The 286,691-nt window shown below is 51.3% G+C and overlaps 1 protein-coding gene and 2 long non-coding RNA genes across 14 annotated transcripts; 2 read left to right on the top strand and 1 right to left on the bottom strand.

Moving 5' to 3' along the window:
* Positions 1–111,276: 111,276 nt before the first annotated feature.
* Positions 111,277–130,365, top strand: LOC123329118. Of its 3 annotated transcripts, none has more exons than XR_006544280.2 (3): positions 111,277–112,268; positions 129,548–129,691; positions 130,228–130,365. It is a non-coding gene; the product is annotated as an uncharacterized LOC123329118 (long non-coding RNA). The 3 variants fall into 3 exon arrangements; XR_006544281.2 differs by lacking the exon at positions 111,277–112,268 and adding an exon at positions 129,117–129,252; XR_006544282.2 differs by lacking the exon at positions 111,277–112,268 and adding an exon at positions 129,227–129,371.
* NFATC2 (nuclear factor of activated T cells 2) lies at positions 125,429–286,084 on the bottom strand. Of its 10 annotated transcripts, none has more exons than XM_044927525.2 (11): positions 268,537–268,890; positions 248,259–249,267; positions 243,841–244,012; positions 202,791–202,993; positions 201,751–201,923; positions 187,453–187,593; positions 174,092–174,147; positions 173,328–173,454; positions 171,363–172,052; positions 137,240–137,327; positions 125,429–129,872 (listed from the first exon to the last, which is right to left on the bottom strand). In XM_044927525.2, the coding sequence occupies exons 1-10, from the start codon at positions 268,664–268,666 to the stop codon at positions 137,284–137,286; spliced, it is 2,745 nt and encodes a 914-aa protein (XP_044783460.1). In that variant the 5' UTR covers positions 268,667–268,890; the 3' UTR covers positions 125,429–129,872; positions 137,240–137,283. The 10 variants fall into 10 exon arrangements, 8 of the variants coding, with proteins under 8 accessions (XP_044783460.1, XP_025119063.1, XP_044783459.1 ...); XR_006544278.2 differs by lacking the exon at positions 137,240–137,327 and having other exon boundaries at positions 125,429–126,955; positions 127,885–129,872; XR_006544279.2 differs by lacking the exon at positions 137,240–137,327 and having other exon boundaries at positions 125,429–126,916; positions 127,885–129,872.
* On the top strand, positions 132,676–138,730 carry LOC123329119. Its single transcript, XR_006544283.2, has 4 exons — positions 132,676–133,289; positions 134,131–134,235; positions 136,836–137,075; positions 138,507–138,730. It is a non-coding gene; the product is annotated as an uncharacterized LOC123329119 (long non-coding RNA).
* Positions 286,085–286,691: the final 607 nt, after the last annotated feature.

Genomic DNA, 286,691 nt, shown 5'->3' with positions numbered 1-286,691 from the left:
GGTGAGTTGCAGTTTTGAGATGAGAGGAAAGGAAGCTCTTATTGAAAAGTCAACTTAAGAAAACATGTGAAAAGAGTGAGAATATGAACCGTGAAGATACTTAGGGGAAGATCATTCCGGAAAAGGGAAATAGCAAGTGCAAAGGCCCTGAGGTTGGAGTGGCCCCAATACACCCGGGGAATGGTGAGAGCCAGGGTGGTGGGAATGGATGAGTGAGGGGGTGAGATAGGAAAGTGGGGGGGCTGGATCATGATGCATCTCAGGGGACACTTGAGTTTTCCTCCGAGTGAGGTGGGCCATCAGAGAGCTTTGAGTGATGCAACCTAACCTACATTCAAATAGATCCTCTGGCTACCTGTGGAGGACAAGTGGTGGGGCAGAAGCAGGAAGACCAGGGTGGAAGTGACTGCAGGAGTCCAGGTGAGAGAGGTGGTTTGGACCAGGGTGGACAGTGGTGGCCACACTATGAAGGGAGGTAGGATTTGCTGATGGTTCCAGCCGGGGGAGAGAGAAACCGAGGTTGAGTACAGTCTAAGTTTGACTTGAAAGAGTTGGCAAGATGGAGATGGGGAAAGATGTAACGGTCAAGGGGAACCTTGGCCCGGTCAGCTGAGGGGCTTGTCAGCAGAGCCAGGGACCAGAAACATCTTGGAGCAGAGACACAGCTTTCAGTATGTGCTGACCACCTGCATCTTCCTCCTCCCACCTGTCTCCACCTAACAGTGCTGCTGGGAGATGTCTGCTGTACAGCTTGCTTCCCTGATGGCTGTCCAGCTCTGGCCTGAATTTCCTCCACGGGAGAAATGTGCTTTGCTGCTCTGGACATTTGCAGCTGGCAGACTGTGTTGAGAGAGAGAAAGAGAGATGTATTTAGAGCAGCGGGCAGGCTTCTTGCCCTGGGCAGAGAGGTCTCCTCCCCAACAGGAAACTGATGAAGATTTCCGGGGCTGGTTGGGTCTAGCACCATTCTAATTCTCTCAGTTCAGTCGCTCAGTTGTGTCTGACTCTGCGACCCCATGAATCGCAGCACGCCAGGCCTCCCTGTCCATCACCAACTCCAGGAGTCTACCCAAACCCATGTCCATTGAGTCAGTGATGCCATCTCATCCTCTGTTGTCCCCTTCTCCCCCTGCCCCCAATCCTTCCCAGCATTCAGGTCTTTTCCAGTGAGTCAGCTCTTCACATGAGGTGGCCAAAGTATTGGAGTTTCAGCTTCAACAACAGTCCTTCCAATGAACACCCAGGACTGATCTCCTTCAGAATGGACTGGTTGGATCTCCTTGCAGTCCAAGGGACTCTCAAAAGTCTTCTCCAACACCACAGTTCAAAAGCATCAATTTTTCGGTGCTCAGCCTTCTTCACAGTCCAACTCTCACATCCATACATGACCACAGGAAAAACCATAGCCTTGACTAGATGGACCTTTGTTGGCAAAGTAACGTCTCTGCTTTTCAATATGCTGTCCAGGTTGGTCATAACTTTCCTTCCAAGGAGTAAGCATCTTTTAATTTCATGGCTGCAGTCACCATCTGCAGTGATTTTGGAACCCCCCAAAGTAAAGTCTGACACTATTTCCACTGTTTCCCCATCTATTTCCCATGAAGTGATGGGACCAGATGCCATGATCTTAGTTTTCTGAATGTTGAGCTTTAAGCCAACTTCTTCACTCTCCTCCTTCACTTTCATCAACAGGCTCTTTAGTTCTTCACTTTCTGCCATAAGGGTGGTGTCATCTGCATATCTGAGGTTATTGATATTTCTCCCGGCAATCTTGATTCCAGCTTGTGCTTCTTCCAGCCCAGCGTTTCTCATGATGTACTCTGCATAGAAGTTAAATAAGCAGGGTGACAATATACAGCCTTGATGTACTCCTTTTCCTATTTGGAACCAGTCTGTTGTTCCATGGCCATTTCTAACTGTTGCTTCCTGACCTGCATACAGGTTTCTCAAGAGACAGGTCAGATGGTCTGGTATTCCCATCTCTTGAAGAATTTTCCACAGTTTATTGTGATCCACACAGTCAAAGGCTTTGGCATAGTCAATAAAGCAGAAATAGATGTTTTTCTGGAACTCTCTTGCTTTTTCCATGATCCAGCGGATGTTGGCAATTTGATCTCTGGTTCCTCTGCCTTTTCTAAAACCAGCTTGAACATCTGGAAGTTCAATGGTTCACGTATTGCTGAAGCCTGGCTTGGAGAATTTTGAGCATTACTTTACTAGCGTGTGAGATGAGTGCAATTGTGCAGTAGTTTGAGCATTCTTTGGCATTGTCTTTCTTTGGGATTGGAATGAAAACTGACATTTTCCAGTCCTGTGACCACTGCTGAGTTTTCCAAATTTGCTGGCATATTGAGTGCAGCACTTTCACAGCATCACCTTTCAGGGTTTGAAATCTCTCAACTGGAATTTCATCACCTCCACTAGCTTTGTTCGTAGTGATGCTTTCTAAGGCCCACTTGACTTCACATTCCAGGATGTCTGGCTCTAGGTCAGTGATCACACCATCATGGTTATCTGGGTCGTGAAGATATTTTTTGTACAGTTCTTCTGTGTATTCTTGTCATCTCTTCTTAATATCTTCTGTTTCTGTTAGGTCCATACCATTTCTGTCCTTTATTGAGCCCATCTTTGCATGAAATGTTCCCTTGGTATCTCTAATTTTCTTGAAGAGATCTCTAGTCTTTCCCATTCTGTTGTTTTCCTCTATTTCTTTGCATTGATCGCTGAGGAAGGCTTTCTTATCTCTTCTTGCTATTCTTTGGAACTCTGCATTCAGATGGGAATATCTTTACTTTTCTCCTTTGCTTTTTGCTTCTCTTCTTTTCACAGCTATTTGTAAGGCCTCCTCAGACAGCCATTTTGCTTTTTTGCATTTCTTTTCTATGGGAATGGTCTTGCTCCCTGTCTCCTGTACAATGTCACGAACCTCATTCCATAGCTCATCAGGCACTCTGTCTATCAGATCTAGGCCCTTAAATCTATTTCTCATTTCCACTGTATAATCATAAGGGATTTGATTTAGGTCGTACCTGAATGGTCTAGTGGTTTTCCCTACTTTCTAGTTCTCTGCTGCTCATTAATAGATGCCCAAACTTAGCAGCGTCAGCAAAAGCGGTCATTTATTTGGCCCACGAATCAGCCACTGGGGCCAGGTTAGTATGGGAGGCTCATCTCTCTCCCATGGGACATATAGCCAGGGGGGCTTCTGGCTGGGATTGAAGGATCTGCTTCCAGAATGTGGCTGCCAGCCTGGTCCTGGATGTGGCTGGGGGCTCGGGAGGGCCACGAGCTCTGGGTCCTCTTCATATCGTCTCCCCACGTGGCCTGGCCTTCCTTATAGCACGGGGCTGGGAGCCAAGGAGCTGCTCAGTGACCCACGCAGGTGGGGCTGGGAGCCAAGGAGCTGCTCAGTGACCCACTCAGGCGGGGCTGGGAGCCAAGGAGCTGCTCAGTGACCCACGCAGGCGGGGCTGGGAGCCAAGGAGATGCTCAGTGACCCACGCAGGTGGGGCTGGGAGCCAAGGAGATGCTCAGTGACCCACGCAGGCGCCGCGCTGCCCCTGAGGACTTTGCCTTAAAAGTCAGATGGTGTCACTTCGGCACCACCCTTGCTGGAGGCTGTCATGAGGAGCTTTTGTTTCAACTCCAAGCTGCAGCTGTGTGATTTTGGATAAGTCACTCAACATCTCTGTGTCTCAGTTCGCTATCTGTAACGTGGGGATAGTCATCACATTTATCTCACAGGGGATAAACAAGGGTGATACATGCAAAGGATGTACAGCAGCATCTGGGCCATAGTGGCACCCACTCCAGTACTCTTGCCTGGAAAATTCCATGGACTGAGGAGCCTGGTAGGCTACAGTCCATGGGGTCGCAAAGAGTTGGACACGACTGAGTGACTTCACTTTCTTTAAGTATTAGTTAGCACAATTCGTATAGGGAATTTTTTTATTGTAAAAACGAAAAATTCAGAATGCAGAAACTTAATGCATTTTGCACACTTCCTGTCTCCCTGTCTCCATGAGTAGGGCTTGAAAGCAGGTTTAAGAAACTAGCCAGTAGGAAAACTAGCTCACATATGTTAATGATAGCTATTTTAGAAATAGAAAGAAGAAAATTACCCACCTAATTACTTTTATTATCTTTGAACTGTTTGTTCCCGGTGGCGATTCTTTCTCTCCTTTTCTCTTTTTTCGAGGTCAAGTTCTATCAGCCTTTATTTCTGTGCGTGAATAATGAGGGTCATACCAAACTGAGTTTGCATCCAGACCTTTATCTTCTCTCTCTGTTTTAAAAAGTTTTTTCCCCCAGCTTTACTGCAGTATGATTGACAAATAAAAATTGTATATATTTAAGATGTGCAGTGTGATGTATGTATATTGTGAAATGATAACACAGTCAAGCTAAACTGGCTCATTCATCACCTGGCAGAGTTGTTGTTTGTGGTGTGTGGTGAGAACTACCCCCTTAGCAAATTCCAAGTGTACAAGATGTTATTATTAGCTCTATATTTACTGTAGCCATAATGCTGTACAATGGATCTCAGAACTTAGAACTGAAAGGTTTGGCAGCATCTCTTACGCTTTTGATTGATTACCGCCCCCCCCCCATTTTTTTGAGACACCAACGGTTTAGAGGAGGGGGAGCTTACGCGCCTGAAACGAGGTCCTGGGGTGACGGACACCCCACCGTGTGCACTGAGCCAGAGGGAGGGTGACAGTCTTTGCTCCCGGGGGTGGGGAGATTATCAGTTACAGGGGAATTGACGTCAGGTGGGCTCATTCGTTACCAGGGAAACCAGTAAAGGGGCACTCCCCTCCCCGCCGCCTGGATGAGTCAGCACTAGCTGGGTCCTGGGACAAGTACATAGACGGGTCGGTCGTGTGAGGAGCGAGGAGGTGAAGCAGGCCCTGGGTTCCCCCCTGAATCAGAGCAGGGTGCTGTGTGCTCAGTCATGTCCACCTCTTTGCGACTCCATGGACTGCAGTCTGCCAGGCTCCTCTGATGGGATTTCCCAGGCAAGAATACTGGAGTGGGTCGCCATTTCCTGCTCCAGGGGATCATCCCCACCCAGGGATCAGATCCGCACCGCCTGAATTACCACCCAGCCACGTGGGAAGCCCCATCGTAGGGTGGACTTAGAAGCATAAAGGAAAAGGAAGGCATAAGAGGGTGAAGGAAATATGCCCACACAGAATCCAAAGCAAAAATTTCAGTAGCTGGAAAATTTCAGTAGCTGGAAAAGAGACCCCTTGTCTTAAGGTTTGAAATTGCCCCCTCCTCTCCCTAGGTTAGAATGATCGAAACCCAAGGGGCCCCAGCGACGTTTTGGGTGGTCCTTACCCACCACGAGTATCGTGTGTGTTTGCAGTGGGAGTCTGTGTGCATTTTACATTTCGAATGTTTGTCACTCAAGAGTTTCATCCAACAGGCCCCCCTGCAGAGCCAGGCCAGAAAACTCAGAGTTCAGTGGGGGGTGTTGATTTCTGAGAGCATATGAAAGAGGTGTTTTTGATAGGAGAGTGATTCTCAGCTGCTGAATAAGAAATAGTCCTCATCCATAATGCATGGTCCTTGAGGAGAAAGGGAGAAGAGGAAGTCTAAATCTAGCCGAGGCTGGAAAAAGACGCCGAGTGACTGAGAACCATTCAGAACAGACTGGCTGCCTTTCCCACTAATCCATCCTTCCCTCCCGGCCCCCCTACCCCAGGGTCGAAGCCCCCAAGTGGCGGCTCACTCGCGAGGAGTGCTGGTATCAGGAAGAGCTGCAAGGGAAGTGCTTAGGTGGTAAGGAAAAGGTAACAAAAGACAGACAGAGACCAGACACTTCTAGGGGATGTTTTCCAATTCAAATATTCTCGATCCTTAGGCGGTTCTTATTTTGAGATTCTCATTTTGGCTGTAGTTTTTCAACCAAGTGAAATACAACTCCCGAAACCGGGGGAGGGCACCATCTGGGTTTGGGGGACCTTGACTGAATTGCATTCCCACTGGCCTAAATATATCCTCCAGACGCAGGAAGGAGCCTGTTTGATGCGCTCAGCGGCGTTTCTAGAATGCTTCTGTCCATTCACCGGTGCTCTTTATTAGTTCAATCCTGGTGACAGTGGAGGGGGAGCTTTCCAGGGCTGGAAAAGGTGAGTTTTAGAAACATTGAGAGACTTGGTTTGTATTGGATTGAATAGTGTCCCCCAAAGAGACGTGTTTCCAAATCCAAACCCTACTATCTGGGAATGTGAGCTCAATGGAGACTGGGTCTCTGCAGATGTCATCAGGTTAAGGAATGAAAGGGTGGTTTTCTGGATAGGACTCTACATCCAGTGACCGGTGTCCTTCCAGGAAGAGAAGAGGATACCGAGGAAAGATGGCCACGTGAAGACAGAGGCAGAGATTGGGGTGATGTGGCCACAAGCCAAGGGCTGCTAGGAGCCGCCAGAAACGGGAAGAGGGAAGGGAGGATGCTCCCCTGGAGTGCGGAGGGAGCGTGGCTCTGGCTGCACGTGGCTTCAGACTCTGGCCACCAGACCCGCAGGAGAGCACGCGTCTGCTGTGCTAGCCACTGAGGTTGTGCGGACTTGCTCCCGCAGCCAAGGGAACTCTACTGTTCCAGCCTCAGCCCCCTGGCTCACTGTCCCACGTTCCTATCGCTTTCATGCTTCAGCCACGAGGACTCTCTCGCAGGCTCCAGTTCTTTCCATCTCCTCCCTAACAGTGTCAACCACGCTGACATTGCTTTGACCACAGACACCCTCCTTTCACTTTTCAGAATTACACTCTCCTTATCAGAAATGACCTTCCAGACCCCACCCTCACCCTGGAGTATGGTCCATCCCCTAAACTGTAACAGGGGCTCCCCAGAATGACAGTGTACCTGTGTGATTGATCTGCTTCCCCCACCAGACCACAGGTGCATTCATCAACAAATGTTTTCTGAACCCCTACCATGATGCAGGCACTCGTCTCGGCAGGGGGTAATGGAAAAGTGAGCTTTGTATGAGAAATTTTCTTGTTTAAAAAATATTGTGTTCTTATAGCTATTAACAGCCTGTAACTGATATGGCAGCCTTAAGAATTAGATGAAATGGGGACTTCCCTGGTGGTCCAGTGGTTAACAGTGCACCTTGCAATGCAGGGGACGTGGGTTCTATCCCTGGTTGAGGAACTAAAATCCCACATGCCGTGGGGCAATAAGCCTGCACGGTACAACTACCGAGCCTGTGTACTCCGGAGCCCATGAGCCACAGCTGGAGAGCCTGGAACCCACACGATGCAACGAGGATCCTGTATGCCACAACTAAGACCCAACGCAGCCCCCAAAACTTTTTAAACAATTAGATGCGATGTTCATAGCAACATTGTTTACAATGGCCAAGATATGGAGGCAACCTAGGTGTCCATCAACAGATGAACAGATAAAGACGATGTGGTTCACACACACAATGGAATACTGCTGCTGCTGCTGCTGCTGCTAACTCGCTTCAGTCATGTCCGACTCTGTGCAACCCCATAGACGGCAGCCCACCAGGCTCCCCCATCCCTGGGATTCTCCAGGCAAGAACGCTGGAGCGGGTTGCCATTTCCTTCTCCAATGCATGGAAGTGAAAAGTGAAAGTGAAGTCACTGAGTTGTGTCCAGCTCTCAGCGACCCCATGGACTGCAGCCCACCAGGCTCCTCCGTCTGTGGGATTTTCCAGGCAAGAGTGCTGGAGTGGGGTGCTATCCCCTTCTCCGCAATGGAATACTACTCAGACGTAAAAAAGAACAAAATTTTTCCATTTGCAGCCACATGAAGGGCCTTGGAGGGCACCGTGCCTACTGAACTAAGTCTGGCAGAGAAAGACAAATACCGTACGGTAGCACTTATTTGTGGAATCTGAAAAAATATGACAAATTAGTGAATACGACAAAAAGAAGCAGACTCACAGATGGAGAACAAACTGGTGGTTACCAGCTGAGGGGGCAAAACAGGGGTGGGGAAGTGGAAGGCACAAACCATTGGAAATGAAGCAGACGATAAGGATGAATTGTACAACACAGGGAATATAGGTATTTTATAACTGGAAATGGAAAGTAGTCTTCAAAAATTATAAAAAGAATTACAAAAAATTTTAAAGAATTAAGATGAGAAAACATGTATAATGTTTAGAACAGTGCCCAGTTGTCATTGTGGGCCCTGTTATTCAGAAGACACTATTGGGAAAAACCTTTGCCAACAAAGGTCTATATAGTCAAAGGTATGGTTTCTCCAGTAGTCGTGTATGGATGTGAAAGCTGGACTATAAAGGAGGCTGAGCACTGAAGAATTGATGCTTTCGAATTGTGGTGTTGGAGAAGACTCTTGAGAGTCCCTTGGACTGCCAGGAGATCCAACCAGTCAATCCTGAAGGAAATCAGTCCTGAATATTCTTTGGAAGGACTGATGTTGAAGCTGAAACTCCAATACTTTGGCCACCTGATGCAAAGAACTGACTCATTAGAAAAGATTCTTATGCTGGGAAAGACTGAAGGTGGGAGGAGAAGGGGATGACAGAGGATGAGATGGTTGGATGGCATCACCGACTCAATGGACATGAGTTTGAGCAAGCTCCAGGAGTTAGTTATGGACAGGGAGGCCTGGCATGCTACAGTCCATGGGATCACAAAGAGTCAGACACGACTGAGCGACTGATCTGAACTGGACAGCAAGGAGATCAAACCAGTCAGTCCTAAACGAAGTCAACCATGAATATTCATTGGAAGGACAGATGCTGAAGCTGCAGCTCCAATACTTTGGCCAGCTGACTCGAAGAGCTGACTCACTGGAAAAGACCCTGATGCTGGGAAAGACTGAAGGCAAGAGAAGAAGGGGCGCCACAGGGAGTGAGATAGTTGGATGGCATCACCGACTCCATGGGCATGAGATTAAGCAGACTCTGGGAGACAGTGAAGGACAGGGGAGCCTGGCATGCTACAGTTCATGGTGTCCCAAAGAGTTGGACATGACTGAGCTACTGAACAACAACAGTATTATTGGGAAAAAGTGTGTAGTGCAAACAGACCCAGATCCCACCCTTGTTCTGTAAAGCAAGGGAAGACGGAAGGAAACACTGCCTGTGTGGAAAGACACACACCGCTCTTTACCTCTGTGTCCAAGTCTCAGGCTCCTGTTCTCTGCCTCACTGCCTGCCACACTCACTCTCACACACTCACACACACACACCCCTGCAGCCCGCCGTCTGCCACGTCACCCCGCATAAGTGACCGTGGCAGCCAGGTTTCCCAGTGGTCCTGTGGCCCCAGGGAAAGTTCTCAGCATCCTTTTGCCTCCGGGGTGAGCTGGCAAGAGCAGCAGGCAGGCCCTCTCAGCACAGAGCTGGTGCTCTAAAACCACACGGATTCATTATCTTAAGGTTTGGAGGTCACCAGTCCCGAGTGAATCATCAGAGGTGTGTTCCTTCTGGAGGTTCTCAGGGAGGAATCCATTTCTATGCCTCTTCCAACTTCTAGAAGCTTCCCGAATTTCTTGGCTCCCAGGCCAGCATCACTGCAGCCTCTGCAGCTGTCCTCACATCTCCTTCTCTGACTCCAGCCTCCCTCTTGTGAGGACCCACGTGATGACATTGGTCCCGTCCAGACAATCCAGCGTCATCTCCCCATCTCGAGACCCCTAACTTACTCACATCTGCAAAGTCCCTTTTGCCTTGTAAGGTAACATGTTCACCAGTTGGGGGGATTAGGACATGGACGACTTTGGGAGGACTATTAGGCTGCCCACCACACCCCACATAACTGTGGCAGCCAGACTTCCCAGGATACCTGGGGCTTCGGGGAAAGTTCTCAGAACCCACTTCCACCTAGGCATGAGCCGGCAGGGGCAGCAGGCAGGCCACGATGGCCGCTGACCAGCTCACCTGCATTACACACCCAAATGCTTCCTAGTCACTCTGGCTTGGTCATTAGACCTTGTCCGTGTTGATCTCTGGTGGATCAACTTCTGTCCACTCTGCGTGTGTCTCTCTTATTTTTTTAAAAAAAGACTTATTGTTTTATTTACTTATCTTTGGCTGCACTGGGTCTTCAGGGCTTTTCTCGAGTTGTGGTCCTCGGGCTGCTTATTGCAGTGGCTTGTCTTGCTGCTGAGCGCTGCTTCTCGACATGCGGGCTTCAGCAGTTGTGGTGCGTGGGCACCCTGGTTGCAGCTCACGGGCTCTAGAGCGCTGGCTCAGTATTTGAGGTTCATGGGCTTAGTTGCTCCGCAGCGTGTGAGATCTTCCCAGACCAGGGATCAACCAGGATTGATCCCAGACCAGCATCTTGCCCGACAGTATGCCTTACGTCGGCAGGGGGATTCTTCACCACTGGACCGCCAGGGAAGCCCTGTGTGTGTCTCTCTTATAAGGATACTTGTGATTACACGCAGGGCCCACCCAGATTCCGAGATAAGTGCCTCCTCTGCGGCTGCTGCGGCTGCTAAGTCACGTCAGTCGTGTCTGACTGTGTGCAACCCCATAGACGGCAGCCCACCAGGCTCCCCCGTCCCTGGGATTTTCCAGGCAAGAACACTGGAGTGGGTTGCCATTTCCTTCTCCAATGCATGAAAGTGAAAAGTAAAAGTGAAGTCACTGAGTCGCATCTGACTCTTCACGACCCCATGGACTGCAGCCCACCAGGCTCCTCCGTCCACGGGATTTTCCAGGCACGAGTACTGGAGTGGGGCGCCAGTGCCTTCTCCAAAATGCCTCCTCTGGAGAGCCTTAATTTAATCACGCCTTTTGCCATATCAGGTAATTTTTACTCGTGTGCCATCTAAGGAAATATTCACAGGTTTTAGGGATGAAGATGGGGGCATGTCTTTGGGGGGGCCACTGTTCAGCCCACTTAAGATGGGGGTGACAAGGCCTCTGGGCAGAACTGGAGTCAAATCCAGGTTCTGATGATTCTTGGTTGCATTACCTTGAGTAAGTTATTTTATCCTTTTAACTCTCTGCCATTAAAATGGGATGAAGAATCCAGTTCATAGTGAGAGTGAAAGTCGCTCAGTTGTGTCTGACTCTTTGTGACCCCATGGACTATACAGTCCATGGAATTCTCCAGACCAGAATACTGGAGTGGGTAGCCTTTCCCTTCTCCAAGGGATCTTCCCCACCCAGGGATCAAACCCAGGTCTCCCGCATTGCAGGTGGACTTTTTACCAGCTGAGCCACAGGGGAAGCCCAAGCATGCTGGAGCGGGTGGCCAGGTCACAGAGTCTTTGCGATTGTCCAACAGGCTAATGTGTGGAGGGCACGGCACAGTGTGTGGCGCTTAGCAAGCTGCTGCGTGTTCTCTTAAAAGACTTGTGACGTGTGTTAAGCCCCTGGATCTCACATGAAAGGCGTTGAGTGCTGCCTCCCCAGGACAGGCGCGTTTTCTCCCTTCGGGGGACGCTGCTGAGAGCGAGCAGGGAAGTCCTGCGCGCTCCTCCCCGTTGTTCCCCTGCGCGGCGCAGCCCAGAGGTGCTCTTGGGTTTGAGTCCTACTGTGGCTTCTCCCGGCTGCTTGGGCAGCTTTGGCTGCACCTGTCTTTTGGAGGAACCAAGATGCACAGAGATGAGGGGGCTGCCCCTGTCTCACCCAGCCAATCAGTGGGGCGAGGGAACTGAGAGGCGCAGAGATGAGGTGGCTGCCCCTGTCTCACCCAGCCGATCAGTGGGGGGAGCCAGGAAGAGACCCCACTCCCCCATCGCTGAACCCTGAAACCAGTGGAATGTTTGCACTCAGAGTCAGGAAATCGCTTCCATCTTCTCCCGATGTTGTACAAGCAAGCTGGGGAAGACTGATCAAGTCTAAAGCTTTGCCTACTCCTGACTGTAATGAAACCAGTTGGAGAGGGGCACACGTGTTGTTTGGAGTCCCCTGGGCATGTTAAACCACATTCTTGCTGATAGAAGCCAGCACTCCATTGAAACAGCAATGGAACATGCATTCCCCTGAGCGAGCCTGTGTAATTCTGGAGGGTGGGGCTGAGCACTGGCAAGCAGATTCCCACCTCTGAGCCCCCTGGGAAGCTCCTCTTGTCCGGTTACCAGCCCTGAAATGAACTGTCTTCTGTCTTCCGTCTGCATCTTGTTTATACAATCCTGTCATTTTTGAACTCTTCCTCACCTTCTGCACAGCAAGGTATTCAGGCTTACCTTCTGTTCCTGCTCTGAGCCTGATTCAGCCATTTCTCAAGGGGCCCTGGTTTCTTTCAGGGGGTGGTACTTAGAAACCAACATGAGGTTCTGGATGCTCCATTGCTACCAGGCTGTCACAGCTTCTCAGCTGCTCAGGGGACACGACTGTGTATAATCTGAGTTTGTACTGATATCTGAATTTATACCCATATCTTTAATTCCAGCCTGACACCATAGGCCCCTCTTTGCCTACCACATTGGGTCTCCCATCTCCCACGGTGGCAAACCAGGCTTTCAGCACAACCAAAGTGTCCACCCATGTATTTCATCCTACAAGACACACAAAATCATTTCAGAATTGTGGTATCCAAACCACTGCAACATGACTGCTAAACAGAGTTCTAGATGCATTTGAGTCCTTTCTTGTCTTCAGTCTGAGGGTTAGTGACCCAAGTATTAGGCCTAGAGGTTACTTGGGTTAGCCCTCTCTGTGTGATTGAAATACAGCTAATGCCTTTGTTTTTATTCAGTGTTAGGATTTTCCCCTATTCTTGTGGATATAATTTAATTTTTTTGTTATCTAAAACATGGACAAGATTCCCGAAGATCAGACCATGTAAAGCAGTGACTCAGTAAAGCGTCGCCCCCTCCCCAGCCCCCTCTACACACTCTCACCATCCCCTATGGGTTCATTCGTCGTTGGTTGTCAGACCTACACTTCTTTTTTCAAAAATAAGCAAATACATATAAAGTGGTAACAATGAGTATCTAGGGAGGAAGGAAGACACAGAAAGTTCTGTGGCTCTGAAGGAGAATGGACTCTTGCAGCAGGTAGCTACATGTTATTTTTGTTTATTATTTATCTATTTGGCTGTATCAGGTCTTAGACGAGACATGCGAACTCTTGGTTGCAGCTTGTGGCATCCAGTCCCCTGACCAGGGCCTGAACCTGGGCCCCCCTGCATTGAGAGTGTGGAGTCTTGGCTGCTGGACCACTAGGGAAGTCCCACATGTTAATTTTCAAAATAAATAAAGTGGAGGGATCCTCCATGCCACACAGCATGTCTAAAAAAACCCAAAAATTAAAAAAAAAAAAGTGGAAATCAAGTGGGTGTGGGCTAGACGTTCTTCAGATTTCCCTCCAGCTCAGGGCTTCCTTGAAGCCGGGAGCCAGCCCTCCTCTGGGGTCCCAGGCTTGCTGGTCCCCACTGTTGTTTCTCATTCCACCTCACACTGTGGAAGTTTGGGGGAGCCCCACGGACACCCGGCAAGCCCTCCACTCCTCTCCACCCCCTCCCAAGGAGGTCGTCGCAGCTCAGACCGGTGTCGGCCCTCCTGTTCTTGGACGCTCCTGTTTCATCCCGTGAAGTCCTTTTCTGGCCCCCAGCTCCTCAGCACAGGCGGTGTTAAAAGTGCCTGCGAGTGTCCTCACTGGCCGAGCCCAGTTCCTGGAGGCCCCGGGGCTCTCAGCCGCACTGACTCACCAGCCGAGCCTGGGAAACGGCTGTCGGGGTGCATCTGGTTTGCAGCAGGGTTGACAGATTCTAAGTGAAGGGTGCTATACGTGGAGTCCAGGATATGGAGCTTCTTAAAGACATCCTGAAGAATGTTCCACAGAGGAGGTTTTACATTAAGTGACGTTCAACGTATCGTAGCGGGACTGGGGGCGGGGTTGACTGCCCGGGGGGCGGGGTTGACTGCCCGAGGGGCGGGGCTGACTGCCCGGGGGGCGGGGCTGACTGCCCGGGGGGCGGGGTTGACTGCCCGGGGGTGGGGTTGACTGCCCGAGGGGCGGGGCTGACTGCCCGGGGGGCGGGGTTGACTGCCCGGGGGTGGGGTTGACTGCCCGAGGGGCGGGGCTGACTGCCCGGGGGGCGGGGTTGACTGCCCTGCAAACGTGCTGAGGTCTGGCCCCTCTACCGGCGCCCCCCACCCCCACCGCCTCTGCACCTTCCTTTGCCTTGAGCCAGCCGCAGAGTCCACTCTGCCTGTTTCCCTCCCCGGGCCTCTGTGCTTGCTGTTTCCTGGACCCAGAATTATCCCAGAGATTACATGAGGTGGGTCGTTCCTGTCACTCAACTCCAGCGTCACCGCCCTGGCAAGGCCTTCCTGGCTGTCTCAGTCAGCTCAGGCTGCCATCACACAGACCCGGGGCTTCAACAACAGAAGGTACTGTCTTAAGAGTTCTCAGGGCCGGAAGCCCAAGGTCATAGTGCCTGCCGCGTTGGTACCTTCTGAGGGAGGCCTCTCTCCTTGGCTTGCAGATGGCCGTCTTCTCCGTGCGTCTTTACATGGTCTTTCCTCTGTGCGTGTCTGCATCGTGATCCCCTCTTCTTATAAGGCATTGTCATACTGGACGAGGGCCCCCTCTAGGGACCTCACTTTAATTTAGTGATCTCTTTGAAGACTCCAAATATCTGACTCCAAACACAGTCACATTCTGAGGTATTGCAGGTCAGGACTTGAGAATATGAATTTTGGGGGAAAGAGTTTGGCCCATAACACTGACCATTCTATTTATTTATTCATTTAACACATTTATTTATTTACTTGGCTGCTCTGGGTCTCACTGCGGTGTATGGGATCTTTTAGGTGGGACACGCAGGGTTCTTAGTTGCAGCGCGTGAACTCTTAGTTGGGGCATGTAGGATCTTGTTTCCTAATCAGGGATGGAACCCAGGCCTCCTGCCTTGGGAGCTCGGAGTCTTAGTCACTGGACCACCGGGGACGTCCCTGACAGTTCTATTTAAAGTGACGATAGAGGATGAGATGGTTGGATGGGATCACTAGACATGAGTTTGAGCAAGCTCTGAGAGATGGTGAAGGACAGGAAGGCCTGGAGTGCTGCAGTCCATGGGGTCGCAAAGAGTCGGACACGACTGCGCGACTGAACCACAGCAACATCCTGCCCTCTCTCTCTTTATACCATATCCTGCTGTGTCTTCAGAGCATCTATCTATCACTTTCAGAAATGACCTTAACCCATTATTTGATAACTTATTGTTTATCAGCTACCAGTGCTGTTCCGTGGGAATAGAGTTCCACGTGCAGAAATTGCCACGTATATAATTTTAAATCTCCTAGTTGCCACATTGAAACAAACAAACAAACAACAAAACAGGTGGAATGAATCTAATACATTTTATTAATCCCCTATTATCATTTCAACATGTGAGCATTATTAATGGGATAATTGATGGCTCATTTTACCAAGTCTTTGGAATCTATGGGGTATTTTATACTTGAGAGCACATCTCAGTTTGACCCAGCCATGTGTTAAGTGCTCAAGAGTCACATGTGACTTGTGGCTCCATGTTGGGCCACAGAGCTTTAGAATTTAAGTTCCAGGAAAGCAGACCCTTATTTCTGTGGTTTGACACTGTGTCCCAGCCTAGAGTAAGTATTCAATATTTGCTGATTGACTGAGTGGATAGAAATGTTATGCACGTGACTGCTTCCCTTCTCCAATACCCAAGGCAGACCTTTTTAAACATTAATTGATTTATTATTTTTTTTTTTTTGGCTGCACCAGGTCTTCATCGCTGTGTGTGGGCTCTCTCTAGCTGGGGAGAGCGGGGTCTACTCTCTGTCTGTTGCGGGGTGGGCTTCTTACTGCAGCAGCTTCTCTTGCTGCAGAGCATGCGCTTTAGGTGTGTGTGGGTTTCAGCAGTTGCAGTGCTCGGGCTCAGTGGTTGTGGTGCGTGGGCTTAGTCGCCCTGAGGCATGTGGGATCCTCGGGGACTTGGGACTGAACTCTGGTCTTCTGCATCAGCAGGCAAATTTTAACCCTGAACCCCCAGGGAAGACCCAGACTTTGTTAACCAGAGCGGTCTCTCAAGAGCTGGACGGTCCTGGAGTGCTACAACAGATGCTCCCTCAACACTGGGGTCGTCAGGCACGTTGATCCCCTTCGCCATTTCTGATCTAGTCCACACCCAGGATGCACACCCTTGTTTAGTACCAGTGTTCGGGTTGTCACCTTTGCGGCTTTGTTGCATGTCTTGGGCATGTCCATTACCAGCGTAAAACTCAGACCCAGTCTACATGTCCCATGAAGCCCCCTGACCAGAAAGGGTGGTGAGGGCAGTTGGGCCAGGGCCCATTTTGTCAGGCTGCTAGAAAGTTTGAGTGACTTTCTTGTGCCCATATATCCTTCTGGAGCGAGAAACGATTGCAAATTCATGATTACTGTTGTTGTTTTTATCTCGTAGAGCTTACCGTACTTCATTTCGCCAATTTCTTATTCCTCGGATGCAGTGTTGCTGAACTTGATGTTGTGTTTGAATCATGAATCGGCTCTTAACCATGCTTCCAAAATCCCATTCCCAGCAGAGCACAAGCAGACCGAACCCAACACATTATTTATAAGTCTAATTTAGCTCATCGATAGTACCGCTTTCTGCTGGAGTCTGCAAGCCAGGACGGCTTGTTGGAGGTTGTTTGCATACAGAGTAGTTCATGTGTTTAATCGCCCGGAGAATGCACGCAGCTGAGGCAGGCCCTGCCAGCGCTGTTTCGCAGGCTCCATCTCTCCCGGGTTCCCTGGGAGCCCTAGAGAGGCAGCAAGGCCAGGCGGGTGTGCTGGAAGGTCACTGGAGGGCTCTGAGCAGAAGGGTGTGACATGGCTCAGGTTGGACAGGGTCCTTTGGCTGTGGGAAGGTGGGGTGGGAGGGTCAGGGAGGAGCGAGGCTCCTGCAATAAGGAGGAGACGATGGCGGCCTGGCCAGGGTGGCGGTCCCTTGGTGCCTCTTCCAGTACCTCCGCAGGAGGTGGGAGGAGGAACGGAGGCCATCACTGCAATGCTGGGATCTTCCTAAGGAGTTTGAGGGGATGCTGAGTGATCTACTGGCCAAGTTCTTTCTGGAACACGCATAAGCATGAACGAGATGCCTGCTTGCAAGTTGGGAATGTATTTTGGAAGAGGTTGCTTTTCTGCTGATCTGCAATCTGGGATGGGATGAGGACGGGAATGCCCGAGGTCTCTGTGTCATTCCTTTAGTCAGAACCCCAAGTCACCTCCCCTCATCCACAGTGTAAATCTGTGAAGGCTTCACCTTGATCTGAAAGACCACTGAGTCCAGCCTTATGCCCTCTCTACTCGCTTGTCTCCAGTTTAACCTACCTCTGACCTTTGCACTCTCCCGTGTTCTTACCTTTGACTTGGCTTACCACTCTCCCCATCTGACACTTTCCCCTCTCAAGCCGTGTACCACAAACTCGGAATTCTTCTTCCAGCTTCAAGCCATGTCCCATAAACTCGGAATTCTTCTTCCAACTTTTTGGAAGAACTTATATGAGACAGGAATTGACTCTTCCTCAAATGTTGGGTGGAGCTCAACCTATAAAACCACGTGGGTATTGGAGGAGAACAGAGGTCTTTAAATACCATTTACAGTTTTTCTTGAACATCCTACCAATGTGATTTTAAAACTCCCATCTGCTAAATTTAATATCTGGAACATTTGTGGGTCTGTTTCTATAGTCCCCCCTTTCCCTAGGTCTTGTTTCTTGGCATGCCTGGTGACTTTTGACTGAATGTTGGACATGGTGTATGAAAAGTTACTATCTCTAGACTGCAGTTGCCTCCAGAGGTGCGTCCCCTGCCCTCTGGGAGGCAGCTGGTGTAGGAGGGACTGGGATGCCTTTGGTCACCTTCCCTTTTAGGGTGCCACCCTGCAGACACCCAGCCTGTGATATTATCTAGGGCTCATCCTCCTTGGCGGTTTGGACTCAGCAATTTGCCTCCTGCGCTAGGAGACGACCCTAAACCGCTTTGTTTTCCAGGTGCTTTTCTTAGGACTCTCATCACGTGCGATTTAAGAATTCAGAACGTGCCTCAAGGGGGAAAACCTTACAGTAATGGGCTCACTGCCCTGCACTTTCTCCCTTCGGGCATGTTGCTCCCTCAGCTACTGGGTGCTTTAGCAGCTCAGAACTCCAGCTTGTGACTCTCAGATTGCTTTTAGCAATCTCTAGCTCTACCTCTCGGAGAAGGCAATGGCACCCCACTCCAGTACTCTTGCCTGGAAAATCCCATGGACAGAGGAGCCTGGTAGGCTGCAGTCCATGGGGTCACTAAGAGTCGGACACGACTGAATGAGTTCACTTTCACTTTTCACTTTCACACATTGGAGAAGGAAATGGCAACCCACTTCAGCATTTTTGCCTGGAGAATCCCAGGGATGGAGGATCCTGGTGGGCTGCCATCTATGGGGTCACACAGAGTCGGACACGACTGAAGTGACTTAGCAGCAGCTCTACCTCTATTTTGGAGAAGGCAATAGCACCCCACTCCAGTACTCTTGGCTGGAAAATCCCATGGACAGAGGAGCCTGGTAGGCTGCAGTCCATGGGGTCACACTAAGAGTCGGACACGACTGAGCGACTTCACTTTCACTTTTCACTTTCACACATTGGAGAAGGAAATAGCAACCCACTTCAGCATTTTTGCCTGGAGAATCCCAGGGATGGAGGATCCTGGTGGGCTGCCATCTATGGGGTCGCACAGAGTCGGACACGACTGAAGCGACTTAGCAGCAGCAGCAGCAGCAGCTACCTCTATTTCCACCTCCACCTCCATCATCCTATTAGGAAAGACCATGTGAGGACCCAGCGAGAAGGACATCATCGACGAACCACAAAGAGAGCTCTCAACCAGAAGCCAAACTGGCCAGCATCTTGATCTCAGGCTTCCAGGCTTCAGAACAATGAGAAATAAACGTCTGTTGTTTTAGACATCCCGTCTCTGGAGTTCCATGAGAGCAGCCTGAGGGGACTAAGACACATGTCTTCCTCTATATGAACCCTTGTTGTTCACCGGTTCTGATTTTCCCTCCTTCTAAACTGGATTAGTGTAAACTCATTTCACCGAAGAGGCAAGTGGAGGCTCCATCATGTAAACCCCTTCTCTGACCTCAGATTGTACCCTTGTTGGAGAGAGAGGCCAACTGGTGGTCCATGGGCTGTATTGTGCTGAATTTTTTTTCTGATTAAAAATTTAAAAGTTTCCAACATTTACAAATTGAGGAATTTCATGTGAAAACAGAAAGCTTGGATTTTTTTTTTTTTTAATTGCTTGAGTTGCTTTCTTCTGGATAAGTAAAAAGAACTGGTGTTCCTGGATTGGTCTGGGGGCTTTGCTGGGAATGGTAGGATATCAACCACCTGGCCAGGCTCCTGTAGGCCCCAGGTGTCCACCCACAACAGGCCTTGAGTCTTTTCTAAATCAGAGCTGTGTGCCTAGGGAGAGTCTGCTTTGTCACAGACAAACCTAGAGGCCCCGGGCAGGTACTTTCTGAAGATCAGGGATGCTCGATTGCGAGTGTGGGAAGCGGGAAGACAGGCTCCCATCTCGTCCCTGTGTGGGGACTTCCTCGGGGGCCTGCCTCTGTCTGGAGACACCCGCGGGACCCCTACTGCCACGTGTGGGAGGCAGAAGGGCAGATGGGCTCAGACGTGGGCCCTGGAGACAGGGGCCTGCCTGTGAGGCCCAGCTCTGCTGCGTCCTAGCCATGTCCCGCTGGGTGAGCTCTTGGACTCCCCAGCCTTAGTGAGTAGCAATGAGAAGACTGTTAAGATTAGATGAGCTGATTAGCAGGAGTCAGGCTCAGCGCAGCGCCTTGCCGCAAGGCCCCTGAGCGGGCAGCTTCCTGCCCCGGCGCTGCGGTTGCTCTGCCTACGTCCTGTGCCGGAGACCCTGCTCTCAGCCCCCGCTAAGTGCATCCTGAGATCGGGTCACACAGGGACACGGTTCCTGCCCACGTGGGCTCCCTCCCTCCCTGGAACAGGCAGGGGCATTGGGGTGAGAAAGAGAGTGGTCTCTCCAGCTCTTACCAGCTGTTTAAGCTCTGGGATTCTGAGAAAAGGCTCTGCCTTGCAGAACTAACTTCTTTCCGACACTTGCATCGTAACTTCTTCCTGGGGGTCCCCATCTGAGGACTCTCCAGGGTTCTTGCAGGACAGGAAGTGTGAGTGATTCTCAGCCTGGACTCACAGCAGAGCTGGGCAGCCTCCCCAACCAACAGAAGCCCATCAATGGCCCTCCTGCAAATTGCCTTGCCATCCCTCTCCCATCCTCATCTGCCGACCCCCAGCAAGAACAGTGGGGAGATGCTTTGGAGGCAGAGCAGCACGACACTCAAGCTTAGAAATGCAGTGTTTTGTGTTTTTTTTTTAAAGCCTCTGACTCTTTGGAAGCTGTTTTTATCACTTCTGGGTCTGTTTCAGAGCCTCTAGCAATGCTTGCTTTGTTTTGGGAGACGGTGTTTTCTGCTGGGAGATTTGTTTTGTCACCTCTGTGTTGTGCGATCTGAGAGTGAGAAGCACTCCTCACGTCTGGGAAGCGTTGTTTCTGCTTCTCTGTGCCCATTCATCTGGAGGAGGAGGCAGTACCGTGTGCTCAGTTTGCCCATTTCATAGATGGCTAAACTGAGATCAGGAGAGGAGGGAGCTGCAGAGAAGGGTAGCCTGCTGAGCTGTCTGTGCAGCCGTGGTTTTCAGCACTTAGCCACAGACAGCTGAGGGTTTGGAGCAGGACCTGGAGGCCCCAGCTGTGCCAGGGACTAGCCACTTACCTACAGGATCACAGGAAGCTCAGCACGGGGTACCAGGGACAGGTCTGGGGTGACAGGAGGGCATTCATATCTCAGGGCAGGAGTCACGTACCAGCTGGTGTATGTTATTGACAACTGGGGCCGGTACATAGCATTCAGGATTCTTGGGTTGCAAGCAACAGAAACTGCCTCTGGCTAATTTAAGCAACAAAGGACTGTCTTCGTGTGTTTAAGCTGCTACAACAAATAATCATGGGCTCGGTGGCTTTGACCAGCAGGCCCAACCTTTTTGGCACCAGGGACTGGTTTCGTGGAACACAATTTTTCCATGGACCCAGAGTGGGGCGGGGGGGAGGGGGGGGTGCGGGGTGGCGTTGATTTGGGGATGATTCAAGTGCATTTATTGTGGACTTTACTTTCTATTCTGATCACATCAGCTCTACCTCAGATCATCAGGCATTAGATCCCAGAGGCTGGGGACCCCTGGCTTAGAGAACAGACATTTCTTTCTCAGAGATCTAGAGGCTGGCTCTCTGAGATCAGGCCACCAGCATGGTCAGGCCCCAGTGTGGCCTCTTCCTGGCTGGTTCCCTGTACCCCTGCGCTGAGCAAGAGAGGGAGGTGTCCAGTCCCTTCTGTTGTTGCTGCTGCACTGGGCCTTCCTTCATCGCTGAGCGCAGGCCGCTCTCTAGCTGTGGTGTGCAGGCTTCTCATCGAGGTGGCTTCTCATGCTGCAGAGCATAGGCTGGAGGGCATGTGGGCTTCCGTAGTTACAGGACCTGGGCTCTAGAGCATGGGCTCCGTAGTTGTGGTGCCCGGGCTTAGTTGCCCTGTGGCATCCGGGATCTTCTTGGACCAGGCATTGAACTGGCCCCACATTACAAGGCGTCCCCTGCATTGCAGGCTGGATTCTTAACCACTCGGCCACCAGGGAAGCTCCTCTCTTTCCCCTTTGTATAAGGGTGCTAATTCTATTCATGGAGGCTTCACCCTCATGACCTAATGATTTCCCAAAGGCCCCACCTACAAATACCCTCACATCAGGATTAGGATTTCAATGTAGGAATCTGCGGGGTGGGGGTCACAAACACTCAATCCATTGCAGAGATGTCACTGAAGGACATGGTGTTGCTCAAAGAGTAGACAGTTGGAATTTGAACTGTGGGATTTTGAAGGTGGACTCTTAACTCTTAGGGGGGCCCCCACTGCGTGATGTTGTAAATCACACAGAGAAACACCAGTTGCTGAACAAACAAAGACACGAATCCTGGCTTTGTGCGCAAGATCCTGTGAAGGCAGCTGGGCACTCGGCTCCGGCCGTCTGGAAACAGTCAGCCCTGGGGAGCTGCTCCCTCCCGAGTTGGTGACGAGTCATTCTCTCTCCCCACCACCCACAGCAGCGCATGAGCTCTGGGGGACGAGACCACGTTTTTCACTTTCTGTGAATGTCACATCCCGACGTAGCCGTCGAAGCCGAATGCCATCGCTGCGATTTCAAAGGGGTACTGACGTCATTTCCAAGCTTTGTCATGCAAACAAGACTTGTCCATCACACACGGATCAGCTTCTCCCTTCATGTCGTGGCTACATTTCTACAGCATGGTGGGGCTCTGTGTTTCTAGGACTGCCAGCTCTTCTGCGCATTTCTGAAATGTCGGGCGTGATGAAGGCAGACGCGACTTCCTCCTGGCTTTTCCGGCAAACGTCAGCGCCACCGTGCTATCATCACTGTGGCTCTCATCGCGGTCACCACACTGCTTCCGCGAAGCTTCGTATTTTTAGAGCCGTTTCACACATATGATCTCATTTGAGCCCCACAATAGATCTTGAAACATGAGCGGAGCAGTGCACATGCTCTCAGTGGTGAGGAAACAGAGGCTGAGCCTCAGCCGCGGGGCAGCACAGGCTGCTGGCCAGATCAGATCTCATCCGCTGCTATTAAGATGCTCGTGCAGAGTCCGGTTTCTCAAACTACAAGTGCAGACGAGCAAAACAATTTACACCTTTGTTCCGACCGTTGACTTCAACTTCTCACTCTTGTCAGTGGTAGAAATTGTGATCAAGTCAAGGGAGTCGTTTCCAGGTTTTGTTCTTGGTCATTTCAGGTTTAAACTCAGCTGTGTGGGGACTCCCTCCGCACACACCCCCACCCCCAGGGTGGTGCGTGTGTTTGGAGGTGCTCGTGTTGAGATGAGAGGGAGGTAACGTCTGCTTTTCCGCCCTCAGCACCCCTCCTCACCGTGATGACCACGCACAGCCACTGATTCTTACTAGGCTCCAGCTGATGGAACGCCAGCAGCCCTGTTGCATCATGAGCCCTTTTCTGTCTGCTGATGCGACCCCATGGACTGTACAGCCCTCCAGGCTCCTCTGTCCATGGGATTCTCCGGGCAAGAATACTGGAGTGGGTTGCCATGCCCTCCTCCAGGGGATCTTCCCAACCCAGGGATTGAACCTGTGTCTCACGTCTCCTGCGTTAGCAGGTGAGTTCTTTACCACCTGCGCCACCTGGGAAGTTCAACAGCAGCACGCACGCATGACTGACTCTGTAACCCGTCTTGCTTCCCTCAAGGGCTTGGGGAACGTCGAGATGCCCCTGCACTCTCTGGGGCCACGGGAGATGGGAGCTCATGTGCTCGCTCCTGCCACCCCGTTTGTGGGGAGGGGAGCCCGCAGGACCTGGCTGGCCACTTCCAATCGTGTCCCCAAACTCTCAGGCGGTGTCGTTCTCTACTGCACTGGAGACAGGGGGAAGGGAGCATCCTATTCAGGACAAACTAGATCTTCTCTCTGAGCTTCCCCTTATCCACAGAGCCTCTGGGATCATGTCATTTAAAAAAAATATTTATTTATTTTTATTTATTTGGCCACGCCAGTCTTAGCTGCAGCGTGCGAGATCTTCTACCTTCCTGTGGCACGCGGGGTCTCGTTCTCTGACCAAGGATCGAACTTGGGCCCCCTGATTTGGGAGCAGAGTCTTAGCCCCTGGACCACCAGGGAAGTCCTGGAATCATGTCATTCTATAGACACACTCAACTCCATCACACGTGTCACAGAAGGATTTTTTTCCCCCTCTGCTGAAATGTACTGCCTCTTAAGTCACCATTCATTATTCCTAAAGATTATTTGGGCTCATATGTTGCTTATGTTTGTGACATGTTAGGACATAAACGTTGGCTTTTGCCCTTTCTCTTGACCTTGGTCGCTGGTGGAACTCTTAGAGACTCCGAAGCTCAGATGGTCTCCTCTTCACTTCTCTTGTTGCTCTGCTTCCCTCTCCCAGCAGAGGCAGGGAGTTCAGTTTATGCCCCCAAACATGGAGGAGGGTGATGTCTCCAGGCAAAAGTGGCTTACCAGAAATGACAAATCACAGGCATTAATAGCAAGACGTCACCTGCCTACAGTAATAATGCTGAGAAGAACGTTAGCAAACGTTCGACCTGCTATGAAATAAAACGTGATTTCAGAGAAGGCTGTTAATTCTGGGATGGCTGAACCTCGAGACAGCCTCAGTATTCCATCTCACGGGGAACGTAACAGTAGGAATAGCAGATGGGAGAGTCGCCCTGTCGTTATTCCCGCAGCTGTGCCAAGTGCTTTTCCGGAGCTGTGTGATCTTGCCACGCTGCGGCAGAGCTCTTACTGCTCCCGTTTTACAGGTGAACTGAAGGGACTTGATCAGGACCCCACAGAGAGGGAGCGGCAGAGATTCAACCCCAGTGTGAGGGACCCACCCTGGTTCCTGAGAGATTCGGGTCCTCTCACCTTGACGTTCCAAGAAGCTGGACCCAAGGACCCTTCCCAGTTCCCTCTCTGTCACTAAGGGGTCGGCAGTTTTAATCCCTTTGACAGCCACTGCTTCAAGTATCACATGTTCAAGGTGAAAATGCTGTTCGTGGGCAGTGTGGTTTTTGCACTTTTTTAAATTAATCATCTTAAAAAAAATAAAGTGAGGAATGTGCAGGGGGGGCTGAGTTCTTACCTCCGACAACAGCCTCACACCCTGCATCCCAGGGGCCGGCCTGAGGAGACGTGTTAAGAGAGACTGGGAAACGGGCAAGAAGGGCGGGGCAGGTGGCCTCCGGGTCATGCTCCAGGACCGCGAGAGGTCCTCGGTGTCAGCGAACATTGGCGCCACGTGGGGAGTTTGCCGACAGTGACGGAACCTGGGGCTCAGCCTACGGCTTTCAGCCCCACAGCTCTGCGGTCGGTGTGGAAGTCAGCTTTTTCACAAGCTGCCTGCTGTCGCTTCAGTGCAGGAGACCGGCAGACCTGGTTTTGTGGTATCTGACATCAAACTTTCCTTCCCTGCCAGTAACAGCCCAAGGTCAATCTCAAGGGAACTCCAGACTTTGAACTTGCTTCAGAGCAGCGTGGTGTAGCGGGACCTCGGGAGACCTGGAGCAAATTCCAAGCCTCATCTTAAGCAAGTCACTGTAAGCTTCTGTGAGCCTCAGTTTTATCACCCGGAAAGCAGGGACTCGCCCACTCATTCTCACCATCAACCCTTGGAGCCCATCTGTGGCAGGTGCTATCCTGGCTTTGGAAATTCAGCAGTGGGTAATGCACAGAATCTGCCCCTCCCCATATCCCCCTCTACCAGGGAGCTCACAGATGGGGTTGGAAGAACAGACAGGCAGGGCAGGGGGAGCTCAGAGTGCCTGGAGGAAATTGCAAAATCAGAAAGGGCTTCCCTAAAGACCTAGAGCTGAAGTCAAAGCCTGAACGACGTCAGCGTGACAGAGCAGGGACAAGGCCAGTGTGCTGGGCAGGGGAGCCACCAGCGGGCATCGTGTGAAACCCATTTAGCAAACCCTAACACTTGTTAAATCTGGACGGTGTACACATGGGGTTGACCCGATTGTGATTCTCTGCAGCTTTCTGTATGTTTGAAACCCTTCATAGTAACAAGTGCTGTATAGAAGTGAGCATTCCTACCGTTCATCTCCGTCTTCTCTGTCTCAGCCCGTTTCTTACTGTGATTTGTTATCTGGGGCTGCAAATAACAGCATCTCTGATTAAGAGTAACTGGAATAAGAGGAGTTAGTTTTTGCTGCTCAACAAGAAGCCTGAAGAATGGGGCTTCCAGGTTCCCATCAGCAGCTCATTCGTGTCAGGACTCTTGTCAACTCGGTGGCTCTCTAAACCTTTCCGCATGGTCTCAAAATTGCCACCGTCCAGATGTCATCTATTTATACCACCACCTCCAGAGCCATTTTCTCGACCTTGACACTATTGGTGTTTGGGGCAGACTCCAGTACTCTTGCCTGGAAAATCCCATGGACGGAGGAGCCCGGTAGGCTGCAGTCCATGGGGTCACTAAGAGTCAGACACGACTGAGCGACTTCACTTTCCCTTTTCACTTTCATGCATTGGAGAAGGAAATGGCAACCCACTCCAGTGTTCTTGCCTGGAGAATCCCAGGGACGGGAAGCCTGGTGGGCCGCCATCTATGGGGTCGCACAGAGTCAGACACAACTGAAGCGACATAGCAGCAGCAGCAGCAGCAGTCTCTGTCATGCCAGCTGCCCTGTGCCTCACAGGATGTGACCTCGACCCACCGGACGCCAGTAGCAGCCCCCACTTAGTTGTGACAACCAAAAATGTCTCCAGACATTGCCAGATGCCCCATGGGGGACAAAATCACCCCCAGGTGAGAATAACTGGTCCAAACTAGGAAAGAAGAGGAGGCAATGTTCTCTTGATGCAGCTCATTCTCTCCGCAGTGAGAAACATTTTTGAGAAGCCCCAGCAGACCCTCCCCTTTAATGTCCACTGGCCAGGGAAGGGTCACACACCCACGCTTGACTGCAAGAAACCCTGGGACGGAGCTTCTGCAATTTTCAGCTTTTCTAGGAGGGCGCGACTCCGATAGGGGAGGAGAGGGATGGAGGTGGTTGCGTGTAGCATCTGCATGATGGGCTTTCACAGGAGGGACCAGGTATCTTTCCAGAGGTCTTTAAGCAGATAAGGACTGTCTATGGAGAGAGTCTGACTTGAAGGATGCTGCCTCTGATGATATGAGTGTTTCGTGCTTTACACCATGGACGTGACGAACTGTCGCCTCACCTCTGCATGGACAGACTATTTCTGTCCCTCTTACAGAGATGAAGACCTGGGGCTGAGAAGGATGCAGCCACTCGTCACAGGCCCTGCCGTTCCTAAACGGGGGAGCTGTGTGCTATGTCTGTCTCCAAAGCCCACACGTGTCACATGTACAGCGCGTGCTCCTCCATCCTCCAGCCCCACCAGCCGGCAGAGGGTGGTTTCAGAGACACAGCCCAGCACCGCAGGGTGGGGCACAGAGAGGACAGGGGCTCAGGAACAATGCTTGACAACAAGCGCGCCCCCTGCCCGTCTTCCCCCCTCCCCGCCTGGGGCTGGGAACGAGGCGGGCTTCCTGGAAAGGTCAGACGATTGTTTCCCTGCAGAACTGCGGTTGAGAGACTGACCTCCAGCATCCTTCGGTGCTCAGAGCGCCAGCTTGAGAGGAGATGCCGGGGGGCCACAGATGAGTCTGGCAGCTCCCCAAGACTGGCCGCTGGACCCCCAAACTCTCCAGGGCCTTGCTTTACGACACACTGCTCTCAGCTGTCATCGTCCCATTGAACTTCCTTCTGTTACGTCGTCCTGTACCGCAGAGGCTAGAAGGAAGGAAAAAGAAACCACTTCCCCAATTCCTTTGTACCTGGGATACTCGGGATGCAGTTCTGCTCTTCCAGCTGAGATGCAGAGGAGGGTGAGGCCAAGGCTGTCTTCTTGCTGCCTCGGGTTTTCTGGAACCATCCAGTTTTTCCATACCTGCATTTCAGTGACCATTTGCCAATTATGTGAGAGGTTTAGGGGTCTGTGCAGAGGTGAAGAGGAGAAGGCGATGGCACCCCACTCCAGCACTCTTGCCTGGAAAGTCCCATGGACGGAGGAGCCTGATGGGCTGCAGTCCATGGGGTTGCGAAGAGTCGGACACGACTGAGTGACTTCACTTTCACTTTTCACTTTCATGCATTGGAGAAGGAAATGGCAACCCACTCCAGTGTTCTTGCCTGGAGAATCCCAGGGATGGGGGAGCCTGGTGGGCTGCCGTCTATGGGGTTGCACAGAGTCGGACACAACTGAAGCGACTTAGCAGCAGCAGCATCAGAACCACAGTATAAAACCAGGTCTTCTGCCCCCAACCCTGTGCCTTCCCAAGTAATCCCAGGAAGGTGATTTTTAACCTGGAGTGAAAGCGTAAAGCCCATATTTGACTTGCAAATCACAAAACCACTTTTCTACTGAATTAATCTGAACCTGATTCTTGTTTGTTTCAATTGCATGATTAAAAAGGAATACTGATTCTCCTATCGGGCTGAGCGGCTGTGATTGGCAGGGCCCTGCACACACAGCAGCTCTGTGGTGGCTGCAGGTGGGGACCCTGTGCTCTTGACCCTTGTCCCCAGCCTCCCCGGGCATGAGTGTAGGACAAGATGGTACAGAGCATTCACCATTTATCAGACACCATTAAGTGCCAGGTCACACACCCTGGTACAGCTCAGAAAACACCGTTCTTTTTTTTAAGGTTTACTTGTTTGTTTTGGCCACGCTGCGTCTCCACTGCTGCGTGCGGGCTTTCTCTAGTTGCGGAGATTGGGGGCTACTCTCCAGCTGCGGCGCGTGGGCTTCTCATTGTTGTGGCACCTGGGCTGAGTTACCCCTCAGCACGTGCCGTCTTCCCAGACCGGGGATCGAACCCACGTGCCCTGCATCGGCAGGCAGATTCTTATCCACTGGACCACCAGGGACGTCCCAGAAAACATTCTTTCAGGTCACAGTTAATAAGCAGGCCCATGGGGCGGCCATGGTTTGTTTTGTTTCGGCTGTGCTGGGTCTTTGTTGCTGTGTGAGGGCTTTTCTCTGGTTGCAGTGAGCCAGGGCTTCATTGCAGTGTGCAGGCTTCTCATCGCGGTGGCTCCTCTTGTGAAGCACACGCTCCAGAGTGCCTAGGGGCTTCAACAGTTGCATCTCACAGGCTCTAGAACAAGGGCCCGGCACGTGTGACACATGGGCTTAGCAGTTGCTCTGTAGCATGTGGAATCTTCCCAGACCAAGGGTCGAACCTGGGTCCCCTACACCTGCAAGCAGATTCTTATCCACTGGACCACCAGGGAAGTCCGTGGCCATAGTTTTGACCTGCTCACTTTCCTATCCTCACTGTGCTGGTAATAGGGTAATAGCACCCTTGTTTTCCTTTGCAGGGGGCTTCTCCCTTCACATCCTCAGGTTATGTGAGGTTTGGATGGCACTGACCTTCCACATCACAGGCTCCAGGGGGAAGGTCTGACCCAGGGCTGGATAAGTACCACATTCCCTCCCTGGATTTCAGGGATTTGGTCAGATGTTAGCCCGTGGCCCACGGAGGCTAAAGGAGACTTGTTTCTGCAACTTCTCTTTCATTATGAAGAGAAATTTTTTTCATTTAGAAAGAAAAAATGGTTCTTTCTAAAAGGTTGCAAGTGTGGATCTGCTGGGGTTGCCACAGGCAGATAGCCTCTCGAAGGATGAAACCCAGGAGGGGCGGTGGGGAAGGCAATGTCAAAATACAGGAGGCAGATTCTCAATGACATCGTTTATAATACTGGATCCAGCCCTACCTGAAACCATCATCTATTCTGTTGATGAGTTTTTGGGGTGGGTTTTCATTTGAGACTGCTTATGAATAATGCTATGAACATTCTTGCCCATGTGTTTGGTGAACATATGTTCACATTTCTGCTGGGTATGTTCCAAGGAGCAGAATTGCTGGGTTGTAAGTTATGCATATGTTTAGCTTCAGAAGCTACTGCTCAATAGTTTTGCAAAGTAGTTGTACCCACTTATTCTCTGTCTACAAGCAGCCGTATCTGGCATCCCAGCTGTTTCACTTCTTTGCTAATGCTTGACGTTTTCACATCAACCTCTCAGGAGGGTGCCCACAGCTATCGCTGTGTGGTTTCAACTTGTGTCTCCTTGATAAGTATGGCAGCTCAGCTCCCTTTCATATGTTTGTAGCCATTTCAGATTCCTTCTTTGTGAAGTACCTCTTCAAATAATCTTTTATGCCTTTTATTTGCATAAATTAATCTTCTGCCTTGATGGTTGTCTGTCTCCTTTGGAGAGTGTGGCTGTTCATTCTTTTCTAATCTTAGAAGTCTGCAGGAGCCCATCTTATGCATATGTGATTAATTTGTCTTTAATTCCAGAATCTACTGGGAGATGTTTGCCCTCAAAGAATCCGCTGCAGGTTCTTTTCCCATAAGAAAATTTGATCTTGTGCCTTGCATGTGTAAGTTCGTTCCCAATTCTTTGTCCTTCAATATGCAATGGCTGCCAAAAAGTTATTTTCTTCTCTTTATCTACCACATTTAAACAAAAGGAAAGAAACAAAAGGATCTCTAATTCAACCTTCATGGGCTCTTTGAATTTTTAAAAAGATTTTTTGATGTGGACCATTTTTAAAGTCTTTATTGAATTTGTTACAATATTGCTTCTGAGTTAACTTTTGTTTTTTTGGCTTCCAGGCATATGAGATCTTAACTCCCCAACCAGGGAGTTGGGGAGTTCAGGGGATGAGGGTTCACCCTCATCCCCTGCATGACGAAGTGCAGTCTTAACCACTGGGCCACCAGGGAAGCTCCCAGCTCTTTGATTCTGACCCCTCTCCTGATTTCCCAAATCTATCCCTTTCTCCCCTTGGCAGTTCTCTCCTTTCCCACTGGAACCCCCACTCACCCCTCCTCATTTTATCTCCCTTATTGATTAGTCCAATCAAAAAGCCCCATAGCCAATCAGACAAGTTTCCTTCCCAGAGAGCAAAAGCGAAGCTGATAGAATTTTCTTTAGAATTTGAGATGAAAGAGGCTGTGAATACTCTCCTGACTGCATATCTTTGTTCTTGCCACTCTTGTAAGTTCTGGGTTCATGCCAATAAATATCTTTTTGAACTTTTTTTTAAAAAATGGAAAACAAGTTACTTTTTGAGGAGAGGAGTCTCTCTTATTTCTTTTTTTTTTTAATTATTTATTTGGCTACACTGAATCTTAGTTGCAGCATGTAGGATCTAGTTCCCTAGCCAGGGATCAAACCCCAGCCCCCTGCATTGGGAGCTCAGAGTCTTAGCCACTGGGCCACGAGGGGAGTCCCTCCTGTTTGATTCTTACAGTTAAGGACATTGAGCCCATGACTACCCCAGGGAACTTATATCTGAGGACTCTACTTCCTGAGCACTAACCCTGGGGCAGGTACTCTGTGGCTCGGGTCTCCCAAAGGTCACCCCTAGGAATGATGGTTTGCTAAGAGGATTCAGCATATAGATGAACTCATGGCTATGACTTCTTATGGCAAAATGATGCAGAGGGAAATCCACAAGGGAAAAGGCGCATGCAGCGAAGTCCAAGGGCAACCAGGCAGAAGTGTGCAGAGCCCTCCGCCAGGGAGTCACAGGACCGGCAGAACTTCTCCAGCAGTGAGCTGTGATAACACACGCGCAGTGTCACCTACCAGGGAGACTCATTAGAGACTCGGCGCCCAGGGTCCTTACTGGGGCTGGAAAATAGGCCCTCGGTGCCTGGCACGTAACAAGTTTCCCAGAAGGGAAGCAGGTGTTGAGCAGAAACCACACTGTCAGTACAAATAGCTTAGCGCTTCTTACTAGGGAATGGTGGAAGCCTTCCTGAAACACACCTTCCCCAGCTGCTGAGGGCCAATTTTGTAAGTGATATTTTAAAGGCTAGCAGCAGACCTGCTACGGTAACTGGGTTTTGCACAGTGAGGCATCTAAAATTCATGAACCCTCCCAGCAACCCTATGCACCTACACAATCAGTATCTCCATTTGAAGAAGAGACTGGGCTCAGAGCAGGCGGAGAACTTCTCTACTAGGAACTAATAAGTGGTAAAAACTGGACTTGGACTAAGTGAAATTACAGATCAGTTGTTCTCACCATGCCCCACTGCCTCTCAGTTATTTAGTTTTAATATTTAACTGTGTAGTAACCAACAGTTACCGAGTCTTTTTTATGGGCCAGGCACTGTGCTAAGTGTTTTTCCTACAGTAGCTCATTTAAACCTCTTGAGAGTGTGTTATTACTGTTCCCAATTTACAGATGAGGAAACTGAGGCACAGAGATATTGAAAATTGAGCATCATCAGGCCATAGTAATTGTGACTCTGTGCTGGATGCTTCTGAGGTCGACACTGTGGTTAACATTTTGTTGTTGTTTAGTAGCTAAGTTGTGTCTGACTCTTTTGCAACCCCATGGCCTATAGCCTGCCAGGCCCCTCTGTCCACGGGATTTCCCAGGCAAGAATACTGGAGTGAGTTGCCATTTCCTTCTCCAGGGGGTCTTCCTGATCCTGGGATCGAACCTGCATCTCCTGCATTGGCAGGCAGGTTTTTGGTTTTTTTTTTAACCACTAAGCCACCCAAGAAGCCCCTGGTAAACATTTTACATGCTCATGGATCTTCAAGGTATCTTTTTGAGATATATCTGTGGCAGCTCCAGAATTGGGGGTGGGAGGGTGTTAGGGATGGCAGTCTTGCTGCAAGGGGGCTTGAGGTTTATGTCCGTGTCAGGGAGGAATGGGGGGTGCACCTCCAGGGGAGTAGGTGCCACCTTTGTCCCCAGGTTACGGATGACGCTCAGGACTAGGAATTTCAATGCTTAAGCCACACGGCTCCCATGGGGCCCCCGGCTCCAGAGTCCCGAGGCACATTCCTCCTGCTTCTGTCGGCCAGCTTTGCCAGGCTGCTTCTCCTCAGAGGCCTCTGTAGGCAAAGGTGAACTGGGGGTGAATCTTGATGGAGTAGAGCTAATGTGACAGGAAGAACCAAAGTTCCAGGAGGCAAGGCTGACGAAGGGCTCCAGGGGTTCAGAGGAGAGTGGGGCAGCTGCTTCCAGGGGAGTACCAGGCAACTCACTCACACAGTCAAGAAGGCGGGAGAAGTGGAAACATCTAGACTCGAAGCTTCCGTGGGCTTCCAATGCCAAGTGCCCTGCTCTGTTAGGTGGCGATGGGCCCCACGTGACTCCTTCCTCATTCTCTCCCCCACCTACCCTTGTCCTACCTTGGCCCCGACCCATCAGAGGAGGGACTTACCCGAGTGGAGAAAGGACTTATTGGAACCCTTGCCTGCAGACTGCAGAGGACAAGGTGTGGACCCAGCTGAGGCAGAGCAGCTGAGAGCTTCTCCAAGCCCAGGGAGCTAACTGGTGCTTCCAGCAGATAGGAGAGAGGGGAACGCAGTAGAGGACACAGGACCAGCCAGAGGGCTGCCTCGGGCTCTACGGAGCCCCCTGTGCTCTGCACGAAAGAGATGGTATTTCTTTCGGTCCTCGGGTGACCCGGTTGGTGAAATATGCCCCCTTCTCCCCAAAAATCAGTCACAATGTTGATTCTGCAGATTCTAGAAAGTAGTGGCTAATGTCACTGTGCTCGTAACAGTGTAGCACAGTGTCGAGTTTTTTTCATGGCAGAATTGACTTTAATTTAGAGCATCATGAGGCCTGAAGCGGATGCTTCAGTTACGTTTTCCTGCAGTTTGCAAAGAAATGAAATAAGGCAACAGAGATCGCCGACTTGGGTATTTGCAGAGGGCTTGGGGGCAGCCCTTGTGAACTGTGTGGGGTTATTTTAAACACAATGTGATGCTCGGTGGAGAGGTGTCTTCTGTTTTCTGTCTACCCTGAAGGCCCATCTCCCAGCCAGGCACTCAGCACACGGGGGTGCCTAAACCTCTCCAAGTAGGGAACTAAGGACTACAAGGTGCGGTTCACTTTTCAGCTCAGGCCAACAACTTTGGGCAGGGCACTTTGGCTCTCCAGGCTTCCATTCCCGAGGCAGTGGTTAAATGGGACAATGAACAGCAATCACGGGGCACTGTGGATCCAGGCGCTAGGAAGCGGTTCAGAAACGTCAGGCGCGGCTTCTGCCGAGGAGTCCACGGGGAAATACTGAGCGCTGGACACAAGTGCAGCCCAGTGATGGAGGCAGGAGGAAAGGCTTCCGAATCCGCTCAGGGCAGTCTGCTCCGGTTCCCACTTCTGAGAGTAGACAGTGAGAGTCTGCCACCAGCCCTTCCTTCCTTTCCACTTGCCTGGAGCTCCTGGAAGCTCCTTCCGGTACATAACCTGCCTCCATTCAGCCAGCGCTTTGCAAAAAGCTGACTCCACCCCCTGGGTCCAATGCTGGGCCCTGATTGGCTTACAGGATCCGCGCCGTCCATTTCGTTCCCAGGCATTGGTTCTCAGGCAGCATGTGACCTAGGGGGTCCAATCAGTGTGCATCTTCTTTGGACCCTGTTCATTTTAGCTCGGTGGCTCAGTGATGTTCGACCCTTTGCAACCTCATGTATCGCAGCAGGCTAGGCCTCCCTGTTCATCACCAACTCCCAAACTCTCAGAGCTTGCTCAAACGCATGTCCATTGAGTCGGTGATGCCATCCAACCATCTCATCCTTTGTCGTCCCCTTTTCCTCCTGCCTTCAATCTTTCCCAGCATCAGGGTCTTTTCAAATGAGTCAGCTCTTCGCATCAGGTGGCCAAAGTATTGGAGTTTCAGCTTTAGCATCAGTCCTTCCAACGAATATTCAGGACTGATCTCCTTTAGGACTGACTGGTTGGATCTCCTTGCAGTCTAAGGAGTCTTCTAGAAAACCACAGTTCAAAAGCATGAATTCTTCGGCGCTCTGCTTTCTTTATAGTCCAACTCTGACATCCATACATGACCACTAGGAAAACCATAGCCTTGACTAGACGGACCTTTGATGGCAAAGTAATGTCTCTGCTTTTGAATATGCTATCTAGGTTGGTCATAACTTTTCTTCCAAAGAGCAAGCATCTTTTAATTTCATGGCTGCATGTTGGGGGCCAGACTGAGGCACTCCGCCCATGGCAAAGGTCATGAGGAAGGAGGCTCGACATACGCAAAGGTGGGATCGAGCCTCAGGAGTCCCCCTGGAAATCCTCGAGCATCTACCCCCATAACCAGAGCCTGCCTGCTTTACTACTTTGTGCTCCCACCTACACCTCTGACTTTACGGGGGGCTGTCCCCCACCACCTCTTTCGGAGAAGGAGTTAACTTAGAGCTCCAGTTAATAATAATTCCTGGGCGTGACAGGAGTGTTTCAACTTACAAACTCCTCTGAAGGTTCTCTAGCTTGCCTGACAGGCTTGTCCGGCCACATGTGATTGCTCACAGCCTCCCAACCATGAGAGGCACGAGATGCTTTAAACCTTCTAAAAACAGGTTCTTTAGAGAAGTTAGAAAATTATTAGTATAAGTATAATGGGCTGATTAGAAATTGTATTGGTGAAGGGTTTTTCATTTGTTGAGCCAATGTTTACTGCTAAGTCTCCACATCCCCTGCCCTTATACACATTAATGAATATATAGAAGAAATAAGTATTAACCTTTGATATAAATCACGTTAGACCTTAGGCCAAGTAAATTCTTTCCTTAACTAAAACCCACTACACCCTCACCCTATAGGAATGTAACTTTATTTGAGTGACGTCTGTTTTAAGAATAATCACTCCTGGAGAAATAAGTGTTGACTGACCGCTGTCACAAGGAGAGGGTCATAAATTGTCAGCAGGCCCCCCTGGCCAGAAGATGATGTAACGCACCTAAGACCTCTGTATACATTTGTGTGAAGCACCTGACTTTAATAAAAGTCAGGACTGCTGTCCCCGTGTGACTTTTGTATAACATCTCAGTGTATAAAAACAGACTCTGGAAAATAAAGAATTGGGATCAGTTCCTCGAAAGACTGGTCTCCCCATGTCTCTCTCTCACTCTGGCTGAGTCTCCATCTGGAGCGCGGAACCCACCATGCTTACTAATTATGCCTGGGCTTCTAAGATCCGACCGGGGAGGCCTCAGTGTCTCCTCTCCTTTGGGAGAACGGAAGGACGCCTGTGGCCTACGTAAGTGGTGCAAACTTCTTGTCTTGAAGTTTTATTGGTCTCCCGCGTAAACCAAGCTACTCAGCCTCTTTTCTCCACTGAATTTTCCTATTGAACTATCCTCATTCTATTACTCTTTATATCTTTGATGAATAAATAATTAAATAGGTCGCCGATGCCGTCCCCACTTCAAATACCCTGGATCAGCCGGGGCTGGACCCCGGCAGCTGCAGTCACCATCTGCAGTGATTTTGGAGCCCCAAAAAATAAAGTCTGTCACTGTTTCCACTCTTTCCCCATCTATTTGAAGTGATGGGACCAGATGCCATGATCTTAGTTTTCTGAATGTTGAGCTTTAAACCAAATTTTTCACTCTCCTCTTTCACTTTCATCAAGAGGCTCTTTAGTTTTTCTTCACTTTCTGCCATAAAGGTGGTGTCATCTGCATATCTGAGGTTATTGATATTTCTCCCGGCAATCTTGATTCCAGCTTGTGCTTCTTCCAGCCCAGCATTTCTCATGATGGACTCTGCATATAAGTTAAATAAGCAGGGTGACGATATACAGCCCTGACGTACTCCTTTCCCAATTTGGAACCAGTCTGTTGTTCCATGTCCAGTTCTAACTGTTGCTTCTTGACCTGCATACAGATTTCTCAGGAGATAGGTCAGGTGATCTGGTATTCCCATCTCTTTCAGAATTTTCCACAGTTTGTGGTGATCCACACAGTCAAAGGCTTTGGCATAGTCAATAAAGCAGAAGCAGATGTTCTTCTGGAACTCTCTTGCTTTCTTGATGATCCAGTGGATATTGGCAATTTGATCTCTGGTTCCTCTGCCTTTTGTAAATCCAGCTTGAACATCTGGAAGTTCATGGTTCACGTATTGCTGAAGCCTGGCTTGGAGAATTTTGAGCATTACTTTACTAGCGTGTGAGATGAGTGTAATTGTGTGGTAGTTTGAACATTCTTTGGCATTACCTTTCTTTGAGATTGGGATGAAAACTGACCTTTTCCTGTGGCCACTGCTGAGTTTTCAAAATTTGCTTGCATATTGAATGCAGCACTTTCACAGCATCATCTTTTAGGATTTGAAATAGCTCAACTGGAATTCCATCACTTCCACTAGCTTTGTTCATAGTGATGCTTCCTAATGCCCACTTGACTTTGCATTCCAGGATGTCTGGCTCTAGGTGAGTAATTACCCCATGATGGTTATCTGGATCGTGAAGATCTTTTTTGTATAGTTCTTCTCTGTATTCTTGCCACCTCTTCTTAATATCTTCTGCTTCTGTTAGGTCCATACCATTTCTGTCCTTTATTGTGCCCATCTTTACATGAAATGTTCCCTTGGTATCTCTAACTTTCTTGAAGAGATCTCTAGTCTTTCCCATTCTGTTGTTTTCCTCTATTTCTTTGCATTGATCACTGAGGAAGACTTTCTTATCTCTCCTTGCTATTCTTTGGAACTCTGCATTCAAATGGGTATATCTTTCCTTTTCTCCTTTGCCTTTTGCTTCTCTTCTTTTCACAGCTATTTGTAAGGCCTCCTCAGACAACCATTTTGCCTTTTTGCATTTCTTTTTCTTGGGGATGGTCTTGATCCCTGCCTCCTGTACAATGCCATGAACCTCTGTGCGTAGTTCTTCAGGCACTCTGTCTATCAGCTCTAACCCCTTGAATCTGTTTCTCACTTCCACTGTATAATCATAAGGGATTTGATTTATGTCATACCTGAATGGCCTAGTGGTTTTCCCTACTTTCTTCAATTTAAGTCTGAATTTGGCAATAAGGAGTTCATGATCTGAGCCACAGTCAGCTCCTGGTCTTGTTTTTGCTGACTGTATAGAGGTTCTGCATCTTTGGCTGCAAAGAATATAATCAATCTGATCTTGGTATTGACCATCTGGTGATGTCCATGTGTAGAGTCTTCTCTTGTGTTGTTGGAAGAGGGTGTTTGCTATGACCAGTGTGTTCTCTTGGCAAAACTGTATTAGACTTTGCCCTGGTTCATTTTGTATTCCAAGACCAAATTTGCCTGTTACTCCAGGTGTTTCTTGACTTCCTACTTTTGCTTTCCAGTCCCCTATAATGAAAAGGCATCTTTTTTTGGGTGTTAGTTCTAGAAGGTCTTGTAGGTCTTCATAGAACCATTCAACTTCAGCTTCTTCAGCATTACTGGTTGGGGCATAGACTTGGATGACTGTGATATTGAATGGTTTGTCTTGGAAACGAACAGAGATCATTCTGTTGTTTTTGAGACTGCATCCAAGTACTGTATTTCAGACTCTTTTGTTGACTATGATGGCCACTACATTTCTTCTAAGGGATTCCTGCCCGCAGTAGTAGATATAATGGTCATCTTAGTTAAATTCACCCATTGCAGTCCATTTTAGTTCGCTGAATCCTAAAATGTCGATGTTCATTCTTGCCATTTCCTGTTTGACCACTTCCAATTTGCTTTGATTCATGGACCTAACATTCCAGGTTCCTATGCAATATTGCTTGTTACAGCATCGGACTTTACTTCCATCAGCTGTCACACCCACAACTGGGCATTGTTTTTGCTTTGGCTCCATCTCTTCATTCTTTCTGGAGTTATTTCTCCACTGCTCTCCAGCAGCATATTGGGCACCTAGTGACCTGGGGAGTTCATCTTTCAGTGTCCTATCTTTTTGCCATTTCATACTATTCATGGGGTTCTCAAGGCAAGAATACTGAAGTGGTCTGCCATTCCCTTCTCCAGTGGACCACGTTTTGTCAGAACTTCCACCATGACCTGTCCGTCTTGGATGGCCCCACATGGCATGGCTCATAGTTTCATTGAGTTATACGAGGCTGTGGTCCATGTGATCAGATTGGTTAGTTTTCTGTGATTATTTTCAGTCTTTCTGCCCTCTGATGGAGAAGGATAAGAGGCTTATGGAAGCTTCCTGATGGGAGAGACTGACTGAGGGGGAAACTGGGTCTTGTTCTGATGGGCAGGGCCATGCTCAGTAAACCTTTAATCCAGTTTTCTGTTGCTGGATGGGGCTGTGTTCCCTCCCTGTTGTTTGACCTGAGGCCAAACTACGGTGGAGCTGATGAAGACAGTGGTGGCCTCCTTCAAAAGGCCCCAAGATGCTCTGCTGCACTCAGTGCCCCGGCCCTGCAGCAGGCCGCCGCCGACCCACGCCTGCCCCGGACTCCTGGACACTCACGGGCAAGTCTGGGCTGGACCCTCGGCTTGGATGCAGCTGTGGAAAGGTGCACCCGTGCGATGCAGGCAGCCTTGCTGAAGATATTGCTGAGATGGCAGAGCTGAGAAGTAGCAGACACCTGGTCACAGGGGGCGTTGTTAAACCCCGGGACCTCCCAGCCCGGAGGCTGGATCTCACCTGCACGTCCACTTGCGGGAAACAGGTCTCGATGGTGCCAGCCAGTGCGAGTCGCCTTTCTCGGTAACCTGCGACGAGAAGCACCTTGTCAGGATGTTCTTTTATCGGTGCAGTTGTTCCGCTTTCCTGTCGGCCTTGGAGAAGACAATGACCTTCTTTTATCCTCTGTATTCACAGCCTCTCGCCAGAGTCCAGGCCCCCTCAGGCAGCTCGCTGTCATTTGTTACATTCAAAGGGCATACTTTCCTCATGGAACTTGTGGTCTCCTTGAGATAATGAGACACAGAGATCTGAATCTTAATATGGCGTGAGACAAGCTGAGACCCAGTCCTAGCGCCAGTTCTTCAGGCAATCGATGCTGTCGTATTTGATCCTCCTCCTTGAAGCGACCTTATAACACTATTGTGAATGAACGGGACAGACAGCGAATGCTGAAACCATCTGTATGGACCAACCAGCCTTGGAAAAAGAGTCATGGAGATGAGGGGAGTTTTTTCCTGAAAAGGTAAGTTGGAATTTATTGAAAGTAGGAGACAGGCAACACTTTTGGTCTCAAAAATGACTTAAGCAGAAAAAGAGGGAGGGCGAGAAAATGTATTGGTGGATGAAAGAAAAACCCAGGCCTACGTCCGTCTTCAGAGACACACCTGTGGGCAGAACTTTAGCTTACGGCTGTCACAGCGCGCTGCTTTCCTGTGTTGGCTTCAGGCCCTTGCTCCGCCTGGGAGCAGGAAGAGGACAGCTCCTGCCCCTGATCCATCCTCACGGGCTCCCAGAAAGTGGCAAAGAGCAGCATCTCCTCCTACCTCCTTGGCACAAGGGCTCATCCTGACACCTGTCCCTGTGGCTGGTGTGGGTGGCTGAGGGCTATGCTTTGATTAATTCAGGCTTTGGGCAACGCTTTGGGCTTCCTAGGTGATGCTAGTGGTAAAGAACCTGTCTTCCAGTTCAGGAGACATGAGACCTGGGTTCGATTCCTGGGTTGGGAAGATCCCCTGGAGGAGGGCATGGCAACCCACTCCAGTGTTCTTGCCTGGAGCGTCTCATGGACAGAAGAGCCTGGCGGGCTGCAGTCCATGGGGTCACACAGAGTCGGACACGACTGAAGCACCTTAGCACACACACACGTTTTACCTTTTTGGGAGAGTTCCGATGGCCAGTCCCTAAGACATTATTAGGGCAATATTGTCAGAAAAAGGGTGCCGGGCACTGGACACAAAAGCGAGAAGTGTGCACAGCCGGTGGCAATGGACAAAAACGTAGAAAGGAATGGTGGTGATGCTGGTTTAGTTGCTAAGTCGTGTCTGGCTCTTGCGACCCCATGGACTGTAACTTGCCAGGCTCCTCCGTCCCTGGGATTCTCTAGGCAAGAATATTGGAGTGGGTTGCCATTTCCTTCTCCAGTAGAAAGGAATAGATTCAGCCACTTTCCCAGCACAGCCTGGAAGGCCCACAGACTCTGTGCTGAGACTAGGGGACACGTGAGGGACAGGGAGTGGCTTTGAGGTGCTCACAGCCCAGAGGACAAGTGAGAGCTTGTTCCTGTCTGGCTTAGAATGAGGCAGTGGCGCAGAGCTGGGCAGGCCCTCCGGCAATTATAGCAGCACATGCCTCCTGGCGCTGTAACGAGCGAGGAGACCCCTCATGCCAGGAGAACACGGAGCCCAGCACAGGCTCTCCGTGAGGACCCCGTGAAGGTGAACCGTTCTCTTTTGTTGGGGTGACATCAGCGGTCATTTGGGACTAGTCTGCCTGGAATGTGCTTCTTTATAGTCTTCGTGGAGGATGAGTGGAGGGGAGATTGGAGTCAGATGGCCTGGCTTTGCATTTGTGTCTCAGGTTGTGAGGGTTGCCATCACAAAAAGCCACAGGCCGGGCGGCTCAAACAACAGACGGCACTGGACGCTGGAAGGCTGAGACCAGGGGCCAGCGTGACTGGGTTCTGGCGGGTGCTCCCTTCCTGACCCACTGAGGGCTGCCTTCTTGAGTCCTCACAGACACCACAGAGATGGAGAGGAGGGGAGAAGGGACAGGGCGGACGCGGAGGGCCGGAGAGACAGCTGTCTCTTCCTATTCTAGAAGGTCACAGTTCTACCAGAGTAGGACCCCGCCCTATTGTTTCATTTAACCTTAATTACCTCCTAAAGGACACAAATCTGAGCAAACTCCGGGAGATAGTGGAGGACAGAGGAGCCTGGCGGGCTACAGTCCATGGGGTCTCAAAGAGTCAGACGCAACTTAGCATCTGAACAACAAGAAACCTGAAGATCTTATCCCCAAATGTGGTCATATCGGGGTTTAGCGTTTCAACATGTGAATTTTAAGGGGGACACAGTTGAGTCCATAGCAATAATCTAATCTTCCTAGACCTCGGCTTGCACATCTGTGCAATGGCGGCTCTCACTGGGCATACATATCTCATGGGTCTGTTATATGGAAAGTACCCTGTGTGTCTTTATTGGTACTCTTCTTTTCCTCTTACTAATTGGCAACCAAGGATGTGGACTCGTCTCAGTAGCCCCTCCAGCATCTGGTTCCATTCCCAGCACACAGGAAGTGTTCCGTTCCCAGCACACAGGAAGTGTTCCGTTCCCAGCACACAGGAAGTGTCCTGCGGATGTTGGTTTAGTGAGTCCTAACTTCCTGCTTAGTTTGCCCAGCGCTGTGGCCACCGGTGAGATGTTGGGACGTCAGGCCAGTCTGTGTGACACGTTAGCTAAGATTCAGACTCAGCTGTGGTTACAAAGAACCCAAGAGAATGGTAGCTCGGCCAAGGCAGTCTGTCTATCACATGCAGTCTAGATGAGGCCCTCCAGAGCCGGGACAGTGGCCTCGGGGACCCCAGCGCCTTCCCTGGTGAGGCTCCGTGAGGCCCCGGGTATTCCTCGCATTTGGGTAACCCAAGATTGGCTCCCCTCAACTGCAAGGCCCCATCCCCAGTAGCAGGAGGGAGACAGAGACGAAAGAAGCACGCACCACTTCCTCCAGAGGCATCCTGCTGAACGACACTTGGGCACACAGTCCTGCCCAGCGAGGGAGACGGGCAGTGTGGTGGCCAAGTGGGCATTCCTGTGTCCCACCAGAAGCAGGGGTTCTGTCTCTCGCAGAGACGAGTGGGGAATGGGTACTGGAGCACAGTCTCTGCACAAGACACTTAATTTGTCTAGGGAAGAAGCCCAGAACTCTGCCTTGTGAATGAAAAGGAGCCTGGATGGGAGGTGAGCTGGGATTTGTACAGAGGCGTCATTGGAAGATGCAGGCCAGAGAGAAGGTCTTGTTCGTGAACCAACGTGGAATCTTCAGTCAGCCAGGACCCTGGACGCCCCTCCCCTCTTACCCTCAGTGCTGGGACCTGCTAAGGCTCCGCCCAGGTAAAGGAAGAAGCCAGATTCACTCAGTATCAGATCCCCAGGCCCCATCAAGGAGATGGAGGGGACGCAGGCCTGGCCTGCAGAGCCCTGGAGAGACCCAAGGCGAAGTGCACCTCTTCCTCCCTCTGAGTGGGAGATGTGGCTTCAAGGCCAGGGAGAAATCTCAAGGTCAAGAGGAAATAGCTTCCCTAGGCCGTGCCTTTTTTAGAGGCAGAGCTTGCTTCCCATTCCTCTGGGCAGCCCTGGTGCTACATGAGGCCTTACACATAGTAGGCATGCTCCTGAACAAATAATTTCTTGAAGTTTTCCCTCCGCTTCTATAGCTTGGCCTCAGGGGCCTGAATATTGCCTCATGATTTACGGGGATCACTCAGCAACATGCAGCCCAGTGCCCGGCACACAGTAGGTGCTCAGCTATATGGTTTTGCAGCGTGTGTGTAAATGCACCAGGTATCATCAGGCTTTTGGAGAAGGAGGGTCTCTACCCTGAAAACCACCTTGCTGTGGAGTCAGGCCTGACTGATGCTTAAACATGCAGAAACGAAAAGCCGTGAAAAGTTTTAATGACAGTGATCACCAACTGAGCGCCTGCTGTGTTCTAGACTGTATGCCAGGCACTTGACGGGTTCTTTCAAATCCTTCACCAGCTCTTCAATGTGAGGATTATTGTCGCCGTTTTCTAGAGGCATCTGAGATGTGGAGATGGTGAGAAATGAGCTCATCCCTTTAGAGCAGGGATCGGCAAACTATGGCCCATGGGTCAAATCCGGCCCACCACCTGTTTCTGTAAATAAAGTTTTATTGGCCCATGGCCACCGACATTCATTTATGTAATGCCTGCAGCCACTTTCCCACTACAAAGGCGCAGTAGTTGCGACAGAGACCACATGGCCCACAAAGTCTAAAATATTTACTATCTGGCCCTTTCCTGAAAAAGTTGGTCTGGTTTAGAGGAAACACGTGAATACTTTCTTCTTGCCAGGCTGGAAATCAGGTCAGGAAAGGCTTTGTAAGCCTGGGTGAGGAACTGAGCCTTGCTGGGCTGGCAAAGGATTGTCCCTACAGGAGTTTTAGCGTGTGTTTGGGGATCATCAGTCTGGCTGCTGAGGAGAGAATTGGTAGCAGTGAGCAAGGGAAGCCTGGCAGGAGTCTGCTCAAGTAACCCTGGCAGGAGAAGGCTGGGCTGGAAAGTCCTGGTGGGGCGAGCGAGTTCAGAGGGAGAACCCACAGGAGAGAGGCTGGTTGTCTGGAGGTGAGCAGGGGAGAGAGGAATCGGGGAGAAATTCAATTTGGGGAGGGCTTGGATGGGACGTCCACTGAGGGACACAGGAGGAGTACAAGGGGCAGCTGGTGTGGGGAGCGGGGACTTTGGTCTGGGAAGCATTGTGTTTGAGGGGTCTGATGGATGTCTCAGCTGAGACGTCCAGCTGGGCAGTGGCCCTGTGGCTCTGGAGCTCAGAAGGGAGGGCCAGGCCGGGTGTGCCCTGGACGGTAGAGAGTGCCTGGTCCCCAGCAGAGAGAGGCCCATGGTTGGCCCGCCGGGCGAGATTCAGACCTGGGGCTGGGTCTTTGCGAGCCCACACTCTTGCAGCACTGTGCTTCTCCTCCTGTCCTCAGACCACCTCTTGAGTGTCGGGTCGCTGCAGCTAGGAGGGGTGTCCAGAGCCAAACAGCGCCCAGCCCATCCCCCATGCAGCCAGGCCCTCCTCCTGGGCCCAGCAGCAGGGAGAGAACTGTCTCTCTGCCTGCAGTCAGAGATCCCAGGAGAATTAGAGGCTGTCACTCTTCCTGAGAGCCTGACACCTGTCAGTTGACACTGAGGAGGCCTTTTCTGGGGCCTCGCACCCCCAGCCATTGCTTCTGCTCCAAGGCAGGACTCAGGGGAGCTGGGCTGCACCCCCATGGGGCTGCTTTTTTCTGGAGCTCTAACTGCTGTGGGCTCAGGTGAGCACTTGCCTGTTGGAGAGAGCTGGACCGGGCCCCAGCCGCCCCCCGGGTACCATTTTAAGTGCACACAGCCTCCAAGAGGCATGCCTGATCCAGGCCTGGGAACGGATGGCAGGTGGGAGGCCTCCTGCGTGCTGGAAATTCTTTGCACCTTCAAGAAGGCTGAGCAAGTCTTTTTCCTCCAAAGACATGACTACTAACTCCCTCTGATGTATTTTTCCCCTCGAAAGACTTGAAGGCTGTCTGATTCTTGGAGAGAGAGCAGCAGGGTGCTCCAGGCAGACCAGGTTCCTCCAGCAGAGAGCTGCTCAGGAGCTGGTGTTGGGGGTGTGTGGCGGGGGGGGTGCTGCTTCTCTGTGTCAAACGTGGCCCACGATCCCCCTGGCTGCCTCCCGTCTCGACTACCCCACGACTGACTAATGCTCTATGGGTCAGAACCATTTTGGTGACAAGTAGAGCTCCAGCTGGCTTAAGCACAAAAGGGAATTTATTGGCTTAATTTTCAGGGGTGGAATCTTCCTCCTTCAGGTCGAGCTGGATCCAGGTGCTCGAGCAGCATCATCAGACTCTGTCTCTGGGCTCTGCTGCCCTGAATGCTGGCTTTATTCTCAGTCAGGCTGTCCCCCCATGGTGGGAAGGCGCTGTCAGCTCCAGACTTATATCTATGAGGTATAAGATATATTTATCTTCGAGATGACATTCACTGAGGGACACAGGAGGAGTACAAGGGGCAGCTGGTGTGGGAGCGGGGACGTTAGTGTGGGAAGCGCTGCGTTTGAGGTGTCTGTTAGATGTCTTAGCTGAGATGTCCCGCTGGGGGTGGCCCTGTGGTTCTGGAGCTCAGAAGGGAGGGTCAGGTGTGCCCTGGACAGTAGAGATTGCCTGGTCCCCAGCAGAGAGAGGTCCATGGCTGACCTGATGCCAAATGGGCTGGCATTTCCAGCAGAGAGACAGTGCCTCTGTGCTAATTAAGGTGCAGGAACAGTCCTGGATTCCACGTCGGTGGCGCCAGCTGGAGCCACGTGACCATTTCTAGCCAATCACTGTGGCTCGGAAAATGCTCCCTTGTTATCGGCCAGATGTGGTCACATGTCCTGCCCTGCAGCTGGGGGTCATCATGATGCCATCAGAGCTCGAGGGGCTATGGGTGGGGCAGGGTGGATCTCCTGAGGGGACACAGGGGTCTGTTCCCAGAAGGGGATGTTCGGGGGGCAGGCAGAACTGACAGATGGGTGAGATTACGCTTGCTGGCTCTCTCAGAACGTGACGAGCAAGTGTTATCTGCGAGCTGGACCGGCCCCCACGACACGGAAGGAGGAAGAGCTATGGTGGAGTGCCTTATGTTAGGCAGCCGTCTACATGGGGAAAGAACCGGGCACTGGAGTCCAGGGGAGGGCGGGGTGTGTGAGGGGGCTGGGGGCAGGAGGCCGGGGGACCCAGGCCCCGGGGTGTCAGGAGCGGAGGCTCTAGAGTCAGATGAGGGCTGGGTCTCTAACTTCCTTCCCTCACTCTCCCAGGCAGGCCGCTGGACCCTAGGACATGGAGATAAGCACGACGGGGGCGGCCCCTGCCTCTTAATGCTCGTGTTCTCCTGGGGAAGGGATGAGAAGCAGGCTAACAAATAACAAGCTCATCTTTTGAGAGATGAGCTAGAAAGCGACTAAGGTGTGGACAGCCGCTTTCACCAGGGTGGTCAGGGAGCGCTTCTTGGAGGAAGTGACATCTTAGCAGAGGCGGAATGATGTGAAGGAGCTGACCCTGGGAGAAGGAGGGGCGGGAGAGGGAAGGCCTTGAATACAAAGAGCCCTGGGGAGGGCAGAAACAGCCAACCGCCCACGTGGGTGGAGCCTGGGGATGGAGAATGTGCTGGAGGTCAAAGCAGGGCCTGTGGGAGTGGGAGGAATCGGCCTGGGAAGCTGAGCCGCTGGGTCTCAGGGCCCCTGGGCAGGAACTGAGCGCCGCTGGGTGCTGGTCTAGACAGAGGGGGCGATGCTGATGAAGCCTGGGACTGCGGCCCCGCCTTCCAGGAGGAGAAAAAGAAGATCAACGCACTTCAGGCCACCCTGGGCCAGCTGCTGCGTACCCTTTAGACTGACCCCATGAGAGGCACAATCCCCATTGTACAGATGAGGAAACTGAGGCTCAGCAGGGTGAGTGGCCCGGGGCCTCTTGCCTGCCTGCAGTGGAGGCATCTTTTGAACTCGGGTCCTTGTGACTCCCAAGCTCTCCCTCCCACCGGGCTCAGCCTCTCCCCCCATGGCAGGCGGATGAGGCAGCCGTCCAAAAGTGATTCATCGCTTCTCCTTCCTCCCCACCGCCCCTCCTTGCCTTTCTGGATTTCCACGTTTCTGAGCTGAAACAGGCTGGTATTTCAGTCTGTGGGGAGCGGAGTAGCAGATGGGGGTGGGGGTGTGGGCAGCACGAGGCATGGAGGCTGAATCCCCCCCAGCTGCTGAGGCTGGCAGCCCCCCACCCCCTGCCAGATGCTCCCATAGCCTAAAAGACGTGGGGGTGGCATCCACCAACGACCCCCACCTTCCCCAGCTCCTGAAATGGTTTTGGAGTAGGAAAGAAAATATGCTTCTCCTAGCACGTAAATGTCACTTTACTTCATGTCTTCCTTTTTTATCAGTGCAATTGGAAAATAGCTGCTATCTCCAAAGGAACGGCCTTGGTTTCGTCTTCCAAATGCCGCCCGCATTTGGGGCGGCGCGGGGCTTAATAGAAGATTATTTTTTATAGCTTCTGCTCTCCCGAGTCTTTGAATTCTGATATCATCTTAGGCAGACACATGAGAGGGCGCGTGGCGAGCCAGGCGTCCTGTGTATTGTCACCTTTTAGGGCCCCTTCATGAGAATCCTGAATTCTAGGGTCCTGGGGTCCCTGGCGTAGGCTCAGGCTTGAGAAATTTACTGCAGAAGAAAGACTTCTTATTTCACCAAGACATTTTGTCGTAAATGTCTGTTGATTTTTTTCCGCCCGGTCACTGCTGAAAATGAGGCCTGGATTCCCTGCTGCCCCTCTCCCCTCAGATCCGGCAATTTGGGTGGGGACGAAATCCCTCTGGGCCCCCTCGCCCACGCACACCGTAGGAGTGGCCGAATTGCCCAAGCCTGGCCAGCGGACGTCACTCTGTCTCTGACCTACCTTGATGGTTCAGGCATGAGCGAGAAACCTAAGTCGGGCCACTTGGTTTGGGGACTTGTATAAGAATAGCCAAGAGGAATCCCACTAGGAATGGGCTGAATGGGTAAGAGGCGAACTGGGAGCTGCTGGCAACCAGAGTTGGGAGAGTCTTTTTGATGCTGAGACCAACACAGAGGAAGCCAGGGCTAAAACCTGAGGGGGAGAGAGGGCAAGATGGGAGTTCTAGTGGCATCACTTGAACACCTGGATCCAGCCATTCCTGAAGCCGTTCATTTTGCACTAGATGGTTGTACAGATTCATAAATTCAGTTTGATGGCAAGAGTCCTGACTGATACCTGTTGGTGTGATCCTGGCTGCATAAAGCATCTCTGAGTCGCCCCACCCTCACATGTTGCTGCAAAGGCATGGCTCATAGCAAGGAGCAAGGGTAGGAGCAAGTCAGACACCTTTCCTTCCCGCCCACGCAGATCCCGCGGGGGCCATCTCTGCAAGGCTCAGCTACTGCCTGGAGATCCCCGAGAAAGATGTTCAAAGTATAAAGGGCAGGGCTCCCGGCTAGGACAGAGCTGGCAGCTGTGGGGGAGGGCAGCGCTCGGGACTGCAGCGGGAGAGGCCGCTCAAGCCCCCTCCCTTGATTTAACACAGGGCCTCCCAGGCTACACTCAGCGAGACTTTTCACAGAGACCTTCATTGTGCTTATTCACTCCCAGAACTGCACTTCGATTCAGTAGATGTTGGCTAAGAACTCTGCCAGGCACTGGGGGTTGATGGACTTGGGTCTGACTTCCTCTGACTGTCCCTTGGTGACTGAGTAGTGTTGACCGGGTCCCTGACCGCTCAGATCAGGAGTAATACTATCGTCTGCTTCAGAGGGTAGTGAGGAGGACTCAGTGTTCAGCCCTCGTGTGTGCCCAGTAAGTTGTGTCCAACTCTTGTGACCCCGTGGACTGTAGCCCACCAGGCTCCTCTGTCCATGGAATTTCCCAGGCAGGAGTACTGGGAGGGGGTTGGTGGACTAGACATCTAAGCACCAACACGCTAACTGAGTGGGTTGCCACTTCCTTCTCCACGGAATCTTCCCTACCCAGGGCCCAAACCCACATCTCCTGAGTCTCCTGCATTGCAAGTAGATGCCTTGCCACTGGGCCATCGGGGAAGCCCCGTGTCCAGCCCTGGGTTGGGCAAACAGTGAGCACCTGACAATCATTTGCCAGCAGGACTGATCCAAAGAGGGTTATATCCTGGTCCCGTGTGTGTGTGTGTGTGTGTGTGTGTGTGTGTGTGTCAGGGCTGCGGATGGGAGGACAGAGGTGGCTCAGATTTTAAAGAGACAGTTATGTAGCTGGATTATTTCTAGTTGTGGGGTTGATGGTAGGATGAACACAAGCCACAGCTACACAGACAGATGCTCAGCCTACGGGTGGGCTTCAGGGAAGGCTTCCTGGGGCAGGTGAACACTGAGCTGAGTCTTGAGGACTGAATCAGAAGGCAGGAGGGCCAGATGCTTAGAGGTGAGGCCTGAGGGGAAGTGTGGCCAGTGTCTCGTTACCAGACAGCGGAGCATGACGGAACACGGGCGACAAAGGGGGAACTCGGAAAGACCGCAGGGAAGGACGACAGCACGTGTTTGGGGCAGAGCCTGGGAGCAGTGGCAAGTCCTGAGAGGGGTTTCTAACGACGGAGCAGATGAGCAGGTTTGATCTTTAGGAGGTCTACCCCATCCTCTGTGCAGGGGGAGGGTTGGAGGGAGAGGCGCCCTTTGAGGGGGAAGGTTGTGGGTGGCATCTGGAGGTCCAGCTCCAGGCAGAGGTGATGGTCTAGAGGTGAGGGGTGGAGCCTGGCAGGAGGGGAGGAGGACTCAGCTGGACTGGACATCTAAGCACCGAGTTTCCCTCTGGTCCTTGCTATGCTGTGATTTGAAAACCTGTTACACGTGCCTTATAGAGTGATGGGTTGTTTACCAGGATCTCTAAATGCTGACACCATCTCTCCCCTGGTTATCCTCATGCTTCTCAGCCAATCTGCCATAGCTGGACATGTTTCACCTTGGTCATCAGTTGTCTTATTTTATTTATTTTCTACCTCCCCAAATACCAATCCCATCTCTTAGCTATCAACCTGATTCTCCAGTTCTTTATACGTGTATGGCCCGGGAAAGTGAAACTTAATCACTCAGTTATGTCTGACTGTTTGTGACCCCATGGACTGTAGCCCACCAGGAGTCTCTGTCGATGGGATTTCCCAGGCAAGAACACTGGAGCGGGTTGCTATTCCTTTCTCCAGGGGATCTTCCCAAGCCAGGCATTGAACCTGGGTCTGCTGCATTGCAGGCAGATTCTTTACCTTCTGAGCCACCAGGGAAGGCCCTGGACCACTCACCAAATGCTCTCCCGTGCGTGATCCCAGTTCGTTTTCACAGAATTCCCGGGTAGTAACTAGGATGGCTGTCATGGTGCCGGCTTCAGAGATAAAAGAACGGAAGAGCTGGGAAGTCAGCTGACTTGCCCAGGACCACACGAGAAATACCTGAAGCGGGTATTCAAATCCCAGTCTTTTTTAAAAAATAAACTTTTAAACTTTGGAATATAAACCTTTCACTACTGTCCAGTATTCTATTATTAAACGAAAACTTAATACATGTAAACTACAAAAAATAATAAAACTATATTAAAGCTCACATGTAGGTTAATGTCTTCAACTTGAACGCCAGTTAGGGAGTTTATTGACACTATGTAGAATTTTTGGCTTCCCAAGTTTGCTTAGTGAGTAAAGGATCCACCTGCGATGCCGGAGATGCAGGAGACGCAGGTTCGATTCCTGGGGTGGGAAGATCCCCTGGAGGAGGGCATGGTAACCCACTCCAGTTTCTTGCCTGGAGAATCCCCATGGCCAGAGGAGCCTGGTGGGCTATAGTCCGTGAGATCACCAAGAGTCAGACACGAGTGGGGCGACTGAGCACCGACTCGTAGTTTTGGGCAATGAAATTTTCTACTGAAGACGAGATGTAAGCAAGTGAGAAAGTCCAAGCCCTTCATCAGCAGCTCGTGGTCTAGACAAGAGGCCAGTGGTCCTTCCTGCAGCCGGCAGGCTCTGCTCCATGACACAGACACACGGGGGCTTCGCCATCGGTTGAGAAAAGCTTTGTTTTTATCGCTCCCTCGGCTCTGGGTTTGGCCGGGATGGCCCGAGCCCCCGTCACTGCATTTGAACAGGAGGTCAGCAGCAGCCAACGTCAACGCTGCTATCACCAGTCCCACGCAGGCAGCGATTATGGCAGTTTATAGTCATTTCAAGTGTAAAACCAGACTCGGGAGACGTGGGTTTGATCCCTCTGTCAGAAAGATCCCCTGGAGGAGGAAATAGCAACTTACCCCAGTCTTCTTGCCTGGAAAATCCCAGGGACAGAGGACCCTGGTGGACTACAGTCTATGGGGTCGGAAAGAGTCAGACACGACTGAGCGACTGAGCATGCACAGCTGTAAAACTCATCAAAAGCAACGCAAGAAAAGCAAGTTCACGAGCCTCAGGATGCTGCGATGGGGACTTAATCCACTCAGCTCGGCTCTGGAGTCGGTCTCGGGCGTGAGGCTTCCTCCCTGACGCTCCACGTTTATCCCCTCCACCGGGATCTGACCGTTTCACTGCCGAGTGGCCCTTGTCTGTGCCTGTTTCCTGATCTGGAAAATGGGGCCACTCTAACTGTAGAATTTTATTTCCTCTGGCCAAAATCCCAGGGCCTGTGGTGAGGCTCTAGTGGGATAAAGCACATTATCTTCTCAGCCCAGTGCCCAGCCTTAGGTGAGCTCTCGTGGTCAGCATTGGGCACGTGCAGACAGAAGCACCCCTTGGATTCAGCGACAACGGTTTGCAAGGAGTGCTCACATCCATCACCTCCTTTCATCCAGCCTGGCAGGTATCGCCACCTCTGAGTCGCAGGTGAGCTGCTTGGAGTTCAGAGAGGCCATGCAGTTAGTCCCAGGTCACACAGATCTGTAAGCGGCTGAGCCAAGAGGGACCCGGCCCTTCCAACTGCGAGCACCAGGGCCCGGAATGGGGTAAGGAGAGTGAGACACTCACCTCGAGCGCAAGATGTAAGGGGACACCCTGAAGTTCAGTGATCATGATAAGTTAGATTTGAATGCAATATATATATATATATATATTTACATCAGAATCAATGCCCAAAACAACAAAAAAAATCTATGGCAAATAGCCACAAGGCAAAATAGCAGATTCTGAAACAAAGCCGGGATCATCCTGGGTGATTGTTTTTCTTTGGCTCAGACTCTGGCCGGCTGGGCGCAGGCTGTGAGTGGCCCCGCGCTGACGGCAGGCTCCTGCTGCTGGTGGCCAAGGTGGCACGCCATCCCCGGGCCTTCATCCTCCTCTGTGAGAGGGAAGCAGAAGCTGTGAACCAGGTTCCCACCCACCCAGACGAGCGGGCCTGAGCCTCCCACTGATCTGGGAGTGGAGCCAGCCCCAGCCAATCGCATCCAGTGACAGCTGGGGTGGGATGGCCCACCCAGATGTTGGGGTGCTGCTTCCGTTCTAAAAAGAGGGCTGCACGTTAAACTTGCAAAGGGGACAAATTCTGCTGCAGGGGAGCCTAACACAGAGGGCTTGCACCCCGACAGTAGGAGAGCAGGCTTGGGGCAGGGCCAGACTCTGGCCTGGTCTCCTGCCTGACGTCCCCAGGTTGGCATGGGTCTTCGAGGCAGCGGGCACTTGGGTCCTTTCCCAGCTGTGACCCCCCCCCCCCAGCGTTACCAACTTCTGCTTCAGGCTATTTAATCCCTGGTTAACAATTTACTCTCACCTCCTCCTCCCACAAAGCAATCTTGCTGAACTTTCAGGCCAATTAGTGATAATTCACATTTCTTTTGATCAAGCCTGACTATTTTTGCACTAATAATGAATGGGTTTGTGTGGAAGCCCCTCTCCGCAGCGAAGAGTTCTAGGGGAGGAAGGCAGCCTGAGCCTCCTGGGTTGCGGGGGAAGGAGCCCATCGAGGCATAATGAGGGGCCCGGGGCAGATAGCCAGCAGGGCTGAGAAGGTCTGTGTGCAGCGCAGCAGAAAACGGCAGCAAATGTCTCCTAGCTGTTGCTTCCAGGAGCCTTATCTTTGCCACGAAGGCTGGCAGGATGCCTGGGAGCCAGGCCCAAGCCAGCAAGGGTGGCCAGACTCGGTGGAGATGTAACACCGCCGTTAGCAGTCTGCAGGAGCGGAGGAGCAGCCGCCAGCTGGGAGGTCTGTGCGCTCCAGTTTGCCGCAGTCCCCACCGCTCCCTATTGTCTTCCGTCTCGTCTGCGTGCCTCACTTACAGTGCCTGTCTTGCCGTCTCCTCTTCTCCCCCATAGAGACTAGGCGTTTGGCATCCTGGTATCAGAGTATTTGAAAACATCTCAGGGAAGAGGGGGTCATTAGCACTCAGATCCTCCAGAGCAGCCTGTAGGTTGGCTTTTAGCAAACTCTCTCTTTCTCCCTGTTTTCCCAAGCCTCTACTGAAGGAGTATATTCCTGCCCCCTTGCTGCTACCATATGATTTGTTTCAGTCAATGGAATGGGAGTGAGCGTGACTGTTTGCCAGTTCTGAGCCTAGACTGTAAGAGTGATCTCATAATTCTGCGTGTCCTTCTGGTAGCTTCTGGTTTTACCCGCGGACATTACAAACTCTTGGATCATGGCCTCTCTTTTCACCCGGCGTCCCAGAATAAACACATGTGGAGAAAAGCCATGTCAGTTTTCCTGCAGACCTTTCTGTGTGAGGATAAATGTTTGCAGTATGCCACTGAGTTCTGGGATGTGTTGTTACACAGCAGAAGCTGACAGATACAGAGCTTATCATGATCTTCTGAGGTTCAGGGAACTGGCAGTGATAAGCCTCCGTGACACCAGGGTAAGGGCACTGCGTTGGGCCCAGACCAACCCGGCTTGACCTTCAGAGGATCTTAAACTCACCAAACCTTATGATCTTAGGCAGTTCTTAACCTCTGTGTTTCTGGGGTGTCCTCGTGTGATAAATGGGTACAGTCACCCCTCCCCCGGGGCTGTCGTGAGGCCTGACAGAGATTGCGTCAGAGGCCCATGAGCTGTAGGACGTCCTCAGAACCTTAGTTTCTATTTTTTCCCCTTCCAAGTGATGGCAACCTGGGAAGCCTCAAGAATGGCTTTGTGAATCGCCGTGTCCCCAGAAGCCACTTGATGATAAGCTTTGGATTTAAAGGCTCTGCAGTGAGTCTGCCTGGCTCCAAATCCAGCTGCGCGGTTCCGTTTACTCCCGGATGACTTTGGATAAGCTAACTAACCCCCCTGGCCTCCTGCACCTCAGGAGGGTGAATTTTCTAGCTCAGGGCTGTGGGGGTGGGAGGATCCCCCAAGACAGGACAGTGTCAGCAAGGTGGGCAGGTGGCAGCCAGCGACCTGCAGCCCTGCCCACCATGCTCGGTTCTGCAGGACTTCACCACTTCGGTCTCATCTCGTCACCTCTCCCTCCAACCAGGGTTTCTCCCCGTCGGAACCATGTGCCCCCTGCCACAAAAACAACATGGATGGGAGAAGGAGTTACTTGTAGAATGCACACTCCTGGGCCCCATCTCTGACCCATAGTGTCAGATTCTCCTGGGATGGGGCCCAGAACCTGCGCCCACTTTATAGAAGTTTGCATCTCAGCCTCTTGGGGCTAAAGCTTGCTAAGCTGACCTGGCCACATGTATTTTTTAATCCAGGGGCACAGCCATCCTGGCTACGTGGTCTGTCTCTGATGGAACTCCTCCAGAGGACCCTCCGGTCCCGCGGTTCCCCTGGCCACGGGCAGGTCACTCAGTGGAACAGTGCAGCTCTGGGGTGTCCCTGACCCACCTGCCCCCACAGGACACGCTGCAGCCCCCGTGGCCTGGGAGCAGGCCGGGGAGGGCCTGGTCCTCATTCCACGCTGCCCCTTTCCTGCTGTGTGGCCGTGGGCACGCGGCTTCCTCTCTCCACTTCCCAGCCGCTGCGCGTTCATGATGCTGGGGCGGGCTGTCCTCCGGGGTCCCAGCTGGGTCTGACGCTCTGTGCTGTGTTCTTAGGGCCGGTGTCACCGTTACGGCAAGGCACTCACCGCTCTCAGCCTCAGTTTCCCCATCTGTAAAAGCGCTGCAATAAGAGATGCTCTATTATAGGGCTATTAAAAGATGATAGTTGTTCAGTCGCTCAGTTGTATCCAACTCTTTGCAACCCCATGGACCGCAGCACGCCAGGCTTCCCTGTCCTTTGCCATCTCCTGGAGCTTGCTCAAACTCATGCCCAGTGAGTCCGTGATGCCATCCAACCATCTCGTCCTCTGTTGCCCTCTTCTCCTGCCCTCAATCTTTCCCAGCATCAGGGTCTTTTCCAATGAGTTGGTTCTCAGGTGGCCACAGTTTTGGAGCTTCAGCATCAGGCCGTCCAATGTTAGTGTTAGGAAGGGCACGGGCGCCCTCTCGTGGCGGCATGGAGCTTAGCCCGGCGTCCTGCAGGGCGCAGAGCGGGAGGTCGGCTCTGGGCTTGACAGCTAGGCTCAGGGAGCCCGGAAGGGCAGGCACCCACGGTGCTGGTGAGAGCCAGCATTTGTGGGGCGCTCGGGGCACACCTCCGTGCGCCTTACGGACACTGACTGGATCCTCTTGGCAGCTCTGAGAGGCGGGTCCTTTTGTGTTTCCATTTGAATGGTGCTGTCATTTCCTTAGACACACATGCATTGGACCCACATCCATCTCACACGGAGGCTGTGCCTCCAGCCGGTGAGTCTGGGGCCTATAGCATACACTCAGCTATTACCGCTGGGGGACAATCATGTGGATCATGAATTACGTGTCTATCATTTTTAACTTGCTTTTTCCAAAAACCTTGTCTGAGGCTTCTGGGGGACTTAAGTGGTCCATGGATGGAGTTTGGGAATCCAGACTCCATTTCACAGACATGAAATGCTGTGTGCATTTCTGCACATCTCCCTGGAGAGAGGCCCCGAGCAGCCATGAGATGGGCAGAAGGACTGGGACCCAGAGAAGTCACAGAGCCTCTGTTTCATGTGGTTCTGATGTTGTGCTTACTCCTTTGAGACTTTTGGAGGTGGGTGGGGATGGAACTGATTAGAAGACGTTTGTCTTGTCTGCACCCTAATTGACTTGTGACAGGCTTGGGTCTTGCATAAACTGGCTTTTGTTTAGCTCTGGAAGCATCTTGATTTTGACACCTAGCCAAGGCCTCTCAGAAGCTGAGGAAGGCAAAAACCATTTTTTAAAAATTTTAAATAATTTTGCTGATTTATTTTGGCTGTGCTGGGTCTTCACTGCTACACGGGCTTTTCTCTGGTTGCAGTGGATAGGGGCTCCTCTTCTTTGCGGTGCAGGCTTCTCATTGCAGTGGCTTCTCTTGTTGCGGAGCAAGGCTTCTAGGGCTCAAGGGCTTCGGAATCCGTGGCTCCTGGGATCTAGAGCACAGGATCAATAGCTGTGGTTCACAGGCTTAGTTTCACGGGCGTAGCTGCCTCGCAGCACGTGGGATCTTCCCAGACGAGGGATCGAACTGGTCTCTCATGCATCAGCAGACAGATTCTTTACCACTGAGCCACAAGGGAAGCCCCTAAAATTAAAATTAAAAAAAAATGTAAAGCTAAAAGGGCTATAAGGATTGTGGTCGATTTTAAGTTTTTTGTGTTCAGGTAATGCTTTTCATATAAAGGTCAATGATTACTCATCCAAGATACAGGTACTGTCAGAAGTCTAAATGGGGGTCTTCTATGAGTAAACGGCCCAGACCAGTTGGCCCCCGGCCCGTCTCCCCACACTGTAAAGGGCACCGAGTAGGTGAACTGTGTCAACCCAGATGCCGGCTTTGAGGAGGGCTAACACAGCATCCACTGGTTTTCTAATTTTTGGAGAAGCAAGGCCACCTCCACTCTGGACAAATGAGGTCCCCTGGGTGGGGGCGTCCTGGGACCAGGGCCCAGGTGAGGGTGGGGAAAGTGAGGAGCAGGAAACCGCTCGTCTCCCCACGGAGGATTCTCCACACCTAGCCTCAGAGCTTAGGTTTAGCTTAGTTCCGAGCCCCCGGCCCTCCTTCAAAGGACACGTTGAAGCTCCTTCCAAGACTGGAAGAAATGACTTTGAACCTCCGCCTGTTGGAGCAATGACAGGAGGACTGTGGGCTTTGAATTGGGTTTGGGTTCCTGACGCTCTGGGGCTGCATGACTTTGGGTTAACCTCTTCGAGCTTCTGATTCTTCCCCTTTCTGGCGGGGTTGATAACAGCCCCTGCCCAGGCAGCTGGAGGAGAACGTGGGGTTTGTTCAGCTGGCATTGAGGGTGGGCCTGTGAGCGCCTGGTGCTTGCGACCTGGGGACACTGAGATGCTGGTCCTGACCTCCGGGTCCTAGGGTAATGTAGGTGACACGAGAGGCAGTGGATTTTCTAGGAAGGTGGGAGCGTGGGGTGAGAATAGGGTCGTGGATCCACCACCTGTGGCTCAGTGCACCATCCAGAAAGGGGGAGTGGGACCATGGTGGGTGATCCCCAAAGTCCTTTTTAGGCAGAGGGAGAGAGGCAGTCATAAACAGGGGTGAGGTTTAATGAGATGCATGCAGCTGACCTCACTCCTAAGTGTTAGTCACTCAGTCGTGTCCAACTCTTTGCAACCCCATGGACTGCAGCCAACCAGACTCCTCTGTGCATGGGGTTTCCCAGGCAAGAGTACTGGAGTAGGTAGCCATTTCCTTCTCCCCAGGATCTAGAAAGTCTATTTCCAGCCCCGGTCCGTACCTCAGGAGCCGTGCTGAAGATATTCATCTCAGGACTGTGTGCACACACATGTAATAGGGAAATGCAGTGTCCATCAACGGGAGGACAGGGAAATGCCTTGTGCCCTATCCGCAGTGGAACGGAACCACAGCTATGTTTATGAATACGGACCGATCTCAACCCATCATTTTAGAATGAGAAAGGCATAGTCTTTTATTGTTACTTATGTATACCGTTTATTCATGTGAAGTTCGAAGCTTGAAAAGCAATCGTGTGTCATTTACATACAGGAGCATATGTTTTATAAAGGTAAAGGCAACTATGGGATTGATGGATAATGATTCAGGAGGTGCTACTGACATCTAGTGGCGGGAGGCCAGGGATGCAGCTAAACCTCCTGCCGTGCCCCGGCCAGCTTCCCAGCCAAGGATAGTGAACTCCAACCAAAGGCCCGCAGGGCCGAGCTGGAGGGGGCGCAGGAGGGGCAGGGGCTAGAAACCACTCAGAGAAGCTGACATGTCATTCAGGATGTGCAAATGGGCTGTCACGGATGGGAAGCATCTTCTAAAGGTCAGCTTCCCCGCAGTTCTGTCTGCAGAGATACCTGAGCCCCGCTCCCCTGTTTTTATCAGGGTTGCCATCTCTCAGCCCAGCCGCCTGCCACAGGGTCAGAGCCGGTTGTGGGGGCCAGTCTGGAGCCCCTCCAAGGACTTCCGGGGACAAATTCCATCACTGGCTTTCTCATTCCCCCTGAGGGCTGATTTCATACTTTAGTAAGAAATATCATGTTAGGTCCTTACAGCTGGGCTGGGGAGGAAACCAAGGCGCAAAGAGGCAAGGCTTTAGCTGTAGGATACACCCCAGTAAGAAACGTGAACTTGGGCCTGAGGCTCAGGAGTACTGAGCCGTCTCGACAGACACCACCCCTCAGGCCCGAAATCTCCAGGGTCTGGATAATGGGACAGCATGCTCTGAGCCAGGAGTTAGAGGAAGTGAGAGCAAATGAAAGCTGTTTTTTTTTTGTTTTTTTTTTTTGCATGAGCTGATGTGTGATCCGCACAATCACTCTATTTACAGAATCTGTCTACACATGGGGCATTACTCAGTCCTCCCCAAAACACATGTGAAAAGCTAAGCATCTCTATCTCCGTTTCCCTTAAGGAAATGAGATGGAACCTGCCCCCCGCATGGCCCGAGTAGAAAGGAGCAGAGGCAGGATTCGAACTCGGGGCTCGGGATGTGTCCCTGGCTCTGCCCTACTGCACAACGCTGCCTTCACTTCTCAGCCGTTTCAGTCCCTCTCGTCCTCTCTCTGGCCAGTTCGGACATGGAAATCCTTGCCAATTCATTTTTGATATTTTAGGAAATGGAAGGGCCCAAGAAATCAACTTGAAAATTTCAGACTTTTAGCTGAAAGCATTTCAGAGGAACTGGCTGTGTGTGTGTGTGTGTGTGTGTGTGTGTGTTTAAAGAGAAGAGTTGAAACAGTGTTTGCTCAGAGGGGTGTGGAAATTTTTCCGGCGTTTCCTTGGTTACACACTCTTCTAGGGTGCTAGGGATGGCTCCAGCAAATCCCATTAGAAGTATTTTATAAATCTATGAATCTTTTTTACCTTAAACCCCCTCCACTCAAAAATCCATAGAATTGGAAATTGATCTTTGTTTACGGCAAGACCGTTAACAGCTAATTCCTTCCCACAACCACCGAATCCATCTTCTCTAGAGGCCAGAAATAGCAGCGTCTGGGGTTTTGGTGGGCAGATGGAGGGCAAGCTCCCGCAGACACGCAGGGTCTGGCCCCTCGGGGTTGCCCTCACGTCACATCTCGGACCCCAGCCGCCGTGATGTCACCTGATTCCACGGTGCAGAGCTCCCCTCGCGGTGTCTGTGGTCAGCCCAGGACCCAGAAGTGTCGCCCTTCCCAGGATCTGGTGTCCCGATGAAGTCAGAGTTCCTGGGCTGTGGATTCGGTTACCGATAATTGCCTTGCGAACTGGCAGATGCAAAAATAAACATTTTCTGAGCCTGAAGGACACGGAGCTCTGGGGGTGGCCCACCAGGCGGGGCTGCGAGAGTGCTGCCGTGGAAGCCATCTGGGGGCAGCTGGGGTGCGGGGGATCGGGCCTCGGTCTCTGGGGCTGGAACATTCACGCCCTGGGGAAACCCAGTCCCGGGTGAAGGGTGGTGGGCTCGGTTTTCCCTGACTTTTCGCCTGCGGGGGAAGGAAAGATGCTCTGATGGGGCAGGCCTGGGTCCCCGGGGGGTGCGGGCCTTCCAGAGTCACAGAAAGCAGATACGGCGGTGGGAGGGGCCCTGCCAGGACCCGCCGTGAGTCACTGTTTCCAGCACCACGGTCCCCGCTCCAAGTCTGCTGTCTCACGCTGTGGTTACTCCGAGGGGTGAGGGCAGGGCCTGCCCCGGGGACAGAGGTGCATCCTGAGTTAAAGGGACCCGTGTCCTTCCCATGGGCCAGGTGTGGGGAGCATAGCGAGACCCCCTTCCTGCCCACCCCGCCCCCAGCCCCGCCAAAGAGCTCTGGTTGCATCTGAACGGAGAAGAGAATCCTAATTCCCACAAGGTCCTGCGTCATGTGGGCCTTGCCCAGCACCCCCCACCCCACCCCCGCCTTCTGGGCCCCTCAGCCCTAATATCACCCCTGCTGTGTCCCAGGTCCTCGGGCTCCTTCCCGGCACTGGGCCTCGGGTGTCTGCACTGCCGGGGCCCTGCCTGAAATGTTGGCCTCAGGTCCCTGCCCAGTTGTCACTGCCACAAGGAAGCCCTCCGTGATCACTGCGTCCACAGTGCCATCCCCACAGTTCCGTCCCATCCCTCTTACTCTGTTTTTCCCCTCACAGCCTTTGAAGTTACCTGGTGATGTCATGTGGTGGATGGTTTACTGACAGTCTGTCTCCCCCTCTACAACATCAGCTCGGTGAAGGTGGGGATTTTTGCTTGTCTTGCTCACTAGGGTGTCCTCATGCCAAGAACAAAGCCTGGCAGAGCAAATGCTCCATAAAGAGAGGACAAAGGTGTGAATGAGTGCTGAACGCCTCATGGAGCTCTGATGAGCCGGGCACCAGGGCAGATACAGCTGTGCTTGCCTTGGGTTGGGGAAGCTGCCAAGGGAAGGGGCTGGGGATAGCATGAAGAACCTGGGAGAGCTGTTTCCCACCGCCCCCCTCTGCCCACAGAGGAGGTGATATTTTAGAGGGAAGCGTGAAGAGGGAAGTCTCTGGAGTCTGACCACTCAGGTTTCCATCTCAGCCTTGCTCCTTCTCCGCTGTGTGAGCCTGAGCGAGTCAGACAGCCTCTCGGAGTCTGTTTCCACATTTGAAAATTGGAGCTAAGCGTGCCACCTTACGAGTGGTTTGGGATGCCTCTAATACGATCATACAGTCTGTGCACTTACCCGCGTGCCTGGCAGGTGCCTGAGAAGGCCAAGAAACCCACTTGGGAAATCATCAGCACGGTGGGAGCCTGGGAGCCAAAGTCAGAGCCCGGGTGAGCTTTGCAGAGGGCTGCTTCCAACAGGGCCAGTGACCCAGCTGGAATCTCTTCCAGATCCAGCAATCCTAGAATTGTGTCTACTATCATGCTGGGACGGATTGGGGGCAAGAGGAGAAGGGGACGACAGAGGATGAGATGGCTGGATGGCATCACTGACTTGATGGGACATGAGTCTCGGTGAACTCCGGGAGTTGGTGATGGACAGGGAGGCCTGGCGTGCTGCGATTCATGGGGTCGCAAACAGTCGGACACGACTGAGCGACTGATCTGATCTGATCATGTCTGATCACTAGGAGAGCCAGCGTGAGTGTGCACAGCCTGTGTTCAACAGTGACCCCTAGTGGCAAGAAGAATCAGTGCGTGGAGTGCGTGGCTTCCTCTCACCAGTTCCGTTGTTCACAAGAAGGGCTGGCCCCCTTCGGACCCAGTAAATCCCTGAGTTCTTAGACGATGGGAGTGGTGAGGAAGTCAGAGGCTCACAGGAGCTGTTCGATTTCCTGCTACTGAAGCTCAGTTTATTTACTGAAAACATGAAAGCAATAGAGAAGTATTTGGGTACCTCATTGCTCACAAAGAGTATAGAATAAATCAGAGGTCAGGCAACTTGTATTAAAAGACATCCCTTACATGTGGAATCTAAGAAGAAATGATACAAATGAACTTACAAAACAGAGACTCATGGACTTAGAGAATGAACCTGTGGTTGCTGGGGTTGTGGTTGAGGGGGCAGGGATAGTTGGGGAGTTTGGGATGGACGTGTACTGTATAAATACTGCTGTATTTAAAATGGATAACCAGTGAGGACAGGGAACTCTGCTCCATGTTACATGGCAGCCTGGACAGGAGGAGTGTTTGGGGGAGAAGGAATACACGTATATGTATGGCTGGGTTCCTTCGCTGTTTACCTGAAGCTATCACAATTTCGTTTGTTAATTGTCTATACTTCAATACAAAATAAAGAGCGTTTTCAGAGATTATTTAATAAATATTTCAGCTCTGTTCCAACCAATGGGAGCTCTTTACTCATGATTATCTTCTCCTTGACACTGATGGAAGCCGAATCACGGACGAGGTGAGAGGCGAGAAGCTTCTGCTTCTGTGATTTACACTCAGCTCGGTCCTTTTCATGCCATGTGTGTACACACACGCACAAGCTTAGGAATGTACTATTTGCGGTTGTAAAAATGGGGTTGCTCATCTTCTGCTCTGAGAGCCTGGAAAAGTTTACGGATATCAAATAGTGCCCGCTGGCATTGTCGAGCAAGACACATCACTTCCCAGAGAGCGGGCACTTCCCTTCAGTCTAGCCACGTGCTTACCATCCAGGCTTAAGCTGGCATCAGGATTTTCCACTAGACAGTCCGATTCGCATGCTCCAACAGCCAGCTCAGAGATCCTCCTGCCCTCAAAGCCACAGCCGAGTCCAGGGCCCCCGGGAAAACCACCTAGTGAGTAGGGAGAGGAGTCTGGGTCACAGGCAAGGGAATTCCTCACATCCCAGCCCCCTCCTTCTCTCTGCACAGTCCTGCCCGTTGTCTTGAGTGTCTTTCTTTAAAACTTTAAGCAGAGCTTTTAACCATGATGTGTAACATACGTAGGTATTATTTACATGCTCATAGATTTTGGATATAGGTATTTGCAAACAGTGGAGCTACAAAGATAGGCTTCAATTTTTATATTTTAAAGTATAGAAATGAGAATTAGCCTCCAATTTTGGTATAAGGGCTTCCCAGGTGGCGCTAGTCATAAAGAACCCACCTGCCAATGCAGGAGACTTAAGAGATGAAGGTTCAATCCCTGGGTTGGGAAGATCCCCTAGAAAAGGAAATGGCAACCCTCTGCAGTATTCTTGCCTGGAGTATCCCATGGACAGAGGAGCCTGGCGGGCTGTGGTCCATAGGATCGCAGAGTTGGACATGACTGAAGCAACTTAGCACTCAGTTCAGCTCAATTCAGTCACTCAGTCGTGTCCAACCCTTTGCGACCCCATGAACTGCAGCATGCCAGGCCTCCCTGTCCATCACCAACTCCCAGAGTGCACCCAAACCCATGTCCATCGAGTTGGTGATGCCATCCAACCATCTCATCCTCTATCGTCCTCTTCTCCTCCTGCCCTCAATCTTTCCCAGGGTCTTTTCAAATGAGTCAGCTCTTCACATCAGGTGGCCAAAGTATTGGAGTTTCAGCTTCAACATCAGCCCTTCCAATGAACACCCAGGACTGATCTCCTTTAGGATGGACTGGTTGGATCTCCTTGCAGTCCAAGGGACTCTCAAGAGTCTTCTCCAACACCACAGTTGAAAAGCATCAATTCTTCGGTGCTCAGCTTTCAGTCCAACTCTCACATCCATACGTGACCACTGGAAAAACCATAGTCTTGACTAGATGGACCTTTGTTGACAAAGTAATGTCTCTGCTTTTTAATATGCTGTCAAGGTTGGTCATAACTTTCCTTCCAAGGAGTAAGCGTCTTTTAATTTCATGGCTGCAATAACCATCTGCAGTGATTTTGGAGCCCCCCAAAAATAAAGTCTGTCACTGTTTCCATTGTTTCCCCATCTATTTGCCATGAAGTGATGGGACCGAATGCCACGATCTTAGTTTTCTGAATGTTGAGCTTTAAGCCAACTTTTTCACTCTCCTCTTTCTCTTTTATCAAGAGGCTCTTTAGTTCCTCTTCACTTTCTGCCATAAGGGTGGTGTCATCTGCATATCTGAGGTTATTGATATTTCTCCCGGCAATCTTGATTCCAGCTTGTGCTTCTTCCAGCCCAGCGTTTCTTGTGATGTACTCTGCATATAAGTTAAAGCAGGGTGACAATATACAGCCTTGACATACTCCTTTTCCTATTTGGCACCAGTCTGTTGTTCCATGTCCAGTTCTAACTGACCTGCATACAGGTTTCTCAAGAGGCAGGTAAGGTGGTCTGGTATTCCCATCTCTTTCAGAATTTTCCACAGTTTATTGTGATCCACACAGTCAAAGGCTTTGGCATAGTCAATAAAGCAGAAATAGATGTTTTTCTGGAACTCTCTTGCTTTTTCAATGATCCAGCGGATGTTGGCAATTTGATCTCTGGTTCCTCTCATTTTCTAAAACCAGCTTGAACATCTGGAAGCTCAACACTATAGTATAAGGGTTTAATCAGAGAAAGAAAGTCAATGGGAGAGATTGCCCCTAGGAGTTTGACCCCATGCAAAATGTGAGAGCTGGTTCAGCAGCATATGTGACCTGTTTCTTTCAATGTGAGTCTGGGTGTCAGCAGGGTAGCTGCCACAAAGGAAGGATGGATGAGAATTGGAAGCCCAAGGGGATGAGCCAGAACCCACAGGACAGACTCAAAACTCCACCCAAGTGACCTGCAGGAGAAGGTTCAGTGCAGACAGGCACCTGCCCAGGATTTGGAGAAGCTGAAAGAAGGTGGAGCAGGCGCTGGAGGCAGGGGCTTCCTGCTGGCCCAGGCCAGCCAGGTGAGCCCGCAGAAAAGCGCCTGTGGAGGCGGCCACAACAGCGCTCCCAGCAGCCGCCCTCCGGCCATGAAACCTGCGGCTCTGCTTCTCCACGTCTGTCTTCACATCTTGCCTCAAATGTCTCCTGTGGCCCATGCTAATCACAAACTTTGCAGGGGAAGGAATTCTGGGAATTCCAACCTCGCTGAGTTGACACAATCCAAACCCACAAACAATTATGACATCGAAAAGTATGTGGCGGTGAGTGAGTTGACTTGGGCTTTTATTAGAAATGTCCTTCCCAACTGTCAGTTTAAATGTAGACGTTTACAACATTTATGAGACAGTTCCAGTATCATGGGAAAGGCCCAGAGATCAGAAAGCCTAGTTTCTGTCTTTTAGAGTTACTAGCTGTGTGACCTAGAACAAGTTACTTAACCTCTCTGAAACTGCACTGCTTCCCTTGTAAAATGGGGACTAAAAGTACCTCCTGCAGATAGATGTTATAGACAAGATTTAGTAGATTCTGAATTCATCAGGGCACAGGACAGTATGTCAGAGTGTCTGGTGCTATCTTCAGATTTGTACCGGCCCCTGAGTCTCTCGCTGAACTGTGAATCCATGAAGTCCAGGGTGATAATTAGGCGACCAGCATGAATGAATAAACCTACTATGTCCCTGGGTACTAGGCAGAATAGGTGTAGTTGCTCCCATTTAAAAATAACAAACTGAACTTCAGTAGTTTGTCAATCAAGTGTCTTAGCCAGGACTGGATGTCTGACCTTCTAATATCTAACCCAGCGCCTTTACGACGCAGTCTCATGTCTATCCTGCATACTGGAACCCTCTGGGCATACTGTGAGGAAGTGGCTTTGTGTTCAAACCCTGTTGCTTTGCTTTTTATTTCCCCCTGATTCTGAAGTTGTGGAGAGTGCTTGGAGTCCTTCACAGGCTGCCCAGAGGAAAGGCCTGTTGGAGAGGCCAAGCCCCACCTCCCCGCAGAGGAGCCTGTACATTCTGTTTTGGCTCAGTTCCACCTGGTCCTGTTCATCCACTGACTCAATCATCCAAAAAAATGAATTAAGCCCATCTTATGTGCCAAGCATTGTTCTAGAAAATGAAAACACAGCAGTGAACAAAGCAGATACGATCTCCTGCTATTTACATGCTTCCAGGCTGCGGTAGCCAGCTTCCAGGGGCCCCCGTGATCCTCGCCTCCCCGTGTTCACACCCTGTGCAGTCCCCTCCCACAGTGGACAGGGCTGACTTACGTCACACGCACGCACGCATGCACGCAGAAAGGAGCAATGGCCGTGGCCTCCGAGGTGAGGGTGTGAAAACGTGGTATCTTCCGTCATGCTCCCGCCTGACTTTCTCAGGTGAACCCAAGGGAACCCAACGGCCGTGTTGTGAGGACGCTGAAGCACGTCAGCGTGGCAAGCTCTGCAAAGTGAGGCCCCGAGGCCTCCCACCCTCGGCCGTGGGGGGAGCCAGCTTGGAAACAGACCCTTCGGCCCCAGTCGAGCCTTTGCGTCAAACCAGGGCCCCAGCGACGTCTTGACTGTGACCTTGGAGAGACTGTGAGCCAGAACCACCCAGCTAAGGGGCTCCCATGCTCCTGATCCACAAAAAACCCTAAGATAATCAGTGTTTGTTGTTTTAAGCCATTAAGTTTTTAATTTTTATTTTATGTTTGGCTGCATCGCAGGGCTTGTGGCTCCCTGGTTCCCCAGGGGTCAAACCTGTGCCCCCCTGCTTTTGAAGCGCAGAGTCTTAACCATTCGACCGCCAAGGAAGTCCCAAAGCCATTAAGTTTTGGAGTAATTTGTTATGCAGCAATAGGTAGCTAATACATGGGCCGAGACAGACGATGCCCAAAACAATGCCAAATAAGGTTAAGTGCTATGGAGAAAAATAAAGTGGGCACGAGGACTCCTGAGGCGGAAGGAGTGGCAGTTTTAAAAAAGGTAGGGAAGGAAGATGAGACTATGAAGGTGACAACTGATTGGGGACTGAAAGGAGATGAAGGATTTCACCATGTGGAAGAGTCTTCCAAGCAGAGGGGTCAGCAGGTGCAAAGGCCCTGAGGCAGAGCTCAAGTGTACAGAAGGATCAGCAAGGAGGGTGATGTGGTTGGACCATGTGATGCGAAAAAGATAAGGCCAGAGAGATGATATGGAGCCCAAAGGTGAGGCATGGAAAGCTCTGTGATAAGGTGATGGCCACAGTGGCCTGTGACTCTGGATCTGTCTCAGAGCTAGGCAAGGCACTTCCCATGCATTGCCTCCACCAATCCTCACCACATGGGACTGTCCCCATCTTCATTTGCCAGATGAAGAAACTGAGGCCCACAGAAGTTATATTACTTCCTTAAGGCCCCCCAGTCAAGCTGTGAGAGCCAGGAATCAAACCCAGGTCCTCAAACCCATGGTCTGAATAGCCAGCTAGAATCTGGGTGGGGAGGGAGGAAGAGGGGATCTCTGTCTGTCTCCCTGATGGCTCGCTGCCCCTGTGGTACTCTTTGTCTCCACGGGGGTCTGCCGAATCCGTGTCATGGGAGGTTAAGTGTGCATGTTTCAGGCCCTGGGTTGAGCACAGGCCATAAATGACCCATCGGGGTGGAATCCGGGATGGGCCTGAGGTTCTGAGGCTCAGCAAAGAAGCTTGGAGGGGCTCCAGCCCGGGGGGAGCAGGCCCAGCCGAGGCCCACTTGGCAGCGGGGCGTGCCAGCTTTGGTGCTGGCTGCCCACAGACAGGCGTGAGTCACCACGGGCAGCACCGCGCGGTCTGCCCGGGACGCGCCGTTCTGCGGGGACCTCAGCTCCCGCTGGCAGCCGGGGCCAGGCGGGCAGAGTCCGTGGAAAAATACTGTGGTGGGGTACGCCCTGGCATTCGGTAGTGTTCTGTGCTGCCCCCAGTTTGCCCGTGGCCTCCTGCCAACCACGTGGGATTCAGCACACTGGTTTTCTAAAAAAAAAAAAGGCCAAGAGAGCACTTTTTGAAAAGTCCTAGGCCCAGATGTTGGGCTGTGCTGTTCTCTGTCCGGTTAGAACAGCAGCATTATGTGGACTGAGTGCAACATGCTGGACCGTGATGTATGTTGTTCGATCACATTAAGTCCTCATCCCAGTCTTATGGGGGTGTGCCTTTGTCAGTCCCAAATTCCAAGTGAGGAAATGGAGGTTACAGGGAGGTGAACAAACCTGAGGTTAAGAGAGAGTTTTCATATTGTGTGCTGAGACCCTCCTGGGGACCTCTGAGGTTAATTCAAGGTCACAGTGAGGGGCATGGAAGCAACCAAGGGCACCCACCCCTCACACTTCAGTGTGAGCACTGCGTTCTTATATGTGGGGCTTCTGATTAATAGTATTTGTATAAATAAACAAGCTTTCCCTTGTTTATTTGTCTGTGGGGTCACACAGAGTCGGACACGACTGAAGCGACTTAGCAGCAGCAGCATACAAGGCCAGCTCGTAGTCTGCCTATTCAGTATCCATTTTTCCCTTCTTCACTAACAAGGAAACCCCAGTGTTATTTAGTATGGCATTGGGGCCACATCCCAGCCCTGCTTTATCATAGAGGTAGCCAGTGAGATATAAGCTGAAGTCAACAGATGGGCTTTTAAAAAAGCTCTTAAAAGTTTGCTCATTCACTGGAAGGTGATCCCTTTTGGTCCCACTTCCCTTTGACTTCTTTTTCCTGCATGGAACTCCAACAAAATGGCTGGAGCTCTGGCAGCCACTTTGGACCATGGCTCATCATTGAACATGGAAGCTTGTGCTGAGATGGTTAAGGCAGGAGCCTGGGATGTTAATGGTTCTGTGCCAGCCTTGCTGTGCCAGACCTGTACTGCCCTCTTCATGAAAGAAGAAGGAAACTCACCTTTTAAAGGCTGTATTTGGGCTTCTGTTATATTTAGCTGAAGTTAAACTTGTACAGCAATGTTTTTTGGGTGTTTGCCTTATGCTGGTCGCTGAGCTAAACCTGTATGTGCATAATCTCATTTAACTCTTAAAATAACCTGCTGTGTTAGGTGGGCTATGGACCCAGGTAGCCTGGATTTGAATCCTTACCTCTTTCAACTTACACAAGTGACTCGATCTCTTTGCTTCTCAGTTTTCTTACTTTTAAAATGAGAGTCTCAGCAACATTGCCTACCTTATCAGGTGTTTTGCAGATTAAGTGAGATTATGTACATAAAGTATTAATAATATCTGGCCCATAGTAGGTGTTCAGTGAACGTCAACTATGCTTAAAAATCTGTTTTACTGAAGTGTAGTTGATTTACAATGTTAATTTCTGCTGTACAGCAAAGTGGTGCAGTTATATATATTCTTTTTCACGTTCTTTTCCACCATGGTTTATCACAGCGTATTGGATACAGTTCCCCATGCTCTACAGTAGGGCCTTGGTGTATATCCATCCTATAGATAATGGTTTGCATCCGCTAACCCCAGACTCCCACCTCATCCCTCCCCTACCCTTGGGCAACTGTAAGTGTCTTTTCTGTGTCTGTTTCTGTGTAATCGGTAAATTCATTTGTGTCATATTTTTAATTCCTCATGGAAGTGACATCATATGGTTGCATCCTCCCTGGTCCTGGTCAGGGCTGCAGGGACAAGGAGCAGGAGCAGAGGGGGAGGTTGATGCAGGCCTGCAGGTCAGGGATGGCCTGGACCAGGCTGGCTGGCCAGCCAGAGGAGACACAGCCAGGGCGTCTATTGGAGGCAGAGCCCACGGGGCCTGCCCCTGGATTGGATGTGCGAGTGGACGGAAGTCGGAAGGTCGAAAGACACCATTGTGATCAGAGTGACCTGGTGGATGAGGGTGTTGTTTTTGGTGATAGAAAATATTACAGCCATGACCTTGGGCAGGTCACTTAACCTCTGCCTACCTCAGTCTTGATCATCAGTAAAGTAAGATTAGTAACTTCCTACCTAGGAGGGCTGTTGCAAAAATTAAATGAGATAATAGCTACAGGCACCTGGGAGAAAAAAAGAAGAAAGAATAAAACACACGCATAATTTATATGTAATATTTGATTTATATGGGCTTCCTAGGTGGTGCAATGGTAAAGAATCTGGCTGCCAAGCAGGAGACATGTGTTTGATCTCTTGGATTGGGAAGGTCCCCTGGAGAAGGAAATGGCAATTCCAGTATTCTTGCCTGGGAAATCCCATGGACAGAGGAGCCTGGCGGGCTGCAGTATATGGGGTCACAGAGAGTTGGACATGACTTGGCGACTAAATGGCAGCAGCAACATGATTTATATACTACGTATGTGATTTTCTGAAGTATAGTTGATTTATAGTGTTAGGTTAGTTTCAGGTGTACAACAGAATGATTTGATATTTTTATAGATTATATGCCATTTAAAGTTCTTATAGGATATTGGCTTTGTTCCCCGTGCTTCACATGACATCTTTGTATCTTACTTATTTTGTATTCTATTAAAACCTTGGAGAAGGAGCAGTTTGAAATGACGTAGAGGGCAGCAAAATTTCACTTTGGGAATTTTTTTTCTCCTCTAGTTCTATTGCTGGAAGAAACATGCCTCTCAAAGGAAATAAGAACCCTCTTGATGAAAACTCACTTTTGCCAATTGTGGCAAAGGCAAATGACATTACGTTTTTGCTGTCATCTGCAAAGGGCACCCTCCTGAGAAACGGCCACTTCTCAAACCAGCAGAGCCTCTGAAATAGGACACCTCTTGGAATGGTTAAGTTTGGGCCCACTTGCTTCCTGACATCACTCAGGGTCTGAACGTTCCGTCTCGCCGCTACAGATGTATAGATTTCAGGGTGTCGAGGGCCAACAGGGAATTGTAGCATACTTGTGGGCTCAAGTCATTTCTCAGCTTTCAGGCCCCCCCGTGGTCGCTCACATAACAGATGGTTCCGGAGCTTGACGTAGGTACCAGCCATCCTGTGTGTCAGATATGTGTTATGTCAGCCCCTCTGAGGCTCTCGGTTCCTGAACCTCAGGTGATTATGCCTGTCATCCGTGCAGTCGTTCTAACTCTCCGGATAAGGGTTTTTCCTCCCCAATAACATCTGGCAGTATCCAGAGACATACTTTGGGCTTCCCTGGTGGCTCAGATGGTAAAGAATCTGCCTGCAATGCAGGAGACCTGGGTTCGATCCCTGGGTTGGGAAGATGCCCTGGAGGAGGGCATGGCTATCTTGCCTAGAGAATCCCACAGACAGAGGGCCCTGTCTGTCTGTCTGAGGGCCCTGACTGTCCATGGGGTTATAAAGACTCAGACACGACTGAGCGACTGAGCACAGAGACATTTTTGGTCGTCACAACCATAGAGGTTGGAGTTCAGAGGGGATGCTCCTGTTACCTAATAGATGGAGGCCAGAGATGCTGCTAAACACTCTACGATGCAGAGAACAGCCCTCTCCTCAGGGAGTGATCCAGCCCCAAATGTCAGCAGTAACGAGGCTGAGAACCTCTGCTCTAGAGCTCCTTGTTTGCTAAACAAACGCTGGGTGCCTGCTCTATGCCAGGTCCTGTTCAGCCCTGGAGACAATACTGTGAGTGAGATCCGTGAGCTTCTTCCCCACGTGGAGTGAGCATTCTGCTGGAGAAGGCAGATAAGATACTGGTGTACAAGTTAGTAGGGCTTCCAGGCTGGCTCAGCAGTAAAGAATCTGCCTGCCAATGCAGGACACGCAAGACATGTGGGTTCCATCCCTGGGTCGGGAAGATCCCCTGGAAGAGGGCATGGCAACCCACTCCAGCATTCTGACCTGGAGAATCCCATGGACAGAGGAGCCTGGTGGGCTGCAGTCCCTGGGGTTGCTTAGAGTCGGACACGACTTAGTGACTAAACAGCACCAACTGTACAAATTAGTGTCTTTCCTAAGATAACCTCAGAGGATGAAACCTGCATGAGAACAGGGCCCATGTGTGTTTTGACACACAGTCGTTTCCCTGGTGCCCAGCACTGTGCTCCGTGTGGAGTAGGGCTCAGTGAGCTCTCCCTGATTCCGCAGTGATTAAGACTCTGCACTCTTGGGCAAGGTCATCTCTCTGTGCCTCAGTTTCTTCATCTGTAAGACAGGGATTGTCATAGGACCCACTTTGCAGATTTGTGGGGATCAAATGAGAGGATATATATAAAAGGCCTGGAACATGCCTGGCCCGCAGTAAATGTTCAATAAACGTATATAACCTTCCTTCCTTCCTTCCTTCCTTCCTTTCTTCCTTCATCCTTCCCCCTTGCCATGGATCAACAGAAATACTACTTGCTCTCACTCCTTAGTTTCAAGTCTGCCCTTCATCTTTGGCAACTGTCATTGGTTACAAGTGCCAATACAAGACCCTCCGGCTGGTATGAGAAGGATGGTGACTTAGAGGAAGTGGGCTTGACAGAGTGGTCCGGGTCACCACTGGGGAGGGCACAAACAGAGCTCTGTGTCACCAATGGCCCTTGCAGGGCACCGTGACGAATGGCGATCATTGTTCGTGTACTGGCGCCTTAGTGGCTTACACGGGCCCCCACCTGGCTTCCGGCCTCCTGGTAAGGTTTGCTCCTCTCCCACTGCCAACTTCCACTGCCATCTGTGGCCAGGTCCCCAGGGGAAACTGCTCTAAGGCCTCAGTGCTCTACCTAGGTGAGTCAAGAGCCTTTTGGTCAAAGTCAGAGGAAATCGGTGGAAATGCACTTAAGCCAAAAGAAGAAAACACAGCTGCTCATGTAAGAGAAAAATCAGGGCATGGCAGGATTCAGGATGCAATGTTTCCAGAAATTTCTCTCCCTTGATCTCAGTTCTTCTACCTTGGCTATATTCTCAGGCAAGTACTTCCCAAACACTAGCTCAGACTCCCCTCTCCATCCCTGCCAATGACTCTGGAGTCACATCAAACAAGTTTAGAAACCTCAGCTGGAAGAAAGCATATCTTTCCAAATCTTTCCAGCAAAAGTCCTGAAGTCAAGGGTGACTGGCCCACCCGGGGTCACGGAGACCCCAGTGTAGCCATGGAGAGGTGGTGTTTTGATTGGCCAGGCCTGGGTCACGTGCCTGCCCCCTGGTCTGGAATAAGAGAGACTCCACCCATACAACCTAGGTTGATAAGAAAGGGGAGGTGTCCCCACAAAAGCAAATCAGGGTGCTGTTACAAAAGGTAACACCCAAACAACAGATGCCATCTGCACTGTCTGATTGAGCTTAAAACCCAAAGGCCGGAGTCCCCAGTCCCTCCGGACTTAATCAAATGTTGGGTTAGCGCTGTCAGCCAGCTCTCTTTTTTGGTGAGCAGATGGCAGCACGTGGGCCATTCCCATGAAAAACGGAAGGCTTCAGGAAGGCTGTATCCAGGTGGGCCCAGCAGTCTCTCCAGTGCCAACTGCTTCCTGATACCGACTGGATGTCACACCCCACCCATTGACCTATTCCCTGGAATGACCTCCTGGCCTATCTGTAGAGCAAAAGTTCCATGGATTCCCTTTCTGCATGTAAAACTCACCTTCACTTGGAAACAAACTCATGAAACCAGGTTAATCATAAAGCATACTCAGGGTGAAACCTAATCTCTCTCTCTTTTTTTTTTTTTTTTTTTTTCTTTTAATGAGAGATTTGGACATGCTGGCAACTATTTTGCTGAGTTGTTTTAAAATTTTAAATCCATTTGTATTTGATGTTTTTAAACTTCTTCCAGTGTTATCTGCTTTAAAATAAGAACAGGAGATAGAAATGACTCTCTGAACTTTCTCCTTGTTCAGTTATTTATGGAAGAAATATAATAAAAGTGTGCATACTAAACATCATGCAATTAAAAAAAAAAAAAAACTTTGGGGGAGGACTAACTTGGAATAGGAACTGTGGAATAGGGACATAGAGAGGGTTGTAGGTTCAACCCCTGGTCGAGGAGCTAAGAACCTGTCTGCATCAGGGTCAAAAAACCCAAAACATAAAATAGAAGCAATATTGTAACAGATTCAATAAAGACTTTGAAAATGATCCACATCAAAAAAATCTTTTTTTAAAAAAAAGAAAAAAAAATTGTGGCTAAATAATAATAATTGGTTCATCTCTGTCACATGTCTCCTATGAACTAGGCTGTTCTAAGCAATCTGTCAGTATGTGTCAGCTTCTAATCTTGTTCCCATTTTGTAGATGAGGACACTGAGGCACAGAGAGGTGAAGGGACTTGGCCGGGCTGACAATGGCTGACGGATGATAGGCCAGGGATTTAATACTGGCCGGTCTAATTCCATCACCCACAGGCCTGGGACAGTCTGGTTCCCAGCCATTTCATCTTAAGATGACTTCATTCCTTCTGGATGGCTGAGAGCTCACCCCACTTGAACCTATTTTCAGGTTCATTCAGCAAAGGCTGCATTTTATGACTGCTTGAAGTTTTTGTAGTTAAGGCTAAACCCATATTGGTAAATGGACGCTCTCAAAACTTCTTCCCACCAGAGCTCTGTTAGCCTGCGGCCCTCAAAGCACTTGGTATATACAAACTTCAAAGACAATTACATGCAGCCTGACGTGACCAGAGGATGCCTCCCAAGGCCCTGGCAGAGATGACAACTGGCAATGAACTGTTCTTAATGATGTTTCGTTTTGATTGAACCAGAAAAAATGTGCGAACACTCAAAAGGCTATTTACAAACTCCAGCTATGCCTGCTGATCTGCATCTAATTCTGCTAATCACATAAACACGAATTTTATCCCCACCCATGGAATACATTTCCAGCTCATACCCACCTTATGCCCTCCTCGATCTCCACCCCATCCCCACCCTCAGCCAAGAAACTACTTTTGTTTGTTGCTTACAGTCGCTATAATTAGTATTGTCTACACAGCAATACCAGGCAGGCTCCCTTTCTTGCTCCTTGTCCCAAGATGTGCCATAAGTACAAAGAATGTTAAGTTTGGTAAAATCTAAACAATCCCAAATGTGTAGGGTTGCATTTGTTAAAAAAGTTCAGAGAATGAATCCAACTTCAGACTTCCATCTATAGCCAATTATATGTTAGGATTAGGTTTCACTAAATATAACAGAACCCCCACACCCCACCCCACAATACGTTATGCCTTAAATAAGGTCAAAGTTTATTATTCTTTCATAAAAATATCAGAGATCAAATGACTATCTTTCTGTTCTGCCATCTTCAGCATGTGGCCTCCATCCTCAAGGTCATCTTATGATTCAGAGTGGCTGCTTCAGCTCCAGCCTTCACATCTGCCTTCTAGGAAAACAGCAGAAAAAACTGAGGGACCAAAGGGCCCTCACACCTTCCCTTTTATAGAACCTTTATGGCAAGAACCCCACCCAAGTTCATTTTATGTCTCCTTGGTCAAGTCATGGTCATATGGCCATATCCAGCTGCAAGGGATGCTAAGAAATGTAGTCTTTGGACATTGGCTGGTATTCAACAGTTTCTGTACCATCAGAGATGTAGTGTGACTAGGTCATCCCAAAAGAACTGCAGTTCTGATCCCCCCCAAAACAGTGCTTGGACCAAGGATCGCCTGGTGTTTCTCCCATCATTCACTGACCTGAGTCTTCATTACAGATTTGGAGATGGAAGTGGTTTATTGTTTCTAGTACAGTTGGCTCAGCAAAGCCAAAGGAGCAATCTCCTTGTGTTCTCGGGAGTGTGTCTCCACGCTCCACCCCTGAAGCAGCCGTGGTCTCTGTAGCTGAGAATCTGCCCCTGCTTTTACCATCTACTTGTGTCTGCCCCAACCTCCCCCGATAGAAAAGCATTTCAAGGCTCTGCTTCGCGTTTCTTGCCTCCCTCAAGGAGGCATTACCAAGAATCAGCTTTTCTGCCATCTGTTTTACCTTCTTGTTCTTGTTCTTAATCCGTCATCAGCTCTTTCTAGAAATCCTAGAGGTTTGCTCTAGGGTTATGGGGAAGCTTAGAGGAACTGGGGTCTTCTTTAGTGGGAGCCCAGTGGGATGGGCATGGTGGGGAGTGGGGTGGGCAGTGGAGTTGATCAGGAATCACTGGGACTCAAAGACCAGAGAGAAGAGCTTGGGCTAAGGCAGAGGGTCTCAACCAGGGCGGTTTTGCCGCTAGGGGAAGTTAGGTGATATCTGAAGATGCTTTCAGTGGTCACGGGGGTGTTCCTAATATCTAAAGGGTAGAGGCCGGGATGGTGCCAAACACCCCACCGCGTAGAGCACAGGCCCCCATGACAAGGCATCATATGGCCCAGAGTATTGATTGCATTGAGGCTGAGATATTCTGTCTTAAAGGAAACGGAAGATGTAGCTCAATAGTTAAGAGCATGTGCTCTGATGTCAAAAGCTTGGGCTCAAATCCCAGCTCTGCCACGTGGCAACTTTGTGACTTTAAACAGGCCTCGACCTCTCTGGCTTGTCTGCACATGTGCAGTATTTGAACGACCTCTGGGGCATCCTGAGAGCTGAAGGAGAGAATCCTCACAAAGTGTGTTGTCTGGAACCTGGTGCCTCGACCTCAAACAAGTTTGCAGAGTGGGATCAAGTCAGAAGAATACTTACATACACATTGGGATTGCCAGGCTGAGGTTTATAACATTTACGTCCTGTCCTGCAACTCAGAAGAAAGCAAACGGTTGATTTTAAAGTTGAAAAACAAGGGGGACTTCCCTGGTGGTCCACTGGTAAGGAACCTGCCTTCACAATGCAAGGGACACAGGTTCGATCCCTGGTTGAGGAACTACGATCCCACGTGCTGTGGAGCAACTAAGCCCGTGCACCACAAGGAATGGTCCCAGAGGACACAGCAAAGAGCCTGCCTGCTGCCACTGAGACTGAGCGCAACCACATTAAATAGAAAGTTGAGAAACAAGAAACAGAAATCGAATGGGGTTATGCAGATGCCATTTCAGAATAAACCAAGAGGCAAGAAGAAGATGCCATTCTGTGAAGTGTGTGCAGGAGGACAGTGGGAACGCCGGCCACCCGGACGTTCTTCTGTGCTCACGAATGTTCACAGCGGTGCTCCACGTAGCATCGTTGGAGGTTTGACCCGGCCTTCCGCTCTTCAGACTTCTGGCTGGATTTGGTCTCACTGATCTGGGGCTATTTAAAAGGTGCCTTTTCCTTGAAAGGAAAGCTATGACAAACCTGCTGCTGCTGCTGCTGCTAAGTCGCTTCAGTCGTGTCTGACTCTGTGCGACCCCATAGACGGCAGCCCACCAGCCTCCCCCGTCCCTGGGATTCTCCAGGCAAGAACACTGGAGTGGGTTGCCATTTCCTTCTCCAATGCATGAAAGTGAAAAGTCAAAGTGAAGTCACTCAGTCGTGTCTGACTCTTAGTGACCCCAGGGACTGCAGCCCACCAGGCTCCTCTGTCCATGGGATTTTCCAGGCAAGAGTACTGGAGTGGGGTGCCATTGCCTTCTAGGCAGCATATTAAAAAGCAGAGCCATTACTCTGCCGACAAAGGTCCGTAGAATCAAAGCTATAGTTTTTCCAGTAGTCATGTACAGATATGAGACTTGGACCATAAAGAAGGCTGAGAGCCAAAGAACTGATACATTCAAACTGTGGTGTTGGAGAAGACTCTTGAGAGTCCCTTGGACAGCAAGGAAATCAAACCAGTCAATCCTAAAGGAAATCAACCCTGGATATTCATTGGAAGGACTGATGCTGAAGCTGAAACTCCAATACTTTGGACACCTGATACGAAGAGTTGGCTTATTGGGAAAGACCCTGATGCTGGAAAAGATTGAAGGCAGGAGGAGAAAGGGTGACAGAGGATGAGATGGCATCACAGACTCAATGGACATGAGTTTAAATAAACTCCAGGAGATAGTGAAGGACATGGGAGCCTGGTGTGCTGCAGTTCATGGGATCAAAAAGGGTCGGACGTGACTTAGTGACTGAACCACAGCAATAAAACAAAGACGAGGCAGAGATAGAAATGTCTGAGAAATGTTTCTAGAAAGAGCTATCCAGGCAGAGGGAACAGCAGAAAGAAAGGCCCTGAGTGGAAACGGAGCCTGTGCTGCGGAGCAGCAATGGGGGCTGGAGGAGGGAGCAGAGGGAGGAGAGTGATGGGGGGGAGACCTGGGCCTCCTGGAATGTCATCGGGACCCTTGCCCCTGCTCCTACTTAGATGAGAAGCTACTGCAAAGTTTTGAGCCAACAAGGGCCTTGATTGCCGGGGGTTTGACAGAGCCCTTCTGCTGTCACACTGAGTGCAGACTGAGGGGCCCAGGTGCCCTGAGGAGGCGGCCGTGAGGGCCCAGGTGGGAGTGGGGAGGGAGCAGGGAGTGAAGGAGATATTTGGGGTATATTTTGAAGCTGGGACCAGCAGGGTTGGCTTATGGATTGGAGGTGGGTTATAAGGAAGAGTCCCCATGGAGAGGTCACCATGTTCTGACCTCAGAAACTTGTGTAGTGGGTTCAGTAGGGGCCTCCCAAGAAACATGCTTGCGTCCTAACCCCCTGGAACCAGTGAAAGTGACCTTATTTGAAAAAAAGAGTCTTTGCGGATGTAATTATGGATCTCGTGATGAGATGATCCTAAAATAGGGTGAACCGTAAACCCAATCTCAGAGTCTCTGTGAGAAAAGGGGAAGATGGGAAGACCCACAGAGAAGACAGGCACGGGAAGATGGATGGGGGCAGAGACTAGCGTGATGTGTCTAGTGATCCAGGGAGCATCAGAGATGGCCAGGCAGCCCCGGGAGTTAGGGGGACAGGACACGCTGGATTAGCCTCAGGGCCCCCAGAAGGCATCAACCCTGCAGACGCCTTGATATCAGACTTCCAGCCTCCAGAACTGGGAGAGAATCAATCCCAGTCGTTCTATACCTCTATTTCGGTACCTTGTTGTAGCAGCCACGGGAGGCTCCTAGAAACTAGAAAAGGATTTGCCACTGATTGAGATGGAGGTGCTAGAAGGCAGTTTCTGAAAAAGGGTGGAGGGTGGGGCCTAGTAAACCCTGTGTAGGGAACCTGGAGGCTCAGCAGGTAAAGAATCCACCTGCAGTGCGGGAGACCTGGGTTTGATTCCTGGATTGGGAAGATGCCCTGGAGATGAGAATAGCTACCCACCGCAGTATTGCCTGGAGAATTCCAGGGACAGAGGAGCCTGGCAGGCTACAGTCCATGGGGTCACAAAGAGTCGGACACAACTGAGCAACCAACACTTTCAGCTTCGCTTTTTCAGAGAAGCTGAGAGCGTCCAGTGGGGTGATGTAGGCCACGTGTCCAGCACGCCTGACCCTTGCTGTCGCACTTGGAACCTTCTGCACGGACCGTTCTTGAGCCCAGTCCCCCTCCACTGCACCCCAGAAAGGCCTTCCTCCTCCACTGTCTGAAATGACCCCCTGCCTCTCACTGCGCCCACCATGAGGTCTCATTTCCCTCCTAGCACTGAATACCCTCTACTCTGTTTGCTTTTTGTCATCTATTTCCCCAATACCAAGACACACACGTGCCTTAGACTGAAATTTGCCCAGGGACAGGGCTTTTCTCTGTTTTTATTGCATCTTTCGCCTTTTTGTTTTGCTCTTTAGGCGTTGTTTTCTTTTATGAATCCCCAGGGGTCAGGGCAGTGCCTGGCCCGCAGCTGGCCCCTGGGAAGCAGTCACCCAAGCACTTAGCCAGTGTCTGCTGACTGCACTCCCTTCTGCATCTTCGACTCAGTGCTCAGACACTGAGTCCTGTTTGCAGCCCCATGGACTGTAGCCCACCAGGCTTCTCTGTCCATGAGATTGCCGAGGCAAGAATACTGGAGTGGGTTGCCATTTCCTCCTCCAGGGGATCTTCCCGACCCAGGGACTGAACTGAACTTACGTCACTGGCAGGTGGATTCTTTACCACTAGCACCATCTGGGAAGCCCGCATCTTAGACTAATGGGTGGGCCATAGTGCTGTGCTGAAGCCTCCCCGGGGCGGCTTAGTAAAAATGTGTGACGCTGAGATTTTGATTCACTGGGTCTGCGTTAGGACTTAGAAACCCACATTTTTAACAAGATCCCAGCGTGATGCCTACGCGAGTGGCCCGAAGGGTCTCACGCTTTGTCCAGCACCCCGGTCCAGGCTGCACTGGGAATGGGGCCAGCACACAACTGCTGCTGAGACGCTGCCCTCCTGGGAGGCTCCTGCCTGCTGGGGACCCCACGGTGTTGTGACTGGCTTATGGCTCCTGCCTGCTGGGGACCCCACGGTGTTGTGACTGGCTTATTGCCTCACCAAACTCAGGGTCCCGAGCTTGGGCTCACACTCAGGTTTAGGGCCTTATCCAGAGCCCTGTTGGTGGGGACAGAGCTTCAGATGCACTCAGGGTGTTTCTGCACACGTGTCTATCTGACTCACACCACACGAGGTGGAGCCAGGAGGGAGCCTCCCATCAGGACACCCACTGTAGTGCCAGCGCTGGATAATGTCAGTCCAGATGCCTGTGACTAACCCTTGGCCCCAGGGGCATCCCTGGATGGGAAAGGGAGGAGGCTTGGCATCTCTGGGGTTTAACATCCCCAGACGATTTATGAAAGTGTCCGGTATACTCTGGGGAAACTCAGATAAAGGCTTGTGGAATGGAGGCGAGGAATGGTGGGCAAGAAGGCGACCTGCAAGCCTGACTATTTAAGGGTATGGCCTCCAGAGCCTCGGGCAACAGTCGACCTTCAAAATGATGCTTGACCTTGGAAAGCGATGAGTCACAGGATGAGTTGCCGATGGCAGAGCTTCCAACCTCTGGGAGCCCCAGGACATTTGGGTCCTGGGAAGCCTGTCTGCTTGGCTGATGTCAGCTGCTTCTGCCAAAATGCAGTGAGCCAGTCTTGCTGGGGAGAGCTCAGCTTCCTGGGAGGACGCTGGGCTGATAAACACTTGGAGTCTCAAGGGTCTCATCTGGCCTTAGGGGTGGGTTGACTGTACATGGATCCGTGTTGTTGTTGTCTGGTCGCTAAGTCTAACGGCAGAAAGTGGAGAGGAACTAAAGAGCCCTTTTGATGAGGATGAAAGGGGAGAGTGAAAAAGCTGGCTTAAAACTCACCATTCAAAAAACTAAGATCATGGCATCCGGTCCCATCACTTCATGGCAAATAGAAGGGAAAAAATTGGAAGCAGTGACAGATTTTATTTTCTTGGGCTCCAAAATAACAGCGGATGGTGACTGCTGCCATGAAATTAAAAGACGCTGGCTCCTTGGAAGGGAAGTGGTAACAAACTTAGGGTATTAAAAAACAGAGACATCACTTTGCCGACAAAAGTCCATCTAGTGAAAGCTATGGTTTTTCCAGTAGTCGTGTATGGATGTGAGAGTTGGACCAGAAAGAAGGCTGAGCGCCAAAGAACTGATGCTTACAAACTGTGGTGTTGGAGAAGACTCTTGACAGTCACTTGGACTGCAAGGAGATCAAACCAGTCAATCCTAAAGGAAATCAGTCCTGAATATTCTTTCGAAGGACTGATGCTGAAGCTGAAGCTCCAATACTTTAGCCACCTGATACAAATAGCTGAGTCATTGGAAAAGACCCTGATGGTGGAAAAGACTGAGGGCAAATGGAGAAGAGGGCAGCAGAGGATGAGATGATTGGATGACATCATCAACTCAATGGGCAAGAATTTGAGCAAACTCTGGGAGGTAGTGAAGGACAGGGGAGCGTGGCGTGCTGCAGTCCATGGGGTCGGAAAGAATTAGACTTGACTTAGCAACTGGAGAACAATAGTCGCTCAGTCCTGTCTGACTCTTTGGCAACAGCATGGACTATAGCCGACTTCTGTCCTTAGGATTTCCCAGGCAAGAATACTGGAGTGGGTTGCCATTTCCTCCTCCAGGGGATCTTCCCGACCCAGGGATTGAACCCGAGTCAACCTGCATTGGCAGGTGGATTCTTTACTGCTGAGGTACCAGGGAAGCCCTGCATGGATCCATACATGAGCATAAATTGTGTTGGTTTGTGGAGATAAGGCCAAGGAGAAGTAGAAACCAGAGGGCCGGGGGTGGGTGTGGTGTCTTCTTTCTATCTTAACTTGTACTGGAAAAACAAGGCAGCTAAGATTGACGGGGAGGCCCTGAACGCCAGACTGAGCAGGAAAAAAACCCGGTCCCTGGTTTCTTTCACGTGCTACCTAACGTTGCTGATGCAAGCTGTGTTTCCATGCATCAAGTCCCTCTGCAATGCCGGCTGTGTGTCCTGCCATTCAATTCGATTCTGACACTAACTGGAGTCAGCACAGACCCCGCAGGTTAAGGGCTTAGTCCCACCAGACCGTCCCTTCCTCCACTGCAACACGAATCCAAATCCAGGTTGCTAGCCTGTGCTTCTGACTGACTGGCAATAAATGGGGGGGTTCCCCCAACTCCCTCTTCAGAACCCCGGAAAGCAGTTTGCTTTCCATCATCAGTTTATTATAAAGCAGGAGTCCCCAGCCTCGGGGAACTAATTCCTGCTGATCTGAGCTGATGTAATAATAATGGAAATAAATTGCACAATAAATGTAATGCATTTGAATTATCCCCAAACCATCCCCTGTCCACCCCGGTCTGTGGAAAAACTGTCTTTCCTGAAAACTGGTCCCCGGTGCCGAAAAGGTTGCGGATGCTGTCATAAAGGGTATTTTAAAGGATCCAAATGAACAGCCAGATGAAGATACACATTGGTGTCTAGAAGGGCACCAAGTGCTGGGAGCCTGTCGCGTGGACTTGGGGCCACCCCCTACCCCCCTCCTGGTCTGCGGATGTTTCATCCTCTCCGAAGCTCTCTGAATCCCGTACTCTGGGAAGTTTTATGGAGCTTTATCACATAGCTATGATGGGTCATTGGGCTTCCCAGGTGGCTCAGAGGTAAAGAGTCAGCCTGTCAATGCAGAAGACACAACAGACGTGGGTTTGATCCCTGGGTCAGGAAGATCCCCTGGAGGAGGGCTTGGCAACCCACTCCAGTAGTCTTGCCTAGAGAATCCCATGGACAGAGGAGCCTGGTGGGCTACAGTCCATAGGGTCGCAAAGCGTCGGACATGACTGAGCAACCGAGCGCACACGTGTATACTCAAATAACATATATAATATATATTTATCCATGTATATAAAATAAGCATGGAGCTGGCACTTGGATGTGGCCCAGACCCCACGGGCAGGCTGGGATGACTTGAACTTAGGACGCGCCAGTGTGGGTGGTGCCGCGTCCCCAGCACCGATCCTTTGGGTGGGTTTATAGAAGCGGGCAGCTGAGCGCTGGTTGCAGAGGTTTTTCTAGGGCCCATCGTTGAAAGGTCTCCCCACCAGGAGGTGTTAGAAAAAGGTTATCACAGTCCCGGACCGTCCAGGGAATGGGCACTGTCCCTCTTCGGGCCTGGCTGTCCCTCTGCCATCCCAGGGCCTTTGGACACACTCCCGATTGCTCCCCCCGCCACCCCGAGTGGACATTGCCGTCCCCCCTTGAGGACCTTAGCAGCTCGGGCCACTGTGTTACTCCTCCCTGCACAGACACTCTTGCAGTTTTCTCTCTGAGGGCGGGACAAAATGCCTGGTTTTTGGCAGAAGACTTCACAGAGGCGTCCAGCAGGTGTAACTTATGAGGGGGTCTGCGTTTGGGATGCTTTTAACCCTTTCAAGCCATCGCAGAGCCTTCCAGTGCAGCGCCCTTAGCCAGTCCGTCCGTATGAGCACGTCGTAGTGCAAGACATCTTGAATCGGATTCCCTGCTGGGCCACTGACAGGCTGTGCGGCCTTGAGTGAGTGAGTGTGCACCTCTGGACTTCCATTTCCGTGGGGTGAATGGCAGCAAGAGAGCCAGCCTTCCAGGCGTGCCGTGAGGCTGCGCGGACTCCCACGAAGCCCCTCCCTCACAGCCAGTCCACACAGACGTCCTTCCCGCTGCCCTGCAGCAGGGGGCCAGCCTTCCACCTCCCACCCACCCTGGAAGATGACGGAGGCTGGTGCAGAGAGCTTCAGGCCCACTCCTGCAACCACCCATCCAGGTGAGAAGCAGCAGGCGGGGCTCAGGGGACGCGTGCGGACAGGGGCGCACAGCAGCGGTATTTGCGAGGATGAAAATGCAGAAGCTGTCTAGACGTGGCTTCTCGTAAAATTCACTGAGCAAATCACAGCACCGCCGCAAAGGGGAGCGCGCTTTCTGTGGACGCCTGCCTTTACGGGAACTGTGGGTTGATCGCTCAGCTTTCACCCCTCTTCCCCTTTCTTCTTGGCAGCTCCACCACCTTAGGTGTTGTCCCCTTTCTGATGCGGGTTTCCCAGGTGGCATCCGTGGTGAAGAATCCACCTGCCAATGTGGGAGACACAAGAGGCAAGGATTTGATCCCAGGGTTGGGAAGATCCCCTGGAGGAGGAAATGGCAACCCACTCCAGTATTCTTGCCTGGAAAATTCCATGGACAGAGGAGCCTGGCAGGCCACAGTCTTTGGGGTCACAAAGTCCATGGGGTTGCAGAGTCAGATGTGACTGAGCTCACATGCACCCATGCCTTTCTAATGCAGCCTTGAGACTCCAGATAAGCCGACCCCACCCTGGGTATAGCAGAAAGCTCTAGTTAATTGAACTCAGGGATCAGCAAACATATTCAGTAAAGGACCAGATCAGATCAGATCAGATCAGTCGCTCAGTCGTGTCCGACTCTTTGCGACCCCATGAATCGCAGCACGCCAGGCCTCCCTGTCCATCACCAACTCCCGGAGTTCACTCAGACTCACATCCATCGAGTCAGTGATGCCATCCAGCCATCTCATCCTCTGTCATCCCCTTCTCCTCCTGCCCCCAGTCGCTCCCAGCATCAGAGTCTTTCCCATTGAGTCAACTCTTCGCATGAGGTGGCCAAAGTACTGGAGTTTCAGCTTTAGCATCAGTCCTTCCAAAGAAATCCCAGGGCTGATCTCCTTCAGAATGGACTGGTTGGATCTCCTTGCAGTCCAAGGGACTCTCAAGAGTCTTCTCCAACACCACAGTTCAAAAGCATCAATTCTTCGGCGCTCAGCGTTCTTCACAGTCCAACTCTCACATCCATACATGACCACAGGAAAAACCATAGCCTTGACAAAGGACCAGATAGTAAGTACTTCGCAGGTCACGCTGGGTCACAGCTAACTCTGGTGTGGTAAGAAAGCAGTGCAGACGACCCACGAAGAAGCCGGTCTGTGTCCAGTGACTCTTTACTAACAAAGCCAGCGGGGCGGATGTGGCCCGCGGGCAGGTGCTGCCCACACGGCCTAAGCCAGTGGTGAATGTCTAACCCACACTGTGGCGGGTTCAGTAACTCAAGCTGGTCCCATTGGCACCAAGTGTGACCCTGGTGGGAGTTAAGGGTCTGATCTTGGATGAAGGATGCCGGGGAGGCCCTCTGTGGTCAGAGCAGGGCTCTCAGAGCAGGTGACCATGGATCTGGGACGTGAAGGCTGGAACGTGAAGTCACTCGGAGCGGGGGCTGGGATCCCAGGTGCAGGCGATGCCAGGTGGAAAGCAGAAAGGCTTTGTTCTCAGGAAGAGGCTGGGTACCTGGTGCAGAGTGAGGGAGGGCAGGAGAAAAAGCCAGTTCTGGGCCTGCTGGCCTGGCAGGGGTGTGTGCTGCGGTCTAGTGGGCCAGGAAGCCCCTGAAGAATTCATCAAAGGGTTTCAATAAGTTATCTTGTGTCATAGGCCCCGAGAAACATCCAGAAAGTTACAGGACCAACGTTAATGGTCCTCATTGCGAGGAGATAACTATCCACTTACCAGTGGCTCAGATGGTAAAGAATCTGCCTGCAACGCAGGAGACTCAGGTTCGATCCCTGGGTCGGGAAGATCGTCTGGAGAAGGGAATGGGTACCCACTCCAGTATGCTTGCCTGGAGAATCCCATGGACAGAGGAGCCTGGCAGGGTCCATGGGGTCACAGAAGCCCCTAACTAGGAACACCGGAATGTCCATCAACTAGGGTGCGGAGCAGCCAGATGTGGCAGGTCAGCACAACGGAATGCTTGTTCCTTGTTCAGCCGCCAAGTCAGGGCCAGCTCTTTTTGACCCCACGGTTTGTAGGCTCCTCTGTCCATACGCGTTTGCTATTCCCGGTGATGTCGGAATCCCTGGGCATCCACCACGGGGGGGCAGCTCAGTGAAATTCAAAGCAAGTCCAAGGTGCACGTGTTACCTTCATAACTGAACCTACTGGGAACACTGTCAGTCCCCAGAGACGGGCTTTCTGCCAGGACCAGAGTTTGCTCTGAATGCGGTAAGAAGACACAGACAGAAAGAAACCCGAACGACCACAGAACCCCTTCTTATGTGGGTTACTTCCCTGGATTAGTCAGCTGTTTGCCCTGAAAATGGTGACTTGGAAGGGAAGGGGAAGGTGGGGCGAAGCCTACAGCTCCTTCTCCTGTCAGTGCTCCCCCACTCGCCAGCGAGCGGGAGGCAGAGAGCATGTGCAGACGCGCCAAGCAGGGACTGAGGGACACGCGCCCGGGATCCAGGGCCCACTGGTTCCAGGACTCGCTGTGGGTTCCCAAACCCAGGTCAAGTCCTGCAATCAGCTGTTCTAGCCTTGCTTCTGATTCAGCAGATTCAACCAACTGGGGATAGTGCTCTTTTTATTTGTTTTTTCTAACTGAAAAAAGGTCCATCTAGTCAAAGCTGTGGTTTTTCTAGTGGTCATGTATGGATGTGAGAGTTGGACCATAAAGAAAGCTGAGTGCCAAAGAATTGATGCTTTCAAACTGTAGTGTTGGAGAAAACTCTTAAGAGTCCCTTGGACTGCAAGGAGATCCAACCAGTCCATTCTAAAGGAAATCAACTCTGGATATTCATTGGAAGGATTGATGCTGAAACTGAAGCTCCAATATTTTGGCCACCTGATGCAAAGGACTGATTCATTGGAAAAGACCCCAATGCTGGGAAAGATTGAAGGCAGGAGGAGAAGGGGATGACAGAGGATGAGATGGTTGAATGGCATCACCAACTCAATGGACATGGGTTTGAGGAAAGTGCGGGAGAGAGTGAAGGACAGGGGACCCTGGTGTGCTGCAGTCCGTGGAATCACAGAGTCAGACACAACTTAGCAGCTGAACAACAATAAGTGGACTTGTGCAGTTCAAACCCATGTTGTTCAAGGGTCAGCTCTAAAAGAGTTGAGTTTGTTTTGTAAGATTTTCACTCTTCTGGTCTGGGTGGAATACACATGGTTATATGGGCCAGGAAATAGAAGTTGTGTAGCTTTGGTGATTCTGCTTACGGGGTAAATGCTCTTCTGTCTGTATTTAGAATTGGGATTGTGCCATGTTCAAATGGATGGCAAAAATACACGCCATCTGTGAATTTAATATCATACGAATTTAATATAATTTAATACCATCATTCAAATTAAAATGCTTCCCTGTACTTAGGACATGAAATAGCAAATATAAAACACTCTAACAAGTCAAGAGAGAGACCACAGAAGAAAGGAAAAAACTATATTTAAGTACCTCCAGTACCTGTAGCCGCATTTCTTTTCCTGCTTTTTGAACACGGGCCCTGCGTTCTCACCTTGCACTGGGCCCCGCAGGTTGGGCAGCAAGTCCTGTGTATTGTGGAGAAAGAAAGAAGAGAAGAAGTGGTCAGGGGCAGTGAGCAGTGCTTGGCCGGCAAAGGATTGGCTCTGAGCCCAGGCCTGGCCTCCCCCACCCACGTTTGCAGAGAGGAAGGAGCTGGGAGATTTGTTTGCACTCAACTCACTTAATCAAGTGGCCGGGCAGGCATCAGCAGTAACTTAGACTTTATCACAATATTTTCTTTGGCTCCTGGCTTCACCTTGAAGGTGAAGTTGGGGGGAGAAGGGGTGGCGGCTGCTCTGAGCTCACTCCCTGGGGTCCTTCTGGAGACGTGTGAGCACAAAGAAAGCTCATTCTTCTGCTCTTAAAAACAATCAGGCCCTTTCCCTCTTTTATTTATTTTTTCATTTTAAGTCCAGTTTAGAAAGAGCTGGGGGCCGTGACTCAGTCCTTCCCCGCACCCCTTGGAGAGGCTGCTGTCGGGAGCTCAGGGCCCAGCTAATCTCCGGGAGCAATATTTACGACCCTCGGGGAGGTGGAAGGCAGACACTGCAGCATCACAGCAGCCAGGGGCCGTGGCCCGGGGGTGGCCCAGCACCCTCCTGGAGGGTCAGCCTCACCAGCGCCAGCTCAGCTTCCCTAGAAGGCTCCTCGGCTTCTGGGCCTGGAAGGGCTGGGGAGCTCAGGCGGCAGGTGTCCAGGCCAGGGGTGATGCCGGCAGCACCCTCAAGGCCCTTCTGTGGTGCTCCTTCTCCCAGGACCACGCGGAGCGAGCACACTCTAGAAGGAAGCCTTGCGCCTGGAGAGCCCTCAGGGATCAGGAGGAAAGGAACTGAGAGCAAGACCACGGTCCACTGCAGACAGTGGGATGATGCCACCCTGCAGGGAGCGGGGCTGTGGCGTTTACTCCTTGGGCCATTCTGAAGCTTTGCCATCTCCAGCATGGCCATCCAGCACCCAGACAGGGTAGAGGAGGGAACTTAGCTTTGCCATCCCTAGCAGTGAGCTTGAATGCCAGCCACAGTGTGGGGAGGCCACACAGAGGTGCCATGCATGTTAGTCACACTTACACAAGGTGCCCCATCTGAAATGCCCTCACTTTTAAATGTCAGTCTGTCAGACACTGTGGTTTGCCCCCTAGATTGATTTTCTCCTTCTTCTTTGATGATGGCATTTCTGGGTTTTAGCTGGGCTTGTGATGGTCCTGAATAAACCATACCTTCAGCAGCTTGGCCAAATGACCAAGCTCAGGCCAGTGGGCTGGCTCTGAGCTGAAGTGATGTGGGAAGCTGCCAAGCCTTGCCCTCAAAAACAGAACAAGCCCTCCCCTGCCCACTTGCTGCAGGCTGAATGCGGGCCCAGGTGACGCGGTGGTGAGCCATGGTGGACCTTCTGGAGGGTGATGCTCTGGAATGGAGACAGAGCACCAAGCAGGAGGGAGCCTGGGTCCCCTGGCTCCATGCAGCCTCCATATCCATCTGCTTATTCTTGGACTGTTTTCAGAGAGACAGAAGAAATGATCTCTTCTTTAAGATGCTGTTGTTTGCAGTCTCCAGTCTAGCATCTGGACCTGTATCCTAAGCAATTCCTTTGGCAACCATCTCAAGTTTTAAAATAATTGTGTGGGATGACATAGAACACATCCATGTGTTGGATACTACTGGTGGGACCACTATAGTACAACCTGTGCCTTGGATTTGGAAATCTAACCTGGATCGATAGGACAAGAAAACATCAGTATGGTTAGAGAGGATGAATTCATAAGTATAATAATTAAAAGCCCAATAATCTATTGGGAGCTGTCTATTCCAAGACTGGGCTAGGTCCTTGCCTTGCATTATAACTTTGTTTTCTATGTCTGTGAGTCTTTTTCTGTTTTGTAAAAATAGGTTCATTTGTATCATCTTTTTAGATTCCACATATAAGCGATCTCATAAGTCTTTCTCTTTCTGGCTTACTTCACTTAGTATGATCCATGTTGCAGTTTTTGTCAAAGAGGTTCATCCATGTTGCTGTAAATGGCATTATTTCATTACTTTTATGTAGCTGAGTAATATTCCACTGTGTGGGTATGTATTCTACTATGTGTGTATATTCCACTGTGTGTATATACCACTGTGTGTGTATATTCCACTGTGTGTATATTCCACTGAGTGTGTATATTCCACTGTGTGTATATTCCACTGTGTGTATATTCCACTGTGTGGGTATGTATTCTACTATGTGTGTATATTCCACTGTGTGTGTATATTCCACTGTGTGTATATTCCACTGTGTAGGTATGTATTCTACTATGTGTGTATATTCCACTGAGTGTGTATATTCCACCGTGTGGGTATATTCCACCGTGCGTGTATATTCCATCATTCGTGTATATTCCAGTGTGTGTGTATATTCCAGTGTGTGTGTATTCCACTGTGTGTGTATATTGCACTGTGTATGTATTATACTATGTGTGTATATTCCATTGTGTGTATCTATTCCACCGTGTGTATCTATTCCAATGTGTGTGTATATTCCACCATGTGTATATATTCCACTGTGCATGTATAATCCACTGTGCGTGTATATTCCACCATGTGTGTATATTCCACTGTGTGTGTACATATTCTACTATGTGTGTATATTCCACTGTGTGTGTATATTCCACTGTGTGGGTATGTATTCTACTATGTGTGTATATTCCACTGAGTGTGTATATTCCACTGAGTGTGTATATCCCACTGTGTGTGTATATTCCACCATGCATGTATAATCCACCATGCATGTATATTCCAGTGTGTGTATATATTCTACTGTGTGTGTATATTCCACTGTGTGGGTATATTCCACTGTGTGTGTATTCCACTATGTGTATATTCCACTGTGTATATATTCCACTGTGTGTATATTCCACTGTGTGTATGTATTCTACTATGTGTGTATATTCCACTGAGTGTTTATATTCCACTGTGTGTGTATATTCCACTGTGTGTGTATATTCCACTGTGTGTATATTCCACTGTGTATATATTCCACTGTGTGTATATTCCACTGTGTGTATGTATTCTACTATGTGTGTATATTCCACTGAGTGTTTATATTCCACTGTGTGTATATATTCCACTGTGTGTATATTCCACTGTGTGTATATTCTACTGTGTGTGTATATTCCACAGTGTGTATATATTCCACCGTGTGTATATATTTGACCGTATGTATCTATTCCACCATGCATGTATATTCCACCATGCATGTATACTCCACCATGTGTGTATATTCCAGTGTGTGTGTATATGCTACTGCGTGTGTATATATTCTACTATGTGTGTATATTCCACCGTGCGTGTATATTCTACCATGCATGTATATGCCAATGTGTGTGTATATTCTACTGTGTGTGTATATATTCCACCATGCGTGTATATTCCACTGTGTATGTATTCTACTATGTGTGTATATTCCACTGTGTGTATCTATTCCACCGTGTGTGTATATTCCACCATGTGTATATATTCCACTGTGCATGTATAATCCACCGTGCGTGTATATTACACCATGCGTGTATATTCCCGTGTGTGTATATATTCTACTGTGTGTGTATATTCCACCGAGTGTGTATATTTCACTGTGTGTGTATATTCCACTGTGTGGGTATATTCCACTGTGTGTAAGTTCCACTGTGTGTGTATATATTCTACTATGTGTGTATATTCCACTGTGTGGGTATATTCCACTGTGTGGGTATATTCCACTGTGTGTAAGTTCCACTGTGTGTGTATATATTCTACTATGTGTGTATATTCCACTGTGTGGGTATATTCCACTGTGTGGGTATATTCCACTGTGTGTGTATATTCCACTGTGTGGGCATATTCCACTGTGTGGGTATATTCCACTGTGTGGGTATATTCCACTGTGTGGGTATATTCCACTGTGTGTAAGTTCCACTGTGTGTGTATATATTCTACTATGTGTGTATATTCCACTGTGTGTGTATATTCCACTGTGTGGGCATATTCCACTGTGTGGGTATATTCCACTGTGTGGGTATATTCCACTGTGTGTGTAAGTTCCACTGTGTGGGTATATTCCACTGTGTGTGTATACTCCACTGTGTGGGTATATTCCACTGTGTGTAAGTTCCACTGTGTGTATATATATTCTACTATGTGTGTATATTCCACTGTGTGTGTATAGTCCACTGTGTGGGCATATTCCACTGTGTGGGCATATTCCACTGTGTGGGTATATTCCACTGTGTGTGTATATTCCACTGTGTGGGTATATTCCACTGTGTGTGTATATTCCACTGTGTGGGCATATTCCACTGTGTGGGTATATTCCACTGTGTGGGTATATTCCACTGTGTGGGTATACTCCACTGTGTGTGTATACTCCACTGTGTGTAAGTCCCACTGTGTGTGTATATTCCACTGTGTGGGCATATTCCACTGTGTGTGTACACTCTGCCGCGTGTGCCTCTCCCTCACCCATTCACCTGCTGATGGACACCCAGCTGCTCCCATGTCTTGGCTACTGTAAGTAGTGCTGCGGTGAACACTGGGATGCATGTATCTTTTCAAATTATAGTTTTTGTCTTTTCCAGAATATGCCCAGGAGAGGGATTGCAGGATCACGTGGTAACTCTATTTTTATTTTTTAAGGAATCTCCACACTGTTCTCCATAGCAGCTGCAGCAAATTACATTCCCACCTTTGGTATGGGAGAGTTTTTTTTCTCCACACCCTCTCTAGTATTTGTTACCTGTAGACTTTTTAATGATGGAGTGAGGTGATACATAATTGTCATTTTGATTTGCATTTCTTTAATAATTATGATGTTAAGCATTTTTTTCATGTGCCTGTGCCATCTGTATGTCTTCTTTGCAGAAATATCTGTTTAGGTCTTCTACCCATTTTTTGAGTGGGTAGTTTGTTTTTTGATACTAGTTATATGAGCTGATTAGGGCAAAGACTAATAGAGTTTTGCCAAGAAAATGCACTGGTCATAACAAACACCCTCTTCCAACAACACAAGAGAAGACTCTATACATGGACATCACCAGATGGTCAACACCGAAATCAGATTGATTGTATTCTTTGCAGCCAAAGATGGAGAAGCTCTATACAGTCAGCAAAGACAAGACTGGGAGCTGACTGTGGCTCAGACCATGAACTCCTTATTGCCAAATTCAGACTTAAATTGAAGAAAGTAGGGAAAACCACTAGAGCATTCAGGTATGACCTAAATCAAATCCCTTATGATTATACAGTGGGAGTGAGAAATAGATTTAAGGGCCTAAATCTGATAGAGTGCCTGATGAACTATGGAATGAGGTTCGTGACATTGTACAGGAGACAGGGATCAAGACCATTCCCATGGAAAAGAAATGCAAAAAAGCAAAATGGCTGTCTGAGGAGGCCTTACAAATAGCTGTGAAAAGAAGAGAAGTGAAAAGCAAAGGAGAAAAGGAAAGATATAAACATCTGAATGCAGAGTTCCAAAGAATAGCAAGAAGAGATAAGAAAGCCTTCTTCAGCGATCAATGCAAAGAAATAGAGAAAAACACCAGAATGGGAAAGACTAGGGATCTCTTCAAGAAAATCAGAGATACCAAAGGAACATTTCATGCAAAGATGAGCTCGATAAAGGACAGAAATGGTATGGACCTAACAGAAGCAGAAGATATTAAGAAGAGATGGCAAGAATACACAGAACTGTACAAAAAAGATCTTCATGACCCAGATAATCATGATGGTGTGATCACTGACCTAGAGCCAGACATGCTGGAATGTGAAGTCAAGTGGGCCTTAGAAAGCATCACTACGAACAAAGCTGGTGGAGGTGATGGAATTCCAGTTGAGCTATTCCAAATCCTGAAAGATGATGCTGTGAAAGTGCTGCACTCAATATGCCAGCAAATTTGGAAAACTCAGCAGTGGCCACAGGACTGGAAAAGGTCAGTTTTCATTCCAATCCCAAAGAAAGGCATGCCAAAGAATGCTCAAATTACCACACAATTGCACTCATCTCACACGCTAGTAAAGTAATGCTCAAAATTCTCCAAGCCAGGCTTCAGCAATATGTGAACCATGAACTTCCTGATGTTCAAGCTGGTTTTAGAAAAGGCAGGGGAACCAGAGATCAAATTGCCAACATCTGCTGGATCATGGAAAAAGCAAGAGAGTTCCAGAAAAACATCTATTTCTGCTTTATTGACTATGCCAAAGCCTTTGACTGTGTGGATCACAATAAACTGTGGAAAATTCTGAAAGAGATGGGAATACCAGACCACCTGACCTGCCTCTTGAGAAATTTGTAAGCATGTCAGGAAGCAACAGTTAGAACTGGACATGGAACAACAGACTGGTTCCAAATAGGAAAAGGAGTTCGTCAAGGCTGTATATTGTCACCCTGTTTATTTAACTTCTATGCAGAGTACATCATGAGAAACGCTGGGCTGGAAGAAACACAAGCTGGAATCAAGATTGCCGGGAGAAATATCAATAACCTCAGATATGCAGATGACACCACCCTTATGGCAGAAAGTGAAGAGGAACTCAAAAGCCTCTTGATGAAAGTGAAAGTGGAGACTGAAAAAGTTGGCTTAAAGCTCAACATTCAGAAAACGAAGATCATGGCATCTGGTCCCACCATTTCATGGGAAATAGATGGGGAAACAGTGGAAACAGTGTCAGACTTTATTTTTCTGGGCCCCAAAATCACTGCAGATGGTGACTGCAGCCATGAAATTAAAAGACGCTTACTCCTTGGAAGGAAAGTTATGACCAACCTAGATAGCATATTCAAAAGCAGAAACATTACTTTGCCAACAAAGGTCCGTCTAGTCAAGGCTATGGTTTTTCCTGTGGTCATGTATGGATGTGAGAGTTGGACTGTGAAGAAGGCTGAGCGCCGAAGAATTGATGCTTTTGAACTGTGGTGTTGGAGAAGACTCCTGAGAGTCCCTTGGACTGCAAGGAGATCCAACCAGTCCATTCTGAAGGAGATCAGCCCTGGGATTTCTTTGGAAGGACTGATGCTAAAGCTGAAACTCCAGTACTTTGGCCACCTCATGCGAAGAGTTGACTCAATGGGAAAGACTCTGATGCTGGGAGCGACTGGGGGCAGGAGGAGAAGGGGATGACAGAGGATGAGATGGCTGGATGGCATCACTGACTCGATGGATGTGAGTCTGAGTGAACTCCGGGAGTTGGTGATGGACAGGGAGGCCTGGCGTGCTGCGATTCATGGGGTCGCAAAGAGTCGGACATGACTGAGCGACTGATCTGATCTGATATGAGCTGATTATATATTTTGAAAATTAATGCCTTATTGGTTGCGTTGTTTGCAAATATTTTCTTCCATTCTGTAGATTCCCTTTTCATTTTATGATTTTCTTGGTTGTGCAAAATCTTTTAAGTTTAATTAGGTCCCATTTGTTTAGTTTTGTTTTTATATCCATTACTCTAGGAGATGGACCTGAAAAGATACTGCTCCACCTTATGTTAAAGAGTGTTCTGCCCATGTTTTCCTCTAGGAATCTTATAGTACCAGTCTTACGTCTAGGTCTTTAATCCATTTTGGGTTTGCTTTTGTAAAGGTGTTAGAGACTAGTCTAATTTCATTGTCTTACGTGTAGTTGTCCAGTTTTTTAGCACCACTTATTGAGGAGACTGCCTTTTCTCCATTGTATATTCTTGCCTTCTTTGTCATAGTTAAATTGACTATACATGTATGGATTTATTTCTGGACAAGGTGGGCCCTTTTAAAGATAAGGGTTTGTGACATTGAGTATGAAGTAAGACATGCTTCACCTGGGGTCACTGAGAACATCTGGGTACCTGGGGCCAACAGGAAGCACGGTGACCTCCAACACAGTGCATTCTAACCGCCTACCTCCTATGTCAGAGATGACTGAGCGGCTGGGATACAGTGAGGGAAGGGGGTCTGCCCCCTGAGCAAACACCCGGTAGTGGCAGCAGCGGGCTTCAGGAGAAGTGTCACTGCAGGTAAAGAAACAGAAAGGAGAGACGTGCAGGGGACCCGGGATCCCCTCACTCATGGGCTGGATATCAGAACTCCCTCCAGCTCCTCTGTAAGCAGCCGTGATGAGGGAGATGCCCAAAGGGTCCCCGGGCATGCTGTGATAGGGTGAGGAACCTGGTCAACACGGCGGAGGGGAGGGGAAAGCACATGCCCTCTTCCTTCCGTGGCTACACCCAGAGGTGGGAGCCTTCACTTCCACCACCATTCCATTAGCTGGAACTTGGCCACATGGGCGCCCCTAGCTGCAAGGAGGGTTGGGTCATGTGGTCCTTCTCGGTGGTCACGTGCCCAGTAAAAGTGGGAGTCCTAGCCCCAAGTCAAGTTCAAGTTCAGTTCAGTCACTCAGTCGTGTCCGACTCTTTGCGACCCCATGAGTTGCAGCACGCCAGGCCTCCCTGTCCATCACCAACTCCCGGAGTTCACCCAAACTCACGTCCATCGAGTCGGTGATGCCATCCAGTCGTCTCATCCTTTGTCGTCCCTTCTCCTCCTGCCCCCAATCCCTTCCAGCATCAGAGTCTTTTCCAATGAGTCAATTCTTCACATGAGGTGGCCAAAGTATTGGAATTTCAGCTTTAGCATCAGTCCTTCCAAAAAGGAAGGCAAATGTTAATATCAGGAGATAAATACCAATTCTGCCACAGGGCTAAGAGAGAAGAGAAAATGGAGACCTCTGTCACAGACATGGGGCTGCAGGTAGAAATAAACAGCCCCTTCTGGGGGAAGATATGAAAACATCCACCATACACACAGTTAATAGCTTCCTCAGTATCTCATCTCCTTCCTCCTTCCTAAGAGGAACCCTCCTTTGGTCAACATCACAAAGTACTTGGCTAAAAACGTCAATCTCCCAGTCTCCCCTTGGGACCATGAATTTGAGCAGAAATCTGCTGGGGATTTCTGGAAGAGCTTTCAACTTTCTGATAGAAACACTCTCCCTTCTTGTTTCTCTGGTCTTCCTCTTCCTACTGGAAGCTCAGGAGTTTCTGCAAGTGCAGCGGCATCTGTCAGTTAGGACAAGCGGGTATCCAGGGGGAGCCTGGCCCTTAATCATAACACTGAGCCCCTGCCATCTGTGGACCGCCTACTGCAGACCTCCTTCTAGCAGAGAAAAGCAAACCCTTTGTTTGTTTAGACCTCTTTGCTCTGGCAGTCTGGGGTCTCCCTGGCCTGCCTGTTTGCTCTGTGCCCTTGTATATTATAGGGAGGCTCACTGGTAGGCGTGCTCTGCCCACATGTACACAGTTCATGGCTGACCCCACCATCCCAAGGAAAGGCCCCTCTAGGGAAGGAAGAAGAAACCCATGTTTCTGACAGTCTTTATCTTGATCCTTTATTTGTAAATGCAAAACAACTTTCAGGGGATCTCAGGACATTTGGAGAAAACAAACATCACAAAAGGGAAGGTTCAAAATGGATAAACTGATTACTTTGAAATAAACAGAGAGTATTCAAAGAGGCAAAGAAGTATTTTCATTCTACTCTGAATCTTAGGAGGATTCAAGAGACTGTTGCATCCACGAGAGCAGGTTGTTATGAAAATGGAGTAATCAGAGAAGTAGGAATCATCTTTGAAAATGAGAAATAGGATTACATTTAAAAATTTCCATGAGTGGACTGAAAAATAAGACATAGCCAATGATGAAGTTAGTGATCTAGAGTACGTAATTGAAAAAATCTCCCTGAATGTAAAGAGACAAAGCTGGAAAATGTAAGAGAAAACTTGAGACAAGGAGGATAAATCCAGGAGTTTCAGCTGCTGTAAAATGGGATTTTCAAAATAAGAGAGAGAGTGGAGGGGAGGAAATAATAAAAGAAATGAAAAGAACATTTCTGGGCGCTCCAGGAAAGACTTGAGTCCTTAGGTTACGTGTTTCACCTGGTTCCGTTTACGATGCATACCTACAGACAAAATTTCCAGGGAAATTTTAAAACATTAAGAATAAAAAGGCTACTCTATGGGCTTTTGGAAATCATAATTTTTAAAGTGATAAGTTACCAAAGATTGAAATCAGATTAGCACCAGATTTGTCATCTACCTGGATGCCAGAAGATGATGGGGATATGAATGCCATGTTCTGAGGGTAAAAGAGTCTCAAAACATGTATATTACCATATGTGAAATAGATGACCAGTCCAAGTTTGATGCATGAAACAAGGCATTCTAAGCCAGTACACTGGGACATCCCAGAGGGATGGGATGAGGAGAGGGGTGGACAGGGAGACACATGTACACCCATGGCTGGTTCATGTCAATGTACGGCAAAAAAAATCACAATATTGTAAAGTAATTAGCATCCAATTAAAACAAATAAATTAAAAAAAAAGAATATTACATGAAAAAAAAGTTCTCAATCTAGGGTTCTTTAAGTAGCCAAACCAAATAAAGATATTCTTAGGCATTCAAGAATTTAAAAATTCACCATCCATGTACTCTATTTGAAAAAGTTATCCAAGGATTTATACCAACCTCCTGAAAAAAAAAATCTAATAAAGAGGAGGGCATATATATTATTTTAAAATGTCAGTTGACAATTATACAGAAGAGTCAAAAAGAATGCTAGAAAGAAACAATAAGACTGGGGGTTAGACCTGACACTTGGAAACTTCTCGTTTGAGCGGTGAACTTTCAGTGACTCGGAATCACATTTGGTTCCTCGTGGATCCCTTCACACTTAATACTATTTACCTGGTGATGTTTCGGTGCTGCTTGTTGGTTCACGGTCTGTGGAGTCAGACTACTGGCAGTTCTACACTTTTCCCAGCTTTCGTTTTTCCAGTAGTTGGATGTGAGTGTTGGACCGTAAAGAACGCTGAGCGCCAAAGAATTGATGCTTTTGAACTGTGGTGCTAGAGAAGATTCTTGAGAGTCCCTTGAACAGCAAGGAGATCCAACCAGTCCATCCTCAAGGAAATCAGCCCTGAATATTCATTGGAAGGACTGATGCTGAAGCTGAAGCTCCAATACTTTGGCCACCTGATGCAAAGAGCTGACTCATTGGAAAAGACCCTGATGCTGGGAAAGATTGAGGGCAGGAGGAGAAGGGGCAGCAGAGGATGAGATGGTTAGATAGCATCGTTGACTCCATGGACATGAGTTTGAGGAAACTCCAGGATATAGTGAAGGACAGGGAAGCCTGGTGTGCTGTAGTCCACGTGGGGCTGCAAAGAGTCAGACACTGCTTAGCGACTGAACAACAGTTGACAGTTTAAAGAAGATTTAGTTCTAAATTCTAGAACAGAATGATGAGAAATAATAGTAACACAGTGAGACAGTATATAGCAGGCACTATTCCAAGCACTTAGCATAAATTAACACTTTTTATCTGCATGAAAACTTTGTGAAGCAAAGATTATCAGTATCCTCATTTTTACCGATGAGGAACCTGGAACACAGAGAGGTTAAGTAACTTGTCCAAAGTCATCTAGCAAAAAGTGGCGGAGGTGGGATTTGAATTCGGACATACTGATCTCAGGGTCTGCGAAGTAAAACTAACGTTAACTAACGTGCTTAGGAGGCAAGAGGTAACAACAGAGTGAAGTCAGAATAACTGCACTAATTTCTTTGTCTTTCAATGGAAGGAATTGATCAATACCATCTAAAAGAATCCGTCTGCAATGCGGGAGACCTGGGTTCAATCCCTGGGTTGGGAAGATCCCCTGGAGAAGGGAATGGCAACCCACTCCAGCCTTCTTGCCTGGAAAATCCCCATGGACAGAGGAGCCTGGTGGGCTGCAATCCATGGGGTCTTGAAGAGTCAGACATGACTGAGTGACTGAGCACAGCAAGGATGAATAATCCAGAAGTAGAAGTAGACATATTGTTAAAGGAAAACCCTCATGGCTCAGATGGTAAAAGCATCTGCTTGCAATGTGGGAGACCCGGGTTCGATCCCTGGGTAGGGAAGATCCTCTGGAGAAGGAAAGGGCAATCCACTCCAGTACTCTTGCCTGGAAAATTCCATGGATGGAGGAGCCTGGTGGGCTACAGTCCATGGGGTCACAAAGAGTTGGACACGACTGAGCGACTTCAATTTCAAAATTTCACCATCAGAAAAACCAGAAAACCTGAGCCAAGAACTGACACTCCTGGGGAGGGGGCGGGAGAGGTCTCTGATGGAAGAAGACTTCTCCTGTTACACTTTACTTTTTGCACCCCCCCACCTCGGATATTTATATCCAGAGATATTACATTTGTCTTCATGTTTGCAGCTAATACTTCTTTTTTATTGTTGAAACAAAATGTTTTATTATGTATTATTGCTATCGTTTTAGAAACAAGTTCAATTTCCCCCCAAATTAATTCTCTCAATGCGTTGCATCATCTTGACTACCCTGAACGGAAGTTGTGCCTTTTGGAGTAATGCTAGTGGGGCGGGGCGCGGTCCGAAGTCCCCCTCTCGCAGCCAGCTCAGCCTGTCCCCTCTGTTGTGTCCCGTCAAGCCTCCCTCCCACTCCCGGGAAAAGTCTGTCTGGCAAAATCTTCCAAGTTCAGAACCTTGGCAGACGCAGTTTTCCAGAAGGAAGCCCACGACTCCCAGCAAACGGGTGTGTTTGTCCCTTCCCCACAGGGCAAGGGTGTCGGAGGCGAGCCTGGGACAATCTTGAGGAGGACGTGCTGGCACTGGGCCTCGAGCCAGCAGCAGGGGCGTTGGGGACATCTGTGACCCCCACCCGGGTCTGGCAGCGTCCTCCAGCTCCCTGGAAGGTATTGGGGGGTGGCGGTCCCTGCAATGTCGGGGTCTCTTCTCGCCACCCCCCAGAGGGTCTGCAACCTCTTGGCCTCCTGTGTCCCCCACTCATCAGCGCCCGGCCCCCAGAGCCCCCTCTGGAGCCGCTGACCCAGCCGCAGGCCCCACGAGGGCTCCAGACTCTGCCCGGAGCGACTGCATCCCTGTGGTTCTCGCCGTGAGTCATGGCGGGTCTGCACCGCCCTCCTATCTGGGGAGCCGGAGATCGCCTTTAATTCCCTCCAGCTGGGCCCTGCAGGGCTGAGGTAATCTGTTCTGGCGCAAGAGGAAAGCAGAGAGTTTGTTGTGTCTTTGTTTCATTCAAATGGTTTGGATGATGACTCACTCGATTTCTTCTTTCTTTCTTTTTAAACCAGGGCACCGTCTAGAAGTCGTTTCTGATTAGAAGTTGACCTCAGAAGTATGCACGCATCATTTTCAAAACATCCACCAGCACCACAGAAACCGACGCAGGATGAGAAGGGTCGCGGCGGACGGAGGCCAGGGCCGGGTCTTTCCGCACGGCCCGCGGGGCGCGGGGGGCGCCGGCCTCAGTCAAAGTTGGGGTGCCGTCCCCCATCCGCTCCCCGGAAAGTGCACTGACCTGGGGCCAGCGGGGGGCGACAGGGACGCTTGTCACCGTCGTGGTCGTCGTCATGCGACGCCGGCCGCTATTACTGAGTCATCACAGACCACGCCGTTCTCACGGAGCTGTCTGTTCTAGCAGCGTCCTGCCAGGCAGGCACCCCTGGAGTTTGTGGTCTGAGCGGCATTGTCGGGTACTTCTCAGGAGCTGGGAGGTCAGAGTGGAAGGTCAAAGCCCCTGACCCACTTGGGCAGGGCTATCTGGTGGCAGAATCGGAGGTCCCGTTAGAAACACAGAGCCCGAGGCAAAGCCTGCTCAGCCCCGTGGGAGAAGCTCTGAGCCGATGAGGTGGCAAAGGGGTGATCAGAGGTGGTGAGCAGGGCGTGAGTGGGGTTCAAGGTCAGCGGTAATAGGAGAGGGGAGAAGGTTGGCTACACGGGCTGGGGAGCAGCAGAAAGCTGAGGCTGACCAAGGTCACTTGCGTGCACACATGCTCAATCATGTCTGACTCTTTGAGACTTCATGGACTGTAGCCCGCCAGGCTCCTCTGTCTGTGGGATTTTTCCATGGTAAAAATACTGGAGTGGGTTGCCATTTCCTTCTCCAGGGGATCTTCCTGACCCAGGGATCAAACCTGTGTCTCCTGCATTGGAAGGCAGATTCTTTACCCCTGAACCCCCGACCACAGTCTTGGTTCTGATTATCTGCTGTCTACTCTGTGCCACGTGGTCTGTGCAGACAGGTGGGCATGAGACCTCCATCCCCCAGGGCCTGCAGGCTGTTGGAAGGGACCAGACCGGGAGCGGTCGCCTCCAACCAGGGGGCTCTGGAAAGCTTCCGGTGAGGGGCGGCCATGGCCTTGGGCAGGGTGGGGGTGGGGGCCTGCACAGGAGTGGGGCAAGCGCCTGTGTGTTTAGCTGAGAGACACACCTGGGGGGAAGACGGTGGCTGCATTTGGCAGGGGTGTGGGCTGAGGGAAAGTGGGGATTCCAGGGGCTCCAAAAGGCGGGATAGAAAATACTGTGAAGGTCTGCTCATGGCAGCAATGGTGAGTGGCACAGCCGGAGAGGCCTGGCGTCCGGCACCCCTGCCCAGGGAGAGGCAAGTGCCCCAGGCCTGGAGCGCTGAGCTGACCGCCCACCTGTGGGAGCAGCTCCTCAGATGGGACCCCTAGTATCTGCATCCTGTGAGGCCTTCCTGTGAGGCGCTTGAGCGTCCATGAACTGGCAGCTAGTGATCAAGAATCCACCTGCCAATGCAGGAGACACAAGAGACGGAGGTTCGATCCCTGGATGGGGAAGATCTCCTGGAGGAGGAGATGGCAACGCACCCCAGTCTTCCTGCCTGGACAGTCCCATTGATGGTGGAGCCTGGCGGGCTTCAGTCTGTGGGCAAAGCGTCGGGCCTGACTTAGCAACTAAACAGCAACCGTGTTTCTTGTGGGTGGCCTGCGTGTTTCTTTCCCGGGGCTGCTATAAAAAATTGCCACAAACTCACTAGCCTAAAACAACCAAAATCTGTTTTCTTTCAGACCTGGAGGCTGGAAATCCAAAATCAAAGTGTCCGCCAGGCCACGGTCCCTCTGGCAGCTGCAGGGGCTCCTTGGCTCGTGGCAGCCCAGCCCTGGTCTCTGCCCCCGTCTTCACGAGGCCGTCTCTGGGTCTCTCTGCCTTTTTCTCCTCTTAGCAGGACACTCGGCACTGGGTTTAGGCCCCACCCACACCCCCAGATAATCCAGGATGACCTTGAGGTCACTGATAATGCCAAGGACGCTTTTTCCAAACAAGGTAACTTTCACAGGTTCCTGGTGGACACTCGTGGGGTCTGAGGCGTGCATGCATGTTAAAGTCACTTCAGTCGTGTCTGACTCTTTGTGGCCCCATGGACTGTAGCCCGCCAGGCTCCTCTCTCCATGGGATTCTCGAGGCAAGAACACTGGAGTGGGTTGCCATCTCCTCCTCCAGGAGACCTTCCCGACCCAGGGATCGAACCCGTGTCTCTTACATCTCCTGCATCGGCGGGCGGGTTCTTTACCTCTAGCACCACCGGGAGGCCGCATTTAACCTGCAACGGTCAGTAAGACCTATCTCCCCCCATTAAGTGGGAGCTTCCTGAGAACGGAAACCGCCTCCCTTCCTTTCTTCCTCCCTCCCTCCCTTCCAGAAATATCAAGGGACCGCCTGCCATGGTCCAGGCACAGTGCTGGGCCCCGGGGAGACTGAAGCAATGCAAACATATCCTTCACAGGGACGACTTTGCAGCGCGGGAGGCAGACCCAGCAGAAACAAACATTCCCGCAGGTTGCAAGTAGAGCTGCAGAGGAAAGCAGGGAGGGGCAAGACCAGCAGGGTTGGGGGCTGGCTAGGGCGGCATGGGTGGACCAGCTTCAACCAGGGAGGTCAGGGAAGGCTTACCGGAAGATGTGACACTTGGGCTGGACCCCAGGTGCTGAGCCGGGCCAGGTTGGAAGCGCGCCCTCGCTCCCTGGCCGAGTGTGATCTTGGCCAGCTGGTGCACCCCTCTGTGCCTCAGTTTCCTCGTAGGTAAAGTGCTGGCAGCAACGACACGGTCTCCGGGAACCACCCCGAGGGTTCGGGGAGTGAACCCGTGAGGTTCCTTCACAACCAAAGGGTTCCTAGAACTTGCTTCAAAAGCCACAGCTAATCCCGAGGAATACTTAAATGTTAACGTTCTTACAAGCAGAGCCATGCACCACAAATTTTTGTTAATAATTTGAGGAATATTTATTTTTAAAAAAAGACCCTAAAAGTAGTCATCATGCAACATCCTGAAACATCTTAGAGCTCCTTGCGTGCGTGCTCAGTCGCTTCAGTCCTGTCCGCCTCTGCCACCCCGTGGACTGTAGCCCGTCAGGCTCCTCTGTCCGTGGGATTCTCCAGGCAAGGATACTGGAGTGGGTCGCCGTTTCCTTCTCCAGGGGATCTTCCCAGCCCAGGGATCGAACTCGAGTCTGTTATGTCTCCTGGCTGGCAGCAGGTTCTTTACCACGAGAGCCACCTGGGGAGCCCCTTAGCGCTCCCTACTCTTTCCGTATCTTACCTCTTAAGAATGGGCTTGTTTGAATCAGGTTGGAGGCTGGGATAAAAACCCTATTTTCTTTAGGGTTGGGGGCTTTAAAATCTTCAGAGAGGCCTGGCCAGTGTCCTGGGGGCCAGTGTTTTGGGCAGAGCGAGCTGAGTCCTTGGGAGCTCGGGACCGGCTAGAGGAGCTGGGGGCTCCTCCTACATCGTATTGACGCAGCAGACGGATGGAGGTCAGGGGAAAGGTGGTCCTGGAGTGAGATGCAGAGGAGGGGCAGAGAGGCGGGGGAGGGGGGCCTTACAGGAGGCCCAGGGGGAGCCCCGGGCCCCAGGGCCAGCATCGCCTCCCGCCTGGGCCTCCGGGACCTGCCCCTCTAGGGGGCAGCAGGGCTCCACCCAGCGTCTCTGCCTCGGGAGACGCTCCTCGTGTTATTAACAGAACGTGCCCCAGTATCCGCATCAGGGAAATTTCTTCACAGACTTGGCCTTGGCTGGGCCCAGAGGATGTCTCTTTTCACCTTCGGACGTTTGAGGGGGAAATGCTCATTAGGAAGAAAAGTATTTAATGTCACGGTAACACGTGAACAGTTCCGAAACACGGAAGCCGACAGCTGTACCCACTTAGGGAGCACGTTGGGGTTCCAGCTGGCAGGAGCTCCCCCCACTCCAGCCTGGCCTGGGAAGGAAGCTGGATTTCTAAGACTCATAATATTCACGGGGAAAAGACGTGCGTTTCCGCACTAGCGTTCGTGGCCAGGTTTGGGTTTTTAGACCCTGCAAACAAACCTCCTTGAGCAGGTCTTCCCCACCCATCTTAGGGGGCACCTCGTCCTCTTCCTCTCTTGCTGGGGGAGCCAGGACGGCCCCCGGCTGTGTTTTGATGAAACCCTGTGACAGTGTTGAGCTGAGGCTCATGGGCAGCACCCCTCACGGTGTGGCCTCATGGTCCCCTCTGGGGGCAGGGGTTACAGGTACCTGTGTGGGGCGCACAGACCTGGTTCAGGTCCTAACTCTGCCACTTCACGCCGTGTGGTCATCAGAGGGGGCCCTGCTGGAGCCTCACATCCGGCCTGAAAAACAAGGAGAGACCTGGCCCACGGTGTGACTGTGGTCCGGGCTTCGTTTGGTTCCAGGCACACCCTAACACTCACCGTCACGCAGCCAGCCACCCTACCAGCTCCCACCCACCTGCCTATCCAGCCCCCTGGCCTGACCAACCGCTTCCCTCTTCCGTGGCTCTTGTCACTTATCTCCATCCCTTCTGTGTCTACGGTTTACAGTCTGTCTCCCGCCAGAATGTGAGCTCTCCTCTGCTATGTCCAGAACACATCCTCAGCATCAGTAAATACCATTGAGTACACGTGTGAGCGAGTAGGAGCTCTCACCCAGCTATCCGGCCTCGGTTTCCCTGGATGGGCAGTGAGGATGGAGCTACTGAGCAAAGTCTCCAGGCGCTTCTGGATGGGCCCTGTGAGCAGACCCGAGTAGAAGCACCTGGCCCAGGCACTCACCAGATTCTGGTTCAACAGAACCAGGCATGTTCACATCCCTGGTTGTCGGATTTCCAATGTTGTGTGCAGCTTTTGAGAAAAATTCTTACTGATGGTTCTTTTTTTCCAAGCCAGTCATTTTATATTTTATTTTATTCATTTATTTGTTTTCGGCTGTGTTGGGGCTTCATCGCTGCACGTGGGCTTTCCACTCACTGTGGCGGGTGGGGGCTACTTGAGTTGCAGCGCCCAGGCTTCTCGTGGCCGTGGCTGCTCTTGTTTGCAGGGCACGGTTCGCATTAAGGTGGGCTCGGTAGTTGTGGCCTCCAGACTCTAGAGCACAGGCTCGGTAGTTGCGGCACACAGCTTGGTTGCTCCGCTGCCTGTGGGATCTTCCCTGATCAGGGATTGAACCCGTCTCCTGCATTGGCAGGCGGATTCTTTGCCTCTGAGCCGCCAGGGAAGAAGCCCCGTCTGTGGCTTTATAATACAGTCAGGAGAATCACTACCCCCCGCCCCCCAAAGGGCGGCCACCATTTATACAGACTCACCCAGTGAGGCCCGCGTGGGGTCCTTGCCCGTCGAGTGTTTCTGCACACTGGCTGGGGGAGGCCCAGGGAGGAGAACCCTGAGGACCAGGGAAGTGTGCCCACAGGCCTGTGGAAGTGACGCATGGAGCGTAGGACTGTGTCCACTCTCCTGAGCGAAGCCGGTGGGGACACTCACTGCGGGAGGAGCTGGCCCATGGCGGGTGACAGGCGCCCCCCATGGTGGCCAAGAGCCTGGGCTCCCGAGGCGCACGCGTGGACATGGCCATGAGCCCCAGCTGGGCGGCCTCAGCAGGCGACTTCACACCTCTGAGCCTCGGTTTCCTGTCAGGAGGGGTGACGGGCGCCGGCCGCCCACAGGGCCGTGGCGAGAGCATCACAGGCACAGCTCTGAGCGCTGGCACTGTGCTGAGTTCAGAGCCGAGCAGAGGAGGCGAGGGAAGCACAGTAACAGCCCCCGAAGACATCCACCTAGAACCTGGAACCCGTGAATGGATGCCACCTCGAGAGGGGGCATTACGGTTGCAGCTGGAATTAAGCTTGCTAGTCAGCTGACCTCATGATCAGGAGACTGGCCTGGGGGACCCGGGTGGGTCCAGTGGAACCACAAGAGCCCGAAAGCGTGGATGAGCGAGGCTGCGAGGAAGGCTGGACCTGCCACCGCTGGTGCTGAAGCCGGAGGAAGGGGCATGAGCCAAGGAGTGTGGGTGGCCCCCAGAAGCTGGAAAAGGCAGGAAAAATCCTTGAGCTTCCAGAAGGAACACAGCCCTGCCAGCACCTTGACTGTAGCCCAGAGGCTTCTGACCTCCCAAACTGTAAGCTGATAACGTCCCGCTGTTTTAAGGCACACGTTTGTGGCAACTTGTCAGTGCAGTGACAGGAATCTCAGAGAAGGGGAAGGAACCATCCCAGGAGGCAGGCTACAGCCAGGCTTCCCTGGGGGCTCAGTGGCAGACGCGACCTGGGTCTCCCTCCTTGGAGCAGAACTTAGCAGTATTAGCATCAGTTGAAGACTGGGGGTGCTGGGGTGGGAGGAGGTTGAAAGCTCGTAGAACCCAGGCCCTTTGTAAATGAAAAGACTGTCCAGATCATCAGCATTTCAGAGTGAGGTGTCCCCAGAGTTAGTCCTGAGCAATGTTCTGCTCCACATGGCCCCGTGGGTCAGCCAGGCAGGAAATGCTGTGGGCACTGCCCACCTTTTAAACAGCCGCGGCACTCTTCGTCTCTGAGAGGTTCTGAGAAGGCCTGCAGCAAAAAAAGCAAGAAAAGCTTTCAAACTCCAACTCAGCGCTTCCAAAGATATCATACCGTAAACCTGCTTCCCCCAGTCTCTTCCCCATGGAACACCTGCTAACAGCTCACGAAGTTTGTGTTTGGTTCGATGGGCTGATCTAATTAAATCTATTCATGAGACAAATGGGGAAATTGAAGCCCAAAGAGGTGGAGGGGCACTGGAGAAGCAGTGCGGCTCAGATGGGAGAACATGGGCTTCGGAGTCAAAGATCCGGGGCTGTTCAGCTGGGCTCTGCTGCAGCCAGTCACGTGGCCCTGGGGAAGTCATGCCACCTCTCGGGGCCTCTGATTCCTGATGAGTAAAATGTAGGTAAGAGAGCCTTCTTGGCAGAATACTGGGAATGACTGTCTCCATCCATTTGGGCTGTTATAACCAAGTACCATGAAGGCGGGGCGGAGTGGGGAGCGGGGAGCGGGGAAGATGCTTGTGAACAATAGGAATTGATTTCTCACAGTTCCAGAGGCTGGGAGTCTCAGAGCAGGATGCCAACATTGGCAGGTCCTGGTGAGGGCCCTCTTGTGGCCTGCAGACTGCCCACGTCTCCCTGTGTCCTCATGGGGTGGAAGGAGAGCTCTCTGGAGCCTCTTTTGTAAGGGCACTAATCCCCTTCACAAGGGCTCCACCCTCAAGACCTAATTACTCCCAAAGGCACCTCCTAACATCATCACATTGAGGGCCAGGATTTTAGCCTGACTTTTTGGTCCATGTTCATGGCCCACTGAAGTGGCTGGTGCCCACCTGGCAGGTTGTTAGGGAAGATTAGCTACTACTATTTCTTACAAGTTTCCTGTTGCCACAACCAGTCACCACAAACTTAATGGCTTACATCACAAATTAATTATCTTACATTTCTGGAGGTCAGGAGTCCTAAAGGCAAGATGTCAGCCGGGCTGCTTCTTCTGGAGGCTCCAGAGCAGAATCTGGCAAAATCTGTTTGCCTTTCCCAGTTTCTGGAAGCTTCCTGTGTTCCTTGGCTCCCATCGCTCTGACTTCTGCTTCTGCCACCACAGCTCCTTCTCTGACCTTCCTGCCTCCCTCCTGTAAAGGACTCTGTGATGGCAGTGAGTCCACCTAGATCGTCCAGGGTTATCTCCCAACCCCCAGATTCTTAACATCATCACAGTTGCAAAGTCCCCTTTGCCTTGTAAGGTGACATAGTCCCAGGTCCCAGGAATCAGGATGTGGACCTCTCTGGGGACCACTGTTCAGCTGACCTCACTCCAGATGCCTGATTTCCTGGCCCTGCACGCCTCCTGCCGCCTCCTTCCCTCTCTCCTTTGCTACAGGCTGGACACCAGAGGAGTGATTTAGTTCTGACCTGGGGTTCTGGTTGAGTCGAGTGCAGGAGGAAGTCTGTGTCCCTCCGAACACCCCCAGCCCTCTCAGGCCATGCTGGTTGCAGTGGAAGAGCATCTCAGGAGGCAGGCTGCAGCCACGGATCCCAGAGAAAACTGACTGCGCGCTGTCTGTTCATCCGTCATACCCTGGAGTGCCCGCCTCGCGCCGGGCCCTTCTCAGAGCTGCAGGCTGGCTGGATGGGGCCCTGCCCTCAGGAAGCTGACCTTCTCATGGGGGAGAAAGGACAGTCAGGGAGGGTCATTTAATAGGCACTAGACCAAAACCAAGGCAGTGGGGTATGGAGATGGGGGTGCCAGGGGGGCACTCCGTTCACCGTATGGGACTGGAGAGGGGGAGGCAGGCTGAAGGCTGGGGTTCCGGGTCTGACAGTGGAGCTGATGGTGATGTCGTCTTCAGAGAGGGGTTCACAGGAGGAGGACGGCGTTTTCAGGGCTGTGGAGAGGTGACAGGCCCCAGGTCCGTTTACTTGGGGTGTCAGTGGGTGAAGAAGAGTCTGAACTGAAGCTAATGAACATAGCTTTTGTTCATCCCAGGATGGGAGTCAAAGCAATGGTGTCCCTGTGGAGGAGAGGACAAGAGGGCCTGGGGGCTGATGCCTGGGGGGCCTCCATTTGGGCTGCGGAGGACAAGGAGCCAATGGGCAGAAGGAGGAAGACAGGTGCACGGATGTCCAGAAAACCAAGAGCGAAGGAGCGGGTTCACATGGTGGAGAGCAGTCAACAGTGTGGAACGCTGCAGAGAAGCCCAGGAAGGGAAGGCTTGAGAAGGACCCATTTGGTTCAGCTGGAGGAGGGCCCCAGTGGCCTTGGTTTTGGCAGCATGCTGGGGGCAGAGGCTGCCAAGGGCAGCAATGGAGGGTGAGCAGGAGGAGAGGACACGGGGACAAGACGCGTGAACAGCTCTTTCCTTGGCTGGGGTGTGCGGAGAGAGCCAGGCCAGGGGCTGGAGAGGGGTGTGGGGGGTAACGACTTTCTCCGTCTTTATTTCTGGTTTATGTAGACAGGGGACACCCAGCTAGTTTAAATGCTGATGCTCGGGACCCAGGAGAGGGGGCCGTGAGGATAAAGGGGAGCGTCTGACCAGGTGTTGAGTGGGCTGGAGGAGGCTCCCCCAGAATCCCCACGATGGGGTGGATGGCCACCTGGGAGGAAGGACCCAGCAGAGGGAGGTCTGTGGATGCGAGCAGGAGGGGTGTGCAGTGAACATGTGGGCACCAGCTCTGGACAGGACGGACGGCAGCCTGAGGACCCCTGGATGGGTTGTCATGGGGCTTTAAATCTATGAGTGATGTGGTCCATTGGTGCCTCAGAACCAACGCCTGGCAGCTGAGTGAGTGGGTGGGAGAAGCATGGAGACCAGTAAGGAGGCCGATGTTCAGACCCATCCCCGTTAGGGCCGGTGCTCTCAGGTGGCCTTCTGCTTTGCAGAGGTGCTGGTGGAAACGTCCATTGTAACTCAAGATGGGGAATGTTCTGAGATGTGGTATGCTTTGAAGTTTATTTTTGTAAAGCTTTTTTTTTTTTTTTTTTTGTGGATGTGGGCCCTTTTTAAAGTCTTCATTGAATTTATTACAATACTGCTTCTGTTTTATGTTTTGGTTTTTAGGGGCCACAAGGCATGTGGGATCTGAGCTCCCTGACCAGGGATTGAACCCACACCCTCTGCATTGGAAGGCAAAGTCCCAACCACTGGACCACCAGGGAAGTCCCTGTTTTGAAATTTAAAAACACAAGGTCTAGGGCGAGTGTCCCCAGCCTCCGTGCCAAGGACCATACTGCCTGTCAGATCAGCAGCGGCATTAGGTTAGAAATAAAGTGAACAATAAATATAATGCACTTGAATAATCCTGAAACCATCCCTCCAAATCCTATTTTTCTGTGGAAAAATGGTCTTCCATGAAATTGGTCTCTGGTGCCAAAAGGTTGTTGTTCAGTCACTAAGTCACGTCCAACTCTTTTGCAACCTCATAGACTGCAGCACGCCAGGCTTCTCTGTCCTTCACTGACTCCTGGACTTTGCTCAAACTCGTGTCCATTGAGTCGGTGATGCCATCCAACCATCTCATCCTCTGTCATCCCCTTATCCAGCCCTCAGTCTATCCCAGCCTGAGAGTCTTTTCTAATGACTTGACCGAAAAGGATGGGGACCCCTGATGTAGGGGATAGACTGGGTTTGGATCCTGACTCCCTTCCAACAGGAGTATGACCTCAGGCTGGTTACTTGACCTCTCTTTAATAGTTAATTGCTTGTAGCTGTGTAACAGATTACCTCAAAACTTAGCAGCTGAAAAGAACACATTTATTATCTCACAGTCTGAGTTGGAAAGCCAGGAGCAGCTTAACTGGGGCCTCTGCTCAGGGTTACTCATGGGGCTGTGATCAAGGAGGCAGCCGAGAGGCTGCTGAAGGCCTGACGGGGTGGGATCCCCTTCCAGGCAAAATCAGCAGCTGTTGGCAGGACTCGGTTCTCCCTGGGCTGTGGACTGAGGACCTCAGGTCCTCACTGTCTGAGGCCAGATGCCACCTTCAGTTCCAAATGGAGTTTATCAAGTAGGCTGGTGGAAAATTGAGTCTGGAATTCAGGGGTAGGATCCAGGGCAGGCAGGTGATATAAACATGGGTGTCCTGGGCACGTAGATAGTATTTAAGTGATTGGGTGTGGTCACCAAGGAAGCCAGGGCAGATGGAAAAGAGGTCCAAGAGCTAAGCCTGAGGGTATCCTAGTGTTGGGAAGATGAGGAGGAACCAGAGATAGATGGTGAGGAGAGGCCAGTGGAAAAGAAGTGACTTGGGGGCCTGGGGCCAGTGAAGGAAGCGTGTCAGGAAAATAGGAAGGCTTAACCCGCTGGTGCTGCTGACCGTTCCAGTGAAATGACCATGGACTATTGACCGCTGATTTAATAAGGACCTGGGGTCACTGATGACTTTGACAGGGTAGCATCGCTGGGCATGAAAGCTGATGGGAGTGAGTTCAAGACAGAATGGGAGGGTAGAGGCATGGGAGAAGGTGGATACATACAGTACTTCAAAGAGTTTCGCTGTAAAGGAAAACAGAAATAAGGCAATCGCTGAAGGGGGAATTGTAGGATTCACAATTATGTTTGAGATAGGAGAAGCAACTGCGTGTTTGTATTTTGATCAGAATTGTCTAGTAGAGAAGGCTGGGTGATGTCTTGAGAAGGTGGGAGGGAATGGAGGGGGTACATCTAAGAAAGGAACAGGGTGGTTTTTGAAGTACCACGAGGCAAAGCCAAGTGAGCACAGGGGCCCTGATGCTGGTGGGGCAGGTGTTGTGGTAAGAGTTCATGGCAGCTCCTTCTAGCTGTTTCTTTGTTTCTCCCCAAATAGGAAGAAAGGCTGGGAGAAGAGAGAGGGTGGCCGGAGGAGGCGCTGGGAGTTTAAGGAGAGAGAGGGCATCTGGAAGAGTCTAGAGTGGAGGACAAGGTGAAATGAACTCTGGCGTCCAGGCAGTGACGGTCATGGTCTGCAGTGCCTGTATGTTTTTCTGTGGCCACATTTGTGGGCATGGAGGAAACAGAGCGTTGGATTTAACCAGCTTGGGTGGGTGGGTGATGCTGGCCTGTGGGATTTAAGCTGGGGAGGGGGAAGAGGGAGCATGTCAAGGGAAAGGCAAAAGTGAAAAAAAAGGTGGAAAGGCAAAGGATCGTGGGTGGCAGGTGGGATGTGGGGTTACTGGAGTCGGAGCTAGAGAAGACAGTGTGAAAAGGGGGTGCCTGAGCCTGAGACAGTGCCGGTGGGAGGCTGGGCTACAGTTACTAGCAGTCGGAGGGCTAAGGGCCATGGTTCCAGGACTGGGCATCACCTGGGCCTGGTCAGACATGCGGGTCTCTGGCCCCACCCGAGACCTGCTGGTCAGAATCTCTGGGGGTGGAGCCAGCAATCTGTGTTCTCATCAGCCCGACCCCCAGCTTTCTGATGAGCACGCAGGTCTGAGAACCACAGCTCTAGGGTAAAATGGCCTGTGGAGGAGGACAGTGTCCCAGGACCAGAAGAGCTGGAGAAACTGAGAAGTCAGCAAGGCCAGAGCACCGTTTGAGGGGGATGAAATTGCTGGAAATGAAGACGGGGTACGGCAGAATAAAGTGCCCAGACTCAAGACCTACAGTTGCGGAGAAATGAGGACAGTGCCTGGGTGGAGAAGAGTCTAGAAGTGGCAAAAAAAAAAAGTAAAGAAGCCCCCTAACCTGGAGCCCAGTGATACAAGGGTGGAGGGAGACAGGCAGCCCCTCTGAGGGGCATCGAGGGCCAGACCACGGCTGCCCACAGAGGTCCACTGACGCCATGGCGCTTGTGCACGTTACCCTACACGGCAGTGGGGGGACTTGCAGGTGTGATCGCTAATCTCTGGGTGGAATGACTAACGTGGGTTGTCCAGGTGGGCCCAATGTAGCCACAAGCGTCCTTTAAAAGGGTGGCCGGAGACGCAGCCCCAGGGAGAGCGCGGCTCTAAGAGGGCGGCTGGCCCACAGGCCTGGAAGCCGGCCCTCCCCACAAGACCGCAGGAGGGACACGGCCCCGCGGGCACCTCGAGTTGAGCTCAGTGACACCATTTTGGACCTCTGACCTCCAGAGCCGTAAGGTAGCGAATTTGAATCACTTTAAGCCACTGCGTTTGGATCATGTACCATGGCCGTCTGTGAGGGAAGCGGGGGCTTTGGGAGGCGGGTGGGTTTCGGGGTAAAAACACCAGGCACTGGGGCGGGAAAGGCTGCCCATGTGGGGTTTTGCTGACGGTGGGCCATGAGGTGTGGAGAGCAGAGACGCCGCGGCCATGCCTGGGGAGCTGGGGTGGCGCAGGAGCGAGAGATGCGGGGGGCTTGACAGCCTGGCGTCAGGAGGGGTGCAGGACGAAACGGTTCGCGCCGAGGCCGAGGCGGAGGATGCTGGGCCCCCGCTCCTCGGCGCTCAGAGGCGCAGACCCGCTCTGGGCGCCGGGGGCCCCGTCGGAGCAGCCGAGGCGTCCGCGGTGCGGAGGCCGGACCCTCCGCGAGGCCGCGGCGCCCACGCGGGGCCCTGGCCCGCTCCGCGGCGTCTGGAGAGCCGCTGAGAAGGTTGGTCCGGGAGCGGCGCGCCGCAGCTGTGTCTGCAGAGGACCAGATGGAGGCGAGCTGCCGGCCAAGCGCGTCAACAGCGTGACTGGCGGAGCGGGAGCGCCTTGCCCAGGCTCACCTTGTCAAACAGGCTCCCCGGGGCGGCCCCGGGTCGCGTTCGGCTTGTAAACGGCAGCTGGCCGGCCGCCCCGCTCTTCCCTGTCCCCAGGGAGCCGTGGAGCCGAAGCAGCCAGCTTTTTTACGGCGGCAGGGCCACGGGTGACGGCAGGGTGCCAGAAGGCAGATAAGAGCCTGGCGGGCTTGGGTTCCTAGGAAGGATGGTCTTGACTGCCGTCTGCAGCACAGGGAGCTGGCTCGCTCTAGGAGCCAGCCTGGAATCATCCCCGGATGTGTCATTAGAAGTGAATAAAGGGAGACATACGGGACAGGAGTCAGATGTTTGGCTTTTTAAAATGTGTTGAATATTAGGAAATGATGAATTTTCCATGCATTCCGGATGAACCCATTGTTCCTCGTGTCACTTGCGTGTGTGAAACGTGGACGTGTTTGTTCATTCTGCACACACTTCCGGAGGGCCTCCTGAGGGCAGGGTCTGGGCACATGGCACGGAGCCAAAACAGACCGTCCTGGCGCTCATGGAATTTACAGGTGTAGGAGGCAGACGGTAAACAAGCCAGTGGTTGGAACAGTCCACGGGGTCGCAGAGAGTCAGACGAGACTGACAGACACGCACTCAGTATCAGCTCCAGTCCGATTCTGCATCTGTTGGGCTGGGGCGGGGGAGGGGGAGACCCCACATTCTGTGAGGTCAGGGAAGCCTTTTGAGGGTGACATGTTTGATTGAGGACCCGAGAGATGAGGGCGAGCAAGTCCAGGAACCTCGGGGTCAGAGCGTTTCGGCTCTTGGCAAAGCTGAGACAGAGGTGAGATGGATTGGGACAGGGTGAGGAACTCAAGACTGGCTGACCGTGTGGCCAGAGGGAGTCTGGTGAAGCGGTGAGCAGGGAAGGTTGTCGCAAGTCTGGACAGAATTCCAGATCATTCTAAACGGGAAGGGAAGGTCTTGGTCCTGTGGCTGGTGGCTGCTAAGCCTCTCAGACCTAAGTGACTGAGCTGCCTGTTATTTTGAATTTAAAAAGTGATACCAGCGAGATGGCAGAGTAGGAGTCTTCTACTGTCCTTCTCCCATGGAACACTGATGTCATCTTCAGCTTTACTGAGGTGTGACAAGTGAAATTGTAAAATATTTAAAGTGTACATCATGATAAGATGATAAAAACTGTGGAAGGACCCCCCATTAAATGACATCCATTACTGTTATTTATTTATCCTTTTATTTTTGGCTGCACCCTGGGTCTTCCTGGCTGCATGCGGTTTTCTCTCACTACAACGAGCAGGGACTACTCTCTAGTCGCCGTGTCCTGCCTTCTCTTGTTACGGAGCACAGCTCTAGGTGCTCAGACTTCAGTAGTCCAGCTCTCGGACTTAGCTTCTCTGAGGCATGTGGGATCTTCCCGGCCCAGGGATCAAACCCATGTCCCCTGCGTTAAGAGGAAGATTCTTTACCATTGGACCACTCAGGAAGTCCCCTCTGCTACTGTTTTTGAATGCTGTACTGTTAGCTTATTTCAGTGATACAATGGTGATATGCTCTTGGGGCTTCCCAGGTGACTTAGTGGTAGAGAATATGCCTGCCAATGCAGGAGAGGAAGGAGACTTGGGTTCGATCCTGGGTTGGGAAGATACCCTGTAGTAGGTAATGGCAGCCTGCTCCCGTATTCTTGCCTGAAAAATTCCATGGACAGAGGAGCCTGGCGGGCTACAGTCCGTGGGGTTGCGGAGTCAGACAGGACGGAGCGTACATGCACTCAGTATTAACTCCAGTCACTGTGTTTTACTTGAGATCCTCAGAACTACAGCTGAAGTTTTGTACCCTTGTACCAACCCCTCACTGTTTCCCTCACCCTCGGAAACCACTTTTTCTGTTTCTAAGATTTTGATTTCATTTTCTTTCATAGATTCCATATGTAAGTAAAACCATGCAATGTATGTGGGTCTCTGTGTTTGTCTTATTTCATCAGCACAATGTCCTCCAGTTTCATAGTTTTATTTTATTTTTATTATTTTTTTAACACCAAAAACATTTTGTATTGAGACATAGCCGATTAACAGGGTTAAGATGGTTTCAGGTGAACAGTGAAGGGACTCAGCCACACATATACATGCATCCATTCTTCTCCAAACCCCCCTCCAGTTCAGGCCGGCACAGAACATCAAGCAGAGTTCATGTGCTCTACAGTAGGTTTTTGTTATCCATTTTAAACAAAGCACTGTGTACATAAGTGATCTTCCCAAAACTAGGAGATAGTTCCCTTAACTATCTCTTCCCCTCCTCCCCACCCCTGCAACCATGAGTTTAGTTTCTAAGTCTATAAGTCCCTTTCTGTTTTGTAAGTAAGTTCATATGTATCATTTCTTTCTAGATTCCTCATATAAAGGATGTCATATGTTTCTCCTTCTCTGACTTGCTTCACACAGTATGACACTCTCTGGGTCCATCCATGTTGCTGCAGATGGACTTACTTCATTCTTTTTGACGGCTGAGTGATATTCCGTTGTCTATATGTGTGTGCATTCATACATATGCACCAGCTCTTCTTTATCCACTCCTGTGCTGATGGAGGTTTGGGTCATTTCCGTGTTTGGACCATTGTAAACAGTGCTTCAGTGAACACTGGAGTGCGTCTGTCTTTTTGGGCCACGTTTTGCTCTGGATACATGCCCAGGAGTGGGATTGCAGGGTCCTATGGTAGCTGTTTTTCGTTTTTCTAAGGAGCCTCCATACTGTTCTGCATAGTGGTTGTACCAATTTACAGTCCCACCCACACACAGGAGGGTTCCCTTCTCTCCATACCCTCTCCAGGGTGTACTGTTTGCGGATGTTCTGATGGTGGCCACGCCGACCGGGGTGAGGTGATCTCCTTGCAGTCGTGAGTCGCGTCTCTGTGATCAGCGACTTTGAGCGTCCCCCCGTGCGCCCATTCGCCGTGTGTGTGTCCTCTTTAGAGAAACGTCTGTTTGCTCTTCTGCCCGTTTCTTTGAGTGGGTTGCTTGTTTTGATGCTATTAAGTGTCATAAGCTGTTTGTAAATTTGAGACTAATCCCTTATCAGTCACATCACATTTGCAGATATTTTCTCCCAATCTGTAGGTTATGTTTTTATTTATGGTTTCCCTTGCTGTGCAAAAGCTTGTAAGTAGGTCCCATTTGTTAGTTTTTGCTTTTATTTCCATTATTCTGGGAGAGGGATTAAAAATGATGTTGCTGTGATTTATGTCAGAGAATACTCTGCCTATGTTTTCCTCTAAGAGTTTTATAGTGTCCAATCTAACATTTAGGTCATTAACCCAATTTGAGCTTGCTTTTGTGTATGGAGTTAAGGCATGATCTAATTTCATTTTTTTACATGTGGCTGTCCAGTTTCCCCAGCAGCATTTGTTAAAGAGACCGTCTTTCCAGCATTCTGTAGTCTTGTCTCCTTTGTTATAGATGAATTGACTAGGTTCATGGGCTTATTTCTGGGTTTTCCATCCTATTCCATTGGTCTATATTTCTATTTTTCTGCCAGCACTATACTGTTTTGATGACTGTAGATTTGTAGTATAGTCTGGGAGCCTGATTCTTCCAGCTCCTTTTTTTTTTTTTTTCTTTTTCAGGATTCCTTTGGCTATTTGGGGTCTTTTATGTCTTCATACAAATTTTGAGATTTTTTTGTTCTAATTCTGTGAAAAATGCTATTGGTAATTTGATAGGGATTGCATTGAATCTGTAGATTACCTGGGTAGCATAGCCATTTTGACAATATTGATTCAATCTGTGAACACAGTATATCTTTCCATCTGTTTGTCTTTAGTTTCTTTCATCAGCATCTTATAGTTTTTGCAGTACAGGTCTTTTGTCTCCTTAGGTAGGTTTATTCCTAGATATTTTATTGTTTTTGATGCAATGGTAAATGGAATTGCATCTTGAATTTCTCTTTATGGTCTTTTATCGTTAGTATATAGAAATGCATTAAACTTCCGTGTTCAGTTCAGTCGCTCAGTTGTGTCCAACTCTTTGCAACCCCATGAACTGCAGCACGCCAGGCCTCCCTGTCCATCACCAACTCCCAGAGTGCACACAAACCCATGTCCATTGAGTAGGTGATGCCATCCAACCATCTCATCTTCTGTTGTCCCCTTCTCCTCCTGCCCTCAATCTTTCCCAGCATCAGGATCTTTTCAAATGAGTCAGCTCTTCACATGAGGTGGCCAAAGTATTGGAGTTTCAGCTTCAACATCAGTCCTTCCAGTGAACACCCAGGACTGATCTCCTTTAGGATGGACTGGTTGGATCTCCTTGAAGTCCAAGAGACTCTCAAGAGTCTTCTCCAACACCACAGTTGAAAAGCATCAATTCTTCGGTGCTCAGCTTTCTTTATAATCTAACTCTCACATCCATACATGACCACTGCAAAAACCATAGCCTTGACTAGACTGACCTTTGTTGGCAAAGTAATGTCTCTGCTTTTTAATATGGTATCTAGGTTGGTCATAACTTTCCTTCCAAGGAGTAAGCATCTTTTAATTTCATGGCTGTGCTCACCATCTGCAGTGATTTTGGAGCCCAGAAAAATAAAGTCAGCCATTATTTCCACTGTTTCCCCATCTATTTCCCATGAAGTGATGGGACCAGATGCCCTGATCTTAGTTTTCTGAATGTTGAGCTTTAAGCCAACTGTTTCACTCTCCTCTTTCACTTTCATCAAGAGGCTCCTTAGTTCCTCTTCACTTTCTGCCATAAGGGTGGTGTCATCTGCATATCTGAAGTTATTGCTATTTCTCCCGGCAATCTTGATTCCAGCTTGTGTTTCTTCCAGCCCAGCATTTCTCATGATGTACTCTGCATAGAAGTTAAGTAAGCAGGGTGACAATATACAGCCTTGACGTACTCCTTTTCCTATTTGGAACCAGTCTGTTGTTCCATGTCCAGTTCTAACTGTTGCTTCCTGACCTGCATACAGGTTTCTCAAGAGGCAGATCAAGTGGTCTGGTATTCCCATCTCTTTCTGAATTTTCCACCGTTTATTGTGATCCACACAGTCAGAGGCTTTGGCACAGTCAGTAAAGCAGAAATAGATGTTTTTCTGGAACTCTCTTGCTTTTTTGATGATCCAGCAGATGTTGGCAATTTGATCTCTGGTTCCTCTGCCTTTTCTAAAACCAGCTTGAACATCAGGAGGTTCACGGTTCACATATTGCTGAAGCCTGGCTTGGAGAATTTTGAGCATTACTTCACTAGCATGTGAGATGAGTGCAATTGTGCGGTAGTTTGAGCATTCTTTGGCATTGCCTTTCTTTGGGATTGGAATGAAAATGGACCTTTTCCAGTCCTGTGGCCACTGCTGAGTTTTCCAAATTTGCTGGCATATTGAGTGCAGCTTCTGTGTATTAACTTTGGAACCTGCAACTTTACCAAATTCATTGCGTTCTGTCCTCAGGTAACTTCACCATTCTTCTCGTGTATTGTTCACCTCTGTTTGTTCTTTAGTTCTTCTGGGTCATTGGTAAACATTTCTTGCATCTTCTCAATCTTGGCCTTTATTCTTTTTCCAAGATCCTGATTCATTTTCACTGTCATTCTGAATTCTTTTTCTGGGAGGTTGCCTATCTCCACTTTGTTTTTCTGGGCATTTATCTGTTCCTTCATCTGGGACATAATCCTATTTCTTTTCATTGGTGTTAGTTCTGGAGGCTTATGGGATTGTAGTTCTTATTCCTTCTGTCTGACCTTTGGTGGATGAGGATAAGAGGCTTGTGCAAGCTTCCTCATGGTAGGGATTGGCTGTGGGGAAAGCTGGGTCTTGCTGTGGTGGGCAGGCCATGCTCAGTAAAACTTGAATTCAGTCCTACGATGGTGGAGGCTGTGCTCCCTCCCTGTTTGGCCTGAGCAACCCAGTCCTGGAGTCTGTCGGCTTCTATAGTAGGGCTATTGGTACCTCCAAGAGGGCACGTGCTGAGACGCATCTCCCACAACTGCCACCGCCAGTGCCCCCACCACTGTGGCAGGCCGCTGCCAGCCCACCCTTCTGCAGGAGACCCTCAGACACTCACAGGTAGGTCTGGCTCAGTCTCCTGTGGGGTCGCTGCTCCTCTCCCCTGGGTCCTCGTGTACACAAGACCCTGTTGGTGCCCTCCAAGAGTCTCTGTTTCCTCTAGTCCCATGGAAGCTCTGCAATCAAATCCCACGGGCCCTCAGTCAGATTCCCTGGGGATTCCCCGTCCCCTGGCTGGGTCCCCAGGCTGGGGAGCCTGATGTGGGGCTAGAATCCTCACGGCAGTGCCAGAACTCCTCTGGTATTACTGTTCTCCAGTTTGTGAGTTGCCCACCCAGCACGTATAGGATTTGATTTTATTATAATTGTTCCCCTCCTACCATTTCGGTGTGGCTTCTCCTTTGTCCTTGGACGTGAGGTATCTTTTTTTCGTGGGTTCCAGTGTCCCTGTCGATGGTCGTTCAGCAGCTCGTTGTGATTCTGGTGCTCTGTCAGGAGAAGATTGCATGCACGCCCTTCTACTCTGCCGTCTTAATCTCCTCCAGTTTCACAGATCTTAATATATCAAGATACCACGTGGTATGTCTTAACTATGCACTTTGTCGATCATGCCTTCATAAATTTGGGGAAAAAATAAATGCAAAGGGAAGCCACTGTGCAGACAGGGAGGGCAGGAATGAACCAGGGCAGCCGGGGGCTAAAGGCAAAGGTGGCCCAGTGGGCCCGAGGCAGAGCTGGGATTCTAGAGATGGAGCCACCAAAGCTTGCTGATGTTGGAGGCCCAGGGACAGTGAGAGATTCAGGGCCACTCCCAGCTGCTTAGATGGTGGTGTCATAAAACAGGGTGTGCTAGAGGGTTGGGGCTAGGCACTGGAGAGAGGAGATTGGAAATTAGGAAGCTTGGGGGTGTGTGGAGCTAGAGATGCCTCCTGATTCTCAGAGTGAAGAAGTCACACAGGCAGGTGCGTGAATCTGGAGCAGGTATGTGAGGGTGTGTGAAATCCGGTGCCAAGATGGTCCTATGAATGCTTTTCCTCAAGAGCTGTCCTGAAGGTATTAATTGCAGAGAGCTCTCGATCAGATCTCCATGGCAGCCCTGACTTTTTGAGAACCAGTGAAAACCAGCAGCCTTGTGATCTGGGGTGTTTCATCAGCAGCTCATAGAAAACCCTCAGCTGCTCCCTCTGACCCCCACTTAAAAAAAAAAAAAGCTAAGATCCGATTATCACCGTACTTTGGAGTTCAATGCAGAGTTTTATTTTTTGGCTGTGCTGGTACTAGGTTGCTGCACGCGGGCTTTCTCGTGCAGCGGTGAGTGGGGGCTGCTGTGTGATCCGGCCCGTGGGCTTCTCATCGCAGTGGCTTCTCTCGCAGCGGAGCACGGGCTCGAAGGCGTGTGGGTTTCCGTAGCTGTGGCGCACCAGTTTAGTCGTCCCAAGGCATGTGGAGTCTTCCAGACCGGGGATCGAACCTGTGTCCTCTGCATTGGCAGGTGGATTGTTTTAAAAAACTTGTGAGTGTGGGTATGTGTGTGTGTTTCTTACTTGTGTCTGACTCGCTGTGACCCCATGGATTGTAGCCCGCCAGGCTCCTCTGTGCATGGAGTTCTCCAGGCAAGAATACTGGAGTGGTTTTTCATTCCCTTCTTCAAGGATCTTCCTGACCTAGGGATCAAACCTGAGTCTCCTGCACTGCGGGCAGATTCTTTACTGTCTGAGCTGCCAGGGAAGCCCTTTTATTTTTAATTGGAGGATAATTACTTTACAGTGTTGTGTTGGTCTCTGCCATATATTAACGTGAATCAGTCAGAGTTATACGTATGTTACCTCCCTCTTGAACCTACCTCCCGCCCCATTCTGCTCCTTTAGGTTGTCACAGAGCACGAGGCTGAGTTCCTGTGTTGTGTAGCAACTTCCCACTAGCTGTCTGTTTTCAATATGGTAATGTATGTATTTCAATGCTACTCTCTCAGTTTGTCCCACTCTCTCCTGGCAGGCAGATTCTTAGCCACTGGACCACCAGGGAAGTCCCAGTGCAGAATTTGAGTTTAAAATCTCTAGTAAACCAAGAATTCCCCAAAATCCTGCAGTGAAGCAAGGGTTTCCATCTCTTTGGTGATAACTCTGTATTAAGCCATTTACCTAGACAGCATATTAAAAAGCAGAGACATTACTTTGCCAACAAAGGTCCATCTAGTCAGGTCAGATCAGATCAGTCGCTCAGTCATGTCCGACTCTTTGCGACCCCATGAATCGCAGCACGCCAGGCCTCCCTGTCCATCACCAACTCCCGGAGTTCACTCAGACTCACATCCATCGAGTCAGTGATGCCATCCAGCCATCTCATCCTCTGTCGTCCCCTTCTCCTCCTGCCCCCAATCCCTCCCAGCATCAGAGTCTTTTCCAATGAGTCAACTCTTCGCATGAGGTGGCCAAAGTACTGGAGTTTCAGCTTTAGCATCAGTCCTTCCAAAGAAATCCCAGGGCTGATCTCCTTCAGAATGGCCTGGTTGGATCTCCTTGCAGTCCAAGGGACTCTCAAGAGTCTTCTCCAACACCACAGTTCAAAAGCATCAATTCTTCGGCGCTCAGCCTTCTTCACAGTCCAACTCTCACATCCATACATGACCACAGGAAAAACCATAGCCTTGACTAGACGAACCTTTGTTGGCAAAGTAATGTCTCTGCTTTTGAATGTGCTATCTAGGTCGGTCATAACTTTCCTTCCAAGGAGTAAGCGTCTTTTAATTTCATGGCTGCAGTCACCATCTGTAGTGATTTTGGAGCCCATCTAGTCAAGGCTATGGTTTTTCCAGTGGTCATGTATGGATGTGAGAGTTGGACTGTGAAGAAAGCTGAGTGCCAAAGAATTGATGCTTTTGAACTGTGGTGTTGGGGAAGACTCTTGAGAGTCCCTTGGACTGCAAGGAGATCCAACCAGTCCATCCTAAAGGACAGATCAGTCCTGGGTGTTCATTGGAAGGAATGATGCTGAAGCTGAAACTCCAATACTTTGGCCACCTGATGTGAAGCGTGGACTCATTGGAAAAGACCCTGATGCTGGGAAAGATTGAGGGCAGGAGGAAAAGTGGACGACAGAGGATGAGATGGTTGGATAGCATCACCAACTCACTGAACATGGGTTTGGGTGGACTCCAGGAGTTGGTGATGGACAGGGAGGCCTGGCATGCTGCAGTTCATGGGGTCACAAAGAGTTGGACATGACTGAGCGACTGAACTGAACTGAAGCCATTTACCAAGCTGGACTTCTGAATTTTACTGGAAAAGTGGAAGCAGAGATAGTTTAGAGTGGGAAGCCCTCTTTGGAGGAAGCTTGGTCCAGTTCATCGCAGCCCCCAGGGCTCCTCAACAAGAGAAACTACTCTGCTTTCGTTTCTTGATGATACCTGTGGTCTGTGCCTCCATCACAAGGTTATTTCATGGTCAACCTGCTCTTGCCAGGAAACCTGTTTCCTTCCCTTCTGTGAACCTGAAGAGGTTGTGTAGGAGTCAGCGTTGTTTTCTCCTGGAAGCCCTGTTCCTTCTTAATCTCCCACGTGTTATAAACTGGTGTTACACTTCTCCTTTTCAGCACAGATGTATGCACCTCTCTGCTGCAGGGAGCAAGGAACATCAGCAGAAGTGCAGAGTCTCCCCCAGGAGGGGAGGTCGGATGCCCCAGGGTGTGTTTCCCTATTGTTTCAGGATTTGAAAGTTGGATAAGTTCAAGATTGCAGCTTGAACTAGTTAACTAGTTGGCTAACTGGCTATCCAGTTAGAAAAATTTAAGACCTGTCGTCAAAGCTCTGAATGCTTCCTGCCAGATATTGGGGAATTGAAGCCCAGCTTTGACTATTAGTTTCCCAATGTTTCAACTAGTAGATGTATTAATAGTTAACAGGTATTAAGCTCTGTCTGTGAAATGGGGACTATTCTTATCTTCATTTTACATCTGGGGAAACTGAGGCACAGGCTGAATTTGTTTACCAAGCATAGCTCACATAAATGTAGAACAGATTTATTTTTTAAAGTCATATAGTTTTATCTATATAGGTTTATATTTTGTTTTCTGCTTCAGGTGATTCTAGGTCCTATTCAGGAAAAGGGGCATGAGGTCTTCAGAAAGTGAGTGAATTTAAAGAGAGCCAAGTATATACAGGCACAGCAAAAATCGTGAGGGGGCCGAGTTGCTGCTAGGGTGAGTGTGTGGGTGGGGGGGGTGTTCCTGGAAAATATTTCTTGTGGGACTCTTGTATTTATAAGTGATTTGAGTCATACTCAAATCAGGATTTCATGGGCTTCTCCAGTGGCTCAGCGGTAAAGAACCTGCCTGCAATGCAGGAGACGCGGGTTTGTTCCTTGGGTCGGGAAGATCCCCTGGAGGAAGGCGTGGCAACTCACTCCAGTAATCTCACTGGGAAAATCCCATGGACAGAGGAGCCTGGCAGGCTATGGTCCATGGGGTTGCAAAGAGTCAAACACAACTGAAGCAGCTGAGCATGTGCACACGCAAATCAATATTTCAGCCCCGTTCTTTTGGCCCAATCCCATACGATCCTGCAAAAACAAAAATCCTGTGCTGGCTGTTAGGAGCAATCTGCTCACCAGGAATCTCTTCTGGAAACTGGCTGGGCCCTCTAGGTGTAGGTCCTGGAGCTCTTTGGGACATCTGGCTAACCTTGGGCCCCAAAGGAAATGGATGAGATGACCTCCCCCCAGAGGGGGGGACTAGGGGCATTTCAAGCCAGTACTCATGCAGGACCCTGTGTATGCTTAGGATGCCCTACCCACGTGGAACAGCTGGTTCCAGGCACTGGCAGGGGCTTGGGAGGTCCCCAAGAAGGTATCCCAAATGCAGGGTATGGTGGGGTGGAGTGGTCCCTGAAGCACAGGGCCTGGGGCAGGGACCCTGTTCCCCTGGGGTTTAGGGGATGTGCTGAAGAGTGGGATGACCTTTGAACTGTATTAAGACTCTCAATAGCAACCTTTCCCAAACTTCATAGATGCTTTAGCTATAAGGAGAAAAAACTGTTATAAAGAGGAAGCCAGCCATAAAATTCTAGTTTTTATAATATCTAATTCTGCTTGTGGGTTTGATGGTAAAAAATAATTTGGGGGAACTTGGGGATTTTGTTCACGCAGGAGACTGTTTTGCTTCCAGGTGACCAGCTCAGCCCAGTTCACGTAAGAGCTGTGGGACCCCCTGCGAGCTGGCCTAAGTGGACACTGAATCTGTTCACCTGGATGCTGCTTCTGGAGGAGTCCAGAGACTCAAGATAGCAGAGCTGCAGTGGGGGAGCAGGGGGGTTAGGACAGACCCGGAGTGAGTGCACGGCTGTGTCACCTTGGACTTCTGATTCAGAGGTCAGTGTTCCTTCCACACAGCCTCCTCAAACCGTCGGCATCTCCAGAGCACTGGGGGTGGTGGTTTAGTCTCCAGGTCGTGTCTGATTCTTAGGACCCCATGGACTATGGCCCACCAGGCTCCGCTGTCCATGGGATTTCCCAGGCAAGAATACTGGAGTGGGTTGTCATCTCCTTCTCCAGGGGATCTTCCGGACCCAGGGATCAAACCTGGGTCTCCTGCAGTGCAAGTGGATTCTTTACCACTGAGCCACCTGGGAAGCCCTCTCCAGAGTGTTAGGAATGTCTTTTGTATGCTAATGAGATGATTGGTGGTTGGGGGCCCCTAGAGAGCTGCCGGAAGGGGGCTGGCTGCTGAAAGAGGCATGATTGGAGGGTTGGAATTGTCAGCCCCAGATTCACCAATGGCCTGTGATTTAATCAATCACATATACATAATGAAACTGCGGGAAAAATTTCTAAAGGACTGGGCGTGGAGAGCTTCTGAGTTGGTGAATCGAGTGCTGGGCAGGGAGGGTGATGAGCCCAGAGAGGGCAGAGAGGCTTCGAGCCCCTTCTCCAATCTTGCCCTATGCATCTCTTCCATCTCTTCATCTACTCCAGAGTTGTATCCTTTATAACAAATCTGTAAATATAAAGTGATTAGGATTTCCCTCTTCCCTCATAGCTCAGTTGGTAAAGAATCTGCCTGCAATGCAGGAGACTCTGGTTCGATTCCTGGATCAGGAAGATCCCCTGGAGAAGGGAAAGGCTACCCACTCCAGTATTCTTGTCTGGAAAATCCCATGGACAGAGGAGGCTGGAAGATGCCCAGTCCATGGGGTCGCAAGAGCTGGACACAACTTAGCGACTAAACCAACTACCACCAGTGGTTAAGAAAGTGCCTGCAATGCGGGGACCTGGGTTCAATTCCTGGTCAGGGAACTAAGACCCCCTGCACCCTGCACTGCAACCACTGAGCCATGAGCCGCAACAGAAGATCCCGCCTGACGCAACGAAAATCCTGCGCGTGGCTACTAGGACCTGACACAGCCTAACAAGTAGTTCTTTAAGTGATAATATCAGAGGTTAGAAGCAAAATGGGTAAGTGCCGATCTCACAGGGCTGAGACGAGCAGGAGAGCCACACACGGTTCATGCACACACACAAAATAGTCCCTGCTGTTACATGAACTCAAAATGGAAAGGGGTATTTGAGCAGCATCTCTAGAGAAGAAGAGACACACCCAAGGAGCCGTTGCTTTCAACAGTTTTATTGCTAAACTATCATGATACAAGCCGTATAAAAATACTTTACATATAGCAAAAATAAACTACATTAAACTGGAGATTAAAAACGTTTTGCATGGGAATGTGATGTATTCAAACTCCTTTTAACAGTCAAGATTTTCAGAATCTTTAAACCTTCCAGCACCACCCCAGGAGAGAGACTTAATTATTTGTTGGAGAGTTAACAAGGATGTTGTCCACATCTTCTCCCCTCTGAGGACGCTAGAGGCAATAGCGGGGAGTGAGGCTCTTTGACAAGCTGTGTGTCAAGGTGCTCAGCTTGTCCCAACCGCAGCCTCCGTGGGTTCAGGTCAGTCAGCGTGCTGAGAGCACCTGATCGCATCATTTGCATCTAAAGCCCGAACTAGGTAGGCGGAGTTTATTCTAATTGGCCAGCAGCCGCTTAAAGGCAGGGTTTTAATCCTTTCTGTCAGCACTCAACACCCCAGCTTGTATTTTTGAGAGGGGAGCTGGCTTAGGGAGCTCAGCTAGCTCACCAGCCACCAGGAAGGTTTGTATTCAAACAGTTAAGACAGTGGTGTTGGCTGTAACTCAAGACACTCATGAAAACAGAGAGAAACTGATGTTTGGGAGGAGTTTCATGTGACGCTTCTTTTTCTTAGGCAATCAGCTGGAATGCAGGAAAACCACTTGCATTGGCTGGTTTGGCTCCATGAGATTTAATGCCCAAGACCCAAGGTTAAGATGTGTTGAGTACGCCCTAAGGGGCTGGCCCTCCAAGACTGAGTTCAGGAAGGTTTACCCCCGCTTGTCAAAAATGTCCCAACCCCATGCCTCTTGTAAACGTAAAGCAAACAGTTGTTAACCAGACCCTGACATTCTTTCAATTCTGAACAAAATAAAAAGCACTTGGAAAGGGTTTGACATGAAAATAAACAAACTCGAGCCTCCCTTTAGTCCAGAGTGACAAATGAGAACACATCGGCTTCCGATCTGTCTGCACATGACAGCTCCCACGCTGGCCAAGGCTGGCTTCCTGAGAGGGTGGCTTGGCCACTGGATGTAAACAAGAAAGGCTGCGTCCGTGCGTCCCCGTTCTTAGAAGGAGTCGCCTCGATTGGTCGGGGTGGTGTCTCTGCTGGAGAACTCTGGGCGTCCCTCGGGTGACGTGTCTGTCTACCAGGATGGAATCGGCTCAGTAAGCCGCAGCCTGCGCTTCTGTTCTGTGGACGTGAGCCTTTTTAGACTCCCCGTTACAACACAGGCAGTTCTGTCACCTCAGAATCACCTCCTGGGTCACTTACTGGGGCCCGAGACACTTCCCAGTTCTCAGTGACAAGAAGGCGGCTCAGAGCCGAAGCTGGCAGCGTCCGCCGGCAGCACACAGGTGCCTCCGCCTCCCACGAAGCCCTCCCTCCCCTGCCTTTGGACGTGGCTTCTTCCAGGAGACAGGAGACGGGCTCTGAGGTGGGCTTTTTTGTTTTGTTCTCCTGGAATGAGTAACACATCTTCAAGAATACATCCTCTCTCTCAAGAAAAAAAAAAAAAAATCCTCAACAGATATGTAAAAAGAGACATTTGAAAAAGATTTTTAACCACTTATAAATATTTTCTAATTCCAACAAGGATGTGATATTTTGAGGACAGATACAAAGCATAAAAATACAGATAAGAAAATAAAATTTAATACCATAGTCATTAATTTGGGGGTGCCATTATATATTATCAAGCAGCAGTTTTTTTGTACAATACAGGAAGACTCGCAAACTTTGGAAATATACTACATTCAGCAACAGGGTAGATTGCTGTTGGAAGGGTTATCTATTTACACGACCTTGGATGTAGCAAGTGCAAACCTCCATGTAACAGATCCTTCTAACACACGTGCAACACACCCATCCTGACAGTTTACCAGTTTACACATCCTTTTTCTCTCTCTCTGAGGCCCTATTGCCTCTTCCCATACTGAAAATATCTCATGAACGGTTTACTCGGCAAAACTTCCCCCGGCCTCTGTCACTGACTGTCTTGATTGCCGTCGCGCCCTATTACACGTTCTCTGGCCTGTTTACGTCTCAAATCTAATGCTTTTGTTTCTCTTTCCTTTGTTATTTGGTATAGCTGTTTATGAAAGTGCTTCCTATAATACCCAGCTAGGATGTCTTAGAAAAAAAAAGGGTTTGTGAGTGTCTTACAGACACAGGCACATACATCTATACGTAGAGAAATTTGAGCTACTAGGAGGCCCTTTGCACTAACATGGTTAGAATAGTGATGGAAAACGCATTAGTCCCTTTTCACCCCATGCACAATGCAGCTGAGCGACTTGGCTACAATAGCAGGAAGGCACTTGGGTAAAACATTCAGATAACCGAGGAAAGGCCAAATTCCCTCATGTGCAAAAAAAAAAAAAAAAAAAAAGGCTCCCAGCCAGGTCAAGTGAGAATAGGTTGCTCACCAAATGCTTGAGCCCCTTCCCCGTGAAGTCAGTATTGCTGGAGAGTTCTTTGGGTAAAGCTGCTTAGATAAGGAACTTTTTATCCATGAGGAAGAATTTTGCATCCCAGGAAGTTTGCATCCTGCAATGGCGGTCAGCTTCTTACTGACACTCTGTTTGTTGAAAAGAATTTTGCTAAACTCTGCTTGGGGTGGGTGGAGAAGTCCCCCTCCTTGGGGGAAAAGAAATGCTAGGTCCTGACTGAAAGGGTGCAGACAGGTGGCTGCAAAGGCATTCTGATCTTTCTCTGGAGCTCCACACACAGCAGGCCTGGGTCACCAGGTCCTGAGTTCTGGTCCAGCTGTCAAAAGGTTTTCTCTCTCTGGGGAGACTTGACAACAAAGCCAGAACTTAGAAAACCCACGGGGAACCCTTAACTGCCACCTGTCTCAGAGTGATTATCTGCTCTTCCAGGCAGAAGGCCTGAGCAAAGCCTTTTGAAGACTGCTAGGAATATTTACACTCCATGCCGCCTGGGGAGAAACAATTAACATCTGAAAAGGAATCCCTGGCTTGTCCTGGGGTCTCTGCAATTAGTGTAAACAAACATCTGTGTGATTAAAAACCCACCTGCCAAGAACTTGGAGGGTTTTATTTGTTTGCAAAAATTGCTCTAGGGGAGACAGACTCTGGTGGGTGCACTCCGCAGAGATAAACAGGGTGGGGGGGATAAGCTGCGCACCCCTTTTGAGTGGTCTGAGCAGAGTGCATTCAAATTGAGGGCTGTGCAGGGAGTGGGTTTGCTTCTATTTAGGTCACTTTCTTGCTGGATGAAGCAGCTAATGTAGATGGGTCTTTGGGGGTGGGGGAGGGGGCGGGTTTCAGTGGGTCCAGGCAAAGGTAACCAGCGAACTCTGGAGCCAAATCCTGAGCTGTGTCCCACTTTGAGTCTAGGCCGGACAGGGGATTCAGCCTTCTTCCTGGAGGAACCCACCCACTGAAACACTTGGACCTGCCAATGACCACACTTCACTTAACAAAGATACTTGCATGGTTATTTTTTAAGGGGGGGGGGGGCGTAGATTGCTTCAGCCCTTCTGCCATTCCTTCTCAAAATTCAATGCACATGCTTGAGATTCTTCTTAACTACATTATGGAAAAGCACTTGGGCTGTTGGAGAAAAGTAAGTGGAAAGAGCAGAGAGTTGTGAAGCTTGTCCGGCCGCAGTGGATGGTGCTTACCCTGCAGCTGGGGTGATGCCCACCAGTCCCATGCAGGGGGGGAAGGCAGCTGGCCGAGAAGGCCCCCCTCCAGCCAGCTTTTTGAAAGCAGAGAAGGTTGGGGGGAAACAGACACATGTCATAACTTAAGGCCAAGAAGTTTTAACAGGTGAGCTTGTATAAGCCAGATCGGGTTTTTTTTTTTTTTTTTTTTGCTTCAGAAGCAGAAAATCTAAAAACCAAGCTTGAGCTGTGGCCCATCCACGGTGAGGCCCACGTGACCGCTAGGTGAGCATGGGCCGAGTTCTCTGTTTCTCTCCAGCCTGTCAGCTAGGCCACGTTCCTTTGGTTGCTCTGTGGGAGAACCTCCTTTCCTTCAAAAGGTACTAGAGTTGTATTGGTGACCCAAGAAAGTGAAGGCGAAGGCTGGGGTTCAGTTGCCACGCCCCCATCTTCTGTTCCAGCGGGCGGTCTTGATCAGAATGTATCTGGGGTCAGCAGGCACTTAAGGCTTGGATGGGACACCGTCAAAGTCAACGGAGATGCTCTTTGGGATTCAGAGCAAGACCCGGGATGCAGAGAGAGAGGAGGCGAGCTCGGGAATGAAGGTTAGCTTTCAGCGGGTACTTGGCCCTGCCCGCAGCCCCGGGGCAGGGTGGATGCTAGGGTGGAGGGCGAGGGGGCCTGGGAGGCTCCGGGGTCAGCGATGTGGACGGTGTCGTACGAATGACTTCTACGTTTGATTTCGGACGGGAGGTCCTGAAAACTCCTTCCTGATAATTTCATTGACTACAAAAGAAAGAGAAGGGGCAAGTGAGATGGCAGGAAAAACACGAATGTGGTCAGCTTTCTAGAACCTAATTCAAGCGGGCTGTTTTTTAAAACAGGTTTTTGTGCTTTGCGATAATACATTCGACAGCTTTTAACATAAGAAATGCCTTCCCACATTGTGACCCCCCCACCCCCTGAAATGATGCCATTTTGTGGTATGGGTTTGTTAGTGAAAATTGCCCAAATGGTAACTTTTAAAAATTGTGGTGGCAGAAATGGAGCTGGGCCACGGGGCATGATTTAGGGAACACACTCTCCTTTTTATTGAATGCACTGAGGTGCTCGACTTATACCAAACTCTGTCTGTTACTAGGACATCCAGAAAACACCCACTCGGTGACCAAAACACAGCTTGACCCACAAAACCTCCAGCTCTCAAGAGAGGCCTTTAAAAGGAGAGTGGGCGGAGCCACCACCAGGACCAGGCCTCAGTGCAAACAAAACCTCCACCTCTTCAGCACAAGCAGGAATTCCACCCCTCCACCCCTCCTCCCGGGTCACACTATGAGCCTTCTCAAGTACCAGCATCCTCCAGGGACCCTGGAAAGTTCCATCACCCCTTGCCCCAGGAGACTGGGGAATCAGCAGGGAACCAAGAAGGCGATGCCACCCACTAGGGTCAAGGAAATAGCCCTCCTCTCCCCTTCTCCCCGCTTCTCTGAGGCACCAGCTCCTAGAATCAGGACAGGAAGGTCTGAAATAGTGGCGATTACAAAAAGCCTGCCTTCAGTGTTCTTGGGGAAGAGTTGCCATCACGGGCAGCCCGGACGCCAGGCAGGGTTGTGCACCGCCTTAAAGGGTGTGCGTGCACCTTCGTTACTGCAGCTGATGGTGTGGACTGGCCCCAGGCGCAGACCCCCCGGATCCCATCAAAGGGAAGTGGATCTCCCCCCTCCCAGTCCAGCATTGAATTTCTTCCCACAGGCTCCTTCTGCTTCGTTTTCTTATCTCAGTCTTATCCTGAAACTGTAGAGACGGGAGATGAGCAGCGAGGGCTAAGTGTTCAGATGGGTCCAGAGTCCCTCCGTGGTCACACTGGCCCTCCTAGGTTCAGGGTGCTTTTCCCTGGAAAACCCCTGCCAGGCAGCGTGCACTGCCCAGAATAAGGAGAGAGCACATGCACTCTGCCCTGATGCCAAATGAGCCGGGTCTAACCCTCAGCCCCCTCACTGAGCGGGCTGCGTGCCCTCACCTCCCCCAGCCTTGGTTTTCTCGTCTACAGAGTGAGACTCCTTATTGTGTGTGCGCTTCAAGATGGTGAGGATGTTGGGTTCTAATGTGCACGCAGGAGCCTCGCAGGATGCCAGGTGCCCAGCACTGCGTGGCTGTAGCTGTCGGCTGTGACGGGCAGTGATTGTTCCTATGCTTCGTGCTGGACAGGAAGCCCAGTGCTTTGCATCAGTGGGCTCTGCTTTGTGGCAGAAGTGAATCGGCACCCTCCCTGTTCTTCAGATGTGTGCTGAGAGCAGGTGCAGGGAGAGGTCGAGGGTTCAGGGTCCAGAGCCAGGTGACCGGGGCTAAACGCCACCTCTGCCGCTCCCTCACTGGGTGAGCCTCGCCTTAGCGATGGAGCTGCTCCGTGCCTCAGTTTCCCCGTCTGCACATTGTATAGACATGCCCTTCTGTCTACAGTTGTTGAGGCGCTTAAATGAGATAACACAAAATCCCAGTCCCCAGGGTATAGCAGATGTTGGTGTGCAGGGTAGTATGTGCAGATGTCCTATAAGAAAGTGACACCGTGCATCAGAGTGACAACTGGTTCTCAAGTGCAGGAATGGACCCATCGATAGGAACTCATGCGTTCAGCTAACCAGCTCTAACTGGGCACTGACCGTGTGCCAGCCGCCAGCTGACTCCCAGGGGCCCCGAACCAGGAGCTGGATGAGGAAGCCCCCCAACCCCCCTCCCCGGCCTCTGGGAAGCCTGAGGGGCTGGGGGTCCTGGGCGGGGCCGCGGGGCAGGAGTGAACGCGCGGTGCCAGGGCGGAGGTGGGGCCCGGTGCGGCTTCACGCGAAGCTTTTCAAAGCCCGGATTCTGAAGGGCTTCCTGTTTTCTCAACCTAGGAAGCCGAGAGGAGTCAATCCTCAATGGAAACTCTCCACGGCCTGTTTTCTAAAAATAACAGCTGGGCAGAACCGCTGGCAGCGCCGCGCTCACCAGAAGGGTCGTTTCCCTCCTCGGGGCTGGGGGGCGGCCAAGCCCCCCGCCCGGTGCACAGGGCCCACCCCGGCCCTCAGCCCGCGGGCGGGCCCCTCGCGCCCACGCCGCTCCTCTGGGGAGAGGAACCTTTCGGAAACCCCAGCGCTCCGCCCCCGCCGTGGCTGAAGCGGCGCGGGGTGGTGCCCGCGGCTGTGGCCTCACGGGCGTCTGGATGAAGCGTGGGCTCCACGTTCCTCGAGGGGGGTCTCGACCGGACCACCTCACCCTGACTTGAGAGGCCCCACCTCTGCGACCTCGAGCCCTGGGGTGGGAGGGGAGAGGGGCCACTGCCCTGCCCTGCCTCTGGACGGATCTCATGATGTCAGCAGGGAGCTGACATCATGTATCCCCCTGGCCCTGCCGCCTCTTCTCTGTCCCATCTCAGCCTCCCTTCCTCACTCCAGCCCACTGCGTGCTTTGCTGTCGCTGTTCAGTCGCTAAGTCATGCCCAACTCTTTGTGACCCCATGGACTGCAGCCCACCAGGCTCCTCCATCCATGGGATTTCCCAGGCAAGAATACTGGGGTGGGTTGCCATTCCCTTCTCCAGGGGATCTTCCAGACCCAGGGATCGAACCCACGTCTGCTGCATTAGAGGCGGATTCTTTACCACTGAGCCCCCAGGGAAGCCCCCACCTCCTGCTAAAGGTCCCCTTTAACCCAGAGCCCTGCCCTGGACCCGTTTCCCCTGGTCTAGTCCCCACTGTGACCTGCCTCCTGTCGCCCTCCCGCACCCCCGCAGCCAACCACAGGCTTCCACTCTGCGTGCTCCCCAGGCCCGGTGCATGCCTCCCGCCTCTGCCGGGTTGCGGGCCTCGGCTTGGCCCCGGCCCTGGGGACAATCAGCAGTGACCCCACCTGGCCCTGGGGACTATCAGCAGAGCCCCCTCCCTGCCTGTGGTGCTCAGCCTCCGCGTCTCCCCCATACAGCAGCTCCCGGCAGTTCACGATCCTAGCTCTTTCGTTTTCTTGTCCCCTCCAGCACCCTGGGCTCATGAAGATGCCCTGGTACGTGGGAAGCTCTCAATAACATATTAATGAAAAAGCAGAGCTTAGCAAGAGGCTCGGCAGCCTCAGGACACACCGTCCACACTGGGATGTGGCTCCAGGTCGGACGCTGAGGTCCGAGTGTGGAAGCCCACTCTTCCAGGTCAGCGGTCAGCGTGTCCTTCTTCCGGTGAGCGTCCTTGGCACCCATCACATGCCACCTCTTCCCAAATCTGGCCACGGGCAGGTCTCCAAATGGCTTCTCTCCCTGTCCATATCCTGACTTCCCTCCTGCCCCCCTTCCTGAGTATTACCTTTGCCCAGAAGCCACCTTACGTTCCTTCCCTGGGGTCCTGACTCCCTCCAGAAGCAAACACTGAGTCCTCCAGGCTCTCTGCCCCTCCTGGGCCACCTTATCCGAGTCACCTGTCTGCTCGCTGAGCCGTGCATGGCAGCACACATCTTAGCCCACCACGAGGACCCCACACCACCAGCCCAGGCCACCTGGTTTTTCTCTTATCCAGCTGACAAATGGGTTGTTGGTAGGTTGTTTGCCTGGAGCTGCTTCTCCATTAAAGAATATAAGCTGTTCACTTTTTTTCAGAGCTGTGTGCCAGACGCTGCACCAAGCTCTCAGTCACTTCTTAGACCACACCTAGCGATACAGTCGTCCTTTTATAGATGGAGAAAGACAGGCAGTCACCTGGCATAGCAGGTGAAGGGGGAGGGATCAGGATTGAACCCACAGCCCATTTTATTAACCTGTACATTAATTATATGGCTTCACCTTACCGGTAAAGAGACTGTGCTGTGACGTTTGCTAGCCATCAGCTTTCTCCTGGGGCCCCGGAACCCTTAGCACCATTTGTGTGAGTCAGGAAAGACCAGGGCAGCCTCTGCTAGGTGAATGAGCAGAGGCGTGTGTGCTGAGCGGTTAAGGTGGTCACTGAGAATCGCTTTCTCGGAACAGAATTGAGGCCAGCAGCGTTCAGTCTGCCACGAGCACCCCTGACCTTTTGTTACCCTTATAGAGAGGGGCCACGATGAAAACACGGATGTCGAACATGGCTACAACCTCAGGGTGACTTCTAAAAGTGACACCCAGGGCTGAAACCAGAAAGAAAAGACAGACAGATGTAAGTATATAAAAATTATACACTTTTCTTTAAAACTCCATAAAAGAAATATGTAATGTTTTCAGGTTACATGAAAAAGGTCATTCATATATAGAGATACTACAAATCAATAACAATCCTAATAGCTACAGACATAAAACGAATATAGCAGGGGTTAACAAACTTTTTCTATAAAGGGCCAGATAAAAATATTTTCAGCTTTATTATAGCCCCTTACTCAACACCTCAGCTCTGCTTAAAAAAAAAAAAAAAAAAAGGCAATATGAAAGCAGCCACATAATATGTGAGCAAATGGGCATGGCTGTGTGCCAATAAAACTTTAACAAAACAGGCCGGGGGCCGCATTTGGCCTGAGAGAGAGTTCCCCAGCTTTAGTAAACACACCAACGGTAAGGAAGAAAAGGAAAGCAGTGTGTGTTTTCTTTCCCTGTTTTTCAGGGGTGCCAGTCGGGGGAATCAATGCCTTTTACTAGTATTGTTCATCAAACAACTCTGGGTCGATTAGTGTTAAATTTCTTGAAACCTATTTCTGCTAGCATCCCACTCCGCCCCAGGAATTTTCCGGTTCACTTGCGGGCCCAGACACCTGCATATTGACTTCCTTCTCCTAACCGAGCTCGGAGGTTCTCCAGCTTCAGCTTGCCGGAGAATGGCCAGAGTTGCACACAGAAACCCACACAGATAGACCAGAGGTGCCACTTAAGACTTTCCAGGGAATTCTGACTATTCTAGGCTTTCTTCCCTTTAACTGCTGACTTTGGAACTTAATCCCCTGAGAAAGAAGCACCGGGAAGGAGGGGACGGGCCTCATCCTGTTTCTCTCCCAAACCTCAGGCATGTTTTCCCAAGTCTGGTCAGACTGTGTGCGGGCCCTCGAGAGCCCAGGGCAGTCAGACAGTGGTTCCCGGAGCAGGGAGGCAGTGCGCTGAGGCCAGAGGCCGAGTCTGCGCGTTTCGCTCGCGGAGCAGGGTGCGCTATCGGGGCGGTCAGCCCCCTGTGGGCCTGCTCCTGCGCTGGCTGCTCTTCTCCCCACGGGGCCCGCGCGGCGCCAGTGAGGCGGCTGGACACCAGGGGGGCCGAACCAGAAGGCCCGTGATGCACTCTCTGGATGTTTTCCCCCTCTTGCCCTAGCTGCGCTCAGGGAAAGCCACGCTGAAAGCCAGGCGTGAACTCCACAGCTCCTGCTGTGTCCTGAGCACCAGGCCCGACTGCCCCACGAGCCGGTGGAAAGGGGGCCGTTGCCAGCATGGGACGTCGCACCCCTCGGCTTCCCGTGACTGGGGTTTCACAGAGATTTTCACTTGCTAAGTGCCTCCACAGCCTTTTCTCCCCTCCCAGCCATCCCCACGGGCTCTGGAGGCACTGAGAGCTGGAGAAGAGCTTTCTAGCAGGGCCAGGCTTCAGAGGCTCAGTGGAAAGGACAAAAACCCCCTTGACGAGGCCTGTAGCCCAAAGCCATGGGTGGGGTCTGAAGAGTTACGTGATGGTAAGTCCCCTCTGAGGCCATGCAGAGCAGTGGCAGCCTGCCAGCGTTCCCAGGCCCCTGCGAGGTCACAAACATTGCCAAGTTCTAACATCAGGGAGGGAAGAAGCGCATTCAAGAGGCTCTTTGACAACTGGCTGAGTCTGAGCACTGATCGTTCAGCTGCATCTCTGTCATCCTGGCCCCCGGATGCAGACTTCGCGGGTGGGACTCTTAGTCCCTGCTGGGTGTCAGTTAAGGGTCACTGGTGTTAATGTTGCCTCTCCACTGTTGATGGTGTTTGAGAGTCACTGGTGGGGAATGTGCTGGGAAACCCGCCCCCCTGCTAAGGTTCATGCTGCTGTTGGGAAGTTTTGGTACATCTCAGCGGGCATCCTCCTCTGGGAAACAGGGTTTGGGATGTCAGCTCCGCTGTGTGTGCTGACGGAGGTGACATCGGATAGTTATTTTTACTGGGTTTTCAGCGTGGGACGTGTGATGCTACTGAGGCCGCTGGGTCTGGCCTGTGATGGAGTGAACCCGCTGTCCCTGACAAATGGACAATTAGCACATCACTGACCAGGGGATTCCTGCAGAAACTAATGCCCGTGGCGGTGATACGTCTCCGGTCAATAATGTGTTTATAAAGTCACAGCCCAGTAGATCATCAAGAGGCACATAAGCCAGAAATACTGGCATTGGCCGGCCTCTGGCGAGCACTCACCATGTGCCGGGCACGGCACGTGCTCCCTGATTCTAACCACCTGCAGGAGAGTAAAGGGCAGCAGTGGCAGCTGAGGCACGGGAAGGTAGAGGGGACGGTACAGGCGCTGTCTCTACCCCCGAGCCTCCTGCTCCCGGTGCGGTCACCTGGGCTCCTCTGCACAGGCCCAGATTCCACAGTTGGGTGGGGGGGATCGCCTGAGCTCAGTGGGAAAACCACACCCAGCTCTAGCCTAGGTCCAGAGCCTGGTTTCATATCCAGAAGTTGAGTGGTGGGTTAACCCCTTCCAAAGCACGTAAGAAGGCCCCTGGGGGGAGGTGGGGCTTTGAGTTGACGACAGGACTGGAGAGGACCCACGTGCCGGCCTCCAGAGGTTTCTGATCTGCCTGCCCCCTCTCTCATTCCCCAATGCAGAACGCCCCACCACTGACGGAGAACACCTTCCCTCACTGCAGACCCCACGCACGGGGTACAAAACTGCCAGGGAGCTGACTCAGGGCGGGAGCAGAGCTTCCAAAGGCTGGGACCCAGCTCTGCTGCCTCCTCCCTGGAAGAGGGTGCTGGGTCCCCTGGGAGAGCATGCAGGCACCCCACGCCGTGTAGCCACCCCCTACACCCCACCCAGCCGCTGGCTCCAGCCTCCAAGAATCTCAGGTATGTCCCCTGGGGGTGGTGGGGTCTAGCCCTCAAGAGTAGGAAATGCTGGAAAATGAGAGGGCCTTCAGGTGGTAGAGTTTTCCTTTAATTAAAAAAAAAAAAATCAAGGTAAGGAAACACACAGCTGGAAAACAAAAGGAAAGGCAGAAGATATCAATTACCTTTAACTTTGATTTCTCGGATCAAAGATCACAGTCATTCTGTTTCATAATATGTTTTGTATCCAGCTAAGGTGTGTGTCTATCAGCTCTGAAAAAGATTTGCAAAACCATTTTTGAGAAGAAAAAAAAAATCACCTTCGACCTCTATTACACTTCCAACTCATGCTAATATTATCCATTTAATGAGTAGCTGTTGACCCAGGGCCTCTCAGAACCCAGAATAGAACTCAACCCTCTGGCCATAGTTTAAGCCCCAATTCTGTATGGTCTTAACAATCTGTGCCAGAATTCACCCCAAACCAGGGTAATATCACTGAGATGAGGGACTTGGTACAAAGAAACAGGAATCTCTGAAATCAAAGTTCATCAGCAAAGATAAGGGTAGTGTTTTTTTTTCTTTTTTTTCTTTAAAGAGAGACAAAATGACTGTACTGCCGGAATGCCATGCAATTTCAAATCATGGCCAGCTAAAGAGATAACACGGGCAGATCAGAAAATCAGAATCTGATGATGCAGCTACTCAAAATGCAACTAGCCTCCTTCAGGCTTTTCTGCCTGCGCTACATTTGACCCCTGCTTCCTCCGCAAGAGAGAGACAACCTCAGTGGGCATGCAAATTCTCACCACTGTACACTTTCTTCCTGTTTTTCTCTGGTTGACAAGTTACTATTTTTATAGCCCCTGCCCAACTGAAGGTGCTTAGCGAGGAGACGGGAGCTGTGTATTTTACAGGCGTTCGGCTCCATCCCAGTCTCACTTCCCCGCCCCTGCCCAACTGAAGGTGCTCAGCGAGGAGACGGGAGCTGTGTATTCCAACTGAAGGTGCTCAGTGAGGAGACGGGAGCCGTGTATTTTATGGGCGTTCGGCTCCATCCCAGTCTCACTTCCCTGCTCTGTAGCTGTCGCGTGCCTACAGCTTTCAAAGTACCGGTTTTCTCAATCCCTCTTTAAAGTGGCTGAATTAGAAGACCAGGGTGCGTTTTGAGTGCCTGATTCAGAAGTATTTCCTGGGGGTAGTTTCTTGCAGGGATGACCTCACCTCTGCCTAGATGTAGCCTTATTTGAGTCCTTAGGTAAACAAGGACAGTCTCTCAAAAAGGCACGAGCGCCCTGCGTGCTCCTCCGCAAGGCACAGGACACGCAATAGTGAGATCTCGTCTGCAGGTCCAGGCAGTTCCACGTGCTGGGCTCCAGTCAGGGCTGGCCTGATGGGGACTGGCTGGGTTAGGCACAGACTGCTGCTTGTCTCCCCTCTCCTCCTCCGCAGTGGCCGTGAACAGCTTGGACCACGGATTTCAGGCCCTCTCCTGAAGCGGAAAAGCCCACAGGCGGCTCCCTCACCGTATCTCCTGTCTCTACTACTACACGCTGGCTGGTTCCAAATCCAAGGCAGAGGGCTGTCTGACCGTTCACCACTCAGGGCCTTAAAATGACCCAAGGACTGTTTTCAGCCCAGACCTCACCCCTGAACGTCTGACTTAGATAGCAAACTTCCCACGAGCCATTCAAAACCCGTCTCCTGATCGTCACCACCATCGCCCCCGGTACCCCGCTCCACTCCTTCCATCGTAGGAAACGTACCCGCCCTCCTTCCGGTCGTTCAGGTCAATCTTGGTCACAGCCCACATCCTCTCCAGATGCAGATGCTCCTGGATCTGCCCTCAAAGTCTACCCAGAAACTAACAGCCTCCCCCACCTCTTGTCTGGCCCCCAGCACTGGCCCTCCCCTGTCTCCGTGCCTCTGTTCGGGGTTCCTGGTCCTTCCCCCAACCCAGCTGGTCCTCTTGGCATTTAAGGCACAACATATGGCCTTGGTGGTTGCTCCTGGGAAAAAATGGCTCCAAGGTGCTAACATGGCCTAGATGTTTGCACTTTTCCCACCAATTCAAGTGGGCTTCCCTGATGGCCCAGCAGTAAAGAATCCGCCTGCCGATGCAGGAGACACGGGTTTGATCCCTGGGTCGGGAAGATTCCTGGAGAAGGAAATGGCAACCCACTTCAGTATCCTTGCCTGCGAAATCCCATGGACAGAGGGGCCTGGTGAGCTACAGTCCACGGGGTCACAAAAGAGTCGGACACGACTTAGCGACTGAACAACAGCAACCATTCAAGTTGCACTTAGTGGGGACCGGGTACCATGTACATGTCCAAGGTCATACCCTTGGAGCCGCACTTTTGAATCAAGGTGAAACCCCTGCACCAGCAGCGGATCCCCCAGGAGCCCAGGGCTGCTCCAGCTCCGTGCCCGTCCCCCTGTCCAGAGTTCAGCGAGTTCATAAAACATCACACTGATCGGCTTGATTGCAGACTTTTGAGGTGCAACTTCCTGTTCAGTTATGAATTTTCACCTTAGATCGTCTGCTGCCTGGTGGAAGGCTGGCACCAGGAGCCAGAGGTGGGGCCTGTTTCAATTCAGCCCAGACCTTGACCACAGCCCTCCCAACTCTGCAGGGGGCTGCCCACGCCCCTTACTTCCTCCTCAGTTATCTCTGGGGGCTGGGGCTCTGCTGGCCACTTCTCAGGTCACGTTACTGAGGCAGAGAAGGATGGAGTGGGCCATCCAGGAACTGTCCTGGCTCCGCGGGTGCTCGTCCTAGATCAGGACTTCTCACACATGTGAGATCATCGAGCTGCCCTGGGGACGGGTGATCATGCAGTTTTGCAGCAGCTCGACTTGACACGCGAGCACTCAGGCAATGTGCTGCGCAGTCCACAGCCTCTGCCTGGGCCTCCGTGTCCCCCACGGCGGATCAGGACGCCTCCTTGGAGACACTGCTGGGAGACGGAGCTGCCTTAGTCACAGGCAGATGTTCATCAGCTCAGCCACACAGACAGTAAAGAAGCAAGACGGAAGGACGAGAAAAAGCTATGAAGGTTAGCCCGTTCCGTCCTCCCCAGTAACCAAGAACACAGCTCTGTTTCCCTACATGGCTAAAGACGAAGTCCACGCCATTGGTCAGCTGTTAGTAACGTGGACACGGAGAGAGAAGGCAGCATTTAGAGTTACGACCCGCTCCCTCAGCGACACCTGGAAACCCGCCCAAAGGCAGGGAAAGAGGCCGCTGGTCCCCAGTCGCCGCCCCTCTTTGGCGGTCTTCTATGAGGCTACCACTGAGGACCAATAGAATGATGGGCATTTTTCCAGTCCTTGGCATAAATCAGTGAATTGTCCTGCTAGTCTCGTGGATTTAGGATATGGATTAGGAATGGTTCACTGATTATCAGAGATAATTAACATGAAAGTGCAGGGTGTCAGCAGATAAAACACAAACTCACTCTGTCACCTGGCAAGTTCTACACCAAGCTTCCAGCCCCCTGAGAGCACAGCACACGTCTAAAGGGGATGGCGTTCAGTGGGAAGTCCCTGTACCTCTGCGTCAGAGGAGGCAGGCTGCTCTTGGTGGGGGCTGAGTCACTTAAGTCATTTCCAACTCTTTGTGACCCCAGGGACTGTAGCCCTCCAGGCTCCTCTCTCCAGGGAATTTCCCAGGCAAGAATACTGGAGTGGGTTGCTACTTCCTTCTCCAGGGCTCTTTCCAACTCAGGGATTGAAGCTGTGTCTTCTGCATTGGTGGGCAGGTTCTCTATCACTGAGCCACCAGGGAAGCCCAGATTGGTCCTGGGGGTGGTTTAGTCATTAAGTTGTATCCGAGTCTGTGACCCCATGGACTGTGGCCTGCCAGGCTCCTCTGTCCATGGGGCTCTCGAGGCAGACTGGTCTTGGGAACGTTCGGTTTAATGATTTTATAATGGAAACTCTGGGGTCCCTCCCAACCAGTACAGAATGCGATACCGTTTTCTCCATCCCCCGCTTTTTCCATGATTACACATCAACTTACCATCTAGGGAGAAACTTTCTCTAAGCTAGAGAAACTCAGCCTCTCTCTAAGCTACGCAGCCCTACCAGGGAGGCACCAACCAACTGTATCAACTGAGACCTGAGCTGAGCTGAGCTCTTCTGCCCCGTCCTTTCCTCCAATTCAGCAGAATTTCTTCCGATTACACATAGCTAAGAGGCACCTCTCCTCTCAAGCAACCGCACGGCTCCTAAGGTAGCAACCACAGGCAGGAAAGCATTCTGAACAAACCACGCTCGCCTCCTCGTCCCCTGCCACTTCATCACGGCCTTGGCCCCAGAGCTCTGCCGAGCGGCATCAGCCACAAAGCAAGCATTGCACAGTGGGCCATTGCCTTTAAAACAAAAACAAAACAGAAGCAAAAGAGAAGCACTCGTTACTCCATCCAGCTGAGATTCGGGAGAGAGTGATCCAAACCCACAGCTCAGTCTGCAACCACAAATGAGATGATAAAATAAATACCTAATTGTTTGGGAAGCCAGCTTTGTCTCTGGAGGTCAGAGGGATTAGCCAGGCATTTCTGTGAGGATGTGTGTCCTTAGCCTTGCCTGTGCGGAGGAGGGGACTGAGGCGGGTCAGACAGGCCAGGTGGGTGAGCAGGGGAGCGCAGGCAAGAAGAGGCCGCTCCGTCCTGAGCGCTGTTCCTCGTGTCACAGAAGCGCACAGAAGTCCCTTGAGGCCTCTGAGAAAAAGTCCAGGCCTGCCTCATGCCACCTTTCCTTCGAAAACCAGCACGGTTCCTGCTGCTTAGAAAGGATTCACTGGCTATTTGCTGACTCACCCTGTCTCATCTCCACCCTATCCTTCCATCAGTTCACCTTCCAGACTGTTCTGTGTCCTGCCACGTGTCATGACCCGCTGACCACACAGCCCACCCCCCACCCCCCCAACAAGAAGGACACCCTTATATTTATCCATGTGTTTCCAGAGCCCGACCTAAGCCCACCTGCCCAGGGAGGCATCCTGGCCACTTCATGCTCCATCAGGCTTAGGTGTTTGATCCTGAAATTGGCCCCCGAAAGTTTTCAGCCACATCTGTCTCCCTCTCGAGGCCCTCAGCCCAGTTTGGTGTAAGAACTGACGGACCTCACTGTCCATCCAGCGAGTGCTGTCTCCCATGCACCTGGTGAGCCCACACCGTGGAGCCCCCGTGACAGCCTGCCCGCCACCCGCCCGGCGGGGAGGAGGAGGAGAAGGAGGGTGGGTGGGGCCAAGGAGCTGGGCGACCACGAGGTACACCTGGGGCCTGGGCTCCCCAGCCACCCTGTGCAGGCCAAGAAGCCACTGGCTGCCTGGACCAAGCAGGGACCAGACCCTAAACTTTTCCCAGCGAGAGTCACAGCCCCGGGCCTGGCATGGACAGCTCGCACCTCACAGAGCACTTGGGAGTGCCCGGCGAGGACTGTGTGTGTGACATCAGCCCAAGTGTCCCTCAGATACCGTAACTCTCCCAGGACACGTGAACAGAACCCTAACTCCTGACTCAGGCCCCTCGATCAAACCTTCACCTTGCTCGGGGCAGCACAGTTCATGCTGGGGACCCAACTGTGTCCCCCAGCTTGCCATGTGGAAGCCCAGACCCCCAGTGCGATGATGTTTGGAGGTGGGCCTTTCCAGTCTCTGGAATTGTTACGACAGCTGCCCCGCCCGAGACCCCCGCTCTGATGTCCCTGCATGCGCCCCCAGGGCAGGCGTCTGCCAGCATGGCACCCGGGGTCACGGTCAGGGCAAGTGAGCTCACGGGTGTGAGCAAGAAGCAGGCGCTCTGGGGCCCCGGCGTGCTCCCCAGCGCCACACACACCTGTGTGCCGCGCTGCTCTGCCCCAGCGAAGCCGCCTCTCCCTGCCGCACACCCGGCCTCTCTGCACACAGCCAGCCTCGACTGCGGCCCAGTTCCTCTGGCCAACAGCCCCCTTCCCATCCCACCCTGACCTCACCGGTGTGGCCTGTGTCTGGGGTCATACATGTTGAGGGTGGTGACCATGGCCAGCCGGGTGCAGGGGCTGAGTGCTGTGAGGAGGGACCTACACCCCGGGCAGAGCCACAGGGAAGCATGCAGCGGGGAGCCAGGCTGCGGGGTCCAAGTCCAGCCGGCCCGGCACACAGCCAGCCTTGGCTGCGGCCCGGTTCCTCTGGCCAACAGCCCCGTTCCCCTCCCACCCTGACCTCACCGGTGTGGCCTGTGTCTGGGGTCATACATGTTGAGGGTGGTGACCGTGGCTGGCCGGGTGCAGGGGCTGAGCGCCGTGGGGAGGGACCTACACCCAGGGCAGAGCCACAGGGAAGCACGCAGCGGGGAGCCAGGCTGCGGGGTCCAAGTCCGGCCAGCCCGGCCCTGCCGCAAACTTGAGGCAAGCCTTGACCCACTCTGCAGCTGCCCTGCCGAAAGTGGGCGATGCTGGTTCTTAATCTGGGAGGGTACCAGTTTTGGAGGGAATTAATGAGTTGACACAGGTGCTGTAGACAGCATCCAGCATGTGGCAAGCACCCCCCACACACATTCACCATGGAATGGGAGCCAATCCTTTCACTTCTTGGACCTCAGTTTCTTCATCTGTGAAATGGGTGCCTCTTAGAAAGACGTTGGCCAATGCGTACAGTCGGAATGACGCAAGTTAACAGAAAATCCCGTGTTGGCCTCTGTTCCCACTAACATGGTTAGTGTGTACTAGTCTACCTCACAGAAAACACTTGGTTAACAGATTGAAGTGATGGGTGACCAGGCCACCTTCTCTCACCAAAGCACTTTCACCTTGGAAGCTGCTTCTGAGTTTGCAGCGTGGGTGGGTCTGAGGTCAGCCGGGCCCCCAGAGATGCATTTTCACATCCTGCCGACAAGGCCCTCCTGCCCCCACCCAGGCCACCCTCCACCGTGCGCCGGCTGCACTGGGCCAGCGGCACGCACAGCGGCCTCTGAGTCACCAACCTTCTGCAAGCCAGAGGCCCCGGAAGCCAAGCCCCCAGCAGCCCCAGCGTCTCACCAGCAAGACCGCGGGGCCTACGAGAAAAGTGCTCCACCTCGTCCCAAACTGTCCTCAGCTCTCTGGATGAGTAAACACGGTGCTTCTGAGGCTCCGGTTTCTAGTAAGAAGCTGAGGTGCTAACTGGGAGGAGGGCAGGTCGGTGGCTGGCAGCCAAAAAGGTGCCAAGCACTGGGGGGGGGGGTGCCCTGCACTGAGCCAGCCTCCGGGGACACGTGCCAGTGTTCACGGAAGCTTAGCACTAGCTGGGCCAGAGAGAAGCCCGCCTCTCTCTTGCTCACGGTTACCACAGTGACGGCTCCTGACTGGGGGGGAGGGCTCCATGCCTCAGGCTAGAAGAACCCTGTATCTTGAAGCTCAGGACATGGTAGCATCAGCCCCTCGCTGGGTTGTCATCACCCCATGAGAGCAGGGACCTCGTCTCTCACTCACTGCCGTAACCCCAGCACCAAGGACAGAGCCCGGCACACAGCAGGTGCTCAGTAAATGTTCATGCAGAGACAGCTGAGTCAATGAATGAGATACAAACTCCTGATTGTTTCAGATTTAACCAGAATTTGCCCAGTTAATTCTGGTTTTTGATGGCCTCCAGAGGCTGGTCTGAAACCCCAGTTAATGGGAAGGTTGTAGGTCAGCTGTTCTGTTAGTTGCAGATGAAACCTTCTGAAGTGAGAGTTGGCAGGACTTCTCTGGTGGTCCAGTGGTTAAGAATTTGCCTTTCAACACAGTGGAGTAGAATGATAATTTTATGCAGCAGAATAATAATTACCATTATTTTTTAAATTTATATCACACTTTCTACAGAGCACTCCATATATAATTATTTAATTATAATTAAATAGATGAGGGAGATGCCCTCGGTCTGCTCTGGTAATCCTACAGAGTAGGTGCTAACTGTCCCCATTTCACAGGTGATGAAACTGAGGCACAGAGAGATTAAGGGTCATACACAACTTACACAGATGCTAAGTCAGAGAGTCAGAATTTAAACCTACCCGTGTGCGTCAAGCTACTGGAGACGGGAATTCTTTTGTGATTATCATCTGGCAGTCAGAACTTGCTTCTTTGAATGCACCTCTGAGCAGAGACTTGTCCTTGGGAGACCCCAACTTTTATCAGGGTTACACAGTAGAAGTCAGCCATCTAGTATTCAAGGAAAACTGAGAGTGCTCTAACACAGCAAGTTTACTGTAGCTAATCTAGGGGAGGAGCTTTAATAAGCAAAGAGTGGCTTGGCCCCTTTGGGGCCACAAGGCCAAGCCTGGGGTACAAATCTAAAAGGTGAGATGGTGCTGGTTATTCCTAAGACTTAATGTACAGCCAAGGCCTGGGGTTCAGCGAGACATGGCAGGACTGCCTGGTGGTCCAGCGGTTAAGAACCTGCCTTCCAAGGCAGGGGACGCAAGTTCGACCTCTGGTCAAGGAACTAAGATCCCACGTGCCGTGGGGCAGCTAAGCCAGCGTATCGCAACTATTGAGCCCGCGCTCTAGAGCCCACACTCCACAGGAGACGCCCACACGCCACAGTGAAGAGTCCGCGCAGCCAAAACAGAGAGAGATGGCAGCTTCCCAGATGTGACTAGGGCCGTCCCCGCTGACTTCTGTTGGCAATAATCTCCAGCAGAAGAGGGAAGCTGAAGCCCGCTCCCTACAGACCCACACCCAGCCTGTGTGTGCAGACCTGGGAGAGCCTGCGCCCGCCCGTGGTGTCACCCTGGCTCCGGCTCCGGCTCTGGCGACACAGGAGGCACCCTCTCTCCATCTTAGCCTCCCAGGCGGGGGGCCCGTCTGATGGGGAGATCCGGGTGATCCCAGAAGGTGACAGAGGTGAGTGGCTGCCCGGCTGCAGCTCTCCACAGCTGGACACCCACTGGCCTTCCGTAAGAATCCCCTTTGGATGAACTCTCACTAGCCAGCACCAATGCCCTGCTGCGACCCACGGATCCCGCTTGGCCTCGGCCGTCCCTTTAGGATCGAAGCCGATGCACTTCTCTTCCTCACTGTCCTCGGGGCCGCCTCCCAGCCCACCTTCCACACTCCAGATGCACCAAGCATACTCCTGCCCCAGGGCCCTTGCACTTGCTGTTCCCACTTCAGGGGTGCTCTTCCCTTAGCTGCAGACGCCCCTGAGCAGGACTTCTGCTCGTGTCAGCTCTGGGATGCTCCCCTTCTGGAGCAGCAGCCCCCGCCACCACTCTCCACACCCCTCGGCCCTACCTTACCTCTCGACAGAGCACTTGTTCTGCCTGGTGTTACCATGAGACCATGAGCTCAAGGAGAGCAGTGTGTGTTCCCTGCAGAATCCCCAGCAGCGAACAATAAATAGCTGTCTGATGAACGGCCAAGCAAGAGAAGGAACAAACGAATGGACACACTGTGGCTTTTGAGCACTGGCAACCCAGTGTGGACTCCATCGTGGTTAAACGTGGGGTGCCATGATACCCGTCTCTGCAGAGCAGGTGCCAAGAGAAGGAAATCATGTTTTGCTCTCCTAGGGGAAATCCAGGGGCTCTGAGCTGTGGGCCGCGCTCTCTGTCCCCCATGGGCTCCTTATCTGACCGGTGGAGTCCTGGCTCCAGAGTCCCACATGGACCACAGCCCCCAGAGCACCTCGTACCGAGCTCGATACGCAGTCGGCGTGTTAAATGACACCGCGAACAGGCTTAAGACGTGACTGTGGGACCTGGGGCCCTCAACCTTTGTTTTCCACTCGGTCCAGCTTCAAGGAGGAGAAACTGTTTCTCCATTTGTGAGCATCTCTATTCTGAGCGCATTTCATATGCCAGCTGGGATGTGGCTACAAATTGCCCACGAAAAGACCTTAGCAGGAGGCAGGTTTCTAATAGCAGCCTAGCCTCAGGAAACTGGAGACACTTAAAGATACGAGGGTCAGCTTTCCAGCCACAGCCCTCCGTCATCCCAACCCTGGGGACGTGTCCCCTGGGGCCACTGAGCTTCTAGGGGAGGAGGTGGGTGTGGGGACCACAGTGATGAACTTGTGAGGTGCAGCACGGCCCATGTGGCAGGCTCAGGGGCCAGACAGACAGCAAGCCCCTGCGAGGGGGGTGCGCACTTTACTTCTCTTGTAAGAGATGCCCTTGAGCAGGCTTGAGAAGGACCCCATAAACATCAATCCTGTACAGAGTCCATTGTCCCCAAGATGAACGAAGGATTCGATGATCTAAAGTTGACATCAGAATTCAGCGCCATTGTGTCAAGCCTGACAAGCTGGCCTCTTAACGTGTCTGCAGAAAAGCCAAAAGACACTTACTGGGGAACTAAACCTACCAGAAATCAAGAATATCTGCAAGGCGGCTGATTAAGAACTGTCACTGGGACAAACTCTGTGGAGCAAAGCTGAGACCAGGAAGGCGCCTGCACTCACTTGAAAACGCTGACGGGCTGCAGGCCCGCGGGGAAAGGACGGACTTCCCAACGATGAGCTGGGACCACCCCTCGTCCACATGGAAAGCGAGGAAATGAGAACCTTACTCTGTTTTGGACACAACAGTCGAATTCGGGTGGATTACAAACTCACGTGTGAAAGGTAAGACCGTGATGTAAGTGGAAGACAATACGGGAGAAGCATCACTGTCTGTCATCTGGGGAGAAAGGGACTTCCTAGACCGGTTCTTCTGGCTCAAGGAGCTTCACAGCCAGTGGCAGGCTGGTAAAAGCGCTGACTGCTGGGCCCAACCCGCGTGCTTCTGATTCAGCAGGTCTGGGGTGGGCAGAGCCCAAGAATTTGCGCTCTGACACGAGTCACACAGATGCTGTGGGTCCTGTGACACGTTTTCGGTAGCACCGTCCCAGACGATGCTCAGAAAGTGCAAACCTTGTCAAAGGTAAACGTTAACTGTTACAAGTTGCTGTCTGTAGAGAGACAGCATCTCGCCCACGCGAGTTGTGCAAACACTCGCGTAATCGCACAGTATCCAACGGTGGGAGGATGCGGAGCCAGGGAATGACTTCTCCGAGGCTGATGGCAGAATAAACTGGCACAACCACTTCCGAAGACACTTTGGTGCTGTTGACTAACGTGGCAGAAGGGTACGCCCAGTGACCAAGCAATTCCACTTGTGACTACAGCCCCAAAGAAACTCTTGTGTGTGCAGAGAAGGGACATTCTGGAAACCACGGTCTCTACCAGCACAGGGGTCAAAGAAACCAGAAATGACCGAATGTCCACAATCCACGCAGTGGACTGATGAGCTCGACAAGGGACTACGACACGGCAGAGAAGAGGAAGAAGCGCAGCAACGAAAACGACAGCCTCTGAGTGCCACGAACGTCGTGTTGAAGGAAAAGGCAAGGTGCAGAAAGCCAGTTAGAGCAGGACCGCGCTCATGTAAAGTTCACGAGCACTCAGGACTCAGGCAGCCCAACATCTTGCTTAGAGTCAAACAAGGGGTGAAATTAATTTTTTTTTAAAGCAAAGAGACAAACACAAAATTGAGTGAGGATAGCAATAAGTCTAAGGTGGTAGAAAAGAAAAAATACATTCAAAATTCTGTGCTCCAGGAGCTCAACCTGGTGCTGTGTGACCACCCAGGACAAGGCGCATCGGGGGAGTTCAAGAGGGACGGGACACACGTGTGCTTATGGCTGATTCACACTGTTGTCTGGTGGAAGCCAACACGATGTTGTAAAGCAATTATCCTCCAATTCAAAATTAAAAAAAAAATAGTGAAAAAAAAATTCTGTGTTCAATCCAGGCTTGGAGCATCATGGATATGACCACTGCAGAAGAGAGACAGCAGACGCAAGCACCTCTGATGGAGGAGCACACGACTGAGGAGGAGCCTCGCCCAAAGCGTCAAACCCAACCCGATCCAGCGCTCGTTTCACTACTGACTTACAGGAAATGCTGAGGACGGAGCAACAGTGATGGATGGCACCGAGGAGCTGCAGCCAGCAAAGCCCAGGCTACGTGCAAGCCACCTGTCCCTCCAAAGCAAGGACAGCTCGGGGAGAAGATGAGGGGTGCCCGCACAGGCAAAAGAAACGGAAAAACCCATTTCAACAGTCGAGACAGACCGCGGGGAAAGGGCGTTTATGAGGCAGCCAAGAACCTGAGCACTGAGTCTGACAGTGAAGAGTTTAAAATACTATATATAGAAAATGGGTTTCCCAGGTGGCACAGTGGTGAAGAACCCCCTGCCAGTGCAGGAGACTCGGACTCCATCCCTGGGTCAGGAAGATCCCGAAACGGCAACCACTCCAGTGCTCTTGCCTGGGGAATCCCATGGACAGAGGAGCCTGGTGGGCTATGGTCCACGGGTCACAAAGAGCTGGACGCGACTGAGTACGTACACACGCGCACACACACACACACACACATAAAATAGAATATCTGTGTGTGTAATTAAATCACTTTGTTGTATATCTGCAGCTAACACAACATTGTAAATGAACAATACAATTTAAAAAGTTTTTAATAAAAAAATTAGCCAAAAAAAGAGGTTCACTGTTGAGAATGAAAATCAGAGAAAAGTTTTTTTTTAAAAGACTCCTCTTGTAGAGAAACAGAACTGAAAGATTTGCAAATACAAAATGTTTTTAGATGGCAGAAGAGTACAAAGACAATGATAATGCTCTTTTTCTTTACACTTGGGGTAGGTACACAGTATTCATTTGCATTATTTTTTTATATCTTATGTGTATTTAATGAAGGCCATCTGGCATTTAAAGGAAAGAAGGGAGAGAGGGAGAGAGAAGGACAGGAGGAGAGAGGAGGTGGGAGATGTGCAGAGGAGGAGGAGGAGGAGGAGGAGGTGGGGACGGGGATGGAGCGAACCAAGAAGGAAGACGAGACAAGGCAGACTGCCTTGTGCCTCCAACCCAAGAACCAGCCCGGGGAACAGCAGCAGCGTGCCCATGGGGGAGCAGGCGAGGGGGCCTCTGGCACACACGGCACAGGAGAAGGTCACCTCCTCTGAGAGGCCCTCCCAGACGACCCTGTCCGAAGTCTCCTCTCACAGCGTCTGTGTCTCTCCTTCAAAGTGTGTCTCACCATCAGAAACACGTTTCTGTTGTATTTATCATGTCTGCCCCGTTAGACTGTAAGATCCATTGGGCAGGGACCATCCCTCAATCACCCGGCACCTGGCACCTGACCTGGCTGGCCTCAGCTGTCGAGAAGTCGTCCTGTAAGCTGGCACCTTCTGAGAGCTTGCTTGGTGCCGGGTCCTGGTCTAAGGAATCTACATGCATTAACCAGCCGGCATTCACAAGGCTCCCTGAGTAATTCTTCCCATTTTGCAGTTCAGTAAACCAAGAATTCAGCTGAGGGGGCCTTGCTCGGCCCACAGGTGGCCGAGCCAGGACTTAAATGCAGGCGGGAGTCCAGGGCGCAGGCTTGGAACCGCTCTGCCCTGCCTTCCCGCCTCGCCAGTAAACGTTGGTTTAATGGTAAAGACAGAAGCTTTCTGTTCAGACCTGAAATGGCCAGAGTTAACCGTTGAGGTCCAGGGAGGCCCTGGCTGGATCAGCTTGGTTCTCCCGCGGCCCACTGCAGACCTTGTCCTCTGCAGGCCTGATTTTGGACGTGTGCACAGGGGTACACACCACGTGTGGCTGCGTTACAAACCACAACGCAAGTCACCAAATCGGTGCCCTCTGATGTGTTCTCGGCAAAGTGCAGGAGGTGCTCAGCAAAAGCTGGAGGAGAACTGACTGTGTTTCAAGAGCTGAGGCCAGAATGCCGAACCTTCCAGCGCAGAAACTGGAGGTGCCAGCGTCTACGTGGAAACATCCCATCCTCTTTCTCCCCGAGATCCATCCGCCTGAATGAGCGCCCATGGGAATTCAGGGCACCCACAGCGGGGGGCCCTCGTCCTACCAGTCACCAGCACTTCCTTCCTGCCTCGCTACCATCAGCCAAACAGACGGGCCCCTGAAAGTCCAGCAGATCCCTCAAGGCAGCCAGTACCTCTGTACCTCAGGGCTGCAATTTAGAGTTTGGATTTAGGAAACTTCCCAGGGTGGTCCCAGCCATGGCCAGGTGCCCCCCACGGTCTGCACTCTGACATCAGACAGCTAGGGGCTGGGGTGGGGGACGGGCCGGGGCCCAAAGGGGTGGCACCAGGGGACGGGGCTGAAGTCCTTCCCCAGACCCTTCCCCCTCCTCAGAGGAGAACAGGAAGCCGGCGGGCAGAGGGGCGGGTATCCTCTTCTCTGAAAGGGGCCGAGGCTGAGTGGGAGAAGGGGTTTCTGGGCTGAGGTGTGAATTTCTCAGAAGCCTGGCAGCCTGGAAAACACAGGGCTGGTTTCTGTCTTCCGCCCCCAGAAACGCCTGGAGCCTCAGAGGGGAGGGAGTGCCCAGCCAGGCCTGGGTACAAACACGGCGCTGCTCATACAGGGAAGGCCTGTGCCAGCTCAGATGCCCACTGCGGGGCGTCCCCAGGGAACGTGCCTCCAGGAGGACGGGGCGCTGGAAGGCGGCAGTCGGAATCGGGGCACCAGAGGCAGCAGGGCCACCTCTTGGCATGAGAAGGGGGAGCAAGCCTGTGGGTCTCTGCAAAAAGGGTGCCCTGGCTGAGCTCCGTAGGCTCCCACACGGACAGGGGGCAGGTCGAGGCTGCACCGACCCGGCAGCGAACAGCTGCCCGGCCGTGCGGCGGCCGCTCCTGCGATCGCACGATCGTCCCCATGGCGCTCGGCTTTGCTGTCACCACAGCTCCGGGATGGCCCGGCGCTGGGCAGCGCTGCCGGCTGGAGGCAGCAGTGGATTTCCTCGTGGGCCCGGAAGCCAGCACATTTTTGAAGGCCTGCCCCGGCCCACTCTCTGGACTCAGCCTCTGTCAGGGCCACGGGGCAGTCGGGGGCACGGAGAGCATGGCATCGAGGAGGGGCCGGGGGGCCTGCGGGAGCCCCCGTGTGGTCCCCACAGGGATGGGAACCCACACTGCCTCAGCACCAAGGGCCAGTGGGACACTCAAGGCCCCAAACTCCAAGCTGGCCTTCCGACGCCAAGCGGGTGAGACGCCCCCACTGCTCACAGGAAATATAAGTACTGCTGTGAGGTGGAGGGGGGTGCGTGCAGGGCACTTCAGTCGTGCCTGACTCTGTGACCCCATGGACTGTGGCCTGCCAGGCTCCTCTGTCCTTGGGGATTCTCCAGGCAGGGATACTGGAGTGGGTTGCCGTGCCCGCCTCCAGGGGATCTTCCTGAGCCAGGGATCAACCCCGTGTTTTACGTCTCCTGCGTGGGCAGGGGGGCTTCTTGACCACTGGTGCCGCCTGGGAAGGTGACTGCCTGACATCTTAGGCTTACAGACATTTGATTAAACATCTACTACTTCAATTCTGTGGTTCTGCCCGCTACATCTCAAACTTTGTTAATGGCCTTCTGCAAAGCTCACAGCCCTTGGTTCCAAAGCTGTAGTGCTAAGACCTGATTCCAGGACCTGGAGCACAGGTCGTCCCCCGGAGTTTACATGCCGTCACACCTCGCGAGCAGTTGCTCTGGGCTGTGTTTGTGCTCCTGAACTCCCAAAGAAACGTATGGCATCTTTCTCCAAAAAAAAAAAAAACTAGATAAAGAATATCTGTATTCTTTATTCACTGTTCTTCAGTTACTCACTGGCTGTGTGATCTTGGGCCAGTTATTTAACCTCTCTGGACTCGTTTCTTCATTTATAAAACAGGAATAATTATAGTCCGTGCCTCCTGAGGCTGTTGTGAAGATTAAATGAGTTAATATAATGATGTCTTAGAAGAGTGCCTGGAATATAATAAGTGATATCTACGTGTTAGCTTCTATTATTATTAAAAAGAAGCAGTGCCACTGTGGTTTTATGATGAATAGTTGTAAGTCATTTAAGACCCAGGCAGGATATAATCTCCGTTACATTCCGGGATATTCATTCAGTTCCACAAACATGTGGGGAGCATCTCGCGTGCAGGGAGCGGGGCTGGACTTTAGAAAAGGCTGAGGGGCTTACCTACCAAGAGTCAGCCCAAGGGCAGCGGGGGTGCAGACCAGGTAGAGACACTGGTCCTCACCACCCAGAGCCCCGAGCTGAGCGAGAGAGAAAAAACACAGAGCAACACCTGAAAGGTGTATGTAATACACAGCAGCTGCGAGGGGCCAGGTGTGTCTCCAGGACTCGCAGGAACAGAAAAACCCTACGGCTGCAGGGAGCAGAGAGCTTGTCAGAGTCTTAAAATGCTGGTCAGGTTTCAAAAAGCACCAGGGACAGGGGAGGACATTCTAGGCAGAGGTGATGGCTTGGGCACGGGTTCAGAAGCAAGAGAAACTCAACATCGCGACGTGTTCTCCTCCACTCGAAGCCAAGAGCGGTGGACAAGGACAGTAACACATCCAAACAGTGGGAGGTGCATCTGCAGGCATAACCGAAGCTTTCTGTTTCTACATCCCCATTTAAAATATTATTTAATACCTTTTAGGGTCATTGCTGGGACCTGAAATGTGTCCCTTCCTTTTATCTTTTTTTTTTCCTTAATTTTTTTAAACACATGCATATGGCAAAAAAAAAAAAAAAAAAAAATTCCAAACCATAAAAACTAATAGGAAAAGGTCCCTCTTCTACTCTTGTTTCCAGCCGCTCAGTACCCCCTGGTGTGGCTGACTCTCATTATCAGATACTGAGGTTGCTTCTGATCCTCTGCTGGCACGAACAGGGCTGCAGTGGACCTCTCGCACCCTACATGCAGCAGGGTGTCCAGAGGGCCTGGGCCAGCATCCCTGATAGCGAGGCTCACTGTGAGGCCTGCACAGACGGCCTCAACCGCAAGTGCTGATCAGCTAGTAAAGGAGGGTCGGCATGACCCTGGACAGAGCACGATGCTGAAGCTGACAAGTGCCAGCCACGCAGCTGACCCTCCTACATGCACTTTTCATATATCACTTCATTTAAACCTGAAGTACTGCTATTACTCCCATTTTACAGATGGGGAAACCGAGGTCACAGACATTAAGTCACTTGCCTATGGCAACATCTCAGATGCCTTACGACAGATAGGGGAAAGGGGCCAGGAACAGAGTAGTGTCAGGTAATGAGCTCACTTGAGCGCTGACCAAGGCTGGGGTTCCTGCTGGGTGTCCACACAGCGTCCAGGAGGCAGTCAGATCCCCGGGTCTGGAGGGAAAGCTACTTTTCGGATGTCTCATCAGATACACGGAGTGAAAGGCCCAAGATCAAGGCTCCGTTCTGTTTATGAATTGAATCTAGATCACTCTCTTACACGCACGCTTCCAAGAGCTCATCCCCTGAGCCTCGAGCTTTGAGACCTGAGACCAATCACGCCCCACTCCTCAGCCTGGTCTCACAGCCCTGATTTCGGAGATAATTAGTCTCTGCCTTCCAAAGGTGCTTATTAATTGGGAGGGCTTGTTGTTACATTATAATTATTTCCTATACTTGCCAGCCTGTCAAACACACATCCAGACTGCAACCTTCCACCTGCCAGCAGCTTCCCTTCCCTTCAGGAATCAAATCTGAACCTCTTGCTATGGCCTCGGAGGCTGTCTGAGATCTGGCCTGCCCTTAAAATCTCATCTCCTGGTCGTGAATCTCAATTATCCCAGGCCTCTCTTCTCTTCTCCACACAAACCAACACTCAGACAGGCTGTTCCCTCTGTCTGGAATTCCCTGCCGCTACCTCCCCCGTCAGATCAAGGTCACCTCCTCAAGGAGGCTGTCCCTGATGGCTCCATCTGAAGATACACCCTCCTCTACCTTCACTTCTGAGTTTTATTCAGAGCACTGAGCCCATCTGAAATTCGTATTGGCTGTTGTTCAGTCACTCAGTCGTGTCTGACTCTTTGCGACCCCATGGACTGCAGCACGCCAGGCTCCCCTCTCCTTCACAATCTCTTGGAGCTTGCTCAGACACATGTACATTGAGTCGGTGATGCCATCCAACCATCTCATCCTCTGTCCCTTTCTCCTCCTGCCCCCAATCCTTCCCAGCACCAGGGTCTTTTCACATGAGTCAGCTCTCCGCATCAGGTGGCCAAAATATTGGAGTTTCGGCTTCAGCATCAGTCCTTCCAATGAACACCCAGGACTGATCTCCTTTAGGATGGACTGGTTGGATCTCCTTGCAGTCCAAGGGACTCTCAAGAGTCTTCTCCAACACCACAGTTCAAAAGCATCAATTCTTTGGCGCTCATCTTTCTTTATGGTCCAGCTCTCACATCTGGCTTCTGATTAACATCTCCCCTTGAGACCTGGTCCCAGGAGGGCCTTTGTCTACTGCAGTCACTATTTCAGCCCAGCTCCTGGCACAAAGCCCAGGAGACCGTGGGTGCGCAGTGAATGTCCATTCAGAGTAGGAACGAATGAATGGGCAGCAGTTGATTAAAGGTAAACCAAGGAAACAAATGCCCCAGGGAGACGCCTCCTGGCAGTTTCCTGAGGCAGCAGCCTGCCGGCCCCACGCTAGAGGAGGCCTCCCCCGCATCTGTGGGGCACACAACAGTCTATAAATTGCTTCTCACACATGCCTCGCCCAAGGCCACAAGCAAGGAAGAGGCCACGTGGGGCTCCGAGTCAAGCTTCCTCTGGTAACAGCTACTCAGCAACACCTTCTGATCCTGAAGCCACTGTCCTGGGCACTCAGCAGGGAAAACACTGAACGCAGCCAGGAAGGAGGCCCCAGGGGCTTCCCAGACCCCGCAGGAGCCCACAACTCTCCAGTCTACGAAACAGAGCTTTAGAGTCAACACTCAACATTATGAAGCTATTGTTTCCAGCAGAATCAAGCACTGGACCCTTCTGACTGGTGGTTCTTAACTGGGGGCAGTTCTCCTCCCAGACAGTATCTGGCAGTTACCAGAGTCACTGCTGGGGTCCCAGCTGGGGTGTGGGGCGGGGCGGGCTGGGCTGCTACTGGCATCCGGCGAGTGGAGCCCAGGGCTGCTGCTAAGTGTCCTGCAGGGCACCGGGCAGGCCCCAGGACAAATAAGCGGCCCCCAATGTCAACAGCAAGCTAAGAGACCCGTTCCGGGAAAAGGTAACACATGTTTTGGGGTTCCTGGATTGAGTCTGAGGAGAAGGGCTCCCTGAATTTGAGGAGAATTAGCAATAACTGATGGAGAAGGCAGTGGCACCCCACTCCAGTACTCTTGCCTGGAAAATCCCATGGACAGAGGAGCCTGGTGGGCTGCAGTCCATGGGGTCGCGTAGAGTCGGACACGACTGAGCGACTTCACTTTCAGTTTTCACTTTCATGCACTGGACAAGGAAATGGCAACCCACTCAGGTGTTCTTGCCTGGAGAATCCCAGGGTTGGGGGAGCCTGGTGGGCTGCCGTCTATGGGGTCACACAGAGTCGGACACGACTGAAGCGACTTAGCAGCAGCAGCAGCAGCAATAACTGGACTTGAGGCCTCTTCCCTCTGCTGCTGTAGATTTTCTTCATAGACTATAACCACCTGACATTATTAAACACAGTCAGCCCTCCCCATCCACGGTTCCACAGCCATAGAGTCAACCAACCATGGACTGAAATATTTGGGGGAAAAAATTCAGATAGTTCTAAAAGCTAGGCAACTGTTTATAGAATTTACCTTGTATCAGGTATTACAATTAATCTAGAGGTGATTTAAAGCATCTGTGAGGAAATGTATAGGTTACATGCAAATACTACATCATTTTATATATGAGACTTGAGGAGCTGTGGATTTTGGTATTGGCAGTGGGGTCCTGGGACCAAGTCCCTGTAGATAGAGAGAGCCAACTGCATCTTCATTTAGCTATTTGTTTGGGTTTCCTAACCGGGAGGTAAGCTTCTTGAAAGCAGGGACCTTTATTATGCACTGCTGTGTCCCCAGGAGCTAATAACTGCACTTGGCATATAGGAAGTCTTCAATAAATGTTTGTGGAATAGAGAAAGATAACTCCTAAGAATATTAAACAAAACATCCGACCTCCTTTTGTATCTTTTTTCCCGAAATCCATCCTCCCCGTCTTCCACTAGCTCTGCACACGGTTGTGAAGGTGCTCAGTCGTGTCCGACTCTTTGCAACCCTGTGGACCGCAGCCCACCAGGCTCCTCTGTCCATGGGACTCTCCAGGCAAGAATACTGGAGTATTCTTGTTGCCATTCCCTTCTCCAGGGGATCTTTCCCACAGAGGGCTCAAACCCGGGTCTCCTGCATCGCAGGAGGCGCTTTACCCTCTGAACCACCAACACCACCCTCTGCACGCGGTTGTGAAGTCGCTCAGTCGTGTCCGCCTCTTTGCGACCCCATGGACTGTAGCCTACTACGCTCCTCTGTCCATGGGATTTTCCAGGCAATGGTACTGGAGTGGATTGCCATCTCCTTCTCCAGGGGATCTTCCCGACCCAGGGATCGAACCCGGGTCTACTGCATTGCAGACAGCCACTTTACCGTCTGAGCCACCAGGGAAGTTGGTTGGGTAAATATAAAAACTACATTTCCCAGCCTCCTTTGCAGCTCACTGTGGTCATATGATAAGGCCCTGGCCAATGAGGCATCAGATACAGGGATAAATTCAATTTCTAGGTCATGACCTTAAAGGGACGAGACATGCCTTTCTTCTCCCCTTTCCTGGACCCTCTCCTGCATCCAGGAGCCATCTTAGACAGTGCAGATGAGGGTACCCTCCTAAAAATGGCAGAGTGATAAGAAAGAGCCTAGTCTTGGCACCATGGGACCAGAATACCAGCCCTGGATTGCTTATGTCTGTGCTGTTACATGAGAAAGAAATCATCCATCTAGTTCAAGCTATTGTTACTTTGGGTTTCATTTACAGAAGCCCTCTACATTCTCATCAATACATAACTTCCTGCCCTGCAAACCATTTAAACCACACAATGCTGCAAGGAATATCTCAGCCAGCTGGCACTCAAGAGCTATTTTATGATTTTCCCCTTCACACATGTAGGGAATACAACTCTCAGTTTACATATAGAAATCTTTCTTTCCTGATGCCTCAGAATATCTGAGCACATTGCTTCATAGAGCCAGAGGGAGAAAGGAGAAGAAGTCATTATTTAGATCCATCAAATGATAAGGACAAAAGAAACAAGAAAAAAGCCCATTAAAATCTTAAAACATCAATTATGTTTCAATCTATGAGTTCATAACGGTACTTTAAAAAAAAAAAAGTCCTTAATTGATCACCACTGGAGGATGTTAATGAACCAAACCATTATTTAAAAAACTGGTAAATAGAGGAAAAGAATCCAGCATTCATCCTGCTCTTCCTATATGAATTCTACCATTGTTGATGAAGGAAAGTTTCTCTTTATAGAACTTTTCCAGCTAACAGAAAGGAAGGGAAGTCAGAATTAGAACAGAATATAACCACTTTACGGATGTGAGACTTGGACCATAAATTAGGCTGAGAACCAAAGAATCGATGCTTTTCAAACTGTGGTGCTGGAGAAGACTCTCGAGAGTCCCTTGGACTGCAAGGAGATCCAACCAGTCCATCCTAAAGGAACTCAGTCTTGAAAATTCATTGAAAGGACTGATGCTAAAGCTGAAGCTCCAATACTTTGGTCACCTGAGGTCAAGAGCTGACTCATTGGAAAAGACGCTGATGATGGGAAAGATCGAAGGCAGGAGGAGAAGGGGGCGACAGAGGATGAAATGGTTGGATGGCATCACTGACTCAATGGACATGAGTTTGAGCAAACTCCAGGAGATAGTGAAGGACAGGGAAGCCTGGTCTCAAAGAGTCGGACATGACTTAGTGACTGAACAACAACAATCACCACCTTGCAATCACCGCACCACTAAATTAATGCAGTTCAGCACAGACCGTCAGCAGCTGGTATCACGACCAAGAGGATGGCACCCGACACCACGTGCTTCCTGATGGAGACATGCTCCCACCGTGGAGCAGTCTTGCCCAAAACAACTAAACCCGAATCCACGCAAGCACTAGAACTGACTGCTAACTTGCAGGAAATACGGAGGACAGGGGAACAGGCTGAACCTCACCATGGGGACATAACTGGTAAAAGCCGGACTGTGAGAAATTTTATAGGATGAACAATCTGGTCTTTTTCAACAAATAAATTGCTAAATAATAATGATGATGATGATAAAATGAAAAAAAAGGTCCTGCCACTTAATCTACAGGGGGAACCTCTGAATGACAACAGTCTTAGACACTAAAGGCATCCACGGGCACTGTGTGGGCCTGGTCTGAATCCTGATTCAAACTACAGAATAATAAAACAAGGGGAAAACCTTTATGATATGGGTAAGATGACTGGAACTTTATACACCAGCTCTTTCCCGATTTTAAGGAATTTTTGTTAAGTTTCATGCACATTAGTGGTTTATTATGAATATTTTCACAACCCTTTTCTTTTAGATACACATACTGAAGCTTTACACATGAAATGATATGGTTTTGGTATCCAGGATTTTTGATGTAGAGAATTTGCTTCAAATTATTATTGTGAAATGGAGGTGGTTGAAGGTGGATGTATAGAACAAACCAGATTGGCCATGAGTTGACCACAGCTGAAGCTGAGGGGTGGGTAAGTAGGTACATTGTGCTACTCTGCATTTATATATATATTTATAGCATTTTCATCCAAAAAGGTGTGTTTAAATCTCACCTCCAGCCACAAGGAGAGGGAGGGAAGCAAGAGGGAGCTGACACCTCCAAAGTCCCCGCTGCACACCAGGTGCTGGGCTGGCAGCCACAGATGTGAGTGGTAACAAAGGCAAAGGCCAAACAGGTCTGATGGAATCCCCGGCTGGGCGGGGTCGGCCAAGTGTAAGAGGAACGACAATACCGACGTGCTGGTAAAGAGCGGGGGACACTCCATCCACCGTCAGGAGACTGGAGCGGGTGGGGGCAGCTACGGACAAGTGCATGCTCTGTCTAGAGAGGGTCTCTACTTAGCACCAGCCTTGACTTTGACTCCAGGTAGCCGCCATGCAGAATGTGGGGCCTAGGGCGGCCAGATCTTTGGATTTTCCAAGGAAAGCCGGAAATCTGTCTTTTTATATGCAATCTCCTGGTTTTTAAACGCTGGCATCTAATCCAAATATTTTTTTTAAACACTGCGTGGGCCAAACAAAATATGTGCAGGCCCAGTCCGGCCGTGGAGCTCCAGTGGGCGCCCCCGTGCCAAGCCCTGCAGAGACCACAACTCAGTCCAGCTGTGAGGCGTGGAAAGGGTGCATTCATCAACGCTGGGTCAATTCTTTTTTAGGCCTCCAATAAAGCTAAGCATTCAAAAGACACCATCCCCTTCCAGAAATCTATAAGAACCGGCTGCGGAACATTTCAAAGGCGTTCCCCACGTAGTCGGCTTATGCAACAGAACCCCCGCTCTGCCCAGGGTGTTTGGAAACTTAACAACCAGGGAGTGGCCTTTCAACTTTCCCGGGATGGTGGAACTAACGGGCTTCAGATGAAACCCATTTGTTGGTTTGCAGCATGCCTGGGACTTAAGTCCAAACCGCCTGCAACAGACAATCTCGTCATAAAACCGGGTCGGGGTTCTTGGTGCTCACTGTAGAATGACCACGGCACACACTGTTTCGCTCGCCTGGCTGGAGATCTGATTTCATGGCAGCTGAAAGGGATGCCGCGATGTCATCCTGACGCCAGGAAGGGGCAGGGGCTGGATCTGAGGACCTGCCCAGATTCCCTCTTCACACTCCACCCTCAGGGTGCCTTGACTTCCCCTCGAGAGAGAGACACTTGACATCGTGGATGAGCAAACCAGGCTCCAGCCCTGCGCTTACAGCCATGGTCTCAGCTAACCAGATCCCAGGGCCAGTAACAAATTAAAGAGGTGTCAGGAATGCGGTGGAGAAGAGCCAGAGAAATGGTTTCATCATTTCCCAAGAACAAAGCCTTTCTCTCTTTGTTTTTGGAAAGGAATGAAAAGTAAAAGAAAATGGAGCTAAAATAAAGTTGAGTCGGTCCACAGCAAGAAAAGAGAGTCCAGAACTAAGCTCGGGGATGAGAAAAGACAAAATGCACCCAAAGCTCAACTCTGTGGAATGAACAAAACAAGGGCTATTCCATTCAAGAAGGGTGTGTTTTTTTTTCCCCCTATGAAAATAAACTTTACTATTTATCTGAAATAGATCTATTGATACCAGAGAAGGTAGGGAGTACAAAGTAAAAATTTAGTATTAAAATAAGATTTGATTGACTGTCCCCCTCCAATATAGTTCACAGCCTCAAATAACTAAATCGCCTTCCAAGTTCTAACTTTGCTAGAGAGAAATGAATTACAGCTCAAGCGGATACTGGGGAGTTGTGTGTTTTTAAGACACGCATTCTGCACGGTCTTAGGTGAGTACCTGGGAGGAGGCAAGATCCATCAGAAGCACAGTCCTGCATGGAATGACGTCACAATAACCACCCGGTTGCCCACGACCCTGAAACAAGCCACGTCTCCAGCCTGCCCGGCACTTACACTGAAGGAGGAAGTGAGCCCCAGCAACTTCTGCAGGCTGTGCCAGGAAGAATGAAAGGCTAGAAGAGCCTGGAAAAAAAGGTCTGGATGCTCACCTCCTCGTATATCTTGCTTAACTGATCACCTTATTCCTTCACCAGCATGTTCACCTGTTACCACCAGACCATAACCTCATCCTGAAGGTGGAAACGGAACGCAGTGCAGTTAAAACTGGGGGTTTTGGTGGCTGACTGGGGGGCCCTCGGATGACACCAAATTATATCCTTGGTCCTCTTTCTGGGGCCCTGTCTGCTCTTTGTGGGTCAGAGGCTGCTCTGGAATGCGGGCTGAGTGGACAGCAAGTCTGAGCATGGACTTTCTTGTGGTTTGGTAGCATCTGACCTCAAAATGCAAGAGCACATTCCTTTGAAAACATCTGCTTTGCAGAATCTCAAAAAGATGGCTGAGCACTTCTGGGTCTGGAGTTAGCTGGAAGGTGGCCTCTTGAATTTTCATAAGCCAGCAATGCAAAGTACGCGTTGATTTGGGATGAAAGGCCAGCTAAGTGCCATCGCTAGAAGCTAGAGGTTCTCACAAAGTGAGGCAACATCAGGAGGGGCAAAATAAAGGTGCCCCTGGGACAGAAGCCTCTCCTGGGGGAGAGGGAGGCAGACACGCCACCGGCTCAGCGATCGTCGACCATGAGTTCTCACAAATTCTGTGGGCTCGTCTCTCTGTTGTTGTCCAGTCCCTAAGTCATGTCCGACTCTGCAACCCCATGGACTGCAGCACTCCAGGCGTCCCTGTCTGTCACTGTCTCCTGGAGTTTGTTCAAACTCGTGCCATTGAGTAGGTGATGCCATCCAACTGTCTCATCCTCTGTCACCCTCTTCTCCTCCTGCCCTCAACCCTTCCCAGCAACAGGGTCTTTTCCAATAAGTTGGCTCTTCGCATCAGGTGGCCAAAGTATTGGAGCTTCAGGGTTGAATATTCATTGGAAGGGCTTCTCTCCAGGCAAGAAGTTTTGTGGACTTCGGCCCTTTCCAGTGAGACTCTGAATTCCCTCTGCTGAATTAACTGGAAGTAGCCCAGCGGGGTGACAAGGACCCAGGCTGAGAGTCAGCCTTGGAGCTCTTCTCCAGAGCCAGCTCTGCCCTCCTCCTCCATCTGTCTTCGTCAGGTCAGGCGGCCATAACAAAACAGTCACTTGGGGGCTGATAAACACAAATATTTGTTTCTCACTGTTCCAGAGGTTGCGAAGTCTAAGATCAAAGTGCCGGCAGATACGGCCTACTTCCTCCAAGACGACTGCTTTCTCATCCCCGCTTCACAGGGCAGAAGGGAACTAGAGGTCTCTTCTCTAAGGGCAGCAACCCCAGTCATGGGGCTCCGTCCTCGGGACCTGAGCACTTCCCAAAAGGCCCATGGCCTAAAGCCATCACACCGGGGGATACACTTTAACTTATAAACTGAGGGGACACAAACACGGAGACCATAGCAATGGCCCAGAATCGATGATGATGGTGGCAGAGAAGAATATGAACCACCGAGCACCCCACGCACACATACGGGTCAGAGTGCTTTCCTTACAGGGATGCTGCCATTTCCCTGCCTGTGGTCACCCTCAGAGTCGGGGGCCGCTGTCAGCAGCCTGAGGTCACAAAGGAGGGAAGCGCTGAGGCCAGCCTGAGAGCCAGGAAGACAATTCCAGAAACTCTACAGCCAGAGGCCCCGAGTCAAAGCTGGACCCTCAGAGCAGACATCCCATTCCTGAGAGCGGGCCCCCGACATGCCCGCCCGTTCCCTGCGTGACGGGTGCCTAAGTGCTGCTTGCGAGAGCGAGAGACGCTCATTCCTGACCGCGGGGGCCTGTGGCATGTTTTGCTCCCTTTGGTAGAACCAAGGGGGAAAAGAAGAAGATATATCTGCTTGTGCTCACGACTACAAACAGAAACCACAGCAGGCATTCCCAATCAGGACGATACACCCCCAAGGGGGAGGACGATCTTACACATCACGATGGTCTGTGGCCCCGCAAGGGCCTGGTACTGGGACTGACAGTTCATGGGGGTGGTGATTAGGAAAAAAATTATTTTAAAAGGGGCCTAAGTGGAAAGGGTGGCATTAGTGATTAAACAAACAAAACAGAACCAAGAAACACTACTCTAGAGGGCTTGAGAAAACTGGTATCAAGGAGCAGGGCAAAAATGGGAGGAAGGCGTCACTGGATATCTTTTTGTATTGTTTTTTTTCAAGCATGTGGACATACTGCCTTTATAAAATACAGATATCTTTTAATGAACTTTAAAAAAGACGGCTGACCAAAGCCTTCAGCAGAAGCCTGGACTCTGTTGGTGCCCACAAAAGGTGTGTGAATTCAACCTGGTCTTGGTGCTTTCTGGTGCCCTGCCCAGCCCCACGCTGCAACACCCAGGTCACACTCTCCACGGTGCCATCAGCCGGGCAACCACTGTGCTCGGTTCTCATCAGAGCAGAGGATCCCTGCATGTCGGCCTCCGTCAGCGCCGCCGCCCCCAGGGAGGCTGCCTGGAAGCCCAGCCCTCCTGAGTCAACGTGGCGGCCAGATGCACGGCCGTCGCCAGCGGCAGGCAGGCTGTTGTGGGCTTCGCCCACTTCTCCAAACAGGAGCTGCTTTGTGACAGCCTTGCCGTGGGCCCTGAGCAGCCCCAGTGAAAGCCCCCCGACCTGCCGGACAAAGCCGTGCCAGGCATGTGTGCCTCCCCACTTCCCACACGCTGGAGGGTGTGCCTGTCTGTCCGTCCACTCTTCCCTGGCCTGGTTCTCACGCTCTGGCACACTGAGCCTCTGGGTAAAAGGCTGGGACCCTCTGCCCATGGCACAACAAGCGGAACTTGGGCCTGACATTCACGCTCCACCGGGCACGCAGAGCAGGACTTCCCAGCTGGCCCTGGGCCCAGGGCATCAGCCCCTTGTGTGGGAAGATGGCCCACGGCCCCCGAGAGAAGCTTGGGAAGGGAACCATGAGCCCGAGTCCTGGGGCTCTGTCCCCCCTACTCCAGCCCACGTGGAAGAGACAGGGCATAAGGGCACATGGGCTCATCACCAAAGACCAGAATAGCTGATTTTTATTCTCTTACGCAGACATACAGTAAAAATTTTGAACCCTGTCCTCCAAGAAGTCAATTAAATTCAGAAACAAAAAGAGCGGCTAACATTTACTGGGGAGTACTTTGGGCAAAGCCCTGTTCCTAAGATATGACACGCCTTAATACACTCTCACCACCGCCTTATGAGGGAGGAGCTGGGGAAACTGAGGCACGGCAAGGCACAAGTAAGTACGAAGCCTGATATTCAAAGCTCCATTCAACGTGTCTTACAGAGACACGGCGAGTAAGTCCTGAGAACCCAGAACAAGGGAAGCGGAAGATTCAAACAAGACCAAACGGAGGTCAGAGTGCTGCGGGCAGACTCCTGTCCTGCAAATGTTTCGTGTGGCCGGCTGCACCCCTGGCTCAACTGCCTGGCAGCCCCAGGCAAGCACCTCCACGGAGGCCCACACACGGGTGGCCAGCTCCTTCCAGTGCACCCGTGCAGTGCCCAAGTTTCAAGGAAAAGCTCCTGGGGGCTGCCTTGCCGCCATGGGCCAGTTTGGGGCTCACTCTAACCTGTCCAGGTCTCTCCTGGGGCAGGAAGAGAGGGGCACCAGGGAACTGAACCTGAGCCGTGTGTGGGCCCCTCGTGGACCCTCTGCTTCTGGGGGCCGGAAGGGCCACCCCCGAGAGTCACAGGTCGGTGCCTTCTCTGGGGCTTTTCCCTACCCTTTGTCCACATGGAGGATTCTCATCGAACAAAAAAGGTCAGAGCATTAAAGTGACCAGAATAAAGGCAAGGCTGCAGAAGGCACCTCAAGAAACCTGAAGGGAAGCAGGCTATCAGGATGACCGTTACTATTAAGGGAGCAAATGATAACTGCTGGACATCTTTTAGGAACCTTATTTACAAGCGCAGATCTTAATGCGTGTTTGGCAGTCCTGAGTATCTGAGCAGGTCAGAGCTGCTATACCCACACAGCCTGCTGCTCCTGGGTCTGAGTCCCCTGTAACTGGGTCTCTTCATCAGAAATGAGAGCTGGTCCCAGAGTCAGAAGATGCAAAGTGAACTACCCTTCAAACCGCTCCACACGACCCCCTGCACCGCAGCGGGCATCGAAACTCGTATGATCACTTTGGAAAACCATCTGGCAAGGGCTCCACTCCTGACCCTCTGTGTGGACGGCCAAAGAAGAGTTCGAGAGTGTTCACACGGCTTCTCCATAAAATGAGGAGCAACCCAGTCCTCTCTATCAATAGGAACATGGACACAGAGGCTGCAGAAAATTCCCTCCATGGACAACAGAATGAATGAACCTCAGCTACACCCAGGATTGCTGGATCTCACAAGCTACTGGTGGTGGAAGGAAGCCAGACACAGGAGAGCGTGGCTGCGTGACTTCTGTTTCTGCAAGAAGGCAAAATGAACTCCCAGGGTTGGAAGGCAGGGCAACGGCTGTGGGGGGCTCCTGGGGTTCTAACCAGATTCGGTGTCCTGCATGGGCCAGGTGGTAACTGCATGGTGGTCCACTTGGTGAAACTCAGCACACACCACTGATTTCTGAGTGTGCCTGCATTTCAATATGTAGAAATAATCAAACTTATTTAATGTATTTCAAGAAATGATTTTTTAGTTCCTATGAAGAATAGAAAAGTAGATTCACAACCAAACTGGTCTGTGCTCTTCTGATATGTATAAACACACAGACACACATACCATCTGCCATCCTTAAAAGCCAATGGCAGAGGCTCTGGTCATCACTGAGACCTCATCCTTCTCCCTAAGATAAGGGGACAGAGGATCTCCTTTGAATCCCAAGCCTCCCCACTGTCCCTGGCGTTCTTGTCTGCCTCAGCGTCTCGAGGCTGCCGGCGCAGGCTCGCCACCCTGAGCCCGTGACGGGACAGCCTGAGGACCTGCGAACCCGCAGCTCTTTGGAGACCATGTCACCAGCGGGACCCCGCAGGCATCTCCTCCGAGGCCCTGCTTCCCGGAGCCTCTCCCGCCCGCCTGCCCCCAGCACGCACACACACTGCCGACGTGCCCCAGGCAGGTGCCCTGGGGGTGCACACGCAGCCGCCCCTCAGTTCTGGGCAGGGGACAGGTCAGAACTCCCTGTAAACTCACCGCATTCTGGCAGTGCTAGTTCTGTCTCAAACCAGCGCGCTGAGGAGAGGACTCGCAAGGCAGCGTTTTGTCAAACGTGCCATCCCCCTGCCCCTGCGCGCTCCCCCACAGCACTGGCCACAGGGCTCACCGCCTTTGTCTCGGGGTTTGTCTAAAAGGAAGCAAAGCCCTTGTTTTCCATCTCTTGCCTCCCTACTGTCCACTGTCCAAAGGCAGCCAGTGACGTCCTCAAAAGGGAAATCAATTCACGGTGCCCTCTTGACGAAAACCCACCAAGAGTAGCCCACGCCTCTGAGCTCACAGCCTCCCGCCGGCTGACTCTGCTTCCTGCAACACCTTCCCTCAGATCTTCCCTGAAGCCCACCTCTCAGGGCCAGCCTTGCTGGACCACCCCCAGCCAGCCACACTCTGGCTTCTGACCTTGTGTGCGTTCCCTCGTGGCTTTCTACCGCCGTCTGCAAGATGCTTGTCTGTTACCTTCTGTGCTAACATCTGCCTCTTTTACCCAGAACACACCCCACGAGAGCAAGGACTTTTGACTTGTCACTAGCGCACCCCTGAGTCCCAGGACTGTGCCTGGTACAGAGAAAGAAAGAAAGTGAAGTCGCTCAGTCAGGTCTGACTCTTGCAACCCCATGGATTGCAAGGAGGCCCTGCCAGCCTCCTCGATCCATGAGATTTTCCAGGCAAGGATTCTGGAGCGGGTTGCCATTTCCTTCTCCAGGGGATCTTCCTGACCCAGGGATGGAACCCGGGTCTCCTGCACTGCAGGCAGACTCGACCATCTGAGTCACCAGGGTACAGAGAAGGTGACCAGTTAAATCAGGATGGAGGAGAGGAGAGTGAAGTCAGGAGAGGAGCCCAACGCGTGGGGGAAGGAAAGGAGGGAGGGAAGGATTTGCTCAGGGGCTCTCAGGATCAGGCTACTGTTTTGAGCTGAAGGTATTTCCCAGGTACAGCCCGGGACTTTAGAGCAAGAAGCCAGTTACAGAAGGGGACAAGTGGGACAGAGGGGGAAAAAAACAGTGAACGTGTGTGCAAAGCACGCATTTCAGAAGAACTGTGAAAGAAAGCCTGGGTCCAGGCAGGCACACAGCAAAGGAGTGAGGATACGCTGGCCCTGGAATATCACTTATTTTGCTAGCTCAGAAAGAGACTTTTGGAAAACGTCTCGAGTCCTTGGAGTGGAGAAAGCAGAAGCTGCATTTTGGAGTTCCAAGGGAAAAAAACAGGGGCCAAGACAGACAGCGTCTGTGTGCAGGAATGCAGCTTGGGAAGGAGAGCGGTGGGACCAGGTGGGACGCAGACCAGACGCGCCGGGTCGTGAGCCAATGGTCGGGGAGAGAGCGCCAAGGGCCGGAGCTTCCCGGGATCACAGCGGGGCGGCGTGGCCACTGCAAGGGTGACGCGTCTGCATTTGGACCCGAGTCCTCCGTGGTGACCCCTTCCCTTTCCAGCTGTGGAACCTTCCTTTGACCCTCAAAGCAAGTCAGCCCAGCTCTCACAAAATAACCAAAGAAAGTCAAGTCTGCCAAAATCCCAAGGCAGAGGAATGGCATCCTTGCCCCCAGGAGCATCTTCTGCTGGAGTCTGGGCAGCCAGAGTATATTTTCTGGGGGGATCTCCACTGGGGAATTGATCAAAGGGATGGAAAAGGACCTAGAAGGCCTCCCAGACAGACTAGAGAGATGACCCCGGGATTTCCAGTTTACTGGTCAGGAAGAAACACCAGAGAGCTGACCAGTCTGAACCCCACCTTCATGAAGTCAACGGCGGAGCCTGAGAACGTTCTGTGAATACACCGGCCAGAAGGCGTCTGCGAGAGGGACCTCAAAGCCAGCAGTTGGCAGACGACGCTGTAGCCCTCTTCCTGGCAGCTACAGCGGTGGGGCAGGCTGGAGTCAGCCCTGAGCACACGACGGGCCACACGGGCACCTTCCCGTTGAAGGGACCGGGGCTGGGCAGAGGCTTGGGGACACCACCAGTCAGGCGCAGAGCATCTCACCAGCGGCCACAGGGCTGCATCTGGGGGCCACACGGGTGGAGACCATCCCCTGCCCTGTGCCCCGCTCTGGCCCCAGGAACGTGAAGCCTGAACACAGCCCACGGGACAGGGCAGGGCTGGCTCTGAACTCTCTGAGATGCCTCCGTGTTACTCTTCCTGAACGTCAGGGGAAAGGGGCCCCAGGCCCGCCAGGCTGTACAGCTGGAAGGGCTCTGTTCACACAGAGTATACTCAATGTCAGCAGCACCCCTGGAGTTGTACAGGTGATGGAGCAATTTTCTCTTGTTTTAGAAGCCGAGAGTATCCATGAGGTCAGTAAAGGTTCTGAGAAGTCCAGCAGTAAACAAGTGCTATAAAAACTTGGTTTTATCAAGTGTTTCTCCCCTTTTCCAGCCACAGAACCCTCGTTTCAGAGAATGCCTCCTAAGATTCCAGGGAACTGGGCTTACGGTTTCTTGTTTTAGTCTCTCAGTCATGTCCGACTCTTTTGCGACCCCATGGACTGTACCCTGCTGGGCTCCTCTGTCCATGGGATTTCCCAGGCAAGAATACTGGAGAGGGTTGCCATTTCCTTCTCCAGGGCATCTTCCGGGACCAGGGACTGAACCTGTGTCTCCTGCATTGGCAGGCGGATTCTTTACCACTGAGCCAGCAGGGAAGCCTGGGCTTACAGACAGCGTACTTAAAAAAGGCTCCACCCGGAGAAGCAGGTTCACTGTATCTGGTTTTCCAAGAAAGCCTTAGAGCTGACTCGTGTTACTGACCCTCTGGGAGGCCATCCTCACTCTGACCTTGAACCTGCCTGTGTTCAGACAGACAGAGGCCCCAAAGGGTCTCCCACGCTCAGCTGCTTCCCCCTTAACACAAGCCTCTATCTGAGCAACAAGAGGCGCTCAGAGCTTACTCATGATCGTGGGTCCTGATGCATTACAGAGAACCAGCGACTGACCCCGTTCTCTTTCCAAGATGCTCGTGTTGGTCTGTGTGGTGGGATGACGGACAGGGTGGGAGGGGCCGGCACATTTCCTACTCCAGAGACCAAAGCAACATGGGACAGAGTCAGGGGAGGACAGTTCCAGCCCCTGCTCCGGCATCACTTATTCATGGAGCGCCTCTGCCTGATCCAGCCCTGAGCAGACGCGTGGAGAGCGGTCGGGTTACAGCCCACTTCATCCATCTCTCAGTCGGGAAGGCACTCCACAGCAGTGCAGTCTCCCACCCCCTTCCAGCTAAGCACCGACACTTGATCTTCGCCAGCCATTTCGGGTATACATTGTTTTGCGAATGGATGGCACCAGGGTCTCTCTCTTTAAAACAGAGCACAGTGCTCCTAACTCGATCTGCTTTTGAATGATCAGGACCAGTCAGCTCAGTGAGTAACTCAGCAGTACTCCGAGGTCACCTTTGTAAGGCACTTGGGGCAGTCTGACTCTAAACTAAGAGGTTCTCAGGACCTTTGCTGGATACACTTGGGGGGGAGTTTTTGAAAGATAGTTTTTACCAGAGAGGGGACGTGGAAACTACAAAACATGGCGGATTGTCAAAACTTTGCATAAAGTAGAAGTCCACAGTCTCTGAGCAAGCGCCCTGCACTCACTGTGTCTGAAGTCTAGCACCTGGTCTCTATGATAACTACCGTGGCTATTTCGAAGCTTTTTCCTTACTTCCTATGCCTTGGGTGCATTCCTGAGAGTAAATCTTCCTGAATAATTGACATTTCAGGGTGTCTCAGATGCTGTTGCCAGTCAAGGGCGAGGCTGGAGCTGCAGATGCCAGCCAGTGGGACAGGCTTTCCTTCTCACTGAGAAATCCAAGCCACCTGTTTCCTTCCTTCCCCAGGGGAAGGCCGCTCTGCCCACCCCGCCCTCTCTGCCCCTGCAGTGGCACCTGGCTGGTCCCAGATGAGTCCTGTCCACACAGCTCACCCTCCGTCGCTGCGATCACAGACCCATGCCATCAACACTGCCACTCCCAACGAGCCTGCCCCCGGCTGGGCCTCGCCACCCGACTCGGGCACCTAGAGACACAAAGCTGCCTCTGCATCTGTCCTTTGGCCCAACCAGCCCATCAGCTGGGCTCACCACAGCGGAAGCTCACTGTTTCCCCGCATCAATGCACGGCTCTGTTCCACGGGCACGTGGTGGAGCCCGCCTGCAGCCTGCCTGCGAGCCCCCATTCATGCGCCCTTCCGAGGCAGCCACCCTTCAAGATCTCCCCTTCCCTCCACCCCACCCCTTCCCCTAAATACACAACAGAAGACTACAGAGTGGGAGGTTTTTTTTTCCCCTTTCTCTCCAGGAATAAAAGGTTAGCTTTCCTTCCTTTCTGTTGCCCTATCCTCGGTCTAAATTTGGCAGATGGAAAGAGAGTGGAAGCAGTTAAACGGACCCGGTTTGTGACCCGGAGCACACTCCTAGGGCCAGAAGTGCCCTCACTTGCTCTTTCTGTTGCCATGGTTTTAGGAGGGGGCAACTAAAACCCCTAATGCCCACCCCAAACTCCTGTTGGGCAATGATTCATGCACAGACTTGGGTGAGGCCTTAAAGATCATCTTATCCAATTCCCTTCATTTAAAGAGGGGGACACCGAGGCCCCAAACAGGTAAAGGAGGCTACCCAGGCCCTACAGTCAGCTTGCTGGGGTGGTGGTGGGGGTTGGCTACAGGGCATGGAACTCACGCGCAATGAGGAAGACGAGCCTCTTACCGTCATCCAAGTAGGTCTGGTCCAAGTTCTGCTCCTGTTTGATCGTCACGCCCGCGGGTAACACTTCCTTTTGGTCACTGACCGGGGGTCCGTTTTTGGCGGCTCTTTGGCTGGGGGCGTTCTGCTGCTGGATGACGGTGGGGTAGGAGCCAGGGCTCAGCCTCTGACCCTGACTGACAGGGGGCGGGCCGGGCCTGGCGGGGCCAGGCGCGAAGTTCTCGCAGTACACGATGTGCTGGAACTCCTGGTGGCTCCCGCAGCGCAGCGGCTGGTTGGTGGGCGAGTAGTGGATGACGGGCGAGGCCTGCTGGTTGGCCGGGCCGGAGTGCAGCAGCGCCGCGCCCTGGCCCTGCGAGCCGGCGTGCACCAGCACGGAGCGGTGGGCGTCCGCCAGCGCCAGCGGGCTGGCCATGAGGGCGGGCTGCTGGTAGCCCAGCAGCCCGGGGCTCAGGCTCTTGCCCCGCTGGTAGAGGACGGCCGCCGGGTTCTGCTGCTGGTAGCGCGCGTCGGGGGATGAGAGCCCCGAGCGGAACTGCTGGCAGGGAGCCATGGTGGCCACGAGGCAGGAGGGGGGCTCGGCCACCATCGGGTGCTGCCCGTAGTACGGCTGGCTCCCCAGGCCCCCGTGGGCGGGGCTGCAGATCAAGGCGGGGTCGTACTCATCAGTGGGCTCCGTCTTGATGGCTGGGACTGCGAGAAGAGAAGAGCACACGGGGCGGACCTCTCTTAGCGCCGCCGGGGGGCATGGAGGAGGGACAGACGGCGGTAGGAGCACAGCCTCGGGAGGCCAGACTGCCGGGATCAAAGATCTGGGCTCGGGCAAGAGGCTCCCCCTGTGCGACTGTCTTAGGTTAGAAGTTTGACCTTGGGTGATGGCCTTGAACTATAGGTCTTTCCGATGGCAGAAAGTGGCGGGGGGTTGCCGTCAGCCCTGGGACATGTGCTGTCTTTTCCCCCAGGGGGAGAGCTCCGACAAGAGCTTGATGTAAAATTATGCCTCCACCTCCTGCCTCTGCCCTGGCAGCTCCCATCCCTTCCCTGCCTGCCGTCCTTCACCACACTCATCATCGTCTGAAATGTCTGTGCCCTCCCTGTGCTCAGTTATATCTCAACCCGCCCCTCCCCCACTAGAATGTGAGCTCCTCCAAGAGAGGATTCTTCTTCTTGGTCTTTTTTGTTCCATGCTGGGACCCCGGCACCCTGAATAGCTGTTACTGTTTAGTTGCTAAGTTGTGTCCGACTCTTTGGCAACCCCATGGACTGTAGCCCGCCGGGCTCCTCTGTCCATGGGATTTCCCAGGCAATGCTTGGGTTGCCATTTCCTTCTCCAGGGGACCTTCCCCACCCAGGGATAGAAGCTGGGTCTTCTGGATCGCAGGCAGATTCTTTACTGTGTGAGCCACCAGGGAAGCCCACCCTAAACAGTACCTGGCACTGAGTGGGCACTCAGATATTTTCTTGACAAAGGAATGAATGAAACATGGCTCTCGTTGCCTGTCTTGGGACTGAAGTGCTTGGTGGGAATGAGGCCTCCTGGCCTGGTGATCCACTCAGTAACTGTTTATCCACCAAGTGACCACCTACTGTGGGGTCCCTAAGGAGCTGGCTTTTAGGGCATATTCACTTTCTGCCTCTATTGTGATCAAATCTACGACAGAGAGAGGAGTCATCAACCTTGCCATCTTCCAGTAAACAAGCCTACATGTGCCCCATTCTTATTCTGCCCTTGCAAAGGAAAATACTAGCAACAGTAGCTAATGTCATTGATGTAGACGGTCCCAAGCACTTTACATGCATTGGATTTCTACAGCTCTCATAAGGAAGGTGCCATCTGACAGAGGAGGAAGCTGAGGCTGAGACAGGGTGAGTCACTTGCCCAAAGTCGCCCAGCAGATCACAGGCGTCCTCACCTGCACACACGGCCGCCTCTTCACGCCCAAGGGGCCTCCAGAGAGAACTCCTTACCTGGATGGTAGGTAAAGTGCTGAGGCTGGCTTCGTTTTCTTTTCCCGTTGATGACGTAAAAGTTCACCTTCACCGAAGTCCGAATGTGCTTGTTCCGATACTCCGGAATCTCAACAAAAAGCATGTTCTGAAAGAAAGTTGTCAGTAATTTAACTGCAACCGCAAGTAAGTTCCTATCCAAGGCCCTAAGCACACTGAGCCAGCCCATCTGAAAGGACTCGGTGGGCAGGGACTCACTGGGGCGTGGGGTTAACGGGTGCACAGTGCTCGCTATAAAACAAACAGGATTTGCTCTATAGCACAGGGAACTGTATTCAATCTCTTGCAATAATCTATAATGGAAAAGAATTTTTAAAAATATGCATATATATGTATACACATACATAACCGAATCACTCTGTTGTGCACCCAAAACCAACAGCATGTTGTGAACCAACTATACTTCAATAAAAATAAAAAGACTCACGACATATCCTGCAGGCTTACAGGCAAAATTCTAATTAAAGGGAGCTTGACTTTTCAGCTGCAGCAAAGATGACTTACTACTTACTCTATCAAAGTATATTAAGATGTCACTGTTACAAATCAGAGGGTCTGATGCTCAGGAAACATGTAATTCACTCGTCACGTCAATACCCACTAAATGCCTATTTGGTCCAAAGCACTGGGACGTTGATGAAGGAAGGAGAAAAAAGAGGGAAAGAGAACACAAGGGTTGGGGGTGGACAGGACAGGTCATCCGGTCAGCGCGTCTGGGTGCTTACAGGCTGGCTCTTGTCTTTATCCACCGTGGCCTCCATCTCCCAAATTTGCTGCCCATCTGGAAAAATTTAGAAATGACAGACTTTGAAGGAATTCTTAGCAACCGAAGATTTAAGACAAAAACTCACCAACTTATACTGATCTTGGCTTCTAGGTTAGATCATTTCAGTCAAGTACACCTGTATGAGTGCATTAGGTATGCACGTATGTATATACACGTATTTTTATTTCTATAAACACATATTTCTTTTTGCAAAGAGAAGGCACATGGACAATAGAAAACTGGGCAACGCTACAAAATCAGGAAAAAATAGAAATTGTCCATCATCCCAAAACCATTATCTTTTTTCTCTATATTTAAATATCTACATCTTTCTTTAAAATACAAAGATTGTTATATGCTTTACTTTATAACATGCTTTGTTCAACCAAAGGCTATTTCCAAAATGCTCTGCATATGCCAAGACTGTCGCAGGGGCCCCATTACAGACCCACGGCTGTCCCAGACATGACTTCTCCATCGTCTGAGAACACAGGTGGCTTGCATATTCTGTCCTCGGAGGTTTAAACAATGTCCTGGCTCGTGAGGCCTTGGAGAGGGAGGGAGCACAGGCGCCCACCCTCCACCTTCTAGTCAACAGAGAGCCTGGCTCCCCCGTGACCCGTCACAACAGGCGTGGACAGGCTTCAGTGGCAAGCCCTCCTTCCCTGAAGCAGGGCTCTGGCTCCCCAGTTTGGGGCCAACAAGTTGGGCCAAACAAAACTCTGCATTTGCAAATAATAGATTTCTTTTGCTGACCACCTACATCGGCCAGTGGGCAGTTTGGGGCTAAAACAAATCATTTCCACAAGTGTTTCCAGGGTGTTTTGTGGAGCACTGGCTCTGAAGAATATTAAATAGGTTTATGAGAAAGGAAAGCAAGCTCTACCAGCTAGTAAGCATTTGGCAAAAGCAGAGTCAGGCAAGTGGATTTCTTTACTGCAGGACTGCTCAGAGCCTTTAATCTGCTCAGGTGTAGCATTACCCCTCCAAGGTGGGCTGGGTATGGACTGTGTCCCGACATTTGGCCAAAGGACGGCCCCACCCTCTTTGCAAGCATGGTGATTAGCGGCTTCTGTGACAGGTCAGATTTGAACCCTGTCGTCTGGGACCAGCAGGTTTACCCAAAGAAACTGAGTTTCCAGGCATTATCTCAACTTGTAGAGGACATATTTCCCAACATAATAAGTAATAAAAAGTCGTGATTGCCACCAAAGCTGATGCAATCAAGACGACCTGCAGGAAGAACAAGCACTAAGCCGGTTGGAGCCGTCTCCAACAAGTCAGCCTGCGTGTCCTGGCCTTGCAGTTCCTGAAATGACGAGGGGAGACGCAGGTTTATGCCCAAAGGGAAGAGATCCCTGCGGAGGGGAGCAAGTTAAGAGTTGCCGCTGCCTCACCAACACCCACCACATGGCAGGTGTCTAGTAAACATTTCATGTCTGAATGTACAAAAGTGTCAGCAGCTCCAAAGGCTGCTGACGGGCAGGGGAAAAACCAGGAGCTGACATCAGCCACTGCTCAAAAGGAAGCAAGGGAGAACAGATGGATAGACGTCAAGGAACCTGAAGTCAAGTCATCAAGACAGGGTACGTCCAGTGTGTGAAACCCCGGATAGAGCTCTTCTGAGAAAATCCTCACTTTTTAAAATCAAAGACAGGTCACAGGTCATTGAAGAGACATGTGTCCGCCTCTTAGAAGGCAGTTTGAGCTAAGCACAGGTCCTCATCAAAAACCATATCCTCACTAGCTGCAGTGTGAGCTATGTCAGAAGATCAAGTAACAAATTAATCCAAGAAAGGGACGATGCTGATGTCTGGTGCCTTGCTTTCCTCCTCAGCCTCTCAGTGGCTGAACTGAGCTCTTCCATCACGTGGCTGCACATTCCCGAGCCCATGCAGCCCCTCCGCCAAGTTAATGGAGGTAGGCGGGCATTGGGGGTGGCTTGGCCTTCAAGACTCAGCTGAAGTCCCCTGTTTTGGACCAAGTTTATCCCCTCTGGGTACCCTCACCATCACCTGTCCTACAGGACACCCTCAGGGGCCATGACTTCATTTCATGCCTCAGGACTAGTCATTTGTTGACATGATCAGAGTTTATTACATCACTGCAGTAAGTAACAGTTATAATCTAAGTGGTGGCTGAAGCAGCAAAGTGCTTCTTTAAGGAAAACAGAGGTCTGTGGGATGGAAACAACCCAAGTGACCACCAGTGGATAAAGGGAAAACCAAAATGTGCTCTATATATACAGTATGAATGTGAGACTTGGACCATAAAGAAAGCTGGAGGATGAGACGGTTGGCTGGCAGCACCCAATCAGCGGACATGAGTCTGAGCAAAGCTCCGGGAGTTGGTGATGGACAGGGAGGCCTGGCGTGTTGCAGTCCGTGGGGTGGCAACGAGTCAGACACGACTGAGTGACTGAACTGAACTGATACATACAGTGGAATATTATTTAGCCTTAAAGGGGGAGCAAATTTTGATATGTGCTATAAGCGCAGACCTTAAAAACATTATTAAATACACCAGGCACAGAAGGACAAAGATGGTTTGATCCCACTCATGAGGCACACGGAACAGACCAATTCATAGAGACAGAAAAGGGACTGCAAGTTACCAGCGGCTGGGGGAGGAGAGAGCTATTATTTAACAGGCACAGATCTCCTGTTTCAGAAACAGGAAATGTCCTGAAAATAGCGCTGTTATACAACACTGTGGCTGCATTTCCATACTACTGAACGACACACCTACACCTGGTTAGAACGATCAGTGTTACGTTATGTGTAGTTTGTATGGTCAGTCATGCCTGACTCTTTGAGACCCCGTGGACTGTAGTATGCCAGGCTCCTCTGTCCATGGGATTCTCTAGGCAAGAATATTGGAGCGGGTTGCCATTCCCTTCTCCAGGCGATCTTTCTGACCCAGGGATGAAACCAGGTTTCTCCCGCACTGCAGGCAGGTTCTTTATGGTCTGAGCCACCTGGAAGCCCAGCTCTCTTTGTTTTTTAAAGCCAACTGGCCTACAGAATGGCTTAGTGGCTTTTTAACTAGCTGCTGCCATTTCAAGATGAAATTTCACCTAAAAAACGAAGATTTTGCCCTTGAAAAAATAATTCTGACAGGTGGCACGGTGCCTGATTTTTCTTTCCTTTCAAATATGGGTCTTTCCACCATTATTTCCATTTTTTTAAGGCCCCAAAGGCAGTTTTAGACATTTGGTCTGGCTGCCTGAATGGAGGGCGGGGACACGCTCCCAGAGAGCAGGGCCACACCACCGACTTGTTCTCTGCTTTCTCCCAGGACGACATGTCTGGCGCTTAATAGATGCTCCACAAACACAGGTGGACTAAATGCACAAACCGACCTCAGGATTCCCCGGCACTCAGCCCATCGCCAGAGCTCAGGAAATGGCCGGCTACTGGCCACTCTGCAAAAAGACCCCACGAAGCAAAATCACCGCCTGTCTGTGAAGAGTCCTTTGAGGGAAGTGACTGCAGGAGCCCGCCATTACAGGTGCAGACAAGGAGTCAAACTCAACCCGAGCCACTCAGCCTGAGTTCTAGATAATTCTAGGTAATCCACCTCCAGATTGCTACCCTAGGTCCGGGACTCGGAAAACCTGCCCAGAACAGAAGAGGCTCGAGAAGACCAAGTCTGCTTCTACTGCTCTGGGCTGAGATGAAATAAAGGACTTCGGTCTCTCGAGCAGATGTTCGGGCAAACTTCCCCTGTCCTAAATTAAGAGGGGCTGGCAGCCAGCACAAAATAGGCTCTTCCAAGTCTTTACTCAGAGGCTAAAAGAGCCAGCTCCTTCGGGCAAAGAGGTTGGGTCTACAGAAGCCTCAGCAAGACTCTGTAAGAGAAACAATGGGGTGGGAAGCACACGGCTCAAGAAATATCCCAGCCTTTGCTCTAACTTGGCACCGCCGCCAGGAGAACACGCGGCCCCGTGGCCAGTGGGTCTGTGGGTGTATGGTCCCGTGGAGCTCTTGCAGGCAGCTCTTGAACCCCCTGATGGAGCAGCGCATCCGGAAGCAGCAAGCAGTCCGGGCTGGAGTCTCCGTAGTCAGCCTCATGTCAACGGTGGGCTCACGTCAGCACCCCCTCAGAAAGGGGCACACTCTCAGAAGAGGGGAAGCAAGCCCGTCTTCACTGAGGCCCATGAGCGTGCCACTGGGCTCCAGGCAAACCGGGAGGAAATCAAAGTGTCAGTTTGGGTTAGGAAACCGCTTGTGATGCTTCCCAGGCCTGGCTCTGCTCTTTAAAATTAGCTCCCTTCTCCATGAAGATGGCTGAAGTCATTTGGGTCTGCTCTTTACGATTGCTTAACTAGCAGAAAAACTCACGCTCCCTGGATGCATGGGCTTAATAAGCCGAGCAGATGCGGGGTGGGGGGGTCAGGAATGGCCCCTTAGGATTTCATCCACCCAGAATGGTACCACTGGGCTCCTCAGGTGGCTCAGTGGTAAAGATCTGCCTGCCAACGCAGGAGACGCAAGTTCGATCCCTGGGTCGGGAAGATCCCCTGGAGAAGGAAATGGCAACACACTCCAGTGTTCTTGCTGGGAAATCCCATGGACAGAGGAAACTGGGAGGGCTAAGGTCCGCAGGGTCGCAGAGTCAGCCACGACTGAGTGGACTAAACAACAACAGAAATGGTGCCACTGCCCTCGACGGGTCTCCTGAGAGCTGGCGAGGAAGAGCCTGACTCCCACACCTCCCGTCTTCCCTTCCGCCTCCCCACGTCCTCGGTAGGCTTACCCCACCCGCCGTGTCCCCATCTGCACAACTGCAGGGACGGCTCCGTCACCCCGCCTCCACCCCGAGCTCCTTCTCCATGCAGATTGCCAAAGCAATCTTAAAAATGTAAATTCGATCATGACATGTCCCTGCTTAAAAGCCTCCAACAGCTACTCGCTTCTGGAAGGAAATGCAAACTCGTCGCCACATCCACACGGCCCAGCCTGACCTGGCCCCTGCCCCCCATGACCTCTCCAGGCTTGATTGCTGTCGCACTTGCCTTGGCCCCGCACCAGCAGCCTGGGTCTGGTTTCGGTTCCCCCAAACACCCCCGGCTCAGCCCCACGCTGGGACCCTGGCCCAGGGCAGTTCCTCTTGCCTGGACACTCTTCCGAGCACCCATCTGGCTCCCTCTTTCCCGCCTTTAGGGCTCTGTGCAAAGGCATGTCCTCAGGGAAGCCCTCCCTGACTACACAGCCCATGCTTGCCAGATATAAGAAACAAAATACGGACTGTGGAGTTAACTGTGAATCTCAGAAAGCAAGGAATACTTCTTAAACTACCGGTATGTTCCAAGCTCTGTGCCACTGCGTGGGACACCCTCATACTAAGAAATCTGGATTCAAGTTAGCATCCTGTATTTTTCTCTTAACCTCCAGACCCTTTGGTCTTGCTCCTAGGCCTGGTTCCCCTGTCCTCACAGCACTCATCCGATCTCAAAGTGACCTCCTTATAGGCAAGTTTGAAACCAGCCATGCCCTGAGGGCAGGGACTTCCTTGGTCATATGCCCCCAGGGCCTGGCACAGAACCTGTGCACACTAGGATTCTAATAAATATCTAGGGAGCAGCCACGGAAATCCCGGGGGCTGCGTGCATGGAGGAGCGAGGCCAGAAGAGCATCAGCACGTCGTCTGCATAGAGGCCAGACTTCAGCTCAGCTTTCATCCCAGCCCAGGGGCACCTCTTCTCAGCGATGGGCCGTCATCCCGAGGTGTCGTCCACCAGCCCCCACAGTCACTCAGGGAGCCAGGAAGTTGGGGTGTGGGGCCCAGCCTTCCTCTGACGTGTGCTGCCAACTCAAGGAAGTCTGCCCACCCCCCTTGGTGAGCTGGCTTCCCATCTGTGAGAGGGGGTAGGCGGCAGGCTGTTCCTCAGTTTCCCTCCATCGCATCGGGCATGACAGCAGGGTCTGATGGCTGGGAGCTGAGAGGAGGGGAAAGGCTCGCCTGTGCCAGGAAGGACCCTTCTCCCAGACAAAAAACCAACCTGGGCCTTACTCATTCAGGTAAGTAAACCGAGCTCCCAGGGGACACGTGACAGTCAGCTGACATTTTCTGGGCACCTACCATGGCCCAGCACTTTGAGATCCTCGATCTCCTTTTACGGCCCAAATACCACCAAACCCCCTTTTACAGATGGGGAAACCAAGTCCCAAAGCACAAAAGATGAGGTCTATCCAGGCTTCAAGCCAAATCTGCTGGATGATCCAAAATCCAGCCTGCTTACCCTTAAACACATAGCACTCTTATTGTTTTTAAAAGTATGCAACCAAAACTGTAGAAAAAAAAAATAACGCAAGAGGGTGTCTAACAGTTTGTTAATAAAAGATATGATTTTCTCGACAGGGGTGGAAATTCCATCCTGCTAATTGCAAATTACAGAAAGTCTGTTGGCACCAAGAACAATTCCTGATGCTGAAAACACCAGGGCCCATGTTAATCAGAAAACTCATGTCCTCTTTTTAAGACACTGAAATAGCAGGATCCTTCAAAGTCTGTTCTTGCACACAAGAGGACTGGAGTTCAGGCAAACAGCCCTCTGAAAAGAAGACCATTTTCTCTATCTCTGGGGGTTGGGGTGGGCTCCTGAGCCGTGATCTGACTTCTGTTGTTGGGGGAACGCTCAAAGCCCCAGCCAGCTGTGTATAAGTGGTGGGCTCTGGCCCAAGGGACCTGTGACACCACGGACATGAGTCACCAAGGGCAAAGGTCTACAGAGCCTTAGTCATGGTCAAGCCCAGCTTGAAGGCTGACCTTTCCCAGAGGCAAGTCCAAGGCAGAGAGACTTCCAGACCAAGTCAATTGTTTCAGAAGACACCAGATGGGGTGAAGCCAAACCCATGGAGAAAAACAGGTGGGAAGAGGAGGTGTCTTCTCTAAGTGAGTTCCAATGTTTCCAGGGGACGAATCCATGGAAAAGTACTTAATTTAGCAAAAAATTTTTATTTTAAGCATATGCATTTATATTTATTAAACAAAGCTCAAAATACAACCTTTGGGAACCTCCAAGTCATAAAATGACTCACATTAGGATGTGATGACTCAGTGGGAAAGAGGGAATTCCAATTCCACCACCCACGCCTTCTTTCTAAAAAATCAATTTGCCCTCTCAACAGGTGATAGGAGCCTCTGCCATCAGACTGGTCCAAGAAACCATCCAGCAAAACAAAACACAAGTTCTCTTCAAACAATTTAAGTTTCAAAGCTGAGTAATCCGACACAGGCACATTTCCAACCTACGCCCCCGCGGGACACAGAGGGCCAGGGAGCTACTTGGCTGGAGCCAGGGGGAGGTGGGGGGGCTGAATTAAGAAAGATTTACCAGCTGAAAAATTCCAAAACCCTGTGTCATGTGGAGGAACCTTCCAAAACATTGGATCCCACCCAGGCGCGGCGAGTCGCTCGGAGCCATGGCAACCCCGTTTCCGCTGCCACATCACTTTTATTTTTGTGTCCTTAGATTTTTTCCTGTTTTGCAATGTTTTGCTGGGACCCCCGACTCCGCCTGAGGCCTGGGTGGCCGGGGGCCAGGGTTACCAGCTGAAGTCAGGAACAGCCTGGACTTCCCAGGGTGAACTTTGCCTGCGGAGGTTACACATTTCTTAAATTTCAGAGAATATAGAAAGGCTTTTCAGCAATTACTGAAAATGGTCAATAGGAAAGCTCCAGATCGTTCTGTGGGGCTCCTCTTTGTCCTCTTGGATGTGACTTGCGAGATCCCTCTAGGGTTGATAAATGTTCCCCAGGATTCCGGCTCTGTCACCAGCTGGGAGCTGACTTGGGGCCCATGGCTTGACCTCTGTGAGCCTCAGTGACCTCATCTGTAAGATGGGAGTAATGCTGCCTGCCTCTCCAGGCTGGTGTGACGATTAAATACATTCACTCAGCAATATGTATAAACACCTGCTTAGCAACTAAACCACCACCACAAACACCTACTAAGTGCCAAGGTCGTTCCAGATGCTGCAGACACAGCAGCAAATGCCACGTTCCAGTCCTCAAGGAACTCTATATGTGAGACTAGATAATAAATGAACAACAACAACAACAAAAATAGACACGATCTCTCCAGTAGATAGGACTTCCCTGGTGGTCCGGGGGCTAGGACCCTGCAGTGCCAATGAAGAGTTCAATCCCTGCTCGGGGAACTAGATCCCACATGCTGTAAATAAGGATCTCAGATGCCACATCAAAGGTTAAAGATCTCATAAGACCTGGTGCAGCCAAAATATTAATAAATAAATGGTTTTTTAAAAAAGGTGATTCTCATAGAGCTAAGAACTTCAGAGGAGGCAGGGCAGGGCAAGGAGGGAGGTCAAGCACCTTCGGAGCAGATGGTCAAGGAGGGGCACCTTAAGGACGTCACCTCTGAGTTGAGCTTTGTAGAAATGGGATGATGCAAGCCATCAGGAAACAGCAAAAGCAAAGCTCCTCTGATGGAAAGGAGAGTGGGGTGTCTGAGGACAGAGTGAAGACAATATAGCTAAGGCCCAAGGAACAAGGGGGCAAGCCCAAAGGGCCGAAATCGGAGAGATGGGCCAGGGCCAGCTCACACGGGCCCCTAGAAGTCCTGCAAATCATTAAAAATAGTAATAAAAACAATATAATAATCATTATTATTACTGCTGCTATAAATAAGATGCCACTTTCCAAAACACCGAGCTTTTCTAACTTAAGAAACACCACGCTCCCCTTCTCCTACTGTTTTTCCACCATCCTCCAATTTGTCATCCTGCTGGAGTGGAAACTGCCAATTCCATTTCAGTCGACAGCTATAAAAAGCATGCTGGAGTTGGTGGTGCCGATGACCCAACGTGGGGGCTAAGATTAGCCCAGGAGGCTGTCACCTTTCCTTAATGTGAGAACCAGCTGGGGTTCCCCTTCCTTGGAAAACTTCAACTGTTCCACTCCGCCCCACCCCGCAGCGGCCCAGCTGGCCAAACTGTCCATGGAGATGGGAACGGGGAGCCGTTTTGGAAAAAAGAAGTTGAGCAACAGGGATTCCCCCTGCAGAAGGCGGTCCCGGGCTGGGTGGCAAGTGCTTGGGGTCAAAAGAGCAGGAGCAGCTCCCTGAGAATACAAGGGCACCCCACAACCTGTCGGAGCCTCTGGGGGCCAGACATCCCTCCAGGGAAGCCCTCCACTCCTCAGGGCCCGGGGGCACCTCGCACACCCCAGCCTGTCTGCTGGCATCGGTCCAGGGACCGCATCCACCCCAGAGTCTTTTTGATCAGACATGGGACAGTCCTAAAGGACCCTCCTGCCCTCAGTGACCCACTGCAGACTTCAAGAGGCTGTCTCACCACGGAACGGTTCAAGTCAGTGTCTCAGAGCAGCTAAAGGACCTTCAGGCAGGCTCCCCTGGTTCTGACCTTTTTCAGAGTAGAACAGCTAATGACCAAGCAAGACTAGCTAACGATCAGGCTTCCTAGGGGCCAGCTCAGCACTGCCATTCACCAGCTGTGTGATCTTTACCAGTCATTTAACATCTCTGTGCTCGGTTTCTCAGCAAAAAAGGGGAAAAAAAAAAAAAAGAATAGTAGCTATCTTCTAGAGCTCTCACGAGGAATCAGATTGTTAATATTAATACCTACCAAGGGCTCCGAATAAGGCCTGGCACCTAGTTCATTATTCCTCGTTCTTGTTTTTCAGTGTCTCCTGGTTCCATGAGATAAAATCATGCTCAGCCTTGTCCTTCCACCGTCTAAATATAATAACAACCACTAACATTTAACAAGCATCTATGCAAGATGCTAACATTAGAGCCTAAAATGCCAAGCTCCATGCAAAGAGCGTAACCTGTATCCTCTCATTTAACTTTCCCGTCTCTCAAGTGAAGTAAGTCATCTGTATTTCACAAAAGAGGAAATGCTGACTTAGGTGAAATGACTTACCCAGGATGGCAAAGCCACCAGATGCAGATCACAGATTCGAACTCAGGCCGTCTGACCTCACAGCTATGCCGGTAACCACTGCAGCTGACAAGCCTCCCAAAGTTTGCCCACGAGGCCTATGCCTGCGGCAGTATGTGTCCAATAAGTGACCTATGGCCTGAACAAGGAAAATGCTGGGGAGACCGTAAAAATAACAAGGGACACTCCTGACGCACTGAGTGCCCACTGCTTGCCGACGCGTTTAACTCTGGGAGGGAAAACTGTTAACTCATTGACGGAAAACGGAGGTCCAGGGAAGCTGAATAACAAGATGATGCTGGATACTATCTGCAGGCGAGTTCCCCAGCTTCTCCAGGCTTAGCCACCTGCCTGTCTGTCAGATGAGACAATGCACGCCCACAGAGAGGAAACTTCATGATTCCTCTTATTAACATGCAGCTTTTCAAAGCTGAAAGAGACTCTGGGTTTTTCTCCCTTCAAGCGGTAAACAAATTTCTTCTGAAACCAAGAGAAGGAAAGCTGGAGAGTAAATGTCTGCCTGCCTTCCATCCTTCCATCCAGCAAATACCTATCTGAGGCCCTTGAGTAGCCTCACAAGTGCGTGCACTCCCAGGACAGTTGAAAGCTGTCTGGCTCCTCGCTCCACAAGGAACTTGGTAGCATCTGGTCTGCAAGCCATCCCTCCATACTTCCAGCAGCCCCCCAAGGAGACTGCTCACCTGGACACGAAGAACAAGATGCCTATGTATTCTCAGCATTTTCCGCTCTGCCAGTAAGGTGCCTTGAAGCCACACACTTCTTGTGGAAGTCAGCACAAGACCAGCAGGATGATTTCCTGGTCCTAGAGACCCATCCAAGCTGAGGAGGCTAATGCTAACTTGGTTATTTACATTTCATGCCACTTTCCTGCTCGAGAACCCACCACGATTCCCACCACGATGCACTATCACCTTACTCACGTACAGACTAAGTCAAGGCTGTGTCTCTACCTGGCATCAGGAGACTTCTCTGGGCTCTGCTCATCAGAACACTTCCTGGTGATAACCAGCCTCTACTCCAGCCACATAGGTCTGCTCTCTGTCTCATGAGAGCCCAGTAACTTCTTGCCATTGAGAATACTGTACACTGTTTCACCGCCTGAAAAATAAAGCCTCCTCCAAAATGTGTCAGGATGCGCAACGCCTTGAAACCCAAGACAGCACATGTCAGCCTCAACCTTAGGAAGGAACAGTAAGAAACGGCATGAGTTAATGCACACTGAGCACTTGCTATAAGCAGCTGGCTCTCTGTATCCGTAGGATCCACATCCATGGATTCAACCAACCACAGACAAAAATACTCAAAACAAAAAACAATTTAAGAACGTTCCAAAAAGCAGAACTTGAACATGCCACTCACTGGCAACTATTAACATAGCGTTTACCTAGTACTAAGTCTTCTCAGTAATCTAGAGCGATTTAAAGTACATGAGAGGAAGTACACAGGTTCTACCAAGTGCTCCACCACCGTACACAAGCGACTTGTGCACGCTCCAAGTCTGGTATCTATCAGGGTCCTGGCACCGATCCACTGCAGACTCCGAGGGACAAGTGAACCGAGCATTTACAACTCTTAACCTCATGACCACCCTATAAGGTATGACTGTCACCATCCTCGTTACACAGAGAAGGAAACTGCTGCCCAGAGAGGCTAAGCAGCTTGCCCAAGGTCCCCCAGCTAGGAAGGAGGAGGACTGGGCTTTGAATGCAAGCCGTCCGGCTGGAGCTCGTGAGCCCTTGCCTAGCTGACCAAAGGCACGAACAGGAGGCGTGTCACGGAGTCACTTCAGTTCAGTTCAGTTGCTCAGTCGTCTGCCTCTTTGCGACCCCATGAATCGCAGCACGCCAGGCCTCGCTGTCCATCGCCAGCTCCCGGAGTTCACTCACTTAGAACAGCACAAAGTTGGAAGCAGCCTCAAGCCCAATAGAGAAGGACGGTTCAATAAAGGATTGGCCACCACAGGACAGACGCATCACACCCACCTACACGTCCGCGCTCCTCCTCACGACACCATCACAGCCCCTCACACCCGCAGGGCCTGACGTGAGCCCCACTTCACATCACTTTTCTATTGCAGCGGCGTTGGCAAGCCTCTTTCAAATCATCTGCCTTCTGCCGTGCTTCCAAGATGTGAGGAAGCAGTTCTCACACCCTGGACACGAGGCCAGCCCATCCCAAGAGCAGGCTCTGTGTGAATGTGGGAAGCAGCCCCCCTGTCAGTGACGGCCCCTTTCAGGGCCATCCTCAGGGCAGCAGACAGACAGACATCAACTCGCCTCTGATCTGACCTGAAATCATGTCCATAGGAAAAAAAAAAAAAAGCTCAACCTAGCACCCATAACTATCAAGCCAATTATATAACCTGATATTTTTCCTACTTCAGACCATGGTCTTTTTAACACGTCCTCATTGGTAAACACATTCACAGATGGCCCATATTAAGAAAGGATACACATGTCCATTAAGCCTCTCATAGCAAAGGTGTACAAAAATCAAGTACTAATTCAGTACAATTTTTTAAATTAAAAAACAGGGCATTTCCGGGATGGGTTGAAACCACGACTGGCCCAGTATTGGTGGAAGTTTCCAATTTGTAAGTTTCCGGAAGGTAATTTGAATTCTACAAAGCAATATGTATTTAAAGCTCTCAAAATGACTACCCAAAATCCCACATGGGAATAAACCCAACATAAACAAAAAAGATACTCGTGCAGTTTCATGTGTAAGAAGACTAATTAATTAGTCCTACAAGCACAGCCAGATAAACTGCGGTATTAGTTACAATAAAAATATAAGCTGCCAGTGTTTACTGACTTACAGTATACCTGGTGGTGTCATAATTACTTGACATGTGTTAACTCGTTTAGCCCACGTGACAGCCCTATGGGGTAATAACTCTTGTTATAATCATTCTATTCATAAAGAAACAGAGGCACAGAAAAGTCAGGTAATTTGTCTAAGATCACAGGGCAATCAAGTAGCAAAGGCAGGATGTGAACCCAGGATATCCAGGGCCTGGAGGTATGATGTCAAGCATGTATGATTAATCATTGTGCTCTTACTATTCCCTGTTTGATAAGTCTAAAATCTGAAAGAAAAAAAAAAAAGGTGTCTCCTTATGTATAAAATATAATTAAAAAAAAAAGAGTTGGGGGTGGGAAAAGCCTTCTCATCCAACCAAACCAGCCAGGATGAGTTAAAATACACCATAGGACATTCACGCAGCTGTGGACCATGTCGATATCAAGGTCACTGGACACAAGGAAATTTCCCCGAGTGAGTAAGAAAAACGCTACACAATGGGATCTAACCCCCCAAATTAAGAAGAAAAGATGGTCACTTTCGTATGGCGCTCGGAAGGCGCTCTGACCTGTGGTCTTCTCGGTAAACACAACTTTGGACTCGGCCGTGAAGTTCTGTCCCGTGAGAATCATCTGCTGGCCGCCGTACACCAGGCAGCTGTCGATGTCTTGCCTTTCCACCATGGGCAGCTCGTGGGCGGACCGCTGGGCTGTGGGCGAGAGAAAAAGACGTCGCTGTGATGACGGGAGACACCCACTCGGAACCGTCCCGAGATTTCACGGGACACGACGCACTCTGCCCACCTCTGTCACTTGTTGTCACTGCAAGCGCGGAACCCTCACCCCTGGCAACCAGCGACTCTGCAAATGTTATGTTCTTGTCAACTTGCCTGAAGTCTTTGGGGCTAATTTTCTCCTAACAACAAGTTTCATTTTCATGACTCAAGAGACTGATGCCTGTTCTCCTTTTAGGAAGGAGAGGAGAATACGAATTTGATTTTTTTTTAATAAAAGGATAAGCAAATCCACCTTTTTGTAAGAGGCTTCCTTTGCTAGAGTGCACGCTCTTCTCCTGTGCTTGACGGCAGCCACACACAAAGGGCTCACACACGCAAACTCGAGGACCCAATTCCTGAGTGTAGATGCCTTGGCCTCTGAACTCATTCGCCCCCATCCCATCTCTGACCACATTTTCTAGCACTCCCCCTCGCTCGCTCCCCTCCAATCACACTTCTAGAATGTTCTCACCATCTCTGAAACACACACCGCACACTGCCATCTTTGAATGCTTGCACTTTCAAGCCCTCCTCTCTGGAAGGCTCCTCCCTGCTTGCCAGCACGGCTGCCTTCCTCACTTCTGGCAGGTTTCTACACAGATGTCTCCTCCTCAGAGAGGCTTCCGTGCCCCACCCTTGCACCCTGCCCCTCACAGCTAACACAGCACGACCACCTGTCCATCTGTCTGGCGGTGCCCCCCCCCCACCTCTTTATCCTGCTCCATCCTGCTTAGTTCATCCCCAGAGAGCTTTCCACCTTCAGAAACGCTACCTGTAGCGTTCTTGGTTCCTCCGCATTTCATCTCTTCCCCGCGAGAACATAAGCCCAGAAGAGAGGAGCATCGCTTTACGTATGCTGTGAGCCCAGGGCTGGGCCCAGGGCCCAGGACTTAGCAGGGGGTGCTTAAGAAGGATGTAGGGATGGATGGATGGATGGAGACAGGTGTGGATACAGATGTATCTCAATATATCTTGACACATATTTATCTCAATATCCTCATCTGTATCTGCAGTGAGTAATGGGCCAGGCTGACTGTTTAACTACAATGATATACTTGAATGCTCACCAAAACCTTCTAAGGAAAGAAGTATAATGAAATTATATGCCTTCGGGGAGAAAACGGAAGCCTAAAAGTCAGCTATGGTGATGCTGAGATTTGACCTGAGCCCTAAGAGCTGGCCTGCCCAGCTCCAGAGCCCCGTCCTTTAGCCCCTCCATTCAGCCAGTTCTTCTGGAGGGTGGGCTGCAGGAAAGAGTGAAGACCCTCTCCAGATGCCTGCCCTGGGCAGGGTGGGAAACAGGTCCGGCCGACACAAGGGACCATCCCCTGGGCCTTGCCTTGGCAGCGTGGGCTGTGGAGGCCGGCCCGCCCCCTGGGTGAGTCAGCCTGAGCTCCTGGCATCCTTCCCAGAGCCCGAGGACTGGGCAGAGGGCCAGCCCTCTCTGTGCCAGGGGCCGGCAGACCGCCCCCTCCGGGAGCCATGGACGCAGCCGCGTGAGGCCCTAGGTGCGGGCCTAACCCTGCCCTCCCGGCCGGCCTGGGCCTCCAGGTCCAGCACCCTGTCCCTTCTGCCCTGGAGCCACGTTGAAACCCATGCCTTCAGCGGCAACCGTGCACGCGGCAACCTTTAAGGAGTCTGCTGTGGATAAGACACTCCCAGACGCTGTACATCGAAAACACAGCCCAGGACTCTCAGCGACCTCCCGGCCAGTATCTCCCCATCCCAGGCTCAGCCCAGGCTCTCTGTTCCCAGGGCCCAGCCAGCCAGTGTGGTTCTAAGGGGCTCCCAGTTATGGGCACATATTAAAAAGGCCTCTTGGCAGGAGCTGCTAATTTCTCCCACATGGGCTGGGTTATTAATCCTTTCTTTCAATAGAGGAGTTTTGTGTGACTTCCTAATTGAGCTGCCATCAACGGAGATTTATTAGCAGTGAAAACAGCAGTCACACCGCCTAGAAGAGCAGGTCCCGGCTTTTCGGATCTGCCTTGGATGTGTTTCGGGGGCGAGGAGGGGCTTTTGGTCCCAGGGATGGATGGGTGGGACGGCCTCAAGGCCCATGTCGCCCATTCTGCAGGTGGAACGCCTGAGTCATCACTCTTGGGCGAGCTGGCCAAGGGCTCGCATCCAGCCAGGCCGGGGACTGGACGTGGCCATGAGCTCTCAGCGCCGGGCGGGAGGCTGGCCCGGCCAGCTGCTCTGAGTCACCAAGCACTGCTGCGAACACAGCTTGGCCATTTCCTGGAGCAACATCACTGCTTCTCCCTCCAAAGCCTCATAGGTTCAGGCAACCAACTGATCCTCCTCTGACCAAACCTTCATTTCCCACCCCTTCTCCTTGATGCTTAGTCCTCAGTCGTGTCAGACTCTTTGCAACCCCATGGACTGTAGCCCACCAGGCTCCTCTGTCCATGGGATTCTCCAGGCAAGAATACTGGAGTGGGAGCCGTTCCCTTCTCCACGGGGATCTTCCTAACCCAGGGGTCGAACTCAGGTCTCCCGCATTGCGGGCAGATTCTTTGTCTGAGCCACCAAGGAAACCCCTGCTTCTCCTGACCTGAACGAAAACCATCTTTTCTAAAGAAAATGTACAGACAAGAATCCAGTCTTGCTTCCTGTAAGCTTTTATCTGAACTGTGGTCTTGCAACTCAAAGTGTGGGCTGCATCCCAGGAATGGGGTGGGGGGTGGAAGGTGATATTAGAGATGTAGAACCTTGGGCCCCACCCCAGACCTACTGAACCTTGTTAAGACTCTGCAGCTTAACGAGGAACCCAGCTGACTCTTATGAGCTGTCAAGGGGGAGAAGTACTGCTTAACCCTGGCTACACATGAGCATCACCTGGGGGGTCAAAACAAACATGACATTCCAGCCCTAATGCTACCATTTTACAGACAGACAGACATGCTCAGAACTCGGCTCCATGGAGGGGCAGCCCCTGCCCGGGTGAGGCTGCCGCGTGGGACCGTCCTCGGTCTCAGCTCAAGTCCCCACCAGGTGACCCTTTAGGGGGCTTCCCGACTCGAAACCTCACTTTGCCAAATCGGAAAAACGGGGCCATCGGCAGACGCATGCCACAGGCTGTTTGAGGGTTAAATGGGAGAATTCACAGAAAGCATATTTGATTTAATAAATCCCGGCTGGGAAAGCAAACAACAGGATGCGCTGCAGTTCCTGGGGCGGTTGCCCTGTGTCAACCGATACCTGCGACTGTGCCCGCGTGTTTACACGCAGTACCGCGCTCATCGGCGCGGTTCCTGCTGGATCCCGACCCCAAACCCAGGTGTCTTGGCCCTGAGCCCCAGCATTTTTCAAAGTGGGGTTCCCAGGTCACCTGGTTGGGGGAGGCGCTTAATAAAAATGCAGCCACCCAGGCCACGCCCCTAACCCTGGGCCCCGCCGTCTCTTGGAGGAGGCTGGACATTTGCATTCTTACAATCTTTTCAGGTGACTTGTTGCACATGCTCTGCTTGAGAGCCAAGCCCCACACTTAAAAGGCCACCTGAGGACCAGGGGACCTCCTCCAGGGGAGGCCCTGCACCCTCAGAGAGCCCAGAAGCAAAGCAAACGAATCCCAATTAGCCTCTGAAAGAGGAAATTGAGGAGAGGCAAACAGCAACCAAAAGTGCCCTCCCGGGGTCCACTTCCTTCTCCCTCTCTGAGGGCTACTCACTGGGGTGACACCGTCACAGAGGCAGGGCTCCCCGCAAGCCCACTGGGCCTCTCAGGCCTGCACCACCACCCCCGACGGCCCCCACCAAGTCCCGTTTGGCTCTTCAACCATCAGCGGGGCCAGCCCCCCAAGCCCCCAAGCCCCAGAGTGGTCTAAGCAAGCCGCTGCGGGTCAGCAGCTTAAAGCTAAGCCCACGGCCTACATCTCACCTGTGGGCGGAGGCCAGCCCCTCTGCTCCTGCTGAAGCATCGCGGTGGCCCTCGAAGCCGGGAGATTTCCCCAGGCTTTGCTCCTGCCCCTGGATTCTGGCACGTCATAAAGTGGCTTGGGGCTCCTGGGTTTTACGAGCTCTGAATCAACAGGGTGCCCTTGGTGTAGCCCGTATGGGTGTTTACTTTCACTAGCAACAGTGGCTGACGGGTAGTCGAGCCGCGGCAGCAAAGACTAAGTGAAGGAAATTCACCCCAGGTGGGTCCTCCAGGTCGGCCTGGACAGGGAACACTGCTGTCTGTCTGTCTGCCATTCTCCGTCACGGGGCTGCCTGGCCAAGAATGCTGGCGAACCGCAGGGGAGAGGAGAGGCTGGCCAGGGAGACCAGGTACGCAGGGTAGGTGGCATCTGTTAACAACTGCAAATGGTTATAGCTGCAGCAGAGAGTGCTTTGGATCCCAGAGACTTCTCATACATATTGTTCTTTACATTATAAAGCACACACATAATGAGGTAATTCATGGTCATGGGTCAAATGAGGGATGCCGACAGGTGACCGCCTGAGTCTGAAGCCCAGCTCGCTGATATCTTAGCTTGGGGAACCTTGGGCGAGTCATTTCACCTCTCCGCGCCTCTGTTTTCTCATCTACAAAATGGGAACGCGTCACACACTGCTGACCTCAGAGGGCTGTTTGCAGATTAAATGAGCTGGCGCACGGGAAGTGTGTGGTACCTCATCAGAGCTCTGTGAGCGTCAGTTCTGTTTATTTTTATGGCTGAACTTCATGAGACCACAGAGCAGGAACGATTCCCATTCTGGAGCTGAGGGCGCTGAGCCTCCCGGAGGAGGAGCTCCATGCCTGGGAGCTCACAGCTACGGCAGGCAGGCTGGCAGAGCTTGACCCCAGACTGTGGGATTCCCCCACCCAGAGGGACTCCTTTTTAGTAAAATGGGGAAGACTCAGTGGGAAAGCAGCCAGCCAGCCTGAACCGGGAGGCCCCCCGCCCGCCACGTCAGTCTCACCCGGGCTCCAGCACTGATCATCCCCCAGCCGCACAGCCCTTCTCGTCTGTACTTCGGGCCCCTGGCCTTGGCCGTGAGCCTGGCCTGGCCCGGAATGCGGTGCTTCGGCCTCGCCCGGGAGAGGCGGGGAGCAGGCCTGGCAGACGGCCCCTCAGGCCCCTACCCTGGTGCTGCTGAGTCTTCCCTGGGAAGCGGGAGATGGGGACAGGGGAGCCCAATTCTCCCTGAGTGGGGCTCACCTCTGGAGGGGCCTGCGAGCACCCACAGTACAGGGGTGGGGTCCACGGCACTGAAGACCACCTTCCAGCTCTGGGCCTCAGTGGGTCTCTGCTTTCTCATATGGAAAATGGAACACAAACCCCGGCCCTGCAGGACTGGGACCTCCCCTCCAGACCCCACAGCGCTGTCCTCACAAGGAGCCTCGAAGGATACTCCCACGGGTCTCCAGTAACCAAGACCCTTCCGGGGGCTCTGCGAATCCCCACGTGACTAGTGAGCTCCCTGGCCACTGTGAGACCCAGGCAGCCCCAGCAGAGAACTGGACAAGGGCTTTAACCCCTAGCTCCGCCCTTGCCAGCCATGTGACAAGCAAATCGGTTAGCCCTTCTGAACCTCAGCTCGCTAGATACGAGCTCAGTCTTTAAGATGAGTCTATGAGGCTGGGGGACTTCCCTGGTGGCCCAGTCCAGTGGTTAGACTCCATGCTTCCAACGCAGGGGTGTGGGTCTGATCCCTGGTCAAGGAACCAGGAGCCCACATGCTCCACGGTGTGGCCAAATTTTTTTTTAATGATAAAATTTTTTTTAAAAACTAGAAACATAGGAGAAAATCTTTGTGACGCTGCATCAGGCCAAAAAAAAAAGTGTTCTGAGGCTACGATGAGGATGGAAATGAGTTAACATACATGGCAGCTGGGGGCACACAGCAACTCTTCAATAAAGGGGAGTTTCACCTGCCCCACCCCTGCAAAATGAGCTCAGTAAAAGGCCACAATCCCAGGGTCAGGTAATCCTATCAATCAGCAGAAAAGCCACCCCAATCCTGGGCTCCCCAAAACTGAGCTTTCCTGTAATCGCCACCCAGCCAACCCATAGCAGATAACCATCTGAGCTCTGCCGAGCAGCAGGGTTGCGGCTTGCTGCCAGCTCCCCGAAAACAAAGTGTTTGCTGAGCCCCCGTACCTGCTGCCACCTGGGCTGTGTGCTCTTGGCAGGGGCAGAGAGAGGCAGGTAACATGTGCTTTGCAGAGCGTCGGGGACAGCTGCCGTGGGGGCGGGACGAGCCATACCACGAGACAGATACTGGGGCCATTCTCCTGTACTGATACAGATATCAACATTCTTACCAGCCCCACTTTACAGATGAGAAGACTGAGGCACAGAGCACTAAGTAACTTCCCTGGGACCAAACAGTGAGTGAGCAGCAGAGGCAGGATGTGAACCCGGGTCCCCAGTCCTAACCAGTGGCCTGCTGCTGTTTCCCATCACGTTGGTTTCTGATGTTTCTGAAATGTGGCTCCTTGGTCATTGCTTAAAAGCCACCTCAGGGAGGCGGCCTGGCCTACCTGCCCTCTGCTCCATGCCCTGACGTCCTCCCAGATCTGCTGCTACACCGCCTCGAAGGAGGCGACGCAGTATGGAGCTATGGAAGGGCGCCCACAGCCCCCTGAGGGTCGCTGAGCTGGTCTCCAGTTTCTATGAGAGGATTAATCAATCAATCAGTCACTCCTGATGGAGCTCAGCCTGGATGTCCTGGGATTCAGCAGGACATGGATGTCACAGTTGGCTTGGCCCCTTACTAGCGGTGTGACCATAAGCAATTAGCTTGACCTCTCTGTGCTTTAGTCTTCCCGTCTGTAAAATGGGAGTGGATGCTGAGTTCCTAGAGTTCTCATAAGGATTCAGGAGCAACAGAGAATGCTCGACACACAGGGTGACTAATAATTGTTGTCTGTCCTTCTCTTCCCTGTCTCCCTCATCTCCTTTCTTCCTTTGGTCTTCAAGTATTTATGAGCATCTCCTCTGTGCTAGGCACAGTGCTAAACAAATTTTCCCCGGCGGTCCAGTGGTTAAGACTCCACGCTTCCACTGCAGGGGGTGCAGGTTCGATTCCTGGTCGGGGAACTAAGATCCCACATGCCGCACTGTGCGGCCATAGATAATTAAGTGTGTGTGTGTGCTCAGTCACTCATTCAAGTCTGAATCTGTGACCCCATGGACTATAGCTCACCAGGCTCTCCTGTCCACAGAATTTTCCAGGCAGAATGGAGTGGGCTGCCATGTCCTACTCTAGAGGATCTTCCCAACCCAGGGATCAAACCCACATCTCCCACATTAGCAGACAGATTCTTTACCACTGAGCCACCAGCAAAGCCCATCATGACATTCAGTTCTATTTGAAGTCTTTGCCAGCCTGTTGACTGTGGATTTTCCCCACTAGAATGTGACCTGCGGGATATCCAGAACTTTGTTTTGTTCATTGCTGGATCCCTAGTTCCTAGCACTACATGATATACTCCCAAAGGAGAAGGGGGCAGCAGAGGATGAGATGCTTAAATAGCATCACCAACTCAAAGGACATGAATTTGAGCAAACTCCAGGAGACAGTGAAGGACAGGGCGGCCTGGCATGCTGCAGTTAATGGGGTCACAAAGAGTCAGATGTGACTTAGCGACTGAATAGCAGAAACAACAGAATACGTTTTTAATTGCAAGAATAACATTAAGGAGCCCATAAGAATCATGTGGGTCATTCTGGCTTCGGCAGGAGCAGACGGACAAGAGAGCATCTCTGATTTATGAAGCAAAGCGCGATCAGTTTGCCCGTCTGGTCTCCCTCATTCTAAGGATTTCCACAAAGCGCTGCTGTGCGATCACCCACCTCCCACATCAGACTTCGGGAGTGAAGTGGAGGGGAAGGGAGAGGTGACAAGGGAGGAACAGGCAGGTTTTCTACGCTCTCAATTTCAGAAAACGGCATATGAAATAATTGCATTTCCATATGGAAAATGATGGGACTGGACCTTACTTCACACCCCACACAAAAATAGATCTGAGACGGTTTGTATCCCTAAATCTACTAATAAAAGCCAGAATCAAAAAACTTTTAGAAGAAACCTGAAGAGAGTGTGTCTGCTATCATCAAATGGGCAGAGATTTCCTAGGGGAATGTAAAGAATAGTAATCCCCAAAGAAGAGAATAAATTAAGATTTCATAAAAATAAAATATTGATCCTCTCAACACAGCACAATTGAGAAAATAAATAGGCAAGCTACAGACTGGGGGAAAATACTCATAATACATAAATCTGACAGTGCAGAAATGAAAATACAAGGGACTTCGCTTGTCCAGTGGTTGAGACTCCATTTCCAATGCAGGGGGCATGGGTCCAATCCCTGGGCAGGGAACTAAGATCCCGCAAGCCATGCATCTTGGCACAGTCAAAAACTTAAAAAGTAACAATATGAGTAACCCAATAAAAAAATGAACAAAATCTTTGAACTAACACTTTAGTGAAGAAGACATATGATAACTAATACACACACAGATTAGGGGCCAGCAACATTAGCCTTCAGGGAGATGCAAACGATGGGTTATGCACACTGAGACACCATCTTACACTCACTGGCACGACTGTAATTCCAAAGACCGACAGAGCCAAGTACAGGTGAGCATGTAGAGCAAGTGGAATTCCCAGATGCCCTGGTACGGAGTGTAAAATGATTTGGCAAACACATACGTTGAAACATACACTTTCCCCCGTGACCCAGCAATTCCATTTCTGGGTATTCACCCAAAAGAAAAGAAAGCGTTTGTGCACAAGGGCCTTGTAGGAGAATGTTCATAGCTGCCTCATGCATGATCCTCAAACCCCGGAAAGAACCCAAATGTCTATCAGTGGTAAATAAACAATTGTTATATTCATACAGTTGAATACTGTTCAGCAATTAAAAAAGAGAGAGAGAGAACCACCAAGTCACGCAATAACAGCACCGGATCTCAGAAAACATGCTGCTAAGTAAAACCGACCAGACAGAAGAGGCCACGCTGTACTAGCCCGTGACACGAAGTTCTGGGAGAAGGAAAGCCCATGGAGGTGACGGAAACCACAACAGTGGTTACCTGCGTGGGGGGCTGGGGAGGGGGCGATGGCTGTGGGGGAGGAGGAAGCCTTCAGGGGTGGAGGGAAATGCCCTTGATCTTGCTCAAGTGGCAGTCACAAGGGTATGCACATCTGTCAGAACCCACCACGTCTGCGCCATCTCGTGCATCTGAATTACACCTCAGAGAGAGATATTTGTGCCACAAAAGAGACACTGGAAACAGCGTATGAGAAAAGCCATTTTCTAGTCCACACCTCGTACCCACACCCCCAACTCCTGGAGAATGAGCAAGGGAGCTTGCACTCTGTGCGGGGCGGGCCCGGCCTGGTGGGGATCGCTGCGGTGACCAGAGAGGCCCCTTGGCCCGCAGGGAGAAAACCCGGGGAGGCTCGCATGGGACGCGGGGCGCATCCACTCTGTCTCCTCGCTGCCCTTCTATCCCGCCGGGCAGCCTGGGGATGCTTGTCGTCATGCTTACAATTTTTCAACAAACATTCTAGAGTCAGCTGCTGTATGCCAGGCCCTGACTGACACCCCACTGGTCCCTAACCCTAACTAAGAGACTGACAGGTAAATTAGGTGTCAGCAAATAGAGAGGGGAACCCTGAACCCTGTGGGGTGTGGGCAAGATTCCCCCTTATGGGGGCCCATCTAAACAGGGGCTTTGGATAAACAGGGGTTAACTGAGTAATGGAAGGGTGGGGGAGGGCCACAGCAGTGGGTGTCTAACTTCATGGGGGTGCGGGGTGGAGCGAGTCAGAATCACTGGGCCCCTCTAAAAGTCTCCAGGCCCAGACCTCCCTGCAGACCAACTGAGTCAGAGTTTCTGATTCAGATGTGGGCATCGTATTTTTTCTTACAAGTTCCCAGGTGATTCCAACATGCAGCTAAGACCGAGAACTGGTGTTCTGGACGGAGGGGACAGTGCAGGCAGAAGCCCGGGAGCTGGAGGAAGATCCCGGCGGATCTGGGAACTGCAGAGCAGAGAGGAGAGGGAAGCCGAGAAATTCCACTGAGCAGGTGCAGCAGGTTGAACCGGGCTGCCATCAAGGCTTCCCATCCACCCAGAAGTCAGAATGCGCCCTCGTTTGAAAACAGAGCCTTCCGTGATGTAAACAAGGATGCAGACGAAGTCATCCTGGAGTGGGGATGCTGACACCCAATGACAGTGACCTCACAGGAGTCAGAGAGGCACGCACAGAGGAGGTCCCATGAAGACGGCGGCAGAGACTGCAGTGAGGCGTCTACAAGCCGAGGAACGAGGGTGACCGCTGGCCCCCACCGGAAGCCAGGAGAGGGGCCTAGAACAGTCTCCCCAGAGCCTCCAAGAAGGGACCACCCCTGCCGACACGCTGACTCCAGGCTTGTGTGCTCCGGATCCCTGAGAATCGATGTCTGTTGACGGAAGGCTCCCCGGAGGTGGTATCTGGCTTCACCCGTCCTGGGAACTCACACAGGACGGACAGCATGGGCTCCTCCATCACAGGGAACTTGCAGCTGAAGCTGAGAGCTCGGAGCAACCCGAGGGGAAGGAGAACTGCCCCACGTGAAGGGGCCCGACTCGGGAAGGCTGCCCACAGCTGCGACCGTGTGGAGGCTTACTGCTGGGCAAGGCAGGGCGTTCCCTTCTGACCTCTTCCACGTTCTCCTGTGAGTGCGAGGAGGGTTATCTGCCTGGCGAGGGTGGGGGAGGCCTCCAGAGCTTGGGAGACCCAAGAAGGTTCAAAACAGTCTCTCTGCTGCGAAGAGGGGAGGAAACCCAAAAGACCTCCTTGGCAGCACTGAAGAGCAGGTGGAAATGAGACTAGGGAACAACACGGGCGTCTGTCTGGGCACAGGTGAGACGTGGCCTCAGCCGTGCTGGCCAGAAAAGAGATGGAAGGATCTGCCTTTCCAGCAAGTAACTCCGCTTTCCAAAGAGTGGCCTCCAGGGTCTTGTTCGAGACTTTTCCACTAGATTCTGGGAAATCACCCTTGATCCCTAAGACATCCCATAGTAAAGACTCCTCCAAAGACAGTAAGTTAACCCTGCCAATCAGCAGCAGCCCACTAAGTGTTTTTCTTGCCAGCTCACCTTCCCCGAAGGGTGTCCATGAAATCAATTAGTGAACAAATACTTATAGTACATATACTGTGTCGATACGGGGCTTCGCAGGTGGTGCCAGTGGTGAAGAACCTGCCTGCCAATGCAGCGGCCGTGAGCGATGTGGGTTGGATCCTGGATCAGGAAGATCCCCTGGAGGAGGGTATGGCAACCCACCCCAGTAATCTTGCCTGGACAATCCCATGGACAAAGGAGCCTGGTGGGCTACAGTCCATGGGGTCAGAACGAGTCAGATACGACTGAAGAGAACTGGCATGGACGCATGGTGCTGATACATGTCACGGACTGTTTTGTCAACAAATTTTGTATGCATGCCTAAGAACCAAATGAATGGGGAGCCAATTAGCCCATAAATGTTGGTGAAACTGCCAGGTGCCAATCCAGGAAAACAGAGCAAAGAAGGAGACAGAAACGGCAGAGGATTCTGTCTTCCCTCTGTGAGAGGGGAAAGTGGTCCACCAGTAGCTCTGCTTGGTCTTGCCAGAAGGGCGGGTGTTACAGAAACCCAAAGCAGGTATTTCAGAGAACTAGAAAGCTGGAGACCAAGTAAAAACGAGTGCATCACCTTACCAAGAAAGTCTCGGTTTCTTTATCTGTCAAAGCACAGTAGGTGAATCACTTAAATGCATTTTTATGAGAAAAAAAAATGCTCTGTTCAAAGTTCAAACCACTTTTTAACACCCTGGGGAGGTGCGTGCAGTCATTGATGATCCTTAAAAATCTCAGGCTGATAGGAGATAAAGGGACTGTAAGGACCCAAAGATGGAGAGGGACGGGGCTCCTGTCAATGGTTTCTCCGGCTCCCCACCTTGCTGCAAAACCACAGCCCCATCCTGAAGACTGAGTCATCTGCCAGAAAGGGGAGACCTTATCTTCTCAAAATCCCCCAATCACCGAGGAAGAGCCTAAGTTTCCTTCCCCAAACATCTTGAGATGTTCAAAACCAAGAGCAGGGCGGGGCAGCCACCGTGACCAGCACTTGGGGGCCCAGGGCGGGCTCTGCTGGGGAGAGGAGGGGAATTCCAGGGCTTCTGAGATGATGTTTTTCAAACACTTGTTTTTCCTTGTTGTCTGCCTTTGGGTGGCTCTTCTCTAACATCAGAGCACAGACTCACCACCAGATCCAGCCTGACCCCCACCCTGACTCACCGGCCTGGGGAAAGACCACAGGCCTCCTTCCTCCTCTTCCGAGGACCGATCGAGACCAAGTCCCAGCTTCTCTCTCAAAGCGGGTCCACCCGGTCCCCTTGCTGGCTGAAGGCCAGTCTTCCTCAACGCGTTCTGCACAAAATATTCATACTTTCCCTTTGCTCATGGGTGTTTGATTAAGACTACTTCTGATGAGTCTAAGACATGTGCAGTCCTCAGCTGACCCACAGAGTGTTTTGAATTTGTTGCTGCTTTCAAAATATCAGGGATGAATTGGGAGTGTAGAATTGGCATATATACAGTACTGTGTGTAACAAAGATGGCTTGTGGGAAGATGCCGTGTAACACAGGGAGCTCAGCCCCGTGCTCCATGATGACCTAGAGGTGTGGGAGGAAGCAGGGGGTGGGGGGAGGTTCAAGAGGAGGGGACATATGTACCCCTACCGCTGATTCCCTTTGTTGTTCATCAGAAATGAATACACTGTAAAACAATTATACTCCAGTAATAAAATAAAAATCATGAGATTATAGGTTTATCTTTTTTAAAAAAAAATCAGAAGATTTGGCCACACTGAGTCGACACTCCCCCATGAAAACGCCGGCTGGGTTTGAGTAACAGCAGCCGACTGAGGCGGGGGACGGGCCATCCTGGCCCCCGGTCTCCACCATACCTACTGTTGACCCCACAACCCACCACACTCATGTCCATCACCTCCCTGGTCTCTGTAGGGAGCTGATTTTGTGACACCTAATTATGGTAAAATGTCCAGTAAAAAAGGGGGAGAAAACCCTGAAACATAACTGAATATGGAACATTATTCTAACATAAAAAATTCTCAGAAGAACAAGACTTCAAAAGTTATATAAACAGCTTTTGTTCTGTAACAATGTTTATGTCTTTCCCTCTTTATGCTTTTTAAAATGACTTCTAAACGCTCAGAAGCTGAGCTGACAGTAAGTTTTGTCAGGTCTAACTACAAAATCCAACAACAAACTTGCCCAAAGTACCTAAGAATGAGCTCAAAACAGTTTCATTTTTTGACGCCTGGGGGAGCTGGGCCAGGTCTCTGCTCAGAGCCTTGTCAAACGGCAGATCTTGGCCCCCGTCTCCATAGAGGATTCTGAAAGTCTCCTGCATCTTTGTCTGGGTATCTTTATCTCTACCAGACCACAGGCTCATGAAGGACAGAGACATCACCACACTCATCTGCAGGCCCTCAGCACCGTACGAGACAGTGAGCAGAGTCTCAGGAAACACACGGATGGACTGAGGGTGATGGGGATGCCTGGCTCCTGTATACCAAAGCTCCTGCTCAAAGCCCACTCTGCTGGGACAAGTCACCCAGCCCCTCATCTCCATCCTTCTTCTCTAAAAGGGCACGAGGACATGAAGAGTGCACACTGAGCGCTCAGCCTCGTGGCCGGTGGGGTCACCATTCTGTAAGCGAGAGCCACCGTGATGATGTTATTATTCTACTGAAAGAAGAGAAGAGGACCAGCAAGAGGACCCTCAGTACAGCCAACTCACTCCACCTGCATCTGCCCTTTCTGAGACCAGCCCAACATGTATACACTTCAAATCTTCTCAACCAAGCAGTGGGCTGCTTCTCAACCACATTGTTTTTCACATGGAACCCTCCACAAGTAGAGCAGAGAGAAACCCTGAAATGTGTTCGGCCTCTGGCCCCTTTGGTCAACTTGGGCCGCCGCTCATCCCTGTGGGCCCTGCACAGTCTTGCAGGGCACCGTGCCCAGGCGCCAAGGCCCGGGGTGGAAGGTCGTGTCCACGGCACTTGCCACAGACCCGCCCTGCCCAGCACCCAACTTACAGCACTCGATGGGGTTGGACGCCGTCTGCAAGGAGACGATCCTTCCGCTGGCCTCGGGGATGTGAACCCGGAACACCAGCCTCACGCGCGTGTTCTTCCGCCCGATGTCCGTCTCGCCTTTCCGCAGCTCAATGTCCGCGTTCCTCAGCTTCAGGATCCCGGCGCAGTCGATGCTGCCGGAGAGGAGAGAACCCACTGACCACCGACCATCTCAGGGAGCTGGAGGTCACCCACAGTGGGCGACCGCAATATACGAGTAAGTTGTTCAGCCAGGAATTAAGACCACAATGGGGGGGGTCTTAACACAAAGCAATTAGGGAAACTCCCCAGGGGAAGTTACTTCTCTAGGGAGATTCTGCATGCCAGCTGTTCTCCTCTCAAAAGTATCTGAAAAAACTCAAACACGCAACTGGGGAAAATTGGTTATGGACTACGCGATAGTAAGAACAGTGTATCACCAGCAAACACCTTGAATCTGACACATGCACCTTGGTGTAAAAAAGACATAATGTTTGCAACTAACTCTCAGCCGGTTCCGGAAAAAACGGAGAGATGGGGAGAAAGAGTCATAAAGCAAATGTGGAAAAGGTTAACGATGTAACAGGAGTTCTTCGTAGGCTGCTTGCAGTTCTCAAGTTTGAGATTAGTCTCGAATAAAGTTGTTTACACTCCAACACACGGGTGCAATGCTTCCCACATTTTAGCAACATGCATATTAGCCCTGTGAGGTTAGACCTACCTGCATTATTACTTAATGATTTTTAAGTCAAATAAATACTTTTCATAAAAATAAGTTTAGCCTCATTCCAAACAACATCATCTAAAGGTGTGTAAGCAGCCTTCCTCTCAACACACCTGAAAAATATCAGGATCTAGAGCTTTTCTGGTGGAAACTTTTAAAACAGCAATCTCTGTGGGTCCATCACAGACTGGGGACCCCATCAAGCTGCTCCCATCGATTCCACGGAGTCAAGCCCACACCTCGGCCACGCGGCCCACCCCCTCCCTGTGAGGACCCGGCGCCCTCGCCCCGGCCTTACGTCGCCCTCATGTTGTTTTTCGGCTCCAGCGGAATCTCCAAGACTTTGGTGTTGCCCACGATCTTCTCGTAGCTGGTGGTGGTGACGGTCTTCCCTGTGATTCGATGTACCTGGTAGAATGCATGGGGCTTAAGGATCCGCTCGTCGGCCGTCCCAATGAAGATCTGAAGCCCCAGGGGCTTGTTTTCCATGTAGCCGTGGAGCTGAGGGTGAGAAAACAAAACCAACTGTTACAGCACCATTAACACACGGGGGTAAAGAATCCGCCCGCCAGTGCAGGACATGCAGGTTCGATCCCTGGGCTGGGACGATCCCCCAGAGAAGGGAATGGCAAGCCACTCAAGTACTCTTGCCTGGAGAATCCCCTGGACAGAGGAACCTGGTGGGCTACAGTCCACGAGGTCCAAAGAGTCAGACACGACTGAGCGACTGAACAACAATGGTGGCTGGAGTCCCAACAGACAGAAAAGACCAGAGACGCGCCCGAGTGGCAGAGAGGACACAGGACTGCTGCCGAGTCTAGAGTGACGGAGAACTGGACGCCACCCAGATGCCAGTCAGAGGGGAACACTTGGATCAATTACAGGGACCCTCTCTAAAAATGAATATTAAGCAGCTTGAGAAAGAATCTGATAGATCAGAGCTGCATTTATGGAGAAACAGCCAGAAACTATGCTTCACTGGTGACTGGGGTCACGGAGATGGTAGTGAGAACAGAAAATAATTGGAAAAGATAAACCAGAGCTCTTGACCGTGGTTGCCTGGAAAGATCAGAAGAAGGAACTTTCAACTTTTATATGACTATATTTCAATTAACAAGTCAAATTTCATAGTTTTAAAAAAGAGCAAGGCAAAAGTACTGTCATCGAGGTTAAAAGAGAATTAAAGACTGGAAGAAAATATGTGTAACGTATAATAGGCAAAGGATTAATAGTAGAATATGTAAAGTATGCCTACAGAGGGGACTTCTCTGGTGAGAAGGTCACCAGAGGTGAACCACCCCCCCTTTTCTCCCAGTAATAAGAACACTGAGCATCTGTGGTAGGTGTTAGGGATGAAACAAGGAATAGAGACCTGGTCCCTGCATTTTGGAACTTAGAATCTAGTGCGGAGTGGGGGACAGGAGAAGAAAGAAACAAGCCTAAAACAAGTAAATAAATGAAATCATTAAACACTGTATTAACTCTTAGATGGCAACAAATATTCCCCCTAGATTAATTCGGCTCAGGGACAGCAGTGGTGCCACAGAGGAATGTAGAAGATTAAACTGCAAACTTGTTAAGTTTTAAGAAGTGGGTACTGGACACTTGCAAAACACCATTAGCTCATACAGAGGTTAAGTTTTACAAACGCACCAAAAGGCACAATCATAGCATCTGTGAGTTTCCATAGCCACCTTGGGACGCTACAGAACACCCCTCCAGGAAAGCTTAGCACCAAACAAAAAACAGTTCTAAGTTCCAAAACACAGGGACCAGGTTTATGTTCCTTGTTTTATCCCTAACACCTACCACAGATGCTCAGTGTTCTTATTCCTGGGGGAAAGAAAGGGGGTGGGGTAGTTCACCTCTGGTGACCTTCTCACCAGAGCTCGCCTCTGGAGGGGGTTCACTGGAGGTCCAGCAGTTGAGTCTGCCTTGCAATGCAGGGGAAACCAGTTCAGTCCCTGGTCCTGGATGATCCCGTGTGCCATAGAGTAACTGAGCCCACGGGCTCTGGAACAAGAGAGGCTGCCACAGTGAGGAGTCCCCACGGGGAGAGCCCCACGCGCCACAGCTCCAGGGCAGCCCCCACCCGCCGCAACCAAAGAAACCTGTGAGAAGCAGCGGAGACCCAACAGAGCCATAAACAAATAAGTGAATATTTAAAAAAAAAGAATGACTGCAAATGAGTAAGTAAAGGACCAGATTCCTGGCCATCCTATTTAAAATCGAGTCCTACCCCCAGTGGCTCTCCCTAACTCCTTCCCCTTCTTTTCATCCCATACAACATCCTATTTTCTCAGTTCCTTTTGCCTAGGTCTTTCTCCTACAACTGGACTATCACCTCCTTGCAGGCAGGGATGTCTATTGATTGAACTTGCCACGGAATCCCTAGCACCTGGAATAATGCTTGGCACGTGGCAGGCATTCTAAGACAATTTGCTAAATCAGTTAATAACAACCCAACAGCAAAACAGACAACAGGTTTGAACAGGCGACTCACAGAAAAACGAATGACCATCAGCATAGAAAAGACGTTCAACCTGCCTTGTAAACAGGAAAATACAAATTAAACAACTATGGGGTATCATGTTTCACCCACTAGAGAAGCACCCATGTAGATATTTGATAATATCAGGTATTCTGGAGGCTGTGAGAACACACTCTCCTGAAGCTGATAAGAACATACATGGTTTAACTATTTTTCTTGTAGCAGCTATTAAAATTAAAAATACATATTCCCTATGACCTAATAAATCCACTTCTCAGGATGTACCCTAGATGAAATCTGCATACAAGAGGTAAGCACGAAAATGGTTACTGACATGAACAGAGTAGATGAACCTCGTTTCATCAATTAGGCTTCTGAGTAATATAACATGTCCTGGCTATGAAAGACTGCAACAGTTTAAAAAAACAGTATGGTAGAAATCTATGACCTTGCCCAGGAAGATTGAAGACATACTACTGAAAGAGAAAAGCAACTTGTAAAAAAAAAAAATTTTTTATATGCATAGCAGGATACAACTTATTATTTTTAATGCTGCATGCTTTTGATCCATTCATTTATACTCATGTAAATACAAGAGCAAAAGGTGTGGACGGATGTGCTCCAAACTGACCATACCATGATCACTTCCAGGGATGGAGGAGAAGATCAAGGTTGAGGTCAAGGTCAAAGAGGACTTGAACTTGATCCACAAAGTTACAGGCAGAAGAGCTGCCTGGAAACCTGTGAAATTTAACACTGGTTTTTGAAAATTATACATCAGAAAAGAGAAAAGGATGCTGAGCTAAGAGTTAGAAGCCGGGTTCCTATCTGGCCACTCCACAGCTGAGAGGTGCTGGGAAAATCCCGTACTCTTTCTGCGACTCTGCCCCTTTCTCTGCAACTGGGAGGAAGCGGGGTTATGACAAGTGACAACTCACTCACAACTCCACAGAGTTGTACAAGGGTTCAGTAGGCTGTCTAGTCAACTATAAACCCAAGGCTCCAGGGCAATAGATGATCACACGTGGTCTAGGGTTTTGCTGTTCAAGACAGCAGATAACAAAAATTGAACTGAGAAGTCCGTTTCTCACACAAGCCACACACGACAAGCACCCAGGAGGCACAAGTGCGGCCACCACGGTGGACGGCAAGATGACAGGCGTTTTCATCCTCCAGAAAGTTCTACCAGATGATGCCAGTCCAGAAAGAGGGCATCTCTCGTGCCCCTCTAAACTCTAGACCAAGAGGCAAGCTCAGGGTGGAGCAGGGCCAGATGGCAACCTTCTTCATAAGCTGACAAGCTGACACCCACAATATTTACATACATGTCCGATATACACCCGAGAAGCACCCTTGGGCAAAGGGGGAAATGCAGTCAGTCTTATCTTTCCACCCCCCACCCATGCAAATTGCAGAACAAGGTACTGATGCAGACAAAAATCACAGAAGGGCAGTGTCCAGAAGAGATTTTGCTTTTGTTGATCTTGCCTTGCATTTGGACCCAAGATAAACATCTCGCCTCACCTGCTGTTCTGGATTTCTCAGGAGGTGGTAATTACAGAATCAGTCAGAATCAAGGAGGAAAGTAGGTGGCATAGATAGTGACCCTAATGGTCTGAGGCTCCGTCCGCCTCCCCATGACCTAAGAGCAGAAATCACAGGCTGCGTGCATTCAGGGTAAACAGCCAGAGAACAGTGGGAGATGGAATCTGTCCCAGCCCCAAGGCTCTGAGTCCAGCCACCTCTGGTTCCCCCCCTCCCCAGGGGCATGTTAATCAGGTCACCACCACCCCCTCCCAATGACTGCTGCTCTCTCGATGACCTCCTGCTGGTGTGTAACAGAACCACCCACTGAGCCCTAAAAAAATGCAAATCGGACCAAGACATCCACCGCCCCCCCCCACCCCGGCTTACAACCCTTCAAAGACTTCCTGTGACCTGAGAATAAAATTCAAACTTGATGCCATGGTGTATCTGTAAGGCTGCCAACAGCCCAGCCTCTGTCTTCCTATCTGTCTCCCATTATGCTCCTGCCGACACCAGCCAAGCTTGTGTTCCCTGCGCACACAAGCTCTCTCCAACCTCAGGGCCTTTGCATGGCCATCGTCTCTGCTCGCATACTCTTCTTCCACTGGTACTTTTAGCTCTCAGATCTTCAGGTCTCTCCCAAACCACCACTATTTACATATGCCTAGTGCTGGAGCCAGCTCTTTCAGACTAGCAAGAGTCAGTTGGTTAAACTTCCAGGAATTTTGAAGAGCCACCAGACATCATTTTGATAGCCTGAAACCAACCACGGTGAGGACATCCACAGAAATCAGCAAATGCTAAAAGCCGGGGCTCTTTTTTCCAGAAAAGTGGATCTTAAAGATTCACTAACACACCCTGGAATAGTCCCTTCGTTACCACCTGACGTTGTATTGCTAGTCGTGAGTTTGCTCAGTATCTCTCCTTCCCGCTTGAACAGGAAGTCCTTGGTAGAAGGAAGTGTGCTTGTTTTGCTCAGCGTGATCACTAAGAGTCAATGGCCACCATCAACAACAGTGCGGTGGCTAAGCATACGCTGCCCACAAGGCCAAGGACCAGACTCCACGTTTCACACGTGTGGCAGCAATTCTAGGCAGGACGGGCCCATTCTATACATGAGGGCACTGAGACTGGCGAGGTCCTGGCAGTGCACCTCAGTGGGCACTGTTCGTGCAGGGCAGAGTGCTCTGGACCTCCAGGCTCTAAGTCCATTTCCACAGGGTGCTGTCTCTGTCCTTGCCATCTGGTGGGTTCACAGTTGCTTTATCATCTACAGCTACGGGTCAGAAAGAGCAGACTGGGTTCTCAAAGGAGACACAAGCCAGTGCTAAATGATAAGATCCAGAGTGTTCTTCCTGCTGAACAAGAAGCGGGGGAGGCGGGCGGAGGGAGGGAAGCAGAGAAACGGGCAACAGCAACCAAAACAAATAACGCTGCTTCTTGAGAGAGGAACCTGCTGCTTTCAGCAGGAACTCTCCAGGTCTCGGAGCAGCCTCTGGTTAAGCTGGACTAGCTGATGCCACGTGCGCAGACAGAGCCCACCTCACCCACGTGAGCTCCCCCTCCCAGGGAGGGTGGGAGCAGGGATTTCATGTTTGGTCAGATACACACAGCTCTCCATTCAGGCCCTGCTTCTTACAAGCAGCTGTGTGACCTCAAAGCAGCGACCCCACCTCGCTGAGCCTCCGTTTGCTCCTGTGAAACAGGGACATCACCTCCCACTTCCCAGGGCTCTTTGAAGGCTAAATAAGGTGACCTCTGTAGGGCCCTGAAGCCCAGCACACAGGAGGTGCCCACGAAACAAGACTTCTTGTCATCAGAGGATGATGCAACTCAAAACACGGAGGTGATACGACAGAACTGAATGGAGGAGTGAAGAAAGAATGTGAAAGACTCAACACGTGAAAAGCAACGCGAAACGCTCGCGCATGGTGAAACCCAGGCACTCACCCCCTCGTCTCTGTGGGCAGCTGAAAAGCCCCTGATGTGGAGGGCTGGGAGGACCACACCACCTAACCTCAAAAGACAGCCTCCCCTCCCCTCTCCACCCTCCCCCTCCCCAGAAGGTGGCAGAAGGTGCCCAGAGCATGTGCATTCCGGGGGAGCCTTGCCAGTTCTCTGGAGGTTTGATAAGAACATATAGCGATTTACTTGCTTCTTCAAAAACTGAGTGATTGGGTCTTGCAAACAGAGCTTGATGTCTTGGGAAGGCATGACCCACCCCTGAGGTCCCAAACACCCTGTGGTCCCCCATTAGAGGAAGACCAGGGTCTTGAGGCCTCTTTTCAGGCTTCTCCAAAGATAAGGTCATCGCAGGGGCACTTGGCAAGCAGGGTGGCCTCCCAGCCATAGCCGACGCCTGCCTGCCCGCCCGTGGCAACCCAGAAGCTCAAAGTCAGCGAGCTTCCAAAGCAGAAGAGGCTCCACTCGCTGCAGCCGAGATGAGAGCGAATGTGTACCGCGTCTTGTAATTTCCCAGGCAGTCGACAAGATTCCAGGAAGAAGGGGGTGCTTCTGACCACGAGGGTCTGCTCCACAGGCAGGCGGGCGTCAGAGCTGATTGCACCCGCACAGCAGCGTCCAGCGGGAAAGGCAGGGCCATCTCTTTTGGGGTGAGAGGGCTGAGGCTTAGCGGGATTAAGCCACTTGCTCGTAACCCTACAGCTCCAAAGCCATCGGTGGAACCGCAGGGACGCGGCCAGACCCACCTCCTCTCTGTCAGCCGCCTCCAGATGCTCCCAGATCTCAGACTGTGTCTATTAAGACAGGCGGGTCCATCCCACCTACTCAAAGGAACAAGGAATACAAGGAATGGTGTCTGCATCTCAGAGACCCCCAGTTTCCCAGAGAAAGCTCATAAGACCCACCCTCACCCCCAAATTCAAGCTCTGCCCACTCTTAGCGGCAACTTAACTGTCCTGATGCCCAGATCAAAGGGCACTGGTACATGATGACACGTGCATTGTCTTGTTATGAAAGTAATAAGGGCTCATCATAAACTGTAGGAAAAATGGACAATATAAAAATACATGAATTATAGAAGACGCTTGAGAGTCGCTTCGACAGCAAAGAGATCAAACCAGTCCATCCTAAAGGAAATCAGTCCTGAATGTTCATTGGGAGGTCTGATGCTGAAGCTGAAGCTCCAATATTTTGGCCACCTGATGCAAAGAACTGACTCATTGGAAGAGACCCTGATGCTGGGAAAGATTGAAGGCGGGAAGAGAAGGGGATGACAGAGGATGAGATGGTTGGATGCATCACCGACTTGATGGACATGAGTTTGAGCAAACTCCGTGAGATAGTGAAGAACAGGGGAACCTGGCATGTTGCAGTCCATGGGGTCACAAAGAGTTGTCCATGACTTAGTAATAGAACAACACAGAGAAAATACTCCTGCAAAATAAATATGCATTTTGGTATACGTCTTTCCACACTCTTCTTCTATGTGCTTCTAGGGAAGCACAGCTGGGATTCTATTTTAGATATGGTGTGACCATTGCCCTTTGTCGCTAAATGCTGTTTAATGGGACAATCGCAAATGACTGTATAGAATCTCCCGGGGCTTAGATTGCACAAGACTAGTGAGGTGCCCAGGCACACGATTTAAGGAGGCACTGGCTCTCAGGGCTGTGCAAATGCAAACTGGGTACCTGAGAGTGAGTGCTACCTTAAATTTTGCCCTTCCCTGCACCCCTTGTGTTCATCGTGTGTTTGGACCACAGCTTTAAGCCCCCTGCAGTTGGGCATTTGGGTTGCTCGAGCATTCCCTCTTATATAATGTTGCAATGAGAACTCAGAAATGACACTTCTCTGAAAACCATTCCTCTATCAACTCTGTTCAGAGTTTTTAAATACTCTCAGATGCATGAGGCTGCCATCAAATCTAAAATGTGGGATTGATTTTCAAAATGGCAACTGGCCAAGGAAACTGTTTTGAATTTTACTAAAATCAAATTTTAACAATGTTAAGTAGCATTTTTTTTTTTTTGTCGAATTTGGAATATTAGGAAACTGGTATCATCCTCAAAGATTACATTGTGAAAGAAGGAAAAAGCCCATGGGGATATTTCACTGTAATTCCCAACTGCCACACAGCACGCGGGGCGAAGGTCTGTTACAAACGCACATGGATCCCAAATTCTGCCTTTATTTTTAGATGTAAAAAATTGCAGAACACAGCTGCTACCCCAACCGCACTCCCGTCACACACACACACACACACACACACACACACAGCTGCTACCCCAACCGCACTCCCGTCACACACACACACACACACACCTGCTACCCCAACCACACTCCTATCACACACACACACACACACACACACACACACACCTGCTACCCCAACCGCACTCCCATCACACACACACACACACACACAGCTGCTACCCCAACCACACTCCTATCACACACACACACACACACAGCTGCTACCCCAACCTCACTCCCATCTCTCACACACACACACACACAGCTGCTACCCCAACTGCACTCCCATCACACACACACACACACACACAGCTGCTACCCCAACCACACTCCTATCACACACACACACACAGCTGCTAGCCCAACCTCACTCCCATCACACACACACACACACACACAGCTGCTACCCCAACCGCACTCCTATCACACACACACAGCTGCTACCCCAACCACACTCCCATCACACACACACACACACACACACACACACACACCTGCTACCCCAACCACACTCCCATCACACACACACACACACCAGGAAAACTAGTCCATGAGTGTACTGGTCTCAGTGGTCCCAACAAGCATTACATAGCCACCTAATGAGCACATATTAAAAACATCATTAAAATTCCTAACTCATCCCTCCTCCCTAATCCTCCCTGTGCCTCACCTCCATAGTGGCTCCATCTCAAAGTCCTATCAATGTGATTTCCTGAAGGGCACTCAAATCCATCACCATTTCCCCATGCATCACTTCCATCCACAACACCACTGTTTCTCTCCTAAGGAGTCTCCCTGCATTCTCCCTGGTCCTCACACATCATCTTCTGTTCTGAGGCCAGAATGACTTTTTCTAAACTCCCAGCCCCCACCGGCTGCACCACAACCACGTGCGATCTGGCCCCCCACCCAACATCATGCCCCCAGCCCTCACCACGGGCTCCCTGCGTCTGACCTTTCAGAAACACCCTCTCCCCGAGTTAATTCCGAGTCACAATGCAGTGTGGCTCAAATACTATTTCCCAAGAAAGTCTTTCCTTGCTCCCTGGATGAGGTGGGGGTTCCCAGTAACAGTTTTCTTTGCTGCGTTTCCCATAACTGCAGGATATAATTAGGCCCAATTAATTGTTGCCTGTCCGGTCCCTTTCCATCCTCCTCAAGTTCCATGAACAACTAACTGCCCTTTTACTGAAGAAGAAATGGAGGCTCAGAGATGCCCAACTGAGCAAGCTGCAGTGCAGAGATTTGAACCCACGTCTACGGCAGGAAGGATATTTCCTTCATCTGCTCCATGTCCGACTGACGCAAAAGACGGAACAAGGGTGTCACCCAGGTAAGAGCTGACCTGGTGGAAATGCAGGAACCCAAGAGCAGAGCCCGCAGAAACAGGGTGTGCCCAAACCTGTGGCAGACCATTTTGCAGTTATCTGTCAAAATTACAAATTACTACACTCCCTTGGCTACAGTAATTCTGCTCCTAGTGAGTGGGTTATCCCATGGATGTGCAACAAAAAACTAATGACAAGGTTATTAAATGCAGCGCTCTTTAAACCAGCAAAATACTGGAAGCAACCTAAAGGTCCATCAGAAGAGCACCAGTTACATCAGGAACAGTGCATCATGGTCTATAACGCTGTTAAAAAAAAAAAAAAGAACGAGTATGCTGGGGACCAGCACCACAGTGAATATGAATGGCAACCCCTGGAGTTGTGCAGTGCACAAGCTAGGCAACCATACGGGGCACCCTCAGGAAGCTTTTTATATACGGATATAGAATAGTCTCCAAAATAAAACATCACCGTAAGAACGAATGTATCTGTTGTGTCTCTAGAGTGGAGAAGGGACGTGTGTTTATGTGTATGTGTGGTGTGTAAGTGTATATCCAAAATAAAAGTAGAGAAGAAATCAGGCCTTACTTTACAATGTCTAGTGGGCTTCAGTCGGACCCCATGGTTTTAGCTCCCCTGAACCCAATATGTGGGTTACAGTTCAACACAAAAGAAGGTGTAACATAAGAAGAGAAAAGCCAAAAATCCATTCAGACAAAGTGAGCCCCTCAGCTTTTCCCTTTGTAAACCCGGACATTTCTTTTAAAAGCCACAAAGAAGGAAACAAAAGCGATAAAGGCGTAAAAGCATGTGCCCCGGACCATCCCATCCTGTAAGACAGGACTCAGCACCCACCCACAGAAACCCAGAAGCAGGAGTCCAAGGGGGAGGCCGCCAGCAAAGGAAGGGGCAGGCAGAGGTGCCAGCAGGGCCCCCTCGAGTCTAGGGGAGGGGGCCCACACCAGCAGAGAAGCACCCACACACCACCTCCAGGGGAGCGGCAAGTCTCGGTGGCTCAACGTTGGAAACCCAGTGACTCTCAAGTCCAGTTACCACCAACTTTTGCCCTGACCATTGCGGTAGACTCTTCACTGGGCCCATTTCCTGCCTGGACTGCTACCTTAACCTCCCTCCTGGTCTCTCTGCTTCCATCTTGCCCGTCTCTTCCCCTTTTCACATGATCTCCTGCACAAAGCAGCTAGAATGTACTTTAAAACTGTACATGATGGACTTCCCTGGTGGTCCAGTGGTTAAGACTTCACCTTGAAAAGCGGGGACAAGGGTTCGATCCCCGATCTGGGAACTAAGATCCCACAAGCTGCTTAGCAACGAAGCCCGCACTCTGCTACTGCCTAGCCCATGAGCCGGAACTAGAGTCCGTGCACCAGGACAAAAGATCTCGCGGGACGCAACGAAGGCCCGACATGGCCAAGTAAATAAATATTTGGGGAAAAAAAAACACCACTGTACATTCTATACTGTCGCTTCTCTGCTCAACACCCCCGCCCCACCCCAGCCAAGGGCAAACATCTCGTTCAGATCACAAAGCCAATGTCTTTAACGTGGCTCAGAAGACCCTCTACCTCGGGCCCACCCTCCCGGGTCCTTCCGCTGCAGCCACAGGGGTCTTGCTGCCCTCCAGCAAGCCGGGCAGCACGGGCACACTCCGGCCTCCGGGTCTGGGCACGCAGTGCTCCCTCTGCCTGGGGCGCTCATCCCCCACGCCCACAGGGCTCATCCCCGTGCTCTCTCAAGCCGCTCCCCAGCTGACCTCCCATCAGAGAGGCTTTGCCTGACTGCTCATCCCAACACGGCAGCCCATGCCCATCTCACAGTTCACCCACCCACCCGTGGCTTTGTGTTGCAACAGAGATTCGTCATCGCCAGACGCTCCGAGATGTATTTATGTGATTTTTTTCCCCTCCCCTACTAGGGCATCAGCAACTTCCCTATGTTGCTCACCGAGGCCTCTGCAGGGCCTAGAACAGCACGCAGGTGCTGGACACGCGCACGACCCCGGGAGGGGAGACCCGTGGGAAGAGTTTCAGCGGCTGTCATCCGTCCAGACCTGCCCTCCTTCTCCACGACACAGGGCGGTTCCGCTGCCCACGCGGGCACCACAATTATCTTCCTGGCCCGCAGAGACCATTGTGTCCCGCTCAGTGTGGGCAGGACTCGGCTGGTTGGACAACTGCACCTGGACTCCCCCTGCTCCAAAAAGAGGCGGCAGCATCTCCAGGGTGTGACGGGGCTGAGCCCTCTGTCTTTTCTCAGCCAAGTGGGGGATGCCCCCGGCCAGGGCGGTCTTCAGCCTGGCAGGAGACCTCTGGGGCCAGAGGCCTCTCTGCCAGAGCCACATTCTGTTTTATTTTACTTTATTTCAACCAAGGCATCATTGCTGTACCATGTTACATAAGTCTGAGGTGTACAGTGTAGTGATTCACAAATTTTAAAGGTTATATTCCATTTATAGTTATAAAATATTGGCTCTGTTCCCCATGCTGTACAATCTATCCGTGTAGCTTATTTATTTTGTATGTAGTAGTTTGTACCTCTTAATACCCCGATCCCTATCTGCCCCCCCACTTCCACAGGGCCACGTTTTGAAAAATAGCACACTGAGCCCTAAAAAGAGAATGAGACGTTTTGCACGGGCTCGAAAACAAAACCAGTCAGTCTCTCTCGGTATTCTAAATTAAGAATCAAGTCATTCTATATTTCTCGCATCACTGGAAATTAAAAACAGACACATCTACCGCACAGCAAGCATGCCGACTAAAGAGAGCGGCTCGATGGCCTGGCACACGCTAAATTTGTTTCCAATTACCACGTCCACATTTGAAACCCCGAGGAAGCTGGGGAACACAGTGTGGCGAGATCAGAGGCAGGCACGTGAGCTGAATGGGGTTCAGGACCCAGTGCTCTACCCCACAGCACTCTCCCCAGAGCCCCCCAGGGGTCTTTGAACAAAGAAACTGGATCAGTGTGCACCCCCGCCCCCGCCCACCCAGACACCGACTTTCCCCTCTCTGGCCCCACCCACCCCTCTGTGCACTCAACCCCCAGCTTCTGGTCCACCCAACAGAAACGTCGGCTCAGCCACGGCTCCCCACCGGCACCCCCATCCTGAGCAACTCTCTTTCCTGGCCAAGGAGGACTGAGTCACCTAGGAGATGAGTCTGGAAGTGCTGGACTGAAATATGCAAGCCTTTTCAGAGTCGACCTTTGGAAGGAGCTTTGGGTTTGGGGTTTTTTTTGTTGTTGTTTTGTTTTGTTTTGTTTTTTGCTGCTTTAAGAAGCCAAGCGAGTACTCGTCACATCTCTCTGTTCTCCTCCCTGGGTAGAAGCAGTGTAACCCTGAGATGAAGAGCAGGAACCCTGGAGAAGCCAGACTGTCTGGGGTTACACCCTGGCATGGGTCCCTGACTCCATCACAGCAAAGAAGGACATTTACATCTCAGGGCCCCAGTTTCCTCATCTGTTGATGGGACTAATGATAACACAGCCTCACTAGGTTGCTGGGAGGTTTCAGTGACACACAGAGCGTGTCGCAAGCACTCAATAGATGTCAACTTTCATGAATATCCCTTCACCTACGGCTGGGTGACTTTGGACAATGAAATTCTTCCTTCTAGTCTAAGGTCTTGGAAGAAACCATGAAATTCTTCCTTCTAGTCTAAGGTCTTGGGAGAAACCACCTTGAAAAGTTTTCTTTGGTCTCTAAAATGTAATAACCCCGAGGTGCATTTAGAAAATCCAAAAGCTTCATCACAGTCTACAAAACCCTGCATCATCTGGCCCTTGCCCATGTCACCAACCTCATCTCCCCACTCTGGTCCGGCCACATGGGCCTCCATGCTGCTCCTAAAACACACAGAGTTTACTCCTACCCCAGGGCCTTTGCACTTACACTCCCCCAACCTAGAACGCTCTTCCCCCAGGTCTTCCCATGGCTGGCAACCGAGTCTTTAGGTCTCAGCCTAAATCCAGGGCCTTCTCCGAGCAGCCTTTTTAAAGCAGAGCCTCCTCACTGTCACTCCATCAATCCTGCTGATTTCCTTCGATAAGTGTTATCTTATGCATTGGCTCATTGCTGATTGTCTGTCTGCTAGAATGAAAGCTTATTCATTGCTATGTCCCAACATCTTGAACAGTACCTGGCATATAGCAGATGTTCAATAAATATTTGCTGAGTAAATAAATGAACAGATTAATTCTTAGGTTCCTATGTGGCTCCACATACTGCCAAGTGATTCATCCTCCAGTGACCCTGAGAAAGGAGACTTATTCATGTCTAGAAGAGAATCCCCATGTTTGGAGTCTGCCTGAATTCACTACCACTTGAGCCAGTCTGCAGGAATGTGTCTCACCATGAAAGAGACATATTATACCAGGCCGACTCCATTGGAAGTCAAAGAGGAGACAAACTCAGGCTGGAAAAATTAAGTGTACAATCTCTTTTCCAGTAGCATTTCGAGATGAACATAGGAGAAACTGAATTGAAAGGGCATTGACTTGGTAACCTCTTGGAGATGGTGAGGAAAGGTGAGACACGGGCCTTGGTGTTCACCCAAAGAGCAGACAACAAGCAAGAGCAAGCTTCAAAAACATTTCTCCATGAGCCTCTGGCCCAGGGCATCGACCTGATATTGAGGAACGAAGTGTCTGATGTCTGCAGGGTACCTGGGCTCTGGGAGAAGCAGGGAAGGGGGAGAAATTGAGTGCCCCCTGGAAGGGGCCATGGAGGACTGAAGTAGCTCATGAAGCCCTTGTGCACCTATCTGACCCTGACCAGCAGTACCCAACACAGCTGCATGAACACCCGAGGATGCCGAGACGAGAACCCACAGCCAGCTCTCGGGCAGTCCCTCTGAACACTCTGGTGAAACATCCCAAAGAAAATGCAGCTCAGCTCACATAAACATTCCACTAAAGACAGTGCCATCTGGGCGAGGCATAAACTCTGGCCCCTCCTCTTTCCCTTGGGCCAAAAGCTGAAAAAGAACCCAGAGATGGTGGGGTGGGAAATGCCAGAACTTGTGAAATGCAAGACAGGCAGCTGAGCCAGTCAAGGCACTAAAACAGTGAGTTATTCCCAATCAAATGACACCCCTCCTGCCCCCACCCCAAAGGCCACGCAGGTCTCTCTGGATCCAGACCAAAAACTCTGAGTCACTTTTGCCACAAAGAGGAAAAAAGGAGAAGGCAGACATGATGTGTACCCTTCAGCGCTCTATTTTGGGATTTTAAAGATCCAATTTCTTTCGTTTCAAAGGGTGGGTTTTTGGAGGGCTCTGCATAACCCTAGCACCCTGCGCACGGCGAGACGGCGTGGAGACGGGCCTCTGTCGGTGACCTGGGGAGAGGCAGGGCCCCTTTGGCAGATCAACAGATCGCATCATCCAGGAACAAGGAGCCCGTTCTTGTGTGGAGCCACTCGGGGCCGGCTCTCACATGATGGAAGCATGTGGGCTGACCCAGCCTGACTCACCTCTCTCTGGAGGCAGCCCCGCGCTCATTCACTCATTCATTTATTCGTTCATTCAGCCGACAGCCTCTCAGGGCAGGGCCGTGAAGCTGAAAGTTGTTCTCAGAAGACTGACCGACCACACATGCCCTGGGTGGAGAATCAGGTACCTCTCTGGATGGACGGTAACATCCGAGATTATCACTGTCCCACAATTTACTGAAGATGTGGGGTTTTGAAAAACTGGTGAATCGGGATTTTTCAGCCTCAGCACGATTGACTGAGGTTGGTTTAGGGGCCAGCTCATTCTCTGTGGAGCTTCCCTGGTCGGGGCTCAGCTGGTAAAGAATCCGCCTGTAATACAGGAGACCCCAGTTCAATTCCTGGGTCGGGAAGAGCCACAGGAGAAGGGATAGGCTAACCATTCCAGTATTCTTGGGGTTCCCTGGTGACTCAGCTGGTAAAGAATCCGCCTGAAATGTGGGAGACCTGGGTTCGATTCCTGGGTTGGGTAGACCCCCCGAGAAGGGAACAGGTACCCACTCCAGTATTCTGGCCTGGAGAATCCCATGGACAGAGGAGCCTGGCAGGCTACAGTCCACCAGGTCGCAAAGAGTCAGACACGACTGAGCAACTTTCACTTTTTCAGTCTGGGTGCAGGGATGGGGGGTGGGGCACGCGGGTGGAACTGTCCTGCGCATTATGAAGGTTTAGCGGCATCTCTGGCTCCACCCACAAGATGCTCCCCTGCCCAAGTCAGTTGTGATGACCAAAAATAGTCTCCGGACACTGTCAAATGCCCTCTGAGAACAAAATCACCCCTCTGGGATCATCCATCCTAGACCTTTCCTGCCCTCTCATCAGGAAGCATCCTCCATGGACCCCTCCCAAAGCCCTGTTATTAGCTCTCCGGTGTCCTAGGGTAGCGGTAGTGGTAAAGAACCTGCCTGCCAGTGCAGCAGAGGTAAGAGACGCAGGTTCAAGCCCTCGGTCGGGAAGATCCCCTGGACTAGGAAATGGCAACCTCTTCCAGTATTCTTGCCTGGAGAATATCACAGACAGAGGAGCCTGGCGGGCTACAGTCCGTGGGGTCGCAGAGTCAGACACAACGAACTGACATCCAGTAGCACTCTCTAGGCCTCAGGCTATGGAAAACCAGATAATACAGGAAGGACTCACGTCTCTCAAAAATTTTAAATTGTATTATAAAGGCAGTGTTATAATGTCTTTCTTCAAGGTCATCTGTTGGGGCAGAGACCACTTGCTCTCCACCCATTATCCCTTTCCCCTTCCTCAGTAACAGAATCTCTGTTACCTCAGGTGGCAACAAGCCCATCTGAGACCCACACCTCCCAGCCCCTTTGCAGATTCATGCAGCCACATTACTAGGTATGAGTCAATGAGATGTAAACAAAAGTGTGGAGAGGATTTGCACAAAGGTTCCTGAGAGGAAGCTAACTGGGGAGAGGGCCCCTTTCGTCCTGCCTTCTTTCTTCCTGGAAGTGTGCTGCTTGGGATACGGATGCGACGCAGCAGCTCCAACAATCATCTTGGACTGTGAGGCGACCCTGAGCAGAACAGGAAGGCAGGAGGAGCCTGGATGCCTGATAACTTCCTAGTATTTTGGAGGACCTATCTCTAGACTGTCCCCATAAGAAAACAAGCTTCTGAGTGTTTGAAGCAGCTATTTGGGGTTTCCGGCAGATGTAACCTAAGCCTAATTGAAAGACCCACCGTCCCACCATCCTACCATTTCCTCCACACCTTCACGTCCCCCTCGACTGCCTTTCAATGGGAATAAGATGACCATTCTTAGGTGAACCTCAATTTAAAAAATACTCAAGGTTCAAAGAGTAGACATTTTGGTGCACAAGGCTTCATAAAAATTGATTTGTCTTAAGAGCCAGTACTGAAGTCAATCTGAAAGAAAGTGCCACAGACAGAAAGTCAAAAGATCCAACCGCTCAGAAACCTTTCAGGCAATAACACTCCAGTCTGCTCGCCCTCTTAGGCACAATTGGAATGAGTGTCTAGAGAGGCTGTCTGTCTGACACACACGGGGGTGACGATGGTGTGCGCTAGAAATAAAATCGCTGCTTACTTTCTGTCTGGTTTCCGAATTGCTTTTTCCTGGTTGAAAGGTGCCAGGCCTGGCAGTTTTCTAAAAATTAAAAACTCAAGTCAACAAATATTTGTTGAGCACTCTCTATTCACACACAAACAAAAAAAGCCAGTCTAGGGAAAATTTGTATAATGGGGGATGCTATAATTAATCATCATCCTAATAACAACAGAAGCACCTAATGATGTCCCGAGTGCTCGTTACATACTGGGCATTGTTCAGCAGCTATCAGCCCATCCAGGCCTCGTGGCTACCCTGTGGGGCAGACACTGTTATTTTATGAGGGAGCTGAGGCGCAGAGAGGTTAGGCAGTTTGTTCAAAGTCACACAGTCAGGAAGGGAGAAGCCAGAGTTCCAAGCACACGGGTCTGCGTCCAAGGTCCACCCTTCTGACCCTAGTATGATACTCTGCTCCTGCTGCCTCAGAGCCGGGGAGACCCACAGCAGCCACACAATGTCCCCAGACCTCGCTCACTCTCTGGCCGTGTTCCTAAGCTGTTACTGGGCCGCTAGTTACCGAATCTTTCTCTTTTACAATGTAACTTGCATTTTTACTTGTAGAAACATTTTAAAATACATTTTACATCTTTTGCATAATATGTAGCTATACAAATATTTATAGAAGGCTGCCGTCGCTCAGTCCCTAAGTTGTGTCCGACTCTTTGCCACCCCATGGACTGCAGCATGCCAGGCTCCCCTGTCCTTCACTATCTCCTGGAGTTTGCTCATTCTGTATGTACACCATAAACAGTTATACAAACTATTATGTATAAGAATAAATAAACCAAAAGGTTATCTTGTACAATACAGAGAACAGAGCCAATATTTTATAATAACTATACGTGGAATATAACCTTTAAAAATTATGAATCACTATGCTGTATACCTATAAAGTATATAACATTGTACCTCAAATATATCTCAATTTTAAAATGTTAAAAAAGAATTAATAAACTCAAGTTAAAGCTACTAGAAATATCTGGATATACAATAACGCTCTTCAAAACTCTCCAGTAGAAAATGCTGACAGAATGTTGATAGTTGTTAAGTGATAAGTAGGTAGGGGGTTCATCATACCATTCTCTCTCATTTAATATATATTTCAAATTTTCCACAATTAAAAATTTTTAAAGAATAAAAATTAATTCAACTTTATGTCTCTACCACAAATAGGGAATCAGGATCATCAGTCAGCAATCAAAGGTACACATAAATGCACAGAAAAATAAAGGTGCCAAGAAAACAATTATAAATGTTTTTCTAAAATGCTGATTAAATACCACAGAATTCATTGACTAGGAAGCCCCAGGGAACCCCAGTTTGAAGAACACTAACTGACGTAGAAGTCCATCAGAGGCAGTGCTGGGGAAAGCACAGGCAGACCTGGGAGCCAGGCGATCATCAGGGGACTGGCTAAAGATCTACCTTGATCAGCGCCGGACACAGGAAAGGCTCAGCAAACCTTTTGCTCAAGGAGCTGAGAAGCTCTGCAAGAAGAAAAGGTACCGCTGCCCTGCCTGTGTGCCAGCAGAGGGGTCCCGTGTGCAGAGAAGGAAGTGGAAAAAGAAAACCCACCAAGGCGTAAAACTGACACGTGTTCCTGGAACCAAAAGCGGCCATGTTTTCAGGGAGCCGTGGGACAGCCTGCCCGTCCTCCTTATTCTGTGTGTGCGCCTGTGGGGTCCCCAGAGCTGGGCTAAGTGGTTGACAACCCGCTCTCCATGGGGAAAAGCTCAGTTTGTAGGGTTTGCTGATTTTCATGTTGTAAATATTCCCACCATGGTTGATTTCAGTTGGCAAAGAATCCACCTGCAATATGGGAGACCCCACTTCAATTCCTGGGTCGGAAAGATCCCCTGGAGAAGGGATAGGCTACCCACTCCAATATTCTGGGGCTTCCCTGGCGGCCTCAGCTGGTAAAGAATCCGCCAGCAATGTGGGATACCTGGGTTCGATCCCTGGGTTGGGAAGATCCCCTGGAGAAGGGAAAGGCTACCCACTCCAGTATTCTGACCTGGAGAATTCCATGGAATCGCAGAGAGTCCGACACGACTGAGCGACTTTCACTTATGGAAAGTTACCGGGTTTGGGAAGGGATGTTCAGTGGTGGACCCTACAGATGATTTCCACTGTAGGGAAACATTGGATATAAATAACCTCAGAGGCACAGATTATAGGAAAACATAGCAGAATCCTGAAAACTTCACAGTAGACTCCCATAAACTAGTAGAAACCAGCAGGGGCACCCCCTGGGTAGACACGGGTCTCTACACACATCTGTGAACATGCATACCTGCTCGGGCATCCATCTATCCACTTCTCACTCTTGTCCCACTGATGGGGGGCAAGCACACAGGCCCCGCCCCTCTCTCCAGGAAAGACCTAAGGATCTCTCTAGGTCTGGCCCCATCTCCCCGTGGCCCACCCCTCACACACAGCTCCGGAAACGTCCCTCGGCCGGATCCTGGGCCCCCGAAGCTCCGGGCTCCTTCTCACCCAGCAGGAGCCTGGTCTTTCAATCCGATCACACACATCTTCCTGTCTAGACAAGGCCGCTGGCTGCCAGGGCCCGGAGTGAATGAATTCACAGCCCTCCGCACCCTGGCACCGCCGGGCGCTGGCGGAGCTCCGTGGGGCTAACCCCAGGAGCCCAGGGACCCCCACTTGGACCCAGCACAGCCCTCCCCTCCAGGCTTGTCCAGGAGCCGCAGCAGAGACTCCGGCCACAGCCGGGGGTGGGTTCTCATGAGCGCGGCCGGGCGGGTGGCGTGCCACCCCCAGAGAACCGGGCGCCGGCACCACCAAGAGCCATCCGTCATCCTCGCGCTGAAAAGTGGGAAAACAAACAACAAAACCCCGACCCCGCCTCATTTAATGTGAACCAAATACAAAAGCCACAGGAGAAAGGCTTTCCTCTTTGCGCTTCCCTTTTCCGGCCCAGAAACACCAACAGGCCAAGATAAGGGCGGCGTGGGCCGCCCCCTGGATGGTTTCAAAGGGTTGGCACCCACCCACCCCCAGGCCCACTCCCATGGCTAATGGCCTCCCCCGCCCGCCGGAGCCCTGGGGGCAGGGGGGGGACGGAGAGCAGGGGAGGCTGCCGAGGCCTCACGCCAGGGGCTTGGAAGCGGTTTAAGGCTCGCGCTGCAAAAGGGAGGAAGCGCCGCCTGTCAAGAGGCGTGATAAAGCATCTCCTTATCGGGAACTTTCCTTTTAACTGCATCCAGCCAGCGCCGGGGCTGGGCCCCTGTCAAGGCCGAGCGCCTTCCTTTCATGTCGCCCCGTGTCCTCCGGTCACTGCCGTGTCCGCGGGCCCACGGAGTCGGAGCATTGCGTGCTGGCGTCCTCAGTTTGGGGCCAGCATCTCTGAGAGGCCAGGGTGCTGAGCCTGCAAGCCTGGGTGTCTGGTGGACCATGTGGCATTTGCAAAGTCACCCAAAGCTTCTGGGCCCTGGATTTGTCATCAGGAAACCAGAAGAAGGGATTTCAAAGCAGTGGAAGCCAGCGGTGTAGACCGGGGGCGGGGTTGGGAGCTGGCAGACCCAAGCTCGAGTCTTGGCTGCTGAACTCGCTGGCTGGTAACCTGGGACAAGCCACTCAGACCCTCTAAAAACGTGTCTGCGTGTGTAAAATGGAAACAGTGCCTGCCTATTCCATAGACTCGTGAAGAGGAAATGAGTTGTTACACACGGGCAACTTACAACCACGTCGGCACATAGTAAGGGCTCAATGCACGTTAGCCACCCTCTTCCCTGTGTTTTCACAGGGCTGTTGTGGACACGGGATGAGGTTTAGTGGCATCATGTCATGTCTGAATAATGGGAAATTAATGATGTACCAGAGAAATCGCTTCAGTCTCGCAGACCATTCCGCTCACCTTCCCACTCTGGGGTGACGCCCCAGATGGACCGGTGACGCCTCTCTCGCAGGAGGAGAGATCCTCCCATTATGGCTCTGGACGCAAGCCAGCTCCTCCATCCCAGGCAGCTCTGCAGAAAGAGCCGCCTGGTCCAACACCCTGAGAAGACCCAGCCGAGAGGTCAGCGTGCGGAGGCAGCACCGAGTCCAGCTCAGTCCCCGCACAGCCCCTTCGTCCGTGCTGACGTTGGCACCAGGATGCTCTCCTACCAGGATGGGCAGAAAGACCCAGCAAAGTGCCTGGCCCGGAACCCAGCGTCTCTGACCGTCAGCTTTCTCAGGCCCCATCTGTGTCTCAGGTCTGACACTCACTGGGGCTACAGAGCACCACCCTGTCTGTACAAGGGTAGAAACAGACGCCCACCTCGGGTGTGCTCACTGCCTCGGGGATTAAATAATACACGCAAAGAGGTTTAGAACAGCACCCGGCACATAGTGAGTGCTCCATAAATGTCTGCGTTACCATCACCCATTTCAAGCCTTTCTCTAAGGCAGCTCAGGGTCATCACTCACTCATTTGGCTCATGAGTCCTTAGAACAGAGAGGAAGGGGTGGGGCCCACGCTGCCGCCCAGGCCAAGCCTGGCACCGGGCACTGTGACACCCCCAGACGGTAGCTCAGAGAGGTGAAGTAAGCCGCCCAAGGCACCCAGCTCGGAAGGGTTACAGCTGGGAACCAAAGGCCAGTCCAGAGGCTTCCCCAGCCAGCTGCTCTTCTGCTACAGCGGCTCCTCCCATTTCCTCTTTGTTGAAAAATCCTTTTACTTTCAAGTGGAAATGCAGCACACACCAGCGATTCCCTTCCACTTCACTCTGCAGAGATTTGTTATTTCAGGCCCCAGAGCCCTTTCCTTTGCTACCATTTTCAGACCTCTGCTCGTTCCGGCGGCAGCCCACCCTAGCCAAGAGCTGAACACCGCTCGGCCTGTGTTCAGAGACTGGGGACGGTGAGGGGTGAGGGGCTGGAACTCGGCTGCCAGCGGAGAGGCCCCCCGGGGCCCCCACCCCCGGTCCCCTCACAGCAAGGGCGAGATTCTCACCTCCCTAGACAGGGAGGCGAGAGGCCGAGAAGCCAGAGTTTGCCAAGAAGGGCTTCTGGAAGGAAAGGGAAATGAAGTCTGTTGTAAGAAGGAAACACTCTCCCTCCTCAAGGACTAGCGAGGCCTGGGAGGCTGCCCGGACGCCCAAGTCCTCTGTTCACGGAGAGAGACAATGAGCGAGAAGACGGCCACTCGGCTGGACCGAACGCGACTGCGAACGGGGGTGCCCACCGCCCGCAAGTGTGCCACGCGGGGACAGGAGGCTGCACGGGGACCCGAATGCACCCAGCAGGAGGGTCACAACTGGGGCCCACCAGCAAATTCAGAGGCTTCCCCAGCCTCCTGTCCAGGCACTGGGGTCTCGGAGCTGACCCCCCAGCAGGCAGAACGAGCCCCCGCCCAAGTCTGCAGGGCCAGAACCCCAGCCACCCCAAAGCCTCCTTTCTGATGGGGCTTTGAGTGTGCCTCTCATACGCCGCTCAAAGCGAATGCAGCTTCTCCATCATTTCAGGGGCGAGCAGAGACAAATCCCACCTTCAACGCCCAAGATGAAGCTGGGGGCTGGGTCAGTACCACAGGGCGTGTGGGTCCTGCCGGGTTCAGCCTCATCCGGTTCTGAGCTGGGATTTCCTTTGCTCACTGGCAGAGTGCAGATAAAGCCTGCAGCCCTTGTTTTTAGCAAGAATGGAATTTGGAGGGGCCAAGGGAAGCAAACTGGCTCCCTGTCTTCAATCTGTGGGGTCCAATTCCATTTCTTTCCATTACTTTCTGAGCTTGAAATCCATGATAAACACACTCATCCCTGCTCCCACGTGCAGGAACTCATATCAACCATGCTGGCCAGGCTGACACCCCAGTGTGTCACCTGATAATGAATTTAATTCACATCTCCGTTATCCTTCCTTGATCTCCATGAAAAATCTGTGCAAAAGAACAGACCCCAACCCCTCGCTACTGAAATGAAGGACAACACTGTCATTAACTTTATAATTCAAAGTCTCACTTCTATCTATATATTTTTTTAAAAAGACTTTGGGTAAATCCAAAGTCCTTTCCCCCTGACTATTCATGGAAGGACTGATGCTGAAGCTCCAAAAATTTGGCCACCTATGCTTGGAGCTGACTCACTGGAAAAGACCCTGATGCTGGGAAAGATTGAGGGCAGGAGGAAAAGGGGACGACAGAGGATGAGATGGTTGGATGGCATCACTGGACATGGGTTTGAGCAAGCTCCAGGAGATGAAGGACAGGGGAGCCTGGTGTGCTGCAGTCCATGGGGTTGCAAAAAGTCGGACACGACTGAGGGATTGAACAACAACAAAAATGCTTAGACATGAAAGTCAGTGAGACCTGGGAACTTCTTTCCAAGCATTTCCCACAACCAGTAACAAATCCCCACCCAGGGTTACCATCAAGGCGCCCAGAGGAACCAGGGAAGGACTTGAACAAACACACTAGACGTGGTTACAACTGGGGGCCCCGGGAGCCCAGCTCTGACCTCAACGGAGGGCAGCCCCCCAACCCCTGGGCACTCTTAACACAGAGAACACGGGCCCAGTGTTGCCAGATCTTCTGATTATTAACACCAGCCAGAGATCCAACCTTTTAAGAGAAATCTCCGAATTTGTAAGAGTTGGTAAGTGGTGTCAACTTGATGTCCTGAGCTGCTAAAGCCATCCGCGGACAGACCCGGGCTTAGAGCTCCGAGACCGTGGGCCGTCAGTTCTGCAGGCTTTCTAGGCTGTTCCTGAAGCCTGGAACATTCTTCCCTCACATCTCTCAACACCCCGCTCAAATGTCACCTCCTCCCAGAAGCTGCCCCAGATTTTCTGAGTAGAGTGAGTCGTTCAACCCAGACCCTCACCACCTCCTCCCTCTAGTACATCCATATCTGCTTTATCCTTATCTCCATAAAAAGAACAATAATAATAATAACTAACCTCTATGGGACTCATTCTACCGGGTGCTCTGCTTAATGCTTCTCCGTTGTCATCTCTTTTCCGAGTACCGTCACCATTCCACTTTAGCCACAGAGAGGTTAAGTCACTTGCCCAGAGTCACACAGCCAGTAACTGGCAGAGTCAGGGTACAAACCCAGGGCACCAGGCTCTGTCCCTCCCCCTGCTATTAACTCTGCATTAACCACCTCCCTCAGACCTCCCATATTCCCAAGTCCAGTTCTCCCAGCAGACTGAGCACTCCCTGAAGGCAGAGACTGATTCTCTCTCCACCCTGGGTGCAGAGCTGACACGCGATCAATATTTGCCAACTGAATGAGGGATGCAGCCCAACCTGACCTCCTAGAAACCCCTGGAAGGTTCTGAGGGCGGGTGTTAGGGTGTCGTCCCCTAAGACGTACGTTGTTCTCAGCAGCTAGCTGGGGGTGGGCAGATGGGCCCAAGAGGTAAGGAAACCCCCCCTCCCTGACTGAAGAGTGTTACTCCTGTCCCAGCCCTGAGAGGGGACTCGGGTCTGACCACAGGGCAAGACCCGCAGCCCAGTCCCCAGCGAGTCACAGCCTCCCCAAGCGCACCTGGCACCTGGCGACGCACCTTCCGAGGCTGTGCCTCTGCCCGAGGACAGCGCGACAAACTCGCCCCCAACCTCATCCCCCACTGGGGATCGAATGTCAAGGAGTGATTCTGCTTCCCCAACAAGAGACACAAGTCCACCAAAAAATTAAACACACACCAGCAAAATGCGTAGGAGCAGGACACGGGGGTGCGGGCCCAGCGGGAAGGGTACACGGACTCTCTGGACACACCCCGGCAGCTCCCTGTCTGATCCCCTTTCTGCACAACCAGCCCTTGGTAGAGACGCCTGGCTGAGCCCGAAACCGCCGCTACCCCGAGCCCAGGAGCCCACATTCGACGCCGCCCGCAATGGGCATCCACGCCAAGTTCCCTGCAGCTCCTTCCACCCGCCTGGACCCCTCCCCCTGCAGGGCAGGCTGAGGAGGGGTCATCGGAACAGGAAGATGACGGGGTGAGAGCTGGGAGGCGGCCTGCATGGACAGGGCCCTCGAGGCACAGTGAACAAGCCTGCTGCCTTGTTCCGAGCCGGAGCCCAGGAGGCCCGATCCTAGCACAGCCCTGAAAGCATGCGTTCAAAGTTAAAGTTAGACTCACGCAAAGCTGCAGCCCCTAGGGGAACTTGGGCTCCACACAATCCTCTCTTTGACTAAAAACCACAAGGAAACACCCACGGCATACTTCTCGATTAAAAAAGGAAAGTGAAAAATAAGGTTCTTCTTCTTCTTTTTCATTATAAAACTAACTTGTGCCCATTCCATCAAGTCCGCACTTCTGTTAGCCTCTGGGGAGCCCAAGTCACGCTGGGCAGAGAGGCCAGGGGCGGCGGAAGCCTGGGCACGTCCCAGTGCTCTGAATTGGCCCTTCTTCATCGTTGTCACTTCCTTCCTCCACTTCCTTCAGCAGAGCCACCGAGGGGCCGCCCGGGCCAGCACCCCCGCCCCCCAGGCACCGTCTGTCCATGGGGCCAAGGCGAACTGGGGCTCCCCAAGGCTTCTGAGGGCCAGCGGGGACGGTCCCTCAACTGACGCCTGTGCACATTAGGTGCCTCTGAGCGACAGGCACGGTGCCCAGGCCTGGGATGGAGCCGTAATGCAGGGTGGGCGGGTGGGTAAGCTGGAGGGAGGGGTGGAAGGAGAGGAGGAAGGGAGACTATCTCGGGCTACGAAAACAACACCCGAAGAGAAAGGGAGCAGATGGCAGAGGAAAAAAAGAAAGTGAGGTCACTCGGTTGTGTCCGACTCTTTGCAACCCCATGGACTGTAGCCTACCAGGCTCCTCCAACCATGGGATTCTCCAGACAAGATTAATGGAGTAGACTGCCATTGCTTTCTCCAGGGGATCTTCCCTACCCAGAGACTGAACTGAGGTCTCCCGCCTTGCAGGCAGAGGCTTTACCCTCTGAGCCACCCGGGGTGGCAGAGGACGAGGGCAGCTATTTTGACAGAGAAATCAAGGAAAGCTTCTTTGTGGTATCCATTAAAGTGAGACTTGAGTGAAGCAGAGATGAGGGCCGTGTGGACATCTGGGAACGTGAAGAGCACATGCAGAGGCCCTGAGGCAGGATGCTGAGGGCCGCCAGGACGGTCAGTGAGCGTGGCAGGCGTCGGGACGAGCAGAGAGGCAGGCAGGGACCGGGGGACACAGGGCCCCGCAGTCCACAGTAAGGAATCCGTGTGATCAGGGCGGGAGGGGACACAGCAGGATTCAGAACCAGGGAGGGCTGCGGACCCATCCACGTCTCAGACAGACCCTCTGGCCGCTGTGTGGGGAGCAGACTGGGTGAGGGGCACACGCGGGGGGAGGGACACCAGTAAGGAAGCCGTAGTGCCACCCAGACAAGGGGGGCATGAGAGCCCAGGGGGCAGGGGCGGTGATGAGCATGGTGGGGCCAGGGGCACTGAAGTGCCAGCGTCACCCTCCCTGGCACAGACACACAGGCCCATGACGGATGCCGACAGGCAAGCAGGGTGCCGAGAGACGCGCACAAGGAGAGAAGGATCAGAAATCTGAAACAGTTCCACGTCCTCTCGGCATAAGGCTTACCCTGGGCAAGCCACACGTTTCTTGGGGGCTCAGCTTTCTCATTATAGTACCCAATTCGTAGGGGAACTATGGGTAAGGCAAGGTGATACTTAGTGCCTGGCGTGTTGTACATATTTGATAAAAAATACATTCCCAAGTTCTGCTTTTAACACTCCGAGTGGTAGCTCTGCTGATTTAGTCACTGAATAAACTTTATAATTCATATCATCTCTCTGAGCCTCCATCTGATAAATGTAAACCAATGATGATTGTACCCTCCTCAAGCACTTGGTGTGAGATGGAATGAGACATTAGCTGAGCAAAAAGTCTGGCCCTTGGTAAAACAGCAGCTGAGGCCCTCACTAAAATGGTAGCTGAGGCCCTCAGTAAAATGGGACCTGAGGCCCTCAGTGAGACAGTAACTAAACCTCTCAGTAAAATGGCATGAAGCCAACACACCAGTCATTCAGCTAGATGATTTCTAAGTCTCCTTCTAGCTCAAGGATCCCCAAACTCTAAACCAGTCAGCTTCAAGTCCATGAATGAGTCAACTCTGGAGGTAGGAAATGATGCAAGTGATGCAGGCCGAGGTGACGAGAAGCTGGAACTCCCACCTCAAAGTGAAGAGAACTAAATGCAGGCATTTCTACTCAGGTGACACCTATTGATCTGAGTCACAGGCTCATGTAAGTGTAGGGGTGGGAGGGTGCTTACAGAGCAGCACCCCCTGTTTCAGAACCAAGGCCCTACCGCTCAGAGAGGAGAAGTGTGAGGCTGGGGCTGCACAGTCAGGCCCGGGCAGAGGTGGAAGCTGATGAGGCTCCGTGCCGGCTGGTGAGAGAGCAGGAAGGACAAAGCACCAGAAACCCCATGGCGAGAAAGAAAGGCCTGGAGAAGGGAGGCCTTTCAGACGAGCAGAACTGCCCTTCTTGCCACCAAGAGGTAAAGTCAAATGTCTAAAGGAGCAGGTAATATATCAATGAGCTAAGCAGCCGGTGCAAAGACTGATGAATGTGCCTAACCTACAGATACTCACACTCAGATTTTTCCTCTTTTTAAGAATTATATCACCAGGGCCATCGCTAAGTTGCCTGGCATTTTTGTACAAATTAGGAAAAGACACCTCTCTGCACCCTTAGAAGGCATGTGTCAGGACACTGTCTTGATAAATATGCCGATGTGAACAGGCGGCCTCGTGAGAGGCAGCAGCCTCGAGCAGGGCACAGCCTGCGCAACTGCACCCAATGACACACAGAAGGCTCCCTGGGCTGCGACGGGGGCCTCGTTCTACATTCCATGGCCATATAGCAGGCACTCAGATGCCACAGCAAAGGTCATGGGGGCAAAAAATCATGTTCACTATTAACACTTAATCCCTAGTCAGAACCCACCTCTGAACTAGTGTCCAAAGTGGACACCAAGAAGGCTGCTGCCTTGGGGCCTTTGCGCTCACCGTTCCCTTCCTACAGCACTTTCCCTCAAGACAGTGACACAACATATTCTCTCCCTGACGCGAAAATCTGGTTAAATCTCACCTCTTCAGAAAGTTCTTCCCTAGACAGCATCCTCACCAACTCACAACGGTCTTCCATCCCCCATCCTGCCTCATTTTTCTCCTTCTTGCTTTTTTTCCACTAGATTTATTGTTTGCTGTGTGTCTCGCTTCATCAGAACACCGACTCTGTGAGAACACAGGATTTTGTCTGTTTTGTTCACTAATCTATCCCCATCTCTAGTCAGCAAACTTTTCCTGAAAGGATATGAATCACCAGGGGATCTTATACAAGGCAGGTTCCAGCTTGGCAGACTGTGGAGAAACCTGGGACTCTGCATTTTGAACAAGCCCCCAGGTTCAGTTCAGTTCAGTCGCTCGGTCGTGTCCGACTCTTTGCGACCCCATGAATCACAGCACACCAGGCCTCCCTGTCCATCACCAACTCCCGGAGTTCACCCAGACTCATGCCCATTGAGTCGCTGATGCCATCCAGCCATCTCATCCTCTGTCGTCCGCTTCTCCTCCTGCCCCCAATCCCTCCCAGCATCAGAGTCTTTTCCAATGAGTCAACTCTCTGCATGAGGTGGCCAATGTACTGGAGTTTCAGCTTTAGCATCATTCCTTCCAAAGAAATCCCAGGGCTGATCTCCTTCAGAATGGACTGGTTGGATCTCCTTGCAGGCCAAGGGACTCTCAAGAGTCTTCTCCAACACCACAGTTCAAAAGCATCAATTCTTCGGCACTCAGCCTTCTTCACAGTCCAACTCTCACATCCATACATGACCACAGGAAAAACCATAGCCTTGACTAGACGGACCTTTGTTGGCAAAGTGATGTCTCTGCTTTTGAATATGTCTGTGCTATTGGTCCATGGACTGAACTGAGGGGGAGACTCCAGCACGGAGCCTGGCAGGTGGTGAAAGCACCATCAATGTTTGTTGGATAAATAAGAGAGAAGCAGGAAAACCACTCAATCCTACTCCAGGCTTTTCTCGCTACTTTTTAATCACACCATCCTGCCCCCAATGATACCATCATGGCTTTTATTGTCAATGTAACATTTTTGGATGGAGAGAGAAAGGATACAGGCATAGATGTGGGCTACAGCCAGTGTAGGCTGATGGATTCTTTTACATCACTATACCTGCTGCTGCTAAGTCGCTCCAGTCGTGTCCGACTCTGTGCGACCCCATAGACGGCAGCCCACCAGGCTCCCCCGTCCCTGGGATTCTCCTAGGGACAGGTAAAGCCAAGGCTTAACAAACCTTTACTTGAGGCAGCTTCCAAAACTATTCATTAGGGCAGTAGTTACAGTTTTACAATAAATGTCAAATTAGGGAGATGGAATTCCCTTAACAGCAACCTAATTTTGAATGAGAGAGTTCCATTTGGTTAAGTAAATGATGCCAAGAAGATCCACTCAGCTCTACTTACTACGTGGAAAATCAAAATGTGATGCCTTTTTAAGCTCCACAGTAATAATGGCCTTGATCGTTTATTGGCAATTTTAAATATGCAGGGCATTCTGCTGAGCCTTTATAAATTACACCACCAGTAATGAAGGCGATGACCAGAATGCACCCAACCACAAGGACAGACACAAACCGCCCCTGAAGGCCTCGAGAAGCTGGTGACGCTGGAGCTTCAGGCAGACGGCGCCCCCGCCCCGAGGGTCTGAGGAGGGAGGTAAGTCTCGGCCTGTGCATCTCTTGTATCTTTCGAATTCTGCATCATGTGAATGCGCTTCCTTCCCCAAAAGTAAGGGGTACAGGAAACCAGAGCTGGCTGTACTCAGCACTGTCTCACATACTCATCCCCTCTAGACCCTAAAAGAGAAGTAACATGCTGTCCAACGCGCCGTGAGGGACCCTGAGGCCCCGGCGGTCAGCTGATCCTTGTTCACAGACATGCCAACTAGTGTGATGAGAACAACTCAGGGTGGGCAGGAACCCAGGTGCGGGCAAGGGCGACGGGCAGCACGAGACTAAGCGCCCTAGCAAGGGGAAGTCTGTCTTGATGTTCAAATAGACGGGAGTTATTTCCTGATTCTTTTTCCCCCAAATACCTAGGCAACAACAGAAGCCCCTAGGAGCAAGCTGGAAAATTACCTCAGGATCATCGGCGATTCCTAAGGGGGCAGGCTTTGGAGCTGGAGCCTCTAGGCTCAGGTCAAGGCTGACCCACTTCCTTAACCTCTCCGTGCCCTCAGGTGTTCCTGGAAATCATGGCAGCATTGCATCCACTCACACACGGAAGGCACACAAAGCAGCTCCCAACCTTAGCTATTTTCCCCGGAAATCATGAAAATAAACACAGACTCAGTAAAGGAAGGGGGCAGGGCAGGAGCTGGGTGCCATGAGCTTACATGTGCAAGCGTGGGGAAAACACCAAAGCAAGGAGATTCGTTCTGTCCAGGTGACAAGGGGGCTGTCTGCTTCCTGTTTTATATACTTTTCAAATGCTGAATACATACTAAGATAAGAAAAACAGAACAAAAATTACATATATATGATCACACATTACACATACCTGATGCACATAAACACACACATATACATACAGTATGTGTTTATACATTTATATTAAAATATTACATATATGTACACACACACACACACACACACAAACTTTTCCAAACCTGAGTCAGAATGTTCAGAATCAGCCAAAAGCAGTGAGCCTGAGGACCATACACAACAGGGGAAACAGTCTGGCCAAGGAGCCCTACAGGTATGCTTTTAAATTCAGCTCCAGGGCTTCCGTGGTGGTCCAGCGGTTAAGAATCCACCTGCCAGTGTAGAGGACACAGGTTCGATCCCCGGTCTAGTCAGATGCCACATGCCGCAGGGCAACTAAGCCTGTGCCACAACCACTGAGCCTGCGTGCCCTAGAACCTGTGCTCGGCAACGAGAGAAGCCGCCTTAGTGAGAAGCCCACGCCCCGCAACTAGACAGGAGCCCCTGCTCACCGCAACTAAGACCCAGCACAGCCACAGATAAACTTGAGTATAAATTCAGCCCCGCCACGTCTCAGCTACGCAACCCTGAGCGAGTCCTCTGACCTCACCCGAGGCACCTGCCAGCAAATGATGGGCACACGTGTCATCATATCATCAGTATTGCGTTCGTGCCCGTCTCAGCGCCAGGGTGACAGCACGAAACCAGACTTCCACGCGGGAAAAAAGGCTCCCTTCTGTACCCTAACAGGATGGTCCAGAGGAAGACAAATAACAACAGGGATCAGGGATGCTGTGCACACGGGGAGCGCTTGGTGCACGCCAGGCCCCGTCCTATGCGCTTTTCCATCTTAAGTCATTTATCTTTGCAAAAACCCTAGGAAGTAGGCATTGGTATCGCCCTCTCTGCTAAGGGGTGTGACCTTGAGCCTCAGTTTCCTCATCTGTAAATGGGGTTAATAGTGCCTCCTGCAGGTGGCACACAGGGGAAGCTTGGTCAGAGTCACTAGTGACCGTCTGCTCCCTGGGGAAGGCACTCAGCGCCCCCGAGCTTTGCTCACAGAGCAGGGACAGCATGCCTGCCTGAGCCCCTCCATGCAACACGCCTGTCACATAGTAAGCGCTCAATAAACAGACACGATTATGGGCAGAACCAGCCCACAGTTCTGGGAGGCTCAGATCAGGCAGCCCTAACCTCCATGCTGTCTCCCAGGATTCAGAGGATGGTTCTTCTTTCAAAAGGCAGCACAGGCCAGTGGTTCAGTGCGGGTTCTGCCTGTACACCTCCTGTGTCCACGTCAGAAACACCACTCACCGGCTGGGTGACATCAGCCAAGTCTACCCTCTCTGTGTCCCAGTGCCCTTGTCTGTAAAACGAGTCTTCCTACCACCCACACTCCACGGCGTGGCTACAAAGATTTAAGCAGCTCACTCGAAGGAGAGTCCCCAGAAGATGCTGAGCACATGTAGCCGCTATTGTTCAATCCCCGCGCCTGGCCCTTAACAGGGACCCACGGATTTGTTTATGAACAAGTGAAGCTTCCTCTCTATGTTCCCACTGGTTGCCAGACGCACTACGAGCACTGTTCTCTTTCTGGAACAGCTCTTCCTTCAAGATCCTAGAGCCTCCGTTCTCTGCTTACCCTCGGGGCGAGGGGTGGGTGAGGTCTGGTGCTCACCCATGGTCATTTCCATTGTCCGGTGAGCACCTCATGCTTCCCTCGCTGTTTCCGGCGTGCAGTCAGGCGAGCACACTGCACCATCCAACCCCGCGCCGCGCGGCCCCGCCCCCGCAACCCGTGCAGGCCCCGCCCCCCATGCAGGCCCCGCCCCCAGGACCCTCTGTTCCCCGCCCCCGCCCCCCCACGGCTCACCTTGAAGGCCAGCACCTGTCTCCCTGCTTTCACAAGGCCTACGTGAGCACTCCAGCCCCAGCCAAGGTCACCCAGGGGGGCTACATCTGGCCCACAGTCTGTACTCTTCTATTAAAAAAAATTTTTTTTTAAATTAGTGGCCAGTGTTACTATCAAAAGAGTGGTATGTAGACAAAGGCAGGGCAGTGAGGACGGCCCCTCCTAAAGCTGGCCTCGGCATCCCCACCCCAGCCCACCCCACCCTCACCTTTAAAGGAAAAGGCCGGGTCAAGCCAGCCCCAGACTGTCGCCCCCCTCTGAAAACAGGAGCATCACAGTGGAGGGGGCAGGCCTGCTCAACCCTCGGGACTCCAGCCTTCCCCAAGACTGCGGCCACACCGTGCCTCCTGCCTGTGACCCGTGTCTCAAAAAAAAAAAAAATTCTGATTAGCCTGAACACAGCAAGAACCCGACCACCTCTCAGGCCTCCCACCCCGCAGTGCCAGTCTGGCCACCGCCTGTGTCGCCCGGACCAGGCGTCTGGTCGAGCCTCCCGCGTCTCGCTGCTCCTCTCCCAGCCCCCCGAAGTCAGTCCTCAGATGCAGCCAGAGGGATCCCGCCGAGACCCGGTGTTCCCGGCCCCCACCTTCCGACGCATGAGTCTGCAGAGCCCAAGGCCCGAGTCTGCGCATCCTCTGGGCCCCGCCCTCTCCTCGCGGGTCCTGACTCAGCCTGCCCTCCCCACGCCTCCTCTCTGCCCCCAGGCCGCACCCAGCGTGGCCCTGGCCCCCCCGGAGCACTCATCCCCAGAAACCTGCACCTTCCGGTCTCCGGGCTCAGATGCTAGCTTCTCAGGAAGGCCTATCCGACCATGCCCACTTCCCCTCCCCCACCCCGGCAGGTTTTCCCACAGCACTTATCACCTTCCAACACACTACTGAATTTTCCTATTTATTAGATGTATTGTTTGTCTCACTGCAGCCAGAAAAGTCAACGCCATGGGGGCAGGAATTTGTCTCTGTTTCGGTCACGGCCGTATTCCCAGCGCCTGGAACAGGGCCGGGCACCTGGAAGGTGCGTAGTGATGAACTCCGAGCCAAGGAAGAAGCAAGATGAGCCCCCGGTGATCAGCGCACATGCCCCTCCCCTGAAGCTGGAGCGTCGTTTCCCGCTCTCTTCCTTCCCCAGAAGGTTTGATGGAACCTCTGTCAAGCAAACGCAGCAGCCCTGATCGAGACCAATTAGCCTCAGCAAGTCCCGCTTCCGTTTCCCCAGCCAGCCTCACGGAGCACAGAGTTTTATGAGTCGACAGAAGCCAACACGCCCAGCCGATTGCCAGAGAAGTGAGGCTCCTTGTCACGACTCCAGTTTCGCCTGGTAAGGAGGAAACCCCATCTGGCTTCTTTCTCCCCTGTCTCAGATGTAATTTAAAGTGAGTCGCAGCAAGGACGAAAGCCCAAATCCAAGAGGATGAAAATCACTGTCCTGTCATCTGTTTACAAGAGGAAAGCTTGGGGACTTGACTGGCCTCCTCTGGGCCGGGAAGGCGGCAACTGGGACAGGTGCGGCCGGCCTCCCGGTTTTCTCCCTGCGAAGCTCGGTCCTGCTACCCAGGACGAAGCTGGGATCAGGTTTCTGCATCTGCCAGGAATTTCTCCTAAAGGAGCTGCCCATGTTGTTTCCAGATGTCTGAACATCTGTCGGAAAGAATCAGGAGTATTGTCTTTGGAGGTGTGTAGTGTGCTTAAACAGCCTTGGATTTTGATTACTTTCTAACAAAAAGGATGGCTTTCCAATCCTTCTTTCAGTTGAAAACACGTCCCAGAGAGTGGTGAAAATAACATTTATCGAAAGCCCCCACACAAGGATGGATGAAGAAACTAACCGAGTGTCCTCTAGGGGAATTTCTAATGCAGGATTAAGGTGAAAGGGTCTGGAAGCAGGCAGGAAAAGGGTAAGTGACAATGGCATTATACAGGCAGCTCTCAACTGGGCTATTATGAGCTCCCATCAGCTAAAGAGCCAGGGAAACACTTAAAGCCCAACCTTACAAAGCTGCCTTTGAATGCCAGTTTTGTCCATCCAAGGACCACTGCTTCCTGCCCTGAAATAGAATGAGGAAATGATGGCCAGGTTCCACCAAAAGGCATGTGGCTCTTTCAAGGTGAATTGAGTGGTTCCCTTTCTCTGATCCCTACAGGTCAAAGTCAGGTCAAAGAGCTAAGATACCCAGACTCCTCAGAAAGAACCATAACCTATTCTTTCCTCAGAAAGAACCATAAACCGGCTCTAGTTCCATGGGATTTAGAGCTTTCTAGGTGAAACTTCCTGGAGAAGGCAATGGCAACCCACTCCAGTACGCCTGCCTGGAAAATCCCATGGACCGAGGAGCCTGGTGGGCTGCAGTCCATGGGGTCGCTAAGAGTTGGACACGACTGAGCGACTTCACTTTCACTTTTCACTTTCATGCATTGGAGAAGGAAATGGCAACCCACTCCAGCGTTCTTGCCTGGAGAATCCCAGGGACGATGGGCTGCCGTCTCTGGGGTCGCACAGAGTCAGACACAACTGAAGCGACTTAGCAGCAGCAGCAGGTGAAACTTCCAGGTTCATACACCCAACCACAGACTTGCCATCATTGCCTGGATGCCTTGCAAGCCCTTCCTAATTCCCTCACCCCACAATGAACTTGTAATCTTCCCCTAAGAAAATGACTTTCACCCCAAGTCTTCCGGAGTGGCAGATGATACTTCCCCTCCACCCACGGCTAAGCCAGCACTGAGTCCTGAACCTCACACCATGGAACCCATTCTCTCCCCTCCCAATGCCACCTCCCCATCCTCACCACCTTGGCCTTCCACCTGGCACTGCCATAGCCTGTCAAATTTGCCTCCCTGCTTCCTCCCTTAGAGGAACCCACTCCTTAGAGGGAAGCCCAAGCGATCCCAAAGTATTCAATCAGAATCACCTTCCTTCCCTGCTCAAAACTCGCCACCTCCCTTCCCCTTGCCCTGAAATAAAACCCTAGTTCCTCATCTTGGCTTATGAGTCCTGCCATCACCCTCCAGGCTAGTCAAGTGATACTGGCCTTCCTTCGGGTCCTCAGAAGTTCTTCCCTGCCTCAGGACCTTTGCATGTGCTGTGTCCTGTACACGGAACACTCCTCCCACCCACCACACCAAAAGAGAAAGAGAGGATGGGCAATACTCCTCTCTTTGCTGGCTCAATCACCTGCTCCAGGCCCCAGGTGATAAGTCACCTCCATAGAGAGATCCTCCGTCTAACGCAGATCATCCAAGTAGTGGTTGCTTGGCACAGCTCGTTCCGTCTCAGCAGTCACCCCCAACTTGCACATCCAGCAGATGAACTCCCAATCAGCTGTCAGTCTACCTTGGAGTCCAGGTATAATCCCAGACGGCCTCATCTGGCCTGCCTGACCCACCCACATCTCAGCGACAGTCACACCAAACCATCCTGGTCTGCTTGGCACATCCTGCCCACCCCCTCGAGTTCCACCAGGGCACAGACCTCATCCATCTCACACCCATCAGTACTTTACCAGCGCCTGGCGCACTGCCTGGCACACAGAAGGTCCTTGACAAAATATTCACCGAGCGAATGAGTCATGAGATCTGAAAAGCATTTAAAGTTTGGAGCAGACTTTCTTCCCAGACCAACTGACATTCAAGAGAAAGAAAAGACAAAAGAAAAAAAACAAACAGCTGAACATGGCATATGCTTAAGATTTGCAATTATATATTTAAAGAAAGAGAAAGAAATGGTCATGTACTCATTTTATTTTCATATAAAGAGGCGCATAAAACCACTAGGCATACAGAAAAAGTGAAGGTTTACAGTGTGGCAAATAAAGAGAAGGGTGGGAGCCAGTCACTGAGAGGGAGAAGAGAGCCAGGGCACAGCACAGAAATAGACACAGATGGAGAGAGGCAGAGATCAGGGGAGAAACCGGCAGGGTGTGAAGCAGGGCTCTTCTGGGACTGGAAGGGCAATCCTCCAGGCTTTGACAGAGGTTTCCACACCTCCTTAAAGGTTGAGAGTCCTTGTCTTCTTAAAGCCCCCTCTTTTTGTCATTTTTCAAAGAGGGTTTTTTTTTTTTTTAATGACTTCCTATGCTAAAACAAATCAGGGGTTAGCACATTTCATTTTGAAGAAAACCCAACTTATTCAAATGATTTAAAAAAAAAAAAAGGCTTCACTTTGTGTCTTTTGAGGATATGGCTATAAATTTTTTAAGTCATACATTGGGTTTTCAAAGTAATGAACCAGAGGAGGGGCAGAGGGCCTTCCCTGGCGGCGCAGGGGCTCCACTGTGGGAGGCGGGGCGGGGGCACAAGTTTGATCCCTGGTTGGGGAACTTATGCTCCTGCGTGTTGCATGTGCAGCCAAAAAAAAAAGAAGAAAAAAGATGGATCCTGGGGAGCTGCTGGAAGGAGAAGCGTGAATGCCAGGCACAGCGCAGAGGACATCTTCAGAACTGCATCTGCAGTCTACTTCCTTTTCTGGAACTTTCCATGGCCCCAGCCCTTGATGAATGGGTGAGCAGAGCCTTGCACTGCACATGGTCTGACCTCTCTGGCCAAGCTAACTGGACAGTGGGTGGCACCCTTCCTAATCAGAGCCAATTAGGATCTCCCTAAAGGTCAGGATTTGGACTCCAACGAGCTGGTGAGGGACTAAAATTAAGACAGCATAGAAAATCTGACAGGCAGGAGGTGCGGGCATCTTTCCACCAGGTCTTCTCTGTCTGCTGAGAATGAGGAGGCAGGGAAAGTTGGTCTGCAGAGAGATGTGGAAGATGAGAAAAGCTGTCTAGCAGGCAAAGCCAGACACCAGAGTCCAAATTCTAAGTCCACCATTCGAGAGCTATGACCTTGAGTAAGGCCCTTGACATCTCCTTGACCTAACTGTAACTACTTCCTTGGGCTTTTCTGAGGATTAAATAAATTTAGCTTAACACAGATCTCACTTGCAAAGGGTCTGACATGAGATAAGTGCTCGCTAAGTGTTAACTATTATTTGCATCATCTTGCTAAACTGTGAGTTCATGGGGGTGAGGGTTTCTGGCTGTTTTGTTCATACCATATCCCAGAGTCTAGAACCATGCCTGGGACAGAGCAGCACTCCACAAATGGTTGCTGAATAATCAGAGACCAAAGATGCCATGTAGCCCCTCGAGGACAGACACCATGGGCAGAGCCCCCCAACTCTTCTTGTTTCTTCCCTGCTTTGCCTGCGCCAGGATGAAAGCCAAATCCTCCCCACTGGTTGGCCAGGCCACCCACGCCCTCCCCCGGCCCTTCATGGTCCAGTTACGTTGGCTTACTCAAGTTCCTCTGCCGTAGTTTGCTTCCTTCTGCCCCCGGGCATTTGCACCTACTGTTCCCACCACGCATCCTCAGCCCTGGTCTCATCGTCAAGGAAATCTTACCAGGGAAACCTTCCCCTGTGTACACTGACCTCCATCTTATGCGCCCAGAGCCTCGTGCATGCTTCCTTCCTGCCACTCACCACAATTTGCAATGTTATTGTTTGCATGATTATTTAAGTCAGCAACTTTATACCCTCAGATCGTGAGCTCCATAGAGAAGAAGACCATAGCTTCTCTCTCAGTCTTTACTGAACCTCAGCATTAAGCAGATGGCAAAGGGCAGGTGCTCAGCAGATTCCTGCAGGACGTGTCTACCTGTTGACTGGATTGACTGAGCAGAGAAATAAATCTTGGACTCGTGACCACCAGCCCAGGTTCTTCTTGAGCTGAAATCTCCTGACCTGATTATATGTAACTCCAGTAGGCTCCTCATACACACCCCCTTTGCTCACTGCCTTTCAATGAGTTTCTCTCTCGGTTACAACCAAAGGCTTTGACTCCAACATACCCTGCCACCACCTCCAGGCCAGGAGGTTCTCATCCTAGAGTACATAAGCCTCACCTGATAACGATATGAAGATTTTCTTTTCTAAAAATCAATTTTCAAGCATGATGGAGCAAATAATATGAGACCAGCCCTACCATCATAAACAATAAAATACAACAACAGTTGATAAGTCCACTGCTTTCGGGGTGGGCGGGTTGGTTAGAAGAAAACGGGCACATGGATACGTGAGGCTGAGCCCCTTCGCTGTCCGCCTGAAAGTACCATAACAGTGTTAACCGGCCACATTCCAATATAAAAGAAAAAGTTAAAACAATGCTGAATATATTTGAGATCGAAGGTCATGAAAGGATAAAGATGGCTGTGCCTTTTCAACCCAGGAAAAAATAAGCCAACTGCTTTCAGGCATTAGACAGCAGGCAGCATACGACTGTGGTCCATGAGGGAAAGGAGACACGCGAGGTGAACCCATGTCCCCTGCAGCCCTCTGCCTGGGGACACTCTCCCTCCCACGTGCAGAGCGTGGAGGTCAAACAGAACACAGAGGTCCTGCTGAGCAAGGGGTGGGGGCAGGGTTCAGAGACCCAGGCTGTGGAAGCAGCTAGAATCTGTGAGTAAAGCATCAGAGAGGGGGAAGGGGCTAGGGGGGTTCCCCAAGTCCGTGACCAAGGGCTGGGCTGAGTAATCACAGGGGAAATGTGCAGGGTTTATCAGAAAGAGGCAGCTACATGGTAAAAAGGGAAACAGAGAAGCTGGAGGTTCAGCAGAGCTGGAATATCAGAATTCTAGCCCATCCGAGAAGAGTGACCTCCCCAAAAAGCATCCGAAAAGACCAGGCCTTAAGAATGAGGTCATGCCTTGGAGTAAAGCCTACTGTGGACCCACCCTTACACAGTCTTAAACCAAGTCTGCAACACCCTGGCTGTCCAGAGGTGGAGAATCTGCCTTTCAACGAAGAAGACACAGGCTCGACCCCTGGTCTGGGCAGACCCCGTATGCCTTGGGGCAATTAGCCCATCCCATAGCTGCTGAGCCCACACTCGAGAACCCTGGAGCCCCAACTACTGGGCCCTCACGCCTCACCTAATGCAACCCACATGCCAGGGAACCCACACATCACCACAAGAGAAGCCACAGCAACGAGACACCCGAGCACTGCAACTCGAGAGTAGCCTCCGCTCTCTGCAACTGGAGAAAAAAGCCCGCACGCAGCAACGAAGGCCCAGTGTAGCCAAAAATAGATAAATAAACAAAAATTTTAAGTAAAACTTTAAAACCAAGCCTCAATTAGATCCACAAAAGAAGGACTTTACTGGCTAACCCTATGAAGTTGAAGGGTACGGGGAACACCTCGGGCTTTGCACAGGTCCCCCGTAACAAAGAGTAAAATCAAACCTATGAAAGTTCAAAGTGACTAGCCAGAAACTGAACTACCTTAAGAGGAAGACAATAAAATCAAGAGTCTCTACAACACCCAGCGCACATCCCCGTCCCAGTATCACCACACAGCCAGCAATTACTAGACGTGCAAAGAAAGAGGAAAACGTGCCGTGCAGTAAACGAAAAGCAATGAATAGAAACAAATCCACCCAAACTTGTGATGTCAGATTTAGAAAAAACAATTAGCAGGGTTTAGAAGTTCCAACTAGTATCACTAAAGTCCTTAACCAGGTGCACACACTCAAAGCAACCTGTGGACATTTTAGGGCTTAAGGTCTGTACGTTTGGATTTCATCTGAATTGTACTCATACCCAGTACTCTTGCCTGGAAAATCCCATGGATGGAGGAGCCTGGTAGGCTGCAGTCCATGGGGTCGCTAAGAGTCGGACACGACTGAGCGACTTCACTTTCACTTTTCACTTTCCTGCATTGGAGAAGGAAATGGCAACCCACTCCAGTGTTCTTGCCTGGAGAATCCCAGGGATGGGGGAGCCTGGTGGCTGCCGTCTATGGGGTCGCACAGAGTCGGACACGACTGAAGCGACTTAGCAGCAGCAGCAGCAGTACTCATATCACACAGCTTCAGCAGATGCTCAAGAATCTGCATTTTTAACAACTACTCTCAAAGGTTCTGATGCACCATCAGATTCTTATCATAGAATATTTTGATAAGTATTTTGCCTTCACTTTATACTTTGCCCTCACTTTATACTTTTAAATTCTTTGCCTTCACTTTAAGGCAAATTAAAAAAAAAAGTTAAATTAATATAAATGTATTAAAGGGCTGGTTAATTGAGTTGGCAGGTAAGCACCAGTCATCAGTTCCTGGTTAACCAGACTATACAATTAAGAATACTTGAACTCTGATCATTTTGGAGGGAAAAAAAAAAAAATTCTCTACTTATTTTGAAAAAAATATCTGAGGTTAAATCAAAAGCCACAGACATAAAAGATAATGATTAAGGAAAAAACAGTAGGAAATGCTCTGGGTATAATGTAAAGAGAAAAAAAAAATCAAAGTACAAGCTACTGTAACATCAAGTATATTAATGTACAGTGATAGACACTGCCATGTCTGTGAATAGAAAACAAGCAACAGGAAGCATCAAAAGGCTATATATATATATATATATATATATATATATATTCTACATAGTTGGACTGTGTATAGTTTTAACTTTTTCCCACTTTTCAGTATGCTGATTTTCCTTAATGGACTCTCACCTAAAATTTAAACACAAAATGATAGCTTCAGAAACCTTCAGTCCAAACACCTCCACCAAACTACAGTAGTTTCTCAATCAGAAAGAGAAGGAAGAAGACAGAGCATGAATATCACTTCGATCCTTATCCAGCTCAGGAAGACTTTTTTCCTGGCCTCTGAGTGGCTTTATTAGCGGCCGACACTCAATCCGAGACTTCCCATCTCTTCGAGGAATAGGAAGCTGAGACACGCACCGCAGTCTAATAAGCACCAAACAGAAGCTCCGCAGCAGTGAGCCGCCCAGTGGCCCACGAGGACACGGGAGGAAGGGAACACGAGTCCATACCTGAACGACAGGGTGGCCGCCCGTCGGGGCCTTGACAGCCCCGCGGCTGCCCTCCGTCTCGTAGTGCGCTCGGTGGTGTGGCTTGGGCTGCACCTCGATCCGCAGCTCGTAGGCGCCTGACTGGTGGGAGAGTGGCCACTCGAGCGGAGGGAGGGAGGCGGTCACTGGGATGCTGGAAGGCAGAGCAGACAGAGCGGTCACGTGCGCAGTGAGCCACCCCCGGTGCCCCGTACAATAAACGTAAACGGCCCCTTCCCTGAAAACCATCCACCCGCACCCGGTAAGATGCAGGCTGCTGGGAGGCACACGTTCCTGAGACATGATTGGCGGGGCTCTTCACGAGGTGGAGATCTTTCTCCTCCTCTGTTTTCTCTTCCATCTTGATAAAGACGGAATGACTGACATCGCAATTTCTGAAGCTCATTTCACATGTTAGTTCTAGCACGTTTCTAACTGCTGCATCTTCTTTTCCTCTGGGAATTTTGAAAAATATCACCTCCCACCTCTAAAGGATAGTCCTTACAGGATGGTTTTTTTCCCCCCCCCAAAGGAGTAAGTGTGGGACAAGGAACTCTGTCACAGAAATCAGGGGTCCCATGGGGTCACTAACCTGCCATGTGACTTTAAGTAAGCAACTTCAACTCTTATTCTCAGTCTCCTATAACCACAAATGGACTAGATGGCATCTGAAGTGTTTTCCCAGCTCTTATTTCTATGTCTGATTATCTCAATTAAAAATAAATTTAGGAAGAGGCCTTTCCCAGTCATAATCATTACTTCTCGGGTCAAGTATAGAACATCTAACCACAGGGAGGTGTCCGGCTTTGGCATGGATGAGCCAAACCACTGAGATTCCCTACAGTTAAATGAGGAATAAAGGTCAAGAGCATGACTGGAGTTACACACCCAAGCTCAAGTCCCAGCTCCATCTCCAAATACCTGTGTGACTTTGAGCAAATACCTCCATCTCCCTAGGCCTTAGCTTCCTCAACTATGAAGTGGAGACACTGAGATCACAGAAAGAGCTTAAGCCAAATAAATGCTCAATAAATACCAGCTATAATTATTTTTCATGTAATGTATATTTCAAATAAATGTTACTTCCTGTTGACAATCTGTATTAATGGTATTGGTAGTGTCAGACAATCTGACTATATTATTAATGATATTGAAAGTTGTAAGATCTTTGAGGTCAAGCCATTAAGTTTAATTTTACTATAAAATCTCAACCCCATCCAGCACACACAACAGGTACTTGATGTGAGCTTGGAATTATGTCATTGAAGAGATAACTGAAGGTTTGACAGTCTATATCTAGAGCATGCACTCAGAGTCCCAGAGAATCTAAAAACCTTTTCCCAAGATCACAGAGGAAGACACAAAGATCCAAATTAAGCCTCTTGCTTCTTCCACCCCTCTTCCTTATGTCTTATCTTACTAATTTATTTAAAATAGGTCCAAGGAAATATTTAATTCATGGAGTGAGTCTAGAGCAATGCCTGGTCTTCCACGAATATTCAGTGGGTGGGCGGATGAACAAATGGAAGGATAAATGAAAGACTGAACAAGCAGTTTTATTTCACGGAACCCTCACGTGTTCAAAGTAGCTTTGAAGCTGCAAATGCATGAATTTGGGTCATTGTGTCCTGATTTTTCACATGCAGGAGGAAACATTAATCTAATCAGGATGGTCTTTCCTGCTAAGTCCAGAACTGCCAGAAGCTACTGGACTTAATTAAGCATTTGCAATGAGGCCAATTCTGTTTCTTCTCTCTTAGAGCAATTCCAAGGGGAGAGGGGAAAACCTCACACACTCCATCAGGGCTGCAGCTTAACCTGAACATACCACTCAACTCATCTTTACATCCTCACTATGCAAGCACATCTCTAGCCACTCTTTATAATGACATTGCCCTGTGAAGTTCCTCTAACCCTGAAATCTCAAGGTGTCCAAAGTGCCTTTATTTCTACCTTGGCTACAGGTCCAAGATGCCTTCAAGCTTCTGCCTACAACCAAGGTGCCCTCTGTGTTATATATTCTTAGTCTCACATTCTCAATTTAAAATTGTTTACAGTTAGCAAATTAAGGCTTATTGAAAAATCACTCCACCCCTGTATTAATCAAAAAATATAGTGAGTAGAAGATTCAATGCAATATCCCTAAGTACCAAATTCTAACTTTGTTTGCTTCTAGAACAACTGGAATACAATCTTAAGACTCAGACCACTGGAGTGAATCTGACATTCTGCACTTGAACTTCAGCCCCTGTAGAGTTACCCACACTCCCTGAGATAAATATCATCATGAGACTTCTTTGAATGACCCATCCTCTCAATCTAATAGAAAACTCTTGGAAATGTCTCATGGGCTGGCACAGATTGGGCACTTGGTAGGGGCAGAAGGACTCTAACCCATCAGAACCTCTCAGATCAAGCCACATAATAGAGAGGAAAGGGTTTCATATACAATAAAGTCTCAGATAAATGCCTCACAATCATGTTTTACATTAATGTTCCTCCTCACTCCCAATCATGACACAAATCATGTTTTGGAGATCAATCCAGGAGTTGATTAGGAAGAACAAGGGGTCAGGAATCTCAAATTCTGGTTTCCAACTTGGTCATGATCTAGCTGGGTACTGACAGGAGTGTTGCTTCACCCCTCTGCGCCCCGGTTTCTCAACCTGCACCAGCTGTTGTTCTTGATTGGCTCCAGGAAACTTGAGCCTCAGAGCTCTGTGGCCAGATGGCCTTTGAAATGACCGCACATTCTGCCCACAGCTGGGAGTAGCCCCTACACAGAGGCAGTCATTGAACCCTATGAAACCCAGAAACTCCTTTTCTCACGGGACACTGGCTGACCTAGTGACTGGCTGACCAGTGACATGGCAATGGTGTTCTCAGAACCTGCCCTGGAGGACACGGCAGACCAGAAGCTCCGTTCAGTCCGCTTCGGTCTGGGGTGCAGGGGAGTAGGGGGATTTTGACAGTCAACATTTTATTTGAAAAAAAAAAAAAAAAAAGACTTGCATTTGCCAAAAGCAAATAACACTTTAAAAACCACTAGAGTAATGGTAACAGCATAAGGCTTCGATTCTTGACCTGATAAAATAGCATCTGCTCCCAATTGCTATGCACCTCATTTTCCTTATCATTGAAATGAAGACAAATATATAAACAAACCAGGTTTGGGGGAGAATTACCTGACATAATCCAGAGAGAGAGCGTATTAGAAGCGTGCCTGGCACACAGCAAGCATCCTGGCATGCTGGTGACTACGATCGCCAGCATCATCCTCTAACAGCTATTGGGAGCTCAGTCTCCTAGCAGCCAGCTCATCAACAAGGAAGCAACGAAGTGCTTCCTCTACAGTGATAAGATTCCCCTGATAACAGTAACAGCTGTCTCTTTCATGAGCTCCTACCTCTGTAGGTTCTATGCTGAGTTTGATATGTATTCTCTCACCTAATCTTCAACAAGAATAAATGAGGTCAGTTCTGTTGTTATCCTCACCTCACAGGTAATGAAGCCAGGCCCAGAGAGGTGCTCAATGAGAATGAAGATTCTGATTGATTAGCAATGTCTGCCTTGGGCATAGCATCGAAAAGGTGCTCAAGGACAGAGAACCCTGCATGACTGGTGATGCCTGACCTGGGCATAGCAGGATGGCAGCGACACTCATGCCCAGGATCACACAGCCTGCAAGGGGCAGAGCCAGGACTCAGGTCCAGACTGGGAGACCCCAAGTCTGCGCAGTGCAGTTTGCCAAGATTTAAAGCTCCTTGAAGATTCTGGCTCCCACATTTTCAGAGGGCCTCTATATCACTGACTGCGGTATCGAAACACACAGTAGATGCCTACTAACTTCAATTCTTCTTATAGAAAAATAGTAAATTCCATGTGTTGAGGCTACCTTTGTGCTTACTAGAATGTCAGCTCCACGAAGGCAGAATCTCTTTCCATTTTGTTCACCCTTTTCTCCCCAACACCTGTTGCTAGTGCCTGGCACGCAGAGGGTGTTTGATAGTGAAGTGAAGTCGCTCAGTCATGTCCGACTCTTTGCAGGCCCCATGGACTGTAGCCTACCAGGCTCCTCTGTCCATGGGATTTTAAACACTTGTTAAATAAGTGAATGAATGAACATGCCAGGTGCCTTAGGAGCAATCACAGGCACCCTAGGACTGCACCCTCCTAAGAGCCATCCAGGAAGTCAGGTACCCTTACACCCACTTTAGAGACGGGAAAACTGCCGCTCAGAGATTCTTTTCCCCAGAGAATTTCGAGATCTGGCAGCCAAGAACAGAGAGAGAGCTAGGATTGAAAATCAGCCCAGCCCACCCCCAGTCCCATGCTCATCACCAGAAAACCTCCTCTTAAAACCGGACCACGGAGTAAATCCCTTCCAAAGCCGGACTCACCTGCAGATAGGAATGGCCGGCACCAGCTGCTTGGGCCAGGTGGGCGGCACCAGCAAGATGGACTCGGGGGCCGAGTTCCGCCTCTCCTCCTGCTCGCAGGGGCCCAGGAACTCCACGGCCGGGTAGAGGTGGCGGGGCAGGCCGGCCTTGGGCGGGGCGGCGGACACCGGCGACGGGTCGGGGCTGGTCTTCCACATCTTGGGGGGGATCCCACAGGGCGAGTCGCCAGCGAGGCTGTTCAAGGCATCCATGAGGGCGGCAGGGCCGGCCGAGGGGGGATACCCGGCGGGGGCGCCGTCGTCCCGGGGCTGCGGCGAGGGGCTCCGCGAGCGCTGGGGTGAGGCTGCGGGCAGCGGGGCAACCGAGGCCCCGGCGCACGAATGCCGCCGCTTGGTACCAGGCGACGAGGAGCGGGAGGCCGGACGGGGCACGGGCGAGTGGCGGCCCAGGCAGCTGTCCTCAGCGAGGCCGGTTCGAGGTGACATTATTGGCGAGGTTCTGGGGGAATAATGAGCAGGGATGTTTTGAAACTGGGGACACAGGTCGTCGGGCCCGCCGTTGTTGGGCGAGACGCAGGGCGAGGTGTAGGGGGAGAAGGTGTCGGAAATGAAGCTGGCAGAGGAGCCGCTGCTAGCGGGGCTCAAGCAAAGCGGCTCGCGGTACCCCTCGAAGCCGGGCACGGGCAGCGTGAACCTTGGGCTGGCCGCCACCCCCGGCGGGGGCGGCTGCTCGCCCAGAAGGCCAGTGTCTCTCACGCGGAAGGGCCCCCCTGCCTGTATCAGTTCGTGGGATGGAGTGATCTCGATCCGAGGGCTCAGGCCCGAAGCCCCCGGTGGCTTGGCCGGGCTCAGAAAGTTCTGGGGCCCCACCCTATCCGGCTCTCGCAGCCGGCCGGGGGGCTCGCCAGAGAGACTGGCCAGGGGGCTGTATGGCTTGAGGCCATAGTCCAGGACATCATCGGGGTAGAGTCCGGAGGGTGGGCTGGCCACCTTATGTGCACTCGGTTCTTCTGGAAAGAGAAGGAGGGAAGGAGGGGTCTTTTTAAGCCTCTAAAACACAAGTCCCGATGCACAACAATCACAGGTTGGGTTTTGCCTCCTGTTTTCTTTTTTTTCAATCCCCACTGTGCCAAACCCAAAGCTAGAACCTCCTCTCACAGAAGGAAATTGAGGTGACTTGATCCCAGATTCCCTGAACAGAGACCAAAGCGGGGAGGATTTAGCGCAGGAGCACAGCTGGCCCGAGCCATGCAGCCTCAGCCAGAGACCTGGAAGGCTGGCCGCCCGAAGGCTTCCAAACTTCTGTCCCTTAGAGGAGGTGCCCTTTTATTTCACAATTCGGTTCACACCATCATACTCACTGGCAACTGAAACGAAAGCTTCCCCAAACAATACTTACCCCATGCACTCTTATCTATCCTCCTGTCTGGGGTTACTTTGTTTAAATGCTGGTCATAACTCATTAAACAGATTTCCTGTCCCATTGGTGGGTCCTGACCCACAGTTCGAAAAACACCGACCGAGGCCATCTGATCATCCTACCCTTGTGATACAGTGACAGGAATGCAAGGGGGTGGCCACACCAGCTCTGGAGGCCGTGGAGCCCTCTCCAGGCTCAAATCCTAGATGTTTGTGCCCACGTGTAAAAAGCGGCTTCATTTCCAGCCCAGACTCCCGAGCCGTTTCTCACCTCATGCCATTTTACAGATGAGGAAACTGAGGTCCAGGGAGGGGAAGGGAGTCACCCAAATACAGAAGGCACAGGACTGGAAATTCCACAGATGAGCTAGCTACTAGGCCCCCAAAAGACAGCCATAACTACAGAGCTCCCAAACTAGTAAAATCAGTGGATACAAAGTGATCCGATTTTTTCTTTAATGGTGGCTGCCTAACTCAGGTTTCAGCTGCCATCTGGAAAGAACCCAGGGCTGGAGGGTGAAATTAGCGAGGGAACTACTGTTTGTTCCACCACCCCATCCTGCCCCTCCTTCAAGCTCCCAGAGTCAACAGAGACCCCCCCCCACCCCCACACACACACACGCCCACCGCCCCCCCCCTTGCTGCTGGGGGCAGCCTCTACTCTTCTCTCATGCCCTTAAGTCCAATCCATCAGCTAAGTCTGACTCCTCTATTAAAAGAGAAACAAATTAATTCTCGTGCCACCCCCTCCCACCACCCTCTCCCACTGAGCCAGTTGCCCCCTCCCTGGTCTCCCCATTTCTACACTCGCCCTCTGGTCTCCTCTCCATGCAGCCGTCTATTGAAATGTCCACTGTAAAGTGAAATCCAGCTTAAAGGCTGTCCCCGGGAGGTCCCCAGGCCAGCCCTCAGCACGGGCTGGCCCCAGCCTGTCTCCCCACCTCCCTCTCCCCACTCTCCCCAGGCTCACCCAGCACCAGCCCTGCTGACTTTGTCCCCCAGTCTTCAAGAAGCTCCTGCTGTGGAGTTCCCTCTCCCCGGAAACTCTCCCCAACCTCCACCTGGCTGCTGCCCTTCACCCGCCTGCTCAGTCCGCAGCTCCTGTGAGCCGCCCATCAAAAAGATCATTCCCAACCCCGTTTCCCAGCCACCTTTTCTCCACTAACCCCTGTTAGCAGCTCATGTCACATCAGATCTTATCTGTTTAGAGAATCACATCCTGCTAAGGGGCAGGCAAACTCCAGTCCATGGACCGAAGCTGGTTGTGTGTGTCCATAAAGCTTTATTGGAACAAAGCTGCCCACTTTGTTCACGCAGAGCCTGTGGCTGGCTTTTGCTCTGTAACAGCAGGATTGGTGGCTGTAACGGGGATGCCCCTCCTCCTCTGTGCCCCTTTTGGGCCAGCCACCCTGGAGGAAGTGCTATCTGGTTTAGCTGAGCTCATCTTACAGGGTTCAGGTGGTGCCCCTCCTCAGAGGGAGGAGCCCAGAAATGACTTTCCACAGCTCCCGGGGTAAGGATAACCTCAACTAGGCCGGCCAGGTGGAGCTTCTGCCTGCCTCTCCAGCCTCTTCTCTCCGGACTCTGGCCAAGCTGGCTGTTCTTCTCAAAAAGTGCCAAGCTCTTTTCTGCCTCAGGACCTTTGCACTTGCTGTTCCCTTGGCTCAACAGCTCCTTCCCCAACTCCATCCAGCCCTCTTTCTCTCGGTAACTAAGGCCACTCCTTCACTGGAGTTTTGCTAAAGTGTCATACACCCCCAAAAGTCTTTCTGACCTTCTTGACAGGATCAGACCCCACGCACACTTCCCTGCTCTGCTCCACTGCACTCCTCACCATTCTAATTCAGTAATTCTCCAGTTACTTGTTTATATTTTCAGCCTCTCCCCAGCTCCCAGCCCCCACTGGACCCCTAATGCCTGGACAGAATCACCCACAAAGCAGGCCCTCCAAAAATACTGTCAGTCTGCTGAATAAATGAATAAAGCACGAAATATTTAAACTGCTACTCAAAGATGCTAACATCCCAACCAAAAGGTAGACAGACAGAACCTCAAGAGGGGGTGATTGGGTAGTCTCAAAATCCCAAACATGTACACTTGAAACCACGCAACGGCACTTTCAGAAATCTCTCCTGCAGGTACACTCCTGTGTGCAATGCGATGTGTTCATAAGTTTAATTAGTCCAGCCCTGTTCTTAATCCCCCTGAACTGGAAGTAACCTATCCATTGGCTGGGGATGCGTTAAATTCTGTCATTCATACAGAGAGATATAATGCAGCTATAAAAGGGTGGAAAAGGTTCCTTTTGCACTGATATATAATAACCACCAGATAATGTTATGGCACCCCACTCCAGTGCTCTTGCCTGGAAGATCCCATGGACGGAGGAGCCTGGTGGGCTGCAGTCCATGGGGTCGCTGGGGGTCGGACACGACTGAGCGACTTCACTTTCACTTTTCACTTTCATGCATTGGAGAAGGAAATGGCAACCCACTCCAGTGTTCTTGCCTGGAGAATCCCAGGGATGGGGGAGCCTGGAGGACTGCCGTCTGTGGGGTCGCACAGAGTCAGACACGACTGAAGCGACTTAGCAGCAGCAGTGTTAAAGATGCACACAGTATGCATAAGACAGAAACAGAGGGGGAGTGTGTACACACACACACACACACACACACACAATGCTGATCGGTGCGTAGGGTTTTCTCTGCAAGTCTCAGGTCACAGGGACCTCCTCCAAGGAGAAGAACTAAGTATTAATAACGAGGAGCAGAGGCAGAAAGGAGACTCTGATTTCTGTATTATGTTGAGAGTAGAAATACAATTTTCAAAAGACATGTTTTTATTTTATTTCGTTCCAAGGGGAGCAGGGTGACATGAGATGATCTCGAGTAGTGACACCTGGTTTGGAAAGCAGGGAACTGAGTTCCAGTCCTTCTCTGCCACTGACTAGCCATGTGACCTTGGAAAAGTCCCCCACCCTCTCTAGGTCTCGACCTCCTCGTTTGGAACAGGACAATATTAAACCCAGTCTGTCTCCTTGGCTGCTTCTGGCTCTGAAATCTTTTCGTTTTTTCTAGCTAGAGTCTGTAGGGTCTAAGGTTCTCGTACAGCTGCAGTTCATTATCAACTTGCATTTGGGCCTGCACACACACACACACACACACACACCCTTCCTGAGGGGTGAGAAAGCATAGATTTTTAATCTAGGAGGAGATCCAGGTCAAATCCATGTTTGACAACAGTCTGCAAAAGAAAACACAGAAAGCCTCTTAGCAAAAATTCCAGCCTTATCAGAAAAACCGAGCTACCTCTTAGCAGAAACACCCTCCTCGGGCTGATGTGAAAGTCACAGAAAACTTAAAAACACACATCACTCACACTCTTGGGCAGCAATGAAAAACAGAAAGGCCAGTGTCTGCTGAGCAAAAGCATTTAAAGCATTTACATTGGTTTTAATTAATCCAAGCAGTAGAGTGTCTTTTTCTTTTCTCTCCCCGGGATTTGAAAGTTTACGCACAAGCAAGGAATATGGAGGTAATTTATAATTATTTCATTCTCAGTTTCCTGGGCATTTGACAGTAATTCTCACAGACAAAAGGCTCATCGTTCAGCTATTTCTTTAAGTAGCTAGGGCTCTTCACTGTGTCTCTGTAAACAGCTGCCACCCTTGCAGCCCGCGCGGTGCCCACGCAGCCCTGGGCCAAGTTTGTTTCATATCAGAAGCACCCGATTCTCTCAGAAGGGTTTCCAAAGAGCTTGCTTTTCTTACCACTTGCATGATCTTTGCTATATTCATGTACCACCAGTGAATATTATTTACTTAATATTTCTATTTAAATTCATTCGCATATGACTTTTTTTTAAGGACACTTCACACTGCTGCCACAAATGGAAAATCAGTGTCCCCTCCATAAATAGGAGGGAGGGTAAAAATACAATCAAAATAAAAGTTACTAAATTCAAGGGAGACACCGTTGCTAGCCCAAGGCTCCCAGCCTCAGGCCCACTGTTTGTTCCCTCCTCGATGCTCATTTTTTGTAAGTAAGGCATCATGTCTACATACAGATTTTGAGTGTAGAGTTCAATGAGTTTTGCCCAGTGTTCCATGCCCTGGTAGCCATCACCACAATCAAGATGTAGGACATTTCCACGACCCCAGAGAGTCTACATTTTTTCAAAGCTGGAAGTGGGAGGAGGAAATGGCAAACGTCAGGAAAGAAAGGCGTTCAAGATACACTGACACCTCACTCCTTCTAAGGAGATTAGAGGGAAGCAGCTTTGCCAAGAGGATGGCCCTCTTATGTAATGTGCCCATGGAGAGCATAAAACCACCCCACGTGCCGTGGGAGGCACCTGGCCCACACTCCACACATCAGTGTTCAGAAAGAGACAGAGCATGGAGCAGAGATGGGGGATTCAGAGGTTGTTGCTCTAGGTCCTCTGTGCCTCCATGCCTTTGCACGTGCTATTCCCGTAGCTCAGAACACCCTTCCATACCTCCTGTCCTCACTTCTCCTAGGAAGCCACTATTTGTTCATTAAGATTTCACTTGGGCCACCTCCTCCTGAAAGCCCTCCCTGATGTTCCCTAGGCTGTCTCAGACACTAGACTCTGCAGTGTTGCCAGAACAGAGTCATGTAGGGAAGTCTATCAAATACAAATTCACTTCTCTGTCTCCCTACTAGACTGTGAGCTTTGTGAAGACAGGGTAAGGTCAATGATAATAATAACAGTAATAACAACAGCAGCAGCAGCAGCTAACATTTATTGAGAATTTATATGGCAGGCTCTGATATAAGTACATTACAAGTAGTCCATTCCTTAATTCCCACAACTTATGAGATGGGTGCTGTTTACTCCCCTTTTACAGATAACTGAGGTTCAAACAGGTGAATTAACTTGCCTGAGGTCTTGCAACTTGAACCCAGCAGACCTGAGACCAGGGATTCTCAACCTCAGGACTACTGACATTTAAGTGAAGTGAAAGTCGCTCAGTCGTGTCCGACTCTTTGCAACCCCATGGACTATACAGTCCCTGGACTTCTCCAGGCTAGAATATTGACATTTGGGGCTAGAAAATTCCTTGCTGTGGAGGCTCTGGGATGTTTAGCAGCACGCTGGCCTCCGCCCACCAGACGTCCGTAGCATCCCCAGTCCTTGCTCAGTTTGAACAAGCAGAAGCATCCCAGGCTTGCCAAACTTCTCCTGCCAGGCAGAATCGCCTCCAGCTGGGAACCCCTGCTCCAGGCCCGACTGCTCCGGGGCCTCCCCCCAGGGCCTGCACACGGCCAAGGCCCCAAACGCTGCTGGGAACATCAGCCCATGAGTCACATCTGAACTGACTCAGAAATGAGACGTCGGCTCCCTGTGAGCCCTGGCAGGTAAACCGCTTCTGCAACAGACATCTGAGAGTCCACATCACCACCGCCCTCCCTATCCCATCAGGCTCTCAGGGGCTCACCCCACATCCAGGCCCCAAGAACGTTTGGGGAGACTTCTGGCCACTCTCTGGAACCAGAAGACAAGAAGGCTGGGGCGGCCACTCTAGCCCCACTGCAGCACGGCGTCTGCATGGAGAGCCGGGTCTCGGTCAATACACGGTGTTAGAGGCCCCCGTTCCACAGCCTTGCACCCCGGCTGTGTGACCTGGGTTCCTCTGAGTCCTCATGCATAATACGGGGCGGAGGTTGGTGACAATACCCACCTGACACTTCATCTCATGCACATGAAACCCAAAACACACAAAATAAACACTCAATAAATAAGGCCTTTTGGTATGTTGTTATTATTATTATGGAAAGAATTATCATTTAAGTTGAAAATTCTACCCTTTCTCTGCTTTCATTTGGCTTCCCTGGTGACTCAGATGGTAAAGAATCTGCCTGCAATGCAGGAGACCTGGTTTGATCCCTGGGTCAGGAAGATCCTCTGGAGAAGGGAATTGCAACCCACTTCTGTATCCTGGCGAATTCCATGGACAGAGCACGGGCTACCGTCCCTGGGGTCACAAAGAGTCAGACAGGACTGAGTGACTAACACTTTCTGTTTTCATTCCCTTATTTTACAACTTAAAGTGTGACACACACTGGCCCCCCCTCCGCCCCGCTCCCACCACCAGGGACTTCTTTTAAAAAAGAAAAAGGGAAGAAACCTTTATAAAAATAAAATGGATCAGTCAGCACTTTGAATTCTCTTTTTCTGCTAGCCTTCAGAAAATATGTGGAGTAGGTAAAGAATGCCTCCGACACTCATTCCGTTCCATGCTTTGTCCTTCTTCTGGGCTACCTGGGAGCTGATCAACTAACTCTTACTAAAGTGTTAGTGACACACCAAGTTCAATGGATACGAGTCAGAGCAAGCTCCAGGAGATGGTGAAGGACAGGGAGGCCTGGTGTGCTACAGTCCATGGGGTTGCCAAGAGTCGGACGTAACTGAGCGACTGAACAACAAAGGTAACTGCAACAACAAAGATGATTCTCTGTGACACGTCGCTGCCTTTCACTTTATACCCAGAAGCACTCTGTATGTATTTAACATTCACTAGCATTTGTCTTGGGAGAAGGCAATGGCACCCCACTCCAGTACTGCTGCCTGGAAAATCGCATGGATGGAGGAGCCTGGTAGGCTGCAGTCCATGGGATCGCATGGAGTCAGACACGACTGAAGCGACTTAGCAGCAGCAGTAGCAGCAGCATTTGTCTTACAAGAACCCTTCGAAGCAGGTGATAGGGTCCTCATTTTCTAAATGGGGAAAGTGAGGCTCAGAGAGGGTGATTAATTTGCCCAAGATCACACAGCTGCTAAGTGGCAAAACCGGATTCGGTCTCCGGCAGCCCAGCTCCTCCAGCCCAGTAACTCACAAAAGGGAATATTTCCTGGATCGTGACGCCTTTACCCCAACACAGAAAACTGAGGTGTCCCCAGGACAGGAACTGCTCCGGAGCCCCATGAGGAGGTAGGCTGCCCTAGACAACGGAAGACACAGATTCCTTTCTTCTGGAATACTCATAATCCCTCCGTTTGCCCCAGGATTGAGTCAACGATTATTTAAAAACCTCACTCAGGCCACATGGAGCTCTCTGCCAGCTCCTGCCCTCCTGTTGCTCACCCTCAAGGACACACAGCCAAGTCTGAGACCGCCGCCAGCGCCAACCCACCGGCCAACAGATCACTTTTGAAAAAAGGAACAACGAGAGAACATCTTCTCTCCGCCGAGGACAAGCTGGTGGAATTTTCAGGAAGCAGAATAGAATGACCAAAATAGAAAGCCAGCTCAGGAAGCTCCAGGAGGCGTCTGTCCTCAGGAGGGGGAGGGGCCGCGCGAGCCAGGGCGCTCGACTTCAATGACGCCAGGAGAGGAGCCAGGATCCGGCCCACAGGCCGGACGCCCCGCGGGCCAGCGGCCGAGCCCCAGAGCCGAGGTCCACCCCTGTCTGAAGCAACAGACCCACCGTTCACACCCCGAGGTGGTGGGAGGCCCGGGCCCTGGGTTTGAGACATCACAGTCTGTTGCCATGGCAACGGAGTGACGCTTCCACAACCTGGCGGCCCGCACGTGCAGCAAGAGGGCGGAGAGAAGCGGGAGGGAGGGCGTCCCGGGGTCCCGCCCCTCCCCTCCATCCCTGGGCTCTCATGAGCCCCTGTGTGTTAGGGTCTGCAGGAAACGCCAAGAGGAGCCGAAGCTGGATGGACTTCGCATCTGGCGGCTTGCACCACCTATAGGAAAGACCTTCTTTGAAAAGTTACAGATTGCACTTTGAGTAACACATACAGCACTCAGCAAACTTTCCAACAGGCCCCCCATGCCCCTATGGCCCCCAGCAGACACACATGCGGGCAGTAATTGGATTCCCGATCAATGAATCGTGTGTTAATGATGACGGGGAGAATCAGGTGGTCACACCCTTCATTCAGAAATGACACACACAGACGCAGGGCGTGAGAGGTGAGAAATTCCATCCAGCTAAGTCAGGTCCAGAGATGCCAGCAAGGGAAAGAAGGCAGTTTACCATCCTGTCTCGTTCGACGTGGAGCCACTGGAAAAAGCCACCGTGACTGCCGTGCTCTTTGCTGACCCTGCCCCGGCTAAGACAGCTGTCTGCCTTCACAGACAGGACAGAAAGGAGCGCTGGGTCCTGCCTCCCAGGCAGCCTGCCGTGAGGCCAGGCGCCCGAGACCCAGGACCCAGGACAGTGTGCAAGCTCCAAGTCTTACAGACTGGGTACTGGCATGGCTGTCTGCAAACACACACGCACCTGCGTGTCCTCCTTCTGGAGAGAAGTGGAGAGATGTGTGAAATCTGCAGGCCTCAAGTTCAGCTTCCGGATGGGAGGGCAGGGCCCAGGCATCTGATAGACATGAAACCCCACCTCATCCTCAAATTGGGATGGAAAGAACCGGGTGGAATCATTCCATGGGGCCCTCATGCTTTCAAGAACTTCAAAGACCTTCCCATCTGCCTTCATTCACTGCGCCTCGAGCTCTCCTGTGTACCACGAGGCTGACAAGCACCTGGAAGGCAGGTACCATCTACTCCTCTGTGTCACCAAGGGGGCCAGGGAAGCTGAGGGGGGTGGGGGTTCAGCCCCAGAGACAAGAACAATCAGGGCAGGGACTCTTCTGGCGGTCCAGAAGACCTCGCCTTCCAGTGTAGGGGTGGGGCTTCCATCCCTGGTTGGGGAGCTGAGAGCCCTCATGCCTCTCGACCAAAAAACCAAAACATAAAACAGAAGCAAAATTGTAACAAATTCAATAAAGGCTTTTAAGAAATGATCCACATCAAAAAAAAAAAAAAAAAAAACCTTTTGAAAGAAACCAGGGGCAGAGCTGGGGTTCAAATTGAGACATCATTTAGATGCCGTAAGATATTAAAAGGCCTCGGTGCCTTTTTACAAATGTGCATCCACCATTCAAGACACAGAACACTTCAATCCTGCTACATGGTTCCCTAGTGGCCCCACCCAGCCAATAACCCTCATTCAGGGGGACCCACTCGCCTGCCTTCCCTCACTATGGCCTGGCTTTGCCTGCTGTGACCATGACATAAAACTGTATGGAATGTACATGTACATGCTGTAAATCTCAACCTTATGTCTGAGATTTAACCACATTGTATGCAGCTATGGTTTCTTTTTCATGGCTGTGTAATAGTCCATCAGATGCCGACATCAGCCTTGGCTTATCCGGTCACTGTGGCACCCTGCCTCCGTTTTTCAGGAAGACAGCCATCTGAGGTGGAATTTGTGCTTCAGAGAGGCCCTTCTCTAAGAGAGGACAGTCTTTCCCCATTTGTCACGAGGCACACAGCAGACAGCGGGGCTCCAGTGACTTCCTTGCCAAAAGGAGAAGAAAAGATCTGGTCAGAAGAATCAACCAGAAACAGACCTCAGATAATCCTCCCTCTGAAGCAGGGTGCGCGTGGCTACCCCGCCTCTCTGCCAAGGCCCTGCGCAAGGAGACACGGGCAAGGGCCCGGCCGCCTTCTCTGCTTTGGTTCCTCCAACTCACTCAGCAAAGACCCCCGTCACCTTTACGCCAGTGCCTCAAAGAGCTGTGCCCACTGATCCCCGCAACCCCTGACACAGCGTGAAAAGCTGGTTTCCACCTTTCTTTTAGCCAACTTGAAATGCAAGTGCAAACTTCCCCTTGAAAACAGTGGGGCCCCTGGAACCCCTGGCCAGGGGCAGAGACTTAAAATTAATGCCTGATTGACAGATGGCTTCTTTATTTACACTCATTGCCAGGAGCTTTCACTTCAGTGCCCTGTGCCCCGGGGCAGGTACACTTCATCAGAGGCTCCTGCCAACCCCGGGCATTAATGACCTCCTCCTTTCTCCATGGCAACGGAGATGAGGTCACGGGTTGTGGATTTCACACCCGGAGCCCACCTTCTCAGGACCATGCAGGTAAACAGCCCGTTTCTGTGGTCTTTACAATAACGTACGCAAGCACTGCAGACGTCAAGGCTCCCCCACCCCGCCCCGCGCTCGTTTAACAGTCCACCTTTCTCAGCGTGCCCAAGAAGGTTTGTTTTGATAAGGACCTTTATAAATCCTGAGCTTTTGCAGGCACCTTTCTTACCTTCAGAAAGCTCACTCAGGCGTGGCTCAATTAAAATTCACACAGAAGCACTGCCTCTTAGAAACTTAGTATCTTAGTAACTGAAACAGGCCCAAGTGAGAAAATTCCCTTTTTTCTCAAAACCTCAGGTCAGGACGCACAGATGGTCCCAAACGCCAACTCAGGAAAAGCAATCTCTCTGCTCTTCCTGTAGCGTCCTCTCTACCTTGGATATATTTCTCTGCAGAAGAAAACAGCACTCAAAGTCTACGGCACAGAACTTCAGATCTAAATGCCAGTTTGTAAGAGATGCAAGGGACAGAAGAAGACTAAACAATACCACAGGGACACCACTGGCAAAGTCCTCACACAGAGGTCAGTGCAAGAAACATGACCTGCTTCTTCAACAAAGGCAAGAAAACGGACTGGTGGGGATTTTTATAAAATAAGAGAGATCTAATGGCCATGTCAGTGATTTACAATGTTAGGATCTTGTCTGGATCTTGGTTCAAACAAGTTAACCATGAAAAGACACTTGTGAGACATGCAGTAAGTTTAAACACTGGACATTTGAAATTAAAGATATGGCTTTGGGGGCTTCCCAGGTGGCACTAGAGGTTAAGAACCCGCCTGCCAATGTAGGAGACTTAAGAGACGTGGGTTCGATCCCTGGGTCAGGAAGATCTCCTGGAGGAGGGCATGGCAACCCACTCCAGTATTCTTGCCTGGAGAGCCCCATGGATAGAGGAGCCTGGCGGGCTACAGTCCATGGGGTTGCAAAGACTAGGACACGACTGAGTCAACTTAGCACGCAATACAGCTTTTTAGGTTTGGTAATGGTATTGGATTTTTCTCAGGAGCCCTTATATTTGAGAGCTACATCCTACTCTATTTATTAATAAAATATTCTATCATCTGCAATGTGATTTAAAGCAAGCAGAAGTGGAGATGCAGAGCACACGCTGAGGAGGGGGAGAGATAAGACTGGCCTTCAGTAGGTACCCATAGAAACTGGGTGCTGGGAACACGGCAGCTAATGATGCCGTTGTCTCTGCGTTTCCACATTTTGGACAAAGTTTAGGAAAACGTCACAGGCCGTTCCTCTTGCTTTGGGGGAACCCGCCGCGGGCTTTCTTCCAGGTAGGAAAGTTGACACAGCCCAGGAAGAGCCCCAGGGTGAGTCTTGCCTTCTTCCCTGAGCTCGGTTTGGGAACAATAAGTAAAACCTAACCTCGCACCAGCCCAGGGAAGCCGGGACTGGCCAGAGCTCTGGGGCGCCTGTGGCTGTTTCCTGTGCTGGGGAGAGAGGAGAGAGGAAGTCCCTTCGTTGGGGGGAGGCCACAAGACATCCACCACATGGCACGTCCCAAGGCTGCCGCGTCCTGGCCCAGGATCAGGGGTCCGCAGCGCCGGGGCAGGACCCTGAGGAGCAGCCTCAGGGAACCTTGCAGCCTGAGAGTCTGGACAACTGAGAAAGCTTTTGCAGCTGGCCTACTTCTGCGGCTGAGGCAGAGACCCATGCCCCGGGCAAGCTTTTCATCAGAACTGACCCCCTACAGAGGGCTGCCCCGGTGGCTCAGTGGTAAAGAATCCACCTGCCAAGGCAGGAGGCGAGGGTTCGATCCCTGGTCAGGAAGATCCCCTAGAGGAGAACATGGCAACCCACTCCAGTATTCTCACCTGGGAAATCCCATGGACAGAGGAGCCTGGTGGATTCCAGTCCATGGGATCGCGAAGACGTGGACACAGCTGAGCATGCGTGCGAATCGCACGTAAGTTAGATATCATGCTGCGATGCCAGCTGAAGCCCCGCGGCCAGCGACTCATCTCCAAAAGGCATCTTCTCTTCCAGGCAGAGGCTTTAACCTCTGAGCCACCAAGGAAGCCCCTCTTAAGGCTCAGGATTCCTCAAAGGCCAGGGCAGAGACTTTCCCCTCCAAGGACCCAACGCTCTCAAGAAGGTGGGTGAGCCCGACGGTTTCTCAGAGCCCACCACCCTGCTCCCAGCCTGCCGTCCGACCTTCATGCAGCCCCGCTGCCCGCACTCAGTCACACTGCCTTGCGGGAACCTGCCATCACCACCCCCATCTCACAGATGAGAAAACACAAGCGGAGAGGATCAAAATCACCTGCCTGGAGGCAAACCACTAAGCGGGGATTATGCAACTTCTCATCCATTTATAAGGCAATGATTTACTGCGCGCTTGCCAATGCCAGGCACTTCAACTTGGCCAAGGTCAAGCTAGTAAGAGACAACTAAGTCAGAATTTCAAGCCTGGATTTCCTGACTTCAGTCCTGTTGCTCTGGCTCATTAGGCCTATGGCTGTGGAGCTGGGGGGGGGGGACTCGTGCCCCGGGAGGCATGCACGACAATCCACTGGGCTGTAGAAAGAAATACAGAAACAGCAGAACCCCAGTTTATATTCTGTCCTTCCCCACTTGGGTTTTTGTTGCATATTTTATGAGTATAATCCCATTAGGATAGCCGTGAACAGTCCACTGATAATTACATACATACCAAAACATCGTGGGTGAATGCACCCCATGTTGGCATTAAGGGTACCCAGGAAAGCTGGGGTCAGTGAGATTCCGGCTGAGCTGTAGTGCTGAGGACAGGGACTCAGGACCCCAGCTGCCTGGGCTCGAAGCCTGTCCTGCTGTGTACTGCTCGTAACTCTCAGCAAAAGTGAACTGACCCCCAAGAATTCTGACTTCATGGGTCCTGGGTGTGCCTGAAAGATTCTAGTCTGTAGCCAGGATTAAGGACCACTGGCCACCAATGCTGCATTTCTCAAATGTATTCAATCCCATCATCTTACAGGACTAAAAAGCCTTGGGAGCCAACTCAAATAACACAGCATTAAGATTTTAAGAGCCTCTGCTTCTGATCACAGGCTTCCCTGGGAGGTCAGTGGTAAAGAATCCGCCTGCCAACGCAGGAGACACGAATTCTGTCCCTGGGTTGGGAAGATCCCCTGGAGAAGGAAATGGCGATCCACTCCAGTATCCTTGCCTGGGAAATCCCATGGACAGAGGAGCCTGGCGGGCTGCCGTCCCTGGGGCCACAAAGAGCAACTGAAACAACTTCTGCTCAAAAGCTGAGGGCACCTTAAGAACAGACGGCCTTTAATTTGGAAGCTGGGATGACATGTGTTCAATAGTAAAGAATGATTCAGGCAACTTTCTCCCTAGTTCTTTCTCCTCCCTTGACGAGGCCACTGCTCAACTCAGCCCTCATTTCACCTTTCCAGCTGCACCTGGAGACACTATTTGTACAAAGCAGGCTTATTAAGGCTTGTCCTTAACTCAACACAGACGGCAACGTCTCTGAATGTCACATGTGTTTAGCGAACTTGCTTGCTTAGAGTAGAGCTCTATTTTTAGTAAGCACCAAAAAAAAAAAAGCCCACGATACTGTATATCAGCACCTCATTTGTCCATATTTGTTTACCAGGCTGTGTCCCACGTTGGCCTGGGGGCCAGACAGGGGCAAGACCACATTTCATTCATCTGTGTACTCCCACAGGGCCTGGCACAAAACCAGCATTCAATGAGTGTTTGCTGAAAGAATGAGGCTTTAACTGTGCCCTGTGAATGGGCCGAGAGCAGGTGGCCCTGAGCTGAAGTGCAGGTGACATTAGAGAATGGGTGCCAGCAGGATCTGTGACTCTGCCTGAAAATGGAATAAAGGGGAGCTGCCTGCAATGCAGGAGACCCGGGTTCCATTCCTGGGAAAGGAAGATCTGCTGGAGAAGGGATAGGCTACCCATTCCAGTATTCTTGAGCTTCCCTTGTGGCTCAGCTGGTAAAGAATCCGCCTGCAATGCAGGAGACCTGAGTTCAATCCCTGGGTTGGGAAGATCCCCGGAGAAGGGAAAGGCTACCGGCTCCAGTACTCTGCTTTGGAGAATTCCGTGGGCTGTATAGTCCCTGGGGTCGCAGACAGTCGGACACGACTGAGCGCCTTTCACCCCGGGCTTTTCAGGTGAAGGGACGCGCGCCTGCAGTGTGCTCCTACGGTACATGGGACCTGCGGCTTTCATCAGCCTTTCAGAGGTCTGTGACCCAAAGAGTTTGAGGATCAGCAGAACAAACTATAAGCAACGGTCAGGAGTCCATTTTCCTTTCTGAAAGGTCAAGGTTAACGCCATATGCATCCGCTTACCAGAGGAGGGACATGCCAGACTCATTGAGGCAGACTGGAAGCAAGCCCTCCCAACACGGCCCAGAGAAGATCTGGCACTGCTGGAGGTGGCTGGGGATCCCCATGGCCCATCCGTCTTTCCCAGTGTATTACAAGTTGGAAGAAGTAAGAATGCCTTGAATTCACATGCACATACAAAGAAATTGAACTTCTGTCTACCAACAGCCAGCATGCCTCTCCCCTCCAAGGTGGGCTCATAGCCAGGACCCCCAGAGCCCTGTCTGCATTCTTTCTATTACTATGCATTTAGCTCTTTCCCTCAAAAGAAAATAAGAGTTTACCTTGCATGCCTCTAAGCAAATCAATCTGAAAATTCAGAAAGGTGAAGTGGGTGATTTCCTAGGAAGATAAAGTTTACCAAAACTGGCTCTAGTCAAAATAGAAAATGGATACAGCCCAATTCCCATAGACACGATCGAGAAAGTTATCACAGAACAAGACCGTAAAAAGGCACCAGGTCCAGATGGCTTCACAGGGGATCCTATCACAATGGGAGAAACTGGACAGTCCCAACAATACACACGTTGTTCCTGAACATAGAGGAGGAGAGACATTTAGACTTGACGGAGCACCAAAAAGCACATTACAGACATCACTCGCGGCTTAACTGCTAGGCCGCATCCGACTCTTGCGATGCCATAGACTACAGCCTGCCAGGCTTCTCCATCCATGAGATTTTCCAGACAAGAATATTGGAGTCAGTTGCCGTTTCCTTCTCCAGGGGATCTTCCCTGATCCACGGATCAAACCCAGGTCTCCTGCATTGCAGGCAGATTCTTTACCGGCCACCAAGTGAACACTGCTAAAAGAAATCTTAAAACAATATTATCCAGTAGATGCCAGGCCCACCACCATAAGAAAATAATACCCAGTGACCAAGTGGGGTTAATACCAGGAACGTTTCAATATTAGGAAAGCTATTAATATAAATGATCTTAGAATAAAATCATGTTTTTCCATAGATGCTAAAAAGTCTGTGGCATCACTCAACTCCCATTCCTAATCAAAACTGTCATGAAAATAGAAACAGATGGATACTTCCCTAACATAAATACATATGCCTCAATTCTAAAGCTAACACTGGAGATTCTCCTGCCTGGGTGAGGAACAAGGCAACGATGCCTACTTTCCACTACCATGTAGATGCTACTGGAGGGATCAGTCGATGCAATTAGACAGAAAAACAATTAGAGACACTAACTGATTGAGGGCAGGGACTGAGTCTCATTTTCTACTACATCCCCAGGATCTAACACCATAGGAGCTCAATAGTTAGATGGATGAGTAAGTGAATGATGACTCACATGAACTGAGCACCTCTATTAATGAAATCAAAGGTTTAATAAAAAGCTATTGACAAATGACACTGTGTTAAGTGATGTGAATGGGTTAAGCCATTCAAGGCAAACAGTTGCCTGTATGAGGTAAGTACTATCATTCAATCATGTGACAGCTGAGCAAACAGAGGTCCAGGGAGATTAAATGACTTACCCAAGATCATCTTGTCAGTAATGTTTTAAACTCCAGTCTTGCACGGTGCCAGGCCCCTAACTGCTTTGTGCGTGTCTCTCGTCAAGTGAGGGGACGAGAACTCACACGGTAGATCAGAAAGCGGGCTCCAGAGCAGGACTGCCGGGCTCACATTTCAGCTCTGTCGTGTACCTGCTCTGCTTTCTGGGGAAAGTTCTTTCACCTCTCTATGCCTCATCAACCCCCTCTACAAAACGAAGGTGACAACCTTCTGTGAAGTGTGTACCTTCTATGGTTGGAGGGGTACTACACGGGCTAATCACAGCTGCCACACGCTCAGGTTCCACAAAAAAAGCATCTGACTTCCCCCAACTCCCTACGTGCCGTCACCAGTTCCTGACAATGTCTGTCCCAGGAGCAAGCCTCTTCCTTTCTTGGCCTTTTGCCAAGCCCATTGCCCAGAGTTAAAGAGAACACCTCACGTGTACCATCAACATATTGTCATGTGGGACAAAGCCCATTAGCAAGACACGGGCTAGTGTTGACCCTTGGGGAGTTCCATCATTCGGAAGCAGAGCAAAATGACTGCTATTAACATCTGGGTGAGCCTGAGCCCGACCCACATCTGGAACAGCTCGCTTCAGCCTCTCAAGGCTCGCGGCATCCCTTCTCTTCCTGAGCCATGACGTATCTGTCCTGGTGCCTTCCCAGCAAGGCCTGATTACAGATTCCACAGCATAATTCCTCATCCTTAAGTTGGGCTGCACGTTTGGCAAGGAGTAACTTTATGGTTGGAGAAGGCAATGGCACCCCACTCCAGTACTCTTGCCTGGAAAATCCCATGGACGGAGGAGCCTGGTAGGCTGCAGTCCATGTGGTTGCTAAGAGTCAGACACGACTGAGCGACTTCACTTTCACTTTTCACTTTCATGCATTGGAAAAGGAAATGGCAACCCACTCCAGTGTTCTTGCCTGGAGAATCCCAGGGACGGGGGAGCCTGGTGGGCTGCCTTCTATGGGGTCGCACAGAGTCGGACACGACTGAAGCAATTTAGCAGCAGCAGCAACTCTATGGTGGAGCAACCTGCCAAAGGTTACCTCGGCCAGGTGATCTATGCTATCATCAATAATGATAAATCATGTTGATGGTAGGTACCCATGATATGATGTGATGGAAATGGTCACTTTACCTCTGTGGTCTTCCTCCCCCAAAACCCATAGCCCTGTCTAACCATGAGAAAAACATTAGACCCCACTGAAAGGACATTCTACAATGCACCTAGTCAGTATTCCTCAAAACTGTCAAGCTCATTAAGAAAAGGGTGGGGGGGGGGGGAGGGGGGGTACAATCTGAACAAAGTATGGGCTTAGCTTTATAAAACTGTATCATAATATTGGCTCACTAATTGTAACAAATGCATCCTGCTAACGGATATTCCTCCTATAGGGAGCTGGGTGCTGGGTATACAACAGCTTGCTGTACTCTCTTTACAATTTTTTCTGTAAATTTAAGACTGTTTCCAAAAATAAAGTTTATTTTTTTAAACATAGATGCTGGGGCCTTCACCGTGGTCATTTAGACACCCATCTGGCAGCCACCAAGCACCCCTTTGCCAAGAAAAACTATAAAAAGCACCTCCCATCAGATTTGGCTTAGAAACTATTTCCCCGGAAATCTCCCCGCTGCAGGGGGAAAAAAAAAATCCGTTGATTGTGAATCTTGGAGGGGTGTAAGTATTCCCTCCAAACATGACTTTAATCTTAATGAAGAGCAAGACCACGGATGCTAGAGGGATCATTTGCAGATTCTTAATTGTATCTTTTCAAAGCAAAGGATGGCCTCCAGATTGCAACTCAAGAAGACTGGTCTCTTTGGCTGGCTAATTATTTCCATCTCCAGCCAAAATAGAGAATAATTACTAACTACCATCTTCACTTGGTATCCGATCGAAGGGCATCTCTGAAGTCCAAGCAGGGCCCTCACCTGGAGTTTCACCTGAAGACGCTGCGGAGGGAAAGTTGAAACTTCTCTGCCTCACACAGCATCTCTGGGAAACAGCAAACTTGGGAGAGTCCGGAAAGGGCCTCCTACACACACCAGCCAGCACAACCCCTTCCTGCTCCCCTGAAGAAGCCAAGCCCAAGTGCATCTGGAAGTCACCAACAGGCCTGCCCCCAAGGCTTCAACAAGCACTGGCTGGGCTAGGCTGTCAAAATCAGGAAGCCTGCCTGGTGTTCTTCTGTTTTTTTCCAAGACAACCTGCTAACCAGAAAAATACAGTGAGGCTGGGTGTGCGACCGCCTCCTCTGACCAAGGCTCCTGTTAAACACGTGAAATGACGGCCCAGCGCGGGGAAATCCCCAGCCCCCAGCGCAGAGCGCGCTTGCAGGTAGGGACTGACAGGTCGCTGAGGCAGGAATAAGCCTGCACCTTCCTGAAACCACAGGCGGGCACCCTCCAAGCCCCCACAGTCTGGTTGCCTGTGGGGGCGGGGGGTGGGGCCCACTTAATAAAGCTCAGACTGAAGCATGTGAGGTGATGTGCAAACGGCAGCGGCAGAACGCAGGGAGGAAATGGGCCAGCCGCCTAAGACGAGGGCAAACCACGCTCTAGCATTAGACACAGACAACCTGCTCCTTAGAGTCAGCGCAACGTCCCCAACAACGGCTCGCACACGGTGGGGCTCGGAGGTGGGCGGATCCGCTTCACCAGCCCTCTTTTTGCACCAGTCCCGGCCGAAAAACTCCATTCTTTGGCTTCCTCACCTCTTCCCTCCAAAGGCAAAACCCATAGCTTCCACCGCGCACTGATAACCAGCGGCGGACAAGAGACCAGCTGAGACCCCCTGCTCCCTTTTGCTTCACTACCAGGGACCCTCGGGGAGAAGTAACTGGAAACTGGCGCCCCACCAGGCAGAGTGAGCCTAGTGCCCTCTAAAGGCGGCTTCAGTCTCCGACGGCTCCCGCCCTCCCTCTCACCTGGGGAGAGGCAACCTCCCCCCAACTCAAGTTCAGGCCCCCCAGGAAATGTGACGCGTGGGGCAAAGGGGCCCCACCCGTGGCCACTGCCCAGGCCCCAGCCCCAGCCCAGGCTCGGGGGCCAGGCCGGGGCGAGCCTCCACCGACCTTCGATAGGATTCAAATAGTCATAATCGAAGAGGATGGAGAAGTCGAACTCGTCTTGGGGGCTGCCCCCAGGCTCGTGGCCCGGGGCGTCCCCGCCGTCGGGGTCGGGCTGCGGCTCCGGGGCGTCCATGGCGCGCGGAGCGGCGGGCGGGCGGCGGGCCGGGGGCGGAGGCGGGCTCGGTGGACTCGCGGGCCCCTCGCCGGCGAGGGCGAAGGGAGCAGGAAGCGGGGCGGAGAGGCGGGCGGAGCGGCGGGGTCACTGTCCTCGTAGGGACACACGCAGGGTCCGGGGATGGCGCGCCCGGGGGAGCTGAGCGGCGGCGGCGCGCGCTTCCTGCTCCGGAGGCACCTGTTGCAGCCCGGGGAGGGGAGGCGGGGACAGCGCGGCCCGGCCGGCGGGGCGGGGCGACACCCCGGGACCGGGGAGGGCGGGGAGGGCGGGGACGGCCGGGAGGAAGCAGGCCGCCCCTGGTCCCGGCCGCACCGCCCGGCGCCGCGCGAAGCCACCCGCCAGGCGCTCGGGCGCAGCCGCCGCTTCCACCCTCCCGGCCTAAGAGCTGCGGCCCTACCGGACCCAGGATCCGGATAAGAAAGCCACTTGTCTTTTTGCCCTGGGTGACCGGCTGACACCAACAAGGCGGGGGGGGGGGGGGGGGGGGGGGGGGGCGGTGCACCCACTGCCTTCTCTTGCAGACCTGAGCTTCTGTGAGCCCTCAGCTGTGGCTCGATTGCCACCTCCATCAGTCACATCCAGGACTTGGGGAAGAATCCCAGATACTGGCAAGGTGCAAGTCCTACCTGCCTTTCCATCTACACCTCTTGGCCGCCTGACATCTCCAGGGACCAGCAGGCACCAGACACTCTCGCCCGGGGACGTTTAGGTCCTGGTGGGGAAAGAGTCAGGACCGAGATAAACTCCAGAACAAAGAGCATCCCCCTGGGCTGTCTGGAGAGTGCTCACCAGAGATGTAGGGGAAAGGCTGGGGGCTGGGGCGGCTTTGGTCCCCTCAGCGGTCAGGGGGCAAGGGGGGAGGGGGGGGCTCTGGCAAGATGGCATTCGGAGGAACCTGACTGCTGGGCAGACCTGGAGGAAGAGTGCTTCGGAGGTGGGAACCAAAACCGAGAGAGGCAGAAGCAGCTCAGTGTGGCAGAGCAGGTCAGAGGGCAGTGCAGGTGGAAAGGGCGGCTGGGGATGAGTACACCTGCATGCTTGATCAGAACGCAGATCCCCAGGCCCGCACTGGAGCTTGAGTACATAAGTCTGGAGGAGAGGCTTGGAGATGTGCATTTCTAGGCAAGCATCCAAGGTGAACGCTGTGAACAGGCACTCTTAGGGAACAACACATAAGAACCGACTCCCAACACCCTCCCCCTATAAAACACTTCCAGGGGTCTTGCACCAAGTTAGCTCCAGTCAGAAAGCAGGCTCACAGAGGCAAAGGAGGCGCGACCAGCAGCCTCCACCTTTAGCACGTTGGCATCCCCTGAGACGCTGTAAAAATGCCTGTTCCCAGGTTCCAATCCAAACCCACTGAAGGTGTTTTCTTTTTAATGACCTCAGATAATTCTAAAGGGCGGCCAGGGTTGAGAATTACTGGATCAGAAAAGGAGGTGGGAGAGGTTCAGGGGTTCCCTGAGAGCCACAGCTTGACTTGAAACGGAGACTGACTCGGATCCTTCCCTGCGTGCCAGAGGGGTGGAGAAGATGCCCTCTTTCAGGGGAGCCATCTTGGTACCATTAAGGGATTCGTGTGAAGCTGTCAATCATATGCATTCCCCAGACCTTTACTGGGCACCTGCTAGGTACCAGGCACTACCACAGATCCTGGGGGTGCAGCCGTCGGCAGGACCGGGTCCCTACCACCCTCATCATGTTTATGTCCTGTTGGTAAAGAGATACGGCAATGAATAGGGTTTCCCAAACTGCACTTGGACCAGTGACTCCTAACCCAACTTACACATTGGCCTCACCTGGAGAGCTGTTAAAAAAAATTCTAAGAAGCTGGGTCCTAGGAGGGGCCAGTTACAATCAGAATGTTTGAGACTCAGGCATCAGTATTTCGTAAAAGCTCCCCAGATGCTTCCAGTGTGTGGCCTGGGGTAAGAAGCACTGGTTTGGACACAAACTCCATTCCAGGGTCCTGGGCCTGGATCCAAGACTCATGCATTTTCAGTCTTGGGAAGCTCTTTCTGGTTGTCAGAACATTAAAAAAAAAAAATCCTCTTGTTTGTTTCTTAGGCATAAACATATACACACCAGGTAAATCCAGCACGTATCCTAGGGGTGGCTGATAAATTTAGGTGGAGGAGGGGAGATGACGCAGACTAGGACTACTGATAGCCCAAGCATCCAGAAGGAGGGGCCTCCCAGGTGGCAAAAAAATCTACCTGCCAATGCAGGAGACATGGGTTTCATCCCTGGGTGGGGAAGATCCCCTGGAGAAGGAAATAGCAGCCCACTCTAGTATTCTTGCCTGGAGAATCTCATGGACAGAGGAGCCTGGCGGGCTACAGCCCATGGGGTTGCAAAAGAGTCAGACACGACTGAGCGACCAAACAACAGAATGATCCAGAAAGAGATGGATGCTCTCGAGTCCCTTTGACAGGACTCAGAATCCAAACCCTGAAATTTAGCCAGGGAAAATCAGAGGAACCAACCTGTCCTTGTGCTACAGACAAGGAGAGGCTAGTGTCACCCTTGCTGGTCCCTTTTCATCCCTCCTGCCATGATGATTAAATGCCTCTAATCTGGATGACATCTGTTGATTCTGCCTACCTGGCGTCATTCCCCCCTGCTTCTGATAACAACACCCCAGTGTGTTCCTTTGGGAAACTACTCTTGATGATGCAATTCTGGTAAATTATGGACCCAGTTGTCCCATACTACCCTGGCAAAGAAGTGTACAAATGACCCAGGCTTGGCCAATCAGAGCATTTTTATCTCCATTAGCCTGTGAGATCCACTTGAGCAGGGGTCATGATTGATTCATTCACAGCTTTATGTACAATGGGTGTGTGGATATGCAGATAGATGAATGGATGGATGAGTGGATGTTTGGATGACAGATGGATGGATGGATGAAATGGAAGAGTGAATGGATGGATGGATGATGGATGGATGGATGATGAAAGAGTGGATGGATGAATGATGGATGAATGGGTGGGTGGGTGGAAGAGTGAATGGATGGATGGATGATGGATGGATGGACAGGTGAATGGATGGATGGATAAAAGAGTCTGACTGTCCTTGTGTATATAAGATCCTTATATTTGTCTTTAAGGACCCTCCTCTCTAAGACTTAATCTGGCCACCCCATTGTTTGGGCAAGAATCTAAATTCTTACCCCCAACTGACATCCTCCTGAGACAGCCAATAATAAGATGACATAGTAAAGGTAAAATCCCCATCCCTTTGATAGACCGCCTTGTGAGAACGGTTCAGGACCTGGCAATAATACTCTAACTGCCTCAGTTGTTCCTCTGAACAGTAGAAATATTTTTTAAGTTTCTAGAATCTGGCATCTGCGCCAAATCAGAGCTCTTAAAGGGAAGGGGTTCAGACTAGGTCCTGACCCAGAACAGAGTTTCTGCTAGAGCGCTGGGAAGTGAGAGCGTTTTCTTCTCTACAGGCCACTCTTAAAGTGGGGCTTGGGTTGGGGGATGGCATATTTTCAATTCCAAAATAAATAATTTGTGCTGTTAGAAGCAAGGAGCATAATGCATGACCTTTATGCATTCAGAGGCCACTCCAGGAGCGCGGGGTGGGATGCAGGCCCCAACGGTGCAGCTCTGTCAACCTGCCCTCTGCCCCACCGCTGACCTTGTGGAGGCCCTGGCCTTTGAGCTTTCCTCCGGGCTCCCCAACAGAAGTGCAATGGGAGGTTAGTGAGGCCGCTGAGGGTCTGCAAATCCTAGCACACATCTGATCCTGGCCCAGGATTTCAGCTCCACTCAAAAGCACTGACTCTAGTGTATAATTACAAACTGAGACAAGTGCCATGAAAGGAGAGCAGACGACGGGACAGAGGCTACAACAATAATGTCAACACGGAATTCAAGAAAGGCTTCCTTAGGGAGGTGATACTTGAGCTGAGAACAGGAGGCTGAGCAGAAGGTAGCCAGCGAAGAGTGAGGGGAAGAACTAACAGCCAGCTGGGAAAGTATGTGCAAAGGCCCTGAGGCAGGAAGTATTGGAAGAACCGAGAAAAGACTGGAGGGGACGGACCAGAAGATGGTGCGGGGTAAGGCTGGGGGATTAGTGGGGCCTTCGTGGAGAATTTTGGACCTAAGACCAATGAGAAATGACTGAAGTGCATTTAGGCAGGTACGTGACAAGACCACATTTGGGGTTTTAATCGGTTGCTCTGGGTTCTGGGTGGAGAAGAAACTGCAGGTGATGAGGTTTATAGCAAGAAGACCAATTAGGAGGTTCATGCAGCCATCCAGGCAAGAGACAATGGGAGTGCAGGCCGTGGGGAGGACAGGAAGCAGCGGAAGCACACTCTCACCCTCTAGTCCACCCCTGAGTTCTCTCTTTTCCTCTTGCCGGCTGCCTCTTTAAAAAGGCAGCACAATCTGATTGCAAGTGAATACAAATACTCAGAGTATACCAACTCTCCCACCCACCCCATCCCAGGTGACTCTGAGTGCTGAGGCCCCTTCAAGCAGGCCCTGGAAGGACCCCCCCACCCCCGCCAACACATAGCTCTGTGCTCCTTTCCCCCTTCTGGTATGAAGCTCATCTTTAGCCTCAGTCTCCACCTCTCCCAGGGCTTCCCCAATAGCTCAGCCGGTAAAAAAATCTGCCTGTGATGCAAGAGACACAGGAGATATGGGTTTGATCCCTGGTTTGAGAAGATCCCCTGGAGAAGGGAATGGCAACCTGCTCCAGTGTTCTTGCCTGGGAAATCCCATGAACAGAGGAGCCTGGTGGGCCGCAGGCCAAAGGGTCACAGAGGTGGACAGGACAGAGCAACTAAGCAGCGGACCTGTCCCACCGTCCACTCAACAGCTGCATCTGGGCACCCAGCAGACGCCGTGGAGCACACCTGTCCAAACCAACCTACTTATCGTCCGAAACTGCTCCTCTCCCACAGTTCCCAGCCAGATCACCCTCCCATTCATCACGTTCTCCCACCGAAAGCCAATGAGCAAGTCCTCTATTTCTCTCTGCTCACACCCACAGGCAACCCCTCAGCAAACCCAAAAACCCCAAATCCCATCACGTTTCACCAGCTTCACCTTTCCGCCTCTGACCCCGGCAAGCCTAGTGCACGTCATCCGTCACCCTGATGACTGTCCTCCCTGGCCTCGTCACTTCCACGCCGGCCCTGACATGGAGCAGCCAAAGGGATATTTTGAAAGGGATCCCTGTAAGGGCCAACATGGAAGTAACAAGATGAGGGCAGAGGCTCCCGGAGGCGTCAGGGAGTGACACGCAAGCACCTTGCCCTACAGGGTCCTAGATAAGCTGCCCCACGCCAGCCCCTTTAGGCTTCATCTCCAGCCACGGTCCCTTCTCGTGACTTCCTTCTGCCACCCGCTCCTCAACTGTCCAGCTGTTCCTTGAAAATACCAAGCGTGGCCCTACCCCGGGGCCTTTGCACCTACTATTCGCACTGATAAATGTCACTTCCTTGCTTTGTTCATTCCTCAGCTCAAATGTCAGCTCCTCAGAGAGAACTTCCACGATCATCCCAATAAAAATAGCACCCCTGGCCTCCTCTGTCCCCTGACCCTGCTTTGTGTTCCTCGAAGCCCTTATCTTGGCAGCATATTTATTCATAAGTGCACTTGCTCATCTTTTTTTGCCTCTTCTCAATCAACTGTAAGCCCCACAAGACCAAGAACGTTTGTTTTATTGACTGCTGTCTCTAGGGCTGTCAGATATAGTGAACAAAAGCACAGGACACCCAGTTAAATTTGAATTTTGGACTAACAATGGACGCTTATGTTTTTTAGCTCAAGTATGTCCCCCAACATTGTATGGGACATACTGAAACTAAAAACGCATTCATCGTTTGCCTGAAATTCAAAGTTCACCGGATATTCTGTATTTTAATCTGGCAAGTCCAGCTGTAGCCCCAGATCCTGGAAGCGTTCCCAGGGCACAGTGGGCACTCGCGAAGAAGGAGCCAAAGGACTGCATGAAGGACAGTGCCCAACAGAGCTCACCCTGAGAGATCTCTCAGAACACGAAGTGGCATCGAGAGGCAAACCTGAGTCCCTGGTTGCCTCAGTTTCACGGGGCTTGTCAGGGATGTCCGGAAATCTGGTGTTTTGCACAGCCGGTGGCCCAGCCTCTATGGTTATGACACCATGACACCTGCAATTATTTTTATGTAAAAACATTTCATCTGACTCAGTGGCTTCAGGGAAATTCTGCCTGTACATGCGTTTTTTCTTTTTCAAAAGGAAAAGAAAAAAAAAGACTTGTAAAAAAATATGCTCCGGTATAGGAAATAGATTCCTGGGGTCATTATAACAAAACTGATGGATTTGAATCCAGTCGCTGCCTCCTCTTCCAAGCTGAACTTCCTGGAGGTCAATGGCACCCACAGGCATGAAGAGAACATTGTTTGGCCAAGGTTGGGGTGACCCTGTGGTACCACCAGGAAGATCACAGAATGGGGGCCCAGGATCCAATCCGAGTGCTTCCTCTGAATCACTCTGTGACTTTTAAGCAAGTCAGCTGGCCTTTCTGTGCCTCAGTTCTTCTGTCTGTAAAATGGGGGCAGTAAATTAGCTCATACCTGAGGCCCCATTCCAGCTGAGGGTCCAGGAGGCTTTAGTGCTAACCTGAGCAGCAGCCAAGGTCAATTTCATGGGTTCAACCTGTGCTAGCCCACAGGGCCCTGCACCCAGAGGACCACAAGGTCTAACACCCTGCCACCACCATCTTAAAATTCTTAGCAATATTTGAACCAGGGGCTGAGAATTTTCTTTTATGCTGGGCCCTGCGGACTACATAGCCAGCCCTGACGGGCTGTTCTCAGCCCAAACCCCACCGTCCCGACGACCCCATCATAAGAAAAGCTTAACTAGAAAATGTAGGCCCCGAAATGTGTTTAATCGGAAAAGTAGGAGCTCTCCCAGATCCCAGAAAGGACTGCCCCTCAATTTAAGTACATCCGGGGATTATCACCCGAGATGCTAATATTTTAATTTACAGATGGATGCATTTGACTCCTCCAGGACTGGAACCAGAGTGAGGCAAGTGAGGCAAAATTCAAGAGGGAACCAAAAACCTCAATAGTCAAATACACTATGCTTTCATAAAACATGTTTTTAAAATAAAAATAAATACAAAGAAAATCTATGTTAAGCAAACCATTACACTTGGAATAAAGACACGGTCAGTACCAGTGCTGTGTGGACCCATCCTAGACCCTGAGGTAAAAGGAAAAATGAATAAAGACCTTGTCTTTACTTAAATTTTTTTTTCTATTTTTGGTTCATCGTAGATTTTTGCATCAATTTTTTTGTATTTATTTATCTACTATTTTGCCCTGTAGCATATGGGAATCTTAGTTCCCCGACCAGGGATCAAACCCACGCCCCCTGCAGTGGAAGGCAGATGTGTAACCACAAAGTCCCTTTGCATCAACTTCGATTTCTAAAATATTTCGACCACTGAGTATCCTGGCGTCCCCTCCCACGTTGCCTCCCCTCAAAGCCAGTTTTCAGGAGTGACCTCCTCATGATTTGGGGGAACCGCAAGACAGTTTCAAACTTGGCTTTCACTCCAGTCTACAATCAACACCATCTTTTAAAGCCGGGACAGGACTTCTCTGCTGTAAGAAAGATAATTTCCAGGAGAATATTGCAGCTGAAGGCAGTTTGTTGAAACTGGCGCCACCCCCCACTACCCCGCCTCATTACCACCAGGCAGGCAGAGCGTGTTAAAGCTCCAGGAAAACAGGGATCTACCAAAGGCCGGAACCCAAATGGAGGTGTGGACTGTAAGGAGACACCCCACGGCACAGCAGCGGTGGTCCCAGGCCAAACCCATCCTGCAGGCATATTATGTTTGGCCTGCCCCGTAATTTTTTTTTAAATCTGAACTTTTTTTTTTTTTAATTTAGAGGTTTCATTTAAAACTTCAAGTGTCCGATGGCTCCCCAAAATGGGAAGACCAGGCCACATGGGACCTGTACTCCCCGGTGACCCCGCCACCTGGGGCTGAGTAGAAGCTTCCAGGTGATTCTACCGCTCTCGGGTCACCACCGTCCCACCCGCTGCCCCCGTCCACCCTGTGGGCATGTGGGCACCAGACCCTGGTCTCCGGGCCCTCAACTCCTCCACCCTGGTCCCTGCTCACCTACTTTGTCCTGGCTTTGTCTGTCCTCTTCATCCCTCGCTTCCGCAGCACATTCCCTTCCGCCTTATGGAACTGACATTTCACAGGAGAGCACGGTCAGCACACTCACCTGCCCTTAAACGGCGGTTCTTGCCTTTAATTAAGCAGGGGGTGTCACCATCCCTCTGCCAGGGGAGCTCCGCCTTCCACTGAATCAGAGCCTTAATGGCAGCAGCAGAGGGCTGGTTAGCTAGGGGATGGAACATTGGTTAGTCTTTGCCCAACCCCAGAACTATTTCTTAACCGTCTGCCGTCTCCCTCTGTCCACCGTCACCCTTCTGTCACCCGGCCGTGTCTCCCCAGATGACCGCAACCTCAGCATCGGGGCTCCCATATCCATCCTCTCTCCTGCCTAGTCTTGCAAACTCGAGCATCTGTGTCAAGTTCATAATCTATGAAGTCAGAGAGGGATGCGGACAAGCAAGCTGACCTCAGGGATCTCGAAGCCACCAGCCTCCCTCCAGCACAACCACACCCCAGAGCATCTCCCACCCTCCCCCTCCCAAAAGACCACAGGGCCTCCCTCTTGCCCTCTCTCTCTTCAATTCCTCTATCAACACAATCAGTAGACTTCATTGAAACTTTTAGTTCCTTTGCATGTAAATGGTTTCACACACGATTGTGCCTCTCTTTCAGGTGTAAATGAGTACACTTTATATATCTTGGATATTCTCCATACCACCTAGCCCGTGCCTCCACAAACCCCTCTGAACTCACTGGTTGAGTGACTGAGCTAGGTCATCCAGAAGAGACCCCAAAGACTTAGAAGAAAGTCGATTTATCCCAATCAGGAACGACACTTGTAGGTTAATTGTTCTTGTTTAGTCACTAAGTCGTGTCTGACTCTTTGCCACTGCATGGACTCTACCCACCAGGCTCCTCTGCCCATAGGATTCCCCAGGCAAGAATACTGGAGTGGGTTGCCATTTCCTTCTCCAGGGGATCTTCCCAATCCAAGGATCCAACCCGAGTCTCCGGCATTGGCAGGCAAATTCTTTCCCACTGACCCACCAGGGAAGCCCTTGTAGGTTAGTAGGCTGAAGAAAATGAACAACTTGACTCTGAAACCCTAAAATAATAGTGAAAATGGCAGCTAACAGGCACTGATCACTGTGTCTACACTGAGAGCAGCACAGACCTGATCTGCAAGCCTCCAAGCTTCCGCCGTGTGTAACGATTACCGTCACCCCCGCTGCTCAGCTCAAGAAACTAAGGCATGGAGCAGGTCGTGATGTTACTTTCGAAGTCACACATGCCACCACGGAAGTGGTTTTGTCCCACAGCAGTCTGATACTCATTACTGAGTCACAGTGTTCCTGGGTTATTAGCTCAGGGTGGATGCGCTGAGGGACGTTTTTGGACCAAGATGAAACACTGAGAGAAGCCTTCTGACTCCTGGTGATAGCAGAGAGGGAAGGAGGAGCCACCGGGGGAGTCCAGGCTGGGCCGAGAGGAGACCCACTGGAAGAGGCCCATATTACTCACAAAATTAATGGCAAGTGCCCTTGAGGGCCAAAGATAGGGACCACCGCTGCACAGCCCCAGGACTCAAGGGAGCACAGTTTGGAAACCAAAAAGAAGTCTCTGCAGACAGGGAAACACCACGTCCTCCCCACTCCCTGCCCCCACACTGGCCGCAGCCCTGCATCCCTGCCCAGGCCACTGCAGTCGCCTCCCACCTGTATTCTAAGCATCCCCTGTTACCTGGGAGAGGTTTCCCACTTAATGGTCAGTGTGATTCTCTGAAAAGACTCAGCAACTCACACCCTCAGTGACTTCTGATTTCCCCAGGGCCTCCCCATTACCACGAGAATGAACTTCAAAGAATGAACTTCAAACTGCTCGCAAAATCCTGCTGGGTCCCGCCCTGGCCTGCTTCCCCCATCTTTCTATTCGTATCACACTTCCCCTCCCTCCCTTTCTGTTTCAGCCACACGGGGCTGGCTGCTCCTTGACTATCCCAGGCGCAGCTCTCCTCTGGGCCTTGGGGCTCACTGGTCCTTCCGCCTGAGATACTGTAGAGACAGATCCCTCACTGTTCAGAGGTCAAAGGATTAGACATCTTTAGAGAGGAAGGGACTCACGAGTGTGAATTATCCCCGCGAGTGTGTGTTGAATTACATCCTCTCCCCAAATGCGCTCAAGTCCTAACCTCAAGAACTTGTGGCTGTGATCTTATTTGGCAAGAGGGTCTTTGCAGATATGATCGAGTCCAGATGAGGTCCTCAGAGCTAAGGGTTCAAATTCAACGACTGGCATCCTTGTAAGAAGAGGAGAGGACGCACACAGGAAGAAGGCCATGTCAAGGTAGAGACGGAGAGTGGAGACACGCAGCTAGGAGCCAAGGAACACCGAGGACCGCCAGGGACCACTAGGGGCCAGAAGAGAGAGGGAGGGGTCGTGCCTCAGCGCCTCTGGCGAGAACACGGCCCTGCCCCCTTGATTTCACACGTTGAGTCTCTGAAACTGTTCGAGAATAGATCTCTGTTGTTTCAAGCCACCCGGTTTGCGGTAATTTGTGATGGAGCCACAGGAAACTCAAACACCCACGCAGCACACCCACGCATAACCGAGGCCTTCGCAGCTCTGTGCGCCTAGTATGGTCTCTGGCCCTTAATGCCTTTCCAGCTTATCTTGGATGTTCCCGGGTGGCTGCCCTGAGGTTTGCCTTGTGAGGACAGACACCCTCAGTCTTGCTCACTTTATCCCCAGCCTGTTGAAGGGCAACCAGTACATTGGAGATGCTTGAAATGATGAAAATGAATTAAATGGTCAAGGCGGCTTCTAAGCGGACGTAAGAATGAGTTGGGCCTTGAAGAAAAATGTGGGAGAAAAAAAAAAGGGAACAGGGACCCCGGGGTGGAAAGACTGGCTCAGGCCAAGGCCGAGGGAAGGACAGGGGGGCGCCAAGGGGCGAGTGGGCAGCCCGGACCTGCTCCCACAGCAGCCGTGGCACTGGACACGGGCACCCTGCAGGCCCAGGGCAAAGAAGTGCAAGGCGGAGATGTGGCCAACGAGAGAGGCTCTGAGGAAATGGGTCCCTACTGGCAGGTCCCAGCTGGAGAGGGAAGGGATGGGGCCGCCAGAAGCTCCTCAGCGGCCCAGAGAGGCAGGTGGAAGGCAGGAGAGAGCCCTATCGCAAGCCCGCCCAGCTCACCGACCAGGCGATCCTGCTGCAGGAAGCAGTGGAGGCAGGACTGCTGCTGCTGCTGCTGCTAAGTCGTGTCCGACTCTGTGCGACCCCATAGATGTCAGCCCACCAGGCTCCCCCATCCCTGGGATTCTCCAGGCAAGAACACTGGAGTGGGGTGCCATTTCCTTCTCCAATGCATGAAAGTGAAGAGGGAAAGTGAAGTCGCTCAGTCGTGTCCGACTCTTAGTGACCCCATGGACTGCAGCCTACCAGGCTCTTCCATCCATGGGATTTTCCAGGCAAGAGTACTGGAGTGGGGTGCCATTGCCTTCTCCGGAGGCAGGACTGGGCAACCCTTAAAAACAGAGCTTTCCGCATTGGCGCTGCCCTCTGAACGCCTTGACTGGGCCCTGTCTTGGTTTCCTCTTCTTGAAATGAGAGGATCATACTCAATTCCAACCAGTCAGGTTATTTTGGGAGAATCCGCTAAGATAATGTCTGTTACTGCTCGGCCCTACAATATATACAGTCTGGTGGGGAAAACAGATGCCCTCCTTACAATGACTGTTCATCCCTAACAGGGAGCAACAAGGTGCAAGGGGATTGCTTCCGAGCTTTGCCACCAACGATGTGACCCGGGCGCAGCGGGCACCCCTCCCTGTGCAAGATGGGGCTGGGTGGGAGCCAACGCGGTGGCGATGGAGAAGCCCTGGGACGGTGCCTGGCAGATACGGGGCGCTCGGGAAGCGGTGGCGGCTGTCACGGTCATCGTTGCTATTGCTGTTGGGAACTGACTTATTCCAGACAACAGCATGACAGCGTGGCCTGCTGTTGACCCACAAGGAAGCCTGCTGAGGTCAACAGCGCTTGGTGGGAAAACGCACAAGTCAAAACCACTGTCATGGTCAAAAAGAGGCAGAACGAGTGAGCCAGAGGACGGCGGCAGTGCTTTGGCATTTCAGTCTTAATTCTGTGGCCCCAACAGGTCAAGCGACCCTACTGTGCATCATTCATTCATTCCTCCATCCACGGAACAAAAGTACTGAAAACCCACTGAGTGTCAGGCACGTTCCAGGCGCTGGGGCCCCTGGAGTGAATGAGACAGCTGACACTTCTGGTTCCTGGTGTTCAGTTCTGGAAGAGGATGCAGACGTGTCATGGACAACGACCATCAGTGTGAGGCGCATAGGATAGGAGAGGGCAGGGTGGGGGCCTGGGGGGCACAGGAGGGCCCCCGCCCAGTCTGGGCGGTCAGAGTCTCGAATTCCTCATCTAGCAAAGGAACAAAAAGAGTAACCTGCCCTGCTTCTTCGAGGTAAGAGCCGAAATACTCAATCACACATGTGTGTAGTAAGAGCTAGCCAATGAGAATATGTGTGGGAAGCACTCGGTAACTGTTGTTTTTAGGTTGGCTTTGGGGTGTATAAATATTGAATTAATGAATTATACAATAATAATAGCAGCACTTATTAACTGAGTAGTTTGAGGTTCGTGCTGCTTACTGAAAGACTGGAACTCGCCTTAGATTGGTAAACGATCCGTCATTCCCTCCAGGGGCCTCTGCGGCCTTGAGACCCTCCCTGTCATTGTTTTTGTTGTTTAGCCGCTAAGTCTTGTCCGACTCTTTTTGCAACCCCGTGGACGGTAGCCCGCCAGTCTCCTCTGTCCCTGGGATATTCTAGGCAAGCATACTGGAACAGGTCGCCATTTCCTCCTCCAAGAGATCTTCCCGACCCAGGAACGGAACCCGCATCTCCTGAATGGCAGGCGGATTCTTTACTGCTGAGCCACCAGGGAAGCCCGAGACCCTCCCTGATTGTTGTTGTTCAGTCTTAAGTCATGTCTGACTCTTTGCAACCCCATGAACTGCAGCACGCCAGCCTCCCCTGTCCTTCCCTATCTTAGACCCTCCCTACAATTTAGCAAATGAAGGGTTAAAGTCTGGTCCAGCAGGGGGGTCTCCTGGGACACTGCTCCTGGCATTCTGATTGGTTGATACTCAATTGCTACATATAGTAACCAACACTCCAGACAACATCACTAACACTTTTCTAAATGTGGGGAAACTGAGGCACAGGAGAGTGAATCACTTGCACGAGGTCACGCAGCCAGCAAGTGGCACAGCCAAGGTTTGAACCTCTCACTCAGATCCTAAGCTGCTGGCGACTTGGATATAGAAACTGGGATCCACCAGAGAGTCACAGAACTGGACGACCTGGCCCTGTCCTCCGCTGACCTAAGAAAGGTTCTTAATAAAGGCAGGAGCATCTGGGGAAATGAGTGCTTCTCACTGAACTTCTGGAAGAAAAGGAAAAGCCCAAGGTCTTCGTGGAGGAGGCACAGACTGGGTAGCCAGGGAGGGGCTGAGCCAGGAGTTGGGGGGCTCTTGGAGCGGGTCTGAGTTCTGCGTGGGAGGAAAGCAGTACTGGCTTTACAGCCTCCTGGCCGTCCAGGGACACTTAGTCCCCTAGAGGAAGTGGAAAGACGGTGCTCCTGAGGCAAAGCGAGGCGCTCTTCCTGACTCACCCTCCACTTGGGACAAATCAGAGGCTGCCTCAGTTTCTCCGTCTCCATCAAGGATGGTTGTCCCCTCCATACCACCCTCCTCACACAGACTTCTCTCTCTTCCAGGATATGGCAAGGACCAACACAATGTTGGCAAAAGAGGCCAGGACAAGGGTCTGGCCTTCCTCAGTGTCCTCATCCGCCGAACAGTGCGATACCCAATGATAACAGTAGTAAGTTCCAGAGACAGCAGAGCGCGCGGTCGAGAGCCTGGGTCTGAGTCCCAGCCTCTGCCGCATGCCTGCGGGTAGCGCTGGACTGGTTCCTGCCCCCCACTGCGCTTCACTCCCTCCTCCAGCCCTGACAATGAGAGGCTTCACACGCGTCAAACCCCCAGCCCTGCCGCCCCCAGTCAGCACTGGTAACGCTCTCTCACCCCCGCGGAAGGCGACAGAGACCTTGCCAGGTGCCGGGCTTTGTGCTACAAACTTGGGTTGTGATCCTGGGCAAAGCTGGTTCTCATAGTCCTCGATTGTCAGAAAATAATAACAGCCAGTGTGTGTTAAGCGCATGTTAAACACAGAGGTAAGTGCTTTATACGCATGATTTCATACGATGCTCATGACTCCCCATGAGATCATCACTGTCATTATTCCCTTTACAGACGAGGAGATGGAGGCTTGGCAAGCCCTAATCCTAGCCCAACCTGTGCCACTGTGAAACGCCAAGAAGTTACAAAGTCTCTTGAGAGGTTTAAGGTACTGCAACTCTTCAAAGAATTTTGCCATGAAATCCAGTTTCTATATCAATGTTACTGTTTTGCATTTAATAGGAATCACAGGGTATTTATCCAGTGTTGACTATAAGCATGGCAGCATTTTAGATGCTTTACGTGTGCCACCTCACTGATTCTCACAACCTTCTTTAAGGGAGACATTATTATTGGCTCCATTTTACAGATGTGGAGACTGAGGCCCAGAGAGTTTAAGTCACTCACCCAAGATCACACAGCTGCAATGCAGTGAAGCAGAAATTCTAAGCCAGGCAGAAGGCAGGGAATTTGGGTCTGGGAGTGAGCAGAGCTCACCCTGAGTTTGTTTATTCCTGAAATAGTTTCCATCATCCCACTGCAGATAAAACTGAACACACCTCTTTCGGATCTTCAGTTTTTCCCAGAGCCTCGGCCCAAAACTGCACAGCGAGGTCAGTATTTTCTTACCATGCAAATAGTTCTATTTGCTATTTAATGACCCCGCCCATCTGCATGCACCCTGAGATCTGCCCTCTGCTTCTGGTGGTGTTTGAGTGTGAAGGGCCATTTGGGTTTCCCTCAGGAGACCCCGATGCGGGCACAGTCGAAGCGCCTCTCATGCCAACTGTCTCTGAAGCCTGGAATTGCAGCCTGTGTGCCCAGTCGCTTTGGCATGCCAAGAGTCGTTTGCCGGAACAACGCGGTGCCCTGTCTCCCACATGTGGACGCACACTAGCATGCACGTTCAACAGTCCCTGGACACACAAGCGTGGGCTGGGGAGGTTAGGAAATGCATGTGCACACACAAAATCCACACACTTCCAAACCCTGAGAGAGGACCAAGTTCACAAACCTGGAGCAGAGGTGAGGCTCATATGAGATCACATTGGAAAACAGAAGTCTCTTCCCAACCCTCTTCTTCCAAACAGACTTAATTTTGGCATTTGTCTGTCCCCCACCCCCACATCATAACATCAAACACTGCCTTTCAGTATACATGGCATGGCAGTAAAAACCCATTCCCATCCTTAATATATCTGTCGCCTGTCTCAAAGCACCCCTTTTACAGGTGATGCGATATTAGTAATGATTTTGGTCATTATGTCATAGGCTTGACCACCAGCCGAGGACAGGATAAACTGGTACCAGTTAAAACGTCCCGAGTGTTGGCAGGGTCTTGCTTTCAAAAGTGCAACTCAGCTAAAAATATGTCATTGAGGTCCACTGTGGCAAAGCACACCATTTACCTAACCCAAGGCATTTGGCCCCACTCCGGTTTTGAAAAAAAAAAAAAAAAAATAGCCCCTCAGGTTTATTTACAGAAATTGTCATTTCTTCCCCCCTAGAACTTTAATCAGCCACGCAGAGCACAAAACCTACATTCAACTCTGATTTTATGACACGAGGCTAACTCCTCCTACGCATATTTATTTCATTTAACTCTTGCAGCCCTGCCCTCCTGGCCATGCCCCCCACTCTTCGCGGGACTGGCCTCCGAAAAACACATCCCATCACCTAATTTCTACCTTTCAAGTCTGGTGGGTTAGTGGACAGCCAAAACCCCTCCACAATCCCAAACCAGATGGGACATTTTCATACCATATTCGTATAGGTTAAGCCCCTCCCGTAAGATCTAAGTAGTATGATTCCAGGGTGAACTCCAAGAGGAGGGGGAAAAGAGATAGAAACACGGAAAGGAGAGTGTAATCAGATCGCGGAACAAACTGATGGTACATTGCACTTTAAAGGGGGAACTGGAACACTGAATCCACTAGGCACATTAGGGAGAGGAAAAAAAAAAAAAAAAAACGAGAAAGAAAATTGTTTAAATGTCCCAGAGCATCTGCGGCTCTGTTAAAAAGTAAAGCCTTCATTACTAGATAGTAAAGTACCAAGCCTGTTCTCCTAAAGAGAAAAAAAAAAAAAGCTAAATAACGATGATGATGATGATGATGATAATAATAATACCGCTGACATCCTCCCCAAAGCCCAGCGCGGAAATGGTTAAGCAGCCCGCGGTTAGTAGCGAGAATCCCTCCGGGTGTCCCACGGAAGGGACCATCCTTCTGACAGGCTGGCCCGGGGAAGGAATCCCGCCTGGGGACGCTTCGCTGTCCCCGCGCGAGGTGGTCCCAAGTCGGCGCCCCCGACCCCCCTCCTTGGCCAGGGTGGGGGCGCCCGTCCTCCGGGCCACGCTACCTGTGCGCCCTGGGAAAGCGGAGTCCCCAGGCCTGCCCGCGACCTCCGCCGGGAGCTGAAAGCGCTGGCTGGGGAGAAGCAGAAGGGAAAGGGCCGAGAGGCGGGAGGAGGAAGCGGCCGGAACGGGGGCGGGGGGCAGTTACCTTGGTCCACAGACCCCATGGCGCGGAGGGGCTCGCAGTGCCCCCGTCTCAGCGCAGCCTCTCTCTGCATCTGGAAGGGACGGGGGCTCGGCGCGCGGGCTGAGAGGGCTCTGCGGGGGCAGACCCGGAGCCTGGGGGGCGCCGTCCTCTCTAAAGCATGCTCAGGGGGCTGCCCTGGCCGAGGCGCCTGCGAGCGGCCCGGGAGCTGCGCGCCTCCCGCCTCCCGGCTCCCGGCTCCCGGCGCGGCGGAGTCGGCGCGGCTCGGCGCTCGGGCTTACTCGAGAGGGAACGCGACTTCCTTCCCCGCGCTCCGTGTTTATAGGCTTTCAATGCAGTAAAATAACGGGATTCCCTCACTGTTTCCTCCTGTTTATCCAGCGCCATGGAAACCGCTGGATCCCGTCCATCTCCAAAACTAAGGGCTTTCCTGCAAACTTCACACTCAGGAATCCATGACGTCGCCCGCTCCGCGGCCAGCCAGCTCCGTGGCTCCCTCGGCCGCCAGCACAAGTCCCTGATTGTTCGCGGAGAAAAGTCAGGGAGACGGAGCGATGCGGGCGACGGCGAGGGGAAGGGGGTGGGGGCGTGGGAGTGTCCAAGTCGGTCTTGCCCGAGCTCCAGGCGGCCGTTCGCAAGGATCGCCCCGGCCACCGCCTCCCTCGCCCGCTTCAGCTTTGCATAAACCCTGCCCAAGGCTCCCAAGCGCCCCCCAGACCCGCGACCCCCGTCTTCCAAGCGGGCGCCTCTCAGAGCAAGTCGCCCAGGGCTCACACGGACATCTCAGGGGGTCCAAGGGCCCCTGGACACGGACCTAGGGGGCCCTTCCCTGTCCCTGGGGACACCCGGCTGCCCAGAATTTTTGTGCTCAGGACTGATGCGGAGGAAGAGGGAAGTGTGGGAAGAGAGGGGGGGAGGGGAAGAGGGAAAAGAAATAAATAACGGTGCCTTGTGTCAACTCTCCAAGATTTTTTTTCAAAGAGGTCTATTTTTAGATTCATTTAGAAAACCCAAGGTTTCCAGTGATGCTCAGAGGCTCCAGCAATAATGAAATGGCCAAAGAGACGC

The sequence above is a fragment of the Bubalus bubalis genome, chromosome 14 (assembly GCF_019923935.1).
Source record: "Bubalus bubalis isolate 160015118507 breed Murrah chromosome 14, NDDB_SH_1, whole genome shotgun sequence".
NCBI classification, from domain to species: Eukaryota; Metazoa; Chordata; class Mammalia; order Artiodactyla; family Bovidae; genus Bubalus; species Bubalus bubalis.
This window is presented reverse-complemented; position numbering and strand designations above follow the sequence as displayed.

What these genes read in the sequence shown, in the direction of transcription:
- NFATC2 (XM_044927522.2), bottom strand. Translation starts at nt 268,666, where the DNA reads ATGGACGCCCCGGAGCCGCAGCCCGACCCCGACGGCGGGGACGCCCCG. An exon ending in GTCCAACCCCATCGAGTGCT is followed by an intron (nt 187,594 to 201,750) that starts GTAAGTTGGGTG and finishes TCTCGCCCACAG; the next exon opens with CCCAGCGGTCCGCCCACGAG. An exon ending in CCAGACCTACTTGGATGACG is followed by an intron (nt 153,423 to 171,362) that starts GTAAGAGGCTCG and finishes TTATGCCTGCAG; the next exon opens with ATGCACCTCCCACTGTTTGG.